This window comes from Adiantum capillus-veneris, chromosome 22, assembly GCF_014529385.1.
Source record: "Adiantum capillus-veneris isolate H3 chromosome 22, ASM1452938v2, whole genome shotgun sequence".
In the NCBI taxonomy this organism is placed as follows: Eukaryota; Viridiplantae; Streptophyta; class Polypodiopsida; order Polypodiales; family Pteridaceae; genus Adiantum; species Adiantum capillus-veneris.
Window position 1 is genome coordinate 121972626 of NC_140952.1, and position 288358 is coordinate 122260983.

The 288358-nt window shown below is 44.5% G+C and overlaps 1 protein-coding gene across 9 annotated transcripts; it reads right to left on the reverse strand.

Moving 5' to 3' along the window:
* Positions 1–9605: 9605 nt before the first annotated feature.
* Positions 9606–223051, reverse strand: LOC147430133 (uncharacterized). Of its 9 annotated transcripts, none has more exons than XM_086494644.1 (42): positions 222965–223051; positions 202860–203174; positions 183578–184008; positions 157490–157846; positions 128018–128230; positions 127794–127945; positions 115022–115226; positions 114544–114948; positions 110370–110624; positions 110128–110280; positions 90369–90629; positions 80812–81075; positions 80471–80722; positions 79721–80311; positions 64967–65125; positions 64393–64623; positions 62448–62951; positions 61633–61905; positions 60548–61483; positions 60201–60398; positions 52740–52952; positions 52359–52606; positions 51589–51880; positions 50707–50877; positions 33031–33267; positions 31116–31214; positions 30694–30801; positions 30337–30480; positions 28185–28913; positions 25028–25209; positions 24082–24292; positions 23811–23993; positions 22698–22943; positions 15026–15175; positions 12805–13591; positions 12596–12691; positions 12352–12506; positions 12023–12261; positions 11814–11920; positions 11237–11681; positions 10972–11071; positions 9606–10703 (listed from the first exon to the last, which is right to left on the reverse strand). In XM_086494644.1, the coding sequence occupies exons 2-42, from the start codon at positions 203158–203160 to the stop codon at positions 10125–10127; spliced, it is 11862 nt and encodes a 3953-aa protein (XP_086350770.1). In that variant the 5' UTR covers positions 203161–203174; positions 222965–223051; the 3' UTR covers positions 9606–10124. The 9 variants fall into 9 exon arrangements, with proteins under 9 accessions (XP_086350770.1, XP_086350769.1, XP_086350768.1 ...); XM_086494643.1 differs by lacking the exon at positions 222965–223051 and adding an exon at positions 221352–222888; XM_086494642.1 differs by lacking the exon at positions 222965–223051 and adding an exon at positions 222782–222848.
* Positions 223052–288358: the final 65307 nt, after the last annotated feature.

Consider the following 288358-nt stretch of genomic DNA (forward strand, 5'->3'; position numbering starts at 1 on the left):
TACCAACCTTCTGTATCTCCCTGTAGTGGTAGGTGTATGGATGACTCAAGGGCTAGCCGAGCATATCTGTCTCTGGGAAGGTCCCATAAACTATGCATGAAGGATACTGATCTAGTAAGTGACTATACCACAAGAGGGGGGCAGCTAGCTCAACTCGAATAATCTTATTTGGCACTGAGGCCGTAGCCTGAATCATCTCAAAAATCATAGAGACTAAAGGCCTCTCCATACATCTCCATCCATTAGTGCTACCAGATCTGCCATGGTGGTCCAGTGAGGGTTCCCATATCTGAACTTCGTAAAGCATAGTTGAAGCCACTAGTGTGTCAAACAGCTAGATATTTGTTCGAGGTTCCTAAAACTGTATGTAAATGTAGGTGCTCACTTTGTGACCCACTGTGGTGTGGTGTTAACCACCATAACCTTGGTTTCCCCTAGGTTAACAGACAATCCACTATCATGAGAAAATGTGTACAAAGCATCTAAGTGACGCATCCCCTCCGAGGAGTTAGAAATTAGCATAATATCATTGGTATATAGCAATAGTGGGATTCATGTCCTTGCTAACTGTGCTCCTCTATCACCATCCCTCTCAATGTAGTCAGAAACCTCATCCACATACATGCCAAATCGTATAGGAGATAGGGGGCAACCCCATTTCACCCTAATAGTGGAGTGAAATAAATCAGAATTCCCCTTTGGAGTGTGTACATGCCCCACTACTGACATGTATAGAGCCATGATCCCCCAAATCAAGTCAGTGGGTACCCCCATCTCCTGCAGTCCACACATCAATCTAGCTATGGGCACTGTATCAAAAGCTTTGGGAAAATCCACAAAGCAACAATAGAGTTGTCTCCTATGTGATTCCCCTCCTCAATAATGGCTCTGAGTGTCAGAATATGATCAAGAGTAGAGAAACCTCTCCAGAAACCTGCCTGTCCTCCTACCCATACACCCTCTCTCTCCTCCCATCTACTCAACTATTGCTCAAGGATGGATGCATACAATCGTGCCAATGTGTGTCCAATCATGATAGTGTGGTAGTTCCCAGGCTCCATAGGGTCCCTTGATTTGAAGATAGATATGATAGTACACAAACTCCAAGTATCATGTAGGCCCTCACACATGGCACGATTAAACATCATTGCTAGAATATCTACAAGCAGATCTCTATCATGTATAAAATTCTTTGCTACTAGGCCATCATGATCATAATCTCTCTTGGTGTCAATGGCCTTCTTTACCATCTCGTCGATAAAGAAAGCACATGTGTTTGGGCATGGCTCTGGCGGATTGGGAAGAGGTGGCTGCCTTGAGATTGTGTAGAGGGATGATGCATACTGACCCCATACCTCCGTAAAAGTGATGATTGGTGGGGGAGAATTCCCATGGAAGAGTCACCATGCCTTGCTTGAATCCTGGCTAAAAAACAGCTGTTATAAATCCTGCTCTAGTCGATAGCTAGAAAAACCCTCTTCTCCCATCACACCAAGCACTGAGAAGCAATGTGTGACTGCCTATGAGTGACGATCCCTTAAAGTACCTCCCTCTGAAGTTGGGCTCTGGTCTCTCTGCACTCCTCATCATACCGGCTATTTTGGGGTATGCTCCCAGAACATCATTGCTGTCCAAGCTCAGTGTGTGGGAGGATGCAATGGCTCTATCAATGTATAAGTGCACTCCTCTAGAGGTCTCCCCGGATCCTGTGTGCATAAGTGTATGTATATACCATCTACGTAGACAAAATCAATCTCCGAAGTAAAATTACATTGGGTATGCGTAGATGTTTGTGCCAATCAAGCTATGATGAACTGGAATGAGATAGTAAACGAGAGGAGGACATGATTTATTGCTACTGGGATAGGCCTCGGTCCTGATTGTAAACTCATGAATAGAGGGTATAAATCTGGGCTAAGCCAAAACACATTCCATTGTGCTAGCCCCATGTCTATGAGGAAAACAATCCACTCGATGCTGAAAATCTCTGGGGGCCATTCAAGATGGCCCGACCAATCCCCATGTCTATCAAATATCCCCATACCCAGTGTGCTCCTCATCCTGCGAACACCTAGCCAATCCCATATCATTTACATCAAGCTCTCTGAAAATTCCCTTTGAGGTATCGTAGAAAGGTGTTTGAGAGTGGCCATCCTGGCATTAGTCTCCCAGAAGAATGACAACTCCATCCCTAGAGAACTCCCACTTGTCCTCTTCCAATATCATGTAGGGTGATTGCCCATGGGTGATGCATAATGAGGGGCAAAATAGCATATTGCAATGTAGAGTGGCCTCTCCGTCTCCGCTTTCATTTTGACCCAGATATATCTCGCCTGCTCATCTCTCCAAACAATACAAATGAGGGGCTGAAGCTCCTCCATGAGTAGGATTGCCACACCTCCTGACCCATGTCCTCTATGCGTTGATCAATTAGAGCGAGAGAGAGTAGACACAACTCTACAACAAGAATCAATGACTAGAGATGCAATAACTGAAACTTTGAGAATATACAATTGAGGGCTAGATTAATGCAAAATGACATCATCAACTTTGTAATGTGATGATGACATCATAGATTAGGTATTAGCCCATCATCCTAGGAAAAGTGTTATCTTTGTATTAGCACACTTAATAATACTACTTTTGTGTTGTGTGTCCTTGAGATTCTCCTTCATCTTCTCCATATCAGTGTGTATTTTTGCAACTATATTTCCAATAATTGGTATCAAAGCATGATTCAACATCCCAAGAAGGGTTGCCAATACCATCTTGGCTTGCTTTCTCAAAGCAAGGTAATATTTGGTGAGTGTTTATAGGGTGATATATCCTTTGAGTGAGCTCGTACAACATGATATCGTCAAAATTTCATTCGGGCTCATTTCGACCCTACTTCCACTATTGGTAGTATTACGTACAAATTCTTTCCTTTAGTGTAGGTTTTTGATAGTGCATTTTTTTTGCAAAATCTACCTTTAATTTTCCGTGGGTTGCACTATATAGCATATGTTAGTTTTGTGTATTTTTTTCTCTAAACAAGCAACTTTTGTATTAGGTGTAGTTTACCGATCATGGATAATGACAATGCTTTGCATGTCTTTAGAATGCTAATTAGATGGAGACAAGTACCCACTTTGAGCATACATGATACAATATGTTCTTGTTGCAAAGAGCATTGTGTATGGCTAAGTTTTGAGGATATAGGTTTTATAGATGATGGTCAAGGATCTAGGAGTTCTATATAAGATACATTAATAATAGTGAAGTAGAATCAAATGAAAGAAGAGAAACAATACAAATGACAACAAAGAGAATAAAACAGTTTGATTATCAACTTGATACAACGTGATATTATTGTCCATCCATACACTCAAGGTAGAGCTTGAATGGAAACCAAGACAACTCAAGCTAATAACATAAACAAGTAGTAGGGACTAGTTATCCATGCCCTAGGATGCCTTGGATCATGGCAATGGCCTCTATTTGTATTGTTGGACAAGGGTAGATTGGTGTATACAATATGGACGGTTTGGGCGACATTGATTGTGCACCAGCCACAATTGGCCACGAGCAACACCATTGACCATCCACCATTGGCCATCAAAGATTGGCCATCGACCAACTAGATCGATCGTCCACTAGCATAAAGTATAATCATAACATAGCAATATATACCTAAATTAGCTCACTACCATTAATGATATCGAGAACAACCACTTTGGTGTTTGATTTGAAATCACACCAAAAATGTGTGCAGTAATGGATGCTCCTCATAACGGGGCCTTATAAATGTGAAACATACAACAAAGGTAGATTGCCGAGAGGCATGCATTGAGTATATATTAACACATCCCCCTCAATGTCAAAAGATGACCTAGGATGGTCGAAGGGAAAATCCAAGTCGATAAATGATGAAGCTTTGAAGTAGAGAGTCCTTCCTAAGAGGTTTCGTTAAAATATCTGTACAATTGTCTTTAATAGGTTAATACTAAAATTTCTACAATGTCATCCTCTATGAACTCTTTAAATATAATAATTCTTTGTGTGTCCATGGAAAATAGGGGTTTTTGATAGTGGCCATGCGACTTCGATTGTCACAATGAAGTGGCGTTGCTGTATAAATCTACAATAATTCTCGTTAGCCAAACCGATTCACATGCTGCATCATTGATGGTTGCTTCTTGTTGATCTAAAAAAATACTCTAGAATCAAGTGAGAAACTATAACCAAAACAAGAATTTTGCAATCACAATCTCTTGCTCAATTTGAGTAACAATATTCATGTAGGATATGAATGCCATGCTCAAAGGAATTACCATGACCCAAAGTACCCTCGATGTACCTTACAATGTGCGTACCTACCTTCCAACAAGATTCTCTAGTTTTTTTGGAGAACCTACTCAATTTTCCAATTATAAAACAAATATTTGGTATAATGTTACACAAGAAAACCAAGCTCCCAACAAGCTTCTCATTTTTCTTGACGTACACTAAGGGTAAAGTCCTCTCCATGGAAAGTTTGGCATTCACCTCCATCGGTTAGATCACACACTCGCAATCATAATCCCAACTTCCTTTAGGATCTATGTTGCATACTTTTGCTAAAAAATAAAGATTCCCTTTGAAAGTTTGCCATACCTCAATTCCCAATTAGTAGTGTAGAAGCCCCAAGTTTGTTATCTCAAACTCTGAGCTTAAACTCTTTCTAGTTTCACCATCCTTATGATCACCTATAAGAATCAAGTAATCCACAAGCAAGATAACAATAACATACATATCATTCTTCCTTAACACAAAATTATTTTAATTAAAAGCACTCTCAAAACCAAGATTTTTGGAAAAAATTATTATCATTATTATTATTTGTACCACTCATTGCTTGCCTTAGGCCATACAAAGCCTTGTTTGCCTTGCACAATTTATTTTCTAATTGGGGCAGCTCAAACCCTAGTGGCTAGATTATATATACCTCCTCCTTGAAATGTCCATTTGAAAATTCAAATTTTATATCTAAATGAAAAACAAGCCAATTCTAAGTAGCAACCAATGCAAATATACTTTGAATAATTGTCATATGAACTACTGTAGCAAAGGTTTCACTAACATCAAAACCTTCATCTTGTGGAAAACTTGTGCTACTAACCTTGCCTTGTATTGTTTTGATGAGTCATCAACCTTGTAGGCTTTCCAAATCCATTTTGTGATGATGACCTTCTTCTTTGTTGGCTGATCCACTAGCTCCCAAGGTCATATTGCATTGCTTCTTTTCACTTTGGATCAGCCATCACCTCCTTCAAAGATGTTGGCTCCTTTATAGAGCCCATGATCATATTCATGTTGACAGTGTGGTTAGAGGCCCTTTTTTCCTCCTCTATTCTCATTGATCTTTGCAAACACTCTACTGCCACCTTAAGAGTATTAACACAAGGATTGCGATCATCAAAGAGATATTGAGCTTACTTTGGTAGCGACTTTTTCCTGGGCACTACAAAAGGTTGGTTAGTTTCACATGTGCTATCTTCATCAAACAATTTCTTAATTCTAGCCTTATTTTAGTTGGCACATGGTGAGTTATTTCTTTATTTGATGAGAGTGGAAATTACTTGTTTTCTTGACTGAGTGTGGCCTTTCCTCAAGCACCACATCTTAACTTGTTTTTGCTTTGTCTCACGATTATAGAGTCTATATGCCTTGCAATCCTCAAGACCAATCTATGCAACAATGTCCTAATATACTATGTCTCACACAAAGCAGTATCTCCATCACATCACTTAACTATATGCCCAATAATGATGCAAGAGTCCCAAGTTTGACATCTCAAATAAATAATTCAAATTAGCTATATAATAATGAATATTCCTTTCTATTTGTCTAGTAAGAAGCATGTCATCTACATGTACATATCACACGTTAACATACAACGTGCTCTTACTTGGACTATTTTGAAAACCACGTGTAGTCAAATAAGCATGTATCTTCCTCTACCAAGCACAAGGTGTTAAGTATGGAGCCTGATTTACCCTTGTAATTTTTTGTGGTAAAAGCGCACATTTGTAAGGCCCCCATTATGAGGAGAAGCCATCGTGTGTGAAGGTAAATCACTCACCGGAAACCAAAATTTTCATAGTCAAAAACCAGGGGTAACTTTAGGTTCCGCCCCCGAGACTTTTTTTTTCCCTCGTCGGAATATTCCTTTTCGTCGGAATATTATGGTCGGACGGCGGCCGGAAAGTGGCTGGAAAACAACTGGTCGGTTGGCCGGTGGCCGAAATTAAAAGCGGACTTGTCTTCTCAAGGGCGGCCACACATGGGCGGATTGGAGGGTCCGATTTGGACTTATTCGCACAAGGGCGGCTACACATGGCTGCCTCTCATAAGAGAAGGCAACCCTTTTGGCCTATAAAAGGAGGCCATTTCCGCACACATTTCATAGTGTGAAGTTGATGCAACAAGGTGAGTGTGAGGTGGTGAGAGTGAAGCAAGGCGGGAGCTCTATTAAGGGTTTAATCCCTTTGTAAACTACTTCTTCTTTTGAAGTGCTAAAGCCATTGAGTGGCTGCTTTCCTGTGGACGTAGCCCACATTGGGTGAACCACGTATATCGTGTGTACTCTCTCTCTCTCTCTCTACTCTATAATCTCTTGTGTGTGAATCTATCTCTCTCCATTAAGTAATTTACTCAAAAATCTATTTAGCTACGTCTTATTTCCTAACACAAGGATCTTGCTTCAAAATATACAAAACCTCTTTCAATCTACACACTTTTTTTTTCTTCTCTTTCTAAACAAAATTACAAGGTTTTGTTTCATTCTAAAAAAAGTAGTCATTACGTTCATTCCAACCATTATGAGCAACTAATGTACAAATGGTGGTCCTTTCTCTCTTTGGTACATGTATGTCAATAGGCTACACCACATCCCTACCATATCCTCTACAAAAACCACATTTTGACTAATCAAGATATGCTTTAACTATGGATGATACAATTGCTACCCTTGCTTTTGCTTTTTGAGCTATAACCAACAAAAACACATTTGATTCAGTTTGTTCAATTGTTGCTCATGCACTAAAGCATAGGTAAAGATACATAGTCACACAATGCAAATCTTTGTAAGAAATGATAGACTTGTTGTGTATCCATGCAACACACGGGACAACATTTGGGCAAAATTCATGTGGCAAAGAATAATTTTGACAATTGATCATGCCATCTCCATAAGTGATTTTTTTTTTTCTCACCAACATTTCAATGAGGGGTATATAACTCTGTACATTGGTGTTTGATCCCACAACTAGCCAAACATGCATTAAAGTCCTTTGACTTATACTCCTCTCTCGAAATAGAATAGAGGGTGCACACAAAGCACTCAATTACATGCTTATACATAAATAGAAATTGCTCGAACACATAAACACTTGTTAGAAACGAGGGGAAACAGATGGAAGTACCCATCCAATGACTTGTCATATGAAGGCTGATAATATTAATCTACTATAGATGGCATCATCAAGATGGTTATCTACATGTCTATGCCACTATATCTACCCTTATCTTCATATGTGCCGTGGAGAGCATATACAATGAAAAGCGACTATTGAAGCATGTGTGATTAGGATGAGTAAAGTGGTTCATGTAGCTTCTTTTTCTCCCTTTTTGCCTTGCAACGATGATTATACACCTTTGAGTTCCAAGCACACTAGAGTGCAGATATTGTTCCACCTTGAAACCTTGCAATTAGAAGGCATCTTCAAATTGTTGACCAATTTCTTAGTGTTAACTTGGGATAACTTGTCCCCTAAGGCTACAAAGAAAGGGCACTTTGAACATGAATTTATTTTCACAATATTCAATACTATGTGTTGGCAAAAAAATTCACTTGGGTATCGATTGCTTTTCTTACCCCTCTTAACAGAGACACCAAGGGATTGCCTACACTAGAAGATCTGTGCACAACCTAGGGTCATGTGACCATGCTCTGGATGTCTTGAACTTTGTTTGGGATGATGCAAGTAACTATTCGGCTAATGCTAACGTTTGACATGAACATGTGTAAATTCATTCTTGATGTCTAGCATGTATGTGTATGATGGACTTAAGGGAGAATATAAACATCTAGATCATGGTATTAACTAGAAACCAAGTAGAAAGAGATGCAAATTGATTGTCATTGTTTGATGCAATAGATATCTAGGTCACTGTGTACCTAGAAACCGTGTGAAGGAGATACACAATTTCATTGTCATCAATTTTGTTTTGGACACACCGAAGGGGCCACAAGGGGAGGTGCTTATCCCTTCCAATATAAGCCATGTTACATGGTCGGGCAAGGGCCGCGTACCATCGAACAAAAGCCATTCGTAGGCATCACCATGGCCACCTAATTGATGCACCGCATGATGGGAACGACGGAGAGAACTCATAGCAACCAACCAGGAACCTCCTCCTCGGGTGACCCACCCGAGGAGGAGGATGCACTCGAGTGTCCAAGGGCAAGAGCCCTAGCAACATAAACACCAGGTGAGCACAAGGTGTCCCTCTAGAGTGTGACCCAACGCGGGATTTGAACCCACAACCCGTAGGTTGAGAGGCCAAAGCCTTACTGTTAGACCAACTCTTTGGGGAAACTTTATGAAACTGAGGTCTGCAAAGATGATACAATAGGTTGAGACAATCAGGTAAAGTTTTGCTATTGTGAATGGAAACAAATATCTATATGTCTGAGCTTTTTTAATGTAAATGGGGTGTCTACTTAAATGTTGAGTTTCAAATAAGCTAGTCTTCTCTTGTTTTTGTTTACCGAGTTTGATGCATTTGAGGGAGTTTCTGCTCATTTCACTAGTTGGAGTTTGATTCCAGCTACTATCAAGCATACAAATCCTTTCAAGGCATGGCCCCATGAAAAATAGCTGAGTCAATTTTGGGGGGGGATGGTGGGGGAGGCTCTTGATTTGCATAAATCTCAGTTCCCTACTTAGTTTGCCCTTAATTCAAGGCCAAGAAAATGGTTTCCTTCCTAGTGGATGGTATCTGGTGTTACTGGCAGAGCACTCATGATCAGCTTGTTACTTTCTTGGTTGAGACGCTCCAGTTGCGGATCTCTTAATCTTCATATAGTACATAGAAAGAAGCATGCCGTTTGCTATAGCTCATCATCTAGTGAAAATATAACCTAACGCAAATCGCTATCCATTCGCCTGATGGAGATAGAGAAAGGTATGCTACTGTAGAATGAAAGTAAAACCCAAAGCAAAGGTAGCCTAAAGTCGGTGAGATTATTTTAAGTAGGGTTTTTTACAAATATTTATTTTTAAAACATGGAGGTAAAGGTTCTCATTACATTTGAATAGTACAAATGATGAGCTAAAAAGAGAACCATTTCTACAGAGAAATGACAGAAAGCAAGGCATCTAAGTCTTTCTTGCTTCATTCTTTTTTGGACCCTGAGGAGTCACATTGTGTACCCTTTGAGGACCAACCAACTTGTGCCATCACTGATCACTTCTTCAACCCAAAACATGTAGAAATGGCTTCTTGGCCAACATGCAGCTGCATTTGGACTCTGGACAGGGGTCCTAGATTTGAAGCACCCTATCATAAACATGGAAATCTAAGGCTCAATGACCTCAAAATTGTAGTAAAAAATTGTATGAAATCCAGAAATTTTCCTCTAGTTTTCTGCATTATGATACAACTCCAACTGCTCGATAATTTTTTGAATACGAAGGTTGATTGCTGTGCCATGAGAGCTCTTGTTGCTTCCAAATCTGACCTCCATTATACATCTATACATAACTTTTTTGTAAATTTGCTTTGATTAATTACAAGTGGGAAACCTCAAAGCGAGGAAAACCCACGAACAGAAAGGGATACAAAAAGTGGAGCACTATGACCTCATACACCCTTATGTATGAGGTCAGGTAACCATGGTACAATCTGCAAACCTCCTCCATGCTTATCATTCAATACCGCAAAGGATTCTCTAAAGTAAAAGCGCAACCATCAAAGGCAGCTGTTTGACACAAACACTATATGATGGAAGTAGCTGGTGACATGCTTGAGAACATGGGCAAACATTTTCTGAGGAGGCCAGCATCAACCCTTCATACACCATAAACCATATCAAAAAGCTATTCACTTAAAGAACAGATCATCGCGACGCCACGCAGAGTCCAATGACTGGGAGACTCCTTTGAAGGGAGCCTGATCTTCATGAGGAAGTTTGTCGAGTGCCCAGTCGTCGCAAGAACTCCGCGTCTTTCTGCTGTCCTATATACTGGGCAGTTGTAGTGTGGGAAGGTTTGAAGCTTATCGATCGGAGAAGGTTTCAACCAGATGATAGGAGCTGGCACATGAATAATTTTAGGCTTTGATTCACACAAGCACTTACGTATGGAGTCCCACCCACACCCTTCCAAGAAAAATCCCCTTATGTACACACCCTCATCAGGTGAAGTTCTGGGCTCCTTGTCAAGGATGTGGAAATCGAAGGTGAGGGTGTCAATGGCTAGCTTGTGCTTGCGTGCGTAGTTCTGCAGCGACGCTGTCATGAAGGACTGCGCAAAAAAGAAGCCACTGATCCAATGTACAGATGGAGACCCATTCTCGTACCATGTTTGTAGCATCTTAATTCTTTCCAAAAGGTCATTGAAGTAGGAGGACAACGGCTTCAATGAAGGGTATGATAATTTCTTCCAGATTTCAGGAACCTGACAATGGGAAAAAGAGCACATGATGAGTTTTCTGTTCGTCTTGTGTGTCAAGTTTCCTCTTTTTCTTTTTTCTTTTTTGCAGAAAAAGTGGGACTTGGATCTTTGTATTACATGAAGAAAATTACCAAGATAACGAAGGGATTACAATAGCCTGTAGACATCTGACATTGAAAAACCCCCTGAGATATAATAGGTTTTTCTGTGACAAGTTTCCTAATCAACTGCCCAATTGATTTTGTAGAGTGAGAATGCTTATTATGCTTACCTGATTGACTGCTACGCTGTGGTAAGCCTTCTCAATTTCAGCAGACATGACAACTACACCTCTGATTGCTTTCTCCATGGTTTTTAACGTTGTTCTCATTCTGCAACAATAGCATAACATTTGCAATCAGTAAAGATCCCATTACAAAGCTGCCCCGAAAGAGCAAAGAACATGTAATGCTTAGTATTGGCATTCCACAAGGTTTCATAGGAATTTGAGAACATCTCATTCAAAAAAAGCAATCCACCACGCTTAGAAACAGCACCTATCCAGGAGCTTGTTGAAACGAGCCATTTCCTGGCTGAGAACTGAGTGCATACTTTCCTCGTACAAAATAGGATATTTCTTTTCACAAGCCTCTATGTCAAAGTTTTGTGGAAGCATTTTTATCAGGTTATTAACAACATCTGCAATTGAATCGGATGCCTTTGGGCCACTAGAACCGCCTCCTGTTGCAGCTTTGAGCATAGAGGTCAAGAGGAGGTTGGTTTCATTCAGGTCTTTGGTAACATCGGCATTAGCATGCAAGCCAAAGGCCTCCGGCATTGGTACTGCAGGAAACTCATCAATGTACGACACATAAGATGCTAAGTCTCCTGGTGGTGGAGTTTGATATATGCCAGATTCTGAAAGATTGTAGCCAGGTTCCATCATGTCTTTGCAGTAGATTCTCTTCAAGATGACACCCAGGAGGAGCCTATCTTTGTCATCTGCATCGAGTGGTGATAAAATGGCACAAAGAAGAAATTTCATTATTACATTCTTGAACGAGTGAGAAGGAAACACTTCAGAAGGGAGCTTGAGACTATATTTTCTAGAATGCTTCAAAATGAAGTGGCTACCTGTAACACGGCCCCCATAATTACACTCTCCAGTGACATAGTTCAGTGCTTGCAGTGGAAGATTTTCTGGAGTGCTTTCATTGATAAACATATGCAGTTGTCGTACACTACAGGAAAGACGAGTATGATCGTTAGGACGTGTCAAAGCATGATCGAGTTTACAGACACTCTCCTTATTCTCCACAATAGTAACTAGAGCAGTCACTAACCTTATTCTCAAGTCTCCATCATCAAATCCATAAGGTATATTCCACCCCAAAGGTCCAAAATTCCTTCTCTCTTGAACCACAGCATGGAAAAAGCATAGGCCAAAGAGGAAGCTTTTGAACACTGCCGGCTGGTTGCAGCTCTCAAAAAAATCCTCGTTGCACATGGGATCAAGCCCATAGGACCTTCGCATATTTGCTCTCAAACCCTTGGGTGGTTCATTTGTCATCTTCACTCCATTCTAAACAACCCCACACAGATCAAGTTCAACCTTCATTCTTAGCAACATAAGTGTTCAAATTCAATTTAGCTTTGACAAAAATAGTAGTACCTGCAAAACAGTTATTGGAAACTTAGGGCTTGGATATGATGTCATCCACAGGCGAAATGCTGGATTAACCTCAGCAGGAACATTCTCACAGATTCTTTCAAGCTCCGGCATCCATGATGGTGCAAGATGACAGTTTTGCAGTAAAACCCATGAGCCTGTCATAACCAAAGATGGTTTGCTCCTAGAATACGAATTTGAAGTGAAGATTGTGCCTTTATATCTTTGTAAAAGAGAAGTAGGTTACCTGTAGCCATGGCATCCATGATAAGGGAGGTTGCTTTTGGTCCTTGACCTTGACCTAGGGAAACGGGGGCAATTTTATCTGCCATTTCCTTCTCAGCTACATGAACCAGACATGTTGCACATGGCAAGTTAGAATTCTATCCGCCGGATGGGATTAACTGGATTTGTTTTATACAAACGTTAGACAGGCAGGCAAGAGTCGGTATATACCTGCAAATGTGAGTAATGCGGTTGTTGGGTCACTTCCAGCTGACAGAACAAAGATGAGTGGACAGTTCACACTTGAGTCTCGGTAGCAAGCTTCAAGATTGAATTGCGGAGGCTGGACAAAATCAGGTCCTAATTGTTCGGACACAAACTCATGAATCGCCGGAATAACTTTATCTGGTCGAATGCACCGAAGTATCAATAGTTTTTGGAAAGAGCCTAATTGTGACAATCGCCCAGGAAATCTTTGTTTGTGGGGCTCCAAGGATTCATAAAGAGCCTTCCACTCTGATGGGTAGGTTGTTATATGCAGGTCCATGTGCTCAAAGGCTGATAGCTTGCTTAGCCTAGTGATTTCTCCCCATGATTTATCAGAAAGCCATTCTGAAGCTGGGTTGGGCCTAATTGCTGAAGAACCCAGTCCTCCAGTTAAAAAAAACATCCATTCTTCTAGAGCGATTTTCTTTTCTACCTCCAAGATGCGATAAGTTAAAAGGCAAGAGAACAAAAGCTTGTCCTTTTCAAACAGCGATCGGCATATGTTCTTGTATAAAACCAGCAGAAAGTATTTGTGAATGATGGCCAGACGTTGCTTCAAATCTGTTGATTTCTCGCTCGAGGTGATAGATGTCACAAACAGAGAAGAAAACCAAGGCAAACTATACTGATACATGGGATCAATGTTTGCTAGGTCTGAGATGCAAAAAAATAAGACAGCAGCAGAATCCCCACAAGCTGCGTACGCTTTCCTAGCTTCATCAATATTCTTCTCTGTTTCCTCTGCCAGTGTCTGGTAATCATATCATGTTAGCACATAATTTAAAGCAATAACAAGTATTGCTCAAACTCTCTTTCTGCCGATACACAAGAGGCATCCAGATCTTATAATTCAAACCACATAAATTACACACAGCTTGGATTAGATCAATATTCATCAAATAATGATTTTATTTTGAAAACCAGCTGTTGTTAGGAGGGAGCCCCCCTCTTTTTCCCAAACAGCTTTACACTATGCACTTTACAACCCATAGCCGTAGAGGCCTGTCATCATGGGACAATACAAATCAAAATTTGTACAAGGAATACCCTTCTCTAGGGTGGATTGTAAGAGGAGTGAGTGGAGTCTTGAAAACGATAGAAGTCTGCCAGATGGGTTTGGCAGCGTGACTTGTTTGTAGCAGATTTAGAAATTTGATGAAAGAAACCTGAACCTTCAGGAATATATGAGGCCCTGAAAGGACTTAAAAGGGCAGTACCACCAACTATAGAGTGAGGCTCCCGTAGCCAAACTGTTCTGATATCACAAACTATAGAGTGAGGCTCCCGTAGCCCAGCTACAGTGTTCAAGAGCTAGTTGCGCATATTGATGGTGAGGGAGCTCCCATTTGAGGGGAAAGTGAGACTATCCAGTTTTTGGTGAGAAGAGAGTGTAAGCCTAGATTGAGTGTGCAACACCACGGTGGCTTCTGTCTACAATTTCAATGCTTGTAATTCCAAGGTTCTGGGTGTTTTTCCTAAGAAATGAATTCAGTCAAAAAAGAAACAAAACCTAACACAAATGATTAGCCCCTCCCCTTGGGGGATTTTTTGGCAAGTATGGTCATCCTTGTAAGCATGACCCACCTAACCAATACCCAAGTACTCCAAGAACTACTGGATCTGCTTCACAATTATGGGATTAAATGGCAGTTAGAAGAGATGCTGGCCGGTTCTGAGTAATGACCCTTTTTTGATATCTTTGGGAGGCATCTTCTGGTTCTTCCACTGCAGCCAAGCAGTTTATTTTGACACTCTTCCTTCCAGCTGCCTTGACAGCTACTATCCTTTACTTTTTGTGTACTATGGCATTTTTGATGCCTTAATGCCAGACCTTTAGTGTGGCCTATGGGATTCCATGACCATTGTAAAGATTTATACATGACAAAAAACAAATGCTTTATCTCTCAATACAATCCTAAAACCTCTATTCGATGTACTACTGTGCCTTGAACAATTTTGGACAAACCATTAAGTGATTAGCTCTGCTTTAAGGGTGTCTGTAGTCCATATATTCCATCCATGAAGGACTTAAATGATTAACAAAATCTTTGCATGCATTATTCTCATCATAAGAGTGGTTTAAATTTGTTGACAAATCAAACCAAACATAAACTGTGAACTCAATCCAATGTTCACCACGGTATTGGCTATAGAAAAATTTGATTGATGTTGAAGACATGCATACCTGCTTTACTGTAATATCATTGCCAACAGTTTTAGCCTCTGAAATTATCTTCACCGCAGTTTCATCCTCCAAGATGTTTCCCTCACTGCTGGACAAAACTTGTAAAATTTGGTCCTCCAACTGTTTCAGTCTCTTCTTATTTTCAGCACTCTGCAAGATACACATTGTCAAGAACATCAATTGAAAATGAGATTTTGCCATACCACGGTTTAGCATAACAGCTAGCTAGCATTGGAAAATGTTTGAAACAATTTCCCAGGACATCACCAAATTTTTTGAAAACGTAGCTAGCAATACCCAAATGACACAACCCACCAATGTAAAGTTGCTTAGGTTTTGGATAGATCATGTAGCCTCTGAGAAGGACACATCCCCCCCCCCCCAACGCTAGTCCCCTTGCCCAACGTATTTTGGAAAAGTTGTTCAACATTTGAATTCTCTGTTTTTATTTACTTCGGGAATCAAATCCCTTGGATAGAACTCCCTAAACAGGCATTTCAGACATTCAACAAAAATGTCCAAGGAGAAAAGTGAGCTGAAAGTGTCTCTAAATGAGTTTGCAGTCAAACAGTCTCTAAGCTGTGAAATACCTTCATCAACACTAGGTGTGATCAACCGGGGAATGCCCATGAAGAGATTCTTCTCAGCAGATCACCACCTGAGTAATGTCTCAAAATCATCTAATACTATCCCATGAATTTATTGTATTTGTTTCTGTCATTACCAGCATGATGAAAATGACCGCTTGCAAGACCTGTTTGTTCTACACCCAGGTAGAGCCTTCCAATACATGCTGTAATCTTCCTTTCAAAAGAAAACATTAAGCAAACTATGAGCGGATGAAGCATATCGTCTGAAAGCCCCAGATAAGGGTATGTACGAAACATTGAACTGCTGAATTAAAGTGCAGGAAGAATCTCTATTTTGTCACGCGATCCACCGGAAGACAGTTCTGAGTCAGATGTGTAGCGCGGATAACGTGTCGTGCTCTCTACAGTGGGTGGTCCTCAGTGCAATGTGCATGAAAATCTCACTCAAACAAACTGAATCTCCCTCAAACAGATGAACAGAAAAGAAACAATAGACGTCAATAGAGCTCTCAAAGACACAACAGCAGACTAGAACATATGACTCGACTATCTCAAAGACTGATACAGACTCTGGCGTGGCAGCACACTCAGCTCCAGCCCAGGACTCTCAGATACAATGGGGGTGTCGAGGCTCAGATGTGCCGGGATGGTGAAGACGTGCTCTGTGTATAGACTCACTGCTCTCGAGAGCGATTCTGACCAAAGGTGAAGAAGATGATGCTGATCACCAACCGCTACTACTCATATGTATCACCATAAAGAGCCACCAACGGCTCATAAATGTCAGCCATGTCGTGACCTGGCCACGAGGTCCACTAGATCAACGTGGGTAAGTACCCTGCCACGTGTCACTCCCTAGACTAGAGGTCCGTCCAGAGGATCCGTCCAGGGTGAACCAGGCTCATAAATGTCAGCCATGTCGTGACCTGGCCACGAGGTCCACTAGACCAACGTGGGTAGGTACCCTGCCACGTGTCACTCCCTAGACCAGAGGTCCGTCCAGAGGATCCATCCAGTGTGAACCAGACCCAGTGTAGCCAACTGTCCAACTGTCTGCCCTGTGAAGTGACACTGTAGCCCTGCTACAGGTTGCCCGCCACAAGACCGCTCACCGTCTCGGTGAGAGGAAATCCATAGTGAGAGGCAAATGACCTGCTCCATACTTGCAGATGAACCTTGCAACACTTTCTACACAACATTGCTTTCGAAAAGGGGAATGACCATAATGTGTTACTCAAAGGATGACCATAAGGTGGAGTAACACCGCAAATATGGTTAAGCTCTATCATGATGGCAAAACGAAAAGCTTTCGCAGCAACAGGATGGCCACCAGAAGAATGCTCAATAGCCACATGCTAGTGGACTGAAATGTACGTCTACAAAGCAGTGGATTGATGCTCTAATTAAGAGTGCTTCAGAAAATCCAGGAAATCAACTTAGTATAGACTTGAACCGACGGTGTGGCGTTGTGAGGGAGCTCCTTTTGCATATGCCTGTGGGTAGAAGCAGAGCAGCTGCAGGGTTCGAGGCTGTGACCATGGATCCTGGCCTGCAGAACCGGGAATAGCTTTCATCACCTGGGAGCCGAGCAAATTTGTGGAGGCACTTGTGACAAGGTCAGAGATGAGTCTTTCCTTGAGCTTCCGAGAACGCTGTTGGCATGGTCCTCGGAAGCTGATCATCATGGCCGGCAATACGGGGGCAAAGTGGATGGTAGGGCGAGGAGCAGATGTTCTACCTTCTGTTCCCAGTACATTAGCTGGAACCAGGTACTTCCGTCCCAGAAAGAGCTTTTGGCTTGGAAGGCGTAGCCAGTACGAGCATGCAACCAGTGAAGCGGCAAGCTGAGGAACTTCATATTGGGCTGGATCATGACGGGTTGGATCATGATCAGGGTCTCTTTGGGCTTGGTCTTACAGCCCATGAATCAACTCGATCTCCTCAAAGTCGAGAAGAGCCTCTGAGAACGAACTTTGTGACCTGTGAAACTTCAATACCTGCTTCAACTGCTCTACCAATGCCTAATTACAGACACAAGGGAAGGAGGGCTGGTGAGGGGCGAGAGGGGGTGGGTAGGGGCGAGGCAAGCTGAGGTGGGTGGGGGCGAGGGGGTGATGGGGAGGGTAGGGCGAGGGCGAGGGAAAAGGGGGAGGGGGTGGACTAGGACGAGGAGAAGGATAGGGCGAGGGCGAGGGCGAGGGGGTGATGGGGCGAGGGTAGGGAGGGGTGGGTAGGGGCAAGAGGGAGTGAGGGGGTGGGTAGGGGCGAGGGCTTAAGGGGGAGGGTAGGGGCGAGAGGGAGTTAGGGGGTGGGTAGGGGCGAGGGCTTAAGGGGGTGGGTAGGGGCAAGAGGGGGTGGGGAGGGTAGGGGCGAGGGCTTAAGGGGGAGGGTAGGGGCGAGGGCTTAAGGGGCAGGGTAGGGGCGAGAGGGAGTTAGTAGGTGGGCAGGGCGAGGGCGAGAGGGGGAAGGGAGGGTGAGGGACTAGGGGAGAGGGGGCAAGAGGGAGGGACTTAGGGCGAGGGCGAGGGTAGTGATGGGGACTAGGCGAGGGGGAGGGTGGGTGAGGGACTAGGGTGAGGGGGAGAGGGGGAGGGTAGGGGGCGAGGGAGGGACTAGGGCGAGGGGGTGAGGGAGGGTAGGGCGAGGGCGAGGGCGAGGGCGAGGGCGAGGGGAAGAAGGGGAGGGAGGGTGAGGGACTAGGGCGAGGGGATGAGGTGGAGGGTAGGGACTAGGGCGAGGGGGAGGGGGCGAGGGAGGGACTAGGGCGAGGGGGTGAGGGGGAGGGTAGGGCGAGGGCGAGGGGAAGAGGGGGAAGGGAGGGTGAGGGACTAGGGCCTGGGGGTGAGGGGAAGGGTAGGACGAGGGGGAGAGGGTAGATAGTGGCAAACAAAGAGCACCCAGCTATCAGGAGCAATACAGCTATCAAGAACTTGGAATTCATCTTGCAAGACGGGCTCTGAGAAGGGAGTTTGCTAGACACAGAGGAGAGCTTTCTTCTGGTCGGAGAAGCAGACACCAAAAGGGTGATGTTTTAGGGGGGCTGAACTCCTGTAGAGGAGGTTTCTTACTGCTGCTATGCTTCTTCATAGGCTCAGGTGGCACATTAGATTTAGTTACTGTGGAATCATTTGAAGAGGGTGTTCCTTCAGGCGAAGAGTGAATAGAGACTCCATAACAAGGCATAGATTTTGTAGCCTCCAACCACTCGAGCAGATCTTCATATGACCCTTCAGGTGTAATAGGCTGTTCTTGTTCAGGTTTGGTTTCCATTGACAAAGAAACTTGCTGCACCACGGGATCCATACCACCTTCTAAGAGAATGGGTTGCATCGAGGAGCCAGAATTATGTATCCACATTGCATCATTTCCCCAATCGTAGAGTGCTTTAGTGTGTCGCAGCCATGGTCTTCCAATAAGCAAGGGAAATCCGCCCTCAACCTGGGGAAGACGAACCACCACAAAATCCAAGTTAAAAGTAAAGTCTTGTACCTGCAGAGGCACATTGTCCACTATGTCCACTGGGTAGACTGTCCGCTGGTCGGCCAATGTAACTGTGAAGGGAGCAGGGCGAGTAGGCTGTAGACCTAGAGCTAACATAGTGAACTCGGGCATCAGGTTGATGCCAGATCCACCATCCACTATCACTCCTGAGAATTGCCGACCTAAAACGGACACTGTCAGGAGAGGGCTTCTATAATCAGTGAGTGGAGCAGCAGGATTGGATATCATATAGGACTCTGACTGTCGCACTTGGAGGTGCCCGCCACTAGGACCTGCTCCAGGGTACAGTGACTGAATAACTGCAAGGGTGTCACTTCTGAAACTCGCATCTAGCCGCAGCATGTCATAGAGGGACACTTATTGGAAAGTGTTCTTCAAGACTGTCTCTGCTGTATGCTTCGCTTTTTCTACCTGTTGTTGTTCCTCTGGTACTTTGATCTTCTGTAGATCGGAAACCTCTTCCAAGAAAGCTTCATCAATATCTGAGAGCAAAGATTTGGATTCTTTTATAGCACTGGGGGATTGCTTGTTCACAGCTGCAGGCAGCTCGTGTGAGAATGTGTGGGGGAGTTGAACTTGATGGAATGCTAAGACCGAGAGCGGCTCTCTAGGCCCGGGTGAGGACGCCCGATGACTCCTCTGCCAACTGCAGCGGCTTATTTTGAGGGGTAACCACGTGGGTAGAAGGGGGCGGCTGAGAAACAGTGCTAACTGCTATCAAATTGAGCTTGGGAAAGGCAACTCAGTCTGGCTTTGACTTGGGTTCGAAGCCATGGATGCACGAATTTTAGGGCAATCCTTACTGTAGTGATCTTTCATATCAGGGCAATGACGGCAGGGAGGGGACCCTTCGGGCAGAAGGTATTTGCTTTGGTAATGCCCATACTCTCCGCATCTGTAGCATAAAATGGGCCGATTCAAAGGGCGAGTCGAAGGGCGAGGTGGTCCTTGCTCCTGGTGCATTGAGTTGGAGGTGGACGCATAGAAGCTTTGAGGTGATGAGGGAGCATGGGTATGATAAAAGCTTTGAGACGGAAAAGTACTTTGCATAGGAGGGGCTGTCAGCAAAGGTGGCATATGGTGTGGATGGCCACAGGGAGAAACCATGTTGGATGTAGGTGCTGGCCCTTGCTGAAGAGAAGGACCAAGACTTTGCTGTATTTGTCGCAATCCCTTGAGGTAGTAACAATCCTTGTCCTCATGTCCAGATTTTTCACAGAAGTGGCAGTAAACCCGAAGGGGGCATTCCTGTGGAGGGTGCCCTAGAGAGCGGCATGAGCTGCACCAAACCGTAGCCTTAGTCTCTTGCTGACACTTGATCTCTTCTAGCTCGCGCTTAATCTGTTCCAATGCCTCGTGATGTGGAGGCTTCTCTTGTTTAAGAGAGAAGGACCTCTCCTCTTGAAGAGCTCGATGTAACTTTAGGGCTTCCAGTTCCATGCGTAAAGAAGTTAAAGGATCAGCAGGACTTTCCAAAAACACAGAGGGGGTCTCTATGTCAGGGGGGTTGGTGAACAGCTTCCTAGCCCCCTCTATCCTCGTAGCAGCTGCGATGAACTCCTCCAGAGTGGCGTCGGGTCGGAGACTCTCTCGTAGTTTTTCCTGAGAACTTTTGGGAAGCGCCTTCTCTACCCACTTCTTAACCATAAATTCACCTGGTTGCTGGGGAAGCTTGGCAACCAGAGACTTGGTTTTGGTCATAAGTTCTGCAAAAGTCTCCTATGGCTGGAGCACCATGTTGGCCAACTCATCCAATACCTTCTCCTGGTAGTCACCTGGCCGGAAAGCTGCACAGAACTGCTGTCTTAAGGCTGCCCAAGTTGCAAAATGGTTCTCTGCAAACTGGTTGTACCATTTGTCTGCTAAGCCATCCAAGGTGGATGGAAAGAGTACCAAATAAGCATCTTCCCTGTTAAGACCACGACCCCTACAAAGAGATACAAACCTCCTTGCATGGTCGTCAGCATCTTCTGAAGAGAGACCTTTGAATGTAGGGAACTTGATGTTTACCTTAGCCAAAACGCTAGCCAATGGCTCCATGGCCCCTTGTTGAGCCTGTTGCTCAGTAGCCTGCTGTAGTAGAATAGGAGAGAGCTTCACTGGAGATGGTGATCTGGAAGATGTGGAACCGGAGGGAGGAATGGATGATGCTGTATGTGGAAATATGGGTGATGAGGTTGATGGACTTCTAACAGGTTCCAAGGGTCGTCTTCTGTTGTAGTACTTCAAAGGACTCAGGAGGGCGCTTTGACGCTCGACTGACCTCCTTGTATGGGTCATGCAGCGACCACCAAACCAACCGAGCTTTGGGCAAGAAAACTTTGAACTAGCTGAAGACTGGTCTAGACTCTACTAGACTAAGCGAGTGACTAGACCAGGCTAGACCAGGGACGAGGAGGACTAGACCTGGGTCTAGACCAGGCAAGTGACTAGACCAGGCTGGACCAGGGACGAGGAGGACTAGACCACAGTTGAGGGGGTCTAGACCAGAGACGAGGGCAGGTTGGACCAGGGCGAGAGATGACTAGGGCGAGAGAACAGTTGGACCAGGCGAGAGGAGAACAGTGCAAGGCAAGGTCAGCGAACTAGATAGACCCAACTAGCTCCAAGATTTGCACCTCACAGAGTGAGATTTCAGTTGAGGTCCCACCGTGATCGCCAAAATGAGAGCACCTATAGAGTGGATAACGTGTCGTGCTCTCTACAGTAGGTGGTCCTCAGTGCAATGTGCGTGACAATCTCACTCAAACAGACTGAATCTCCCTCAAACAGATGAACAGAAAAGAAACAATAGACGTCAACAGAGCTCTCAAAGACACAACAGCAGACCAGAACATATGACTCGACTATCTCAAAGACTGATACAGACTCTGGCGTGGCAGCACACTCAGCTCCAGCCCAGGACTCTCAGGTACAATGGGGGTGTCGAGGCTCAGATGTGTCGGGATGGTGAAGACGTGCTCTGTGTATAGACTCACTGCTCTCGAGAGCGATGCTGACCAAAGGTGAAGAAGATGATGCTGATCACCAACCGCTACTGCTCATAGGTATCACCATAAAGAGCCACCAACGGCTCATAAATGTCAGCCATGTCGTGACCTGGCCACGAGGTCCACTAGACCAACGTGGGTAGGTACCTTGCCACGTGTCACTCCCTAGACCAGAGGTCCGTCCAGGGTGAACCAGGCTCATAAATGTCAGCCATGTCGTGACTTGGCCACGAGGTCCACTAGACCAACGTGGGTAGGTACCCTGCCACGTGTCACTCCCTAGACCAGAGGTCCGTCCAGAGGATCCGTCCAGTGTGAACCAGACCCAGTGTAGCCAACTGTCCAACTGTCTGCCCTGTGAAGTGACACTGTAGCCCTGCTACAAGATGTTGCTTTGCTTACATTGTACCTACTTTATAATGTCAAATGCTCAGTTGAACAAATTGTTTCCTGTAAGAAACATGTCCCAATTTGTGACTATGCAAAGCAATAGACAAAATTAAGTCATAATTTTAGTATGAGAATAAACTTGTTTTACCTGGACAACAAGATCAGAGTTTTACTTGTTTTAAGAGAATAAACTTGATTTACCTGGACAACAAGCTCATTCTTTTGTTGTTCTAGATCAGGTCGCTCTCGTGCAACCACCACACCTAAGAGCTGATCAGACAGTCCCTCTTTTGTTATCATGAAGTTTAGTAAAGTAACTTTGACTGAAGTCTCTGGTAAATAATGTGGGTTTCTCAACTTGGTGGTGATATAGAACCGAAAATCATTGTTGTATTCTATCGTTGCATCTCCAAGTCGGATGCACAACATACCACCAGATTTAAAAACCTGTTGACATTCCAGAATCTTGTCACATAAGTCTTTATATTACAGAATATTGTAGCGTGGATAGTGTGTCGTGCTCTCTACAGTGGGTGCTCCTCAATGCAATGTGCGTGACATCTCACTCAAAACAGAATGAAAACAAAGGAAACACACAGATAACAGCTGATCGACACAGAGACACAGCAGCAGACAAGAACATGTGGACTCGACTATCTCAAAGAACCGATACAAACTCTGGCGTGGAAGCACACTCAGCTCCAGCCCAGGACTCATGGGTACAATGGGGTGTCAAGGCTCAGATGTGCAGGGATGGTGCAGACGTGCTGTGTATATAGACTCGCTACTCTAGACGACGACGCTGGACCATACACGTGCTCTATGAGAAGAGGCCCAAGGAACAACACAACATGTTGGCATCACAATCCATGTTCCTTGTGGATCATTACAAGTCAAAGTTAGCTGGGCTATAAGCATGACCACAATTAAGTAAGCTGAGTTATGAGCATAGAATATTTTGTATCCCCTAGAATGGCCTGGTTGACACCATTATTAGCTTGAACCTACTCCTGTAAATAAACCACATGTAGTCTGTGCGCAATGGTATAATCCCAAAGAAGACACTATTTCCTCGGATCACATAGACCCCCGATATCCTATGCAAATTCACAAAACAGCTAACAAGAGCTGACACCGCATAATTGATGCTGCTGATTGATCCATTAACCTGAAGGCTGATGAATCAGTTAGCCCAGAAACTTACAATAACAAGGAAGTAAAAAACCATTTTGTGCACTTCTGCATTCTTACAAAAGGTTACGACACAGCAGAATTAAAAGAGATATTTAAAGCTACAGTTGAGTTTTCTTTGACCTGTCTTAAAAGAAGTGGCTCCAATGATGGATCAAGTTCCTCTCCCACATTCTCCAAGAGAACTGGCAGCCCAAACTGGATGGCATTCTCTAAAGTTCGCATGTACTCTCCACTACCAGAAAGTTTGATAATTTGAAGGTTTCTTTCTCGCTCCATATTTCTAATCCACTTGTTTGCTTGACCCTGTGTTTGCATCAAAAGTTGAAGTTCTAGTGCTTGTGTTAAATTTACCGAATAGAATGTTACTCCCACTTGTAAGGGCTTGCAGCACCTGAGGATCTATTAACAAAGGCCATCTTCTGGAATTTGCCACGATAATTCCATTATCTGTGGAAAAGGAATCATTTGGAAGCCCTGAAATGATCCAATCTCGAATTTGAACAGGATTCCCTAAAACTGCTTTGAGAGAGAAACTTGGAGAACGTGGCAAATTCTCTGATCTACACATTGCCATCCACATTTCGATAATTTCTTGCCGATAGCTGCAAAAGAAAATCCACAATGTGAATATTGGATAACTCATTGGTGGTGGGCATTCCCTCTTGAATTGACCAATTAAACCTACAAGATAGCTTTTCAAAATCCTTTAATGCCATTCATGTAGATCCCACATTCTAACGTCTCATCAAATTGTTCCTCCAGAATTTAGTCTCTTATGCTGGTTTATTCAATGAACTGCTAACTCCAGCTTGTATACCAGTCTGTTGATCTTAGAGTCTATGCAAATTCATTCTCTTTTGTTTAGCTCCCAATCTTTTCATCATGTTCCTTTGATAGAAAAGTGTTTAATACACTTACACAAGAATTCCTTAAAGGAACCAAGGCTTTCCATGTAGTCACAAAGGATGGGAAATTGGGTATAGTTATGAGATGATACCCAGGGACCACCGAATTTCCATTTCTTGTGATTATGTAGTGATATGGAGTGGCAATAGGAACAGCAAGAATCTCCCATTCTTGCTGCTTTCTGAGGCAATACTTAACATAACACAGACATGATTTAAGCTCTACTTCAGGTGAGCTTTGGCCTGTTTGTATCTCCGTTTGCACAATGAAAGATCAATATCTAAAAAACAATCCTGGATTTTGTGCATAATAACAGCTACATAATCATGCTTGAAAGTAGCAGTTTTTGGACTGCTTTCAAAAAGATCTTTCACTTACCAGCAATCGTTTTGATCATTGAATCATACTCTCTTGTAGGAGATGGAACCAACCTGGCAGGGAATGCACCCAGATATGCTATGATTCCAGCAGCAATTAAAACATCACCAATGAGGTTTCCATATTGATTTCCAAGTTCTTTAGCAGCAGCTATCCAACGGGTTCTCTCACCACCAAGCCCTCCGATGAGCTGCTCTGCTCTTTCCAGCTTTATAGTGCACATCTTCACATCATGCTGAAATTCAACAGAAAATAAAAAGAAAGAAATACTAAATAAGAAAGTTTTACTAACTGCCCTCAAAAGGGTAAAATAGCTGTCCACACTAAAAGTCACAACAAAATCCGTGAAGAGTAGAATGTGTCTAAAAGTACAGAATGGATAGGGTGGAAAGTCCTAATGTACAAACACATACAATAGACGTCTGACAATATTAGTGCGCCATACAATGTTGGAGCCATGCAAGTGATAAGAAAATCAATCAAGAATCATAAAAAGGACCCCCCAAATCTCGGTGCCACGTGGGAGTTCACCATATTTGATGTTTGTTGGCGGTCATCAAATTCTTGGTGGTCATCATGGTCTAGAGGCCGTTGAATGTTTGTGTTGCACTCACCCCATCGCACAAGTTTGCATTTTCTCAAAAAGAACTTTTGTTTGCTCACCTAAGGTGCATGGAGGACTCAACATTCTTGATCTTTATTATCATATGCTTGCTTGGAAGGTCTCTTTTCCTCAACCACTACAACCTTAGACTAAGGTGTTAACAGCTTGTGCAATGCATGGAGGCAGTTAGGAAAACCATGATAACTCGCAGCATGCATGAAATATAGAGGAGAGATATGCTTTCAGCAGTACAACTGAGATCGCTACCCCCCATTTGCTCGATACAAGTTGCATGCTTTGATTTATCCAATTGAAATGATACAAATTTCTATAAACCTTGTATATACTTGTCTATTTTGCAGAAAAATGCAAGTGATTTAAGCAATATGAGCAAACATTGACCTTGATGATTGGAAATGTAAGTCTAAGTTACTTGTGAAACTATTTGAAATTCTCTCTTCTAATATTGGAAGCCCAAAGTCAACCTTCATCAAAGGCACCCAATGTAATCCAGCGATCCTTCCGAACAGGGAGGCGCTGCTTGCCTCTCTGGTGGTAGAGATCGCACCAGCATTCCACTACTTATCAAATCGAACTCCATGTGGGACCACACATATAGAGTAGGGAGGTCCGACTCCTCACGTATCATCATTGCCTCCAACTATCGTAAATAAACCAAGTATAACCCTTAATACAAGGAGTTCTCTATGCTACCAGAAACGAGTGGTTTGGTCGACAATGATGCACCCCTCATTGCTTATTGGGCTCTCTTGTACTCCGTGCATCCTTCTCAAGATGGCTTTCTATAGACAGCATCTTCTCCACCTCATAAGAGATGGATTTGTGATTCGACCCAGCTATATGGATACGCATCTATCTCATGGGTTACGGTGTGCAATTGGTCCAATACGGACATCTTCACACCAGCTTGAGATTGAGACTGGTAGATTCAAAGGGATACCAACAACTAGCAAGATATGCCGTCTATGCCATACAGAGCCAGAGACGGAGATGCATTATATATGTCAGTGCACATTGTATCATGAGATACGGGGTGGCTTTCACTATCTTTTTAGAGAAGGCTTCGGACCCTTCTCCAGAATCATGAGCTATCAGGACCATAGACGTCTTGGACTGTATCTACTTGAGTTACACATACTTTTTTTTTTGTAAATCTGCTTTGATTAATTTACAAGTGGGAAACCTCAAAGCGAGGAAACCCCACGAAAAGAAAGGGATACAAATCACGGAGTACTATGAGACTCTGAAGGCTAGAAACAGTCAAAATAAATCCTGTAGGTATCAAGAGTGCTGTCTCCAGCGTCATAGGCAAAATGCAATGCTTGACCAAGAGATAATTTGAAATAGGGAAAGGGGTATATTTTGCATATTTCATACCAATGATGACATTCGCGAGGTTATCAGTAATTTGACGTCGCGGAATGAAGCCGTATTGAGATTGATGCAAGCCTTCATGCAAAAAGCATTTGAGTTGGTTAGCAAGCATTTTTGCCATTAATTTATATACCACAGACATAAGTGTAATAGGCCGCCAATGTGAAAATTCTTCACACAATGCATGCTTAGGGATCAGCTTGAGCAAACCTTCTTTGCAAGAGGAGGGTAATTCTTGTTGTTCCCAAGCTGTATTCATCATTAACAATAGAGGCAACTTCAAATAATCCCAGAAAGACAAGAAGAATTCCACAGAGAGACCATCCCAACCAGGAGCTCTCCATCGACCCAAATTAAGCAAGCTGGCATACAATTCCGACTCAGTGAAAACAGCTTCCAAGTCTTGAGCTTGCCGCATCGAAAGAATGAAAGTAACATGCGATAGAAACATGTGACGCGCTTGGCGAGCTTCTCTCGTGGGAGAAGAAGGGGCCTTAAAAATCTTGACATAATGAGAGTGTAGGGCTAGTGCTAGCTCTTGGAAAGTGAAGGTCCACTCCCTTGATCAGATTCACCTGTTTGTAATGGATTGGTCTCATAGGTCATTTTGGCCTTTTGAAGACGTCAATATATCATTTCATTTCCTTTCATTTCAATTTTCTATCAGTAGATGTCATTTTGACACCTCTGTTTGTTTTTGCTATTGGTGGCGAACGTACAATCATTCTCCTTCTTCAACTACTGCTCATCTACCCTCACCCTCTGCTTATGGTGATGTCTTTCCTCTTAAGTTTATTCCTAATCATGCCTAAGGGCACGAACCCAGCAGGATATTCTAAGTGTGGCACTCACCAATAGAGAGAAAATCAAGGGAGAGATGAGAGAAGAACAGAAGAGATACATAGAGAGAGCACACAAATTCATCAACTGTCATCATTCAAAGTAAAAAAGCCACATAATCAAAAGGTTACAAGTAGAGGTTCACACCTCTTGGCATCACGCCTCTCCATATTCCTAGACCTTATCATCCCAAGCACATAAAAGACTATTTAATGATAGTCTAGGGAAGTGTGCCCAAAGCATAGGTTGACAATCAAGAAATTTCACACAAAAAACTACATGAGATAATATCTTTTATTATAAACATGCTTGCAAAATTTTTGTGATTTCTCTTTGTATAGAAAAGAGTGACAAATCCATATCAATCATACCTGCAGATTCTCTTTCTTCAGCATGATAGCCTCAAGTTCTGCTTCCAACTTGGCCAATTTTTCAAGGATAATTTTCAATTCCTCTTGCTTGGCTCTCAAGCCTTCCATGACAAGCTGATATTTCTCTTCTGCAGCTTTGAGTTTTTGCCTTTTGGGGACAACAAACCGAGCCACAACATCGTATTTGTCCATTGCAATAATCCACTTGCATAGTCCTTCTGCTGCTGCCGAAGCATTTGCTGCCCTTTCTGGAGTAAAGTCTGGATTGTTAATGTAATTTTGACGTATTTTTGTCATTATCTTGGGGTCTATGTTATCTTTGTCAAAATCTTTCAAGTTCAATAGAAAGTCTCGGTTATTCAGCAATGTCACTGATGGTTTCCAATAATCGAGCAGAAAACCTCCTTTACCATCAGGCTGCTTTGCTGGTTTAACATCAAGAACCACACAAACGGCTTCCATGACCAACTTCACAGCTGCAGGAGGGTTTGCTAGTTTCTTGACATAGTTAATATCATTGGCAGAAAGGGTATCCAGAGCTGCTAATGCTTCTTCAAGAACAGGCATGGCACTAGCTAGTGCTGCTTCACATTCATCCCGTATTAGTTTTGCTTCTGCTGCTTGTTTACTAGCTTCTGCCTCATCCCGCTGTACAATGGACTTTTTAGGCTCAACAACCTCTTTTTTCTCTCGCTCTACCTTCATCATAAGTTTCTCTACTTCTTCAACCTAAAGAATAAAGTTAAGCACAAATCCAAATAATATGTTAAAGTGTGCATCAGTTAAAACTCACAGAAGTAACTATACTGCACATCACTCCTTTGTCTTATTTATTTAAAAAAATGAGAGATAAGAGTCTCTTGAGAAAGAATTACTGGCGGGGAAAGCTTGTGCATTTTCAATCTTTTTATCAGCATGTGAACAAATTTAAATGAATACTCACCTGGAAGGGCAGTTGGTAGATTAAACAAATTTATGACTACTTTTTCTATTATACCCTTTCAATATCAATCTTGCTTTCTTGGAAAAAATAAATTCAATCTTGCTTAGCTTTTTTAAAAGTAAAAATCAGGAAAGCCAAAAAAGTGTTAAGAGCATTGAATTATTTGCAAATGATGGAATTGTGTGTAGCTTCGAGACACTCCAAGAAAAGAAACCAAAACAAACCAATGCTAATAATACTAGGGCCAACTGTTGCACAAGTAAATCACACCCAAAATGATCCAAGAAATACCCCCACTCTAGAGGGCACGGGCTGACCACTCTCTTTCAAGCTTGAAACTCCCATATCTCCATAGTTATGGTCATGATGGCAATCTATACAGAGGAAGAGCCTCTTTCGGGAACCACATTCTCTCTCAAGTTATGCATGATGCAGGAATCTGCTTCTGGACACTCCCCTCCATCTCCTCTTTCTCAGGCTTCAACAAGCAGACTGGCTGGCCACAGCCTTGGTCTCCTTTCCCTGCCACGCAGGCAATGCTCTCTCCATCTCTTGTTCTGTTTGATAAGGGTTGGAGGGACCTGCTCTCATCACACATGGCAGCATCTAGTCTGCTCACATACCTGATATCACATACGTGGCATTAGCCCTCCTCCTGCAGTCAATGAGGACTAATACTGCTCACTATCTGGCCACAAAATGACATGAAGAAAATGCTTTCACTCCCTTTCATCTAATGTGGCAAGTAGCTGGCCTTGGCCTTCTGTCGGTCTCTATAGGGGGCATGCAGTTTGAGTGGTTTTTTCACCCTCTCCACTCTTCCTTCCTCATTGCCGGGTGGTGCCTCCCTCTTGATTGATATCTATGGTGGGTTTCTTCTTTATCATACTCCCTCTCACCTAATGTGGCAAGTAGCCGGCCTTGCCATTGGCCTCTGTCTGTCTCATTATAAGGGGCACACAGTCCAAGTCCTTTTTTCACCCTTTCCTCTCTTCCTTCCTCATAGCTGAGTGGGCCTCTTTCTCTTGCTTGATATCTATGGTGGGTTTCTTCTTCATTACTGAAAGATTGCCTATATCCTCTCATGGAAGCTGACCACAGCTCCATCATGGTGGGCTTGCGGCTGGTTTCCATCAAACATATCATATCTCACAAATACTAGGACAATCACGAGCAATCTCATGCAAGTTGCAAAAAAACACTACATACCGTTACAATCAATTTTGGCTTCAATTCTGTAAGCTCATGTTGCATGACAGCCACCTGCTCTGCACTAGAACTAAGCTTGTCCAAACCCACTTCATAGCCCCGCTTTTGTTTGAGCTTTTCCTCCTGCTTTGCAACCAGTAGTGCCTGCACGAGGGGCATGAAGATAAGTTCATGATTTAACAATTCCTACAAGAAGCTCTTTGCCGTAATACGCTTACAAAAAATCTTCAAAATTGGTCTTGCATTGACATGAAGCATTGAAATTCTATCAAGCAAAGTTTGTCTAGATAATTCTGGCATAAGAGCCTCAAAACTGCATCAAATTGTGCTTGAACAAAAAGAGAAGTTTAAATTAACCTGGAATGTAGACAAAAGCTCCAAATATGATGTGGGTGTCACATAGTTGTAGCGTCCTAATTTAAGCTTTAGCTCATGAGAATAGTAGTGCACTCTTTCATGGAAGGCCTGCAATTCAATAGTTATGTTGAAATATCAAGACAAGTAACAATGCTTGCTTTAGAGGTTTAATGCAGTTGGAATGTAGACAAAAAGCACCAAATATGATGTGAGATGTCACATAGTTGTGATGTCCTAATTTAAGCTTTAACCCATGAGAATAGCAGTGCACTCTTTTATGGAGGGCTTGCAATTCAATGGTGATATCAAGCCAAGTAACAATACTTCTGTAGAGGTTGAATGCAGTTTTCAGTAAAAAATCTTCATTGCATAATGCTTGTCATTGAGCGCAAGACCTGGTGCATGTGTTGATGTCCCTTTACCTTGCAAATACGGACAATGCTCATTCGAATCCGCTCCTCTAGAGGTATTTCCTTCAAAAACTTGTAAGCAACGGCCTCCAAAGCATCTTCTGGCCATTCCTTTAATACAAAAAAAATAATTCAAAATTTTTCTTTGTTTTATCTTTTTGCAAACAAGGAAACCTTTCTTTTAAGAAACCCCCTCAATAAGGATGCACATGTTGAAGCACATACAGAACCACAGACCCTTACAGAAGAGAAAGCTATATAGAGAAGAAAATCACACTGTGAAAACTGTCGAAATTATAAGGTCAAGCTGTCAGTAGACCTCCTAAGGTTTCATTAAGAAGAAAATCATGCTGTCGATGCTCTCGACAACTGTCGAAATCACAAGGCCAAGTTCTCAGCAGACCACCTAAGCTTTCAAAGAGAATGGTTCTTTTCAATAGAAAGGGTCATATCAACTGCTCAGAAAATCTGCTTTAAAACTCCTGTTGTGGTAACTCTAAAAGGTGGCTGGGCATAAGTAGAAGGCATGCTCGAAGAGGAACTCTGTGTATCTAAACCCTAATTGCTTTTGGAGAATAAACATCCAAGATCGTATGCACCTCTTCTTAGCTTCTCTGCTTGTAGCTGTCTTGCTTCTGATCCTGCTTTTTCAATTTAAGTTACAATAATATGTCCACGCCGAAAAACATGCAGAAGCCTCGAAGTTTGAGCATGTTGAAGATCCAGAAACTCCTCGATTGAAGGTTACAACTGGGTTCTACTACCTCAGCTGTATTCTAAGCAAACCCTCTTTTTGATGGTGAGACATGCACAACTTTGAAGGTATCAAATAAATTGCCAACCTTTAAAGAATACCAAAGTAGCTCGCTAGAGCATCTATTTATTGCAAGTTTTCAAACCATGAAGAAGATCTTTTAAATATTAGTATTTAATGAAGAGCTTTGAAGTCTCCCTCACGAGTTACTGATAGCTATATGTATTGGTAGAGTGAGTGAAAATGTAATTGCTGGAGCAAAGCAGGCTGTATTCAGGGAGGTCAGAATGTGCAGCAGATAAAAGAGGGCTCATTCATGCTAAGAAAGAAAGAAAGAAAGAAAGAAAGCTTTATTAAGGTCTTCTAGAGCCCGAAGTTGGCCTATGAGACAAAACCATATACATGTGTGAATCCTCTGGGTATCTAAAAAGGATAAAAGTGCTGAAAATAAAAAATGATACAAGCTGCTAGAGGTGGCTACGATAATCTCATCAAAGGTGGGGTGAGTCCATGTGCATGTACAAGGAGGGGATGGAGCTTTATCTCTAGTGGATGTAAAACAATATGCTCCGGGAGTACAACCATGATATGCTAAACTAGCTCCATCCGGTACCAAACTGGGGGTGTACGATATCATGCATAGGTGGATAAGGCAAGAAAAGCCCTTGTAGTATAGCAGCAGGGTCAGAGAAAGTAGGACCATTAAGTGGACTGTGACTAAGACAATAGATCTGAGTGCATATAGCAAGCAAGTGGAGAGAAGTTGAGAGTAGTAGGTGGGGCTATGGAAACCAAGAAGAGGGACTGCGGCAAAACAGTAGGTGGGGCAAAAATAGGGCACCTAGTGGTGACGTAGATGGATTTGTGCATGAGTAAAAAATTTTGAAGCAATTAAACTTTTTTGTTGTCATGGTTGATAATCTTGAAAGAAAATTTTGCATTTGTGCAACACTTGCACTGAGTTGTGAAGAAATTGAATTGAAGCTCTTGTTTATGAAGTTTATGAATGCACTGATCCAATGTACCCAAGTGTTAATGTATGACATTGAGGATTCAAATAGTTAGAGACGAAGGGGGAATCATGGATTCTTAAAAGCCTTTTGTAGAAATTTATTTTCTATGGTGAAAAAAGAGGAGGCATGACTATATTTCTGGGAGAAAAAATATACATACCTGAAACCAGTCGATTGTGCAGCAATTGACCAATGAAGGAAACTGCCTTATGCGGTCCTTGAATGCTTGTCCTACTGGACTCATACAAAATATAACATGAAGATTTTGTTTGCATTGACCAACAAAATATCTCCAACTCTCAAGTGGAGTATTCAACTCGACTTCATTTTTTTTCGCCTTCTCTCTTACAGCTTCTTGGATGGTTGCCTTCTCGTCACCTGGGAATATGTTGGGAACCTGTGACAAGACCATATTTGTTGATCGATCATATGAAACAAAGTTTTACAAGAAAATTCCACTTGAGAGACTGTAGCGCAGATAGTGTGTCGTGCTCTCTACAGTGGGTGCTCCTCAGTGCAATGTGCGTGACAATCTCACTCAAACAGACTGGAAACATGAAACAATAGACAACAACGCTCACAGACACAACAACAACAGCAATAGTAGACCACACAAATGACTCGACTATCTCAAAGCACTGATACAGACTCTGGCGTGGCAGCACACTCAGCTCCAGCCCAGGACTCTCAGGTACAATGGGGGTGTCGAGGCTCAGATGTGCAGGGAGGGTGAAGAAGTGCTCTGTGCGTAGAAGATAATCCCCTAATAATGCCAAACCACTACTCATATGTACAACCATAAAGAGCCACCAACGGCTCATAAATGTCAGCCAACTAAGTCTATCCTGAAACTGAATGGTGGTGACCTGGCCACGATGTCCACTAGACCATCGTCGTATCCTGCCACGTGTCACTGTCCAGCCCAGAGAGTCCATCCGGTGTGAACTAGACCAGAACAACTGTACCGTCTGTCTGTCTTGTGAAAGTGACACTCGCCACAAAACCACTCACCGTCTCGGTGAGAGAACCGCTGAAACTGCTAAAACACTGAACTGCGATAATAAATGACTACCGTACTGTCATGGTGAAAAGACTGTCACTCATCATCCCAGAGAAAGAGTAGTCGCTATAGCTGCACTCGAAGGATCGGTCTCCGGAGGTGGAGCCATCAAATCAATGGTGGAACTTCGTTGTAGGAACTGTTGAGTTGGTAGAGGCTGCTGGGCTCTGTCCATAACCTGGCCCCTTGTGAAAGGAGCCGCCAGCTGCTGCACGGCAGAGGGTAACACCTGTCCGGAAGTGAACTGAGGACGACGAGTGACACAGCCATGGCAGTGAGCCCCAGTAACACTGTCGCAGCAAGGAACGCTATGCATGTGGGACGATGAAGACTGAACTCGTGAGGGTACTGTGGACTGTAGTACTGAACTGGAAGCTGAGGCTGTGTGTATAGTCCCATGAAGTGCTGAGAAGGACCTGCGGTCTGTAATGGTGGCCCGGATCCAGTCCATCCAAACTGAACCTGAGCCTGAGCCTGAGCCTGGGCTTGGGCCTGGGCCTGGGCCTAAGCCTGAGCTTGAGCTTGAGCCTGAGCCTGAGCCTGCCCCTGCCCCTGCCCCTGCCCCTGCCCCTGCCCCTGCCGATCTCCATGTAGAAGCATTTCCCTAAACATTTGTACCTGTGCCCGAAGGTCTTCAATGATGTCCGACTTTATCTTCAAAGCTTGCTGTAGCGCGAATATCGTAGCATCCCGATCCGAGATGGCACTCTCGGCCACCTTCAAAGATCCCGCCATAGCTGCATATATGGCAGAGTGGCGCTGGTGGGTAGCAGCTAACTGTTCCGCTCCAAGCTCTATGGTGGCGATAGCATTCCTGGATTCTTGTAATACTTTCTCCGAAAGATGTACCAGAGAAGTAGAGTCGGCCACCCCTGATGACGTCCCAAGTGGCACAAGTGGGTCATTATGAGGAGTCACTACTGGTCGAGTAGGAGCTGAAGTAGGAGCTGAGACGGGATCTGAGATGGTAGTTGCCGGTGGAGTCAGATGCGTATGGGTGAAGATAGGGGAAGAAGGTAGAGGAATCTTCGAGGGAGAAGCTGCCGATTTGTCGTGAAATTCGGGAGTCGACACTGATGACGAGAGAGGGTTGGTAGACAGAGACCCCTGCGGAAGATGTGTTACTTTAGTATGTTGGCTCTCTGATATTGGCAAGGAGAGTAGAGACTCTGCTGTATCTTTGGCCACCTTTGCTTTTATCTTCTTTTTCTTGTGGATTGCAGGATCAGCATGATTGTTTAGTGATTTCCTTTTCCCTTGCACACTTCGCGTATCATCATCTACTTCGTCTGGTGTAACAGGAATACTGACAACCCAGGCCAAGAGAGGGGCTGCAAAGCATTTGAAGCTGAGCTGTACACATCTCACCTGTGTCCGAAATCTTTTTGCTCGAGTCTGTAAAGATGAAAAAAGGATCTGGTGAAATCCACAAGGTTGGGCATGGAGCAAACAGTAAAGACCGTCCCAATGAGATACTGTAGTGGGCAGTTCACATTTTTCTTCATCTTCTTTGGCATCTCTAGCTAGAAAGTAGTATCTAAAGATTGCCAAGATCTGTTTATTTCTTTCATAGTTCGGATGATTTGTACTGAGCATTTCCTCGCATGACTGAATTGTGGCCTCCTTAGAAATCTAAGAGAAGGTTTTAGTGGCAGGCTTCACAGTTGGAAAGGTTTTCATACCCATAGCATGGCCTAGCCTTGTAGCGGTGAGTTTATGACCCCTGACCTTGGCAAAATTTCTTCAGAAGATCATGAATCATCTCTATAGGAACAGTGGTTGGGAGATCTTCGGCCAGTGCTGTGAGACCCATAATCTGTAGCTAGTCCTTGGAGAGGATTTGGTTGAGAGATGGTCGAGGTGGTTGTAGATAAACAGCCAAGGAGAATGGTGTGCTACTTTTAGATGTAGCCGGCCTCGCAATTTCCTGAAGGATTATTTCCTGATTACGTTTATTTTTTCCTACTGTCTTCAAGTTTGTTTCTTTTGATGCATCCGATTCAGAGACAACGTCTGACTCCGACTCCGAAGTTGGGGATGCTTTATAGCTTTCATCGCTGGCATCACTTGAAGTGAAGTCATCCACATCTTGGCTGCTCGTTTCCGAATCCTCCTCCTCTTCAGCAGAACTAAGCTGCGGAGGTGGTGGTTTCTTGACTGTTTTTCTCGAGGGTTTACTGGTACCCGCCATGATACTTGCAATTCTTGTTGAACTTATTGATGTGCACCCCCGTGCAAAGAGATTGAAATTTATCCAATACAGAGCAACTGCTTAGATATCTAGACTGTCACATAACCATCTTTGATTTGGTTGAACCCGAGATGGGATCACAGATGGTCAAGGTGACGTGGTTTTGAGTTTGGAGGTGGGCGAATTTGGAAGCTTCCGAATTGGGAACGGTGGGCGAACTTTGAAATAAGGGTAGCACGTTCTAATTAGGTGGATATGAGGGGAGCCCCGAATGGGAAAGGGCAGGGTGAATAGAGAGGGAGGGACGAATATGAGCAGGGGCGAATTGTGCAGAGGGCGAATAAGGAGGGAGAGGGGGGACGAGATTGTAGAAGGTAGGGTGTATTGGTAAGGAGGGAGGGATTGGGAGGGAGGGCGAAATTGGCAAGAGAAGGTGGATGAATTGGAAGGGAGGAGAGGGGACGAATTGGAAGGGAGATGGGGCCAATTTTTAGAAAAAAAAGAGGGGGACTAATTGGTAGGGGACGAATTGGAAGGGAGGAGAGGGCCCAATTTTCAGGGATGAATCTGAGGGGGGGCGAAATTGGCAAAGGGACGAATTGGAATGGGGAAGGAGCGAATTGGGCAACAAGGGAGGGTAGGGTACGAATTGGGGATGGAGGGGAGTTGGACGAAAGGGTAGAGGGTCTAATTTGGGTAGGGCTAATTCCCGGCTGCACTCGCTAAATTCAGGACGGGCGAAAAAGCCAGCAGGGACGAATTCAGGAGGGCGAATTTGGCCAAGGAATTGGGACGAATTGGGAGAGGGCAGAGGAGGGCGGATATGGCAAGGACGAATTCGGGCAGCAGGCAGCAGGGACGAAATTGTGCATGGGCGAATTCAGCAGAGGGCTAACTTGGTAGTTGAAAGGGGCGAAGGGTGAATTGGAGAAAGGTAAGGGGACGAATTGGGAAGGACGAATTGGGAGGGCAGAGAGGCGAATTTGGGAGAAAGGGAGGTGGACGAATTGGGAGGGTAGGGAAGGGGACGAATTGGGACAAAGGGAGGGGGACGAACATGGAGGGGAGGGGGGACTAATTGGGACAAAGGGGAGGGGTGAATTGGAAGGCAGAGGGCGAATTGGGAGGGACGAATGTGAGTCATAGGGCTGTAGCGCGGATAATGTGTCGTGCTCTCTACAGTGTGGGTGTCCCCCAGTGCAATGTGCGTGACAATCTCACTCAACAAACAGAAAGTCTCTCAACAGAATGAAATACAAGAAACAATGGATAATAATAGAGACACAGCAGTAGACCAGAACATGTAGACTCGACTAACTCAAAGGACCTTGTACAGACTCGGGAGTGGCAGCACACTCAGCTCCAGCCCAGGAATCACAGGTACAAGATGGGGTGTCGAGGCTCAGATGTGCATGGATGGTGTAGCAGTGCTCTGTGTAAGACTCTCTAGACGACTACGTGCAAGATAAGCCCCAACTCCCCCAAAACGACTACTGATATGTACAACCATAAGAGCCACCAACGGCCCATAAATGTCTAGCCAGCTAAGTCTATCTCCAAACTGAGTGGTGGTGGTGACCTGGCCACGACGTCCACTAGACCACCGTAGGTACCCTGCCACGTGTCACTCCCAGCCAAAGGGTCCGTCCAGTGTGAACCAGACCAACTGTAGCTAACTGTCCAACTGCCTGTCCTGTGAAGTGACACTGTAGCAGGCTACAGGTTGCCCGCCACAAGACTGGTCACCGTCTCGGTGAGCCAAAACTGAATGAAACTGCAAAAGTAACTATATGTACCATGAAAGATGAGGTAAGAGCACAGTCTTGTCACCCAAGGGAAAGGGTCGTCCCCACTGCTGCTCCAGAAGCTTCCGGATCGGGAGGAGCCATCAGATCAATAGTGTAACCATGCGGTTGCTGTCCTGTGCTTTGCATACCTTGATTTCCTGTGGTTGTAGCAGCCATCTGCTGCACAGCGGATGGGAGTACCTGCCCTGAAGTGAACTCTGGACGATTAGTAACGCAACCATGGCGGTGTGCACCAGCAACACCGTCACAGCAAGGAACACTCTGGCTCTGCATGTGTGGCATCTGGACCTGAGACTCTTGCTGAGCGAAGTACTGGACCTGGGGCTGTGGGTAGTGTCCCATGAACTGCTGAGAGGGCTGAGAGGGACCTGCTGGGTAGTGTCCCATGAACTGCTGAGAGGGCTGAGAGGGACCTGCTGGCGCTGCAAAGGTAGCTGGACTCTGGACCTGTATCCCTGGCCTAGTCCATCCATATCCCACAGTAGCCTGGGTAGACCTGTTATCATACATAAGCATTTCTTGAAATCCTTGCACCTGTGCTTTGAGGTCATCAATAATTCTCGACTTTATCTTCAATGCCTGCTGTAGTGCAAAAATCGTTGCATCTCGATCTGCGATGGCACTCTCGGCAACTCGCAGGGATCCCTCCATAGCTACGTATGTGGCGGAGTGATGCTGGTGGGTTGCAGCTAGCTGCTCCACGCCTAGCTCGATGGTGGCAATAGCAGCTCTGGAGTCCTGAAGCAACTTCTCTGAAAGCTGAAACAGAGAAGTGGAGTCGGTCCTACCTGAAGATCCCTCAGATGGATGTGATGCTGGAGGGCGCACATGTGGCACTGCCAGCGAGCTAAAAGTAGGTGCAGATGGTGGCACAACCGGCGAGCTAGAAGTAGGGACACTCGGTGTAGAAGGTGCCTCAGAGATTGTTGTTGTAGGTGCAGCGAGTGATATGTTGACCGGTGTATGAGTGAAGATGGGAGAAGAAGGAAGAGGATCCTGTAAGGGTGAAGTGACCATCCTGTCCTGAGGAGCGGCAGTAGACACTGGTGTCGGCACAACAGAACCAAGTGTAGCAGTAGACGTATGACGCTGAAGATGTACCCTAGTCTGCTGTCTCTCAGAAATTGGCAAGGAGAGTAGAGACTTCACTGTATCCTTCATCACTTTCGCCTTGATCTTCTTTTTCTTGGTGACTGTGGGGTCTACTTGCATGCTCACGGGTTTCCTTTTCCCTTTCGAGGTTCCCTGTTCCTCATCCACTTCATTTATGTTAATAGGTATGTTTATGATCCATGCCAAGAGAGGCGCCGCAAAACATCTAAAAGTTAACTGCACAGACTGCACTTGGGCCCGAAATCTTTTAGCCCTAGACTGCAGAGAGCTGAAGAGAATTTGGTGGAATCCACATGGGATAGTGTGGATTAAACAGTATAGCCCGTCGCAGTGGGAGAATGTAGTGAGAATATCTGTTTGTACCTTGTCTTCTTTGGCATCCCGAGCCAGAAAGTAATACCTGAAGATTGCGAGAAGCCGTCTGTTTTGCTCATAATTTGGGTGATCCGAGCTCAATAGCTCTTTACATGCTTGAATTGTCGCGTCCTTTGACAACAAAGAGAAAGTGCGAGTAGTAGACTTCACAGCTGGAAAGTTGGTCATACCCATGGCATGGCCAAGCCTTGTAGCTGTTAGCTTGTGGCCCCGGACCTTTGGAAAGTTTTTTAGTAGTTGATGTATCAGTTCTGCTGGAATAGTATCAGGTAAATTTGCATCAGCCAATTCTGTGAGGCCCAGAGTCCGTAGCTGAGCAGTCAACAGCACCTCGCTGAGAGATGGTCGAGGTTGCTGCATATGAAAATGTAATGAAAATGCTGTGCGATTTTTTGAAGAAGCAGGCCTCTTGATTTCATGAGTGATAATTTGCTGCTTTTCTTTTTTCTGAGCCACCTTTGAGTGTTCCTCTTGGTCACTGGATGCACCTGACTCGGAATTGACATCGGAATCATCAGATGCTGCTGAGTCTGCTTTGTAGCTCTCATCACTTGGGTCACTGGAGGTAAAGTCCTCTATGTCATGGCTACTGCTGCTTGCAGATACTTCATCTGCTTTGCTCTCTGATTCTGCAACCAAAGCTTTCCTCCTCTTCAACTCTACCTTTTTCTTGCTACTTCCTTCTTGCTGTTTCTCCTGTTGCTTGCTACCCCCTGCCATGTCGAGGTCGGATGACAAACCGAGCCTCTGAGTAGTGAAGTTGACAAACAGAGCCGTTGAGTAGGCAAGTGATGGAAAAGCACTCAGATACAGGCCAGGTTGGAAGAAAAGGCCAGGTTGGATTTTCTTCTGCAAAACGATTTAGGCTGGCAATGGAAAAGCACGTGATGCTTTAGTTTTGCTGCAAAACACAATTTAGGGCAGCAAATTCGAACCAGTAGGACGAACCAGTAGGGCAAGTAGAGGGCAGGTCGAATGTGAACTTTGCGAGGGTATGGCGAGAGGGGTGCTGAGAGAGAGTAGGGGCGAGAGTGGGAGGTTAGGGCGAGAGGGGACGGTTAGGGGCGAGGGTTGCTGTGAGAGGGTAGGCGAGAGGGTGTGGGAGGGGGTAGGGGCGAGAGGGGAGGATAGGGGCGATAGGGGGTGCGGGAGAGGGTAGGGGCGATGTGGTTGGGGTTGGGATAGGTAGGGCGCATGATCACACTCGGTATTCGGTACAAAGTGATAGCAGAAGCAAAGAGAAGGTACAAAGTGCTAATTTTTTAGCAGCTACAATTTTCGAGCAGATAAAAGGGAGGGTAATTTTGACTCATTGGGAGATTAAGGTTCCTACAGTAAAGCCTATATTCTTCCCATACACAGTATGGCATTGGGAGGCCCATCAAGTCAAGTCCTTGATTACACCTTGCTCATTATCCCAATTGCCATCTAAGCAGAGTCCCCACGAGTCCCCAAGCAGATTCCAGTTGTCAGACTGAACAAAGTCACGCAAGAAGCTTGACTGAAAGCAGTTTGGAAGGATCTTAATACTTAACTGCAAATAACACTGAGGATAGAAACCATTAGAGGAATTAGAAGAGTGACTGATTAGAGGAGTCGTCCAGTGAGGAGGAGTGACTCTTGCAGAAGTTCCCGATAATACCCAATTACCAAGAGGACTTAGTGGAGAAAAGATATCTTAGAGGAAAGGCGGAAACTTACAAACATAGCAAAAACTGAGACAGTAACAGAACATCTATTCTGGTGGAAAGCTCGAGGGGAGGAGAGAGATGGGCCATAGAACCTACAGAAGGTGGAAAGTTGCATACCCTTTACTCAGAGGAGTAATAGCACTTGATTCTGGAGCCATTTACTAGTGGCAAAGGGACGCCTTCCAAAGTGACTAACTGGACAGCCCCCTGTGGCAAAACCTCCTGTACTCTTAAGGGCCCTTGCCAAGCTGGAACCAGCTTCTTTGCTTTTTTCAAAAACTTGGCCTGATAAAGTAGCACCAATGCTCCTTGTGTTATTTGCGGCTTCCTGAGATGGCGATCATGCCAGGCTTTACGACGAAGCTGCTCTGCTTCTAGAGCCAGTGAAGCCAAACCTCGGCTTTCCTCCAAAAGGAAAAGACGAGAGACTGCTGCCGACCCCAAATTTCCATTGGCACGAAGACTTCCCACTCGCGGGGACCCTGAGTTGAATTCAAAAGGTGCTATCGCTTCCAACCCGAACGCCAATTGAAATGGAGTGTGATTGGTTGTGGCTTTGAAAGAAGTTCGATATGCCCAAAGTGTACCGTGGATAGCTTGAGCCCAAGTTGATGGATGAAGATGACATGCTTTCCGCAGGAGTGCTATTAGAACCTTATTAGTGCTCTCTGCCTGCCCATTTGCTCTAGGGTAATAAGAACAAGATTTTCTGTGAAAAATCTTGTAGTTGGCCAGCAAGGTAGAAATTGTTTCATTCACAAAGTGACTACCCCTGTCACTGGTGATTTCCAATGGACATCCAAACCTGCACAAAATATTTTCATAGAGAAACTTGGCTACTGTAGTGCCAGTGCAGTCCGTTGTGGCAAGTACCTTTGCCCACTTTGTTGCGTAGTCGGTAGCCACCAAGAGATACTTCTGATTGCCGGGTTGGGCAGAGGGAGTAATTGGGCCTACAAAATCTATGCCCCACCTCTCAAAGGGTTGCCATGCCATAGAGACCTGCAGAGGACGGTTTGACTGTTTGCTTGGTTTAGGGCCACAACGCAGACATACATCACATACCTTTACATAGGCGATTGCATCGCGGAAAATATAGGGCCACCACAAGCCACACTGGAGAATCTTTTGTGCAGTAATATGGCCAGGGTAATGGCCACCAGTGGGACCACTATGGGCATCCTCTAAAATATACTCGACTTCGTGAGGGGAGACACACCGCCTCAGAACACCATCTTGCCCTGATTTGTATAACTGGCCCCCAATGAGAGTGAAAGGTCTAGACTTTAGCAACAGGTGTCTCTTCTGTAGGGGAGAAGCATTCTCAGGGTAGAGGCCCCTAGAAAGTAGATGCAAAACATCACCGTACCATTCCGGTGTGGTATCCACCTTAAAGAGACTGCTGTCCGGAAAGTCGTCAGCAACCCCTGTTGCTTCTTCACCAGTGTAAACGCGAGAAAGATGGTCAGCGAGGACATGATGTTTGCCGGGCCTGAGTACCACTTCGAAGTCGAACTCTTGAAATAAGAGTAGCCATCGCCATACTCTGCCTGCAACCTGCGGCTTGTTGAGCAGATATCTGAGGGCATGGTGATCAGTAATAACTGTGAAGTGGACCCCTAATAAGTAGTGCCGAAATTTTTGCAGAGCATACACAATGGCTAAACCTTCCCTTTCTGTGGTGCTATAGTTACACTCTGCCTTGGTGAGTAGGCGACTTGCATAGTGAACAGGGCGATCCAGGTTATACTCCTTACTAGGCTGAGTCAGCACCGCACCCACAGCCAGTTGACTGGCATCTGTATGCAGATGAAAGATGAGAGACCAATCGGGAGCTACTAAGATAGGCGCCTCTGTGAGGCGTTTTTTAAGGTATGCAAAAGCTTCTGACTCTGCCTTTGACCATTGAAAGGGAACAGCAGCACTGGTTAGACGGGTCAGGGGTTGAGCCACCTGTGTATACATGCGTATAAACCTGCGATGATACCCTGTGTGGCTTACAAAGCTCTGTACCCCTTTTGGGTTGATGGGAGGTGGTAACTTTAAGATTGCCACAATCTTCTCTGGGTCAGGAGCTAAACCTTTAGCCGACACCACATGGCCTAGAAGTGTGCCTTCAGTAACCAAAAAATGACATTTGTTAGGATTTAGCTTTAGACGCGCCTCTCTGCACCTGAGGAAGACATCAGAGAGCTGAGAGAGGTGTTCCTCTAGGTTTTCCACTGGGTTTGAACATTGAGCACCTGAGAAGGTCGAAAAATCGTCCATGAAGATGCGAAGATGGTAAGCAGAGGACAAAAGATGAGATATACCGCCCTATTGAAAGAAGGTGGAGCATTTTTCAACCCAAAAGACATTCGAGTGTATATAAAAATACCCCAAGGAGTCACAAAAGCCGTTTTCAGTTGATCACCTGGATGGATGCCCAACTGATTGTATCCACTAAACCCATCCATGAAACTGTACAATACATGCCCTGCTACATCTTCGAGCACACGCTCGGTGAAAGGTGTTGGGAACCCATCTGGGATAGTTACCTTATTTAGAGCACGGTAATCGACGCACATGCGGATTTTGTTGGATTGCTTCTTCGGCGCTATCACCATGGGTGATAACCACTCAGAGTGATCCATAGGTACTATGATCCCTGCCTCTTGCATTTTTTCTAACTCTGCCTTGACCGCCTCAGCATACTTCGGGTTGAGCTTGTAAGCTCGGCCTCTTACAGGATTAGCCCCTTCGACCAGAGGTATAGTGTGGACACCCAATTCTGGTGGAATCCCCTCTAAATCCTTGTAGGACCAAGCGAAAACATCTTTAAAAGAGTGAATGAAAGAGACGACCTGATTGAGTAATGCGGGATGCTCCCATAACCAAGCTGCTATCAGTACGGGCTGAGGGTTGTCAGGATCTCCCAGGTTGACTTCTCTGACCGGGTCTGGGGTTGTAGCTGGAGAGGGTGCGTCTGAAGATGAGAGGTGAGCTGCCTCTTGGAGCTTCAAGACATCATGAGCAGGGGTTTGATCGATTGGAAACTCTACATACTCTTCTTGTAGCCATCCCTGTGGGAGCTCCTCGAAGGGAAAATCTTCCGATAGAGACAACCTGACAGAGTGCTTTTGCATGGGGTCCAACTTGGGAGATGCTCTAGAAAGAGGAAATCTTTGGCTAGTGCATGCAGAGGAGATTTCTTCCCCCTTCGGTGATGTGTGATAGGTTCCCCAAGACCGAGGGCTTCCATCGGCGGTTCATTCGACGCATGAGAATGTGGGGCTGACACACTTACTTCTTCGACTGTTGTACTGTCTGCTGTAGGACTTTGGACATCGGTGTCCTCCTGAGGATTTTGAAGAGAGAGTGTAACTGGCGGCACAGGTAAATTTTGAGTAGAGACCATGTAACATGGCATTGAAGTGGTAGCTTCCAACCACTGTAGCAGGTCCTCGTCAGACCTGTCAGGTGCGATGGGCTGCTCAGGGTCAGGGTTGGACTGTACTGTCAGTGAGCTGTGCTGGGCCACTAGATCCATCCCTCCTTCAAGCCGGATTGGTTGCATTTGGGAGCCGGGAGTGGATATCCACATGGCGTCGTTTCCCCAATCATGAAGTGCCTTAGTATGCCGTAACCAGGGTCTACCAATCAGCAACGGAAATCCTCCCTCCACCTGAGGAAGACTGACCACCACAAAATCCAAGCTAAAGGTGAAGTCTTGTACCTTCAAAGGCACCTTCTCTATTATGCCCACAGGATAGACTGTCCGCTGGTCTGCCAATGTAACAGTGAACGGAGCAGAGCGAGTAGGCTGCAGACCTAAGGCTGACATGGTAAATTCAGGCATTAGGTTGATTCCAGACCCACCATCCAATATGACGCCTGAGAACGACTTCCCTAGAATAGATACAGTAAGACGTGGACTTTTATAGTCGGTGAAGGGAGCAGCCGGATAGGAAATCAAATAGGACTCTGAGGGCTGTACAGGGAGGTGCCCGCCACTAGGCCCTGCCCCCAGGTACAGAGACTAAATGACTAACAGGGTGTCACTTCTAAGTGTTGCGTCGAGCCTTAGCATGTCGTATAGTGACACCTGCTGAAAAGAATTTTTCAAGATGGCTTCTGCTGTGGGCTTGGCACCTTCGAACTGGGCTCCTTTTGTGACCTTAATCTGTTCCAAGTCAGCCACTGCTTCCAAGAAGGCTCCATCAATGTCAGATAACAAGGAAGTTGGTTTGCTTTGAGCAATTGGGAAGGACTTGTCCTTTGGGTCAGGTAGACCAGAGTGAGGAAGTGGAGACTGGCGAGGTGGACCTGTGGGTAGACTGAGACCAAGAGCTGCTCTTTGTGCCCGAGTAAGGACACCAGTAGGCTCCTCCACTTGCAGAGGCTTAACCACATGAGTAGCAGGTGAAGGTTGAGGCACGGTGTTCACAGTAATCAAATTTATCTTCGAAAAGGTGAATTCGGGCTGGTTCTGAGTCGAGCCTGAAGACGTGGATGCCCTTTGCTTAGGACAATCCTTACTGTAGTGATCCTTCGAATCAGGGCAATGACGACAAGGAGGGGACCCCTCGGGTAAAGGACACTTGCTCTGATAATGCCCATATTCTCCGCATCTGTAGCAGAGTATGGGCCGATTGGAAGGACAAAACGGGGGACGAGGTGGTTGCTGCATGGAATTGGAGGCTGAGGTGTAGAAACTTTGGGGAACTGAGGGAGTACTAGCATGATAAAAACTGTGGGGTGCAAAATTGTTGTGCATACCTTGCTGCATAGGGGGTGTTGTCAGCAGAGGAGGCAACTGGTTTTGATGGCCGTAGGGTGAGACCATGTTGGGTGCAGGTGCTAGCCCTTGTTGGAGAGGACCAAGATTTTGCCGTATTTGACGCAATCCCTTGAGGTAGTAACACTCTTTATCCTCATGTCCAGATTTTTCACAGAAGTGGCAGTAAACGCGAAGGGGGCATTCCTGTGGGGGGTGCCCTGGAGAGCGGCATGAGCTACACCAAACCATAGCCTTAGTCTCTTGCTGACACTTGAGCTCTTCTAACTCGCGCTTAATCTGTTCCAATGCCTCATTATGTGTAGGCTTCTCTTGTCTAAGAGAGGACCTCTCCTCTTGAAGAGCTCGTTGTAGTTTTAGGGCTTCCAGTTCCCTGCGTAAAGAAGTGAAAGGATCAGTAGGACTACCTTCTGAGAACACAGAGGGAGTATCTATGTGAAGAGAGTTGTTGAAGAGCTTCCTAGCTCCCTCTATTCTAGTAGCAGCTGCGATGAACTCGTCGAGAGTGGCGTCGGGTCGGAGACTCTCTCGGAGTTTTTGCTGAGAAGTTTTGGGAAGCGCCTTCTCCACCCACTTTTTAACCATGAATTCACCGGGTTGTTGGGGAAGCTTGGCCACCAGTGACTTAGTTTTAGTCATAAGCTCCGCAAAAGTCTCCTCAGGCTTGAGCACCATGTTGGCCAACTCATCCAACACCTTCTCCTGGTAGTCACCCGGCCTGAAGGCTGCACAGAACTGCTGTCTTAAGGCTGCCCAAGTTGCAAAATGGTTCTCTGCAAATTGGCTGTACCATTTATCTGCTAGGCCATCCAGGGTGGATGGAAATAGTACCAAGTAAGCATCTTCTCTGTTCAGCCCACGTCCCCTACAGAGAGATACAAATCTTCTTGCATGGTCATCAGCATCTTCTGAGGACAGCCCTTTGAAGGTAGGGAACTTGATGTTTACCTTGGCTAAAACACTAGCTAGTGGCTCCATGATTCCTTGCTGAGAGCAAGTCTGTTGCACAATAACTTGCTGTAGCAGAATAGGAGAGAGCTTTTCTGGAGAAGGTGATCGCGAAGATGGGGAACCTGATGACGAAGGAACGGGTGATGTGATATGTGGAGGTATAGGTGATGAGGTTGAAGGATTTCTACAAGGCGTCAAAGGTCGTCTTCTGTGATAGTACTTCAGAGGGCTCAGTAGTGGGCTTTGACGCTCAACTGACCTCCTTGTATGTGTCATGCAGTGACCTCCAATCCAACCAAGCTTTGGGCCTTTGGGTAAGAGAACCTTGAACTGGCTAAAGACTGGTCTAGACTCTACTAGACCAGACGAGTGACTAGACTAGCTGGACCAAGGACGAGGAGGACGAGACCAAGGTCTAGACCAGGCAAGTGACTAGACCAGTTGGACCAGGGACGAGGGACGAGGAGGACTAGACCAGGGTCGAGGGGTCTAGACGAGAGACGAGGCAAGTTGGACCAGGGCGAGAGGGGACCAGGCCAGCAAGGCGAGAGACTAGACCAGCTAGATTAAGCTATCAAGGGTGAAACTGGACCAGACCAACAGGCTGCACAGGCGAAGCGAAGAAACCAGCTACTCAACAAAGTGAGACTTCAGTTGAGGTCCCACCGTGATCGCCAAAATGAGAGCACCTGTAGCGCGGATAATGTGTCGTGCTCTCTACAGTGTGGGTGTCCCCCAATGCAATGTGCGTGACAATCTCACTCAACAAACAAAAACTCTCTCAACAAAATGAAATACAAGAAACAATGGATAATAACAGAGACACAGCAGTAGACCAGAACATGTAGACTCGACTAACTCAAAGGACCTTGTACAGACTCGGGAGTGGCAACACACTCAGCTCCAGCCCAGGACTCACAGGTACAAGATGGGGTGTCGAGGCTCAGATGTGCATGGATGGTGTAGTAGTGCTCTGTGTAAGACTCTCTAGACGACTACGTGCAAGATAAGCCCCAACTCCCCCAAAACGACTACTGATATGTACAACCATAAGAGCCACCAACGGCCCATAAATGTCTAGCCAGCTAAGTCTATCTCCAAACTGAGTGGTGGTGGTGACCTGGCCACGACGTCCACTAGACCACCGTAGGTACCCTGCCACGTGTCACTCCCAGCCAAAGGGTCCGTCCAGTGTGAACCAGACCAACTGTAGCTAACTGTCCAACTGCCTATCCTGTGAAGTGACACTGTAGCAGGCTACAAGGGCGAATTTGGGAAATAGGGGAGGGGGTCGAGTTTGGAAGGGAGGGATTGAGATTGTGCGTTCGGGTCCCACCGTGATCGCCAAAATGAGAGCACCTGTAGCGCAGATAGTGTGTCGTGCTCTCTACAGTGGGTGCTCCTCAGTGCAATGTGCGTGACAATCTCACTCAAACAGACTGGAAGCAGGAAACAATAGACAACAACGCTCACAGACACAACAACAATAGCAACAGTAGACCACACAAATGACTCGACTATCTCAAAGCACTGATACAGACTCTGGCGTGGCAGCACACTCAGCTCCAGCCCAGGACTCTTAGGTACAATGGGGGTGTCGAGGCTCAGATGTGCAGGGAGGGTGAAGAAGTGCTCTGTGTGTAGAAGATAATCCCCTAATAATGCCAAACCACTACTCATATGTACAACCATAAAGAGCCACCAACGGCTCATAAATGTCAGCCAACTAAGTCTATCCCGAAACTGAATGGTGGTGACCTGGCCACGATGTCCACTAGACCATCGTCGTATCCTGCCACGTGTCACTGTCCAGCCTAGAGAGTCCATCCGGTGTGAACCAAACCAGAACAACTGTACCAACTGTCTGTCTTGTGAAAGTCACACTGTAGCCCTGCTACAGAGACATACTACCAACATGATAAGTATGTTTGGTGATATTATATAAAGAAAAGACTTCTATGCATCCACATGCGGCCTTTAATATCAAAAAATTCTTAAATACAAAAAGCTTGCCTTGGGTCAAGACTCAAGGTACCACCTGGACCATATTGTACTAGAGTGTTGTTGGGGGGAGGGAAGAAGTGTACCTGTGACATCATGTCGACCCAAGTGCCGTGTGACCAAAGTGTACCAATGGAACTGTGTCGACTAGACTACACCTATGTACCTATGGGACTAAGGTGCCAGCTGTGGCACCTTGGTCCCATAGGTACATAGTGATGTGACATCATGTCGACCCAAGTGCCGTGCGACCAAAGCGTACCAATGGAATTGTGTTGACTAGACTACCTATGGGACCAAGGAGCCGGCTGTGGCGTGGCAGCAAATTGCCCATCATGTTCTACCATTATAGATGAGAAGGTCGAAATCTAATAAGGATGGTCCAAAATGTTGTCACCTACCACGTCGGAAGATGCTCTGCCTGATCCTGTCTCCTTTATGTCTTTGGCCTAAAGAATCACTTGATCCTCAAACTTATAAAGCTCCATTTGGACTGTCTGTAGTCTTAAAGCCTCCCATGTTTTTATACCATACGGTGGCACTTTATGAGATTGAACATGGTGATTGTGCCTGGAAAACTTCCTCCATCACCATCTCTCGGCTCCTCACCCGCCCCAGGTCTAGAAAAGAGCACTTTCGTTGTAATTGGTTCACACATCCAATTCTTTGGGGAGGGAAGGGGTATCCCACATCAAAGAATGGATGACATTTGTGGCTCTTATCTACTTCTTGTTGATGATCTGTGTACCCTTTATTTCATTGTATTAAGGCACTTCTACGCATATGTTAGAAACCAACATAATATGGTTTTTTTTAAAAAGGGAATGTCAACCTATTACGTTGGCCTTAATTGCCACCCATCACAATCTTGCAGATGCAAACGTTAGATCTCATGTAATGAGCTTGCAAAAAACGAACTCAACCCTTTGAGCTCCCAGTCCAATCAAGAGCCCTGACTTGAGCTCACAGAAATTGTAGCTCGTTGAACTGACAAAGTCTGAAAACCCTCTCAAACAAGGAAGAACATCAATAGCTGGGCTAGATCTCCTCAAACTTAGCTAGCCAAATTTACCTTGCCATGTCCCAATCTCTTGCAAAACCATATCAGAAAAGCTGAAGCAATCACTCTCTCTTCATTTCTAAAAGTTTTGCTAGTCTTGGACAAACATCTTGCCCATTTAACATGTGTCCTCTCCCTAGATTTAAACCTCTGCAGAATCCCTAAATGACTTATTCAACATGAAGGGGCCACCTGTTAAAATATTTTCCCAACAATGCTCCTTTGTATCAGCCAAACAAGGTGTAAGCATGGTAGTTGAGAGGAAAATTGACTGAAACGCTTTACACGCCATAAAACGTCCGAAAACAATGCTTTACACCCTATCATCTGCACCCAGAAAAAACACTGTAAACACCAATCTTAGAGGAGTAACCTAATCTGAAACTTCATCCAGAATCCCAAATTTACCCGCACCGCATGGCTACATAATAGCAAAACTGATCACTAGGGTCTTCATGCCCTTATAACCATCAAATCCTGCCACAACAAAGTATGTGGCATACTGTCAAAAACAGCAGTAAACCAAGCTGTGCCAAGAGGCCTGATCATCAAACTTATACCTACCAAAGACAGACCTGCTGCACTCCATTTTCACCCGTCTATCCCTTTAATAATTTTTCAAGCACATTGAAACTTATTATAGGCTGTCTTAATTATTATTCACAGACTCTGGACAATGTACGGGATATGGCCACATCTACCGGATTCATGCAATGCACGAAATTTCCTCCACCTCAATGATAGTTAATACACTTTCGTTATATATTCATATATGTAGTTCCATATTCTGTTCACATTGAATCTCTTACCTCACCAGAATTGAGAAGGTTATTAATATCTTCGACAAATCCTTCATCTTTAATTTGGGTGTCACTAAAGAGGAATATGCTTGGTAAACCTGGATCTGCACCTGATTTATTAAGCATATTTTTCAAGTCTTCTCTCCATTCAACCATAGTATAACTTCTGCTGATCTCCACCTAGATTAAAGGAGTTGCATTACTCAAATTTAGTGTAAAAAATAAAGCTCAATTACTTCTGTAATACGTAGAAAGTAGAATCATGCAAACCGAGTGGTAAAACATTCTGTGTGATCGCAAAATTATTTACAGCAAACAAAATGCTGAGATATTGAAGCACCTTTCCAAAAATTCCATTAAAACAATGGCTGAAATACATAGTGCGCTCAACATGAAGTGCTGAAGATGTATTTCATTGCTGGCAAAGATGCACCATTGAATTATGCCCTCATTTAAAAATTTCCCCTTTGGCTTGTTCTAGACGTGACTGGTGCTGGGATAAAAGCCTCTTAGGCATAAATATACAAACCCTGTGATGGCTTCTAGAATCCATGATTCCATAGAGGTGCTCCTTAATGCTCGTAAAAGTCTACTAGTATCCTGTCAATATCTGCTTAGAGCATGTCTCATTTGCCATTCACAGCCCAAATATGGCTGAAAGTAATGACTAACAAAGCCCCTTCATTATTTATCAAATTGCTGGCACTTCTTTAGTTTTCTTATCTACTGAACAGAAAAGTAATGTCTTTTCCAAGCAAATAGTCAGATAATGTATATGCATAATACCAACTTCAAGTTTGTCAAATATTATACATCTGTGAGCCACGATTCGAGAACAGAGATAATTAACATGTTTCCTTCACTCCAACAACACAATCCTGTTTAACTTACTTGGAAAACTTGCATGGCACAAACGCTAGCTGCCAAACGTGTAAGACTCTGCCGACCACTTCCACCCACTCCAACTAACAACATATGCCCTCCTGGTTGTTTGAGAACTCTGCATATTCGAGAGACATGTTCAACCGCAAAGAGAAAGATTGCAAGGTTCATTGGCCTTTTGCTGACACCATTGTAATCTCTTAGATAGTTTTCCATGAGTGAAATGAGGCTTGGCACATTAAGTATCTCATCATAAGTACGTGACTCAATGTCTTCATTGGTATAATCTCCAAAAAAGCATCTGTATATACAGTTACATGTAGCACAATCAGCGGTGATTTAGCTGTTACCTCTGTTCCTGCTGAACAGCTGTGGTTGCTAGCCGGTTGTAGATGTCTAAAATAAGTTCAGTATTTTAGTCATAATAATTTTGGCAAGATTATGATATGATATGATCACGGTTTGACCCCTCATTTAAATGTCGAAGGAAGACACAAGAAGACATGAACCAAATAAGACTCCTATTGCTTGAACTTTCTTTGAGACAGCTAATAAATGGAAGGCCTATTCCACCTTCAACAACATGTCTTAGTAGCAAATGGGCAAAATGGCGCATTTTACTGTTGTGGTTAGTTTCTTCAATTTTTCATAAATGTAAGACTTTTTCATAAATGTAAGACTTTCCGTACAGGACATGAATGTTTTCAAAGAGGAGTTAACGAAGGAAACAGTCTCAACAATCATGACTACATTTGCAAACCAAAGAGCTTAAAGTCTACCTCCTCATCTCTATTTGTCCAATAGTTGGTGAGGAATCAGCAAGCAAGTGTGAGAAAAGCTTTTCAAACTCTTGATGGAAGTGGTTTTTGGTAAGCGTTTTGAGATACTCTAGAAGCCAGTTCCGATCTTCGTCATCAACAAGGCGATCATAAAAGACGCGTAGTACTTCATGAACCCAGAGTCTAATAAACTGCTTTGCACCTTCAGACCCTTGTGCTACAGTTGAAGGCTGTTGTAACATCATGCCCTGATTAAAGAAAAAATTTTCATCAGAATTAGGAAATCTAGTTAATTGTTGAGGAGAAATAGAGCCAAAAAACTTGGCTAAGATAATTCGACTATATAAACAACGACAATACTTGTGACAAGAAAAAACTTACTTGAATCACTTTTGCATAGTCTCGTAGATTGAAAGTATAGTGTGATTTACTGGGTGTTGGAAGGAGATGACTCTTGGCTTCATTATATACATCCAGTGTGGCAGCAATGACCCTTGGTACTAGAATTGTAACATCGTGAGGAAAGTCAAAGCGTGTAGAAAGATGCCACCTTAGTATGGTGGAGAATATCAAGCGTAAAGAATCTTCACCAGCCTGAAAAGCGCATAACATCTTAAACAATCTGCTCCTATGATTGCAGAATTATGACATCGTTTTGAAACTCTTTTTTTTTTTTTTTGCTTTGGGTTTTTGAGAGAAAAGGATCTATATACTGTGTATGCTTTTGAGACCCGCAAACAAGCAACAGTGTAGTACTTTCAAGAAAGAAAAACAGCTGTGCCACAAACTCATAGGAGTTAACTGAGTTTGTACAAGCTCTAAAAACTGATAGTGCTTTCAAGCTGTAGTAATTAGGGATCATCAGCTATTATAAAGTTTTCTTGTAGATCCTGTTTCGAGTACGGTCAAACAAAAGGTCTTCTCTTGAAGGAAAGATTCCTCAAAGTTCTAGAGGAAATTGGAGGGGGGGGGAGGGTGATGTGCTTTTGCGGATACCACAAGAATGATGTAGTGATTCAGGCAAAGGCTAGGAAGCTCCACTATCAAAGACAAAGATGTGATGATTTGTTACCATACATATGTGGTAGTGATGCATGTGAACACACTTAGGACCGCCGGGGCATTTTACCCCTCACTAGGAGGTTTTTCCCCCGTGCATTGTATATACGCCCATCACTCTCGGGCTATCTTATCTTTCATTTGTGCACTAAGCAATACCACTCTCTGTTGTGTGCCTTGAGCTTCCTTCGTCTTCTCCAAGCTCTGCGTGTGTTTCCCTGCAACGCTATTTCCAACACCCTATTTCCAACATGATTTGATGTAAAACTAAAGAGTGACTCAATGCCTCCTATATTGGTTTTGTTTCAAGATTTCTTTTTTGCTTACTCAATCTTTCTAAAACCTATAGATGAATCTGAGTATTCAAAAAGATCACACGATTGATCTGATTCTCTTTGAATCGATGGTAAGTCAAGCTCAAAATGAAGAAATCATGAGCCAAGTCAACGACCTTTAGAGAAAGGCTTGATCCAACATAGTTCTTCGCCTTTTTATTCAAAGAAAGACGGATCTTGGAGGATGGGTATCCATTATCGGGCTTCTAATAAGATCACCGTCAAGAACGAGTGTCCAATACCAAGGATCAATGGAAATACTTAACGGATTACACGATTCTTCTTTTTTCAGTCGAATTGATCTAAAAGGTAGCTATCATCATACCAAGATCGCTCTTGGAGATGTATACAAGACCGCATTCAGGATGTTCTTTGAATTGTACGAGTTTCTGGTGATGCCTTTTGGTCTCAAAACTGCTCCTACAACATTCAATAGAAAGATGGACACGATCTTTTGAGAGCATAGATAGGATGTGGGTACCTTCTTCGATGACATCATTGTTTTCTTCAACACCGAAGAAGAGTATAGAGAACATTTGACACGGGAGTTTAGAGCACTACGTGAACACATATTGAAGGTCAACGGAAAAACGAGTAAGTTCTTTTACCAAAGATACACGTTTTGGGACACATTGTTTTATCCAAGGGTGTTACAATGGATCCAAAGGAAGTTGAGGCTGTTCGCAATTGGACTACATTGCAGAATGTGCATGGCATGAAGAGCTTCTTGGGCTTGTGCTCCTACTACAAGAGGTTTATTAGACAGTTTGCGGAGATTGCTTTGCCATTCCACACCCTGATTCCGAAAGGGGTACCATTCACTTGGGGGCCTCCATAAATTGTGGTATTTGAGCGGCTCAAAGTAGAAGCTGACTACTTGGCCATTGTTTCTACTCTACTTGCACAGAACTTTTGAGGTTTACTGTGATGCTTGTGAAAGCAGTTTGGGTGGGTCTTAGTGCAAGAGGGCCATGCAATAGCTTATGAGAGTTGAATGTAGATCAAGACATAGAGGGTTGTGCCGATTTAGAAAAGAGCTTTTAGCAGTGATACATGCTTTGACTTAGTGGAAGCTTTACTTCCTTGGCGCAGATTTTACATTATACACTGATTATCAATGTTTGAAGTATTTCTTGTCCCCAACAAAATTGTCAGAAAAGTAGAGATGGGCGAACATTTTGTCTCACGTTCACTCTTATAGAGTGTACTTTTGAAGGAAAAGAAGAGGTGTAGCAGGACAAGTGTGTTGTGCTCCTACAGTGGGTGCTCACTCCTACTAGCTGCAACTTGTCTTGAGGGGCAACCACATGGGCAGAAGGTGGCGGCTGATAAATGGTGCTAACTGCGATCAGATTAAGCTTCGGAAATGTGAATTCCGGTTGGCTCTGACCTGAGCTCAAAGATGTGGATGCACGTTGTTTGGACAGTCCTTACCATAGCTTGGCATCAGGGTAATGTCTGCAAGGGGGAGACCCTTCCGGAAGAGGACATTTACTCTGGTAGTGCCCATATTTCCCACATCTATAGCACAAAATCGATAGATTGGATGGGCCAGATGGTCTCTGCTCCTGCTGCATGGAGTTAGACGTTGACGTATAGATGCTCTGAGGGGCTAAGGGAGTGTTAGCATGATAAAAGGTCTACATGGGAAAGTACCTTGCATACCTTGCATAGGAGGGGTAGTCAAAAAAGGGGGACATGTGATTTTGATCGCCATAGGTGGAAACCGCATGGTGGAAGTGACCAATGTCACGGCTTAGTGCGTGGCTCTTGAAACTGCACTTGTGAGCATATCCTCTCTAGTCCTCCTAATGCAGCATATCCCCTCGTCAATCTTGCCTCTGCAACACCTCTCATAGAGAAAGTAGGTCCACCAAATAAAAAACCAAGATATGTATAAGAGTTTACATACTCGACTATCTCTTGTCCATATGTAAAAATAGGTGTTGATCTCTTGACCCACTGCATTGTAGTATTGAATATCATCACCTTGGTTTTGTCAAGGTTGATGGAGAGCCCACTGTCATGTGCATAAGCATTTAACGCATCTAGATGTCTCTGCATACCCTCTGGAGAGTCTGAAATAAGCACAATATCATCGGCATAAAGCAATAGAGGTATCCATGTACCTAAAAGCTGTGCTCCTCTATCCTCTGCAGTCTGAATATACTCACAATCTCATCAATATCCAATCCAAACAAAGTGGGAGAAAGTCGGCATCCTTGCTTCACCTCATTACTAGAGTGAACAGGGTCTGAAAGACACTTTGCTGTCCATACTCTCCCTATAACTGTCTCATACACTGCCATGATACCCCATACGAGATCTTATGTGACTCCCAAGTCGTTGTATTAACCTGGCTCTTGGGACTGTGTCAAAGTCTTTGTGGAAATCCACAAAGTTACAACAAATCCTTCTCCCATGTGCTTTGCCCTCCTCAATGATTGCTCTAAGCATGAAATATGATCGAGTGTATAGAATCCCCTCCTGAATTCAGATTGCCTTGAAGCTCATAGACCCTCTCGCTCTGCCCATCTGCTCAACTCATGCTCAAGTATAGATGCATATAGCTTGGCCAATGAGTATGATAGTGTGATAGTTAGCTTTGGCAAGGTTGGATCTCTAGACTTGATTAGTCTCAGGAAACCCTTCACACATGGACCTTTTGAACATAAAGGCCAAAAAATTCATCAATATGATCCCTAGCATGTATGAAAGCTTTGCCACTAAACCATCATGATCCTGTGCCCTCCCTGTGTGCAATCTGTCCATGGCTCGCCTCACCATCTTTGTTGTGAATAAAGAAGAAGTGGGAGGACACGGCTTCGACGGGTCTGACAATGGTAACTGCTCTGCTACTGTGTATAGAGAGGATGCATATTGTGTCCATATCTCTACATAGAAGTAATGACTGGAGAGAGTTGCCAAGCCTCCCTAGAGTCCTAGCTCAAGAGAGTCTGATAAATATCCCTCTCATGTTGAGCTAAGAAAGCTCTCTTCTTTCGCCATATAAGGCGACGGAAGAGTATACGCGACTGCCCATGTGTGATCTCTGTGAAAGCCACCTCTCTTTGTAGCCGGGCTCTCATCTCTCGACACTCATCATCATACCAACTGTTTTGAGGTGTGCTCCCAAACCGTGGTCTCCCACTAGGCTGTGAGTGGGGAAAAGCTGTAACTGATGTTGTGTGTATCGTCTCTGTCGATATTTGGGTGAGCTCTGACAAGAATCTATGGGGACTCTCCACTGCTTGAAGACTATACAACTCTTCTATATACACTCCATCTGTCCCTCTGCAGAAGTGGTATCTTGGAAAGCGATATGCAACATGATGAAAGCCACCAATATTGTAAGTAAAATCTACTGCAAAAGATATTTGAGCATTATCTACAGCCACTCCAATACGTCTGGACGAGACTGATAAGTCCTGAATGCATGGTATAAGTAATGTGGGAGCCAAAACATAATCCACAACACCATGTCTATGAGGGACGGGAAGCAAGTGAAACTGCCTGAACTGGAGTAACTATCAAGGCCATTCAAAATAGCCAATCCATGTGTTGTGCCCATCTCAATCAGATATCTCCCATACTCTCTAAATTCCTCAGCATCCTCTGAGGTACTAGACAGCCCCATCTCTCTGGAGTCTAGCTCTCTCAACATCTCCTTGGAAGTGTCAAAGAAGGATGCCTGATGACATGTTGTCCTAGCATTGTACATCTCCATCCCTCGAGAGCTCTCATATATCCTTGTCTAGTATCATGTATGATGACTGCCCATTTGAGGAAGCATAATGAGATGTGCTAGGAGGGAAGTAACATATGGCAATGTAGAAAGCTCTCCCCTCCTCCGCTCTAACTCTCACCCACCTATAGCGGGCACTCTCGTCTTTGCGAACCACCTGGATGATAGGGTGTACACCTCCCTAAATTACACAACTACTCTTGATCCTCTGCTACTGTGCTCATTACGAGCCACTTGTCTACATGTGCTCTCCATCTGTATTCAGTCACCCTCGGGAGTGTGCTCTTTGGGCTCTGATGCGTCTTTGAATAGAAAACGATGTCCCTCCCTCTGAAGGAATCCTCGAAGGCTCTGACATCCAATCGTAATGAGCCGTTGCAATTCCATACCGAAAGCTTTAGGTTGGTCCCATAGGTCGCGCACCGTCATGCGGTGCGTTTGTCAAGTACTATTCACATTGCCTCCTCTATAGAGAGACAAGGAGATTCACCTCCCGTCAAAGACAAGCTTATGTAGAGACACACGAGATGGAATTTCTTCTTGAGCGGTCATATCTCATGGAGGAGCTTTAGAGATCCTTGAAACTGCTACCCATTAAAGATCCACACATACGGCACACATATACAGACAACATGTACCATGTGCCACACCAGCCACCCCTACCACAGCCACAAGAGCGTTTAACCCATTGATGGTAAAGGTAGTTGATTATGTCAAGAGGTCAAATGATAGCACAGAGCTATAATAACGGATCAATGAGACTAGATGCGGGATCTGCCTATTGTTATTCATTGTAGATGGGAGAGTATGTATCGACCGCAGCCAACCAAGGAGGCCAGGGGAATAACAGCATCGGGCAGTATGACTATCCATTTCAAAAGGGAGCTCCACAATGTAGTAGAAATTATGTAGAGAGATGAAAAACCTAGACACAAGTGGTCAAGATTGTGTACACAGATACATTGCCATATGTTATTTCCCCTAATGTCTATTGATGTTTCCTCACGAGAAGGGGTCTCCATATGCACCACTATATGAGGACATTAATAAATATGATTAGGATCGCAGATGTCTTGCTAGCAAAATATTTTAATGCTTGCACAGGAAGTCATGAGTCAGTTTTTCCCTAGACAAACACGATGTTTCTATAGCTTGCACTAAACTAATCAGATCGGCTCAAGGTAGAGAGGTTACAATATGTGGCATACATCTACTAGCATTGATAAGCTCACATGGACTAGAATTTTTTAACGAGTTATAACATTGGATAGGATCTGATGCTTTCACATGCTGGAATACTAAGAAAGAAAGATAGATAGAAAGAAAGATTTAAATTATGAACGTTTCTAAAGGCCGAACTCCTATCACACAAATCAATGTATAACTGCCATATCTCCTGTGTAAACCCAAATACAAGGCAAAGTGTAATGATAAAACTAGGTCCAGAACCAACACTTACACTAGTACTATAAGCAGTGAGTCGTGACCGACTGGAGTATATAATGGCTGGGAGAGGATAGTAGTGTAATGTAGAGGGGGGGAATGGAGCTCTCTGACCAGTGACTCAAAATTGCAAACTAGATACGCTGGGTATACAAGCATGATGTGCATAATATATCGATGTCCTCCGTAGAGAGCCCCTTGAAGGTTGGACACTCAATGTTCCTCTAGCCATAATATTCGTGAGATCCTCTCCCATATTAGCTGACCCTTCTTGTGAAGTGGGTTGAGAGTTGGGGGGGGGGGGGGGGGGGGGGGGGGGGGGGTTTGATGGACTAGGTGGCGGTGGTGGGAGGACCTCTGAGCCCAAGGTCGTAGGTGATTGGGTGAAGGGGTCACTAAGAGGGGATAAGGCAGAGTTGTGGGAGGTAGAGATGACAACTGGACAGCAAATCATGAAACAGAGTATAACATTAAGAAACAATACAATGGTACTCAAAGCTAAGCCGAACCACCAACTCACAATGTATCATCTACAAGAAACGTCTTGGCTGGCAGCACACTCAGCTCTAGATCAAGGACTGTAGGAATACAATGGGGGTGCAGAGGCTCAATAGCTCATGGGGTCTGCTGTGAGACTATGCGATAGACTGAAGACTATAGTCCAAAGAAGACTGATAAATAGACCCATGGCTGATGTCATCCATCGTATATACAAGAGAAAAATATCTACGGAAGGGGGATAAGCTGTCATAGCGGGTAAGCCAGGTAGGTGACAGCCTGGCTACCTCAGCCTACCACTCATCCGCCTCCCGCCAAAGTGCTCGTCTTTAGTAATTGGGTCCATTGCTCTGGTCCACCAGCGCTTGACTCAAACTAGTCTATGACTAGGACTAGTTCCCTGCCTGATCCACCATCCATGTGAACACCACAACATCAACACTTTAGTTGGGCTACATAAACCTTCGGCATGTGCAGTTAGCCAAATGCATAATAGAACAGCAAGCTACGAAGATTTGTCTGTCAATTCAAGGCAATTGGAAAGAGCTCACCATACTTTCCGGCACTTAAATACTCGAACAACAAAGGTCTATTACATGACATAGCCCAAACCATAAAGAGATATGCATGCATTGCCAATACAATAGCCAAATAATTGTCTTAAGTAAGATTTACAAGAGGTACCTATCAAAGCACACAATTTTAATTTACCAATTTGTCTAAGCAACCAAAAAAGAAGTGCAAAAGTGAAGGCGCTCATACCGGTGAAATTGTGATGGTGTTGAAATGTCTTAAATATCTCTGAGTGACAAAATTTCTGCCTCCACCTGGAGGACCCATTGCAGCCACAAATTGGACATCAACAATTTCACGGAAAACATTGTCCCTTCCGTACCACCCGCCATGATCCATGTACTGCCGAAGCAGTTCAATTGGAGGTTGAGCACCGTAAACTTCAGGCTGCAACGACAGAAAAATGAGTAGGTGTATCAATTCTGCACAGCACATATTCCTAATGAGAATGTTACATTCTTGTAGGAAACCTGCTAGGAAAACAATCTGGGACAAGAATTTTTTTTCCAACTACTGTAGAACAACTGCAAGCTTACCTGAGGCATGTTAAGATCATCGACAAAAATGATGAGCCGTTTCCCTAGAGGTGGTCCATAAACTCCTCTTCTCCTCCTATCAAGCTGGCCATCAATTTGATTTTGGGTCATGTTTGCCGACGTTCGAGCAGAGAAGCACACCAACACAGACATAAATACTTCTTTCGAGAGACCTTGATCAAGATGCTGATTGATATATATGGTCTTCCCCGTCCCAGTAGACCCCACATAAAGCATAGGAATAGCTGCTTCAATGCACTGATTCAGTAGATACATGTACCTCATGGTGTCTTTTGTGGGAACTATAATCTCACTAAAGTTAGCACTCTCTGGTATCTCTAAAGGGATAATCATTTCCGTCCAGAGGGTCCATTTAGACAACCCTTTGTCAAATACATAGTCATAGATTGTCGCCCCCTCATCACTGGGCATAAGTTCTATTAATAAAGTCTCAGTAGTAGTCATGATATAGCCCTCATAACCTTCAGGTGTATGACCAGTTGCAAGCTTCCTGAAAAAAGCTTCAAACGCCTTGCGTCCATCATCCTCACCGGTGCAACCTATGGACCAGATCAAGGAGAATACAAATATAGAATCAATCCATATTTTCCTCTTCTCTTTTCCCATAGTTTTGGCTGTTTCATCGTTTTTGAACTCATTAATCAAAGAATAGAAAAGCCTCATTAATCCAACCACAAGATTTGTATCTGCTGTCTGGGAGACTTCTTTGATATTTTTCCGGACAAATTTAAGGCTGGGAGGAACCAGCCACTCGAACAAACCCCTGAGGTGAGATTTTGTTTGCCCGTGGATGCTGGTGGGAAGGGTCTCCAACCATGAAAGCATCAACGGATGCCATCCCAGCTGGTGTGGCTCCAAATATACCATACCACACCGACTTACTGTTGCTGGGGAGGCTACTGCAAGATCACCAACCTGCACCAGAAAACATTGATTCAAACAATCACAATGTGATTATAATAGAAGTGGCTTTTGCAGACAAATTTAGAGTTCAGAAGGTGCCTAATATTGAGAGTATTGTATGAGCAGACATCGGCGAGGCATGTAGCATAGTTTGTTGGTACCTCAAAAATCATGTTCATTGATGATGACATCTGGATGATCTCACTATTTGGAAGACAAAGCTTTTTATTGTCATCCAAGACAGTGTTCATGTTCTCAATCCATATAGCATCCACCGGACCATCCAAGACAAGCCATTTTCGGTCGTTGGAAGGATCAGATGCCTGTTCTCTAAACCTCACAGCCAAAACCCCATCAACCCATTCTTGTGTCATGGGATCTGCTTGCCCATACAACTGGCCCATGGTAACAGACTTTGGGTTGACAGTTGCCACCTGATAACAGAGTCTTTGATCAGTTACTTTGCATTATTACATCATATAATCTGTGTTATTAAGAAAGAAAAATAAAAACAACCAGAAAACAATTTGCACTGCTCATCTTAAAATCAAGACAAAATTTGTGTTGGTTAATAAAAACACACACACTAAGTTGCACATTAATTTCAAATCTCGAACCTGAGGTTCATAGAAAACTACCCCTACATGAAGCTTAATAGTATTGTGGAAATTGTAGTAGTCTACTTTTTGACATTAGATCTCAATGCTTATGCAAAGTGTTAGATCATCACTAATCCCTACAAGAGGTAGATTTTCCATAGCTACAAAAATGCATGTCTCTTTCAGAAATTATCACATCTCAAGCTAGTTGAAAATGACAATCTCCTCGCTGAAAATCACGTACAAACATAAAATTTGTACAAGTGTGGTACTCTGTACATCAATGCTCAAAAGAAAACCTTTCATTTTCCAGCTCCTTCAGAACTAAACTTTTCATTCTAAGCATATAACTAATCCTCTAATCAGGTTGGTAATACCTGAACAGTTCTTTCTTCATTAAGTCCTGCTTCTGCAAGGTCAGAAAGTGCGCGTTGAAGAATTCTTATAGCAGAGGTTTTACCAGAAAATGGCTGTCCAACCAACATAAGCCCATGACGCACGATGATCATCTCATACAGCTGAACTATTTTTGTCATGAAGTACGGTGTTGCTTGCAGATTCAGCTCCTGGCAGTTATCTTTAATGGCTTTGTTCAAGTTTGTGTAATCAGGCTCTGGAAGAACTACTCCAGGGAACAAATCTGACACGATTCCGTTGAATAATGGAACATCTTGGGATAGAAACTTGCAAAGATTCACATCAATAATAGATCTTAACATTAGCACATATTCATCTTGGTCAGGGTAACGTTGTTTCAAATTTGATGCTGCCCTGAGAACTGCCATCACTGCTCTCATACCATAATCATAATGATCTTGGCTAGAGAGCTGCTCACTACAAAGCTGGTAAGTAGCCACAATCTTTCTTGCACAATCTCGTGCCTGAAAAGCATCAGAGACTTTGGAATTGAAAAATAAAAACAAACCATTTTAAGAAACAACTTCAATGCACATCAACCGTAAAGCTTGCAACAAAGATGTGCTCCAAGAATACATGAAGTTCAAAGATCTCAATACAGATGTAGAATCATATTGTGAAACAAGAGGCAGAGTAGCAGTGCATTTGGTGTAGTGAGGGGTAGTCTCATTGCAGACAGTTTCCTTACTAGTGCTCAAGCATAATGCAGCCAGTTGATGCTCACACCCTGTTTCTAATTACACGAAACTTGGAAAAACTTGCTGACAATTCTTATGAACACACATGATTTGAAATTGAGCTAAAATAATGTGCTAAGACAGCATGGTAATGCATCACGTTACAAAAAGAAAGAAAGAAAGAAAACTTTATTAACGTCTTCTAGAGGCAAGTTGGTCAATGAGACAAACTGATGTACATGTGTGTGTTCTTTTGAAAAAAGGACAAAAGTGTGGAAAATAAACTTGCTACAAAATAAAATAGACTGACATGGGGGTGTGTGTACATGTATATGAGGGGTGAGGGGCATGGAGGTCTAACTCTAATGGATGTGGAACTATATGCATAGGGGAATTCAATCATGATATGCAAAGAACTAGCTAGCTTTATCCAGTACCAATTTTGGGGTGCAGTATGGCACGCATTGGTGGGTAGGGAGTGAAGAGTCCCTGCGACATATCGACAGGATTTGAGACAATGAGAAGGCTCACTCTATCTCCTAGTGTCTGGTCTAAGCGCGTAGAAGAGAAGCAGTTTTGCTGGTTCTTTTGGTAGAACATAGCGAGTGGTCTTCTCTAACAAAACCATTGGCCAACTGTTTCCCAGCTATAATGCTGGTAGGCTCTTTAGTGGAGTGTTAGTAGATGGGGATTTTGATGGACCAAAGTGGCAGGAGGTGGATGAGTGATAGCTAGGCCATCAGCATGAACTAGTGCCTTCCTAGTCTAACATGCGGCCACAGCCTACAAGGTGTACTAGAGCTACTTATCACATGAGATATATTGTGATTGTGTATATCATTCTAGGGATATTAGTTGGGTTATCAGTCTCTGGTCTATCATTGAGTTGTGTAATCTAGCAGTCTTGTGTCATAGTCTCACAACACTCTCCTTGCATAGTTGAGCCTCTACACCCCCATTATATCCTGAGAGTCCTTGGTCTGGAGCTGAGGTGCTGCCAGCCAGTCACTGTAGCTGAGAGTATATCAGTTCAGCTTTGCTTTGAGTCTACTGTGTTCATCTGTTTCAGTTCAGTTCTTGTTCTCATTACAGTAAGATCTTTCGTGTGGCTAGCTATGTATTTGCAGCAGGAGTGAGATTTCAAGTGCAAAATTATTTCCCTACAAAAAGAATGAAACACCATTTTAACCTTCTATGGACAAAGCTGCTGAATGAAATTGACTTTTACCTGCAGGTACCCACTACTGTACAAAATAATTTCACTGATCATTGCATAATCAGGTACCATCATAGCAACTGTTCGGAACAACGCCTTTAAATTGTCAGGAAGCTCACTACGCCCAGCATAGCCAGGATTCATTGTTATGAAGACATTACAGGTAGGCTTCAATATCAGCTCAGTGCCTTCAAACACAAATGTTTTAAGTTTGTTCTGTATTGCAAGCTGAATTTCTAGCACCTGTAAGGTTCACAAAATATATAATCTAAAAGAAGGTCAGAAAATCAACCAAGACATATACCATGCACCACAAATAAAAATGAAAATTTAACCCTTCCAGTCCTCCATTCAAGGTAAAAGACACAATTGACTGTTTGGCAGTGAACTGAACAGCTAAAGAAACTGGAATTTTTCGAGAAAAAACAAGGTTTTTCAGAAAGTATATTTGGCCATTCGTGGCCACAGAGGCAGAGTTATGTCAAGAAACACAAAGTCTGTTAACTACTCGAAACAAAGATGACAGTGTAAATGGCTTGTTTATCTCGCTTTTGGGACCATATGAGGGTGTCAAGGAAGGTAGTACCTGTTGTGCAATGACAGAAAGAACTTCCAAATCAATACGGTTGAACTCGTCAAAGCAGGACCAGGCACCTGAAGCAGCGAGACCTTTGAAAAATTTCGCCATTGCAAGATAATCTAAACTATCGCTGCAGTTGAAGACGACACACTGGCGGGCAAGTGCCTGTCCTTTGAACATCAAGATAACTAAATTAGTACCTACAAATGCTAAAATCATACAATTATTATTATGTATCTTGATTTCTCTGTAGCCATAAAAGCTACCGAACAGCGAAGTGCGCAAAAGTTCTCTGCTGACTTATTTATGGCACCACTTTGATCTGATTTTCTTGTTTATGCCACCTAAAGATCTCATTTTCTTCATCAAAGATCCTCACATAAATTGGCACTAAGAGACTTCAATGATATGCATGTACAACATTACATCTAGGAGACTAAAAATTAGACCACAACAGCACTTCGTGCTGGAAACCATCCTCCTCCATAGCATCAGCCTTTGCTCCTTCCTCATTAAGGATGCACTTTTTACTGAGACCAGCCTTTGATCTTGGATAGAAAAAGAGGCATCCTGGTAAAGGTTAAGCTTGGGGAAAAAAGACATCCTGGGCATCTTGGTCACAAAGATACCAGAAAGTCTCAAATTGAACTCAGAAAGAAACCAGAAAGTCTCAAAGATAACCCGAAGGTCACGCCGCCGCTCCATATACCACCAGCGTATTTAGGCTATCATTGAGAGATACAGAGCGACTCCTACGAGGTTCTTCACAGAGCAGGAGATTGATTTCATGCTACATACAGAGACCCATGAGAGAGTTCATGGGATGACAAAGGACAGAACCAGGCCCAAGAGGACACCCCTACACCAGCTGCTTGGAGCTCAGCAGGCTGCTCCTATGCCAGCCACTCACCCCCCTCCTTTTCAGATGTTCAGCCTTTACTTTAGTACTTTATTTTTGTATTAGACACTTGGACACACTTGATGAGGATGTGATGCTCATAGGTCTTTTAGGCCTTTTGTAGACGTTAATAAACATTTCATTCATTTCATTTCAGGGACAAACAAAAGTCATCCTTACGGAGAGCATCTTTTTATGAAGTAGCTTTTTATTCCCTTTTTATATGCCATTTATGGCATTCCCAGAGTGGAATGTATTGACATGTACACGATCTGTCCTTTAGGCCACGTTCGGCCTCCATAGGATGTTAAAATAACTTTCTGTGTTCTTTTTTCTGTCCGTCTAGACATGCTCTTATGGACACACCTGAAAATGATGATTGGAATGCATTTTCATTAATGGTTCTTGAACAGAAACTATGGTCATGGTTGTATCCTCTTGATTAGGGTCACATTTTCTGTTATGCACAGCATCTTGAAACTTAGAGCCGCTCGATTGAATGTATGTCATGCATGATGTTGTAAGTTTTGGAGCTTATATTTTATCATCAGTATGCGCTTTCTGATCATTTTCCACTAGAGCTTGTAATGCTTAAACAACCTATACACCTCTGCAAAGAAATCATACTGACTTTCGAGGATATCTATTCGCATGCATTCATTGGGTGCAAATCTTCCCACAGATTAGAGATGCACCCTCTTGGCAAGATGTCTGAATTTTCAAGCAAGTTGAAATGCACTTGAGATGAGGATACATAAATCAATCATTTTGTATAAGAGCAGAGGTGAAAAGAATAGTATACATGCCATTATAATGGGTTGGATAATGCTCAATTAGCACATAGAGACCATGTAGCTATCTTCCAGTAGGCAAGCATAAGGCAGAGCCGATTCATAGCAGCCATAGTTTTTCCATACGCAAACCATACATCAATACCAAACGGGAATGGAAGCATGGTTGAAGTACGGTTCAAGCCTTGGAGTTGAAACATACGTGACCCTAATTATACTAAGAAATACAAAGAGTAAATCTGTAATTTCAGATTTACTCGAAGCAATTTTAAGTATCAACATCAATGAAGATTGAAATAGAAGTGCCGAACTTCAAAGCCTAAAAGTTGAGACTCAAGAGCTTCAAAGTTGAAAGTAGAATATTCACACAAGAGACTAAAAGCCTCCGTTGATAATAGATCAAAACACACAAGATCAAGAACGTGAGAACCACAGAAACAAACATGATCAGCAGTTCAAACTTTGAAATCAGAAATCGTACATGTGTAGGCCCCAAAACTGCGGCTTGTTATGTATAAGGCCACGTCAAATCACTAGAACTTGGGGGTTTGATTTTATTAGCCCTCTTTTTTTGAGAAATTTTGGTCAAGTATGTCTTAACATATCATACGGGTATGATATTCTTCATTTCATACGTCTGGAATTTTAAACCATACAGGTCCGAATCCAACTATGATAGCAGTTCTTGCAGTCAAAGGGAAATAGCGAATAACTTGTACTTGCATGGGAGAGAGAACATACAATCCCTTTGGTAGATGTGAGAGGTTTTCACTTTTAATCTACAAGGACGACATGCGTCATTGGAAGTATGCCTTTTAGAAAATACTAAAGCTCTTGGAAGAGCTCCAACTCGAGAATAGTGTGGAAGCTGACGTTTCAAATGTCTCAAATTCATTTTTTCCACCATTCAAGACTTTTGTCCATGCCCATGTCAAATCAGCTTATGGCACACTTATGTGCCGCATTTTCTATGAGATGCAAACAATTTGTCAATCTTGAAGATGGTTCCAGCAAACAAAGGTGGAGTAGGCATACACGGGTGGTAGGCTATTTCTGATGACAGTCCAAATCTTCCCATAGTGACTACCCAATTTACATTGCTGGCAAGTGCTACGTCCCTAGACATCAGGATGGGGGCTTGAGCAAATGTCTGCTTGCTAGCGTGAACCATGCCGTTCGGTTCGAGAAGTTATGAAGTTCAATAAATAGGACCATGGAATGATTGGTGAGCTATCTTGTGTGATCACCGACCTTCGACTATAGACCCTCGGCATGAGACACACAAGCGGCTCTTGGGGGTATGCTAGTCCCCCCCACCACATAGACAGGGATGGTAAAAGCTGTTTTTTAAAGAGAGAGAGCCAATGAGAAGAAGAAATAGTTAAGTCCTCTTTGCAACCCCTATTAGTGCAAAATGATACAAATGGACATTACATTATCTTGGAAATTGAGTATCGAGAGGATGGGCTTCTCTCGCTGATATATTGGTCTTGGGAAGGCCAAAGATTGTTATGGGGGACTTCAATGTATGCACTCAATCTTCACCACATGCATTGATGGACATAAGTGAGCATAAGGTGTGGTCAACATTGCAGTGCTTTGTGCATAAGCAAGAGCTATGGTCTTGGTTATATCTTGATGAACCATGTTACACATTCCAATTCGCCCAATATTCAACTACATGGAGTCGATTGGATAGATTGTATGTTTTGCATGACAATGGTTTCTAACAGAGGTTTTGACAATGACTGTGGAACACCAACATGTTCTTTCAGACCACTTGCGCATGCTTTTTCAAATGTTGGAGCAGCTTGTGGAGATCGCTAAAACCTTGTTGGAAAACGCTCCACTAGAGTTGAATAGCTCCCTTCTGAAGCACTCCGTGTTGTGAGATTATCTGCCTCAATTCATTGCCAACTTTATTGTCGTATTGCCCTCTTTTGATCTTCACACTTGAGATGTCTTTGTTGCCAATGTGCAAAAGTGGCATGGAAATATGGTTTTCATAATGCATATGTGCACCGTCAACAACTGATGCTATAAGAGGCTCTGTTGGATGCTACTCGTGTCCACCTTGCTGTAGATACCAATAATAAAACGTTGCTTTCAGCTGCAGAATTCATAGCCAAACACATTGCTGATTTGCGTATGATTTGCTATCAAAAAGCTAGAATGCCAGCTATCGCCGAGTCATTTTTGGATGATAATTCATAGACGCATCATTTCTATTGCGGTTTGTATACCATGCATGCTTGTGAAAACATTGTCATGCTGCACAATGATGCAGGAGACATAGTTGTGGATCCGTCCACCTTGATTTTTATGTGCCATCCCTTCTTTGCTTCCTTGTTGGGTCCCTGAGAGAATGTAAATGCTCACTCAAGGGTAGCTAGAAACTTAACGTTTGACTTGGTGAGTGCAATGTCTCACCCAATATGGCTGATCTTGAGGTCGACATTATCAAGGATAAGGTTGAGGATGTTTTGCTTCACTTGCTCAAAAACAAAAGCCAAGGATGGGATGGACTTACCAATAAATTATTTTCTCAGTATGCAGATGCTTTGAAGCAGCCACTTTACAATCCTTTTTTACCATGTTTGGGGTTCTTGCACCATGCCCAATTCTTGGAAGATTGGGCTTATTAAGTTGATATTGAAGGTCCCTTCCCCATGTAACTTTAAACAATGGCGACCTATTTCCTTAATGAGAGGAATCTATAAGATCTTTTTTTTTTCAAGAAAAGATCCTTCTATTAGTTAATGAAACTGCCCATAGGGCTACAACCACCTCTACAAGAGAGGGCTACAACAATCATGAGGGGGAGACTCTCCCAATGAAAAAACAACATATGTACAATGAGGCTAAATCAAGAGATGGGAGGAGGGAAAAGCCACATAGGGGGACGGTAGTGCCATCTGAGCACACCCTGGACCATGGTGAAGAAAGGCCTAGGGTGCCAGAGTCGAAGGAAAGCCTCTCTATGCTCCCGCATGCGGTTGGAGCTACCCTGAAGTCTCTCGAACTGTCCTCTGAGAGTATGGATCAGCTCTAGCAAAAGATCCCGAACAGTCTCTACTGGTGGTACAGGGCAAGCCTCGAAGATGCGGAAGCAGCGGGCCTGCCAGATGAACCAGAGTGTCAGGCCGTAGATGAGCTCCCAACACTCCTCTTTCTCACTGCACCACTCCTGTGGAGTAAGCTCTGTAGTAGGCTGGAGTGTAGGTCGACCCCCCTACATCACTATCATCCTACTGGTGGAGGATACCTCAAATTGAAGTGCCGGGCCCGTGAGAGTGGACCAAGCAACTGCCCCCCAAGTGTACTGCCGAGCTGGCATCAGCCAAAGAATACAAAGCCAAACTTGCTGTGCCAAAGGACAGTCCCAAGACAGGGGTGCTGACTCTCCACAAGATGGTCACAAGCTGTGCATGCTGCTGAGAGACCACTATGTACAAGCCAGCTCCCAACTGCTGTAGCTCGATGTGCAACCAGCCACTGGAACAAAGTGAGTCGCCGCGGCTGTCTGAAGTCCCACAACCTCCCCCAAAAAGCTGCCAAGAACTCAACCGTGAGACCCTCCTCCTGCCAATGAATCTATAAGATCTTCATGAAAGCCATCGCTAATCATTTGCATCAGACTTTGTCATTCACCCAACGCAATATGGATTTATATAAGGGCAAAATATTTTGCATAGTATTCTTAATGCTCAGCTAGGCATTGAATATGCTAAAGCTACTAATCAATAGGTCGTCTTGGATTTAGAGAAAGCCTTTGATCAGTGTATGTTGGAAACTATACACACCATCAATGCAGGTTTCACCTCTCGTGTCATGATGAATGATGGTGTTACTGAGAGCATATCATTAACTCGTTCCGTTAGGCAAGGTTGTCCTCTCATCCCTTTACTTTTTGCCATTGCTACGCACTCCATATTAATGCATCTATCTCAGTTGGCAATGAATAATGAAATTCTGGGACTTTCCTTACCTTCAAGACAACAACTTGTAGGCTGCAGCAGGCTACAGTGTCACTTTCACAGGACACACAGTTAGTACAGCTGGTCTGGTTTGGTACACACTGGACGGACTCTCTGGACTGGGCAGTGACATGTGGCAGGGATACGGATGGTGGTCTAGTGGACATCGTGGCCAGGTGGCAGGTCACCACCCTCAGTTTGGAGATAGACTTAGATGGCTGACATTTATGAGCCGTTGGTGGCTCTTTATGGTGGGACATGTGAGTAGCAGCTGTTGGGTCATGTTTATCATCTTCTTCATATATGGTCCAACGTCGTGGTCTAGAGCAGCAAGTTTGTACACACACCACGTCTGCACCATCCCTGCACATCTAAGCCTCGACACCCCCATTGTACCCGTGAGTTCTGGGCTGGAGCTGAGTGTGCTGCCATGCTAGAGTCTGTATCGGTTCTTTGAGATAGTCGAGTCCATATGTTCTGGTCTGCTGTTGTGTCTCTGTGTTGATTAGCTGTTATCTATTGTTTCCTGTGTTTTCATTCTGTTTTGAGTGAGATGTCACGCACATTGCACTGAGGAGCACCCACTGTAGAGAGCACGACACACTATCCATGCTACAGGTGCTCTCATTTTTGGCACGCCATTGGGACCTCAACTAAAGTCTCACTCTTTGTTGAGTTACAAATTGAGGAGCTAGCTGGGTTTACCTAGCCTCGCCTACTTCACCTTGCACAGTGCAGCCTCCTTGTCTGGTCCAGTTTTACCCTAGACAGCTTAGTCTAGCTGACCTAGTCTCTCGCCCTGCTGGTCTGGTCCTCTCTCGCCCTGGTCCAACCTGCTCCATCCTGGTCTAGTCCTTCCTCATCCCTGGTCCAGCCAGGTGGTCTAGTCACTCGCCCTGGTCTAGTAGAGTCTAGACCTCTATTCATCAGTTGAAAGTCTTCTTGCCCAAAGCTTGGTTGGGTTTGTGGTTACTGCATGACACATACAAGGCGGTCATTAGAGCGTCAAAGCGCACTATTGAGTCCTCTGAAGCACTACCACAGAAGGCATCAACCCTTGGTACCTAGTAGAAGTCCACCAACCTCATCACCCATACCTCCACATACGGCATCATCCATTCCTCCATCCGGTTCTACATCTTCTAGGTCACCCTCCCCAGTAAAGCTCTCTCTCATTTTGTTACAGCAAGCTATTTGAGCAACAAGCTCCTGAGCAAGAGGTCATGGAGGCATTGACCAATGTTTTGGCCAAGGTAAACATCAAGTTTCCTACTTTCAATGGACTCTCCTCAGAAGATGCCGACGACCATGCAAGGAGGTTTGTATCTCTCTGTAGAGGTCGTGGTCTTAATAGAGAAGATGTTTATTTGTTGCTGTTTCCATCAACCTTGGATGGTTTAGCAGACAAGTGGTACAGTCAGTTTGCAGAGAATCACTTTGTAACTTGGGCCACTTTACGACAACAGTTTTGTGAAGCTTTCAGACCAGGGGACTTCCAGGAGAAGGTCCTCGATAAGTTGGCAAACCTGATGCTCTAGTCAAATGAGACTTTTGCAAAGCTCATGACCAGAACAAAGTCTCTGGTGGCCAAGCTTCCTCAGCAACCTTGGGTGAATTTATGGTTAAGAAGTGGGTGGAGAAGGCTCTTCCCAAAACTTCCCAACAAAAACTCCGAGGGAGTCTCTGACCTGACGCCACTCTAGAGGAGTTTGTCGCGACTGCTACTAGGATAGAGGGAGCTAAGAAGCTGTTCATCAACTCCCCTCAGGTAGAGATCCCCTCATTATTTTCGGAAAGTCCTTTTGATCCGTTAACTTCTTCACGCAGGGAACTGGAAGCGCTAAAGTTACATCGAGCTCTTCAACAAGAGAGGTCCTCTCTTAGACAGGAGAAGCTTCCACATCACGAGGCATTGTAACAGATCAAGCGCGAGCTAGAAGAGCTCAAGTCTCAGTAGGAGACTAAGGCTATGGTTTGGTGTAGCTCTTGCCGCTCTCCAGGGCACCCTCCACATGAATGCCCCCTTCGGGTTTACCGCCACTTCTATGAAAAGTCTGGACATGAAGACAAGGACTGCTACTACCTCAAGGGATTGCGCAAATACAGTAAAGTCTTGGTCCTACTCTTTAACAAGGGCCAGCACCGGCATCCAGCATGGTTTCTCCCTGTGGCCACCCACACCACATGCCACCTTTATTGACAGCCCCTCCTATGCAAGGTATGCAAAGTAATTTTCCGTCTTAGAGCTTTTATCATACCCATGCTCCCTCATCACCTCAAAGCTTCTATGCCTCCACCTCCAACTCCATGCACCAGGAGCATGGACCACCTCGTCCTTCGACTCGCCCATTGAATCGGCCCATTTTGTGCTACAGATGCGGGGAATATGCCGTCACACATTGCCCTGAAATGAAGGATCACTACAGTAAGGATTGCCCTAAACTTCGTGCATCCACGGCTTCGATCCCAAGTCAAAATGAGAATGAGTTTACCTTTCCCAAGCTCAATCTGATAGCAGTTAGCACCATACCTCAGCCGCCCCCTTCTACCCACACAAGAGGCTAATCCAATACCTTTGCAAGAGGCTCTTGCCTCGGCAAACGTGCATGAACCCACGCAAGTGTACATATGAAAAGCCCTCGAGCGGGGAGAGATGCACAAGAGCGGAATCATCGTGCTACATAAGACATGGGAGAAGGCAAGCTTTCCATTAAAGCTGTGATCACCTGCACCCACTACTCACACACACTGGAGTTCACAATGAAGAAGAAATAGCCCAAATCAGCCTTCTCTATCAAAATTGGGCACCCCCTCTTCATGTTGAGTCTTGCAATTTAATCTGGAGCCGCAATGTGTCCACTTTGCCTCTTTTAAGTTAATTTCATAGTACCCACCAACTTATAAGTGTAGCGTGGGGCCTAAATGACTTTGAACTGAGCCTAGACACCCATTTATTGCCCGAATTTAGTGCCGATCGGCCCGATCATCTCGTGGCGACCTGCCTTCACTGCCGCGGGTGAAACTCTCGTCCGTCGTACGTTCACACTGACCACACAATGTTCGGCCATTTGGAACTTCAAAAAGAGGGTCTCAAAAATTAAATAAGAATCAAGAGAAAGAAACCAACAACTAAGGTTAGTGGTTGCCATAGCCTCGTGACAATGTACATCTCCTATGTTTTTTTATGTGCATGTTTGGCTTGTATCATGTCATGTGTGCAAGATGGATCCTTTGAGAGCAATTGCAACAAGTCTATTGTAAAGATACTATCACAAACTGATGACGTGGCAATCCAATTGACGTGGACAACTGTACGAATGCATGGAAAACGCGTTGACCTGTTGATATGGCAAGACGTATAGATTTTCGTGAAATGCACTGATGGGTATTGGGGTGGCACAACGTACAGAATTTTCTTTGTTTTTTGCTGGCAGCTTTTGGGCTATTAGCTTTTAAGTTTGTAAGCTATTGATATAACTACTTTAGAGAGGCCATGGGCCTTTAAATATGAACCCATGGATACCCTCTTTCTCAGTTTTAATGACGAGCAATAGAGCGAAAAGGACCCTCAAGCCTTTTAACTAAAGGGGCGCCAGACTTTGGGGCCAATATCCCTCGGTACGGAACTACGCCGGGCCGCGTCGACTCAAGTCAATTGTGATTGATTTGTGAGTGTTTTGTAAGTGATTCTCTCGTGTGTTGTGCCAAATTTCCGACTTGGGGTACCCAAGTCTGTTACAGTGGTATTTGAGCTCAGCCGATTTTCCTTCCGCCGAAAAATCCGATCCCTTTTACTGCGACACACATGGATTTAGGTGATGGCTCTTGCAAGAATCAGATGAACCCACCCGACAATTCTGGATCGAGTGAAAGCACATAAAATTCTAATGGAACAACAAACAAAGACTACGGGCCACCTTAGCCTACCGAGTATGAACGAATGGAGATGCAACGTCAACAGCAAGTTGACACGTGTCTCAAGGCTACCCTTGTTGCTTGATATGCACTAAGCCTGTGATTTGCCAAGATTGAGGAGGTCCAATCGTAGTGCTAGAAGAGGGGGTCGACCAAAGCAAGAAGGGGGCTAGCTTGGGGGGTATACTCTCCCCTGTACACACACACTCATTGTGTGAAGTGAAAAATGCAAGAGCTCCATCTCCTTCTCCAAGCTAGTAGAGAAGTTGAGAGCCTACACCAACACTCTTGGCTATGGAATGCAAATCCAACCAAGAGCCATGCTTCAATGCTTAAGCTTGCCATCTTCAGTACTATGCTATTATGTATGCTAGCAAGAAGAGTGATGATAAGTGAGAAACTATTTATTTCTCACATGAATGTTTCTTCTTCCTCTTCCCTACCCTCATTCCCCGCTAGCTCTCTCCAACTTTGAAGGTGTTTGAGGCCTTGGGATTGAGGCGGGGATAATGCTTTTTCCAAAGTCTACTTGTGCAAAGTAGATGCTTGTGCGAAGCAGATGCTCCAATTTGCTAAGGATCCCCAGTACGTAAAATTTTTGACCCGGCACCCAATTGATGAGATGCATTCCCGATGGCATACGACCATCAATTCACCCTTGAAGTCAGCTCTGAAGAAACCTCTTGTTCTACGGATGTTCATTGAAGATGAACTCGACGATGTTATTGAAAGAGGAGTCAACCAACTTTTGGGGGCCATGAAGCATTCGAGGAGACGCAGCAAGGGAGCCGACTACCCTGGTTACTTGGGTTGTCAGTCTTCTTTTCCTAATGCACAAAAACAAAAGAAGTATGTACGCTTCGAGAGTGTGCCTAGTTTGTCCTCATCTTCTTCTGATAGTTCCAACGACTCTTCCTCTTCTGATTCCAATGATGAGGACAGAAAGGGCAAGACACGACAAAAGAACCAGAGACATGGAAAGAGCAAGAATAAGGCCAAGAAAAGTAGATCCCACCGAAGATCTTGGAAATGATAGTTATGAGGAGGATTCTCTTCTGAGAGTTTGGACTTTGAGGACTACAATCAATAGGACTTTCTCGAAGATAAGAACAAGAGGACCAAAGAATTCAAAGAGGGTGGACAACAAGTAAAATTTGATACCTTTTCAGATTTTAGAGATGCTCACAGGGCCCTCGCTTTTGTTCAACAATTTGACATAGCTTTTTCTGGAGGACGCTACTCAGAGCACTCAAAGTCAACAAGCCAATATCTTATTTGAAAGGAAATGCACAGACATGGTGGTCCACTCTTCTCTTACAAAAAGAAGCACCGATAAAGTGGGTAAAGTTCAAGGGACTCTTTATTTCCTCTTGGCTCACTCAGGAGTACGAACGTGATGTGATTACTTGAATTTATATTGCGAGAGGTTTTGGGATGCCTTTCTACTTGCCTCTTCTTTCAAAAAGATCAGTTTTAAGCAGCAAATCGAGTGATTTTCCTGTGGACTTCCCAAAGAAATTCGAGATTATTGCTTACTACAGAAGTCTGAGTCCATACAGCAACTGATGGGACATGCTAAGCAAGGATTTGCTATGCATTTAGGTAACCTGACTTATCCAATGGATCAACTGTCAACACCACGGACCGGACAAAATTCAACAAATGACAACAGAAGATAAGGGAAGTTTCAGAAAACGAAAGATACTCGTCTCCGAATGGCAGAGGAATAGAAAGTCGATTACCTCAAAGCGAAGAAGTGTTTTGACTGTGGGGAGCAAGGACCCAAAAAGACACCCGAGGGACAATCAGAAGATAGAGCCAGAGAGCTCCAGAGCAACCGAAGAACGTGGAAGAAAAGGAAAGATGAAAGTAGGACTAGTACCAGATTCTGTGGGGACCAGCCCAGATCAGATGGATGAAAGCACAAAACTTTGTCGCATCAAATAGCCAGAAGACTCAATGGGAAAAGTACTTTCCCTCGGTGGAATTTTCCTACAACAACACAATTCATTCATCGACGAGGAAGACGTCATTTGAAGTAATCGAACATGCTAAGAAGGTTCCTCCATTTCTAAGCACCAAAGAAAAGATTTTTGAAGTTGATCAGTACACGAGGGATTTGGACACTGCTTTTGCCAAGGTTCGTGAGGCTCTTGAGAAGTCTCAAGCATGGCATAAAAAGGCAGCGACGGATAAACATAGATGCAACTTGCAGTTGAAGGCAGATAATTGGGTGCTCTTGAGAAGTCTCAAGCATGGCATAAAAAGGCAGTAGATAAACATAGACGCGACTTGCACGCCTAAGGAAACGAAAGGGAAAGGAGCTGCTTTTTCCAAAGCTCAATATGAGATATTATGGCCCTTTCCAAATTCAAGAGAAGATAAATGATGTATCCTTCAGACTGAAGTTGCTAGATACTCGGAAGATTCCCAATGCTTTTCATGCGAGTCTATTGAAACCTTTCAAGGGAGAGGTGCCAGTCATCAGGGAGCCTGAGGAGAAACCTGAAGTAGAAGAGAGCGAGGAGATACTTGTTCCAGAACAGATACTGGCTCACAAGGAAAGGAAAGAGAAAGGTAAAGTGATACAGCGGTTTCTAGTGAAATTCAAGAACTATCCGGCATCGGATGCGAAGTGGATGGAGGAGGACCTAGCAGATACTCCTTAGATATTGGAACTTCACCTTGAGGCTTTTGGTCTAGCTGCGTCTATTCCGAGAGATCCCGCAGATCAGCAGGGTTGAATCTAGTGCAGACGGGACTAGTTACTCCGCTCCTTTGTCACAGATTACCCAGATGGAATAAAGTCACTGAGTTTCCTTTGGATTTTAGGGATAATGATCTGATGTATGAATTTATGAATAAAGAACTGATGTGCTTTAGATGCACTCTCTCACATGACTTTGTTTGAGTGCAGGTTTGAAAGACGAAATGACTGTAGCATCTTGGTCTTGAGATTCTATGGACATGATCGCAATAAGAATTAGTTAATCTGACATCAATGAGGTCCGGTGTGGATCTAGATGCGATTGCTAAACACGTTGCTAGGAATCATGGTCCTAGATCTCGATGGATTCTGTATAATTTGATTTGAATGTGATTTGATGTTCAGTGACTTTCGTCTTTGTGTAAGTATTGGATTTGTGTCATCTAGTGCCTCGGTACTTAGAGTCAGTGTCTACTGAACTGGTTTATGGCTTATGTCTCATTTTGCAAGTGTAATCGAGGGCGATTACAATTCTTTCAAGAGGGGGGTATGTCACAAATTGATGATGTGGCATATCCCAGATGACGTGGACAACTGTACGGACGCCCAAAAACCGCGCTGACATGCTGACGTGGCAGGACGTACGGATTTCCGTGAAATACGCGGCTGACGTGGCACAACATATGGAGTTTTCCGCTGGTAGCTTTTGGGCTATTAGCTTTTAAGTTTGAACGCATTTGATGTAACTGCTTTCAAGAGACCATGGCCTTTAAATATGAACCTAGCGCCACCCTCTTTCTCAGTTTTGTTGATGAGGAAGAGAGCAAAGAGGACCCTTGGGCCTTGTAACTTTGGTCAAGCATTAATATGAAAATAAATACCGAAAGGGGCGCCAGACTTTGAGGCCAATATCTCTAGGCATAGAACTATGCTGGGCGTGTCGACTCAAGTGAATTGTGATTAAGTTGTGAAGTGTTTTTTAAGTGATTCTCTCATGTGTCGTGCCAGATTTCCGACTTGGGTGACCAAGTCTGTTGCAGGTACAATGTGGGCCTCTGCATTAACTAAACCATCAACCATATGCACTTTCAATGACGGTAAAAACAAGCTTTGCCAGGTTCTTATAGACAGGCTGCACACCAATAAATAAATTCAAAATGGAGAAATGAAATGATATATTAACGTCTTCAAAAGGCCAAAATGACCTATGAGACCATCAGATACAAAGTGGTGAATCTAATACAATGTCTGAAGTACAAGTACAAAAAGTACTGAAAGTAAAAATGAAAACTGAAATGAAGTGTGAAATGTGAAATGTGAAAATGGAGAATAGGCCCTCAATGACAATCTGGGTGTCGTGCTAGAATGCCTCTGATCCTCTGCCGGAGTCTCCGTCGATGTAGTGTGCTCCTGTGTCTCGGTCGTGGTCGTCTCGATCTCCCGAGCTCAATTGCCCTGTCAATGAGGGTGCCTCTGGTATGAATGCGGGTACAACCCTGTGCTGGTGGTTGGTCTCTTGCCTCCCTCGATCCAAAGAAGTCTGTGATCTATCTCTGCGATTGTCGTACTCCATGTCTCCCCAACAGACTGTCTCTATGTCGGTGTAGCTCAAGTAGATATAAGCCAAGGCATCTCTGGTCCTGATACCTCATGACTCTATCTAGGGGTCCAAAACCCTCCTTGAATAAGCAATGGAAGCGCCCTCGTATCTCATAATACACAGTGCAGTGGAATATGTAGTGTAGCTCTGTCTCTGGCTCTCTACCGCATAGTTGACATATCCTAGACTCTGGTGGTATCCCTCTGAATCTACCTGTCTCAATCTCCAGCTGGTGTGAGAGAGATCACAAACATTCCAATTAAGCGTAAAAAGTGACTAATTTTCAACAGTGAAGAGGAAGGACATCCCGAAAACATCCTATTAAGTTTTCAATAGCAATGTCTTAAAACGAAACATGAAACTTTACTAATCCATTCACATGGCTGCTTGCATGTGAAGACATGAAAAATCATATCTACAATAGCGAGTCTATTAAGCATTTTCGGGCAACAAACTTCACATAACTGACAAGATGCATATTCTTGGAATGACGGTTGATTTCCAAAGAAAGTCCGATGCATTTGAAATGAGGTTATCTATGATAATTTTACCCCATTACAATAGAGTAAGAACTACACATACGCCTGTATAACGGACTCTTGTCCAGTACAAAGGCCATGTCGCTCATCCCTCAGCTCCAATTACTTTGTACTCTATTGCATGGGAGATGGGGCTAGTTGGTTTCTGATTTTAGAATCCATTCATTTCATTTCTGAGACGTTTCTTATAGTTGTGTGCCACATAGTCAGTGACCCTACCAATACTAATGTGTGAGTGTGTCTGCACTCTGACTGTGTTGCACAAAATTAAATTGATAAAAAGAAGCGAGTCTCTAGGACCCTCTCCCTAAGACATGGCTTTTCAATTCATACCTTAGCAAGGTCCTTTGTGGTTTCTGTTTTTCCTGTGCCTGCAGGTCCTTCAGGCGCACCTCCAAGGTTCAAATGTATAGCACCCATCAATGTTCTATAGCACCTATCTGTCAACGGAGTGATGACCAATCTGCTTGAATTTCCCAAGTACTCATAACCATATTCACGAGAGCAGTTCATCATACGAACGAAACAAGTATCTTTTTCCCAGTACATTCGAAGCTGGCTTTGCCATAAAAAATCATACTCATTCTGGACAGCTTCCTTTGCCAGAATAGCAACTACATCTCGTGCATGGACATCCATGACAACCAAAGCACTGAGAGTAGCACGATTTAATTTTGTAAGGTTTCCTCTTACTAAAGAAACGATCTTCCCAAGCTGTTCTGTACACTTCTTCTCAAAATCATTCAAGCCATTTCCACCAGCCAGGATGCTTTCTGTAAGCATTTTCGTCCAGTATATAGCACTTACAACAAGAACAATTTGTCCAGGCCACTGAAGAACCCAACTCTCACGAGCCACCTCTGCATAGGCGACCACAGACTTGGCACATTGGTCTTGTAAAGACTGCAGCATTCCTTCTTCCACCTGTGCAGAGTTGACTGTCACAGAGAGTCAATTGGCTTGCATTCAGATTAGATGAAATAGCTGTGCAGTAGTTCTTTCAACTTAAATATATCATAATCTGCCTTTTTGTGAACATCCTTCTATCCCACCTTCCTTAAAGGACTAGCCATGAGGTATCACCTGTAAAAGCCACTTTTCTACTGCTCCTTGTGCTGTTTTGGGATTGAACTTGTCCGTCAATGCCACGACTTCCCCTTCCGCAGACACCATCGCAGTCACATCCAGGTTTTTCTCGAATCTTAGAGCATTGATGCCTTCAAAGCATTTCTTCAGGTGTGGCTGCACCCTCAGTGGATCTTTTGTCTCCGAAAGAATCTCTAGCATTTCGTCATTTGAAAGAAAGAAAAACCTTGGAAATGCTACTCTTTTCACCTGTAATTCAAGCATTTCATAGTAAAACTGCTCAATGATGTAAGAATTTTCATGTCTTTAAAATGAATAAGAATCAATGTATGTTGCACCTCGAGGTAAGACGCTAAGCCCTTATTGATGGCTTCAAGTAGCCTATTGGCCTCCTTGAGCTTCTGTAACCTATCCACATCATTTGCTGCTTCCAAACAAGCCGGGTTCGAAGATGTTCTCTTCATCACTTCTCTCCAGGTTTGATCCACAGTGGAGAACTTCTCCCCTTCCTCTGGCATTTGTCGCATGATATCTTTGGAGCCGAAAATTGGGCCCAAGTACTGCCAAGTTGCTTGACAATCTAGCCAGTTATCCAGCAAATCCTAGAAGTATTCAATGAACTTGCGAATATTAAAATTTGGTGAAGGCTAGAAGCTTCATAATAGCAATTCGATGGCCTTCTTGTTGTAATTAGATGATACAGAATTTGGTTGGAAAACCTTCAACTTGGAAAATTAAACCTGGCATGAGTATCTGACAGTCTTGCTTCTTGAACTTGTAATTGATCTAAGTGCAAGCATGGATTACAAATCATTACCCTTTAACTTCGATTACCCATTGCAAAATACACTTTCTAAGCCCTCAACAGTTCTAAGCATGGCTACAGTATCTCAAAATCTTACACCTTGGCCTTGTAGGTCCAATGGTTGTTTTCTTCAACATAGTCACCTCGTAGGAATGTAACTAGAAAAGTTCGAACTGGGTATACAAGAACCCACAGTGCATGGGACTCTCCGCATGACAGTGAATCGTTTCACCCCGAAACGTGGGCGTTTCACCCCGAAACCTTTCACCCTGGGCTAAGGCCTCACGGAAAAGTATGGCCGAAATGGCAATTTCGTGTATATATAGTATTATATACATACATGATAGGTGTACATAGTGGAATGTACATTTGCACACATTTCAGTCATTCACCAATTAATCCAAGAATCAGTAATTTTTTTTTTTTTGAGAAAAAGATCCTTCTATTAGTAAATGAAAGCTGCCCATAGGGCTACAACCACCTCTGCAAGAGAGGGCTACAACAAGCATGGTGGGGAGACTCTCCCAATGAAAGAACAATATATATACAATGAGGCTAAATCAGGGGATGGGAGGAGGGAAAAGCCACACAGGTGGTTGGTAATGCCATCGGAGCACACCCTGTACAATGGTATAGAAAGGCCCAGGGCGCCAGAGTCGAAGGAAAGCCTCGCGGCGCTCCCGCATGCGATCGGAGCTGCTCTGTAGTCCCTCAAGCTGTCCTCTGAGAGTATGGATCAGCTCTAGCCAGAAGTCACGAACAATCTCTGCTGGCGGCACAGAGCGGGCCTCAAAAATGCGGAAACAGAGGGCCCTCCAAATGAACCACAGTGTCAGGCCACTGATGAGCTCCCAACACTCCTCTCTCTCACTGCACCACTCCTGTGGAGTAAGCTCTGTAGCAGGCTGGAGTGTAGGACGCCCCCCCCGTATCACTATCATCCTGCTAGTGGAAGATAGCTCAAACTGAAGTGCCGGGCCCGTGAGAGTGGACCAAGCCGCTGCCCCCAAGTGTACTGTCTAGCCGTGGAGAGAGGAGGCATCAACCCAAGAACTCGTAGCCACACATGCTGGGCCGAGGGACAGTCCCAAAGACAGTGACGCTGACTCTCCACCAACTGTCACAGGTGCGCCTCGGCTGTCTGGAGTCCCACAGCCTCTGCCAAAAGGCTGCCAAGAACTCGACTGAGGCCCTCCTCCTGCCAATGACGTGCTGCAACGGGGCGGGCCTCTCTCTGTGCTGCAAGTATATGACATCCAAGCCGAGCAGTGTACTGAAAGAAGGGGACTCATGGGTGGTCTGCAGAAGAGAAGGGGTCCCTCCATAGCCACTCACCAGGATCCCACTGTACTCGTGCCAGTGGACAACACTCCCAAGCCCATAGCCTCCAGTGTCCAGTCTCAAGAGCTGCTGGGTCAGGGTCAATGACGCAAGTCCTCCCACACATGCCCACAACTCGGATCCTCTGAAAGAGGCACTCTGCTACTTGTGGGGCCTCTACTGCAACTCGCTGTAATCGTCGCCCACCCTGAAGCTCGAAGAACAGGGCTGGGACAGTCTCTGAGAAGACCCTGACTTAAATGAGAACCTCCAGTCGTGTGAAGGCTCCCATCCACCGGGGTGCTAGTGGCTCGAGAGGCGTGAGCCACTCAGTTGGAACTCACTCTGAGATGTCCAGACACATGCTCTGCACCCCTCTCATGCCCTGCAGCTGGAAACCCTGCACCTCCTCTGACAAATCTGTGAACTCTAGCCAGTCACCTAGAGAGCGCGCTAGACCTGCACATCGGTTGCACATCGGTTGTCGCTGCTCCAGGCCACGCCGCAAGAGCTCTCAAGAACGAAGCAAACTCACAGCAAAGCGGTCCTCCAGTCTCCTGCTCAAACCAACTCGGCGCATCTCTGTAAAGATCCATCTGGTCGAAGGTTGCCAAGGGCCTCTTGACTAAGGCACCCTGGCGCGAAGCCTCTGCAACAAGAACTCCTTCCAGGGCTCCTCACCTTGAAGAAGTCCTCTGACTATGAACTTCCCTAGAAGGGCTCTGCTCTGCTGTGCTGGATCAATGATCCCAAGCCCTCCATGAGAACAAGGAAGCGTGATGACCGACCAAGCCACCTTGGCTTGGGCCATCTGAGTGTCACGTCCTGACCAAGGGAAGTTCCTGATCAGCCTCTACCTGGCTGATACAAGAACTCGAGAAGATCCAACAGGAAGTGATGTACCACATAGTCGCCAACAACACCTGGTTGGCAACTACTACTATACCAGCCAGCGAAAGTCGTGCTGAGCTCCAGTGTAACAGCTTGCTCCTGATGGACGGGAGAAGAGGAGCAATCTGCTGCTCGGGGGACAAATCCAAACCAACCTGACAACCCAAGTACCGAACTGCAGTCCCTGGGGAAATCCACCTGAAACCCTCTCCTGGCATCCAATCTGGCACAGGAGCACTACCAACCGAGAAAGCCACTGTCTTTCTCTTGTTGATCAGTGCGCCCGATGCACAGCAGAAGGTCTCCAGAGACTGCTCACATCATTGAGGATTGGCCTCCTGGCCATCTAAGTACAAGGCTGAGTCATCGGAAAACTCAGCATCTAGTAGCTCCTCTCCCCGAATAGGGAGTGCTAAGCCCTGAAGACCAACTTGCTGTGACACAAAAAATCTGCTCATCGCCTTCGCATAGAAAAGAAAGAGAAAAGGAGCAAGAGGACAACCGTGTCTGACCGAGGGTGTGAGCATGAAGCGCTCACCTCTCCCCCCTGCCAAAAGCACCTGACTGTGAGCCTGTCTGTACAAAGCTGACACCCCTCTGATCCATGCATCTGAGAAGCCCATCCTGCTGAGAGTACCCTCTAGAAAGTCCCAGTCAACTCGGTCGTATGCCTTCTCAAAATCGAGAAGAAGAATCACAAGGTCCTCACCACGGAGCCATGCCAGGGCAGAGGCCTCCCAGAAAGTAGAGATGTTGTCAAGGATACTACGTTCCTTGACAAAACCTGTCTGAGTCCCATATATAAGGCTCTCTAAAAGTGGCTGAATCCTCAAACTCAGAGCCTTGGCAAGAATTTTATAGGCTGAGTTGAGGATGGTGATGGGGCGCCACTGTCGAATCTCATCCAAGGAGCCACCTTCCTTGGATGAGATAGATCAGGCCCTCACTCATGCTCTCAGGCATCACCCGTGTGTGCAAAATGTACTGAAAAGCACTACAAAGATCTGGGCCAAGAAGGTCCCAGTACTCCAAGAAAAAGTTGGGAGTCAACCCAGCCTCACCTGGGCAGCTACCACGAGGGAGGGCCCTAAGAGCTGTGTGTAGCTCCTCAAGCTGAAGTGGCATCTCAAGCCTCTGGCGCATCTCCTTTGTCACAAGACACGGCATCTGTGCCCAAACCTGCTTCCTGCATGCATCTTGCCGCTCTGACTGAGGCTCAACCGACAGTAACTCGCGGTAAAAGTCAGTAGCAACTGCACGCATATCCTCGGGCTCACAAGCAACTAACCCATCGGGCCTCCTCAACTGAATGACCTTGGCATGCGAGTGCCGAGGTCCCACTGTCTCAAAAAAGGCACCAGTCACACTGTCACCCACCTGAGTCCACTGAGATGCCTGTCGGTGAAAGGCAAACTCATGACGCCTCTCCTCTGTGCTAGCAAGCTCCTGTCGAGCCTGCTGTAATTGCTCCTCCAACCATGGACTGTCTGGATGCTGCTCCTGCATCCTCTATAGTGAAGCAATGCCTCGTCTGAGACGCTGCTCCGCCTCCCTCGCTGCCACCCGGCAGGCAAGAGACTCCTGAAGAAAAAAGTGGCTAAGCTGAGCTAGGCCTGAGGCCACTCTGTCTGTAGGTGAGACCTGGCTGTCCATGCCCTCTGTCCAGAGAGCCTCTACCCTCTCTTTGAGTGTTGAGTCCAACAAGATCCTCTCTGGGATGCGAAGCATCGTGCTCCCAATCCTCTGCCTGTCTGCCACTGTGAGGATCACTGGAGCATGGTCCGAGAAGGAAGTCCCTGCCAGGATGCCCACTGAACCCCCCAAGTCACTGAAGTGGTCACTAGTGTAGAAGCGATCTATCCGCGATAGATTCACTCCTCACTCTGCGGTCCGATCTAGAGAAGGCAAGACTGTTTGGGGGCCTCACAAAACCAGAGTGCTGCCATGTATCCGAGACCCTCAAAGTCATACACAACCTCTCCCAAGCTGCCAAATCGACTCCATACACAATAGCATGGCTGCCACCAATCCTGTCAGAAGGGTCCTCCAACATGTTGAAGTCCCCTCCTACACACCAATGATCGACGTGCGGCAAAGACTCAACAATCTGTGACCAAAACTCTGCACGAGCACTCGCCACATTGGGCGCATAGATGTTCAGGAAGCCCACAAGGCCACCCTGAACCTGCATAGTAATCCACTGAGCCCTACCTGGCACAATAATCCCTCCGCCCACAACGGCTTGCTGTAATGAGTCCGCAATAGTCATACAAACCCCACCTTGGATGCCTCCAGGTCCAAAAGCAGCTGACCAAAAGGTATCATAACGACCACGCAAAATCTGACCACATCGCCGAATGCGGCTCTCACACAGATGGTGCTCGTGAAGCATAAGGAGATCAATCTCTCCTCCCACAAGGCAACGCTGAAGCTCCTGACGCAATTGGCCTGCACGTTCCATGAGACGATCCTCATGGGGAGCGAGAGAGAAAAGATGCTGCCGCAGCAGCAAGACGGGCTATCTTCAAGGCAGGCTTAGATGGGGAGTAATCCGCATCCGAGCGTCCTCTAGATAGGTGTGACTGCAGTGAGTGCCTAGCCCAAGCCCAAGCAGAGCGAGCCGTGCGTGACGCAACCTCCTCTATCCAGGAGTCCTCATGAATGTATACATAGCAAGGCAAACACTGCGTATCGGCAAAGAAGTACACCACAATGTGCCTACATCCTGCTGAGTCTGGGGGTGTCACCGCAAACTTGGCCAATGGCCACAAAGTCTGCAGCATATCTGTAACTCCAAGTTCTCCAATGTGGTGAGAGAACTCTAAGACCTGTGTATGCAACCATCCCACCACTGAGTTAAGGGACCACTCTGTCTCGGCCCTACCACAGAGGGGGAAAGAGAAACCAACTGCTGAGTCCAGGGCCTTTGTCCCCCTAGCGGCGAGGAACAAAACATGGACCCTGAAGCAGGCTGCCTCATGGTCTGCTGCGGAATCGCCGAGAAAACGAGTGAAGCCGTAGTCGAAGAAGTCCCAGCGGCGTCGAATGTCAATGCTCGTTAGCCCACGAGGGATGGCTGCAAGGGAGGATGTCTGAATCTGCAGAGGGGGCCGCAAGAAGGGCTGACCCTCTCTCACTAGGCGGCTCGCGGCAAAGGCGCTGCCAAGAGATCTCCTAGCAACCGGAGAGGGACCAGTCTCTTGAGCCGACTGAGGAACTGGAGTAGGAGGGGGGGGAGAAGGAGCTGGAGAGAGTGGAGGAGAAGAGGGGCGGGATGGGGCGACAGAAGTAGAGGGGCGAGGTGGAGAGGCGACGAGAGCAGAAGGCGGGGAGGATGAGGCATAGGGGGGAAACTCTGGGGGGGGGGGGGGGGAGCGGCTGTCGAGGGAGAAGCAGAGGTAGGGGCTGGCGTAGGGAACTCCTCTTGCTCAAGAGGACCAAAACGGTTCCCTGTGGGAACCCACTGCTGCTGAGTAGGCACCTGAGGGCCACTCTTAGTGCCAGGCTGACGCTGTGGCCCCTGGCGTCGGCGGCCACGGGCCTGCTACCACCCCTCCTCCGCTGGAGCCCCAGCCTCGGAGGGTGGCTCTGCATCTGTACGCTGTGCCGCTGGTTGTGGCTGCGGGCCAGCCCTGGCAGTCTGGGGCTAAGGCTATGGTGCAGGTCGCGGCCTTCTCCGTGGACAGGCCTTCGCTAGATGGCCCATCTGTCGGCAAATGAAGCACTGGTTCGGGAGGCCCGCGTACTCCACACTCTGTCGAAACCAACCCCCACTCACCCGAGGTTAAAGGATAACCTTCGGGAGCGTGTGGGTATCTCCGACCAAAACTCGAACTGAGGGAATGCCAACTGCCTTGGCAGCTACTGATGCTGCAGTGAGAGGTGTCTCCAGGACAGTCCCAATGGTGGAACCGATCCTGGAAAGAAGTGGTAGGTACTCCCTCCGTAAACCCGGAAAGCAGACTGAGATGGGGATGTCTGCCTCCTCTACTAGAACATCCGAAGCCGGGTCAAAACCATGTCGCCACTGTCGAAAGTGGGCACGTGATGCTCGGATGGCCAGTGGACTCATAGCTATGACCTTGGACGCCATCTCGGAGGACTCAAACTCGATCTGATAGTAACCCCGTCCGAGAATCTGGACATCCAAAATCTTTCCCACCTCTGCGAGAAGGCGGGCCTGGAGAAGGTCTCGCAGCTCTCCTCTGCTAGGTCGGGTGCCGAAAATCTTGCAGATGACTGAGGTCGCCTACAATCGCTCTACCTCTGCGGCAAGGCTCGCTTGCTCTGTAGACGAGAGAGCAGGTCGAATGGTGGGCTCAGCGGGGTCGGGCGAGGGGGCTTCTGGCAAGTCCCTCTGTGGCGAAGCTGGAGCCTCCATCTGTGTCTACTGCTATGGCGTAAGAAGGGGACGACGGGATGGCGCTGCAATTAGGCGCGTCAACACTGCCAAGAATCAGTAATTTGACCATTTAATTCTCAAATCAACAAATTCAATGTAAGCACATCAAATTAAACACACATTTTTTTTTTTGGTAAATCGATGTTTATTGATGGGAAACCTCAGCAAGAGGAAAACCCACCACAGAAAAGAGTATACAAACGAAGAGCGCTATGCATCAAAAGGATGCAAGCCTAAACTGAGCTCTAGAAACAGATTAAAAAGAGCTCAAAAGTCTCCAGAGATAGGTCACCACTCTCAAAGAAGAATTGTAAAGTCTATCTCAAGGAGACCTTGAATGCAACAAAGATATATGAGCGAGGCTGGTGAGACATCAACTCGTTAATGAAGTTCCAGATACCCCAAAGTAACTAGAAGCTCACCCAAGAGAAGACGACCTTATGAGATCTCAGGGGAGTAGGAAGCACTCAAAACAGCCAAAATGTTTCCCAAAACGTTGCGAGGGAAAACATAAACTTAGGGATTGAGTAACTTGGCAAACAAGATTCCTAGTAGGCTAACAATATCAAAGCAAGTGAGCAAGGTGGTGGGTAGGGACTAGGGAGAAATGAAATGAAATGTTATATTAATGTCTTCAAAAGGCCAAAGTGACCTATGAGACCAGAAAGTTACAAGGTGGTGGATCTGATACAAAGTCAGAGTAACAAAATAACAACAGTACAAAACAAAGATATATACTATGGGACCCTAGACTGGTCGATGTGAACTAAGCAAAAATGGGCGGCTTGCTGGGATAGCTGAATCACAGGAGATCTAGCATCGGTCGTTGGCGGATCTCATCAATCTCCTCCATGGTTAGCAGTCTGACCGGGCGTCGTGCATGCCTGGCCAGAGTGCTCCGAATCTTCTGACGTAGCCTCCGTCGATGCTGTGTGGTCCTCCGCAGTCGTGGGCGCCTTGATTTCCCCAGTTCAAAGAGGGGCCAGATGGGGACACTTGAGCTTAGAGAAATCTTCACAACTATACTCAAGGAGGTCAATATATGTGTCGACCGAGAGTTTAGGCACGCTTTGATGTTAGCCTGGACATTTTGTAGCTCTTTTGTGAGTTCACATGGTACTCCAAAAACCTTGTAGTGTTCTTTGAAAAATTCACAGACAGCATTTGGTGGATACAGCTGAAGCTGACCTATGCCGGGCTTGAAAAAAACATGCCCTTTGTGGCCCTTGCAAGCAATCTCCTATGAAGATTCCAGACAGTAGGATCTCCTATGAAGATTCCAAACAATAGGATCTGTGAGTTGTACAATCACTGGTCTTGCCGGTAAGAATCTTCTCTTCTGGGACATAGGCCACAAAATATGTCTGTCTGCTCCATATCCGCTAGGATGTAGGAACCTGGTCTAGCAGCACTAGATGATCCCACATCCATGCAGCCGAAAGAACGGGCTGGGGCTTGTCAGAGCTGCCCAAGTTTACTTCTTTTACCTGGTCTAGAGAGGGCACTGTTGAAGATTTCTCTGTAGGTGGAGAGGTTGTTGCTTCTTGGAGCATAGAGACATCATGACCTGCTGCTTGTGGCCATCCTTGAGAAAGCTCGTCAAAGGGTAGTTCATCAGACACAGAGGAGGTTGAGGGCTGGCTAACTCTTGTAAAGGAGATTTTTTACTCTTCTATGGTCCCTAAGGGGCTCACCAAACCCAAAGGCTTCCACTGTAGGAGCATATGAAGCATCAGATCCCCGACCCCAACCTTGGAACTGGCTAGAAAGGGAGCAGTAGGGGAGCTTATCGGGTGCAGCTAACATCCTATGCATGTGGCCATCATCCTCCACCTCAAACTGGAAAAATGACCCACCAGCCATTTGGCCGTGGCGGTGGTTAAGCAAGGGGCTAATCCACTTAGTGCTTGGGGAGGCCTCTGGCTGCTGTACCCGTACTCTGACACCTCTCTTGCCCTGGGTGTCAAATTTTGGGACTGTTGTGGAAGCTGATGAAAGGTAAGACGAGAACTGAGAGGGCTATTTGTACTACTAGATGCATCTGAATCACACAAACATAGTCAACTGAAGCAGAAAACATCCACACAATTCCAAGAAACCAAAAAATGCTTGTAAAGCTTATTTATAGCAACACTCTCAGGAAAAACACTCTTGGTTCACATGTCTCATGCAACCTCAGCTATAATGGCAATGTACTGAACCTAATCTAGCCCTCCAGTTTCCCTGTGCGTCAGTATTGACTTTCCAATCAATGTCTACCTCAAAGATTAGTCAGGCCTTATCCCTGGTCACTGGACGTTGCAAATTGAGTTCCCATTCATGATAAAAATGGAGGATCTTAGGATTTCTGTTGTACTAATTTGAAGGAACTTTTCATAGTCCATAAGACTCTTTGAAAAAAGTAGAATAACCTTAAAAAACTGACTGAAAACTATAACCCAAGATCAAGTATCAATCATAAGAAACAGATACAATACCTGCATGTTGAGCATGAGTCTTCGCCATTTGCCAGCTCTTTCTTCGAAGAACTTAATGAAAGGTGATGCACACATAGACTGAATTTTCACAAGCTGATCATCAAGAATCTGCTGTATATCATCGATTCCTCCCAAGATGAAGGTTCCAGAATCTTTATATGACAAAACTACAAACAGAACACCATTCCATTCTGCCGCCATTTTATCTAGGGTCCTTTCAAAGGAGTACTCTTTGCTTGCAACTGCTGTCAATGCTCTAACCTGAACAATGTACAGTAAAAATGAAAATAAAGAAAATGACATGAAAGTTTTTCCAAATATCAAAAGTGCAGAAAGAACACTTCTCGATCCTCGATAAGCACTAACAGTGTGAACATAAACAAGACCTATAAAACATACTTGTGGAAAACCCCAGGATGACGGAAGATCCACAAAGACGATAATGTATAGAGTAAAATCTTCCATTCAGACCATGAAGAAGAGGGTCAAGGTAGTTAAGAACTAAAAGCAGTCAAAAAATAGCTCTAGGATCTGATGAGAGATGTGTAAAAACTCTCGAAGATGACATCCAAAAGAAGTGAAAAGAATCTCTTCGAGGTTGAAGGAACAAAAGATCATTGCTAAAACTCCAAATAGACCACAAAGCCCAATACTGAACCGCAATGAAGAAGATGATAGCAGCCAATAGAAGGGAAGGACATCACATCAAATAGCCAAAACCACTTCCCAAAGCGGAGAGAAAGGAATCTCACACAAAAGGCAATTGGAAATGTGCAAAAGCAATGCTCGAGAGGAGGGAAGGAACCAAATAAAATGTTCATAAGTCTCCTCCACACGCCAACAACATGGACATTGTGCATCTGAAATTTTACATTTGGCAAGCACAATGCCTACTGGAAGCACTCCAACAAGCATTGCCATAGAAACACACGTTCCGAGATGAATTCTCCATATGCATGCAAGACATTTTCCCCACCCTGTGCTGCTAGATTAGGTAGTTTCATTTATGCACTCATTTAAAGATGTTTTCGCAAGGACTTACCAGGGTCTGAAAGGGATACCCCCGGAGCTAGGAGCCCACACTATACCTCTGGTCAGTGGAGCCAAACCAGTCAGACTTCGGACCTATAAGCTGAAATCTTATGTCAGATTTTAGTCCGCCGAACACGCCACCGTATAGAGGTGGTGCAGCCCAACAGAAAGAGATTATGAGTCGGGTCAATGAGATTTTAGAGAAGGGGCTGATGCAGTCTGGTTCATCCCCTTTTTGTTCGCCTACACTCCTAGTGCAGAAGAAGGATGGTTCATAGCGCACATGCATTGACTACCACGCTTTGAATAAAATAATCATCAAGAACATGTTCCCCATACCAAGGAAAGATGACATTCTTGATTGGTTTGAGGGAGTATCATTGTTTATCAGGATAGATTTAAAGAGTGGGTACCATCAAATACGCATTAGGTCAAAAGATGTCCATAAGACTGCTTTAAGGACAACATTTGGTCTTTATGAGTTTTTTTTCATGCCATTCCGTCTCACAAATGCTCCAGCCACATCAAACAGAATGATGGACAAAATATTTAGAGCACACGGAAACTTCGTGGGTACATTCTTTGATGACATGATTGTCTTGTCAAAGTCAAAAGAGGAGTGTAGGGATCATTCATTCACTTTCTTGGCCACATTGTTTCAAAGGATGAGGTACGTATGGATCCTGCTAAAAGGGAAGCAACCAACCCATGGACAGATTTGAAGTCTGTACATGACATACGAAGCTTCATAGACTTACGTTCCTATTACAGAAGGTTCATCCGAAATATTGCTTCCCCACTCCATACACCACAAAGGAAGGGAGTTACTTTCAAGTGGACAACCAAGGAAATACTTTCCTTTAAACACTTGAAAGAAAAGCTGACTTCAGATCCAATAGTCATTTTGCCAGACCTTCTGAAACCTTTTGTGGTTCAATGCGATGCACATGGGTGTGGAAGTCGACGATGTGGAAGCGTAGAGCAATGAGGAGAATACACAAGAGAGAGAAAGAGAGAGAGATATTGTTGAACCAACTGACCTTAGCAATGAATTGATACAAATACAATGGGGACAATGGGTTGTATAAATACCTACCTTAGCAAATTGCACTACCCAGACTTTGACAAATAAATGACATAAATACCTAAAAGCCACATTGGGCAATTCACATGAGATGCCTTAACTTCAACACCATCTCTGTAGCTCATAGTGGACATAAATAGTGAGACCAAGTTGATGAAGAAGCTACCATAGACACCCCAGTAGTACGTCTACTATGGGATACACCTTGGATTTTCCACCCTCAACTTTTTACCTTTGAAGAATGCCATCTTAAGCATCTGTTGCCTTGTAGAAAATTGAATTATAGACCACACTACCTCCAAGAAACCCCATTCGTGAACTGTGAACACATCACATCCAAATACTCATAGATAATGAACTTTGAAACACATCCTGTCCATAACCCGGCCAACAACAATGGATTGCTGCACTCATCCATAGTGTTTTAGATACGTCTGATTGATCAGAGTACTTAAGAATGAACGTCAAGCTATTCATTTGCTAGCTGCAGCAGTGACTACTCTCGAATGCACTCATCAAATGCAGTATAAAAAACAACTTCAATGTCATCAGAGACTCTTTGATAAGGATGTTTTGATTGTTAGACAGTACGATACTATAAGGCGACTGAAAACTCAGGTTGTCGATCTTAAGGTTCTAGTAAGGGCACTCATGCAAGAACTTAGGGAGATAGTTGAAGATTTTCCAGAGATACAGTTAGCTTCTATTGCTGGTACAAGTAGTGGCCCACTGGCTCAAGCTAATGTGACCAAGCAGGTAGTCTGTGAGCCCCCATGTCCTGAGGGCGCAGCGGTTATTACCAATTCTTCTGTAGTTGCTTCTATTCGCCATGGAGACTTGGTCAGTGGTTATTACGTGTGTGAGTTTGTAGCAGGCTACAGTGTCACTTTCACAAGACACACAGTTAGTACAATTGGTCTGGTCTAATCCACACTGGACAGACTCTCTGGGTTGGGCAATGACGCGTGGCAAGGATACGGACGGTGGTCTAGTGGACATCGTGGCCAGGTCACCACCACCACTTAGTTTGGAGATAGACTTAGATGGCTGACATTTATGAGCCGTTGGTGTCTCTTTATGATGGTATATGTGAGTAGCAGCTGTGGGGTCAAGATTATCATCTTCTTCATATATAGTGCAGCGTCGTCATCTAGGGAGTGAGTCTATACATAGTACATCTGCACCATCCTTGCACATCTGAGCCTCGACACCCCCATTGTACCTGTGAGTTCTGGGCTGGAGCTGAGTGTGCTGCCACGACAGAGTCTGTATCGGTTCTTTGAGATAGTTGAGTCCATATGTTCTGGTCTGCTGCTGTGTCTCTCTGTTCATCAGCTGTTATCTATTGTTTCATTTGTTTTCATTCTGTTTTGAGTGAGATGTCATGCACATTGCACTGAGGAGCACCCACTGTAGAGAGATCGACACACTATCTGCACTATAGGTGCTCTCATTTTTGGCACACGCGGTAGGACCTCAACTGAAGTCTCACTCTTTGTTGAGGTACAAATCGAGGAGCTAGCTCGGTTTTACCTAGCCTCGCCTACTTCGCCTGGCCAGTGCAGCCTGCTGGTCTGGTCCAGTTTCACCCTAAACAGCTTACTCTAGCTGACCTAATCTCTCGCCCTGCTGGTCTGGTCCTATCTTGCCCTGGTCCAACCAAGCTCTCGTCCTTGTCTAGTCCTTCCTCGTCCCTTGTCTAGCCAGGTGGTCTAGTCACTTGCCCTAGTCTAGTAGAGTCTAGACGTGAGTTCAGCTGGTTAAAAGTTTTCTTGCCCAAAGCTTGGTTGGGTTTGGGATCACTACATGACACATACAAGACGGTCATAGAGCGTCAAAGCGCACTACTGAGTTCTTTGAAGCACTACAACAAAGACGTCAACCCTTGGTACCTAGTAGAAGTCCATCAACCTCATCATCCATACCTCCACATACGGCATCGTCCATTCGTCCATTCCTCCATCTGGTTCTACATCTTCTAGGTCACCTTCCCTAGTAAAGCTCTCTCCCATTTTGTTACAGCAAGCTATTGAGCAACGGGCTCCTGAGCAAGCGGCCATGGAGGCGTTGACCAGTGTTTTGGCCAAGGTAAACATCAAGTTTCCTACTTTCAAGGGACTCTCTTCAGAAGATGCAGACGACTAGACATGCGTGCAGTTGCTATTGACTTTTACCGTGAGTTACTGTTTGCAGAGCGTCAGGATGCATGTAGGGAGCAGGTGTGGGCACAGATGCCTTGCCTTGTGACTGAGGAGATGCGTCAGAGGCTTGAGCGGCCACTTCAACTTGAGGAGTTGCACACGGCTCTTAGTGCACTCCCCATGGTAGCTGTCCAAGTGAGGATGGATTGGCTCCCAGTTTTTTCTTGGAGTTCTGGGACTTGCTTGGCCAAGATCTCTGTCGTGCTTTTCAGTACATCTTGCACACAGGAGAGATGCCTGACAGCATGAGTGAGGGTCTGATCTACCTCATTCCCAAGGAGGGTGGCTCCTTGGATGAGATTCGACAGTGGCGCCCCATCACCATCCTCAACTCAGCCTACAAAATTCTTGCCAAGGCTCTGAGTTTGAGGATCCAGCCACTTCTAGAGAGCCTTATACATGGGACTCAGACAGGTTTTGTCAAGGAGCGCAGTATCCTTGACAACATCTTTACTTTTTGGGAGGCTTCTGCCCTAGTGCGGCTCTGTGGTGAGGATCTGATGATTCTTCTTCTCGATTTTGAGAAGGCCTACAACAGAGTTGACTGGGACTTTCTAGAGGGCACTCTACGCACGATGGGCTTCTCAGATGCTTGGATCAGAGGGGTGTCAGCTTTGTATAGATAGGCACACAGTCAGGTACTTTTGTCAGGAGGTAGAGGTGATCATTTCATGCTCGCACGTTCGGTCAGACAGGGCTGTCCTCTTGCCCCCTTCCTCTTTTTGTTCTTTGATGAGGCGATGAGCAGGTTTTTGGTGTAGCAGCACGTTGGTCTACGGGGCTTAGCACTCCCTATTCGGGGAGATGAGCTACTGGACGCTGAGTTTGCTGACGACTCAGCCTTGTACTTGGATGGCCAGGAGGCCCAACCTTCACAGGTGTGAGCAGGCTCTTGAGACCTTCTGTTGTGCATCTGGCGCACTGATCAACTGGAGAAAGACAGTGGCTTTCTCGGTTGGTAGTGCTCCTGTGCCCGACTGGACGCCAAGTGAGGATTTTAGATGGATTCCCCCAGGGACTGCAGTTCGGTACTTGGGCTGTCAGGTTGGTTTGGACTTGTCTCCCGAGCAGCAGATTGCTCCCCTCCTCCTGTCCATTAGGAGGAAGTTGTTACATTGGAGCTTCGCACGACTTTCTTTGGCTGGCAGAGTTGTAGTGGCCAACCAGGTGCTGTTGGCTACTATGTGGTAAATCACTTCTTGCTGGATCTTCTTGAGTTCTTGTATCAGCCAGGTAGAGCGACTGATCAGGAATTTCCTTTGGTCAGGGCGAGACAATCTGACTACCCGAGCCAAAGTGGCTTGGCAGGTCATCATTCTTCCTTGTTCACAGGGAGTGCTTGGGATCATTGCCCAGCACAGCACAGCAGAGCCCTTCTTGGGAAGTTCATCGTCAGAGGTCTTCTTCTAGGTGAGGAGCCCTGGAAGGAGTTCTTGTTACAGCGGCTTCGTGCTAGGGTGCCTCAGGGAGGAGGCCCCTGGCAACCTTCGACCAGATGGATCTTCACAGAGATGCGCAGAGTTGGTTTGAGCAGGAGATTGGAGGATCGCTTCGCTGTGGGGTTGCTTCGATCTTGGGCGCACTTGCGGCGAGGCCTGGAGCAGCGTCAGCCTACTTGCACGGAGGAGCGCCTGCGAGACAACCACTTGTTTGGAATCCCATGGTTAGCTCTCAGAGAGGTCACTTGGTTGGTAGTCGGCCTCATATTTCTTGGGGTTCCATGGCGTCCAACACGCTCTTTAGGTGACTGGTTACAGTTTTCGGGCTTGTTAGAGGAGCCACAGGGCTTTCAGCTACTACAGGGCATGAGAGGGGTGCAGAGCATGTGCCAGGACATCTCAGAGGCACTACCAGCTGAGTGGCTCACGCCTCTCGAGTCAGCAGCGTCCAGATGGATGGGAGCCTTCACGCGACTCGAGGTTCTCATCTCTGTTCAAGCTTGCTCAGAGATTGTTTCCTCCCTCTTTTTCGAGCTACAGGGTGAGGGACGCTTACAGCGAGTTGTAGTAGTGGCCCCGCAGGTGGCAGAGTGCTGTTTTCAGAGGATTCGAGTGGTGGGCATCTGTGGGAGGACTTGTGTCATCGATTGTGACTGAGCAGCTCTTGAGACTGGCCATTGGAGGCTGCGGGCCTGGGAGTGTTGTCCACTAGCATGAGTACAGTGGGACCCTGAAGAGTGGCTCTGGAGGGACCCTTTCTCTTCTGCAGACCACCCAGGTGTCCCTTTCTTTCAGTACACTGTTCGACTGAGACGTCACATACTGGTAGTACGGAGAGAGGCTCGCCCTGCTGCAGCACCTCATTGGCAGGAGGAGGGTCTCACAGCTGAGTTCTTGGCAGCTTTTTGGGAGAGGTTGTGCGACTCCAGACAGCCGAGGCAAGTCACTTTGTTTCAATGGCTGGTCGCACACAGAGCTACAACAGTTGGGAGTTGGCTGGTGCATAGTGGTCTCTCGGCCGCATGTGCAGCTTGTGACCACCTTGTGGAGAGTCAGCGTCATTGTCTTTGGGATTGTACTTTGGCACAACAGGTGTGGCTTCGTGTTCTTCGGCTGATGCCTGCTCTTTCCACGGCTCGGCAGTACACTTGGGGGGCAGCGGCTTGGTCCACTCTCACGGGCCCGGCACTTCAGTTTGAGCTATCTTCCACCAGCAGGATGATAGTGATGCAGGGGGGGTGACCTACACTCTAGCTTGCCACAGAGCTTACTCCACAGGAGTGGTGCAGTGAGAGAGAGGAGTGTTGGGAGCTCACCAGTGGCTTGACACTCTGGTTCATATGGCGGGCCCGCTGTTTCTGCATCTTTGAGGCTCGCCCTGTACCACCAGCAGAGACTGTTCGCGATCTTTGGCTAGAGCTGATCCACACTCTTAGAGGACAGCTCGAGAGACTCCAGGGTAGCTCCAACCGCATGCGGGAGCGTAGAGAGGCCTTCCTTCGACTCTGGCGTCCTGGGCCTTTTTTCACCATGGTCCAAGGTGTACTCAGATGGCACTACCGTCCACCTGTGTGGATTTTCCCTCCTCCCATTTCTTGATTTAGCCTCATTGTACATATGCTGTTTTTTCATTGGGAGATTCTCCCCTTCATGGTTGTTGTAGCCCTCTCTCGAAGAGGTGGTTGTAGCCCTATGGGCAATTTCATTAACTAATAGAAGGATCTTTTTCTCGGAAAAAAAAAGATGCAGACGACCATGCAAGGAGGTTTGCATCTCTTTATAGAGGTCGTGATCTTAATAGAGAAGATGCTTATTTGGTGGTATTACCATCCACCTTGGATGGTTTAGTAGACAAGTGGTACAATCAATTTGCAGAGAACCACTTTGCAACTTGGGCCACTTTACGACAACAGTTTTGTGAAGCTTTCAGACCAAGGGACTTCCAGGAGAAGCTCCTGGATGAGTTGGCAAACCTGATGCTCCAGCCAAATGAGACTTTTGCAGAGCTCATGAAGAGAACAAAGTCTCTGGTGGCCAAGCTTCCTCAACCACCAGGTGAGTTCATGGTCAAGAAATAAGTAGAGAAGGCTCTTCCCAAAACTTTCCAGCAAAAACTCTGAGATAATCTCCGACCTGACGCCACTCTCGAGGAGTTTGTCACGGTTGCTACTAGGATAGAGGGAGCTAGGAAGCTGTTCACCAACTCCCCTCAGGTACAGACCCCCTCAGTGTTTTCGGAAAATCGTTCTAATCCGTTAACTTCTTTACCCAGGGAACTGGAAGCCCTAAAGTTACTGCGAACTCTTCAAGAGGAGAGGTCCTTCTCTCTTCGACAGGAGAAGCCTCCACATCACGAGGCATTGGAACAGATCAAGCGCGATCTAGAAGAGCTCAAGTCTCAGCAAGAGACTAAAGTTATGGTTTGGTGTAGCTCACGCCGCTCTTCAGGGCACCCTTCACAGGAATGCCCCTTCGGGTTTACTGCCACTTCTGTGAAAAGTCTGGACATGAAGACAAGGACTGCTACTACCTCAAGGGATTGCGACAGTAAAGTCTTGGTCCTACTCTTCAATAAGGGCCAACACCTGCATCCAATATGGTTTCTCCCTGTGGCCATCCACACCACATGCCACCTTTATTGACAGCCCCTCCTATGCAAGGTATGCAGAGAACTTTTCCCTCGTAGAGCTTTTATCATACCCATGCTCCCTCATCACCTCAAAGCTTCTATGCTTCCACCTCCAACTCCATGCACCAGGAGAAGGGACAACCTCGCCCTTCAACTCGCCCATTGAATCGGCCCATTTTGTGCTATAGATGCGGGGAATATGGTCATTACCAAAGCAAATGCCCTCTACCACAAGGGTCCCTGCCGTCATTGCCCTAAAACAAAGGATCACTACAGTAAGGATTTCCCTAAACTCCGTGCATCCACGACTTCGAACCCAAGTCAAAGCGAGAATGAGTTTACCATTCCCAAGCTCAATCTGATAGCAGTTAGCACCATACCTCAGCCGTCCCCTTCTACCCACATTGTTACCCCTCAAAATAAGCTGCGGCTAGTAGAGAAGCCATCGGGTGTCCGCACTCGGGCCCAAAGAGCCGCTCTCGGTCTTAGCATTCCAACAAGTTCAACTCCCCCACACATTCTCACAACAGTGGATACCCTACATTCAGCTGTTGATAAGCAATCCCCCAGTGCCAAGAAAGAACCCAAATCTTTGCTCTCCAATATACACGAAGGTTTGTTCGAAGCAATTTCAGATCTACAGAAGATCAAGGTACCAGAGAAACCACTGGTAGAACAAGAAAAACTTACAGCAGAGACAGTCTTGAAGAACACTTTCCAACAAGTGTCCCTCTATGACATGCTGCGGCTAGATGCGAATTTCAGAAGTGACACCCTTGCAGTTATTGAATCTCTTTACCCTGGAGCAGGTCCTAGTGGCGGGCACCTCCCAGTGCGACCATCAGAGTCGTATATGATATCCAATTCCACTGCTCCCCTCACTGATTATAGAAGCCCTCGCTTGACAGTGTCCGTTTTGGGTCGGCAATTCTCAATAGTGATAGTGGATGGTGGATCTGGCATCAACCTGATGCCCGAGTTCACTATGTTAGCTCTAGGTCTACAGCCTGCTCGCCCAGCTCCCTTCACAGTTACATTGGCCGACTAGCGGACAGTCTACCCAGTGGACATAGTGGACAGTGTGCCTCTGCAGGTACAAGACTTTACTTTTAACTTGGATTTTGTGGTGGTTCGTCTTCCCCAAGTTGAGGGCGGATTTCCCTTCCTCATCGGTAGACCATGGCTACGACACACTAAAGCACTTCATGATTGGGGAAATGATGCCATGTGGATACATAGTCCTGGATCCCGAATGCAACCCATTCGCATAGAAGGAGGCATGGATCCTGTCGTGCAACGTAGTTCTTTGTCCCTAGCAACCAGCCTTGAATTGGAAAAACCTATTCCACGTGACGGGTCAGACGAGGATCTGTTGGAGTGGTTGGATGCTACCAAACCTATGCCTTGTTATGGAGTCTCTATTCACTCTTTGCTTGAAGGTACACTCTCTTCCAATGGAAGCCTTTGAATTTGGTGAGCCTATGAAGAATCATAGAAGCGGGAAGAAATCTCCTCTACAAGAGTTCACCCCCCCTCAACATCAGCCCCAATGGTGTCTGATTCTCCGACCAAGAATAAGCTCTCCTCTGTGTCTAGCGAACTCCCCTTCACAGAGTTTCAGCTTGATGAGTTCCATGCTCATGATGTCTCTCTGACCCTTGACGCAGCAACATCTTCACCTACAGGGCATTCTTTAGCAGTACCATCTCCAAACCCAGTAAAAGGAACACACTTCTACTTCTACGACTCTTGTACCCACCCCGTGCTGTTAACCAAGATGCATAGCAAATTGCTATGTTCTCACAAGATAAGGTTAGACTCATTCAAGGTTACAGAGGCATCAAGCAATTCAGATTTTGGACAAGGCTGGTTTAAAAAACCAATGGGAAGACCAGATAGTATACTACTTTGTGGACATTCTGTCAGAAATCAGACCACCACAAAATCCAGCTTTGAATAGGAAGGCTATCTGTGCAGGTGCACCCACCCCTTCACCAAACCCCCTAGACCCTACCCCCTACTCAACCTTACAACTTCCTACCCCCCCCCTTTCTTTCCCTCGCCCCCCTACCCACCCCTCGTCCCCCCTCTACCTGGCCCTCGCCCCCCCCTACCCACCCCTCGTCCCCTCTCTCTCTCCCTCGCCCCCTACCCACCCCTTGCCCCCCCTCACCTATCCTCGCCCCTACACCCCTCGTCCCCCCCTCTCTCTCCCTCACCCCCTTACCTATCCTCGCCCCTACCTACCACTTGTCTCCCCCCTCTCTCTCCCTCGCGCCCCCCCACCCACCCCTCGTCCCCTCTCTCTCTCTCTCCCTCACCCCCTACCTAGCCCTCGCCCCCCCTCACCTATCCTCGCCCCTACCCACCCCTCGCCCCCTAACTCACCCTCTCACACTATCCAGTAAAGCATGGCAAGTAAATCTTCTATTTTGACTAGATTTGGCAAGCAGCTCATCTGTGTTCATGCAGACAAACCTCCTCCTCCAAGTGTCGAATCCTCTCGCCAGTTGCAATCATTTCTTGCAATCCGTGGTCTCGAGTTTCAACGAGTTGACTTTTCTCTTCCTTGCAAGTAATCAAAGCATGATTTACCTTCAAGTTTTCAGCCGCTAATGCCTGTTTCAGTTGAAAGAGAGAGTTTAACCTGTCCTTTGACAACTTCTCTTCAACTTCCAAAGCTTTTGCCTTCACAAGCAAGTCAGAGACCTAGGACTTAAGTTCAGTAATCTTCACTTTATCCTCACCTGATTTGGCAATCAAGACCTTTTTCTTATCCTCTAATGCTGTGATCCTCTTTTTCAATTTGATGGAGCTAGTTGCATCAACAAGCATGTGCAACTCCTTGTATTTACATCGGGGTGAGAACCATTTTCCTCTCACTATGGTTATGGAGGATAAAGATGCGAAGGATCCAAACCGAGCATATCTCTTTGTTGTGGAGCCTCATTCTGTTTTGCGAAGTGGGATTCTTGGACTATGCAACCATATTGGGTTCCTGCCTATTCAAAGGTTTAAGGCGTTGGCAAGCAGTGCAGTGTTTTTAACTCCACTTTTGAGGCATGTAAGGTCATGGTTGGGCCTAGAACCTGCTTCAAGAAAGATGTACAGATGCGGTACCTAGTGGTTTTCTTTCATAGTTTTTCAGTATTTCCTCTCACCGAGACGGTGAGCGGTCTTGTGGTGGGCAACCTGTATAGCAGGCTACAATGTCACTTTCACAGGACACACAGTACAATTGGTCTGGTCTGGTCTGGTTCACACTGGACGGACTCTCTGGGCTGGGCAGGGATACGTACAGTGGTCTAGTGGACATCGTGCTTAGGTCACCACCACCACTCAGTTTGGAGATAAACTTAGATGGCTGACATTTATGAGCCGTTGGTGGCTCTTTATGATGGTGCATGTGAGTAGTAGCTGTGGGGTCAGGATTATCATCTTCTTCATATATGGTGCAGCGTCGTCGTCTAGGGAGCGAGTCTATACACAGTACATCTGCACCATCCTTGCACATCTGAGCCTCGACACCCCCATTGTACTTGTGAGTTCTGGGCTGAAGCTGAGTGTGTTGCCATGCCAGAATCTGTATCGGTTCTTTGAGATAGTTGAGTCCATATGTTCTGGTCTGCTGCTGTGTCTCTGTGTTGATCAGTTGTTATCTATTGTTTCCTTTGTTTTCATTTGTGTTTTGAGTGAGATGTCACGCCTATTGCACTGAGGAGCACCCACTATAGAGAGGACGACACTATCCGCGGATCCTCCATGTCCCACGGTCCACCAAGCGCCCTCTTTCTTCAGAGCATCAATAGTCCATGAGTATCTTTTCATCATACGTTTCATTTGAGCCGTAGCAGTTTGTGGTTAGTAGCTTCACTCACTTGGATAGTTTTCGTCTTGTAGCGGGCAACCTATAGAAGGGCTATAGTGTCACTTGCTTTGGACAGGCAATTAAAGTTGGTCTTTGGTTCATTCTTGGAAGACCAAAGACGTCGATGGTCGAGTGGGCCCAGAGAGGCGCTTGGTGGACCGTGGGACATGGAGGAGTCGTAGTCAAGTTTTCACCGTGGTCAGCCTACCACCTACCACCACAATCTAGATATGAGCGAATGTCACGTGACACATCCCAACCCTATGTGTCCGTGGACAAGCTACACCACAACGGGGTTCAATCAATTCAGTCAAGTCTAGATTAGCAGTTATCTGGCACTTTTGTGAGTTTATTCGTAGACTGTGCATGCCCAGTCACTTAGCATAGATGCATATCCTCCGGTTGCACACAGCATGATCATCGGAATTCCCAACAAAATCCATTAGCATCAGTTAGGGGAATTTTCCAGTGCATTTAGCCTATTTTCCTATTTTTGGTTATTTCACTTATTATTTTTAAGTGACTTTGCAACAAAAGTAGGTAGGGCAATTTTGCTAAGTTAATATATAAGCAAACCCAAGTTAGCACTTTCTGGCAGAAGAGGCAGCAGGAGCTTCCCGCTCAACAGGCAACTTCTCAACAGTACCCCCCCTCAGCACCCCCAGCAGTTAGCATCGCCACCATCTCCCCATACCTGGCGTTTTCTCCCACAGCTTCCTAGATCCAGCATCGCCATCAGGACCCATCCCCTGGCATTTCCTTCTCTTGCAGATATCACCATCATACCTTCTCTGCTGGCGTTTTTTGTCCCTGCAAGTTCAGTGTTTTTTCAGCAACCACTAACGCTAGGAGAAGCCAGCAGATTTCAGTGTCTGTAGCGTTTTCTCAGCAGGTGCATAACATCAACGTTTCCACCTTAAGCAGGAACCCCGGCATAGCCCTGATTTTCAGCCCTTAAGACAACAGTAAAACAGTCCATTTCAGCCCCGAAACAGTCCACGAAAACCAGCAGTTAGAAGACCACAGATTTCAGCCACCAAGTCGTCGTCGTCATCATCGTCGTCGTCATTGGCATAGTCCAAGTTGCATCAGTACATTGCATACGCATTGTACACCATTGTGCAATCAAAGTAGACCACTCTCGCCGACGAGAGTGGGGCCTTCGGAGGAGGGTTTTACAACCTCTCGGGTGTCGTATCTCTTCTCTCTCCTTCTCTCAGTCTCATTCACTTGCACGCACAATATCCACTCACTTTGTTCGTGATCATAGCACTCTCCATAAGACGGAAAGCTCTCTCTTTCCCTAAGAACTAAAAGGAACCTTGAGCAATAAAGATCGCTAATCTTGAGAAAATACAACATTCATTCCGTTGCACCTTACATTGGTATCAAAGCTTTGGAAGTGTTCTGCATCACTTAAGGAAAGAACCACAAGAACCACAAGAATTTTTTTTTTCTTGTTGCAATCGCACGAACCGAAGTTTACTTGGGTGTGGCGATTCCTAATCGTGTTTTTTGTTGAAGAGTGACAGGAATCCCAAGAAAGAAGGGCTTGTCCAGCCTCCCCTTGTGTCTCTTTCCACTCATTGAGAGCGGACCGTGCACTTAGGGGCCGGCCAATCGACGTGAGGTGGGAAAAAGCAACCTTGGTGTGAGCGCAAGGCCGCCAAGGGGTGCGCCCACAGAAAGGAGTAGAACTCGGGTGAAGAGAAGATCCTTCTCCAACGCAATTTGCAAGCGAAATAAAACCTCAAGAACCCCAAGAACCCAAGACCCTCAAGACTCAAGAACCTCAAGAACCCAAGATTCTCACGAATCAAAGACCTCAAGAACCTCAAGACCCTCAAGAACCCAAGTTCCTCCCAAGCTTAAGACCCCAAGATCATAGTGCATGGTCGTCACCCGAAGTGGAATGGATACTTCGCATACAGGTGATGAGCATGAGAGAGGCGACGAAGACTCGTCCCCACCTGGAGATGATTTCTTCAACCCTCCCCCTTCGCCATTTACGCCACCAAGTGTACCACACCCTATGGAGGCAATGGTCAAGCAGATGATGGCCATGATGGATAGACAGGAAGACAAGTGCCTTGCTTTAGAACGCGAGCGCCTTGCTTAGGATTGTGAGTGCGACGACAGAATTGCAAGAATGGCCGCAGACCAAGCAGCCAAGGACCGCGAGCGCGACGAAAGTAACGCAAGATTTGCCGCACAACAAGAAGAAAATCGACTTGCTCTCGAACGCGAGCGCGATGAACGAAATGAACACAAAGCAGAAAGGGACGTTGAGCCAGAAGCTCGAAGGGAGATTCGCAATCAAGAATTTATTTCCCAATTGCTAGCCTCGAAGACCGAACCACCCAAAGATCGTGGAAGTTCGTCAAGTGGCACAAGCCACGACGCGGATTCCAACCATCCAGTTATAGAAAAGTTGCTTTCAGTAAGTATGACGGTAAGATGGATGCTACAGTTATTCATTCTTGGTTGCACCAATTTAATGCTTATTTTGCGACAACTATGAAGACAGGAATAGCAAAGTTTTGACGGCAGCTATGTACCTTGCCGGTGATGCCATCAATTGGTACCACGCATGGCAAGAGGCACAGCTATCCGCGCACCTAGAGGCAGCCAATGATTTCACGCCCCTCTCTTTTAGTTGGGCTGATTTCCAAGACAAGCTCAAGGCGCGGTTTATGCCACCTCAATACCTCGCACGATTGAAGGACGATTGGCGCGCTCTCAAGCAAAAATGGTATGCCGGTTATGTCTTTTTCTAATCGTGTTTTGCAGCTAGGTACCCAATTACGCATGTCGGATGATGAGCGCAAAGAGGCTTTTCTCTTTGGATTGGACAAGTATATCAAGTACGATGTCGAGGTATTCGATCCAATCGATCTCAACAAGGCGGTAGCGATTGCTCTCGCACAGGAGATGAAGCACAACAAGGGAAAGCCTAAGGAGAACAAGACTTCCACAAGTATCTCGCAGACTTCTCAGAACCCGCAGAATGGTAAGAATAAAAAAAATAATAACTCTTCTAACCAATCTTCCAATAGTCTCTCATCAAAGAATTCTTCCAATGAATCTAAGGGTAAGGCTAACACAATTGCTAAACCTAAGCTTACTCAAGATGAAAAGATAGCACAAGAAATTGTAGGAGGTTACATCACTTCGGAAGAACAAAGCACTTATTCTAAGGAAGGTCGTTGTTTTCATTGTCACATTAAGGGTCACATACAAAGAACATGTCCTAAGCTTGAATCGAATGAGTCTAAAGAACCCACAGTACCCACTACATCTGTCAATGCAATGAATGATAACACGATTGTGCCCAAAGTGTCTCAGGACCCTCCCATTGATGATTCTCTCATTAAATGTTATGGTCATACGTCGGGGCACCGTTTTGTCATATTGTTTGACCCAGGTAGTATGCATGATGTGATCAGTTCCTCTCTTGTTGAGAGAGCCCACCTCGAAGTTAGTCCGAGATCTCCTATTGAGGTCTCTGGCTTTCGCCCTGGTATGGACACTCTCATCACAGAGGAATGCCTTGATGTGTTGTTTGCAATTCAACAGACTGCCTTCACTAGAAGATTTGTTGTTTCTCCTCTCTCATGATGTGATATGATTTTGGGCATTCGATGGTTTCGTGATAATGAAGCTCTCATGAAATTTACGGCTAATACTATAACTCCCAATGCCGACAGCGATTCTCCTATTGTCATTCATGGAGAGGACATTGCTCCTTCTCCATCTCTCATTGCTAATATGCAGGACAAGGTTCAAAGGATTCGGGATAAGGAGATTCTCTCAATCTCTTTTTCTCCACAGTATGATACACATGATTTGCATGATTATGAGAAGCATGATGATTTGAAGGATAATGATTTGCATGATCAAGATGTGATTTCTCACAAGCATGATGAGTTGCATGAAGAAGATGTGATTGTTCACAAGGATGATGTGTTAGTGGATGCTTTTCCTAGCGAAGCTAACCTCGTTGCAGATTCGATCAATCATGAAGATCCGATCTTGGCTTTCCAGTCGAGGTCCAAAGAACCCCCACAGGACGATTTGATCATTCAGGACGAATCGATCTTGACTCTCGAGCCTTGGTCAGAAGCACCCTCACAGGAAGTATTGTGTGTTCGCATGATTGATATGCACGCATTGTTCGAGTGTTTCATTCGTGAAGGTTTCCTGTATTTTAGTCAGCATCGTTATGTGATCCCTTTTCCTAGGCATGACATATTGTATGTTGAGTACGTTTCTCTCATGGATGAGCACAAATGTATGCAGATTGTTCATGAAAAGCTGAAAAGTTTGTATGTCAGGAAGTCGCATTCCATGTCTCTCCCTTGGCATGACACAGTTTCCGAAAGAGCACATGATAGTATGAGCACCAAGCATGGGCATTTCCATTGTGATTTGCCACAGTTTATTCATTTCGATCATACAGAAAAGATTCGACCGCATTGTTTGCATGTGTTTGATGAACAGGTTGTCACTCCGTCTCTAGGTTCATCTACATTGCATACACAGTCTTTAGCGAAGACAAGATTTTTTTCCTTCACTTTACATGGAATGGGTATGTTCATGGTTTTGTGTTGGAGATGGTTTCAGGAATTTTTAGCCATGGAGATTCTTGAAGACGAAAGAAGCAGGACTCCAGACGAAATTGAAACATCAAAGGAGCCACAGAAAACTTTGAGTTGCTTTCGGCGCGGCCCAAAGAAGCAAGCGTTGCAGACCTTTATGAAGTTCAAGTACCGCTCGACCCACATAGCAGAGTGGGCCGGCGAAGAGTCCCTTCCAGGATTCCGGATGCTATTGGCGATCTTCCTCAACGCCATACAGTTCGGTACCACTACCTCACTTTGAAAAGGAGGGGATGTCACGTGACACATCCGAACCCTATGTGTGCATGGACAAGCTACACCACAGCAGGGTTCAGTCAGTTCAGTCAAGTCTAGATTAGCAGTGATCTGGCACTTTTGTGAGTCTATTCCTAGACCGTGCATGCCCAGTCACTTAGCATAGATGCATATCCTCCGGTTGCACACAGCATGATCATCGGAATTCCCATCAGAATCCATTAGCATCAGTTAGGACAATTTTCTAGTGCATTTAGCCTATTTTCCTATTTTTGGTTATTTTCACTTATTATTTTAAAGTGACTTTCCAACAAAAGTAGGTAGGGCAATTTTGCTAAGTTAATATATAAGCAAACCCAAGTTAGCACTTTCTAGCAGAAGAGGCAGCAGGAGCTTCCCGCTCAACAGGCAACTTCTCAACAGTACCCCCCCTCAGCACCCCCAATAGTTAGCATCGCCACCATCTCCCCATACCTGGCGTTTTCTCCCACAGCTTCCCAGATCGAGCATCGCCATCAGGACCCATCCCCTGGCGTTTCCTTCTCTTGCAGATATCTCCATCATACCTTCTCTGCTGGCGTTTTTTGTCCCTGTAAGTTCAGCGTTTTTTCAGCAATCACTAACGCTAGGAGAAGCCAGCAGATTTCAGTGTTTGTAGCGTTTTCTCAGTAGGTGCATAACATCAGCGTTTCCACCTTCAGCAGGAACCCCGGCATAGCCCTCATTTTCAGCCCTTAAGACAACAGTAAAACAGTCCATTTCAGCCCCGAAACAGTCCACGAAAACCAGCAGTTAGAAGACCACAGATTTCAGCCACCAAGTCGTCGTCGTCCTCAGCGTCGTCGTCATTGGCATAGTCCAAGTTGCATCAGTCCATTGCATACGCATTGTACACCATTGTGCAATCAAAGTAAACCACTCTCGCCGACGAGAGTGGGGCCTTCGGAGGAGGGTTTTACAACCTCTCGGGTGTCGTATCTCTTCTCTCTCCTTCTCTCAGTCTCATTCACTTGCACGCACAATATCCACTCACTTTGTTCGTGATCGTAGCACTCTCCATAAGACGGAAAGCTCTCTCTTTCCCTAAGAACTAAAAGGAACCTTGAGCAATAAAGATCACTAATCTTCAGAAAATACAACATTCATTCCGCTGCACCTTACAGCGAATGTCGAGTGGGGAGTGATACCTGGCACTAAAGGACCATATGTGTGGCTCTTCCCTGCCCCCATTGTATGAGATAGCCCTTGTATGAGCCAGCTTGCTGTACCTACCATGTATTGGGGAGAGTCTCTCTCAACCTTTTCTATATCCCATCCTACATGGATGCTTGGGCAGTTTTTTCTCATCTTAACTAATGGAAGGATCCGATTGTTGTCAAACAAAAAAAGATGCAACAGAGATACAGGGTGTGATCACTCCAAGTAGAAAGCAAGTCGTAACAGGCTTGTAAAGGTAATAAAGAAAGCATTATTGCTGGTGCGCCTCTCTTAGGGTCAGCACGAACTCCACCTTTCTTGTCTCTTGCAGGTATTGGTTTAAGTATCTGCGATTAAAATTTGGGTCAAAGTCTGCGCAAATCTCTACCGCTTGTCTGCAAGGTGCCAGACTCTAAACCAAAACAATAGCGGAGTTGTCCTCCACCATGAGAGCTGGGATGGACATTATGGAGTAGGTGAATGAGGGGATAAGGGTGGTGAGGGTGAGTTGGATGCAGGTGGTAATGGTCTCTGAAAAAAGGTGTCAAAGGAGTTCAAAGGAAAAGGCAACGATGGAGAAGAGCTCTAAGAATGAATGTAGAGAGAATCGCATGTGACAGTAGAGATTGCGTGGAGTTTTAATTGGACACCCCTGTCCCTAGATTGGGAATTATCAATGGTCATGCATAGACAAATTCCAACAGGTACACTTGTAGATTTGTTTTTTGAGGACAAATTAGATCCTTCTGTTAGTTAAAAGACTGACTAATGGGCTACATCAAACCGTACCACGAGATAATAGATACAAAGCAAGGAGTCTGTCCCAAGATAGAAACAACATATGCAATGGTTATATCACAAAATGGGGGACTGTAGCAGCGGTAAGGTGTCACAAGGAGATACGAGAAGCTATGTTCCTGAGAGGTGTGCATGGGGATTGGAAAGACAAAGGAGGGGGATGGAAGCAGAGGGGAGCTTCTGTAGACTGAGGTAAGGGTGGAGGGTCTCTATTAACCTGCAGCCCAACAATTTACAAGACTGCTCTGAGGCCTTTATCATTTTCCCACCTTTTTCCTAGCAATGAAACTTAATGTTTGTGGACTGGAACTCTTAGCACAAAAGAGCAGTGATCTTTGGCCAAAGACAGTTGTGAAGAACAGTCAGGAACTCATGTACACATATCTTGCAAAAGAAAATGTTTGCATTGTAGTGTTTATAAGACAAAGCAAAAGTAGCTACCTAAACATTGGATACGCACGCTAAGTCAACTTACACTGAGATAAGCTAATGCAGTTTTCAGGTTCGCCTCTATTGACCTCCCAGGTTGCTACATAAGACTAAAATCTACGAACTATGGAATGGTTGACCTTCTAGAAAAACTAGGTGTAGCATACAACAACTGACGACTAAAGACTATCTCAAGTGGAGTACTCACTTCCTCAATTTTTGGCATTATGCCGAGATCCAAAACATCATTTATACTAAATTCTGACTCGACTGAGAAAGGTTTCCCGAGAAGAGCAAAAATTTGTGACCAGTGACGATCTTTCAATGCTTCACTTGCAAGCTCTTCGATCAATGGTAGAACCTACAAGACAAAAGTCTACTATCACAATTCATAAATTCACAATGAGGAATGAACAGAAATCCTCTTTCAATAATTCGACGAGGTTGTACCTTTTTGAAGTCATCAATCGTATCTTTTAGCCTGAAAACAACAGTGTCTTCCTTGCTTGCCTTACCCATTTTGTAAGCTTCTTTGGCATACTCATCAGTTTTGCTGATGACTTCATGTCCATTTAACTTTCTCACATGGCCAGTTCTCCAATTCTCAGTCAAAATAATCCAGTCATTCAGAGCTCTCCAGACACCATACCTCATGTTGTATTCCTTTTCAGTCATCATTAGATTACTTAGATCGTCTATTGCCATCTGCACAAATAAAACTGGATGAAATTTAATTGCAAACAACTTGGATGATTTCTTGCTGAGAAAAACATATTTATTTCATTTTCAAAATACATCAGAGTACGATAATACAGAAGTGGGGAGATTGTTTACAAATGCAAATGTAAAGAGCAGGATCAATACAAGACAAGTGCATTTGCAATCTTGTCTAGGCTCACTGTACAAATGATTCCATGAAGATGCACTCCAATGCAAGTCTTAGTAGTTTACCCAGTTGCGCACACTTTTTTTCATGGGAAACCTCAAAATGAGGAAAACCCATAGAGTATATCATATACAAGAAATGCCCGAGTTCATAGTGAACAAAGGCATAGTGAAAATACATTTGAGAAAACGGCAAACACTGATGGCTCAATCTCTTGTAGAGACAGACAATCATAAAGAGATTGATGCAAAGACTGTCTGAAAAAGAAAAAGGTCTGAATCAGCAACTCACCAATAAATAGACCGATTTCTCTACTAACGAAATCATCCATATGGCCAAGTACTGGAGCCAATCAAAAAAATCTCTATATTGTCTCAGAGCAGGCCCATAATCTAGGGAGGAGAAAAGTGTAAACTGAATGCACAAAAAGCTGAGGCAGAGACAAAGGACCACAAGCAAGGGTGGCCCAATATAAGCCCCAATCCGCTAATCTTTCTACAAAAAAACCACTCACAGACTGAAGGAGCTCAGTATGGCAGTATGAGAAGGACACACAGAATGTGATTTTGCAAAATCACAAAGATGATATTTGCGATTCGCCGTAACATTTCCTCACTACCCATAGCGGCACTTGTGCTGGGTTACAAGGTCTTTTTCAATGGGCATCCCCTGCGCCAGTTTTCTCTAGAGAGGTTTCTTGGTCTTGCATATATGTTGAGGGCCCCAAACTTCGCAGGCCGTCACATTCTCCATTCGCAAATGAGCCCTCCTCCAGATTGATTAATCAAATCTCTTCGGAACCACTTGTGAGGATGGCCCACGTCTCGCCGGCATCCCAACCCATTGGTAGTGGTGGTCGACTGTAGTTCTCCCACAGATATTTTCTTTCTATATTGGTGGTAGCAGCAGCTTCCATCATTTTCTAAGTTTGCAAGCATCTTCATCTAGGGGATTCACTCTAAGCAAATAGGAAATGCCACTTGCATCTAGGAAAAACTCCTATTTACGACTCGTATGAGGTAAATATGACCCCCTTCTTATGTTATACAGTTTCCAATTATACCCCTGACTTCTTATGTCATACTAAGACCCATATGACCTAACATAACAAGGAAAATCAAAGAGAGTGTACCATAATGATTGGCCACATATGGAGAGACCACTAAAGTTGATAACTACATCGATGCATGCTATCAATACACAATTGGTAAAGCAAAGATGGGATCTTTCCCACAACTTATACAATATTTCTATTTCTTCATTAACCTCTCATTACAAATTACAAATATTTATACGAATGTGAATGTCCAAGCATGCATACAAAGAAGAAATCGAAGTCCCCTTTTGCAATGAAAAATATATAAGTATTTTTTCACAAAGGCATGGTTTCCAAGAAGAAACAAGAAAATCATTTGAAAAATCATGTCCTAGGTGAGAATTCCTTTCAAGGAAACAACCTGGACCCGATACGAAGTGGCATTAGTACCTTTTATATCTACACGACTATTGTCTCACAAGTTGGAGGATAGGGATGTTTCTCACTTTGCTAGCCATTCTATTAGACACACACACCCCCCTGGCCCCCAAATGTCTTAGATTAACCACCCTCTCCCTCATTTTTAAGTTTAGGAAGGTAATTATTGGGGGAAAATCCCTAACTTATACGCTTATTTAGTCTTTCAAAAAACCTATTCTCCTGCACTTACTAGGTATGTTATGTTTCCCATGGTTGATCTTCCAAGATTTCACAACAGTCGGTTACTTCTAACAACTCACTGGGATGGTAAGTATCTTGTGGCAGGCAACCTATAGCCAAGGATAGTGCTCCATTTCTGGTTGCCTAAACTGGACTAGACCCAATGGGTCCATCAAGTGGAGCTAGTCCTAGCCTTGAGCTAGTCCTAGTCTTGGACTAGTCCTAGATGAGCACTTTACAAATGAGTGTCCTGGTGGAAGATGATCGTGTGGTAGTCACACCATCACTTTCCTTGACAATTCTCCACCACAAAAGTCTACTTAGCTTCCTTCACTAGATATTTTTCTCTTGTATATATGTTAATGAGCTGTTATTTTTAGGGCGTCTATGTCATACCAAACCATGTTTATCGTCCGCCTATGATCACACATTCGTGGTCTAGAGTCCAGATCACAATCTCACCTCCACAATCCATGCACTGTTTGAGCCTCTACAATCCCATTATTCCGTGGTCTAGAGCCAACCACATCCTTGTACTTGATACATGTGAGTTGAGGAGATCAGCAGAGGTTTAAGTCCTCTTGCATTGCTCATCATTGTGCCATGTTGTGATGTATTATTGATTGTGCTTTGTTTATGATCATCTAGCGGTAGACAATTTCCATGGTACACTGAGTGAGACTTTGTGCACACTATAATGAGAGGCACCCACATTCATAGAAAGCACACAGCAGGACACAATTTTCTTTCTACAGTTTCTTTTCTTTTCTCACTATGTATGGGAATTGCAAGGCAGGCACGTCATACTAAGCGGGGTGTAATTTGTTCATGTCATAGATGTAATCTTGCAAACATTGAGATTGAGGCATACCACACTGATGTGAGCTGTCAAGGTGCCTCAAGGGCGAGCCTATGAAGTCTGTCTAATCTCAATAACCCGATTTGAAGGAGCGGCCCCCCATGGCATATCAAACTCTCCAATACTCTTCCCCCCCTCCCCCCTCCCCCTCTCTTTGTTACCTCATTTCTCATTGCCATACCTTTCCATGTGTTGCGTGTAGATTCTATCCAAAGTCTCATCCATACTGTGCCTATTTACTAAAATATAGGTTGTATTTTTTGTTTCCATGTGTCATTGTGACCCTTTCTAGACCTAAATAGTACAACTTGCTCAATTTCAATGCATTCTTGATTTCTCATTAAATGATGGGAATTTAACAGTTTACAAAGAGCATCCGTGAGAACATCAAAATCTAGGGGCGTTCTAGTATGTTTCATCAGAAGGGTGATGAACTTGGCATCCATTCCAAGGATGCACACATCAACGCAATTGTCACCAATGTGTCGAACAACCAGCACGTCATGCAAGGATGTGGAAGTATACTCGGTGACATTGACTCCCTAACAAAGACTTATCTTGATGCACATTATGTTTTTGCGGCTGAGGCTATGGGGGGGATACATGGCTTTAGCATGCATAGTGAAAAGCCCGCTACGCAAGGACTGTAGGTACGCCTTCCCTCGCACAATATGGTTACATTTCAAGATAGCGATGACTTATCCGACTTGCTAAACAATGAGCAAAATAAAAAACTACCTTGACAGAAATTCCAATATTCACTAAAATTTGAATAATTAACATAATAATTTCATTGAAAAAAACTCATTAGGACTGAAGTATGTCATGAATATTCCTAAATTTTCTTTTCATGCTAAAATTTATGTGAATAAGTATTTCAAAGTGTTTTAGTGTCGATATGGTATGTTATTTTGCTTTGATCAATAATTATGAAGAGAATAATTAAACCAACCTTTATTTGTGGATTTTTGAATCATAAAAAAATATGGTTTGAAAGATGATGCACACAGCTTGGGTAATCCTCAAAGATTATCATTCCAACTGATGTGTTGAATGAAGACCAGATGCACCACATAAAATGTACTTTTTTTTTCTGTTCACAAAGTGAACTTTCACAAAGTAAAAAAACAAGGAAAAGGAAAAATGAAGCAGTAAATAAACAAACAAGCAAACTATTTCACACCTGAAACAGCTTTTGATATCCTCTACATGTCTCCAGTCTTGCCCGAATCTCAGAAATTCTATCGCTTATTAATAGTAGCTCTGCAACTATTTCCTTTGGATCTGACTCTGGCATCAGGTATTTCCCAGAATGCAGAATTCCTAGTATATTTATCAGCTCTTCATTAATTGTGTTAACCTGACGATCTAGATCAGCCTTCATAGACCCCTTCTTTTCTTCTATATAGAAGTCAGCTGCCTCAATAGAATCGCCATATTTCTGCACAGCCTCATGTAGGTCATCAAGTTTGATCTGATCATCGGTCGGAATTTTGACTTCATATGCAGAAAGTAAAGAATACATCTCGTCCACCACTGACGCCTCTGCAAGTACAGCTTTTCTTTTTTCCATTGTTACTTCGTAAGTCTGCCATCAGAAGAATCAAATAATCCTTCCAGCATTGATGATTTATAACATCTGTTTTGCGATTTCTATTTACCTTCATAAACTCTACAAATCCATCCAAATCAACTGGGCGTGCGCATAGGGCATGTATTCTTTCTTGAAACTTTGCCAAAACCAAGAGAGTTTCTTCCCTTGCAGCAGCAAGTAAGAGACCTTTGATAACATCAAGAGTTCTGGTGGTGATGGGCAGAAGAGAGTTGCGTAAAGACTTTGAGTCCACATGTAGAACTCCGATTACACTAAATACAAAACCAAAAGACAGAAGGCACACTTCAGAGGTATGAAAACAATCTTCTCCCTTAAAAAGATAAGGCCAAGGTTAAAAAGAAGGAATAGTACTCTTTTAGTGAGCTCCAAATTTGGATGAAACATGTGATTTCAAATTGTCTTGCTGGTTTAAAAAGACAACAATCGATTACATGCAAGGAGTGGCGCATACGAAAGTGTTGAAGGGCCCAGTCTTGCCTGTACTCTATGAACAAAAATCTAGACTGGCTATAATATGTTTATTTTCCATTGAAACAAACATAGGATGTCCTACAATGGCACAAAGCAATGCATTCAGTAGACAATGTTGGCACACCGAGCGTCCAAATTCCAAGAATGTGAGAGTTCTGGATCAAGAATGCATAATGGAGCTTAGGCCCAAGAACTATCCACAATAAAATTCCAATGGAGTATTTTGCATTTTCAATTTCATGCATCCACTGGAGACGAACATGGAAGGGCCAAGTGGATAGCTTCCAATAATGCAATTTGGCATTCAAACGTTGCATAACCCAATTTACTTTCTGAGAGTGAGTGACATTCCAGCTAATTGGATAACCCAAATGCCTAGTGATTTCATTCGAAGACACAATCTCACCTGGCCACAACAGACTATGCCAATCACAAGAACGAAGAGGTACAAGCTTCGATTTACAAAAATTGACTCTGAGTCCAGCCGCAACGCCAAAAACTTCCAAGGCTTCCATAATCACTTTGACATCCGCCCATTGATTACGAGGCATAAACAATGAATCATCAGTGTAAGCTTGACCAACGAATGTACGGCCCGAGAGTTATCGCAGACCATGAAGACGCTCAACAGAGGTCAAGTGATCGAGATAAGTCAACAGTGGGTGAGTGGCAATAGCATACAACAGAGCACTAAGGGGGTAGCCCTGCCTAACCGAACAACCAAGAGGCCAAGATTCAGTCAATTCACTTCCAAGATCCCTGAAGACGTGCTACATGCATACAAAAAATAAACCACATTGGCTAATTTAGGACCAAACCCTGGGCACCTCATCGTGGTGGCAATGAAGTCCCACTCCACAGTGTCAAAAGCCTTTTCAATATCAGCTTGCATAACCAGCACATCCTGTTGAGTGTACTTAGCATACTCCATGCCACTCATAACATTAGCCAGATTATCCATAATCTGACGACGTGGAATGAAACCGTATTGAGCCTGATGGAGACCTGCAAAAAGATGGTCCTTTATGCGGTTCACCAGCATCTTAGCCAATATCTTATAAACCACCGGCATCAAGGTGATCGGACGCCAATGAGAGAATCGCTCACAAAGCGCTTGCTTAGGCAGCAATTTAAGTAAACCTTCTTTCCAAGATAGAGGCACATCCTGTTTCTCCCACACTGCATTTGTCATAAAAAGCAACGGTTGTTCAAGAGCTTCCTAGAAGGAGAGGAAAAATTCCACAGTAAGCCCATCCAAGCCAGGAGACCGCCAACGGCCCAAAGCAAGCAACGCACTATGCAATTCAGAAGCAGTAAAGGAGTCCTCAAGAACGCATGCATCATGCGGTGATATGATCGGAGTAACAAAAGAAAGCATCAATTGAAGCGCATGGCAAGCAACTGAAGATGCCTGAGAAGGAGCAGCAAACACCTGTCGATAATGCAAAACCATGGCATCTGCAAGTTCTTGTTTTGAAGAAGTCCAAACATTTAACACCCGAGGAAAGCATAACCCGCTTGATTGCCTGTGAGAGTTTTGTATGATGCAAATGCTTAAAGAATTGCTTCGAAGCACATCCTTTATCCATGAAAGCCTGTTGACGGGCACGTGTCTGCCATTTAGCAAGCGAAAGCTTGTCATTATGCTGAATACACACAGAAGCTTCGCATAACTCCGACATCTCAGAACTAGATAGAGGCCGTAAATCAGCCAACGCTTGCAGCCGTTGACAAACTTGCTTCACATCTTTGACATCCTCTCGAGTGCACTGCATGTAATGTGTGCCATAGTCACAAATAACACTTTGCACCCTCATAACAAAGCGAAACCAGGCAGCATCAAGATCAGGATGCATATGAGCAAGCAGAGGGGGAATAACCTCAGAAATCATGTCACGAAAAATCTCATGAGTGAGATGAGCATTGTTGATAAGTAGCAGACGTTTCCTCGGAAGAGCCCGGTCACAAAGAGTCTGCCAAAACGCACATTCAGCAAAACAGGGTAATGATATGATGATTGTAAGGTGTAATCAATGTTGACCTCAAATACAAATTCCTCATATTGTTGCACATGAAGCATATACCATCTATCCAACCGTGCTCTATACGAAGAGTGGGCAACATGCTGAAAAGTAAAACCAGAGGCATTTGGATGCATATGCCGCCATATATCAATCATCTCAGTAGAAGCAAAGAGATTATCCCATTCTTACCTTTCCGCACACAACATATGTGAGTTATCAGTGGTACTATCAGCCATCTCAGGGTATTATTAAAATCACCGCAAAGGAATGCATTTGAAGTCCATGAATGAGAAGAGATGTCTCGCCAAAGAGCAACCCTTTGTCCAGATGATGTATACGCATAAATGCCGCCAAATTCATACACCCAACTGTTCAACAAGCATTGAATCACCATCCAGCAGCCGTGCGGATCATTATCCAAGAGAACTGGCTGAAGCTCATGCCGAACCAGCATCAATAAACCAGAGTAATCTTGCAAACCAGCGTATGCAATCCAATAACCTGCAAAATAAGAACACTGACCAACAAAGTCATGCTCATTGTGTTCTTGCAAAACAACGATATCTGCCTTACATGTATGCACATAGTGCCAGGTCAGTCGCCATTTATTAAGGTTACATAACCCACGTATATTATATGAAATGCATTTAATACAACTATGCATCCGAAACCATATTTACAGCGGCAAAAAACATGGGATCAAGTCGGGATGCCCATATGGACATCTCCATCCACGACATCCATGGCAGAACCCGACCACTGAGTCAAAGCAGGATCTTGTCCATAGAAATCGCCTGAGAGGTGGGAGCCTCACCCAAAAGTACATCCTTATAAGAGTGCATCTCTTTTTCCCAAGCGTCAATCAATGTGCGATCGTCATTGCACGGAAGCTGCTTAAATGATACACTCTTATTGGTGTTAACTAGAGGAACATAATTATGGGAGGAAGGTGGAGTACGAATTTTCACTGTCTTTTTAGGTACCAGCCATGAATCAACATCACTTGGCCCAACATTTTTTCCTTCCCTGCATTTACATTCCCAACATCAACAGATGGTGGGATTTTGTTTTACCCTTTATCTGCATTAGAAGTCACCTTCATAGCAGGGGCATCATTCAATTTAGCGTAACCAACAGATTTGCCTATAGGGGCAAGGGAAGAGGAAGGAATAGCTGAAAGAGGGGCTGCAAAACTTGTTCAGGACTTTCACATTGCATATGACCAAATCTGCCGCATCGAAAACAGGAGTTAGCAAATTTTCCCCATTTGAGTTTGAAAGGGCCCTTGCCCACCCAAGGATCCCCTGAGTCCATTATAATTCCATCCGGGGTATGCTTATCCGTATCCCACAGAATGCAAAACCTGTTGGTGTTCGCATCCAATTTCGGAGGGCAAATCACCTTGCCAAGCTGAGCAGCCAATAACCGAAGAAAATGCCTCCATGTGCACGGAAAGTCAACAATTTCCACCCACACAGGACATTTGTGACGAATAAGATTTTGATAGTCCTTTGTAAGTGCCCAAGGCAAAACATGAGTCATCTGCGTGCCAAAAAAGAGGAGGGACATCTCCAGTAGGAGGTTCCTAGACACACGCGCGCGCGCGCACACACACACACACACTTTTTTTTTGTAAATCTGCTTTGATTAATTTACAAGTGGGAAACCTCAAAGCGAGGAAAACCCATGAAAGAAAGGGATACAAAAGACGGAGCACTATGAGGCTCCGAAGGCTAAAAACAGTCAAAAGTAAATCCTGTAGGCATCAAGAGTGATGTCTCCAGCTTCATAGGCAAAATGCAGCGCTTGACCAAGAGATAATTTGAAATAGGGAAAGGGGTCAACAAAAGTGCCCTGGAACATTAAGGAGTTCCTGTGATGCCAGATGGCCCACATAGTCCAAAATCTGACCCGGGTGAAGAAGACCGCAAACTGAGCACAACGCGCACGCACGCATGCACCGACGAAAGCTGTACAGATAAGAGCACACTGAGGGAGAACGGCTATGTAGACGCCGACTAACATGCAAGGGGCGTCCTTGATGCAAGGGCGCAAGGACGCAGGTCTCACACAGACAAGGGCACGTAGCGACACAGGTCCCGCAGGAGCTCATGGACGAAGGTCACACAAGTCGCCACACGCGCGCAAACACACCTCTCTTTTAGATTGTAGTAGTAGTAGTAGTATTTTGTTCCACTTCTAGTTCTTTTCTAGTTCTTTTGTACCCAGACATGGTATTAGATTCACTATTTTGTAACTGATTGGTCTCATAGGTCATTTTGGCCTTTTGAAGACGTTAATATAACATTTCATTTCATTTCATTTCTCTCTCTCTCTCTCTCTCTCTCTCTCTCTCTCTCTCTCTCTCTGTGTGTGTGTGTGTGTGTGTGTGTGTGTGTGTGTGTGTGTGTGTGGAGGTGACGACGTGCTGCTGTTGTTGGGGATGAGCTGCACGCTGGGCAGGTGACGACCTGCAGTGGAGAGCAGCGCGCTGGACCTATGGGGTAGCAAGGTCAGCGGCAGCATAGCACCTTCAGCACCTGCAGCGACTGACATGCATACCCGCAGCAACAACACACCCAGCTGCAGCCTTGCACAGAAATTTGCAACAGGGCAACACGCAGGTACTCACTCTCTCTCAACATTCAAGGGGATGGGCTGTAAACACTAGGCTTCCCGTGCGCTCAGCCTCGCCTCCTCGAGCTCGACCATGGCACCTCTTGACAGGAAAGAAGTGGAGGACATGATAACCAGAGCTATCACACAGGCCAAGAAAGATGCGGACAAGGCACTGAACGCCGAAGTAAGGAGGATGACGGAAAAGATGAAGCAGATGGAGGATAACATCAGAGGCCTCACAGAAGAAAAGGAGGCCTGGAAGAAAGCATTCGAAGAACTCCGTGACACCTCCAACACGGAGATACACCGTATACAAGAAAACATCAACCACCTCCGGATCTCGAGGGAAGAGGGGGAAATCTCGAGCTTCGAAGACATAGAAGTAGAGATCAAAAATAAATGGAAAGCAGACATCAAAGAAGAGATCCAGACAGAAATGGAGGCCAAACAATTGGGATGGGTGGAAGTAGTTAAAAAGAATATCAAGAAGGAGGTATGCGAGGAGGTTCACATGGGAGAGCACTTGAGGGTTCAGCTTACTCTCGAGGAGGAGCGATTGCGCCAGATGAGGAAACACAATGTTAGGATCACTGGCCTTAAAGAGGGACCTTCAGCAGAGGAGGATGCACGAGAGCTTTGTAGCCAACTAGGCTACAAAGAGACTATGCCTTTTACAAAGGCATGGCGAGCCGGCCGTGACACCACTCGAGCTCGCCCGTTGATCATGCAGTTACGAGGAGATGAGGACTGCACCACCTTTTTTCGCAAAAGGGTGCTCTTACGAGGCCTCCAAGGCGGCCATATCTTATGGACGAGGACCTCACTAGGATGCAGATCGAGCACAGGAAATCATGCATGCCCAGGGTCCTTCAGGCACGGAAAGAAGGTAAAAAGGCCTTCTTTCGAGATGGTAGAATCTTCATCGACGGCCGCCCAATCTCATAGGGATTCAGGACCTATGAGACACATACACTAGCACAGGAGACACCACTCAGAGGGGCAGTCTGGAACTGCAATGGTTCTATATGGACACATCCGGAGCGCCTAGAGGAGATCATCAGTGAGCATGACTTTGTATGTTTTACGGAGACACATGAGAGCCCAGAGAGAGGACTACCTGTAGTCACAGGATTCCAGTGGGAGTCGACTTACAGGACCATCACCAGACAGAGTACAGCTCGGGGGTCAGGAGGGGTGGCCATACTATTCAAACAGAGCTTACACAACCGGATACAGGTGATGAGTAGAGACGAGGAGGCATGCTATATGTGGGTACGGCTAGAGCTCACCCACGAGAGAGGGCTATACATTGCCATATGCTACTTTTCACCACATGGATCACGATATGCTATCCAGGACCCCTACTCCCGACTGTCGGAGGACATTTCTCACTACACATCACTCGGGGAAGTCCTCCTCATGGGGGACTTCAACGGGAGGACACAGAGCCGACAGTGTGAGATCTATGATATGGAGCAGCCGGAGATCATGAGGGCACTTGATGCAGAGGACATGGGGGTGAGTAGAGTGTCTGCAGATGGGGGATAGGACAACACTGGATATGGCAGACACCTTCTTGAGCTTGGCAGCAGGCACCATCTCGTTATTTATAACGGGATGGCGAGGTGGCCAGATTCTGGGGGATTCACTTGCTTCCCACACAGTGGCGGAGAGAGCACAGTAGACTATTTGTTGGGCTCTACCCAGACAGCAGAGCTTATACACTCCTTCAGCGTTGCACGCACACCGATAGGGGCGGATCATACTTATCTTACATTCTCCCTTTTTGCTACACAGCTTGCTGACCCCCCCGCCTCCCCCCCTCACACTTACACTACCATTTCTTTCACTCATGAGCTCACTCCTGTTTATATACATCACCTGCATGAGCACCTTATACACTTAGACCCCACAGCCCCTCTGGACACACTCACCACACACATTACATCCATCTTACACGAGTCAGCCACTCAAAGTTTCCCACATCGCATACACACACACCCTCCACGCACTAGCACTATGCCACAAAACAGGTGGTACGACGACGAATGTCGAGATCTACACAGAGACCTACATATACTTGAGATCAGAGGGGAGATTACACATCGCCAGGCTCAGCGCAAGATGCAAACACTTACCCGTCGTAAAAGACGGGAGTGGGAGGAGCACCAGTATTGGGACATCTATCATTTACTCATGAGCAAGAATAGTGCTGAGGCATGGCGTCAGATCAGACCTCCCAGGCCATCCACTCCTATTCAGGACCCAGCGGCATGGCACAGATATGCCGAGAGCTTATACGAGATCCCAGGACAGCCACCCATACCTACGCCATCGGCTACCCGACCCACATCATCTACTTTCTTCACCACCCACATGGTGAAGAAAGCTATATCCCACCTACAGCATGGGAGGGCTAGAGATCAGGCAGGCCTACAGGCAGAGCATCTTATATATGGCTGTGATGCATTGGCACCACTCATTGCCCACCTCTTCAACCGTGCACTTTCAGAGGGATTCCCAGAGTCGTGGACAGCGCACACCATCGTGCCTATCCACAAATCTCGGGATGCCATGGATCCTAGCACATATCGCACTATCATGATTGGTCCTATACTGGCCAAACTATATGGCGTGGTTTTAGAGGAGGAGCTCAGTTCTCTAGCAGAGGGAGAGGGCATGAGGACACCAAGACAGGCAGGCTTCCGCCGAGCTTTCTCTACTATTGATCATATCTTCACCCTTCGTTGTCTGATCGACCAGACACGGGTGAGGAAGAGGAGATTATATTGCTGCTTCGTTGACTTCCGCAAAGCATTTGACACAGTACCTAGAGAGAGACTTTTCCGATGTCTGGCTGCGCTTGGGATTGGAGAGGAGATGGTATGGGGAATCTATGCATTGTATGAGCATGTATCTGGCAGAGTGAGATGCCCGGGTGGATTATCTGACACCCTTGTGAGCACCATTGGTGTGAAACAAGGTTGCCCCCTATCACCTACACTCTTTGGTCTATACATTGACGAGATTGTAGACTTCATCTTGCACAGGGGTGGAGAGGGTGTGGATATTGCAAGGACTACTGTACACATACTCTTATATGCAGATGATATTGTCCTGATGTCAGAGACGGCAGAGGGACTACAACTACATTTGCAGGCCCTGGATGATTTCTGCTCACAGAGAGGACTCACGGTGAACCTTGGCAAGAGTAGATTCGCCGACAGAGTAGATTTACAGTAGTTGGAGGGGATATAGAAGTGACAGGCTCATATGTATATCTGGGGGTTACATTCACCGCAGCATCAAGGACCTTCTCCATGACACAGGCAGCCAGAGATAGACTTACCAGAGGATGCGCATCACTAGCTCTGATGGAGAGACAGTGCCACCAGGCCCACTTCCAGGAGCCCCGGACGAAGGGGTGGCTCTTTGACACACTGGTCACACCTGCACTCATGTATGCCTCGGCCATTTGGGGACCGGGACTGGCAGACTCAGTATGGACACAGATAGAGAGGCCACAGATTATTATGATCTCCAGGATGATTCGCAGCAAGCCATCAGTTCCACACGACATTATTAGAGCTGAGCTGGCTGCACCACCGATGTTGGTAGAGGCACTCTTTCAGACTGTTTGCCTTCTTCGCAGATTCAAAGATATGGATCCAGATAGGATCTCTCATAGAGCCTTCATTGCATCTAGAGAGATGGCACAGGCAGGGGACACTAGCTCATGGTATGCCCAGACAAGAGATTGGCTAGCTCAGCACGGTTTTGATATTGATAGACTACCACCACTCCAGTATGACACCCAGGCCCCGACCTATACCCTCTCACGCTTTGAGCGGAATAGGGTCATCAGACAGGAGATATGGCATACATATATTCAGAGGACATGGCGCAGGCCCACAGACACCCTACCTCCTAAAATGCTATATTACTATGAGCATTTTCTGAGGTTCTCAGAGCAGGGATTCATTGAGATTCCATCATACATGCAAGAGTACATGCCACACCGACTTCGGGTCAACATTGGCCAGCTACGAGTGTCATCACATCAGCTAGAGATTGAGAGTGGCAGAGCCAGAGGCATACCACGAGAGGAGCGTACATGCCGGATTTGCCAGACGGAGGTGGAAAGTGAGGAGCATTTTGTCATGAGATGCCCAGCATATACAGAGCTGAGAGAGAGATATGGCATTGGAGACTCATTACAGCAGCATATGATAGGCCGAGAGCAGAGGAGGTTTGGCCAGTTCCTGGTTGCGGCTTTAGAGGTTCGAGAGCAGTTGTTACAGCCACGCCAGAGTCAGGATAGCAGGACACAGACTACCATCACACAGTTTTTCCGACGAGCAGGACCAGACCCCCCCACACTACCTACACAGAGTAGAGGGCTTACCCTTCTGCAGGCAGAGTCTCAGAGGGCATGTCGGAGACCGAGGCTCCCAGGATACAGGACACATGGGTGTCACCAGAGGGAGATCTCGAGGATACTAACCTTACACCATCAGTATCTAGAGCAGAGTCATGTACCAGCACCAGGAGATCCAGCATTCCAGAGATACCTGAGCAGGCCACCACCGATGTACCACATTCTCTACCCTACATATGTTGCTTGTTTTTAGATACCCTCCCTATCATCTCATGGTGGTATCACCTTGCAGCCCCTAGTTGAGCCTGATGATGCGTGAGCACACCTCGACACGAGGACCCACACTATACATTGTACACCACATGCACCACCCTACCACACCCTCTTGCATAGTATAGGCTCATTTCAGTTTGTACCCCTTTTTTTATTTTCCGATGCCTAGAGCATCAACACATGTATATGATATTGTCTCATAGGTCGAGTTCGGCCTTTCGAAGACGTTAATAAAGCTTTCTTTCTTTCTCTCTCTCTCTCTCTCTCTCTCTCTCTCTCTCTCTCTCTCTCTCTCTCTCTCTCTCTCTCTCTCTCTCTCTCTCTCTCTCATCGAGGAAGGCAGATCTCATGGGAGACGGATCTATTGTAGCTTTGTGGACTTCCACAAAGCTTTCGACACGGTACCCAGAGCTAGACTGATGCGCAGATTACAAGAAATGGGAGTACCCATAGAACTCATTTGGGGGATCATGGCATTGTACAGATCAGTAGTAGGGCATGTACGCACCCCGGAGGGACTTTCTACACCGGTTCACTCCACTATTGGGGTGAAGCAGGGCTGCCCGCTCTCTCCCACTCTTTTCGGTATGTATGTGGATGAGATTTTTGACTACATTGACAACGATGGGGATAAAGGTGCTCAGTTGGCAGGGACATGGATTCCACTTTTGTTATGTGCTGATGACATAGTGTTGATCTCCGAATCCCCAAAGGGAATGCAACGTCAATTGGATGCTCTGCATACGTTTGCCCACGAAAGTGGTTTGTCTGTCAACCTGGGTAAAACCAAGGTTATGGTGTTTAATACCACCCCACAGTGGATCAGGAGGTCAGCACCTACACTCACATACGGCCAGGAGACTGTGGAGTACACAGACGCTTACACTTACCTTGGAGTGGTTTTTAGTGGACCTACATTCTCACTCAGAAGAGCAGCAGAAACCAGACTTACCAGAGCCCACGCAGCATTGGGTAGATCGGAGAGGATGTGTTTGCAGGTTCAGTTTCAGGAGCCCCCGACGAAGCTCTAGCTCTGTGACACCTTGGTGGCTTCAGCATTTCTCTATGGAACCGAGATATGGGGACCTTCACTGGATCACCACGGGAGGACGGGTCGCTCAGACGGATGGGGGAACATGGAGAAACCTCTCGTCTCTATGATCTCGCGGCTCATTAGAGCCAAGGCATCAATACCACGGGCCATTATCCGAGCAGAGCTAGCGGCCCCCCCACTTGTGGTGGAGGCGCTCACCAGATCAGTCTCCTTCATAAACCGCACATGGGCACTTCCTAGAGACAGATATGCTTGCATAGCACTTGAAGCCTCTCGACAGTTAGCCATACAAGGAGATACAACATGCTGGTATGGGGAGATGACATCATGGTTTCAGGCACATGGGTTCAGCATAGACTGGCTGCCACCATTCCATTACTCATTGGATGCACCATCTCTCAACCTTACACAGTCAGAGATCACCAAGCTCATACGCCAAGACCTGACCCAGCTAGACACTAGAAGGACATGGATACAACCAACACAGGAATTGGGCACAAAGATGGCTTTTTACAAAGACCACCTTCTCCAGCTTACGGAAGATGGTTTTGTGGCGAGACCCAGATACATGGATACCCACTTGTCTCATGGGATACGATGTGCTATTGGCCAGTTACGCACATCTTCTCACCAGTTGCGGATTGAGACGGGGAGATACAGCGGAGTACCAGCAGACGATAGGACATGCCCCTTGTGTAACATGGAACCTGAGACAGAGCTACACTATATATGTCGCTGCCCAGTCTACTACGAGATACGAGGCCGCTTCCATTGCTTGTTCAGAGAAGGTTTTGGACCACTCTCAAGAGTCATGGGATACGAAGATCAGAGATGTCTGGGTTTGTTCTTGCTCGAGCTGCACAGACACAGAGATAGCCTGATGAATGGCGAGGCTAGCCAGTCTCAAAGACGGATCATAGACTTCTTCAGAGCAGACACGGGACAGCCGCAAGAGCCACTCCCACAGCAGAGCTCCCCCTCGTCTCATACCAGAGGCACACTGATTGACCGAGCGATTGAACTGGGGAAATCCAGGCGCCCACGACTGCGAAGAACTACACAGCATCGACGGAGGCTACGACAGAAAATTCGGAGCACGCTGGCCAGGCATGCACGATGCCCGGTCAGACTACTAACCATGGAGGAAATTGATGAGATTCGCCAACGACCGATGCTAGATCTCTTGTGATTCAGCTATCCCAACAAGCTACCCATTTTTTGCTTGGTCTTTTGCTTGGTTCACATTGATCAACTTAGGACCCCATAGTATATATCTTTGTTTTGTACTGTTGTTAGGTTATTTTGTTACTCTGACTTTGTATCAGATCCACCACTTTGTAACTTTCGGGTCTCATAGGTCATTATGGCCTTTTGAAGACGTTAATATAACATTTCATTTCATTTCATTTCTCTCTCTCTCTCTCTCTCTCTCTCTCTCTCTCTCTCTCTCTCTCTCTCTCTCTCTCGTTCACACATTTCACACTTTCACCTTTCACACCTATCAGCTTAGTTTAGGATTCCGCAGTTTTTATATTTGGTTATTCCTAGTTTAATTTATTTTGTTAATCTGACTTTGTATCAGATACACTGCATTGTAACTTTCTGGTCTCATAGGTCACTTTGGCCTTTTGAAGACGTTAATATAACATTTCATATCATTTCTCTCTCTCTCTTAAAGAGAAGTAGAAAACTAAGTCGATGGGCTGTTTTTTAATCATGTGGTGGTGTCAGTACACACGCGCAAAAAGTCAAGGTCGTGTATAATGAGAATGAACGGTCAAACAATGTATGGTTAACCAGCAGAGTCGCTTGTTTAAGATTCTGTGCATTTATTAACATGATCTACTAAACGCAATACTGGACTTTTGATAACTGAAATTATATACCCCTGAATAGTTTCTTGAAAGCTTAGTCTCTTGATATGTGAGCATTTACAAGCCCCGTTGTCATCCTTCTTGAATTAATATGAACTCAGAAAAAAAAACTAATGAACACTAACCATCCAATGCGCATTTTCTCCAAATCTATTCTCCACTCTCTTTGGCGAGCAAGCTCTTCCCTATAGTGTCGAACTGTTCTCTTCTCTACGATATATGTATCATAGTTCCATGCTTTTCCAAACAAATACAAAGGTCGATATTCTTGGAACATCTGGACCAATTCAGCAATTGAGACTTTTTTGGAATGTCGAACTTAAGGAATCGTTGTGTTTTTATAAGTTACCTGTGAGTATTTCCGTGCTTCAACAAAACCAGCTCTGATAATGTTCTCAATATTGTTTCGGGAATTTAGAAATAGCTTTGATTCCTTCAGTATGTTTACAGGATTGAGGCCAAAAGACTTGGTTTCGAAAAAAGATGAGTACACCCTCATGTACAAAAGTCTAGGAGCTGTTTGCAAAATTTGACTGATCCCTTCCAAAGCAGTGCCAAGAGCCTATTTCATGATTGTCAACGGAAATTTATTTTAAAAGGCTTTCTCACCATAAATATGTGAGTCACGTGCAAAAAGAGAGTTACTAAAGCAGTGAGACCAGGAAACTCAAATAGATTTTTTTATATTTTAATTTGCCAATGAACAAGGTCAAGCCCGATGTTAGTGTTTGAAAAAGGTGAACATTTTATAAAAAATAAGAAAAGGTTAAAATCTAATCACTTCTATTGGACTCTCACATCAATGATGACTCAAGGGCTGATATTTCCAAAATAGGATAAAAAAAGAAGTAGAATCCAGAGTCTGTAGGTTCATTCGACCACCATAAGTTCTCTACTAAATTTAACTAAGTAGTCCCACAAATCTTTCTATATTTTCTAGCTATGGACGACCCACAATATTTTCTAGATGTGAACGACCCACAATATTCAACTTCCTCTCTAAATAGTAACATTAAATCTTCCCATCCACTCTCAAACCACACTCATTGATCTTTTTTCATACTTATCACTCAAAAGTGGATTGAGATCTGATTTTGCCATACTTTCCACGATCATAAGGCTTTCTAAATAAGGTAAGGGACTTCCCATACAAGTCCAAAACTATGGAGAATGGCCCATGCCTCTCCATGCCCATGGTCCTTGCTCTTATATTTTCCTTGTTACCATCAAAAGGATATCCATTTAAATTTTCCTTTCAAATTTGTTGCCATGGATAAAAGTCTTTGTTCTTTTCTTCTCCACAGCGACACTCCTCCCTCTTATCTTCTCAAATGGACCATGGCAATGATTGGTCTCATTGGCTGAATCCAACCTCCTGACAAGATTCATAAAGCCTTCTTTCTTTCTCTTGCTGTCTTTGCTTGGCTTGAGCATAAGTGATTTATTCCAATGTTTGCAGTATACTGATATGGTTGTGTGCCCCCTCTTTTGTGCAACAAGTCATGTGCAACTTTGAAAATCATGCCAAGAGAACAAGCCAGAGTGGGGTCCACAAGACTGGAAGTACCTCACCAGCCAGCATCCATATTAGCACTAGCATCATCCTGCCATCAAAGGACATGCCTTGACATAAAATCACCATCAACACATCCAGGAGAAGATGAGTGAACGGACTAGAATCCCAAACCCAGACAATCTGCATGCTATTCAAGCTGGCAGCCTAATAGATCTAGAGCCCACCAAGTCCTAATCAATAGCTTCCAGTCAATATTCACTAAATGCTTCGTGTTGTGTGAGGGAATGCCACAAGGAAATTCAAACCCCATAGGGAGAGGAGGGACAACCGAGAGAGCATACAAGAAATTCATGGGATTAAAAATTTGCCAATGATCACAATGCACTCCACTGTGACCATAGCAAAAAAAATCTGCACAACATAACCTCTAGGGACATACCCCACAGTATAATCTTGCCTATAGTGCCTATAGGCCTAGGAATCTCTGGTCTAGTATCCTAACCTCTCTACGAACATCCCAGAATGCAGTATGAAACGCCACTAAAGTGCAAGAATCATGGGGAACATATAAGCCCAACCCCAAAAGAATCCAAACAAGTTTTCTCAGTTCAGAGAAAATCCTGGATGCTTGAACCGACAAGATGTCTTGTTATCATGTGATGGCTAGCCAAATCTCAAGCTCTCTCCCATCAAGAGAATCATGAGGAGCACATGGATTTGTAAGGTTTCTGGCCAAGCGCAGGTGTAACTACTGGGAAGGCGACGTGTCAAGACCAGTCTAAAACCAGGACATTTGGCAGACTTTCCAGGCTGCCTCCAGGCATGAAATGCCTTGATCCACCACTTTTGGATATCCATGCTCAAAGAAATCCCAATCCACTTGAGAAAGCTCTAGGGGAACAATGGTAAGGGCTCTATGACAAACCATTGCCATGACACTCCTGTGTGGGCAGGAACAATATGGATGGTTGTGCTGACGTGGAGACTCGACGAACACATGAACAACTGCACAGCCAACCCTGGCACAAATTCTGGCGTTTTATAGGGCTGTATGAAGGACCTGATGACGTAGCAGCTGTGCAAATGTTGGTGATGATGTGGCAGCAGATACGACCTGTTTTGCCTTAAGGTTTTGATGAGGGAAAGTCAACAAGCTTCTCTCGAAGATAGAGTTTTTTTTAGCAATTTCTTATTGGGCTTGCTTTTAACCCAAAAGCAAGTTGTATACTTCACTTGAATTATTTTACATAAAGAATTACAGCCAAGGGTGCCAATTCAGGGGCCAATCTTTTCCTAGGGGAACTCCCCTCTCCAATATCCCTTTGTAGATTCTCTCTTGTGCAATGTTGACAGTTGACAATTGTGGTTTGAATCTATTTTAGTTATTTACTGCTTGTTGGCATGCGGCATGGGGCAGTTACAGTGCTATTGGAGCACAATACTTCATGATCATTTCTACATGATGAGACAGAATCGTATCGGACAACCACAAAAGGAGCATCAAGAGGACCCAAAATAAGCAGAACAAAGAAACACCCACGGAAAATTCTATGGAACGAGGGTATCTTCTGGACTTGGTACAAGAATTACAATATGTTATCACCTGAGGCTACCTCGGTACATTTTGCTCAGTTCGTGGAAGGTGATAATTTTGAGCCTTTAAAACTTGATGGCATGACAAGCCAGACAACTGAAGAGAGGAATAAAACATGATGACGTGGCAGTTTTTGGCCAAGCTGCTGACATGGCAAGCTCTCTGCAATTTGTGGCACCAATTGCGTTGACAGGACGTTCAAGCTGTACGGCATCTCTTAGGCGTCCTATTTTGGGTGATAGCGCCAAATTTTGTATGAGGTGCTTTTCATGGGCTGGGGCCTTTAAAAGGAAGCCTTGAGAGGCTCTTTGGCAGATTGTATATGGTTGCAGATTACAGAGACGCTCTGCCGCTTCGAGTCGACTCTTCTCTCTCTTTTCAGTTCAAGTGTTAATTTTGTTCCAGTTTCTATTCATGTGTTGTTTGGGTGTCCAAACCAATTAATATGGTATCATAGCTCACAAGATTCTTCTCTCATGGAGAATCCAATCCAACTTTTTGCCAACACACATGAATTCCAACAGTGAATCAAACAAAGAGGAACGTGTCCGTCCTACAACTTTTTGCAAGAGGAGGATGAGCATTCCAATCCCAGCAGGGATATGGAGATAACCAATGGAGAGTCTAATGAGGGCAAGCTTTCTTCTAATGATTCGGGATAAGACCAGGGCAAGCCTACACCAAAAGTTCTTGACTAATTGAAATACAAGCAACAGCTTCAAGTAGATACTTGTGCTAGGCGACTTGTCAAATACTATAAGGATTCGAAATATTTGAAATACTATAAGGATTCGAAGTATCTGTAGAATCATCTGATTCCAGAGGTTTATGATAGATGGCAGAAGGCCGCCATGAGATTAGAGTCAACAAGTTGATGAAGTCTCGAAAACAGTCTCAAAAGGGTCACAAGTCAAATGATTATGCCAGCTATTTGGGTTGGAAATTTTCCTTCGAGGATCTTGCGAAAAGGAAATAAAAAAAACTCAGCAGACATGTTCACTTTGAGGACGATCCTAGTTCTTCTTCGTCTTCTTCCAGTTCTAGTTCCAGCTCCAGCGAGGATGAGAAAAGACTGTCAAAGAGAAGAAAGCATAAGAAAAGCAAGTCTAGAAAAAAAAAAATCATTCTAGCAATTTTGAAGAGGAAACCTCTTCCACCTCTGATAGTTGAGATAATGATACCCACACTAACCTTATTTTTTTCAAGGTTCAATTTTAGGGGGAAAGGCAGGGGCTTGAGCGCCTGCTCAAGACTAAGGAGCTCTTGGAGGCCGTCAAGGCACTCCCGAGGGGTAGTTGCCCAGGGGAGGATGGTTTGACTCTGAGTTTCTTCTTGGATTACTGGGAGGTGCTTCGTCGAGACCTCTGTAGTGTCTACCGACACATTTTGCACACTGGGGAGATGCCTGATAGCAAGTTTCTTGTAGATCGTAGGTTGAAGATTCCGAGTTTTTGTCATATAAATTCTGAAGTTTTGTAGAATATGAAATTATGATTATTGACTTATCTTTCTAAGCTTCTTGTTTTAAGTATTATATTGGTTTTTTTTAATAAATTAAAAAATCTCGTTTCTTAACCGTTATGACCGATGTCGAAACTTCAAAACTCCGGTTTTCCATTTCCGCTTCTACTGTTTCCGTTTCGGGTTGTCACTATGGCTCAGAGATCATCCTTGATGTAAACTTAAAGCGTAAGTCCGTCCACTTCTATCGGCTTCGGCCATTTCAAAATTAATGAAATCCACTTTGTTTGTTTACTCAATTCTTTTGTGAGATTTGCAAGAACATAAAGGTTCAAATTTTTCGGATAAAAAATCGAAAGGCCAAGATTTCCTGCAAGCTCAAGCGAATAGTTTCTCTGAGGATTTTCTTGGAGAGCTACCTCCGGAGAGACCTAAGGATCACACGATTGATCAAATTTCTAGCAATACGTCACAGAACCGACCACCTTACTTACAGAGTAAGCATAGCCCAGAATGAAGAAATAATGAACCAAATAAAAGAATTTTTGGAAAAGGGTCTAATTCACCCAAGTATCTCACCTTCTTGTTCACTAGTGCTTCTTGTTTTGACGAAAGATGGATCTAGGAGAATGTGCATTGCCAACACGGCTCTTAACAAATCACCATCAAGAACAGGTTTCCAATACCCAAGATGGATGATATACTTGACAAATTACAAGGTTCTCCATGTTTCAACAGCACTGATACGGAAAGTGGTTATCATCAGATCAGGATCATTCCGGAGATGTATACAAGACCACGTTCAAGACATCCTTCAGTTTGTACGAGTATTTGGTGATGCCATTGACTCTCACAACAACGTTCAATAGGATAATGTACAAGATTTTTAAAGAGCATGGAGTGTTTGTGGGCACTTTCTTGACGACATCATTGTATTCTCCATGAATGAAGAAGAACACAAAAAACATTTCTTACACGTTTTTGAGGCACTGCGAAAACATAGGTTGGTTAACAATGGGAAGAAGAGAGTTCTTTCTACCAGAGATACCCTTTATGGGGCACATCGTCTCAACAGAAGGTGTAAAGAAGGACCCAGTGAAAGTTGCTATTATCCACGATTGGCTAGAACTAAAGAACGACCACCCCTCCTACTTTTCAACAAATGGTTCCACCAGTTTTCCTCCCAGCCTATTCCACCAGATCCACCGGTTTCAATTGGCTCATCGACTTCCCACATTTTTGTCTATACCATGTAATAAGACTTTTTCCACTGATAGTACCTATTCCTCCACAATGTCCTCACTTATGGGAGGAGTTTTTCATTTTATGGCTAAGATTTCTTCCTTTGAAATTTCACTACCACCTGCTTCTAATGTTTCTAATGTTCATACATCTATGCCACCATCAAACTACAACCACCTATCTAAAGCCTATCGACTTATGCATCAAGGATTCTGCCCTTATTAACATCCATCCATGCTTCTACAAATTAAACCCTTACAAAATGGAGGCTGCCCATCCATGATACCTTTTCAGGTGTTAACATCGCAAAGCTCTATATTTTCTTAAACAATTTGATGTCATCTTCAATGACAAAGATTCTAAGATAGCTCAAGTTGCATGGTTGTCAAGCAGCACATATAATAGAAGTTAAATTCTGCCTTAAGCACAACACACAAAACATTTTGAGAAGCAATGTGATGGGAAATTTTTTTATCCCTTTTCCTCTTCAAATCTATAAGTCGAAGTGACAAACAGCAAGATGAACCATGGTTGATTCACTTTCACCTCACCCCATACAGCTACTATTACTACTGCTACTCCTCTTGAGCCCACATTTACAGATATCAATGAGTGCCTCATGTCAGGATTATTCCTTCCTGAATACACTTTCAAGGAAGGTTGCACCACGCCATGTTGTGTATTGCATGAGCATTGCAGCCTAAGGTTCTACTAGACTCTCACACTCCTCCATATGTAAGTTCAACCCACTATCATTGCCATCAAAACTTTCTTCTATTGACCTACTCTTTGCAAAGATGTGGATAAATATGCCCATGAATGTCTCATCTGTCAATAGGTGAAGTATGATCATATAACACGTTTGGCTTGCTACGTCCTCTTTCTATTCCTACCAGCCATGGGAGAGCACCACTATGGATTTCATCTTCGATTGGCTGACTACAACATCTGGTAGCAATCACATCGGCACTATCATTGTTTGCTTTGATAAGCAAGCTCATTTCATCCCAGTCAAAAAGACTATCAAAGTAGATTGGATGGCATATTTATTTCGTAATTATGGGATGCATATGGAAGTCAGAGATGCAACCATAGTTACCCGGAACGCGGAACGGGAACGGTGACGGGATCCCCCGCGGAACGGGGGAACAGGGAGGGCCCCGGAACGGGAACGGCGCGGAACGGGAGGCATAAAAACACCCAAATAATGCAATTTCAAGCTCTTTGTGATTGAATAGAAGTAGTATCAGAGTCCTTTGACTCTTAACACTCACAAAACACTTGATTTGAAGACCATTCAGTCTTACTATGACAAACGTGTGTCGTGTAGACTTGAAAGCTTGAGAGGGGGAGAGAGGGAAGGGGGGAGAGACTCGAGAGAGAGCTTAAAGTTGAGAGAGAGAGGGAGGGAGCTTGAGAGAGAGGGGGAGAGCTTTTAGCCTTGTAGACTCTAGAGTCTAGACTTCAAAGCTTGAAAGAGGCTAGAGCTTGAGAGTCGAGAGTCGAGAGGGTAGAGCTTTAGCTTTGGCCCTTGAAAGCTTGTGTGCATAGTGAAGGTAAGGGGTGGGGGAAGGGACATTTAACAAGGGGAAGGCTCACAAGACAAATCACCAAAATCTGAAAATCTGCCCATTCTCAGCCGTTCCGGGCCGTTCCGAGCCGTTCCGGTACCAAAAGTCCCTGCGGAACGTCTGGCCGTTCCGGGCCGTTCCAGACCATGTAACCCCCCCGGAACGCCGTTCCGGCGTTCCCTACCCATGGGATGGCGTTCCCCGGTAACTCTGGATGCAACTAATCATTGCGTCGTTTGGCTGGTCACAGACTCTCTCTCTCTAGAAAGGTGGTCCATGCCAATCTCTTTGTCAAAGTCGGAATCTTGTCTGCCACGCATTGATTTTCTCTCTGATTATCTTTTCTCTCTCTAGAGAGAACTGAATATTTGTGATTTTCTCTCTCTAGAATCTGTTGATTTTCTCTAAAAACAGAGACTTTCTCTCTCTAAAACTGATTTTTTTTAAAGCAATTTTTTGCAAACCTCTAGTAAGAAAAGCTGGTGCCCCCCCCCCCCCCCGTTTTCTCCTATTTTGATGGCAAAAATCTGGCGCCCCTTAATTTTGGTAAAAGCCTGCTTTTCGAGCATTATCTATTCCTATCGACCCGTGAGGCCTATAGCTGTAGACCATAGTTACGAGGAATGGCCATTTTCAGGTCTCCATTCCCCAATCCCATCTCAATTTCCCATTTTGGATCCTCGTTCCGTATTTCAGACGTGGGTATCAGAAACAAGGAATGGCATTTCATGCATCTTGCTGTTCCGCGGTCCCTATTCCAATTTCTTGTTCCGGGTAACTATGCTGCAGACACCTCGGGTGCATGACCGGTATCTTAGCCATTGCCTGTAAAAGGTCATTGGATCTTGCTTGGGTGTCGTCACCCAAGATCTTAGCTAATGCTTATAAAAGGTCATTGGATCCTACTTATGGTGCATACACACACCCAAGATCATAATCTTAAACTTAATTATAATCATAATCTTTATTAATTATAAATTCGTACAAGAGAATTCTTAGTTCATCACTAATTTTTATTCAGGGTAGCTTGATTATGGAAGTTACAACTTTCGGTCTTGGTATGCATTACAAATGCATATGGCAGTTTATTTGTGATGTTGTTGCCACTTTTTGAAGATTAGCAACTTCGAGATTGGCATATTCATGGATCTTCTATGCTCTCCATATCAGCTAAGCAAGCATAAACAAAATTGCAATCTTCAGTGTGGATAGCCAGACACTGTAATACAGCGTGGAATCTGCATAAATGCACAAAATGGTTGCAAAATGTGGTTATGCAATATTAAACTTCCTTTGAAAGAGAGATTGCTTTTGTGGAGATGTCTGATTGGAGTTCTTGCCACCAGAAAATTTCTTCATCCTCACAAAATTGCATCTTCTTGCTTTATTCGTTGCTCTACAAAGATTGACAATATTCAGACTTTACTCCATCATTGTTCCCACACATAATATTTTCTTGACTGCATCTCTGCACAACTTTGGAAACGTATTCTAGTGAAAGCATGTGCCAAACATTTCTGGTTAATTTTAGTGCTTTCACCCTTACTGCAGCAGTATGCATATTTCTTTGCTTGGTTCGATTTTGGATGCTATGGTCGGTTTGGCGATCTCGTAATCTCCTTATGTTTCACCATGATCGGGTTGACTGTGTACACACACACGAGCAAATTTGATACAAAGATATGCATACCGAGTTTCTTTCATAACCCTAAAGATGTAGGGGGCCATAATGAAGCCTAGCCTAAAAAAAGCATTAGATAGGAAAATTAGCACAAAAATGAGGTAGTTGATAGGGCATATGCACCATAAAAGTAACACAATATCAACTGGTTGTAACTTGGACAAAAACTTCACAATGTGAAGTCTGCATGTCGGCTATATGCCTAAAAAATATAGCTAGATGAATCCGGGATAAGCCGGGATTCACTCACCCACAAGACAATATAACCATCACGACTAAATACTATGACATTCCCACAAAAATTTGCGTGTAACTTGGATGAGCTCCCATTCAAGGAGTATGGATTCTACTTCGATTGTTTCTACGTTTCTATATGTAACTTTTTCGATGGGTTTTCCTCATCTAGAGGTTTCTCATTAGTAATTTGATATAATATTACAAAACGAGAGAGAGAGAGAGAGAGAGAGAGAGAGAGAGAGAGACAGAGAAATAAAATGTAATATTAACGTCTTCAAAAGGCAAGAATGACCTATGACACCAAAAGGTTACATGAGGTGAATCTAATACCAGATCTGGGCACATGAAGTACAAAGAACTAAAAAGAAAATAGTCGGTAGGGGTGGGGTGAAAGCTGATACAAAGGGGATACATAGGGGGAACTGAGTTGATACAATGGAGTTCTCTGATAGTAGAGGCACCATTTACATATACATCAGTATCCAAAAGGACGGCTTCTATGTCGTGCCGTATGGTATGGATCCTCTATCACAATCTACGTCGATGTCGAGAGGGCCCCCTCATCCGTGGGCGAGGGACCTCCCCAACTCTATCGCCCAATTAAGTAGTATGCCTCTGGTGCCTTTGGTGTTGCTCTGTTGTGGGGGCTGCTCGAACTCCTCTCTCTATGACTGAAAGAAATCTGTAATCTACCACTATCGTTGGATCTTTCTCATTGTGCTCCTCTTCAAGAGGTCTGTGAATCTCTAGTAGGTATAATCTGAGGCATCTCTGATCTTGGTATCTCATAACTCTAGAAAGTGGTCCAAAACCCTCTTTGAATAGACAGTGAAAGCAACCTCGTGTCTCATAGTATACTGGGCAGTGACATGTAATGTAGCTCTGTCTCGGGCTCGATCTGGCACACTGACAAATCCTGGACTCAACGGGTACTCCTCTAAATCTGCATGTCTCGATCTCTAGATGATGTGAGGATGTGCATATCTGACCAATAGCACATCGTATCCCGTGGGATAGTTGAGTATCCATGTATCCTCGTCTGATCACAAAACCATCCTCCATAAGTTGGAGAAGATGCTCTTATAGAAAGCCATCTTCGTACCCAACCCATGTGTAGGTTGTATCCATGTCCTCTTTATATCCAACTAAATCAAGTTCTCTCTGATGAGCCTCGTAATCTCTACCCTAGTGAGGGAGATGGAGGGTGCATCCAAAGAGTACTGAAATGGGGGTAGCCGATCCATACTAAAGCCATGTAACTGAAACCAAGATGCCATCTCTGTATACCAACATGATCTATCTCCCTGCAATGCCAGCTGTTGCGAAGACTCTAGTGCTAATAGAGCATATCTGTCTCTAGGGAGAGGCCAAGTGCTATGCATAAATGAAACTGATCAAGTGAGTGCATCCACTACCAATGGAGAAGCAACGAGCTCTACCCTAACAATGTCATGTGGTACTGAGGCCTTGGCCCTGATCATCCAAGAAATCATAAACACCAAAGGCCTCTCCATACATCTCCATCCATCAGTATTGCCAACTCTTCTATGATGATCAATTGAGGGGCCCCATATCTCCACTCCATACACCATGGCCTAAGTGACAAGAGTGTCAAAGAGCCAAAGCTTTGCTCAAGGTTCCTAGAACTGAACCTGCGAACATATCCTCTCAAGTCTTCCCAATGATGCATATGCTCTGATCAATCTCGTATCTAATGCACGCCTTAGGGAAAATACTGGACCATTGAAAACGGCCCCAAGATAAGTATATGCATTTGCATACTCCACAGTCTCGACCATATGTAAAAGTGGAGGCGGACCTCCTTACCCTCTGCGCCATAGTGTTAAAGACCATTACCTTGGTCTTACCACGGATCACAAACAATCCACTGTCCTGTGCAAATACATGCAATGCATCCAAATGACATTGCATCCCCTCTAGAGAATCAACTCATGCTCAAGAATTGATGCATATAGCCTAGCCAAGAGTATGACCAACCATGATGGTGCGGTAATTCCCGGGAAGCATAGGATCTCCCGACTTGAAGATAGCCACAATCGTGGACATACTCCAAGTCTCAGGAAAACCCTCATACATGGCTCTATTAAACATCATGGCAAGAGGCTCTGCAAGCATATCTCTGGCATGGATAGAGTGCTCTCCTACTAGATCATCATGATCCTGTGCTCTTCATGTCTTCATCCTGCCAATGGCTTTCCTTACCCTCTCAACAATAAAGAAAGTATATATCTCTGGGCATGCTTCTGGAGGGTCAAGCAAAGGTGGATGCTCCGATGCTGTATAGAGGGATGTAGCATATTCCCCCCATGTCTCTGTGGGTGATGGCTGGCGGTGGAGAGTGCTCATGGAAGCTTCCATGCCTCACTAGAGTCCTGACTCATAAACAGTTGATACAGATCATGCTCTGATTGAGACAGGTAAGCCCTCTTCTTTTGTCCCACTAGGAGGCGAAATATAATCCGTGATTGTCTATGTGTAGTAGTACCCATGAGCACCTCTCTCTATAATCTGATCCTCGTCTCTCTACACTCCTCCTCATACCAATTGTTCTGAGGCATGCTCCCAAATTGTCTGCGTGTAGGCTGGCTGTGGAGATATGGCTCTGATGTTGCATCATGGAGTGTCTCTGACAAAATCTGGGTGAGCTCATCTAGTGGCCGTCCTGGCTCTTGGGTGCATACCTGCCTGTACGTCTAATGGTCGTTCCTTGCTCTTGGGTGCATAGCTGCTTGTATTCTCATCATTGTACACGTGATCCGTCTCCCTTGTGAAGGTATACCAAGTATGTGTGGAGACCTCTCCCAATGGAGCTGCGTTGAACTGGAACGATAGAGTGAAAGACAAGATAGCATGATCAACTGCTACCCCAACCAGCCTAGTTCCCACCATGAAATCCTGAGAGGAAGGAATGAGTCCTGGCGGAGCCATAACATAATCCGTTGTACTAGTGCCATGCCAATGTGGAAAGCATGTAAAACCCTGCTGTAGGGAATCTCTGTAGGCCATTCAAAATGGCCAATCCATGTGCAATCCCCATATCAATCAAGTATCTGCCATACTGAGTGTGCTCCTCATCCTGTGATAATCTAGACATGCCCAATTCTATAATAGAGAGAGAGAGAGAGAGAGAGAGAGAGAGAGAGAGAGTGTGTGTGTGGGGGGGGGGGGGGGGGAGGGGCTTGGGTGACCCCCGAGAAGACTCTTAAGATGCGCTCGCAGCTTTCTTCTCGTAATTATGTACCTCCTAAGGTTAAATTTGCAGGACAAAAACCCCTCCCTCGTAATGATAATCGCACTCTTGCGGATGCATGGAATAAGGTGGTGCACTCTTACAGGGATGCAGTGGTTCATGGGACTTTTTCAAGAATCTGAAAGTTTAGTTGCCCCGGAGACGAGCATGCTGAATATTGTGGTTGAGTCGTGGGCTGTTGATGTTGATGTGCTTATGGGCACGTCAACTTAGTCCCATCCTTATTTTTCCTTTGTACATATCTCTTAAATGCATAGTTGTGTAAAATGCATTTCATATAATGTGCGTGGGTTATGTAACCCTGATAAGTGGAGATTAACCTGGCACTATGTACATACATGTAAGGCTGACATTGTGGTTTTGCAAGAGCATAATCAACATGATTATGTTTGGCAATGCTCGTATTTTGCGAGATACTGGATAGCATATGCTGGTTCGTTGGGCTTTTCGGGTGTTCTCATTATGGTTAGGCACGAGTTGCAACCGGTTCTGGCGTATAATGATCCGGCAAGTCCTTGGATGATGGTCCAATGCACGATCAATGGTCAAATTTATGAATTTGGTGGTGTTTATGCGCACAGGACCTCGGGACAACAAGCTATTTTGTGGCCTGAGATATCTTCTTATCCATGGCTTTCCAATGCGTTGCTTTGTGGTGATTTCAACAATGCATCGGCTTCACCTGATAACACCACAGGACATTCTCACATGTTAAGCATAGAATTGAAAGCTTGGACGGATCTTGTGGCATGTACACGGATGTTGGACCTGTGGACCCTTTTGCATCCTGATGTTTCGGGGTATACATTTCAACATAATGCTTTTTCTGCATATCGTGCAAGATTAGATCGATGGTATGTCCTTGGCATGCAACAATTTGACGAGTTTGTGTGCGAAATGAGCATCGACCATTCTTTGCTTTTATCTGATCATGCTCTTGTTGTGATGTTGCTGTGCTTTGGGCAACTTCATTATGATCAACCTCTTTCCAAGAAGCATTTGTTGCATATCAACAATGCATATCTTTCTCACGAGGTATTCCGTGAGATGATCTATGAGGTTATTACCCCTTTGGTTGCTCAAATGCATCTTGATCCTCATGTTGCCTGGGTTCACTTTGTTGGGCATGTGCAGAGTGTAATTCAGGACTATGGCAAGCATTACATGCTTCAATTACGTGGTGATGTTGAGGATGCCCGGCATATGCATCAGCAGCTCCAACTCTTAGCTGACCCACGTCTCTTGTCGGAAACTAAATCCATGGCCCTTTGTCAGGCTAGGGTGTGTCTGCTCCATAATGACAAACGAAAATTGGATAAATGGAAAACTCGTGCTCGTCATCGAGTGTTTGTGGACAAGGGATGTGCCTCAAAGCAGTTTTTTAAGCACTTGCATCATTCGAGGGCCTCTCAAACTATTAAGCGGGTTATGTTTCGACCAGGAGCTTGGACCGCTTCGAAGCGTGAGCTTGCAGAGGTCATGGTGTCCCATTTTAGGACTGTTTTTGCCGCTCCTCCCGTGGCATCTGCCGCGGTTATTCATGCACGACAACTTTTGTTATCTACAGTGCAGTCAATTGTCTTGCCTTAGGATGCTTTGGCCATGGACGCGGCTTTTACAGAGAATGAATTGCACTCAGCTTTGCTTGCTCTTGGAAGATGGCGTTCGCCTGGTTGGGATGGGCTCACTATGGAATTTTTTCTTTCTTTTTGGGAGCCTTTGAAAGAACCTTTACTTTATTTGATGAACGCTGTGTGGGTGAAACAGGATTTGCCATTGTCTTATAAAGAGGGCTTATTGAAGTTGCTGCCTAAACAAGCGCTTTGATGTTGGTGATCTATAAAATCTTGGCTAAGATCATTGTGAATCGTATAAAAGAACCACTTATGGCTGGTATCCATTCCGCGCAATATGGCTTTATTCCTCGTCGCCAGATTTTGGATAATCTGGCTAATGTATTAATTGGAATGGAATATGCCAAATATACCCAGCAGGATGTTCTCGTAATGCAGGTAGACATTGAAAAAGCTTTCGATACGGTTCAACGGGATTGCATTGCTGCTACCATGCGGGCCCTTGGCTTTGGCCCAAAGATGGACAATGTCGTTTACTTCTTGTATGCCCGCAGTACATGTTCAGGCCTCCTTGATGGAGAGTTGACAGAACCTTGGCCTCTTGGATATTCTGTCAGACAGGGTTGCCCGCTTAGCGCCTTGTTGTATGCCATTGTCACTCACCCTCTTTTATTGTATTTGGATCACTTGACTTCCCTCGGTCGTCTTCATGGACTGAAGTTACCCAATGGGAAAGACTTTGCAGGTCAGGCCTATGCTGATGATTCGTTGTTCATGCCTCGTAATAGCCAGGGTGACGTGTGCGAAATTATGCAGGCAGTGGATACATTTGGCTTGGCAGTAGGCCTTAGGGTTAACTTTCGGAAATCGAAACTCTTGCCTCTTGTTGTTTGTGACTGGCATCATCTTTTGTGGCCTGGCGAGATTCTCGATCCGCATGTGGTGGTTAGGCATTTAGGATATCCTATCGGTTGGCGGGTTACTAATGCGCAACAAATCGACTGGGTCATGCAACGACTGAATGTCAAATTGCACTATTGGAAATTGTCTACATGGCCGCTGCATGTTCAACTTCGTATAGTGCAAAGTATCATGAAGCTTATGTTCAGTTTTACTTGCCATTGCTGCATTGGCCTTACTCCCGCCTCTCATTGCTTATGTCTACTTTTGTATCTCACTTGTGGCGTTCCAGTTCTCATAAGAAAGGCCTCCGTTTGTTGGCAATGGAAAAGTTTTGCACTCCGAAGCGTCTTGGCGGGCTGTCACAAACTGCTGACGTGTCAAAGCCCTGAAGAAGGGAGCCAACTTGCAGATGCCGGCCGAGGGGCTTAAACCCTAAGAAGAACAAGTAACAGAGGAAGAAGTCCTACCAACTTATGGGGACCCCATCCGATGGGGCCCCAAGTGACATAAAGGAAATAAAGCAGGATACAAGATTTGTTTCGAGCTGTTCTTTTTCTCACAGACAGTGCCATGCAGATGTTGATAGCTACCAAGCAGCAGTATCCAAGTACTTCGTAAGCTTTCAAGAAAATTTTTGCCCGAAGTTATATGGTTTCTAACATCTTCCTTCAGAGTGCAACTTCTGGCAGGGTGGGATATCCTGAAATGCTTGCCATGGGAACCCTAGCAGATTATAATTTCTCGACATCTCCCAGTACATGTCTCTTCACGATCAGATGACCTTGGAGGTCCAGTGTGATTGCTATCTTGGGACTACCATCGCCACCAAAGAAACACTGTTTGTCCAAGAGCTGATGGACCATGCTGTGCTCGGCTACGACCTTCAAAATGAGCCTCACCCTAATTTTTGGTGTAGGTTTCAGGATGGAAAGTCAATCGACTTTTCGAGCTCGATCGATGTCGAGATTTCTTTTTAAGTTTGCAATCTGTTTGAGAACTTGTTCGGTGATCCTGTTTGGAATTTGTTTGAAATGGATGGTATTTGTTTTGAACCTGTCTTGGTGCCAATTTGAAATGTTTGACTTTGGTTTTAATACTGGTTTCAATAATTGGTGATTTTACTCCCGGGTGGAGTAGTGAGAATGATGTTTGAGAATGCTTGTCATACTCATGGCCCGGACCCTTGTGGTTATTTGCGGGGGGAGTATTGAATGATTGAAAAGTGTTGTCACTCATGGCCCAGACCCTTGTGGTTATTTATGGGGGGAGTATTAAGAAGTCTGAGTAGTGGTTACTCTCAACACCTCCGAACGACGCAGACTGTGGTCTGGAGGGTGTTTGGTTGTAAAAGGCCTCTATATCTCATGGCCCGGATCTTTTTAAGGTTATTTGCGGGAGGAGTGATGAGGGAGTCGTTGAACAGCTCATGGCCCGGTCCTGGATGTATATTTGCGGGGGGAGTGTTCATCGGCAGCTTTATGTTTCTATGTCTTGTAACATCCATATGTGAGCATTTGTGTTGCATTGTGATGTGCCAACCACTGAATATTTCTAATTGGATGAGATTGCCTGGGTATGTAATTTTAGTGCATCAAGACACCCGTGGAAGATCAGTACGGTCTGGGTGGGATGGCTAATTTTACTACGTCGGAATATCAAGAGTTCCAATTTGGACGAAAGGAGAAGCTAACTCCTTTATCAAAAGAGCCGAAAGGAGAAGCTAACTCCTTAACAAAAAGAGCAAACTGATTGTCCCTCGGAATGACCCTCGGAAATGTTTTTGAGCTAACTTGAGTTGTTTTGCAGATATGTTGTAATCGCGTACAATTACTCTCTTTCAAGAAGGGGAGATGTCACAAATTGTTGACGTGTCAAAACCCTGAAGAAGGGAGCCTACTTGCAGATGCCACCCGAGGGGCCTAAACCCTAAGAAGAACAAGTAACAAAGGAAGAAGTCCTACCAACTTATAGGGACCCCGTCCGATGGGGCCCCAAGTGACATAAAGGAAATAAAGCAGGACCCACATATACACACACAAGAAATTGCGTAGCTGCTGATGACGTGGCAGATTTTTGAAAATTTATGCTCGCTGATGACGTGGCAGACTGTACGGATTTCCGCGTTTTGCGCTGGCTGATGACGTGGTAGGCTGTACGGATTTTCGTAAATTACACTGGCAGCTTTTGGCATTGCTTTTTGGACCAAAAGCTTTTGAGTTTGAAAGATTTTTACTGTGAACTGCTTTTGGGGCCTAGGGCCTTTAAATATGAGGTTAGGGCTCATTCTCTGGCATGCTTCCTGGAGAAGGTGCAGAGTCTCGAGTAACGGCTTGTACTGTGTTGATGCATAAAGAAATACCGAAACGGGCGCCAAGGTTTGAGGCCAATACTCTCTGGGGTGGAATTCCGCCACTCCGTGTCGCGTGTCATCTCTCTCTCTCTCTCAGTTCAGTTGTTATTGAAGTGCTAAAAGTCTGCTCAGTCTGTTCTTTTCTATTGGCACGTGGTGCCCGTCTTGTGACATGGGCTGAATATTTTGGACCTTCGCCGCCATGCATTGGCAAGGAAGGCTATGTTATTGCCCACTCGCATTGCAGTCTCAGCCATGGACAGTTATGGTTGCTGACATATGTCGACATGTTGTTACTCCTGCCTTTGGTCATTGGCAGACTTCCCTTTGGGAGACTGTGTTTGGCAAGATGATCGGTAATATTTATGGTTGCTTGATCACCTCTGGCTTGCTCTCCGCTTGGAAAGTTGTTACGGATCATCTCTCTTGGCATGGCAGGCAACAATCAGATGGAAATTCGTTGCGTTTGGAGAGCATCCATTGGAGCACGGCGTTCTCTTTGACCCTGGTTGATCAGTTGCCTCGCCAAGCCTACTTCCTCTCTGGTCGTGGCATCCGCACGGTGGATGATGTGGTGGATTCATCTGGAATTTGCTTACCTTTTCTCATGCGGCAGCACGTTTTGGGTTGGGCCTACATTATCGTCAGATTTGGAGCTTGCTTCGGCTTATGCTGGATGTTTTTCTCCCTATTCCGCCACTAGTCGGTGGATGCCGTACGTAGGATTGGAAGTTATGGGACTCTTCGTTGGATGCGATTTCTGCTCGCCATATCTATGCTTCTCTCATGCAGGATTGTTGGCTGTTGATCATTGTAATGCGTCTGGGATTTACACAAATCCAATGGTGGAAGCGGGCTCTTACTGCAATTTGGAAGTCTCGCTTGCCTCTTAAGGAGCGTTTGTTTCTTTGGCGTTGTTTGTTGGGTGTTCTTCCAGTTGGAACTCTTCTTGCGGCGCGTCGTATTAGCTCCTCTAGTTGCGTGGGTTGCTCTGCTGCTGATGAGACTATCCGACATCTGCTTTGGGAGTGTCATTGCACCAGGGCTTTCCTTCACAATGTTTTTGCTTGTATGCACCTTCGATTTCCCTCAACGGTCTTCCACAAACGGTTTTGGCTTTTTGGTGTTCTCCCGAATTCCCTCCAGCAATTTGCAATTTTCTTCGCATGGGTCAGATTCTGGTCGCTATGGTCCTTGTGGCACCGCCGCGATCTCCGCATGTTTCACCAGCATGATGCAGATCCTTTTCCATCGTTCAAGTTTTCGCCGAGGCAATCGTTACATTTTGCCTTTGACATTGGGGACATATCCTTGGAAATCTTGCAGCTCTTCTGTGTTTGCTTTTAGCGCTTTTGTATGGCAGAGCACTTCAATGTTCTTCCCTTTTGTATATGATCTTTTTCGTGGGTTTTCCTCGCCTTGAGGTTTCCCACAAGTAAATTAATCAAACCGGATTTACAAAAAAAAGTGTGTGTGTGTGGGGGGTGGGGGTTGGACTCGGTACTTCAGCGTCTGCATTTTAAGTTGCATTATTGGAAATTGTCAACTTGGCCACTACATGTACGTCTTAGAATTGTCCAGTGCATTCTCATGGCCTATGTGTAGTTTTTCTTGCCCTTGTTATCTTGGTCTCGGTCGTGCTTGTAGCTACTTTTTTGGAGCACTTTTGGCGCACTTCATTTCACAAAAAAGGTCTCCGACTTTTGTCTCTAGACAAGTTGTGTTCTCCTAAGCGCCTTGGCGGATTGAATATTCTGGATTTGCGCACTCATGCTCTGGCTCGGAAAGCTACGTTGTTACCAATCTTGGTGCAACAACAACAGCCCTGGACACTTATGGTGTCACATATGTGTGAGCATATTGTTACGCTATCCTTTGGTCATTGGGAGCCGGCATATTGGAAGATTATTTTTGGGCAGCTTGAAGGACACATTCTAGGATGCCCCTTTACTTCTTCTCTCATTGTTAACTGGAGGGTTATCACCTCACATATGCAATGGCATGCTCCTGAATACCTTCTTGGCAATTCCCTTCGCTTGGAGAATGTCATAAAATCTAATATCTAACCAAGCCAAATGATTTTCTCATATTAAACTGATCATTTAATGTGGGAGAATAGACAAGAACAAGGGTTAGAATATAGACGTGTGCTTACGGGTCTATCTTAACACGGGGCCAATGGTAAAGGGGTCCAAATGAGAGATGATCTGTCAAAGAGCAAGGCTAGCTAATGGAGCTTAAAGACCTTAGGGTTAGCTTCATTAAAGACCTCCAAAGGTTAGTCTCAAAAGTTCTTGGACCTTAGGCAAGCTAGGGCTGAGCTTGAGGTGGGAACCTGGCCCAAGCTTGAAGTGCTTGTCGTGCTTGCTGACTAAGGTGCTTGAGGTGCTTAATGACTAAGGTGCTAAGGTGTCCATGACTAAGGTGCTGAGGGGGTAAGGTGTTTCACAAAGTCAATGCATTTCTCTACACAAGGGGGGGCAAGCCCTCATTGTAGGGGCTAGAGAGAGAACACACACACCCTCACACAAGGCGAGCTTGGTACAAAGAAAGCAAATAGGACACTTGTCAAGTTTCTCTCCATGTTGCCCTCTTGTGTGCCTAAAGCCTATTGGTTGGCCTCCCAAGGGGTCCAATGATAATTTACTTAATTTAATTAATTGTCTATGCATTTATCAAGTCCTCTCTCTCAAAGAGAAAAGGGGGATACTTGTCTCAAGGCTACCCTTGTTGCTTGATATGCACTAAGCATGTGATTGGCCAAGCTTGAGGAGGTCCAATCAAATGCAAGGGGGTCGACCAAGGAAGTAGGGGGCTAGCTTAGGAGGTATACTCTCCCCCCCCCCCCCCCCCCCCCCCCCCCCCTCCCCCCTCCACACACACACACACACTCATTGTGTGAAGTGCAAAGTACAAGAGCTCCATCTCCTTCTCCAAGCTAGTAGAGAAGTTGAGAGCCTACACTAACACTCTTGGCTATGGAATGCAAATCCAACCAAGAGCCATGCTTCAATGCTTAAGCTTGCCATCTTCTCCATAGTCATTACTATGCTATTATGTATGCTAGCAAGAAGAGTGATGATAAGTGAAGAACTACTTCTTTCTCCTATGAATGTTTCTTCTCTCTCTTCCCTACCCTCATTCCCTGCTAGCTCTCTCCACCTTTGAAGGTGTTTGAGGCCTTGGGACTGAAGCTTGGGATAGTTAATGCTTTTTGCAAAGTCTATGTAATGCTCGTGATGCATGAAGCTTTCCATCTTCATTGCATCACCTAGGTCACAAGGAACACAAAGATTGTATTTTACCAAGTCTCTCTTGATGGGAGAATCTATAATACAAAATCCTATTGTAGGGGGGACCGGCTCCACAAAAATCTGGTCCTCAACTGTTGTCAAGTTCTCTAACCTCTCTCTCTTGCAAAAGTATTGTTCATGCCAAGTTAATCAAGTATTATGATTAAGTTGCTACCGCTAAATAAGTTCACCCTCTATGCTCTCGAAGCAGTCTCACAAAAATATTCTCTCTAATTCTCTTAATTCCGCTATTCTCAAAGTTCATAGGCCATTTCCATTACATTGGTATTAGAGCTATTGGTTTCTCTTTTCTTGCTTAAGAAGAGAGGTCCTTATGTTGTCCATGAAAGGTTGGGCCTGTTAATTGCAATAGGGTAAGTGGGATAGGGATCTATTATCTTGGTTGAGAAGGACTTAGTTGAGGTATAATGTTGGGAACTTTAGGTTTAATAATGGAGCCTCTCGGGGCTTGCCTTTGGCTTAACCATTATTGAGCTACGAGCAAGCTCAACAAGAACCATAATCAACCAAGCAATGTTAGACCCTCTCTACTAGTCTTTGCAATCAACAGTGTCTAAACCACGGGTGTGGCTGCTTGAGAACTGATTTTCAAAGGTAAAGATGAGTAGCCACTAAGGTTTTAAAGGGGTAGCAAAGCACAAAGTGATTCTATACATAAGTATAATTAGCATGGCTGACAATAACCAAGCGAGTAGAATGAACATTGATAACTTTGATTTTGAACATAAAGGTGATAATGATGATGCCCCCATGTTTGTCAATTATCTTGTTACTAGGTTGCAGCAAGCTATCGACAACCCTGCTTTGCAAGCCGAAGTTACTGAAGAACTTCGTGCTTATGGGATTTCCCTTCCTCTCCAAGATGAGAGAGAGAGAGAGAGAGCTTAGGAGGCCTCTTAATAAGACCCTAAAAAAAAGACTCTTTCTCATACAAGAGGAGGAATCCAAATGAGAAAGTAATGAATCCCTAAGTTCATTTGAAGATGTGGCTCCAGAAAGACGACGGTCTAGACGGTCTGTCACGTGACACATCCAACCCTATGTGTCCGTGGACAAGCTACAGCATGATCAGGGTTCAGTCAATCCAGTCAAGTTTAGATTAGCAGAGAAATGATCTGGCACTTTTGTGAGTCTATTCGTAGACCGTGCATGCCCAGTCACTTAGCATAGATGCATATCCTCTTGTTGCACACAGCACAATCATCAGTATTCCCTTCAGAATCCATCAGATTCAGTCAGGGGAATTTTCCAGTGCATTTAGCCTATTTTCCCTATTTTTGGTATTTTCACTTGTTATTTTTAAGTGACTTTCCAACAGAAGTAGGTAGGGCAATTTTGCTAAGTTAATATATAAGCAAACCCAACTTAGCACTTTCTGGCAGAAGAGGCAGCAGGAGCACATGCTCAACAGGCACCTTCTCAGCAGAACCCCCAACAGATCCTTGGCGTTTTGGTTCCTCCATCCTCGCCATAGACACATCAGCCCCAGCGTTTTCTCAGTTGCATCATCGCCATCACCACCAGCTTGTGTAACGTTTTTGCACACCATCATCAGCACTAGATCCCTGGCGTTTTTCCCATGGTCGCCATCTCCCCCAGATAGCCAGCGTTTTCTACTAACGCTAGAGAAGAACAGCAGCGTTTTTGGTATTCAGCCCTTGGCAGTAGAAGACAACCAGTGTTTTTGGTTTGTAGCCAATCTGTAGCAGAGCAGTTCAGCCTTTCCATTTTCAGCCTGTTTTGAAGCCGATGCAGCAGCGTTTTCAGCCTTCAAATCGGTAGCAGATTCAGTCCTAGAAGCATTGCAGAAGACCCCCATTTTCAGCCCTCGAAAACGCAGCCAAAACAGTCATTTTCAGCCACCGAAACAGTCCCGAAATTCAGCAGATAGAAGACCACAGATTTCAGCCCTAAAGTCGTCGTCATCGGCATAGTCCAAGTTGCATCAGTCCATTGCATATGCATTGTATCACTTTGTGCAATCAAAAGGAGACCACTCTCGCTGACGAGAGTGGGGCCTTCGGAGGAGGGTTTTACGTCGTCTCTGGTGTCGTATCTCTCTTCTCTCTCTATCTCTCAGTCTCGTACACTTGCACGCACATTGTCCATTCACTTTCTTCGTGATCATAGCACTTTCCATTAAGAACGGAAGGCTCTCCCTTCCATAAGAACTAAAAGGAACCTTGAGCACAGTTCGGAGCACTCATGTTGAGCAAAGCACAAATTCATTCCGCTGCACCTAACACGGTGGCCAACTCCTCCCAAGAGAAAACGGTCAACCCATAGTCCTCCTCGTCACTCCGAAGGGAAGAGAGGAAACAAAGGAAGAAAAGGGCAACAAAGAGGTCACCCTCTTCTGCTTCCTCTTCACCTTCCTCCTCTTCTGACGAAAGCTATGGCTATTCTCCTAGAGAATACAAGAGAGGAGGACATTGCAAATCTTACCCTGCATAGCGAAGGTCCCAAAAGCTCAAGAAGTTCAAAGAGGGAGGAAAGAGTATCTCTTTTCTCACCTATGATGGCACCTTTGGTGCTACTGACGAAGTATTGGCTTTCATCCAGCAATTTGATGCGGCCTTTGGAAACGAGGGCTTCACGGAGTCCTCCAAGCTACGCCATGTATCTATGCACTTCCAGAAATCGGCTTGTCAATGGTGGGCTAGCCTTCGTGGCATAGGCGAAGCCCCAAAGACATGGAAAACTCTACAAGTTTCCATCATGAAGCAAATCCTTGCAAGCGATATAAAGGACAAAGTGCTTACCGAATGGCGGAGTTTTAAACTTCTCTCCCATGAGTCTATCCACAAATACCTGGACAAGTTTTGGGATTTACATCTCAAGGCTACTATCTTTCAAAATATAGACTTCGCCGAGCAAAAGCAACAATTTTGTGCGGGATTACCTAAAGAGATGGCCAAGTACATCAACTCCCAATGGCTTGGTTCTATCAACGAAGTAATCCACCGCACTATGGTTGCTTCGCGCATCAATTTCCAACAAGGGGCTAAAAGGAATGTCAAGCCCATGGAAAACAAAGACATAATGTAAAGGAGAAAACCAATGCCCAAAACTCTTCCCAAGGCAATTTCAATAACAAGAACAACAACAATCGATCCAAGGAGAAGGGAGTTTACAAAGGTAAAAATAAACTCTCTCCTGAAGAGCTTGAAGCTTTTCGCAAGGACCACATATGTTTTAAGTGCAGGGAGCGAGTTACATGGCTATCGTTCTTGCCTCGAGAAATGCCCACAATGAGACTCCTAGAGTTTCCACTATCAAAGCTCCAAAAGAGGATGCTCATTGCAAAGGATCACCTCTCTCCTATGCTTGGGGAAAGGTAAGGGAACATGATGCTTTCATCTTGTTCGACCCTGGCTCTACTCACAACTTCATATCGACGGAGTTGGCCACCAAGTTGGGCATTCAAGCTTTCGAGATGGGAGATACTGTAACTGCCGATACAGCTTTCAAGGGACAACAAGCCTCCGTTACTCCCTTGATTGAAAAGTTGAGACTTCATGTCCAAAGCTATGTCAACAAAGAAGACGTTTTTATCTTTCCTCTCCAACATGAGGATGCTATCGTAGGGGCACCATGGTTCAACCGCATGGCTGCCAACATGAAATTCCCTGAAAGGAGAATCTACTTCACCTACAGGGAAAAGAGCATGTGTATAGATGCTAGTGAGTCTGGTCGTACTCTACCACTCGTAAATCCTCTTGCTTTTGATAAATCAATGAAAAGCTCAGTTTCTACGTACATGATTTTTGTCAAAGAGTCCCTAAAAGATCCTAATGTTTCATCAAATGTAAATGGTAAGAATCAAGAAGAGTTAGACTTGTCTAATTTTCTAAAAGGATTCCAAGATGTGTTCATCGATGATATCCCTATGGACTTACCTCCAAAACGAGGGGATGATGACCATTGAATTGAACTCCTACCAGGAAGCTCAACAAGAGGAGATCATCAGGCAAGTACAAGAATTGGTAGACAAAGGGATGGTGAGGCCTAGCTCCTCTCCCTTTTGTTCTCCACTCCTTTTAGTGCAAAAGAAAAATGGTACATACCGCATGTGTGTGGACTATCGAGCACTAGACCATATCACTATCAAAAACAGATTATCCGTACCTCGGGTAGAAGATCTGTTTGATAAGCTACAATGCTCTACCTACTTCAATAGGATTGACCTTAAAAGTGGCTACCATCAAATAAGGATAGTGAATGAAGATATCGTAAAGACCGCGTTTCGTACAACGTTTGGCCTTTATGAATACCCAATCATGCCTTTTGGCTTGACTAATGCACCAGCCACGTTCAATCGTTTAACGGAGAAAATCTTTAGACCCCACCACAAATTCACTAAAGTGTTCTTTGATGATATCATCATCTACTCCAAGTCCTTGGAGGAACACAAGCAACATCTCCAGGTGATCTTTCAAGTATTGAGGGAGAAAAAGCTTTTTATCAATCAAAAGAAAAGCGAATTTTTTCTTCAAGAGATTCAATACTTAGGTCATATTATCCCTCAAGATGGTATCTATATGGATCCATCAAAGTTGGAGGTAATAAAAGCATGGCCTAATCCAAGGAATCTACATGAGCTAAGAAGCTTTATTGGTATATGTGCATACTATAGACGCTTCATAGTAAAATTCTCTCAAATAGCAGAACCATTACATGACTTAACAAAGAAGAACGTTAAGTATTCATGGACTGCTAAGGAGCAAAATGCTTTTGACAAGCTCAAAGAGAAGCTTACCTCCCAATCATTCCTCATGCTTCCAGATCTCTAAATGCCATTTGAGGTCCAGTGATGCTTGTGGTGATTGCCTTGGAGCAGTCTTGCTTCAAGAAGGGCATGCCATAGCATACGAGAGCCAAAGGCTCAATACGGATGAACGGGTCTTGTGACTTGCTTTTACTTTAGGTTTTTACAAGGAAATCTTAAAAAGTTGCTTCTCCAAATAGAATTGTCTTTAGCGATTGCTTTTGGGGTTTGCTTTCAACTCAAGAGCTATGAATGCCAGAATGTTCGTTGTAAGTCAGACCAATAGACTATGAGAGTGGGCTCTCTGAGCAAGTTCTATACTTAACTAATATAATCAGAGAAATACTGCCAGAGGATCTCTTTGGGGGCCAATCATCTTACAGGGGAATTCCGCCTCTCAAGTTTCCCTTGCAGATTCCCTCTCTTGTGCAGTGTTCAACAGTGTTCTTTACCACCTAGTACACTGAGCCAGTTGGTTACAAGCTCATAGCAGTGCCTCATGAAAGGTAAATATGACCTTTAAAATCAACCAATCTTTGATGAAAAGGGGGTAAGTGGACACTCAAGTAAGCTAACAAAGTAAGGTAGCAAGGCACCACTTGCTATGAGGAGTCAAAGTGTTCCTAAGAATATGACCAATAAAACTTATAGATGGTAGTGATACTCTGTATCTGCATAGTGCCTTCACGGAAAGCCGCATCGACCTGGTCGTAACCCTTCTCAAAATATGAGGGATAACGGCAAGGGTTTACACCAACACTCCTTCAAAGGTAAAGATAATATTCAATAAACATTCTTTTTGGACGTCTAAGAATCATGAATCGAGAAACTACATAAGCTGGCTCTTATGTAAGAAAATGGGCAGCACCGGTGAAGGGAAGTCGTGTACTTCCCCCCCCCCCCCCAAACTAAAGAATAAGAAAATAAGGTCAGAACACACAGAAGAGACATTCATCTTAAATCAAGCATCTGACGTAGGCCTCAGAGGAGTGGCTTAGGGCCGGATAAACTAGCCAAGGCAGAGGTCCTCTGAGAAATGACCTTGAATCTTGGAGACAAATGCTAGAAAAAAGAAGCCAATGCCTCAGCAAAGAATAGAAACCGTCTGCCAGTTCCTTCCTCTTACCACCATTTTCCTTCTACACTATGCGACTCTCACAAAGAACTCCAAGAAAAAACGACGTATTGATTAGTTCTTACTTCTACTCCTCTTGTTATTTAAATGCAGTCTCCAAGGGTATTCCTTCGTACTTTTAATCAAATGTTTTGAGAGTTAAGAGGCTTTACCATAGTCACACAATGTATATCAAAAAGCAGTCTAGGTGGACAATCCTTCGTGATAAAACGGTCCATTCCATTTTATAAAAGAGAGCATGAAAGCTAAAATTAGCTGTTTAAATATGCAAGAAATAACTTAGTAGTTTCTTTTTCTCAAAGAAAAAAACATAGAGCAAAGTGCAAAACTACAAGCATTATTAGAAGAGAGTAGGAATGGATAATGGCAGAAAGGTTCATGCTCTTAACTAGGCTATGTTTTCTCCAAGAAAACCGCATTTCCTTATTGGAAAAAAGGTTAAATAACAAGACACTACATATATAAAAGACCTTAATGGCCTCAAAATAAAGAACAATTAGTATGGCCAGCCGCTCTCTCAACTAGTACGGCCGGCTGCTCTCTCTCACACGGACAGAGATCACCAGACTCATACGTCAGGATCCAATTCAGCTAAATACCAGGAGCACATGGATACAGCTGACACAGGAGTTGGGCACGAAGATGGCCTTCTGCAGAGAGCATCTTCTCCAACTCACGGAGGACAGCTTTGTGACTAGGCTTTCATACATGGATAACATTTATCTCATGGGATAAGATGCGCTATTGGACAGATACGCACATCCTCACATCAGCTCCAATCGAGACTGGCCGATTGCGAGGGGTGCCGGCAAGAGCCAGGATATGTCACCTATGTAACTTAGAGCCAGATAGAGTGCGCACATGCACCAGCAACGGTGAGAGGTAGCAGTGAGGATGAGCGAGTGGAGTCGATCGGCAGTACGCGCACATGCCTATCGTTCTAGTGAGAGAAATGAAGAAAGAGATGCAGTCAACGGCTTGCAGAGCGCTGGGCCAAATCACAAATGCTCCCGCCACTCGAACGGCTACAATCAACGGCAAACGCGAAGGCAAAGCCACTGGCGTGCCGATTGCAGCAGGTGATGGCGTGCATGTGCGCAGCCTAAGAGATAGAGCTGCACTATACATGTCACTGCCCGGCATACTATGAGATACGCAGCCGCTTCCATTGTCTATTCAGAGAAGGGTTCGGACCTTTTTCTAGGGTCATGAGATACAAGGATCAGAGGTGTCTCGGATTGTTCCTGCTAGAGCTACGCAGAGCTTGCTGAGGACATCAGGGGAAAGACAGTCTCAGAGACGAATCACAGATTTCTTTATACCAGATAGAGGAGAGCCAATGGAGCAGTCATTACAACAGATCTTAGAGCCTACTCATACTACAGGTACACTCCTTGACCGAGCCACTGAACTTGGTTGATCCAGACGTCCACGACCTCGGGGGGTCTCCCACTATCAACGAAGGCTGCAACAGAAGATACAAATTACTCTAGCACGACACGCAAGACGCCCAACCAGAGTTCTGACCATGGAGGAGGTCGATGAGATCCGACAGCGATCGATGAGAGATTTCATTTGAACCCACAACCCCCCCCCCCCCCCCCCCCCCCCCCCCCCCCCCCTTAGTGTTTTAGTGTTAGTTCTCTGTAACTTTGTAATTTCCGTACTCAGACATGGTATCAGATTCACCACTTGTAACTTTCTAGTCTCATAGGTCATTTTGGCCTTTTTGAAGACATTAATATAGTATTTCATTTCATTTTCTCTCTCTCTCTCTCTCTCTCTCTCTCTCTCTCTCTCTCTCTCTCTCTCTCTCTCTCTCTCTTTTTTTACCAGATCAGTGTCCTTTGTGCACAGCCTATGGGATACTACTAGAGACAGATATGCTAGATTGGCCCTTGAGTCTTCCAGACAGTTAGCTCTACAAGGGGACACTTCATGCTGGTATGCACAGATGACTTCATGGTTTCAGACGCATGGCTTCACCATGGACAGGTTGCCCCCTTTCCAGTATTCTCTTCAGGCACCCTCGCTGTCTCTTACACGGGTGGAGATCACTAGACTCATTCGTCAGGACCTGATCCAGCTCGACACCAGGAGGACATGGATAGAGCCGCCTCAGGAGTTGAGCACGAAGATGGCTTTCTATAGAGAGCATCTTCTCCACCTCACAGGAGATGGGTTTGTGATTCGACCCAGCTACATGGACACACATATGTCTCATGGTTTGCGTTGTGCCATTGGTCAGATACGCACATCCTCACATCAGCTCGAGATTGAGACCGGTAGATTCAGAGGGATACCAGCAGACAGCAGGATATGCCGATTATGCCAGAGAGAGCCAGAGACAGAGTTGCACTACATATGTCATTGCACAGTGTTCTATGAGATACGGGGGCGTTTCCACTGCTTATTCAGAGAGGGTTTTGGTCCTCTATCTAGGGTCATGAGTTATGAGGATCAGAGATGTCTTGGACTATATCTACTTGAGTTACACAGGTATAGAGACACTTTACTGGGGAGAGCTAGAGAGAGGCAGTCCCAGAGACACATTATAGATTTCTTTTCACTAGATATGGGACAGCCAGAGGAGCAGCCACCACTGCAGAGCTCGTCCCACACTCATTCGACCACTACTGGCACTCTCATCGACCGAGCATTGGAGCTACAGAGATACAGACGACCGCGACTGAGGAGAGGAGCTACACAGCATCGACGGAGACTACAACAGAAGATTCGAGCCATACTCTCTCGACATCCAGAGTGCAGATGAGGATGGATCCTCACCATTTCTTCCATCTTTGTTTCACACACTGTTACATCCAGTTTACCGGGTACCTATTGTATCAGCTGCTACACCCACGTAGTTTTAGATTGTAGTAGTAGTAGTAGTATTTTGTTCCACTTCTAGTTCTTTTCTAGTTCTTTTGTACCCAGACATGGTATTAGATTCACTATTTTGTAACTGATTGGTCTCATAGGTCATTTTGGCCTTTTGAAGACGTTAATATAACATTTCATTTCATTTCATTTCTCTCTCTCTCTCTGTGCACAGGGGTTTCTCTAAGTTTTGGAGTTTAGCCTTCATGTTGTAAATTGACACGTGTAAAGGGCTCCCCCTTCTGCCATATTATGTTAGTTTAGATAGAGACAAATAGTAAGAGCCTCGAAACAAAGACAAAGAAACTAAAGCATTTTACTTACTGCAATAATCGCATCTTCATCAGGTGTAAACACTATCTGAGCGTCTGCAAAAGAAACTGCTGTAATAAAAACACCCTTTGAGCCTTTCTCAAGGCCACTTCGTGTGACATCAAGAAAGTTAACAAGTTCTTCCAAACACATGACACAACGATTCAACAAGCTCTCCACGAACATATAATCAACTAGCCTGATAAATTTTCCAAGCATTTTCTCTTCTGCCATAACCCTACGGTAAGTCTTAGCACGCTCTATCTTCTCATTGCGTATGCTTACCATGCCTTGTACTTTGCTGCCTCTAGGCTGGTGCAAGTTGACACCAATAACATCATCAAGTTCATGCTCATCCCGTACGCTTTCCTGCATAAAACATAATCTTCTGCTTGAGGCTAGTACACAAACAAATTTGTTTCTTTATCAAAGTTCAAACAGCAAGGCAGATAACCTGAGATGAAGTGTTCTTCGTACCTAAGAAACTGCATAAAATTTCTGATGGTTGTGAGCTTCAAATTTATGTTCCAAAATACTAGTGTTCAAATTTTAACAACTCGAAAAATCTCTCACCACCTACAGGATAGGACAACACTACTGATAGGACAACACTACTGCACGGATGCTATAGAGGATTATGGTGAGGTACCGTGTCATAGATGGACGTTTTAGTGAGATTCACTACTAAAGATGGACATTATTGGGAGCGGGCACTAGCACGGCACTCTTTGGATTCAATGTAGGGAAAGAACTCTTTAAGACCACTTTGACACTACAGAATAAAATGTGTTCCACGTGGATAGTGCGGGTGGAAAGGTGCCACCAAGCTATTTACTATGGAGGAGATTGAATGCTATGTTGCAACGACCTATGTGAGTGCTCATGGGATAACTCATTCATTTACTCCCAAGATTATCTCCTCCCCATTCTTGTACCCAATACTGCTATTTGTATCACTGAGGTTGTATCCTGAATACTCACCAGCTTCGTTACCTTCTTTATTATTTCTCCCTTGGAGTGAAACAAGGTTGTCCATTGTCTCCTACTCTATTTGATATGTATATAGATCAGGTTTCTGATTACATTGACAGAGAGGGTGACAGAGACGCCCAATTGGCAGGGACATGGATTCCATTGTTATTATATGCTGATGATATTGTGTTGATCTCTGACTCACCAGAGGGTATACAAAGACATTTGAATGCATTACATAGCTTTGCAGAGGATAGTGGGTTGCTCTTCCGACTCGGTTTCCAGAGTCCTCTTCCTGCAGAATAACTCTGCTTTCCTTGGACACGAAGTCCTTCCTTGGGAATCTCAACTTCTGGATCCCCAACTCAAGAGTCTACCACTCTCGGATCCGTGGATCTACGTCCCAAACTCGGGTACGAAACCCTTGGGCTGGCTCTAGTTCCTCAGAGTGCTTTCTCCTGCAGAGGCTCATGCCTTCCTCTGCTCCTACTCCTGTTAGAGTTCATATTCCTGTCCGGTAATAGCTTCGGTATCTCCCAGGAGCAGATTAGAGACTGAGGACTGTTTTGTGGCTGTGCCCGGCCAGTGCGAGGTTCTTGGCTCATGTCGCGTGCTGTCTAGCCATGTCTAGCTCGGGTTTTGGCTCAGTTCCATGGCCGTTTGTGTTCCTGCAGGAGGCTATGAACATTATTCCCCGCCTTGTGCTATTTTTCCCCTTTGTCTCCCATAGGGATCTAATGCCCTTCCCCTATTTTCCCATATTTACCAGGTCGTGAGGGCTGAGGGCTGAGGGCTGGGTCGGGCAGTTTGTGGATGACCCTATATAGGGAGCAGGGAGGAGTCACTTCTAGGTAGAGTGTGCAGTGCCCTGGGGGCAAGAGGGCACTACTAGAGGGCAGCCCTATCACGGGTGATGAGTAGGACGGGCAAATCTGCCCAGCGTTTTCTGCTTGCAGCCCTGGCGTTTCTTCTACAGAGCAGCCCAGCGTTTTGCTGCAGATCAGCCAGCGTTTTTGGCTTGGATCAGCCCGGCGCTTTCCCGGACATCAGTTCAGCCCCAACGTTTTCCTTGGGAAGCACATCATGGACAGCAGGCATTACTGGTGGACAATCTCATGCAGAGGCAGTGCATCTCTAATGCTGGCCTAGGAGAGCAGAGGATTCCTTCTTGCTCTAGAGGGCAGCCATACGACAGCAGCCTTGAGCCTTGATTCCTTTCTCTCCAGATCCATCCTGTTGCCGGGAGGAGATGAAGCTCGGTGCAGCCCATGTGGAGACCGTGACAGTGGTCTCATGTGCAAGAGCATCTCTGATGCTGGCCTAGGAGAGCAGAGGATTCCTTCTTCCTCTAAAGGGAAGCCATGCGACAACAACCTTGAGCCTTGATTCCTCTCTCTCCAGATCCATCCTATTGTCGGAAGGAGATGCAGCTCGGTGCAGCCCATGTGGAGACCGTGACAGTGGTCTCGTGTGCAGCAGCAGTTGGTAGTGGCAGTTGCAGTCACAGTTGTGTGTGTCCTCCGGTCTATCCATTGGCATGTCAATTCTATGCCGGACCACCCTTGGTCACTTGTATGAGTAGATTGTTATCAGCATGGAGGGACTTTCCCAGATCTCTCTCTCTCTCTCTCGTTCTCAGATGTCCTGTCTCATTCTACCTATGTGATCTTTCTTCTCCATGGGTGTGCCTTGTTCATGTGTTTGGCATTGCATGTGTTCTAGATCGGAGTCAAGGTACCCACCGGATCACAAGCCATGTCTTGTCCTCATTGCATCTTCCACTGCCACCTTTGACATGGTATCAGAGCTCTATGACTGAAAGCATGTTAAGCTGTTGCGCTTTTTGTGCTAGTTAGCAGTTTCAAGTTAGCACATCTTCGAAAAGTTGGGCGTCCGGTAAATTTTTTACAAATAATATCAAAATTTGTCGGAGGTTGTACATTTGGATTCCTTGTTTCAAGTGTTTTCTATTGATATATCATATGTCATAGATCTTGGAGATGTAGCTCAAGTTATTGTACTAGTTAGCATATGTCAAAATTGTGCTAGTTAGCATTGTCCGGGATATGAAAAAGCATGACAAGTTAACATGCTTTCACCCCTATGGTGTTATGACCACCTGAGTGCTCAGATATGGTTGATCCGGTGCGGTCTTGGACATGATTGAGAGAGAAGAAGCTTGCTGTTTTTTTCTGGTTTTCTCCAAGTTTGGGGTAGCTCTGGGTACGTGGAGGCCTTGGATCTTCGTCTATGGCTTCCTCGCCTTTATCCTTGATTACCCCGACCTCTCTTCACCGAAGGGAACCCGATGGAGACTTCAAGATGTGTAGCAGTGTAGGATTGCTTTAGTTATCCCAGATGGAGTCATGTTACCGTGCTTCCCTGCAAGGAGAGCAAGCATGCGGTTGTTGGATCCAGAGGGGGAGCTACTCATTTCTGGCTGCTTTCTTCAGAGAGAAGTGTTTGGACAACAGTAGGATCTTCTTCATCCCTTGTGGAGGAGCTTTCTATGGCTGTGTTTTCTTCAAGAAAATGGAATGGCAGATTTGCTTTTCCTTTTGCAAATGCACGTCTTTCTTGTAATTGTCGACGGAGCTTCTTATCCTTTGGGTAGCAGGTTGATGATTCAGTTGCACTTTTGTTCCAGATCGTGGATTATTTATGACAGAGGGAGATTTCTTCCCAACCTGAAGCAGGGGATGTTCCATGATTTTTTCATTTTCCATCTATGGATGGAAGTTCTAGTTCCGGCTTCGGTAGACTCTTGTTTATCAGGTATGCAGCATTGCAGGTACATGTTCCAGTGCATGTGTTGGAGTTGGCTTTGACAGAGAGAAGGTGATACTTCTACGTCCAGAACCACTTCTTGTTTGATCATCTGACTTCTTTGGATGAGGTTTAGAGGTGGAGCATGTAGTGCCAGACCCTTAGCCAAAAATGAAAACAGTACGAGGAGGTTATGTTGGAGTATGGACCTTTCGTTTCTCCATGTTTTCTCCTTTCCCTAGTGGTAGTGTGGCCCTACATATTTGGTCACTTCCTTGCCGACTTGTGAGCTTGCCCATATCAGTTGTGGGACAATTTACAATCCTTGTCAGCTAGTCTACACCAATTTTGGGACAAGTTTCTTAATGGGCAGTTTTTCTTGATGATCGACACTAGATTTGTCGAGATCCTTTGGATGACAGGTTTGCACGTAGTGTCGGCAGTTAGTGGGGACATCTAGTTCCTACTCCCGCAGTCAGCAACATTTGGATGCCTCTTCCAATACATCTCTTTGGAGAGCTCCAACCTTGGGGGTAGCCCTTCTTCGGGTGTGCAGATTTGGCCACGGTTGGTTAGTATAGCAAGTTCTTCCCTTGCAGTTTTTTGCCCAGCTTCTCTAGCATGTTACAAATCAGCCTCAGCGTTATTCACGGGCTTGTTCCCCGCGCCGGTTCTTTTATTCTCCCCTTGAGTATTGCAGTCATGTTGTCTATTGAATATTGATTGCACAGTTTAGTTGTGGGTATGTTCTTTTTAGCACAAGTACAAAGAACAATTTTCTGATAAAGATTTTAAGGAAGCAAGTTACAACAATAGGAGTATATGTGCTATTTCGAGTCTGTATGCAGTTTGGCATATTGTATTAGATTGTACCGACCGGTTTGATCTTGGCAGATGCAGAGATATGGCGGACATTTGGTTTGATCTCAGGGAGTTTGCTTGAGTAGCTAGGTTTTTTTTTGGACCCCAATGGCTTCTTTGGCAAACATGATCCTCAGGTGACGACCTTTCAGGTCTTCCTATTCTTCGCAGTCCGAGTTTATTGGTGGTGTGATTCTCTTTGAGTCTCGAGTTTCATGAGATTCAGGCTTCGCTATTCATTTTCAGAGGAAGCACTTTTACTCCACGTTGTCTCAGATTTCTTTCTTCTGGTACTTAATGTCTGTACCATACAGGACACACCTACTTCCCTTATCCTTAGACCGGCATGATCTCTTTTGTATAGGTGGATAGTTCTCGGACTAGGAACCAGTTACAGTTAGCCATGGAATTCTTCAAAGAAAGGAGACAATCTTCTTGCTTCTCCCAGATTTGGTTCCAGGTTCCACAGGTATATCCTTATTATCATTTTTCCTTTCAGATACACCTATCCTTGGTGATCTAGTTACACAGGCAGAGACCGTTGGAGAGTTATGACAGTTATCCATGGTTCGGGTGTTCTCCCTTCAGAGGGGGATATGGAGCCAGCGAAGGAGTCTGTTTCCCCGAACTACTTCCTTTCAGTTCTTGTGGTTCCATGTGCAGAAAACAGAATTGACAGTCTATTTGGTTTCTTTCTACAGCACCCTGTTCTGCAAGAAGTTCTTCTCTTGTAGAGCTTGGGAGCTTCCTTTGATCTTACCGTGTTAGCAGTAGTTTCAGTATTGATGTGTGTTTCCATTCTGTTGGATCTTTGTTCCCGATTCACTCTGAGAGTGGGGTGATATTCTCTCGGATGGTGTTCCAAACAGATCAGTTACAATTTCACTCACAGTATTGATGTGTGTTTCCATTTTGTTGGATGTTTGTTCTCGATTCACTCTGAGAGTGGGGTGATATTCTCTCAGATGGTGTTCCAGATAGATCAGTTACAATTTCACTCTCAATTCCAATGAAGTTTCTTCAGATATAGTTTGCTGATCATCATTCTATATGGTGGTTGGTCCAGTTCTTTGGTTCCTCATCATCGGACATATAGTTCCATAATAGCCTTGGTTTGTGCCTTCCTTGGACTTCCGTAGCATCTTGGAGTTTTTGGCATGTGGTATATGACCGGAGGTACAGATTTCCGACTCTTTTTTCGAGGGTGAAGTACTTTAGAGTTGGGAAATAATCCGCATACCATTCTTTTTATGCCTTTACCCTCAGTTTGGATGTATACTCTTGGAGCGGTCAGCAGCAGTACCATCTGCAGATGCTGTTTGTGCGACTTGTGAGTCGGTTGGCTTGAGAAGATTCTTCATAGAGCTGGATTTACTTTCAGCAGACAACATTATACTTCCCGGACGTCTTTCGGGAATAGCGGTTGGATGGTATACTGGCCAGGTACTATTCAACCTCGAAGTTCTGTACCAGATATCCTCGTCCACAAAACCCTCTCTTTACAGTTGCAGATTACTCACTCCAGCTCCTTGGATCCGTTTCTCGTCCGGGATCTTAGAGGGGGTGTTAGAGTTCATATTCCTGTCCGGTGGTAGCTCTGGTATCTCCCCGAAGTAGATTAGGGAGTGAGGGTTGTTTTGTGGCTGCTGTGCCCGGCCAGTGTGAGGTTGTTCACTCATGTCGCGTCATGTCTAGCTCGCATTTTGGCTCAGTTCCATGCCGTTTGTGCTCCTGCAGGCTGGGAACATTATTCCCCGCCTTGTGCTATTTTTCCCCTTTGTCTCCCATAGCAATCTGATGCCCTTCCCCTATTTTCCCATATACCAGGTCGTGAGGGCTGAGGGCTGGGTCGGGCAGTTTGTGGATGACCCTATATAGGGAGCAGGGAGGAGTCACTTCTAAGTAGAGTGTGCAGTGTCCTCAGGGCAGGAGGGCGCCCCTAGAGGGCAGCCCTATCACGGGTGATGGGCAAGAGGGGCAGATCTGCCCAGCGTTTTCTGCTTGCAGCATGGCATTTCTTGTATAGAGCAGCCCAGCGTTTTTGGCTTGGATCAGCCCGGCGCTTTCCCCCACATCAGTTCAGCCCCAGCGTTTTCCTTGGGCAGCACATCATGGACAGCAGGCATTACATCCTGGCGTTTTCTCCTCAGGGCATCCCTATGGTGGATGATCTCATGCAAAGGCAATGCATCTCTGATGTTGGCCTAGGAGAGCAAAGGATTTCTTCTTCCTCTAGAGGGCAGCCATACGACTGCAACCTTTAGCCTTGATTCCTCTCTCTCCAGATCCATCCTGTTGTCGTGAGGACATGCAGCTCGGTGCAGCCCATGTGGAGACCATGATAGTGGTCTCGTGTGCAGGAGCAGTTGGCAGTGTCAATAGCAGTCGTAGTTATGTGTGTCCTTGGGTCTATCCATTGGCATGTTAGTTCTATGCCGGACCACCCTTGGTCACTCCTATGAGCAGATTGTTATCAGCATGGAGAGCCTTTCCCAGATCTCTCTCTCTCTCTCTCACACACAAAATAGAAAATCAGCCCAAGGTGATGTACCTAGACCAAGCAATCGAAGTGGTGGATAGTTTTAAATATTTGGGAGTGGATATTCCTTCCAATCATGCATGGGGAAGTTGTGTAAGAAGCAGACTTGATGCGGGCAAGGCCAAATACTACCAATTTGAGAATATGTGTACACAAAGCAATATCCGAAGATGGGAGATCAAAGCAATGGTATTTGAAACATGCGTGGTACAGACCATACTATACGGGGTGGAAGTTTGGGGTGCTAGCATATCGGCCAATACATGAAACGAAATAGAAAAGATACAAAAGAAGTTCTTATGTAAACATCTTGGGGTCAAAACGACGACACCATACTCCGTGATGATGTTGGAAACAGGCAACAAGCCATTAGAAATGAAAGCATTGCAGAGAATGTACAAATACATTATGAAAGTGAAGAAGATGTCTCCCAATAGAATACCACAAGTGGCATGGGGAGTCGGTTGTGCACCACAAAAAACCAACAAGAGCAAAATCCTCTCCTCAAGTCTGGTACAAGACATCAAGAGATGGTTTGCAAGATGGAATGTGGAAGCATATGTAGACATGCCTATCGAAGAAGGAAAAGAAGGAGATTATATGCTGAATTTTGAGCTGACAGCGCTAGACAGTCTCCACAACAAATGGAAGATAGCTACACACATATCTAAATTTGAATACTATTGCAAACATGTACACACAAAGTATTGGGAGGCATACAAAATGTCAGAAACACAAGTTCACATAAGAACTCCTATGTGTCACCGAGCAAGAAGAGCCATCACTATGATGCGTATGAGAGCTCACAGGCTGAAAGTAGAGACAGGAGGATGGCTGAAAATTGATGCAAGCCAAAGAGAATGCACCCAATGCAGTTTACAAAAGATTGAGGATGAGACACATGTAACTATAGAATGCCCCGCATACACCGACATACGCGCTGATTTTCAGCAGCTTACAAGGGGATGCACTACTCTTGAGGAATTGCTCTCTAAAACCGACCCATCTCCTACAGCTCTAGGCATATACCTAGCCCGTATTCTAGAACATCACACACTACTCATGGAAAAGGCAAAGGGTGCTACACACCACACACCCCCGCAAGGGGAGTTTGCTTAGAGTTTTCGAGGGTCCCATGGGTCATTTTGGCCCCCCGAGGACGTAAATATCAAATCAAATCAAATCTCTCTCTCTCTCTCTCTCTCTCTCTCTCTCTCTCTCTCTCTCTCTCGCGTAAGGTCTGGTGCAGCCATTGTAAGGTGTGGAGCTCTCTCTCAGCGTGTGGACAGACCAGCACGTCTGCACGTTGTCACCTGTGGATTCTCAGTGCGTGGGCAGCCAGCAGGTCTTTCTCAACGCGTGGGCAGCCAGCAACGTGGGCAGCCAGCAGCAGCAGTGGGTTTGAGGGTCTGTCCAGCGTGCATGAAATTGGGGAAAGTGCAGAAATTCAGCAGGTGCATTTCCCAAAAACAGAGCAGAAATTCAAATTTTTCCTGCAGAAATCGTCCCAAAAACAGAACAGAAATTCTCAGATTTTCAAAGCTGCAGAAATTGTATTTTTACGTGTGGAATAAACATGTATACCTGATGGGGGACCACCTAACTATGTATGCATAATGTGGTAAACACAGTGTGGAAAACATACTTGGTGCTGTTGGGCTACTCCCTTGCGTGGTTTGCTTGCAATGGCATCCCCAGCAGCTTCCGAGAGCTCTAGCCCCTTGCAGGCAATGGCATCCCTAGCAGTTTCCAAGAGCTCTAGCCCCTTCCAGGCAATGGCATCCCCAGCAATGAAGAAATCAACTTTTATGGCTACCAGCAAGAGGTTAGCAGACATGGAAAAGGAGATGAAGGCGTACAAGACAGAGATAGAAGAGTGGAAGATGGAGAAGGCGATCTTTCTTCAGTGGAAAATCAGTGAGACCGAGCTTCGAACTGTGGAGAAAATGGAGTTTCGGGCCGAAATTGAAGACCTCAAGAATCAGATCTCAGCCCTCAAGAGAGACCTTGCCGAGGCAAGAGCCAACGGTGAATTAGAAGAGGGAGAAATCCAACCCTCAGTGACAAAAGAACTTAGGGTAATCAAAGAACAAATGCAAGCCATCAAGGAAGAAGAGAAACAACAGGAATCAAAAACGATTTCATGGATAGATATGATTACCAAAACCCATAAGAAAGTGGAGGAAGTGGAGAAGTGGATTTCGGTCGCAAAGAAGGGCAAAGGCATGGAGGTATCAATCCCCACTCCCACCATCATCAACATGACACTTGAGGAGGAACAACGAAGACGTATGAGGGCCTTGCATGTGAGGGTTACCGGCCTCAACAATCGGGACAAAATCGATGACGAAGTACAAGAGCTCATGGTACTAATGGGGATGCAAAAAGCGACACACAAGAGCATGGAGGGTTGGTAAGAAAAGTGGAGGCACGGGGGAAACATCGAGAGGAAGAGCTCTCATACTGCGCTTCCCCTCTATTGAGGAGAAGGACGACTTTTTGAGATGGAGGCCCACTCTCAAAAAGACTGGTATCTTCCTTGGTGACGATCTCACCCTTTCACAGCTTGCCCACATGCAGGAAGTCAAGCCAGAGATTAGGGCCACAAGAGAAAAGGAGAAGACAGCTTTTTACTGAGAAGGAAGAGTGGTCATTATGGAGAGACTCCCTACATGACGGTGCAAGACCTATGGGACCACACTCAGGATGGCGGTTTGGAACTGTAATGGTTCGTATAGACTTGATGTGGGGGCCTTTGAGGACAGCTTCAGAGACAGAGACATTGTTTTCTACTCTGAGACTCATCAGGCCCCAGGACAGTTGATGCCGCATATATCAGGATACAGATGGGAGACAGCTTGCCGGACATGCACTAGATCTGAGCATGGGACTAGAGGATCAGGAGGTGTAGCAATTCTTTTCAGTGAGGAGCTCCAGCCACTACTGCACATAGTTCGGAGAGATGATCATGCCAGATACATGTGGGTGAGTCTGAGGGCAGAGACTGGGCGTTTCTTGTACATCGCCATATGCTATTTTCCTCCCAGCACTTCAGTATATGCCTCACCCAGAGGACAATCTCCTTACTCTGTACTTGATGATGATATTTGGGAGTTCTCCAAGGATGGAGACATCATACTATTGCGGGATTTCAATGCCCGTACAGGTAGTTCATAGACGGTTTTCTATGACACCTCAGAGGAGATGCTCAGAGAACTAGAACCAGAGGAGATGGGGCTTGAGAGATGCTCACACGACAGAGAGCATACAGAGTATGGGAGATACCTCAGGGAGATGACGACTACTCATAGTTTAGCCATACTGAATGGCTTACCGACCTTCCCATCATCTACAAGTTTTACTTGTTTTCCACACAGACATGGGGCCAGTACTGTAGACTATGTTCTCACACATCCGAGCTTTATCTCTCACATTCAGGATTTAACAGTGGGGCCCAGGCTTGTTGGAATAGCAATAGATCATGCACTTTTGACATTATCAGTCTCCTTTGAGCACAATACATCTCAGGCCTCACAGGGTGGTAGACATCCACGCTATACTTTTACACCAGAGACTGACTCAGTCTATGCAAAAGAGATACATAGACTTTTATGCACATCAGAACCAGTATACACAGTGGAGGAGATCACATCTATGTTGACAGTGACATTACATGGGGCAACGATAGAGGCATACCCACACACTCAGCTTGGTCAGAGACGTCGTTCTGGGCACATGCCTCAGAACAACTGGTATGATGAGGAGTGTAGACAGAGGAGAGCTCAAATCCAGCGGGAGCTTGCATTGGGAGTGATCAACTATAGACAGTCTCGTATTGCTACACGATGACTAGTACGACGGAAGAAGCGAGCTTTCTTGGTCCAGATGGAGCACGATTTACATCAGCTCTTCCTTAGTAGAGATTTGGGAGAGGCTTGGCGTCTATTCCATGAGTAGTCTCCCCCACCAGTGATTACTTCTACGGAGATATGGGGACACTATGCAGCATCATTATACATTGTACCTAGACAACCACCACTACCAAATCCACCACAGCCATGCTTGGCTACGAGCACCTTCTTTACCACCGAGATGGTAAAGGAGGCCATTGACAGGATGAAGACCAGACAGGCACAGGATCATGAGGGTTTGGTAGTAGAGTACATTATACATGCCGGGGACTTGTTGGCAGAGATGCTTGCACGGTTGTTCAACCGTGTTATGTGCGAGGGCTTTCCTGAGTCTTGGAGATTGTCTACTATTGTACCTATCTTCAAGACAGGAGACCCCACAGTCCCGGGGAATTACCGTACTATCATGGTAGGACACACATTGGCACGGTAGTATGCATCCATCCTTGAGCATAGGTTGAGCAATTGGGCAGAGATTATGGGCATACAGACACTTGGACAGGCTGGTTTCAGGAGGGGTTTCTCCACACTGGATCATGTCTTTACACTCAGAGCTATCATTGAGGAGGGTCGAGCACATGGCAGACGGATATATTGCAGCTTTGTGGACTTCCACAAAGCTTTTGACACAGTACCGAGGGCCAGATTGATGTGCCGACTTATGGAATTGGGGGTACCAACAGAACAAATATGGGGGATTATGGCATTGTACAGTTCAGTTATGGGTCATGTACATACACCAGAGGGGATATCTGACATAGTTCACTCCACTATAGGAGTGAAACAGGGATGCCCATTGTCCTCTACTTTATTTGGTATGTATGTTGATGAGGTCTCTGATTATATTGACAGAGGAGGAGATACGGGTGCTCAGCTTGCAAGGACATGGATCCCTCTTTTATTGTATGCTGACGATATCGTGTTGATATCAGACTCTCCAGAGGGTATGCAGAGACATTTGGAGGCATTGCATAGTTTTGCAGGGGATAGTGGATTGTCTGTCAACCTTGGTAAAACCAAGGTCATGGTATTTAATACCACGCCACAATGGGTCAGGAGATCAGCACCTACATTCACATATGGTCAGGACAGTATGGAGTACACCGATGCATACACATATCTTGGGGTGGTCTTTAGTGGACCGAGGTTCACACTGGAAGTGGCAGCAGACACTAGATTGACTCCTGCCTATGCAGCCCTAGGCGGTTTAGAGAGGATTTGTTCGCAGGTTCAGTTCCAGGAACCTCGAACAAAGCTCTAGCTCTTCGACACTTTGTTCGCTTCAGTTATGCACTACAGGGTTCAGGTTTGGGGACCATCTATTGACAGTGCTGGATGGAGTAATATGGAGAGGCCCTTGGTGTCTATTTCTAGGCTGATTAGAGCCAAGGCCTCAGTTCCACATGACATCATACGAGCAAAGTTGGCTGCCCCACCTATGGAGATTGAGGCGCTTACCAGATCAGTATCATTTGTACACAGCTTATGGGACACCACCAGGGACAGATATGCTAGGCTTGCTCTTGAGTCATCCACACAGCTTGCATTACAGGATATACTTCATGTTGGTATGCACAGATGAGCTCATGGTTTCAGCATGGACATGCTTCCCCCTTTCCAGTATTCTCTTGATGCACCATCTTTGGCTCTTACACGGATGGAGATTACTAGACTCATTCGGCAGGATCTTATCCAGCTTGATACTAGGAGGACATGGATAGAGCCATCATGGGAGTTGGGTATGAAGAGGGCTTCCTATAGAGAGCATCTTCTCCAACTCACGACAGACGGATTTGTCACACGGCCCAGCTACATGGACACACATCTATCTCATGGGTTACGATGTGCCATTGGCCAGATACACACATCTTCACACCAGCTTGGGATTGAGACAGGTAGATTCAGAGGCATACCAGCAGACAGTAGGATATGTCCGTTATGCCACGCAGAGCCAGAGACAGAGTTTCACTACATATGTCATTCATAGTTACAAGGAATGGCCATTTTTAGGTCCCCGTTCCCATCCCAATTTTTAGATTCCGGATCCCCGTTCCGTGTTTCAAACGTGAGTATCTGAAACAGGGAATGGCATTTCATGCATGTCCCCGTGCCCCGTTCCCTGTTCCGATTTCCCGTTCTGGGTAACTATGATGTCATTGCACAGTCTACTATGCGATACAGGGACGCTTTCACTGTTTATTCAGAGATGGTTTTGACTCGTTAGATAGAGTCATGAGATATCAGGATCAGAGATGTCTCGGATTATTTCTACTTGAGATACAGAGACATAGAGACTATCTATTGAGAGGACATAGGCAGAGACAGTCCCAAAGACGCATCTTAGATTTCTTCAATCCGAGCACCACAGAGCCAGAGGAACCACCACCCCCACAGGGCTCGGCTCCCACCCATAGACACACCAGTGGTACTCTCATTGACCGAGCTGTAGATTTGGGGAGATCGAGACGACCACGACTGAGGAGGGGAGCCACGCAGCACCGACGGAGATTGCGGCAGAGGATCCACAGGATTCTAGCGCGACACCCAGAGTGTCGATCAGGATAGGCTTCATGTTATTGCTATATTGTATCATGGTGACACTTATACCCACTGTGTACCTTTGTGACATTATACCACTGCTCAGCTTACCAGCCACGCATAGGAGTCGGTAGCACTCCTATCTCAATTTCTAGTTTGTAGTTTTCTTTGTTTGTACCCAGACTTGGTACTAGACTCACCATTGTAATCAGTTTGGTCTCATAGGTCATTTTGGCCTTTTGTAGACGTTAATATATCATTTCATTTCATTCTCTCTCTCTCTCTCTCTCTCTCTCTCTCTCTCTCTCTCTCTCTCTCTCTCATTCTCGGATGTCCTGTCTCATTCTACCTATGTGATCTCTCTTCTCCACAGGTGTGCCTTGTTCATGTGTTTGGCAATGCAGGTGTTCTAGATCGGAGTCGAGGTACCCACCGCATCAAGAGCCAGGTCTTATCCTCATTGCATCTTCTCCTGCCACCTTTGACAACTCCCTCACTAAGAGGAAGTACACCTGCAAACAAATATTTAAGAGATCATAACATGAAAATCGCTACCTTCAAAATCTCGACGCTCGAAACGCAACTCGGTTCTCGAAAAGCATTTCCCCAGAAGAGATCTCTACATACAAAATCCTCTCTTCCAATCCGACATACAAAAGAGGTGTATTCCCGGGTTCCTTCTCGTAAATCAACCCCGTCTACGACATTTATGGGCTGAAAACAGAGAAAAACAGTAGTTTGTCGCGATGGAGACACGCTCCGTAGGCACTTCTTCGTGAGGGAACTCGCGCACTATGTCCTCGCAACTTTTGGTACACTTGGGGCAGCCATGGGCATCACCGGAAACGTCTTCTTTACGCATGAAATCTGCAGTACCATCTCCTCCATGCAAGCGCTGATTTTTTTTCTCTAGGACAGGGCGTGTGATGCTTTTATAGCTCCTTGGCCAAGGCAAAGATAGCTAAGCGCTGGCTGCCCGCATAGAGATCACGGCCCTTTTTTTTGTTTTTTTTTTTTTTTGTCTTGTGCCAGAAAAAGAGAGAAAAATCGCTAGCTTGTTTTTGCTGCTTTATTTTCCAGGTGGCTGTCCACTTATTAAGTGGGCGGCCGGCGTATTTTAAAAATAGTATGAATCTGCCCAAAACCTTAATGAAACCTTATAAGTTAAAAACAATGCGTTCACACCACTTCCCAGGCGTCCCTTGATGCAATCACATACACAGTTGCATTGCAGACATAGACTTCCTCACAAGAAAGCATCTGCTTTCCCAAAAAGCAACCCGCTTTCTCAGAAAGCATCCTTGTTTTCCTCAAAGTTTCCTTTGAACCCATCTTCAATCAAGTGCTTGCTTTTTCTTGTGCACAATTCTAACATAGTTCGGAATTTACTCCTGACTATGGATATTCCCTTTCCGATGCACCCGTCACCCACCTTGTCACGCATCAAGAATACCCATCACCTACTTACGGTACAATCTCCTTCACGATGCTCTATGTCACCCATCCTATGACGCATCAGAGATGTTCGTTCTCTTATACAGGTGGAGATTACTAGACTTGTTAGGTGTAGCGGAATGATTGTTTGCGCTTTGCTCAAGATGAGTGCTCTGAACTGTGCTCAAGGTTCCTTTTGTTCTTATGGAAGGTAGAGCCTTCCGTTCTTAATGAGAGAATGCTATGATCACAAACAAAGTGAATGGACACTGTGCGTGCAAGTGTATGAGACTAAGAGATAGAGAGAGAATAGAGATACAACACCAGAGACGTTGTAAAACCCTCCTCCGAAGGCCCCACTCTCGTCGGCGAGAGTGGTCTACTTATGATTGCACAATCTCGTACAATGGTGATGCATGATACTGATGCAAGTCTAGGCTATGTCGACGATGACGACGGTGATGATGAAGTCGACATAAGGGCTGAAATCTGCAATCTTTCTATTGCTGTCCAAAAACGCTATGGCCTGAAATCTGCAAATGTTCTATCTGCTGAATTTTGACTCTATGTCGATGCCGACGGCGATGACGATGACGCGCTGAAAACGCAAATGCTGAAATCTGTGTTTCCCGGGCTGAAACTGTAAACCTTGCAGAATTTGACCATGCGGCGAGGAACTGCTGCGGGATGGTGAGATCTGCGAGGTTCGGGACTTGATCTACAGGTACTAACTGCTGAAAACTGAAAACGCTAATGTTCCTTGACTTTCCGTCACGGTAAAGGTGCAAAACGTCGGGGCTGATCTACAACCAAAAACGCTAGGGCTGAATTTTGGTCCTTCTGTCGCCGAGATTCTGCAAATGCAAAAATGCTAGGCTGATCTGTTGTGTCTAACTCTTGTCGGGTTGATCTGCCATGCAAAACGCTGGGGCTGATCTGCAATGGAGAAAACGTCAGGCTGTCCTTGGCTGAAAACGCTAAGCCTCTTGTCGGGGGGGGGGGGGGGGGGGGTTCTACTGAGAAGTTGCCTATTGAGCGTGGAGCTCCTGCTGCCTCTTCTGCCAAATAGTGCTAGCTCTAGTTTGCTTATATACGAACTTAGCAAAATTGCCCTACCTACTTTTGTTGGAAAGTCACTTAAATTAATAAGTGAAAAATGTCAAAAATAGGTAAAATAGGATAAATGCACTAGAAAAATCCCCTAACTAATTCTAATGGATTCTAATGGGAATACTGATGATCATGATGTGTGCAACCAGAGGATATGCATCTATGCTAAGTGACTGGGCATGCACAGTCTACGAATAGACTCACAAAAGTGCCAAATCACTTCTAATTCTAGACTGACTTGACTAGACTCAAGCCTGATCATGTTGTAGCTTGTCCACCGACACATAGGGTTGGATGTGTCACGTGACAAGACTCATTCCCCAAGACCTAACCCAGTTAGACACCAGGAGGACATGGATAGAGCTGACACGGGAGTTGGGCACGAACATGGGCTTTCTATAGAGTGCATTGAAACCGGCCCGTGGGGCAATAGGCTTTGGCTTTCACCCCAAATTCTTTAATGTAGACACACACACAGAACACTTTACAAAGGTAACCTGCGACGACGGGAATTAGCACTTAAGCACACACACAGCTCGGAAGCTAGAATGCCCCGAGCAGACGCCGACAACATGTAGGCCCCAAAATTGGCGCCCCTTTCGGTAATTCTTTGTTCATTAAGAGGGTATTCACAAAGAAGAGTCCTGGGAATTCTTTGCCTATATCCAGCTAGATACCACCTGATCTCGCAAAATTTCAAAAGCATAACAGCAACAAAACTTGCCCGAAACCAATTCCCCTGCTGGAACTCACTTCCACTGCATAAACCCTCTCATTTCTGCCCAAAAACAGTAAATTCAGCTCCCTGTATGTACTGGTTTTTGCCCTGTTTTCAGCCGTGGGGCACTGTTCCCAATGGTTTTGGTGTCTGTATGGCTTGAAAATAGTCAAAATACAGCGCCTAACCAGCGCTGAAATCACACCTGTACGGTGAGGTTATCTCCCTCATTGGTGCCTGCTTTTGGAGCAACAGATAGCTACTCATGTTCCTACTTAGAGATGCTCTTGCCTCAGCAAAAACGCATGTAACCACACAGCTGTACATGAGTCAAATGAAGAGCCGTCTTGTGGGGCATGACATTACTGCACGTAGGAGGGAGAGAGAGCAGTGTGTAGTGTGCAGGTCATCACTCCTACCACCACATTGTACATAGAGTGGAAAGCATGCACTCCATAGCTCTTAATCTGTGACAAAAACTGAAAATGGCGGCCCCTCTTACTGAAAACATCTCGCCCCAGCCTCCAGAAGTGGCAAATTCGCTCACAGAGTGACACCTCGTCCACTTTCCCAGTTTGGGCTTCCCCGCTAAAAATATCTCAACCGGCACGACAGTTGACTTGGCAGCAGAGTTGTAAAATGTTCCCCTTGTCATTCCAGAGGTAATGACGCGAACAGATTTCATGGCCCAAAATAGCAGTTCCCTAATTTTTAGGAGATGCTTCCATTGGGCTCCCACTGGTCTTCTGACCATATATCCCCATTGGGACCGCATCCAAAAATGCAATGTGGCCCAAATGTCAAGTACTTTCCTTTGGTGACCCCACCTTGGCTTTATGCCTTTATTGAGTTCACTTCCTAGTATCCACCAACTTGCTAAATGCGACAGGGGGGACCTACATGATCTTGAACTGAGCCTAGACATCCTCTTACTATACGAATTCCAGTGCCGACCAACTTCCCGTCTGGGGGTGAAACTATCGTTCACATTGGCCATACAATGTCCGACCATTTGCAACTTCAAAAAGAGGGTCTTAAAAATAAAACAAAACTCATTTGAAAGAAACCAACAACTAAGGTTAGCAGTTGCCACGTCCTCCTGACATTGTTAACAGTTGCCATGTCCTTGTGACATACCTCCCTCTTGAAATCACAAACGTCCTCGATTGCATACCATAAAGTCACGCCACTGATGATCTTGTGTTGTCAGCACTATTTTATCATCGCATGTATCCGCAAGAAAGGTCGTTACACATAAATACAAATGACTTAATGAGACCTTCATACTTTTGTCATTTCCATCTATTACATTGAATTCATATGTACATTTGATGCGCTAGCTCTATCATTACCCCTCCTTTGCACACGTTGGGTTGGGGCATACGTAGGTTGTAACCAAAAGGCTTCAAGGTAAAGCTGCAATACATTTGGTAACTCTAACAGTTCATGCTCTTCCATCCACTTTGCATCCATAGGCGGATAGTTCTTGAACTTCACCAAATAGCGTCTTGCAACCTGTCCTTTAACTTTTCTGTCCTTATGTGCCAAAACATGCTCAGGTATCAGGATCTTATCAAGTTCCTCAACTTCTGGTGGATCCTCATCTAGCATATCTTTTGGCACATCACCCATGAATGGTCTTAGAAGACTCACGTGAAATGCATTATGAATCTTCCACGCATTAGGCAATTTCAGCCTGTAAGCCACATCGCTGCTCTTGTCAAGCACTTGAGAAGGCCCATGGTAACGCATGCTGAGCTTATGAAACAAGCGTTCCTTGCCCTTCATCTTCTTTAACCTTGCCTTCTCGAACCTTAACAGAACCCAATCACCAGGTGATAACAACGATTCACGACAGTGACGATCAGCATCCTTTTTCTGCTTTGTCTGAGTCTTCTCCAAGGCAACTTTCATTTTCTTATACATTTCATTCATGTTCTCAACATATCCATCTGCCTCAAAGATCTTGTGCTTTGTATGCAAAATGGGAGGAACCTTTTTGCCGCCTTCAACAATCTCCAAAGGTGCCTTGCCAGTCGACGAATGCACCGTATTATTGTATGAATACTCAAGCATAGGCAAATACTGTTCCCACTTGCCCTTATTATCTAACACATACCATTTCAGCAAATCTAAGACAATAGAATTAGCCTCTGCTGATTGTCCATCAGTTTGTGGATGAAACGAAGACGGGAACTTGAGCCTAGTGCCCATGTTCTCAAATAATCCTCTCCAGAACAAACTCGTCATGCGAGGATCATAATCACTGACAATCGATTGTGGCATACCATGGTACTTAAACACATTGTACATGAACAAGCGTGCCATCGGGTCAGATTTTATCTTCTTCCTCACAGAATAAAATGGGCCTACTTGCTGAACCTGCAAATAATGGTCCATATCCATCATTCCCTGTTGGCATTCTTGGAAGATCAAAGATAAAGTCCATAGCAATGCTTTCCCATGGCTTATCCCGAATCGGCAGTGGTTGTAACAACCTTGATGCCTTTTTCCTATCAAACTTGACCTCTTGGCAAATTATGCATGCTCGCACAAAGGCATCCACATCTCTCCTCAAGTAGGCCAATAGAAGAATATCTCTACCGCTTTAACTGTCGCATCAATACCACGATACCCTGCATATGGTGGGACATGACTCTCTTCCATGACCTTATGTCACAATGGCCTAGTGACACAAAGTCTGCCATGCATCATCATAAAACCATCTCTGAGGAGGTAGTGCTCATGATGTTGCCCCTCTTGCAACTATTTAAAGATCCTTGCAAAATCTTCATCAATAGCATATTGTTCCTTCATGTCATCCAACTCATGATGATAAGGAATTGACACGGCTGAAATTTGTGTCTTCTTGCCTTCCACGTGCATAATCTGGAACTGGAACATAGAAAGAATGTTTGCCCATCGCATATGCTTTTCAAATAATTTTGATTGTGTCAAGAAGTATCGCAAGGTTTGATGGTCTGTCTCGACAACAAAATCAGCACCTAAGAGGTAGTGCTTCCAACTAGAAAGCGCATGAATCGCAGCCAAGCCAAGGGCTTTTTCTCATACACTTACATAGTACTCTCTGGCCCTTGCGAAATTCGGCTTTCAGAAGCTACTACCCGTCCATCTTGCATTAGCACTGCTCCGATGCTACTGCCACACGGGTCACACTGGACCACAAATGACTTCCTGAGATCTGGCAAAACAATTACTGGATCTGAAGTCAAATTTTCCTTTAGGAGACTAAAAGCTGAAACCACTCTTTGGGTCCATCTGAAAGTGACCTCTTCCTATTGCAAAGCGTGAAGAGGTGATGCTATCTCTGCAAAATTCCCGATAAACCTTCTATAGTAGGAACACAATCCAAAGAAGCTTCTGACATCGTGCAGTCTTCAAGTCTACCCATGTCTTAGTAGCTTCGACCTTTACGGGATGCATTCTGACACCATCCTTTGAGACTATGTGGCCAAGAAAGAGAAGCTCTTCCAAGAAGAATTCACTTTTCTTAGGATTGACAAGTAGCCTATGACTGCGCAGCTCTTCGAACACAATGGTCTGTTCCTCTTCATTCTTCGAATAGACTATCATGTCATCAAAGAATGTCCCAACAAACTGTTGTTGCGAGCAGAAAATCCGGCCAATCATTTTGTTGAGCGTGGCAAGAGCATTTGTTAGCCCAAACGGCATCACTAGAAACTCATAAAGACCAAATGTCGTTCTAAACGCAGTCTTGTGCACATCCTATACGAATCTGATGGTACCCACTCTTAAGGTCTATCCTGCTGAAAATTGCAGCACCCTCTAAACGATCGAAAATATCATCAATTCTAGGAATAGGAAACCTATTCTTGATGGTATTCTTATTCAACGCACGGTAATCAATACACAAGCGCCATGAGCCATCCTTTTTCTGCTCTAGGAGCATTGGGGAGCAAAAGGGTGAAGAACTAGGCTGAATCAGCCCCTTCTCTAATAACTCCTCAACCTGGCCCATAACCTCTTTCTGTTGCGCCGCACTAACCCTGTACAGAGGTCTATTTCATGGGGTACACCTTGGCACCAAATCTATCCAATGGTCTTCACGTCTCTACATGTGATAGCAGAAGCAGATACGATAGGGACAGACTCCCCTTTGAGCTTTACATCCAAAAAAATGAGTTTTGCCCCTATGCTGAAGGGTGATCGTCTTGCCGAAGACATCCAGCACACCATGCACTTTGAACATCCACGGAATTCCAAGTAGCGCATCGCACCCTTCCAATGGCATGATATAAAATTCTTCTGTGTCTACATATGACTGATATGCAGACGCAGCTTTCCAATACACAATCTGAGTGGCCAGGACATGCCAACCCTGCCTCTACTGTGTACCCCATCTCTTCAGCTCTGATGCCGAGCTTCATAGCTAACTCGGGTGAGATAAAGTTGTCTTTGGCACCTGGATCAAAGAAGATGAGTGCCGTCTGATCTCTAACTTTACCCCATGTTCTACATAACTCACTGGCATATGTACTAGGCCTGTCACCCACCATATCTGGCACCAAACCTGACGTGGGTTTAGGCTTCTTGCCTTTCTAGTCTTCTATATCATCTGAGTCGGCTGGTCTTTTCCTTTGTGGACAATTGGTAGCAAAATGACCAGGCTGCTCACATATAAAGCATTTATTTTCAGCCATTAGGACCTCCTTTTCCTCGAGCGACTTGCGCACAAAAGGCTTCCTTTTTTGTTTCTTTGCCTCCGCTCCAGAAGTCCCGCCTGAATCCTTATTTTTGGTGACCTTTTCTGACCCTTGTGAAGCTTCAGGATCCATTTTCACAAACGGCTTCTTCGCTGAAATTTTCTTTTGCTGCCCTCCTTTCTCGTTGCTCCGAAACCCACTGTCCTCTCCTTTCAACAAGGCAAGACCAATGTTAGCAACTTCCAAGACCACCTGTTCTAAGGACGGGAGCAACCTGACTCCGCAACATGCGAATGTTCCCTATCCTGCTGAGACGCATGAAGTTCTTGGGCTTCAGCCTCAACAAGCTCTGTTCGCGGTGTGGGTTGCCTATTTTGCTGTAGCACTGGTGGCACTTGCAAGAACTCCATAAACCTTGGGTTCTGCACCAATTGCGAAAACACATTCACCGCGGCAACTAAGTCATGAACGCATCATCCTCAAGTTGCCCAATCATAAAGCCCTGTACTTGAGGGACATTCACATCAACAGGAGATACAGACGAGAGTTGCCGTGAGCTCTCGCCAATCTCGAACACCATAGGAACTTCATGTCTGTCTTTCGAAGAGGAGCCCTCTGCCATAATGCCCTTCCCTTTGTCGGCCATAGTGTAATCCCGCATTCCTGTACTCTGTGTCTTTACCCAAAACAACCGAGGCTCACTTCTTGAGGAAAAAGTGATTGATGTCCCGGCAACGGAACCTTGAAACCGGCCCGTGAGGCGGTAGGCTTTGGCTTTCACCCGAAATTCTTTACTCTAGACACACACATACAGAGCACTTTACAAAGGTAACCTGCGACGGGAATTAGCACTTAAGCACACACACGGCTCGGAAGCTAGAATACCCCAAGCAGATGCCAACAACCTGTAGGCCCCAATACTGGCGCCCCTTTCTGTATTTCTTTATTCTTTAAGAGGTTATTTACAAAGAAGAGTCCTGGGAATTCTTTGCTTGTATCCAGCCAAATACCACCTATTCTGGTAAAATTTCAGCAGCATTGCCCGGAACCAATTCCCCTGCTGGAACTCACTTGCCCAAAAACAGTAAATTCAGCTCCCTGTATTCACTGGTTTTTGCCATATTTTCAGCTCTAAACAGTCCCCGAACTGTCCCCTATCAGTGGGGCATTGTTCCCAATGATTCAAGCGTCGGTATGGATGAAAAACAATCAAAATACAGCACATAACGAGTGCTAAAATCGCACCTGTACGGTGAGGTTATCACCCTCACTGGTGCCTGCTTTTGGAGCAGCAGTTAGCTACTCATGTTCCTACTCAGAGAGGCTCTTGCCTCAGCAAAAGCACATGTAACCACACAGTTGTACATGAGTCAAATGAAGAGCCCTCTTGTGGGGCATGACATTACTGCACGTAGGGGAGAGAGAGAGAGCAGTGTGTACTCTACAGGTCATCACTCCTAGCACCACATTGTACATAGAGTGGCAAGCATGCACTCCATAGCTCTTAACCTATGACAAAAACTGAAAATGGCGCCCCCTTTTGCTGAAAACATCTTGCCCCAACCTCCAGAAGTGGCAGATTCGCTCACAGAGTGACACCTTGTCCACTTTCCGAGTTTGGGCTTCCCCGCTAAAAATATCTCAACCGGCGCCAATTGACTTAGCAGCAGAGTTGTAAAATATTCCCCTTGTCATTCCGGAGGTAATGACGCGAACAGATTTCATGGCCCAAAATAGCAATTCCCTAATTTTTAGGAGATGCTTCCGTTGGGTTCCCACTGGTCTTCTGACCATCTATCCCCATTGGGACCGCATCCAAAAATGCAATGTGGCCCAATTGTCGGGTACTTTCCTTGGCGACCCACCTTGGCTTTATGTCTTTATTGAGTTCACTTCCTAGTATCCACCAACTTGCTAAATGCGACGCGGGGGACCTACATGATCTTGAACTGAGCCTAGACATCCTCTTACTATACGAATTCTAGTGCCTACCAACTTCCTGTCTGCGGGTGAAAGTACCGTTCACATTGGCCATACAATGTCCGATCATTTGCAACTTCAAAAAGAGGGTCTTAAAAATAAAACAAAAATCATTGGAAATAAACCAACAACGAAGGTTAGCATTTGCCACGTCCTCGTGACATAGTTAACAGTTGCCACGTTCTCATGACAAGCATCTTCTCCAACTCAGAGGGGATGGGTTTGTGATTCCACCCAGTTATATGGATACACATCTATCTCATGGGTTACCGTGTGCCATTGGTCAAATATGGACATCTTCACACCAGCTTGAGATTGAGACTGCTAGATTCAGAGGAATACCAGTAGCTCGCAGGATATGCCACCTATGCCACACACAGCCAAACACAGAGATGCATTATATACGTCAGTGCACAATGTATTACGAGATACGAGGTCGCTTCCACTGTCTATTCAGAGAGGGATTCGGACCCTTCTCCGAAGTCATGAGCTATCAAAACTAGAAATGTCCTGGATTGTATCTACTTGAGTTACACAGACACAGAGATAATTTACTGAGGAGATCTGGAGAGAGACAATCTTAGAGACAGATTACGAATTTCTTTACACCAAACACTAGACAAAGAGAAGCAGCCACCACTGCTAAGCTCAACTCATACTCACACTTGCGGTACTCTCATCGACCGAGCATTGGAGCTAGGGAGATCAAAACTCCCACGACTAGAGCTTCACAGCATCAACGAAAACTACAACAAAGGATTCGAGCCATATTATCTCAACATCCAAAGTACGTATGAGGATGTATTCATCACCCTCTTGTATTGGGCACCCATTGTATCAGTGGTCTCACATACCGCACACAGTTCGAGCTAGTAGCACCTCTAGGTTCATTTTCGTATCTCTTTTTTGTACCTAGACATGGTATCAGATTCATAGTTTGTAACGGATGGGTCTCATAGGTCATTTTGGCCATTTGAAGACGTTAATATATCATTTCATTTCATTTCATTTCTTTCCTTCTCTTCCCCCCCCCCCCCCAAGAAAAAATACACACACACACACACACACACACTTTTTTTTTTGGGTAATGTCGGATTGAATTACTGATGTGAAACCTCAAGTCAAGGAAAACCCATAGAAAATATTACAAGTGGTAAACCAAAAATAGTAAAAGTAGAGCTCATAATGAAGAGAGGGGAGCTCCTCCAAGTCATAAGAAACTTTGAGAGACTGCTGAAGAGATGTTTTGAAGAAGGGTACATACTCCACTAGAATCTACTGAAACATGAGGAAATTGCGTGCTCTCCACACTGTCCATAGCACCCAAAATCTAACCCATTTGAAAAAGTGTGCATATGGCTTAAGCAGTGGCGGAAGCACCCCAAAAAGCCAGAAATATCGACCAAAAGGTATTCCAGGGAAACGCACACAAAGAGATGTAGAGATATAGTCTACAAATTGTTTCGTATGAGAACAAGACCACGGTAAATGTGGAATATTCTCAATGCTGGCACCGTACCGAACACATCGCGAGGAAGCTAATCTTCTGGAGTGCAGAAACCCGCCAGTTGGGAGGACCCCAATTACACACACACTCACACTTTTTTTTGTAAATCTGTACACTCACACACACACACAATACTATGCTCGTGTTAACTACACAATTGATAGCAAGCATGCCACTTAATGTATACAATAATGTTGAACACAAGCCATGCTCAGTCAAGTAGAGTCAAAAAGGTTCATAAGGTATACATCAAAGTTTCAAACATGGATTGTGTGACAATCAATGATGAGAGAAACAAATATTTACTTATGCTACCAAAATCTTAGACTGCTGCAAACTTTGTATTTCTTTTTTGTGGAAATCCATTCTCTAAAAGCAGAAATACCACATGGCATCAAAAGTCAAACCTGGGCAAAGAGCCGAAAAAACAAGCAACTTATTCAACCCTGCATACTTTACCCAGGAGTTCGGAAGAAGAGGCAGTCAGAGACTTCTACTCTCCTAATAGGGTCATGAGCATTGAGAAAAACATTTCTAAGCAACAATATACACTTTCAGCACCAAAAGCGTAACACGCAAGGGATATAAGATCTGGTCAAGGAAGTTAAAACGTCAAACTTCATCAGCAACATCTTTTTGAGAAGGTCACGCTGGCATATTGCAACACCTTATTAGAAGAAACACACAGCAGTGAATGTGTTCAATCTTGAAAGCTGCCATGCAACGTGTAGCAAACAAAATTGATTGTCTTGGTCTTTACAGGCATTCCAATCAATGCTACACTGGTATGAATTCAAGTGACCACTCTTTCTAACAACATATGCACCAATGACATAAAATTCTTGAAACCTTCGAACAATTTTTAAGTCAACTAGAACAGAATCGATTCGTAATGAGATCCTAATTACTCCTCTTGATTCTTTCTTTTAATTTGATCAATTGACCCCTTCATTTAGAAAGAATGAAGAGAATATACTCAAAAGATCAAAGATCTGTGCTTGCTTCTAACAGTTACTTTAACATTTCCTGTTGACTTGATCACTTAACCAGTACTTGAAAAAAGAATGGAGAGAACATACTCGAAAGATCTGTGCTTGCTTTTTCACATCCTGGCAGATCTTCCCCAAAATCTGCTGCACCTTCTCTGAGCATGCCTCTACAGCTGGACTAGCAACATGATGACGTTGTTGGCATTGAGCATCCAAAAACTCGTCCATGGTATACAAGCGATTAGATGCAAACAGCAACATCTTAAGATCCATTAAGTCCCATATGTATCCATGAATCTGTAGTAATGCATTAAGAAAAGCAGGCTTGCCCTTGAACAACTTTAGCAACAGGGTTTCGCGGACACGCTTAAAATTCCGGCGTCCTACATGCTTTCTCCAAATGGCAAAGGCTTTCTGAATGAGGTACTTCCCAAAAAACTTGATACGCCTTAATGATATAAATATATTCTTCTCGTGCACCCATTCCTCCAAGGAGATAGCAGTGCCCTCCGTGATTGTTCCTAATCATAGACCAAACGAACTTTGATTTCTTGCATCATCTCTCTCTCTCTCTCTCTCTCTCTCTCTCTCTCTCTCTCTCTCATCTTGTTACTCTAACTTTGTATCAGATCCACCACATTGTAACTTTCTGGTCTCATAGGTCACTTTGGCCTTTTGAAGACGTTAATATAACATTTCATTTCATTTCTCTCTCTCTCTCTCTCTCTCTCTCTCTCTCTCTCTCTCTCTCTCTCAGGGAGAGACATCATTTTCTACTCTGAGACGCATCAGACCCTAGGGCAGTCCATGCCCCATGTGAGTGGATACAGATGGGAGACAACTTGCAGACAGGAGACTTGATCAGAGCGCAAAGGACGAGGTTCAGGAGGAGTGGCAGTCTTATTCAAGGAGGAGCTACAGTCTCTGATATATATAGCTCGTAGGGATGAGCATGCTAGGTACATGTGGGTGAGACTGAAGGCAGAGACAAACAGATATCTCTACATCGCTATTTGCTATTTCCCTCCTAGTACGTCAGTTTATGCATCACCTAGAGGACAGTCCCCTTTCTCTATTTTAGATGATGATATATGGGAGTTTTCCAGAGATGGCGACATCATTATCTTGGGGGCTTTCAATGCTAGGACTGCCCATCACCAGACAGTATTCCATGATACCTCAGAGGAGTTATGCGCGAGCTTGATATTACAAAAATGGGCCTGTCTACATTATCACAGGATGAGGAGCACACTGAGTATGGCAGATACTTGACTGATATGGGGACTGCACATGAATTGGCCATTTTGAATGGCTTACAAAGATTCCCTGCAGCTGCTGGTGGTTTTACATGCTTTCCACACCGACATGGAGCTAGTACGGTGGATAATGTTATGGCTCCGCCAGGACTCGTTCCTTCCTTTCAGAATTTCGTGGTGGGAACTAGGCCGGTTAAGGCTTTTGCTAAAAAGAGGTGGGCAAGTCAACTATGCAGGACTTACGGGCTCGCTGCTGCTGCTACACCTGCGCACGCCTTCGATTCCCCCCCCCCCCACACACACACACCTTAGCCCGCTGCATCCCCCCCCTGCCCTTATGCCTCGCTGCCTACCTCCGCGCTGCCTGCCAGCTTTTGCCGCCCCCTGCCTACCCGCCCGCTGCCTGCCCCGCGCTGCCTTCTAGCCTCTGCCGCCCCCGTCACCCCCTCCTCCTGCTGCCGCGAGCGCTTCCACCTTCCCCCGCCCCCCCCCCCCCCCCCCCCCCCCCCCCCCCCCCCCCCGGCCTGTCATCCGGCCCGCCTCGGTTTCTCCCCGTCAACCCCTGCAATTCGGCCTCCTCAGCATTGTTTCAATTTTTGGGGCAGTGCTCTCTGCACCTGATTGCAACGTCCACCCGTCCACCTCTTCTTACAACACAGCAGTAGACACAGATGGAGGCTCCAGCTTCGCCACAGAGGGAATCGCCAGAAGCCCCCTCCCCCGACCCCGCTGAGCCCACCATTCGACTTGCTCTCTCGCCGACAGAGCAAGCGAGCCTTGCCGCAGAGGTAGAGCGATTGCAGGCGACTTCGGTCATCTGCAAGATTCTCGGCACCCGACCTAGCAAAGGAGAGCTGCGAGACCTTCTCCAGGCCCGCCTTCTCGCAGAGGTGGGCAAGATCTTGGATGTCCAGATTCTCGGACGGGGGTACTATCAAATCGAGTTTGAGACCTCCGAGATGGCATCCAAGGTCATAGCTATGAGTCCACTGGCCATCCGAGCATCACGCGCCCACTTTCGACAGCGGCGACATGGTTTTGACCCAGCTTCGGATGTTCTAGTAGAGGAGGCAGACATCCCCATCTCAGTCTCCTTTCCGGGTTTACGGAGGGAGTACCTACCACTTCTTTCTAGGATGGGCTCCGCTATCGGGACTGTCCTGGAGACACCTCGTATGGCAGCATCAGTAGCTGCCAAGGCGGCTGGCATCCCCTCAGTTCGAGTTTTGGTCAGAGACACCCACACGCTCCCGAAGGTCATCCTTCTGCCTCGGGTGAGTGGGGGTTGGTTTAGACAGAGTGTGGAGTACTCGGGCCTCCCGAACCAGTGCTTCATTTGCCGACAGATGGGCCACCTAGCGAAGGCATGTCCACGGAGGAGGCTGCGACCTGCACCACAGCCTCAGCCCCAGCCTGCCAGGGCTAGACGGTTGCCACAGTCATCGGCACAGCGCACAGATTCAGAGCCACCCTCCGAGCCTGGGGCTCCAGCACAGGAGGGGTGGCAGCAGGCCCATGGCCGTCGACGCCAGGGGCCACAGCGATAGCCTGGCTCTCAGAGTGGCCCTCAGGTGCCTACTCAGCAACAGTGGGTTCCCACGAGGAAACGCTTTGGTCCTCTTGAGCAGGAGGATCCCCCCACGCCAGCCTCCACCTCCGCTTCACCCTCAACAGCCGCTCCCCCTTCAGAGTTCCCCCCCTCCTCCTCATCCTCCCCCCCGCCTTCTGCTCCCGTCGCCTCTCCACCTCGCCCCTCTACCTCTGTCGCCCCATCCCGCCCCTCTTCTCCTCCGCTCCCCCCAGCTCCTTCTCCCCCCCCTCCTGCTCCAGTTCCACAGTCGACTCTGGAGACTGTTCCCTCTCCGGCGGCTAGGAGATCTCTTGGCAGCGCCTTTGCACGAGTCGCCTAGTGAGAGAGGGTCAGCCCTTCTTGCGGCTCGCTCTGCAGATTCAGACATCTTCCCTTGCAGCTATCCCTCGTGGTCTGACGAGCATTGACCTCCGACACCGCTAGGACTTCTTCGACTACGGGTTCACTCACTTTCTCTGCGATTCCGCAGCACACCACGAGGCAGCTTGCTTCAGGGTCCATGCTTTGTTCCTCGCCGCTAGGGGGACAGAGGCCTTGGACTCAGCAGTTGGTTTCTCCTTCCCCCTCTGTGGTAGGGCCGAGACAGAGTGGTCCCTCGACTCAGTGTTGGGATGGTTGCATACACAGGTCCTCGAGTTCTCTCATCACATAGGAGAACTTGGAGTTATAGATTTGCTGCAGACTTTGTGGCCATTGGCCAAGTTTGCGGTGACACCCCCAGACTCAGCAGGATGTAGGCACATTGTGGTGTACTTCTTTGCTGATACGCAGTGTTTGCCTTGCTATGTATACATTCATGAGGACACCAAAGGAGGTTGCTTTACGCACGGCTCGCTCTGCTTGGGCTTGGGCTAGGCACTCACTGCAGTCACGCCTATCTAGAGGACGCTCGGATGCGGATAACTCCCCATCCAAGCCAGCCTCGAAGATAGCCCGTCTTGCTGCTGCGGCAGCATCTGTTCTCTCTCGCTCCCCATGAGGATCGTCTCATGGAACGTGCAGGGACTAGGTGGGCCCCAGTTTCAGCGACAGCGGGGCCGATTGCATCAGGAGCTTCAGCGTTGCCTTGTGGGAGGAGAGATTGATCTCCTTATGCTTCAGGAGCACCATCTGTGTGAGAGCCGCATTCGGCGATGTGGTCAGATTTTGCGTGGACGATATGATACCTTTTGGTCAGCTGCTTATGGACCTGGAGGCATCCAGGGTGGGGTATGTATGACTATTGCGGATTCATTGCAGCAGGCCATTGTGGGCAGAGGGATTATTGTGCCAGGCAAGGCTCAGTGGATTACTATGCAAGTTCAGGGTGGCCTTGTGGGCTTCTTGAACATCTATGCGCCCAATGTGGCGAGTGCTCGTGCAGAGTTTTGGTCACAGATTGTTGAGTCTTTGCCGCAGGCCGATCATTGGTGTATAGGAGGGGACTTCAACATGTTGGAGGACCCTTCTGACAGGATTGGAGGCAGCCATGCTACTGTGCATGGAGTCGAGTTGGCAGCTTGGGAGAGGTTGTGTATGACTTTGAGGGTCTCGGATACATGGCAGCACTCTGGCTTTGTGAGGCCTCCAGCCAGTCTTGCCTTCTCTAGATCGGACCGCAGAGTGGGAGGATTGGAGGCAGCCATGCTACTGTGCATGGAGTCGAGAGTTGGCAGCTTGGGAGAGGTTGTGTATGACTTTCAGGGTCTCGGATACATGGCAGCACTCTGGCTTTGTGAGGCCTCCAGCCAGTCTTGCCTTCTCTAGATCGGACCGCAGAGTGGGAGGAGTGAATCTATCGCGGATAGATCGCTTCTACACTAGTGACCACTTTAGTGACTTGGGGGGATCAGTGGGCATCCTGGCAGGGACATCCTTCTCGGACCATGCACCAGTGATCCTCACAGTGGCAGACAAGCAAAGGAGTGGGAGCACGACGGTTCGCATCCCAGAGCGGGTCTTGTTGGACTCAGCACTCAGAGAGAGGGTAGAGGCTCTCTGGACAGAGGGCATGGACAGCCAGGTTCCACCTACAGACGGAGTGGCCTTAGGCCTAGCTCAGCTTAGCCACTTTTTTCTTCAGGAGTCTCTGGCTCGCGGGCTGTAGCGAGAGAGGAGGAGCAGCGTCTCAGACGAGGCATTGCTTCACTACAGAGGATGCAGGAGCAGCATCCAGACAGTCCATGGTTGGAGGAGCAGTTACAGCAGGCTCGACAGGAGCTTGCTAGCACAGAGGAGAGGCGTCATGAGTTTGCCTTCCACCGACAGGCATCTCAGTGGACTCAGGTGGGTGACAGAGTGACTGGTGCTTTTTTTGAGACAGTGGGACCTCGGCACTCGCATGCCAAGGTTACTCAGTTGAGAAGACCCGATGGGACAGTTGCTTGTGAGCCCGAGGATATGCGTGCAGTTGCTACTGACTTTTACCGTGAGTTACTGTCGACTGAGCCCGAGTCAGAGCGGCAGGATGCATGCAGGGAGCAGGTTTGGACAGATGCCTTGTCTTGTGACAGAGGAGATGCGCCAGAGGCTAGAGATGCCACTTCAGCTTGAGGAGCTGCACACGGCTCTTAGGGCCAAACTCGTGGTAGTTGTCCACGTAAGGATGGGTTGACTCCCAGCTTTTTCTTGGAGTACTGGGACCTGCTTGGCCCAGATCTTTGTAGTGCCTTTCAGTACATTTTGCACACACGGGTGATGCTTGATAGCATGAGTGAGGGCCTGATCTACCTCATTCCAAAGGAGGGTGGCTCCTTGGATGAGATTCGAAAGTGGCGCCCCATCACCGTCCTCAACTCAGCCTACAAAATTCTTGCCAAGGCTCTGAGTTTGAGGATTCAACCACTTTTGGAGAGCCTTATACATGGGACTCAGACAGGTTTTGTCAAGGAACGCAGTATCCTTGACAACATCTTCACTTTCTTGGAGGCTTCTGCCCTAGCACGGCTCCATAGGGAGGACCTTGTGATTCTTCTTCTCGATTTTGAGAAGGCATACGACAGAGTTGACTGGGACTTTCTAGAGGGCACTCTACGCAGGATGGGCTTCTCAGATGCTTGGATCAGAGGGGTGTCAGCTTTGTACAGACAGGCTCACAGTCAGGTGCTTTTGGCAGGAGGTAGAGGTGAGCGCTTCATGCTCACACGCTCGGTCAGACAGGGTTGTCCTCTTGCCCCCTTTCTCTTCCTGTTCTATGCGGAGGAGATGAGCAGATTTTTGGTGTCATAGCAGGTTGGTCTGCGAGGCTTAGCACTCCCTATTCGAGGAGATGACCTACTGACGCTGAGTTTGCCGATGACTCAGCCTTGTACTTAGAGGGCCACGAGGCCAATCTGCACAGATGTGAGCAGGCTTTGGAGACCTTCTGTTGTGCATCGGGCGCACTGATCAACTGGAGAAAGGCAGTGGCTTTCTCGGTTGGCAGTGCTCCTGTGCCAGATTGGATGCTAGGAGAGGTTCAGGTGGATTCCCCCAGGGACTGCAGTTCGGTACTTGGGTTGTTAGGTTGGTCTCGACTTGTCCCCCGAGCAGCAGATTGCACCTCTTCTCCTGTCCATCAGGAGAAAGCTGTTACATTGGAGCTCAGCACGAGTTTCGCTGGCTGGTAGAGTAGTAGTTGCCAACCAGGTGTTGTTGGCGACTATGTGGTACATCACTTCTTGCTGGATCTTCTCGAGTTCTTGTATCAACCAGGTAGAGAGGTTGATCAGGAACTTCCTTTGGTCAGGACGTGACTCTCAGATTGCCCGAGCCAAGGTGGCTTGGTCGGTCATCACACTTTCTTGTTCTCAGGGAGGACTTGGGATCATTGATCCAGCACAGCAAAGCAGAGCCCTTCTTGGGAAGTTCGTAGGCAGAGGACTTCTTCCAGGAGAGGAGCCCTGGAAGGAGTTCTTGCTACAGAGGCTTCGTGCCAGGGTGCCGCAATCAGGAGGCCCTTGGCAACCTTCGACCAGATGGATCTTTACAAAGTTGCGCTGAGTTGGTTTGAGCAGGAGACTGGAGGACCGCTTCGCTGTGAGTTTGCTTCGATCTTGGGAGCTCTTACAGCGTGGCCTGGACCACGCCTAGAGCAAAGACAGCCGACGTGCACGGAGGAGCGCCTACGGCAGCCCCTCGTCTGGAAGCCCATGGTCAACACTCAGAGAGGCCACTTGGTTGGTAGTCGGCCTCATGTTTCTTGGGGTCCCATGGCAACAGGTCCAGTGCGCTCTCTAGGTGACTGGCTAGAGTTCACAGGTTTGTCAGAGGAGGTGCAGGGTTTCCAGCTACAGGGCATGAGAGGGGTGCAGAGCATGTGTCAGGACATCTCAGAGTCAGTTCCAGCTGGGTGGCTCACGCCTCTCGAGCCAGTAGCACCCCGGTGGATGGGAGCCTTCACACGACTGGAGATTCTCATTTCAGTCAGGGCCTGCTCAGAGACTGTCTCAGCCGTATTCTTCGAGCTTCAGGGTGGGGGACGACTACAGCGAGTTGCAGTAGAGGCCCCGCAGGTAGCAGAGTGCTGTTTTCAGAGGATTCAAGTAGTGGGCATCTATGGGAGGACCTGCATCATAGGCCCTGACCAAGCACATCTTGAGACTGGACACTGGAGGCTATGGGCTTGGGATTGTTGTCCGCTGGCACGAGTACAGTGGGATCCTGGTGAGTGGCTATGGAGGGACCCCTTCTCTTCTGCAGACCACCCAGGAGTCCCGTTCTTTCAGTACACTGTTCGACTCGGACGTCATATACTAGCAGCACAGAGAGAGGCCCGCCCCGCTGCAGCACGGCATTGGCAGGAGGAGGGTGTCACAGTTGAGTTCTTGGCAAACTTTTGGGAGAGGTTGTGGGACTCCAGACAGCCGAGACGAGTCACCTTGTTTCAGTGGCTGGTCGCACATAGAGCTACAGCAATAGGGAGCTGGCTAGTGCATAGTGGTCTCTCGGCCGCATGTGCAGCTTGTGACCATTTGGTGGAGAGTCAGCGTCACTCTCTTTGGGACTGTCCCTTGGCCCAGCAGGTGTGGCTACGAGTTCTTCGACTGATGCCTGCTCTCTTTACGGCTTGACAGTACACTTGGTGGGCAGCGGCTTGGTCCACCCTCACGGGCCCGGCACTTCAGTTTGAGCTATCTTCCACCAGCAGGATGATAGTGATGCAGGGGGGACGACCTATACTCTAGCCTGCTACAGAGCTTACTACACAGGAGTGGTGCAGTGAGAGAGAGGAGTGTTGGGAGCTCATCAATGGCCTGACACTTTGGTTCATCTCGCGGGCCCGCTGTTTCCGCATCTTTGAGGCTCGCCCTCTGCCACCAGCAGAGACTGTTCATGACTTTTGGCTAGAGCTGATCCATACTCTCAGAGGACAGCTTGAGGGACTACAGGGCAGCTCTGACCGCATGCGGAAGCGCCGCGAGGCTTTCCTTCGACTTTGGCGCCCTCGGCCTTTCTACACCATAGTCCAGGGTGTGCTCAGATGGCACTACCGTCCACCTGTGTGGCTCTTCCCTCCTCCCATCTCTTGATTTAGCCTCACTGTATATATGCTATTTTTTCATTGGGAGAGTCTCCCCATCATGTTTGTTGTAGCCCTCTCTTGCAGAGGTGGTTGCAGCCCTATGGGCAGTTTTCATTAACTAATAGAAGGATCTTTTTCTCGGAAAAAAAAAAAAAACTAAGCCGGTTAAAAGGCTCACTGCTGCTACCGCACGCTCCCCCCCTCCCCCCCCCCCCCCCCCCCTGCTCTCTTGCCTCCCCCCCCCTCGCCATCGTTCTCCTCTCCCCCCCTCCGCCCTCGCGCTGCACACCAGCCCCTGCTGCGCGTTGCCCCCCGCCTGCCCCTACCTACGCGTTGTTTCAGTCCCGCGCGCTGCTTTGCCTGCGCCCAGCCAACACGCTCCAGCCCGCTCCCCCACACCACCCTCTGCTCGCCAGCATTCCCCCCCTCTCGTTCGCTGCCCGCTGTCCCCACACACTCTGCCCGCCATTTACACACGCCCCCTCCTTTGCGCATCTTTAGCCCCCCCCCCCCGAAGGCCTGACTTGTTCAGCCCTGTAGTGGAGTTCTCGTTTGGACTCTACTCGCCGAGTTCTCAGGTATTTGTCTTCACGCCCTCCCTTTTCCTACACAGCAGCAGACACAAATGGAGGCTCATGGTCCGCCCCAGAGGGACTCCTCAAAAGCCCCCTCGCCCGACCCAGCTGAGCCCACCGTCCGACTTGCTCTTTCACCGACAAAGCAAGCGAGCCTCGCAGCAGAGGTGGAGCGCCTCCAAGCGACCTGCGTCATCTGCAAGATTCTCGGCACTAGACCCAGCAGAGGAGAGCTACATGATCTTCTCCAGGCCCGCCTCCTTGCAGAGGTGGGCAAGATCTTGGACGTTCAGATCCTCGGAGAACGCTACTATCAGATCGAGTTTGAGACCTCCGAGATGGCGTCCAAGGTCATCGCCATGAGCCCCTTGACCATCCAAGAAGTTCGAGCCCACTATACATATGAGGAGTAGCTGTTGGGTCATGATTATCATCTTCTTCATATATGGTCCAGCGTCGTCGTCTAGAGTAGCGAGTCTTTACACAGCACGTCTTCACCATCGCTGCACATCTGAGCCTCGACACCCCCATTGTACCTGTGAGTTTGGGCTGGAGCTGAGTGTGCTGCAACGCCAGAGTCTGTATCGGTTCTTTGAGATAGTCGAGTCCTATGTTCTGGTCTGCTGTTGTGTCTCTGTGTGATCAGATGTTATCTTTTGTCCCTTTGTTTTCAGTTGGTTGAGTGAGATTGTTACGCACATAGCACTGAGGACCACCCACTGTAGAGAGCACGACACACTATCCGCGCTACACCCGGTCAGACTACTGTCCATGGAGGAGATTGATGAGATCCGCCAACGACCCCCGATGTTGGATTTCTTGTGACTTGTGATTAGCTATCCCAGCTAGCTGCGTAGTTCACACCTACCAATTTAGGATCCCATATGCACCACCCAAAGGACAATCCCCCTTATCGATTTTGGATGATGACATATGGGAATTCTCTAGAGATTGCGACATTATCATTCTAGGGGATTTCAATGCTAGGACTGCCCATCATCAGACGGTATTTTATGATACTTCAGAGGAGATGCTGAGAGAGCTGGATACTGTTAAAACGGGCCTATTCATAATATCACAGGATGGGGAGCATATTGAGTATGGACGGCACTTGATAGACATGGGGATTGCACATGGATTGGCCATCTTGAATGGCTTACAGAGATTTCCCGATGCGGGAGGCTTCACATGCTTTCCACACAAACATGGAGCCACCACGGTAGATTATGTTATGGCACAGCCGAGCGTCATATCTAGTATACAGGATCTCGCAGTTGGGCCTAGACCTGTTGGAGTGGCAGTGGATCATGCTATTGTGTCGCTGACCATCTCTTTCCAATTCAATGTAGCACACACTCCATGGGTAGCAGCCCCTACTCGCTACACCTTCACGCAGGAGACGGATTCTGTATACATAGATGGGATTTACAGGCGCCTATTCATTGAGGAGCCGGGGCGAGCGACCTCTGGAGGAGCTTACTACCATACTGACACAGACATTACATGATGCAGCAGCAGAAGTATACCCACACACACAGCCCGAGCAGAGACGTCGTTCTGGGAGCATGCCTCAGAACAGCTGGTATGATGAGGAATGCCGTCAGACTAGAGCTAGACTTCATAGGGAAGTGCTTTTAGGGGACATCACACACAGACAGTCATAGATTGACTTCCGACGCCTGGTGCGGCGGAAGAAGAGGGCATTTTTGGCTCGACTAGAGCAGGATCTATACCAGCTATTCTTGAGTCAGGACTCGCGTGAGGCATGGAGGCTCTTTCACGAGAAGTCTCCCCACCCCTGCCATTACCTCTACAAAGACCTGGGGTCAGTACGCATCATCTTTGTACACAATTTCTCGATAGTAGCCCCTTCTCGACCCCCCAGATCCATGCCCACACACATGTGCCTTTTTCACCAACTGAGATGGTGAAGAAGGCCATTGACAAGATGAGGACTGGGAGAGCATATGATCATGATGGCTTAGTGGCTGAGCACTTCATGCATGCGAGAGATCTACTAGCAGAGCTTCAAGCAGTTATGTTTAACCGTGCCATGTGTGAGGGCTTGCTTGATACTTGGAGCCTGTCTACGATCGTACCTATCTTCAAGTCGGGAGACCCTAGGGCCTATGGAGCCTGGAAATTATCGCACTATCATGATTGGACACACATTGGCACGGCTGTACGCATCCATTCTTGAGCAACAGCTGAGTAGATGGGCAGAGAAGGAGGGAATGCATGCTATTGGGCAGGCAGGGTTCAGGAGAGGTTTTTCTACTCTTGACCATATTTTGACACTAAGGGCCATCATCGAGGAAGGCAGATCCCGTGGGAGACGGATCTATTGTAGCTTTGTGGACTTCCAGAAAGCATTTGACACAATACCCAAAGCTAGATTCATGCGCAGATTACAGAGATGGGAGTACCCACAGAGCTCATTTGGCGGATCATGGCACTGGTGACTGTACAGATCAATTGTAGGACATGTACGCACCTCAGAGGGTCTATCTACACCGGTTCACTCCACTATTTGGGTGAAGCAGGGATGCCCGCTCTCTCCTACTCTATTTGGTATGTATGTGGATGAGGTTTTTGACTACATTGAGAGAGATGATGATAGAGGTGCACCGCTGGCAGGGACATGGATTCCGCTACTATTATATGCTGATGATATTGTGTTGATCTCTGACTCTCCGGAGGGAACACAACGTCACTTGGATGCTTTGCGTAGGTTTGCCCATGAGAGTGGCTTGTCTGTCAACCTTGGTAAAACCAAGGTCATGGTATTTAATACCACCCCACAGTGGATCAGGAGGTCAGCGCCCACATTCACATATGGCCAGGAGACAGTGGAATATACAGATGCTTACACTTACCTTGGAGTGGTGTTTAGTGGACCAGCATTTTGTTTGAGGAGAGCAGCAGAGACTAGATTGACCAGAGCCCATTCGGCATTGGGGAAACTGGAGAGGATGTGTTCACAGGTTTAGTTTCAGGAGCCTCGGACAAAGCTTTGGCTCTTTGACACTTTGGTGGCTTTTGTATTGCTCTATGGAGCTGAGATATGGGGGCCTTCATTGGATCATCACGGGAGAACGGGTCGTACTGATGGATGGGGGGACATGGAGAAGCCTCCGGTCTCTATGATCTCGCGGCTCATTAGAGCCAAGGCTTTAGTACCACGTGCCATTATCCGAGCAGAGCTAGCTGTCCCCCCACTAGTAGTTGAGGCACTCACCAGATTTGTTTCCTTCCTACACCGCTTGTGGGAACTTCCCAAAGACAGATACGCCCACCTTGCACTTGAGTCCTCTCGACAGTTAGCCAGGCAGCGAGACACAGCATGCTGGTATGAGGAGATGACGTCATGGTTCCAGGCACATGGATTCAGTATAGACAGACTGCCCCCCTTCCAGTACTCACTGGATGCACCCTCTCTGACTCTTACACAGTCCGAGACCACCAGGCTCATCCGCCAGGACCTGACTCAGCTAGACACCAAGAGGACATGGGTACAGCCATCACAGGAACTGGGCACGAAGATTGCTTTCTACAGAGAGCATCTTCTCAAGCTTACAGCGGACGGTTTTGTGACGAGGCCCAGATACATCTCATGGCATACGGTGTGCCATTGGCCAGATATGCACATCCTCTCACCAACTGCGGATTGAGACTGGGAGATACAGCGGAGTGCCAGCAGAGGCCAGGACATGCACCCTGTGTGACATGGAGCCTGAGACAGAGTTACACTACACATGCCACTGCCCCGGCTACTACGAGATACGAGGCCGCTTCCACTGGTTGTTCAGAGAGGGCTTTGGACCACTCTCCAGAGTCATGACGTACGAGGATCAGAGATGCCTGGGTATGTTCCTGCTCGAGTTGCGCAGACACAGAGAGAGCCTGATGAGAGGAGAGGCTAGCCAGTCTCAGAGACACATCACAGACTTCTTTAGAGCAGACACTAGACACCCAGAGGAGCTACTACCACAGTAGACCTTGTCACCTCACACCAGAGGCAGATTGATCGATCGAGCGACTGAGCTCGGGAGATCCAAACGCCCACGGCTGCGGAGGACTACACAGCATCGATGGAGGCTACATCAGAGGATTCGGATCACTTTGGCCCGACATGCACGACGCTCGGTTAGACTACTGTCCATGGAGGAGATTGATGAGATCCGCAGGCGGCCGATGCTGGATTTCTTGTGACTTATGACAATCCCAGCTAGCTACGTAGTTCACACCTACCAGTTTAGGATCCTATAGTACTTTTATTTTATCATTTTGTCTTTTCATTTTGTTACTCTGACTTTGTATCAGATTCACCACATTGTAACGCTTTGGCCTCATAAGTCATTTTGGCCTTTTGAAGACGTTAATATAACATTTCATTTCGTCTCTCTCTCTCTCTCTCTCTCTCTCTCTCTCTCTCTCTCTCTCTCTCTCTCTCTCTCTCTCTCTCTCTCTACTGGCACTCATTCGACCACTACTGGCACTCTCATCGATCGAGCATTGGAGCTACAGAGATACAGACGACCGCGACTGAGGAGAGGAGCTACACAGCATCGACGGAGACTACAACAGAAGATTCGAGACATACTCTCTCGACATCCAGAGTGCAGATGAGGATGGATCCTCACCATTTCTTCCATCTTTGTTTCACACACTGTTACATCCAGTTTACCGGGTACCTATTGTATCAGCTGCTACACCCACGTAGTTTTAGATTGTAGTAGTAGTAGTAGTATTTTGTTCCACTTCTAGTTCTTTTCTAGTTCTTTTGTACCCAGACATGGTATTAGATTCACTATTTTGTAACTGATTGGTCTCATAGGTCATTTTGGCCTTTTGAAGACGTTAATATAACATTTCATTTCATTTCATTTCTCTCTCTCTCTCTCTCTCTCTCTCTCTCTCTCTCTCTCTCTCTCTCTCTCTCTCTCTCTCTCTCTCTCTCTCTCTCTCTCTCTCTCTCATATAAGCAGTCTCGGATTGCTCTTCAGCGTATAGTACGTCGCAAGAAAAGGGCAGTTTTAGCCAAACTGGAGAAGGATTTATATCAGCTCTTCTTGAGTCAGGACTCACATGACGCCTGACGTTTATTTCATGAGCACTCATCGCCTCCGACAATTACTTCTCTTGAGATTTGGGGTCAATATGTAACAGTATTATATACGGTATCTGGACAGCCTCCATTACCAGATCCGCTAGAGCCATGCCCTGCTACTAGTACTTTCTTAACTGCGGAAATGGTGGAAAAAGCCATTGATAAGATGAAGACAAGAAGAGCATATGATCATGAGGGTTTAGTAGCAAAACATCTGATCCATGCAAGGGATCTACTTTCAGAAGTCCTTGCTCGTCTGTTTAATCGGGTCATGTGTGAAGGATTACCTGAATCTTGGAAATTATCTACTATCGTACCTATTTTCAAGTCAAGGGATCCTTTGATACCCGGGAACTACCGTACCATTATGGTGGGTCACACATTGACCCGACTGTACGCATCCATTCTGGAACAAAAACCGAGTAGATGGGCAGAGAATGAGGGCATAAGGGCAACAGGACAAGCTGGATTCAGGAGGGGTTATTCCACTTTAGATCACATTCTTACGCTCAGAGCCATTATTGAGGAAGGAAGAGCAAGCGGGAGAAGGATGTATTGTTGCTTTGTGGATTTTCGGAAAGCTTTTGATACAGTACCAAGGGCCAGATTGCTACGCAGAATGCAAGAGTTAGGGGTCCCCAAAGAGATTATCTGGGGGATCATGGCCTTATACGGGTCAGTAACTGGTTATGTACGTACTCCAAAAGGGGATTCCGACATTGTTCATTCCACCGTTGGAGTAAAGCAGGGATGTCCACTGTCCCCTACTTTATTTGGTATGTATATAGATGAGGTATCAGATTACATTGATAGAGAGGGTGACAGAGGTGCTCAACTTGCAGGGTCATGGATCCCTTTGTTGTATGCAGATGATATTGTATTGATAGCAGAATCACCAGATGGAATGCAGAGGCAGTTAGATGCATTACATAAATTCGCGGAGGACATCGGACTGTCGGTAAATTTGGGTAAAACCAAAGTTATGGTGTTTAACACCACACTGCAGTGGGTTAGGAGATCGGCACCTACATTTGCATATGGCCAGGATACAGTAGAGTACACAGATGCATACACATACCTTGGTGTGGTATTTACAGGACCGAAGTTTACTCTTAAGAAAGCAGCCGATGCTAGATTGTCCAGAGCCTCTGCGGCCTTGGGAGGGTTGGAGAGGATGTGTTCACAAGTGCAGTTTCAGGAACCACGAACAAAACTTTGGCTCTTTGATACTGTGGTGGCTTCGGCTATGCTTTATGGGGTCCAGATTTGGGGACCATTTGTGGATCAGGATAATTGGAAGTCAATGGAGAGACCTTTGGTATCTATGATTTCCCAAATGATTAGAGCCAAGGCCTCTGTACCACACGCGATTACCCGAGTGGAACTAGCTGCCCCTCCGATAGAAATTGAAGCTCTTACCAGATCAGTGTCCTTTATACATGGTTTATGGGATACAAATAATTGCCGATATATTAGATTGGCCCTCGAATCCTCTCGACAGTTAGCAATGAAAGGAGATACATCATGCTGGTATGCGCAACTGTCCTCGTGGTTTCAGAGACACGGGTTCAGTATGGAAAGATTACCCCCCTTCCAATACTCTCTTGAGGCTCCATCATTGGCAATCACACGAACGGAGATTAATAAAATCATCCGCCAGGATCTTATACAGTTGGACACTAAGAGGACATGGGTAGACCCTACACAAGAATTGGGCACGAAGATGGCCGACTACAAAGAAAACTTCCTACAGCTATCTGAAGGTGGTTTTGTGATTCGCCCGAGCTACATGGATACCCACCTGTCTCATGGTTTGAGATGTGCTATTGGTCAGATTCGTACATCCTCACACCAGCTGGAAATTGAATTTGGCAGATTTAGGGGAATCCCAACTGAGAGCAGAATTTGCAAGTTATGCGGAATGGAGCCGGAGACAGAATTCCACTACATATGCCACTGCACCGTATACTATGAGATACGTGGGCGTTTCCATTGCCTATTTAAAGAAGGCTTTGGACCTCTAGATAGAGTCATGCAATACCAAGATCAAAGGTGCTTAGGCCTGTACCTACTTGAACTACATCGGCACAGGGATAATCTAATGAGAAGACAAAGAGCACTACAGCCTCAGAGGCAAATCACAAATTTCTTCGGATCGAGAGAAGCAGGAATGGAAGGAGAAGCAAGAGGCCAGCAGCGAGCACAAAGGAGTACCCACATTCACACCAAAGGCACCCTCATTGACAGGGCGATTGAGCTTAGGAAATCGAGACGACCACGACCGAGATGCAGAAGCACACTTCACCGGAGAAGACTATAACAAAGGATTAGAAGCATTCTAGCCAGACACCCAGAATGCTCCTAAGAAGTTTATCTAATACTTTGTATTTAGTTTTTCGCATTTATTTTCACACTTTCACACTTTTCAGACATTGTAACAGACATTTTCAGTTTGGTCTCATAGGTCACTCTGGCCTTTTGAAGACGTTAATATAACATTTCATTTCATTTCTCTCCCCCCTGCGGAGGACTACACAGCATCGAAGGAGGCTACGTCAGAAGATTCGGAGCACTCTGGCCAGGCATGCACGACGCCCGGTCAAACTACTAACCATGGAGGAGATTGATGAGATCCACCAACGACTGATGCTAGATCTCCTGTGATTGAGCTATCCCAGCAAGCCACCCATTTTTGCTTAGTTCACATCGACCAGTCTAGGATCCCATAGTATATATCTTTGTTTTGTACTGTTGTTATTTTGTTACTCTGACTTTGTATCAGATCCACCACCTTGTAACTTTCTGGTCTCATAGGTCACTTTGGCCTTTTGAAGACGTTAATATAACATTTCATTTCATTCTCTCTCTCTCTCTCTCTCTCTCTCTCTCTCTCTCTCTCTCTCTTTAAGGTCTCTTGGGATAGTTTCCTACAACGTTAAAACTCTCTTCTTCTTCTTCTTCTTCTTCTTCTTCTTCTTCTTTTCTCTCTCTCTCTCTCTCTCTCTCTCTCTCTGCGTGAAGAGTATTGGATGTCAGTGATATGGGTTGGTCCAGGTGTTCGCAAGATGAGGAGCACACTGGTTATGGGGGATATTTTATAGACATAGGGATTGCACATGGACTGGCCATTTTGAATGGTCTACAAATATTTCCAGCATCGAGTGGGTTTACTTGTTTTCCTCACAGACATGGGGCTAGCACAGTGGATTATGTTTTGGCTCGGCCCAGTTTTATTCCCTCTATTCAGGATTTTACAAGCCCAAGCCTATCGAGGTAGCAGTAGATCATGCCCTTCTCATGTTAACCGTCTCTTTTCAGTTCAGCACAGCTTGATTGGCACAAACATTTACACATACTCGATACAGTTTCACATCAGAGACTGATTCTGTCTACATAGATGGCATATACAAACGCTTTGCTACTGAGGAGCCGGGACTTCCATTAGAGGAGCTTACCCAGATACTGACAAAGACATTACATGATGTAGCAGCAGAGGCATATTCACACTGCCAGCCTAAGCACAGACGCCATTCTAGGAGCATGCCCTAGAACAGTTGGTATGATGAGGAGTGTAGAGAGACGAGAGCCACATTTCAGAGAGGTGTTTTTGGGAATCCTTACTCATAGACAGCCACAGATTTCCTTCCGATGGCTTGTGCGACAAAAAAAGAGGACTTATCTCGCTCAGCTAGAGGAGTTGTATAAGCTATTTTTGAACCAGGACTCAGGTGAGGCATGGAGATTCTTTCAACAGCACTCCCCTCACCGAGTATCACATCCACTGAGACTTGGGGTGAGTGTGCAGCATCTCTTTACACAATTCCGGGACAGCCGCCTCTACCGGACCCGCCGATACCATGTCCACAGACATGCATTTTCGTTACCACTGAGATGGTGAAGAAAGCTATTGACAAGATGAGGACTAAGAGAGCATATGATTATGATGGATTGGTGGCCGAGCACTTTATACATGCCCGAGATATGCTTGCAGAACTTCTTGCATTGATGTTCAATCGATCCATGTATGAGGGTTTTCCTGATACTTGGAGTATGTCGACTATTGTGCCTATTTTCAAGGCAGGAGATCAAAAGGCATACGAGCATCGGGACAAGCAAGTTTCAGGAGAGGTTTTTCTACTCTTGATCACATATTGACACTCAGAGCTATTATTGAGGAGGGCAAATCACATGCTAGGAGGATTTACTATACTTTTGTGGATTTCGACACAGTCCCTAAAGCTCGATTGATGCGTAGGTTACAGGAGATGGGTGTACCCAAAGAGCTGATTTGGGGGATCATGGCCCTGTACAGGGCAGTTGTGGGTCAGGTCCACACTCCAGAGGGGGTGTCTAAGCTTTTTCACTCCACTATTGGGGTTTGTGGGTTTGCTTTCTGAGAGAAACAGCTGGCCATGCTCCCTGCTTTCAGCTTTTATGTTAGTCTTGCTCCATATTAGGCATCATGATGTGGATGGTTGACTAAAATGGATTCTTTGTAAGGGGTCTAGTTATAGGCTTCATTTCCTCACCTTCGAATGCTGTTACATCACAAGAAGATTTTAAAATTTTCTCAGGTAAGAAAACGGAGCATTTTTCAGTGTTTTTCATGCAATGCATAGCATCATGAGCTTCTGCTCGACTCTCGAGAGTCACCGCGTACCTAGCTAGGTACGATTGGGGGCAGGGGACCACAAGCCCCCCCATCGGGCTGGCGGTCCCCTGCCTCCAATTGTACCTAGCTAGATATGCGGTGCCTCCCTCGCAGAAGCTCATGATGTTGAGGTAAGTCAGAATGTGGGAATTATTGTGAGAATTTGTCCAAAACTTCTTGTGTTGCATGTAGCAACCCAGACTTCTTAACTTACACGACCTGATAGTAGCTGAAGCTCTTTGCATCACAGGTTTATTTAGCCTAGCACACAGCTTGTGCTGCTGCAGAAACCAAGCAAATGTTCATCTAATTGTAGCCTCTATGAAATGCATGACAACTGTGTAGTTTCTGTGAGACACGAATGTAATCTATAGTTGGCCCTGTTCATTTTGACAGCATCCATTGAGTACCAGAAATCACACATTCCACTCAAAAGTCTTATAGCACAAAAGATTCTTGACAAACTTGGTCATATTAGCCGCAATTGAAGGTTGAGAGCAGAACGAGCTGTAGTTGTGACATTCATTCTAGCAACTCCCTCTCTTGAAATACACCCAACTTTTACGTGGAAAAAAAAATTGTCTAATTATAACAAGGCCAATTATGGTGCAGAATGAAAATAGATTCATACGTCTAAGAACGATGTCGTTTTGAAAATTGTCCATAAGCAAGGTGTATATAGTGTGAATAAGGAGTTAAATACAGACCTGGCCCAGGCTCAATGTGAACGATGCCGGTAGCAGAAATAACGAAATGCTCCAAATCCAACTGTGACCTTGGGACAACGACAAGATCATATGGTGTAAATTCCTTCCCTGATGCGACACGGTTGCAATAAACAATCTGGACTGGGCCCCCGCTTTCAAGTTCAGTAAAGTAACAGATTGCATCATCGCCCGTATGAAGATTGGAGAATTTTAAGCCCTCATCAGAATCAAAAACAGACTCATCCATTGGAAACCCTGGCCCAGCTATGTCATCTCTTGACATTTGTGCTGTCTCCTCCATACAGCAGCTAGCAGCTTAAAAAAGCAAAATCAAAAAAATATTACAAGTAGTGTTATAAAAGGCGTATTGAAGTGCAGATTAATATAAGAAAAAAAAATGTTGTAAATAGATGTCGTATTAAAGTCAGAACTTTTCAAATTCTTCAAAAGGCCAGTAATGTATGAGATGTAATTTACAATAACACTCGGTGTGAGCTCCATTAATAAGCACAGCATATGTATCGTGTGCAGCATACACTGGGCATACAACAGAGGCCCTATCTGAAGTAAAAGGGGATCACTAGTGTATTATGAGACTACAGGACAACGCAATAGAGCCGGAAATTCTCCAGTAATAGCTGTATTGATACCAGGAAATAATGACCCTGACCTTCCCATGCAGCAAACATCAAGATAGTGCTATTTGAGCACAAGTGCTACTCAACTGTGTCATTTGCTCTGGATATAGTCAATGGTGCCGATGATGCATTCGGGAAATTAGGAGAGTCCTAGAGAAAAGTTAGAACTTGTGTCAAGGGGCCATAAGCAAGTACCCAGTTGATTGGGAGGAGAATTGCCTTGTACCAGATCATTTCTATGATCTTCTATAACCAGCTGGCCTACTGCCAAGGTGTTGGACAGGATAAACAGTAATTCTCAGCTTAGAAAACCAAAAATTCAGCACTTAGATAATGAAGATATAAGACATAGTAACTAGGGGAGATAGAGAGGCTGAGAGACAGAGATGGGATCGGGAGAAATGGAGAGGAGGATTTTCTCCCCTACACAGTACTTGCCCAATGCCCCTAAATAGGCACCCCTTTTGGTATCTGTTTCATTTAGATAAAATAATACAATACAAGGCTCATGAAAGAGATGGCGTCCTCCTGTGGGAGCGCACAGAGAAATGAAATGAAATGTTATATTAACGTCTTCAAAAGGCCGAACTGACCTATGAGACCAAAAAGTTACAATGTGGTGGATCTAATACAGAGTCAAGAGTAACAAGATGACAAAATGACAGAATGACAAAATAAAATACTATGGAATCCTAAACTGCTACTGCTGCTAGGTTTGGACTAAGCAGCTAAACAGCTAGCTGGGATAGCTAGATCACAGGAGATCCAGCATCGGTCGTTGGTGGATCTCATCAATCTCCTCCATGGTCAGTAGTCTGACCGGGCGTTGTGCATGTCGAGCCAAAGTGACCCGAATCCTCTGATGCAGCCTCTGTCGATGCTGTGTAGTCCTCCGCAATCGTGGGCGTCTGGATCTCCCCAGCTCAGTCGCTCGATCGATCAGTATGCCTCTGGTGTAAGGCGACGAGCTCTGCTGTGGTAGTAACTCCTCCGGGTGTCCATTGGCAGCTCTAAAGAAGTCTGTGATCTGTCTCTGAGACTGGCTAGCCTCTCCTCTCATCAGGCTCTCTCTGTGTCTACGTAGCTCGAGCAAAAACAAACCCAGGCATCTCTAATCCTCGTACAGCATGACTCTAGAGAATGGTCCAAAACCCTCTCTGAAGAAGCAATGGAAGCGGCCTCGTATCTCGTAGTAGACGGGGCAGTGGCATGTGTAGTGCAACTCTATCTCAGGCTCGATGTCACACAGGGGGCATGTCCTGGCCTCTGTTGGTACTTCGTTGTATCTCCCAGTCTCGATTCGCAGCTCGATCCGCAGCTGGTGTGAAGATGTGCGTATCTGGCCAATAGCACATTGTATCCCATGATACAAGTGGGTGTCCATGTATCTGGGCCTCGTCACAAAACCATCCTCCATAAGTTGGAGGAGATGCTCTCTCTAGAAAGCCATCTTCGTGCCCAGCTCCTGTACTCGCTGTATTCATGTCCTCTTGGTGTCTAGCTGAGTCAAGGCTTGGCGAATGAGCCTGGTATCTCGGACTGTGTAAGAGTCAGAGAGGGCACATCCAGTGAGTACTGGAATGGAGGCAATCTGTCTATGTTGAACCCATGCGCCTGAAACCATGAGAGAGAGAGAGAGAGAGAGAGAGAGAGAGAGAGAGATGAAATGAAAAGAAATGTTATCGTCTTCTAAAGGCCAAAATGACCTGTGAGAACAAAGATTTACCTTGTGGTGAACCTGTACAAGGTCTAGATAAAAAGAAAGAGACTATTTAAACAAAAATATTGTCGTAGTTGTAAACGTTGGCTATCAAGAGACTGAGGGGTACATATACAACAGGTGGGTGTGCATCTCAAAGAGAGAGAGAGAGAGAGAGAGAGAGAGAGAGAAATGAAATGTTATATTAACATCTTCAAAAGGCCAAAAAGACCTATGAGACCAAAAAGTTACAATGCGGTGAATCTGATACAATGTCTGAATACCGAAATAAAAAGAAAAGAAAAGGTACTAAAAAGGGAATTGCGTATGATATGAGCAGGGGAGGGGTGGGAGTAGTGAATGAGGGCTAATATGAAACAATGTGGGTATGTGTGTGGTACAAGATGAGCAAGGTGAACAGTCCTCAAAAGAGCTGAATCACAGGAGATCCATCATCGGTCATTGGCAGATCTCATCAATCTCCTCCATGATCAGTAGTCTGACCGGGCGGTGTGCATGTCAGGCCAAAGTGACCCGGATCCTCTACTGCAATCTCCGACGGTATTGTGTAGTCCTCCGCCACCGTGGGCGTCTAGATCTCCAAAGCTCGGTCGCTCGATCGATCGATCAGCGTGCCTCTGATATACGGAGAATGTGAGAATCCATAGCCTCGGAGTAGAGTATCTTGCCACAATCTGCAAGCATAAGCAGGTATGATGTGCATGTCAGGCCAAAGTGACCCGGATCCTCTACTGCAATCTCCGACGGTATTGTGTAGTCCTCCGCCACCGTGGGCGTCTAGATCTCCAAAGCTCGGTCGCTCGATCGATCGATCAGCGTGCCTCTGATATACGGAGAATGTGAGAATCCATAGCCTCGGAGTAGAGTATCTTGCCACAATCTGCAAGCATAAGCAGGTATGATGCGAGAGCAAAGGGAACGGCTACCACCAAGATGGAGAGAGAAGCCATCACCAAAGTAGAAATCATCCATGAGGTCTTCACTAGATAAAGATCGCATAGGTACATCCAAACTCAAGCGGTATAAGCCACGAGCCCAAGGAAAAGCAAGGTAGAAGCTCCACCACAGAAAGACAAGACCCCCAAGAATCATTATTAGGGAGAATACATAGCAGGCATCCACATGCCAAAGGATACCCACATCGAGAGAAACATGTCCAAGAGAAGTATCTAACGTGCCAAGTGAAAGCACGGGTCCATCATACAAAAACCTAATCAAAAACCGAACAAAAGCCCCCCAAGTCACAAAAACATGTGCAAACCAGCTCAGCTTAGAAAAAAACATACCGCTCGCCAGACGAAATGAGCATATGGGCAGTGTCACAAGCACTCATTAATCTGTAAGGTGCATCAGTGACAGACCTGATCATGGCCTTATCAGGTAGCCTAAGTGCCACCAAGGAGACCCACACCCCAAGTGCCAACTTTGCATGAAATGCTACATACGATGAGGATGATAGGGAGCCCGATCATGATGGAGTTGAATGGTCCACTCAAAAAGAGATTAGAGGCTCAATAGTGCATATAGGTATGCAACCGTTGTGCAACAAGACTAGACAAAACTGATGCCCTAAACTCATGATGGCCCTACCCTATATCTCCTACAAGAAAAAATATATCCACAGATAGGATAAGTGGCCTATGATGGATGACAAGCCACGATGGGCAGCTCACCACCACTCCCTCTCCATCGCACTCCATACATGATCCACTAGCCAGTGAGTCAACCCACTAGACTAGTCACTAGTGGTAGCCTAGACTAGGGGTCGGCCCACTAATTTAGGCTTTAGAGGTAGACAGAGTCTAGACCAATGGGTCAGCCCACTGATCTGGACTCCAGAGGTAGTCCCTGTAGCCAGGCTACACTGGAAGCAAGTTGCAAACCCTAGCCCAAGGACACAGCATGTGGGAAATCTAACCTCTAACAACTACACAGTTGGTCTCAAACCTCAATCGCCCTCCTCTACTATTTTTGTAGTTTCCATGCCACTGATAACGCTTCGACCCACTTTCCACTTGTATTTTTGAAAATATTTATTGTTTATGTATTGTGGTAGTAAAGGTTAATGTTGCTAAATGGACTATTTTCTTTTTTTTTTGAGTAATTTCTTTTTATTGAAATTAGGATATTTATATGTGTGCAACCGTAAGCTTAGGAACTGTAGATCTACGGGAATTATTAAAAGCCATCAAGAACGGACAACTCTGATGTGTCATATGATGGGTGACATTAAGCATCAGAAAGAGGTTGTACCGTTAGTTCAGTAGGAGAGACCGGGAAAACGGATATTTCTGATGCGCCACGTGATGGGTGACGAGAGCATCAGAAAGGGAATATTCCATTGGTCTGGCAGGAAACCCGAACTAGAAAAGGAATACGCGTAAAGACGCAAGCACAAGGATAAAGATGGTTTCTGAGAAGCTTTTTACGAAAAGCAAAACATTCGTGGGGAAGGCAGATGCTTTCCCGCAAGGAATCTGTGTCTGCATAGCATATGTGCGTGTGTACTGCATCTGGGGACGCCTCGAATATGTTTGTGTAGCACCACTTTTCAGCTCATTGAGCATTTTTTAAGTTTTGTCCAGGTTCACATTTTTTTTAAAGAAGTGATCGGCCGCCCACTTAAAATAAAAAGCAAGGCTTAATAAAAGATTAGCGCTGGCTACCTGGCTCAATTAAAAAAAAAAACAACAATTTCTCTCTCAGCGCTAGCAAAAACAGTCGTAGCTTCTCTCTCTCTCCAGCACTACCTGTGCTCTATTTCGGACCGGCTATTCCTGCAGGGTGTGGGTGCCTACAAAAGCAACACACTCTCTCTCTCTTTCGACGGCAGAGAATTGCAAGCGCTAGCAGCAAGGAACACTTCCAGCGGAGAACCTACAAGTGATCGAGCGAAGGCAGTGCGCAAGGTCTCGTTCCGCACTTGGAGCAACAGGTATCAATCCTGAATTCACGAATCGCGTTCTTGTTTCGTGTTTGTGCTTTTGCACGTACTCCATCATAGAGGAGGAGCAATGAGGCCTTGGCCTATGCTCAGAGATTCCGGGAACGGAATCGGGAATAGTCTGTAGAGCTTCACGCTCTGGGAACAAACGGAACCAGATTTGAGAGCTCGTCTCTCGGGAAATTCCCGCACGGGAAGGAAATTGACCATTAAGTCGGAAGATCTAGAACGGAGGGGTCACTCCGGTTCTTGTGCTTATAAAAAAATTCTCCCTAATAAAGAATTGTCACGTGCACATCTAACCCTATGTGTACGTGGACAAGCTACTTCATGACAAGGGTTCAGTTAGCCTAGGAAGAGTTCTGGCACCTTTGTGAGTCTGTGTCACAAGACGGGCACCACGTGTCAACAGAAAAGAACAGAATGAACAGACTTTTAGCACTTCAATAACAACTGAACTGAGAGAGAGAGACGACACGCGACATGGAGTGGCGGAATTCCACCCCAGAGAGTATTGGCCCCAAACCTTGGCGCCCCTTTCAATATTTCTTTATATTACATCAACACAGAACAAGCCGGTACTCCAAACTCTGCACCTTCTCTAGGAAGCATGCCAGAGAATGAGCCCTTTGCACATATTTAAAGGCCCTTGGCCTATGAAAAGCAATTCACATGAAAAGCCTTCAAACTCAAAAGCTTCTAGTCCAAAAGCAATGCCAAAAAGTTGCCAATGTAAATCACGGACTTCCGTACAACTGCCACGTCAACACTGTCAGTGCGTTTTGCGGAAATCTACCACATCAACACTGTCAGCGTGAAACGCGGAAATCCGTACAGTCCTGCCACGTCAACAATTCGGTGGAAAATCACGATTGTGTATTGGTGGTGCTGCTTTATTTTAATTCCTTTATGTCACTGGGGCCCCATTGGACGCGGTCTCATAAGTTGGTAGGACTTCTTCTTCTGTTGTTGCTTGTTCTTAGGGTTTAGGCCCTTCGGCCGTAATCTACAAGTTGGCTCCATTCTTCAGGGCTTGACACGTCAGTAATTTGTGACATCCCCCGCTTCTTGAAAGAAAAGTAATCGTCCGCGATTACAACACATCTACAAAACAATTCAAGTTAGCTCAAAAATTTCCGAGGATAATTCTGAGGGACATTCCGAGGGACAATCAGTTTGCTTTTTTTTTTGTTAAGGAGTTGGCTTCTCCTTTCTTCTCCTTTGATCAAGGAGTTGGCTTCTCCTTTCGGCTCTTTTGATCAAGGAGTTGGCTTCTCCTTTCGTCCAATTCGGAACTCTTGATATGCTGCCATAGTAAAATTAGCCATCACACTCAGACCGCATTGATCTTCCACGAGTGTCTTGATGCACCAAAATTACATACCCAGGCAACCTCATCCAATTAGGAATATTCAGTAGTTGGCACATCACAATGCAACACAAATGCTCACATATGCATGTTACAAGACATAGAAACATAAAGCCGCCGATGAACACTCCTCCCCCGCAAATAACCATCCAAGTCCGGGCCATGAGATGTTCAACGACTCCCTCATCACTCCTCAAGCAAATAACCTAAAAAGGTACGGGCCATGAGATATAGAGGCCTTTTACAACCAAACGCCCCCCAAACCACAGCCTGCGTCGTTTGGAGGTGTTGAGAGTAACCACTACTCAGACCTTAATACTCCCCCCGTAAATAACCACAAGGGTCCAGGCCATGAGTAACAACAACAGTACTCCCCCCGTAAATAACCACGAGGGTCCGGGCCATGAGTAAACACAATACTTTTCAATCATTCAATACTCGCCCCGCAAATAACCACAAGGGTCCGGGCCATTAGTATGATGAACAAGCATTCTCAAACATTGTTTCTCACTACTCCAGCTGGGAGTAAAAATCACCAATCATTGAAACCAATATTAAAACCAAAGTCAGACAATTCAAATTGGCACCAAGACACGTTCAAAACAGATACCATCCATTTCAAAACAAATTTCAAACAAGATCACCAAACAAGTTCAAATAGAACTCAAACTTAAAAATCAATCTCGACATCAATCGAGCTTGAAAAGTCGACTGACTTTCCATCTTGAAACCTGCACCAAAAATTAGGGTTAGGTTATTTCCATAAGGTCGTAGCCGACCACAACATGGTTCAACTCTTGGACAAGTAGTGTTCCTCTGGCAGCTATGGTAGCCCCAAGCCATAGCAAGCACAACGGACCTCCAAGGTCATCAGCTCGTGAAGAGACATCTACTGAGAGATGTCGAGAAATTTCAAGCTATAATCTGCTAGGGTTTCCATGGCAAGCATTTCACAATACCCAACTCTGCCAGAAGTTGCACTCCGAAGGAAGATGTCAGAAACCATATAACTTCGGGCAAAAAATTTCTTGAAAGCTTGCCAAGTCCTTGGAGTGTGCGGCTTGGTAGCTATAGACATCAACATCTCCATGGCATTGCTTCTGAGAAAAACAGTGACTCAAAACAATCTTGGATTCTTCTCTTGCAAGTGATCTTTTTGGCCTATGCCCTGTAAGACATGAGCGGTGAAGACGGGAGCTCGCCCGATGCGCGATGAAGTAAGGGTGGAAGTGGCTAATAAGTCTGAGGTCGGAGCACGAAGCTTCTTCAAGTAAAATTCTAGTAGTCTCTAGTTTGCTCTGTCTGCCCTTATGTAGGACCAATATGCTTTCAGAAAAGCACACGCCTGAATGCTCTGATACCATTGTCACAAGACAGGCACAACGTGCGAATAAAAAAGAACAGACTAAATAGACTTTTAGCACTTCAATAACAACTGAACTGAGAGAGAGAGAGAGAGAGAGAGACGGCATGCGACACGGAGTGGCGGAATTCCACCCCAGAGAGTATTGGCCCCAAACCTTGGCGCCCCTTTCGGTATTTCTTGATATTGCATCAACACAGTACAAGCCGATACTCCAGACACTGCACCTTCTCTAGGAAGCATGCGAGAGAATGAGCCCTTTGCACATATTTAAAGGCCCTTGGGCTATGAAAATCAATTCACATGAAAGCCTTCAAACTCAAAAGCTTTTGGTCCAAAAGCAATACCAAAAAGTTGCCAACGTAAATCACGGAATTCCGTACAACTGCCACGTCAACACTGTCAACGCGTTTTGCGGAAATCTGCCACGTCAGCACTGTCAGAGTGAAACGCGGAAATCCGTACAATTCTGCCACGTCAGCAATTCGACGAAAAATCAGGGTTGTGTATTGGTGGTCCTGCTTTATTTTAATTCCTTTATCACTGGGGCCCCATCGGACAGGGTCTCATAAGTTGGTAGGACTTCTTCTTCTGTTGTTGCTTGTTCTTCTTAGGGTTAAGACCCTTCGGCCGTAATCTACAAGTTGGCTCCATTCTTCAGGGCTTGCACGTCAGCAATTTGTGACAGTCTGTTCGCAGACCGTGCATGTCCAGACACTTAGAGTAGATGCATATCCTCTGGTTGCACACAGCATGATCATCAGATTACGATCAGGAGCATTTTTACAGTGCACAGACCTATTTTTCCTATTTTAGCCATTTTTCACTTATTATTAATAAGTGACTTTGTTGGGAATCTCGGTAGGGCAATTTGACTCGGGCAATATATAAGAAAAGCTAGCGCTAGCAGTATCTGGCAGAAGAGGCAACAAGGACGAAGTGTCTAGCAGTGCACCTTCTCAGCAAGACCCCCGACGGAACAACCTAGAGTTTTCAGCCATCAAGAACAGCCTAGCGTTTTTAGCATTTGCAGATCAGCCCCAGCGTTTTGCAGATTGCAGATCAACCTGGCGTTAGCAGATTGCAGCAGACTTCCCTAGCGTTTTTGCAACAGATAACAGATCAGCCTAGCGTTTTTGCAACTTGCAGATCACTAGGATCGATGATATTCTAGACCGACTACAAGGATCCTCTTGTTTCAGCAAGATCGATTTAAAGAGCGGATATCATCAAATCCGAATCGTGCAAGGAGATGTCTACAAGACAGCTTGTTGGACTACCTTCGGTTTATTCGAGTTTTTGGTGATGCCTTTTGGTCTTACCAATGCTCCAGTGACCTTTAACCGAATGGTGGACACGATTTTCAAAGAGTACAGATCTCTTGTTGGCACTTTCTTTGATGACATTACTGTCTTCTCCAAAGATGAGGCAGAACAAAGAGAACATCTGCTACAGGTCTTTCAGGCATTGCGGGATCACAAGTTGGTGATCAATGCAAAGAGTAAATTTTTCCTACCAGAGATACACTTTTTGGGACACATCGTCTCAGCAACAGGAGTGCAAATGGACCCGGCCAAGATTGAGACTATCCTTGATTGGCCCGATTTGAAGAATGTCCATGAAGTTAGAAGCTTCTTGGGCTTATGTTCTTACTACCGACGGTTCATTAGAAAGTTTGCAGAAGTTGCTTCCCCTTCGCATATCTTGACACAGAAAGGAGTCCCTTTCTCGTAGGGACCCACAAAGGTGACTGCCTTTCAGACATTGAAAGAGAAATTGACTACAGGACCAGTTTTGACTTTGCCGGATTTGTAGAAGTCATTCGAAGTATATATTGTGATGCTTGTAGTCGTAGTCTAGGTGCGGTCTTAATGCAAGAAGGCCATGTCATTGCCTACGATAGCCAATTGTTTTCAAGGCCGGAATTGACAGCACAGATAAATGAGAAAGAGCTTTTGGCGGTTATCCATGCTCTTACTCAGTGGTGACATTACCTACTCTGAGACGATTTTACGGTCTTCACAGATCACCAGAGTTTACGCTACTTCTTGTCACACAAGCAGGGTGGCAGATGCTTTGTCATGGAAGCCGTTGGCTCTGGTTATTTTCGCGATACACCACAGAAGCTTCGAGGATATGGTCGATCAGTATGCCACAGATCCAGATTTTGCAGATGTATTCGGTCGAATACAGAATGGGGAGGTAGTAGCGGGATATTCTATTCGAGATGGCTACTTGATGAAGAAAACAATGTTGTGCCTTACACAACCGTTGAGGGAAAAGGTTTTAACCGAATGCCACTGTCCACCATTTACGAGTCACCGCGGCATTGCTACCACCTTTAAAGGTGTGGAGAGAAACTTCTTTTGGCCGCGACTCAAGGACGTGGACGATTTTGTACGTAGTTGCTTGGTATGCCAGAAGGTCAAGTTTGACAGGCATAAAGCACAAGGATTTTTACAGCCTTTACCCATACCCACCCGCCCCTAGGAAAGTATTGCAACGGATTTCATTTTTTATCTTCCGAAGACAGAGAGTGGGCACGATAGTATCTGGACTGTTATTGACAGATTTAGCAAGCAAGCCCATTTCATTCCAGTGAAGAAAACAATCAAGCCGGATCACTTAGCGAGATTGTTCATTGCACAAATATTCAGATTACATGGCATGCCTGAGACAATTTTCTTCTACAGAGATCCCTGATTCACGAGTTTGTTTTGGAAGCCGGTTTGGGAGAACATTGGCACATGGTTTGCAATTCTCGTCATCTTTTGACCCGCAGACAGATGGGCAATTAGAGATTGCAAATTCAGTCGTACTCGATTTATTGAAGTCTTACATCTCAAATCAGAAGACTCAATGGGAAAAGTATTTGCCCTTGGTGGAATTTGCCTACAATAACACGATTCACTCTTCGACGGGGAAGGCGCCATTTGAGATTATTGAAGGTGCTACGAAGGTTCCACCCTTGCTAAGCACGAAAGGTAAAATTTTTGAAGCCGACCAGTACACGAGGGACTTGGACACAGCTTTTGCCAAGGTCCGGGAGGCTTTAGAAATCTCAGGAAAGACACAAAAAGACAGCAGATCGACATCGTCGCGATTTGAAATTAAAGGAGAACGATTGGGTGCTCTTACGTTTTGAGAAGGCACGCCTGAGAAAGAAAAAGGGAAAGGAGTGGCTTTTTCCAAAGCTTAGCATGAGATACTATGGACCTTTCCAGGTAAAAGAAAAGATAAACGATATCTCCTTTAGACTGAAGCTGCCCGATACTTGCAGGATTTTTCATGTGAGTCTCCTGAAGCCTATTCAAGGCGATGTGTCCGATGATGGGGAGCCAGATGAGCAACCAGAAGTGGAGGAAAACGAGGAGATACTCGTTCCAAAACAGAAACTGGCACATAAAGATAGAAAGATAAAAGGTAAACTGATAAGGCGGTTCTTGGTTAAATTCAAGAACTATCCCGCATTGGATACGAAGGAGGAGAACCTGGCAGATACTCCTCAGATTGTGAACCTTTACCTTGAAGCATTCGGTTTAGCATAGTCTACTCCGATAGAACCCCGACTTTAGCATGGGCGAATCTAGTTCAATGGGTATGCACAAGAGGGGAGTCACTCCGCTCCTTTGTCGACAGATTGCCTCGATTCTTTATACTAAAGTCATTGATGTCTCTTTTGAGTTTCAAGGATACTATGAGCTGACAGTATTCTGCTGTAATGACTTTAAGAACTGGAATTCCCGATAATATCATACTGATTTGTACTTGACTTGTTTAAGTGCAGGAATTGATAGACGAAATGACTGCATCATTACGGTCTTATAAGATCTTGCTAGACGTGATTGCAATAAGAATTAGTTAATCAAGCATCTATGAGGTCCTGGCTAGATCTAGATGCGATTGCTAAATACGTTGCCGATTAATCATGGTCTGAGATCCGGATGAATTTTGAATGTGATTTGTCATGTGATGTCCTGTGATGTGACTGTCGATTCGTACATGTGCTAGATGTGTGTTCCTAGTCTGTCGGTACTAACAGTCAGTGTCTGCTAAGATAGTTTATGGCTTCTGTCTGTTTTGCAGGCGTAATCGAGGGAGATTACAATGCTTTCAAGAGGGGGGTATGTCACAAACTGGTGACGTGTCATGGCCCTCGACAAGTCTGGCAGTAGATACACACACATCCCGGCCAGCTCCCGAAAAATCCGCAAAAGTGCTGACGTGGCAGTGTACGACACTTACGTGTTTTGCGACGGGAATTGCGGCAGTAGGCTGAGCGTACGTAATTCCGTGATTTGCTGCAGTTGTACGAACTTTGTTTTTTGCGCAAAAGAATCCTACGCAAGGCTGAAAATTAGAAGCTTTTTGGGCATTGCTTTATTTTAAAAGATAACCAAACAAAGAATACTACAAAGAGACATGATAATATCAGTTCAAGAGACTTGGTACCATGCAGATAGTAACCAAGCCATCCAAAAATACCAAGATTGATGATATGGGTGTTGTTCAACTCTAAATTTCAAAGAATCATTTGATGACGTACCAAAGTCTTATCCTCATGAACATGTTCAAAAGAATGCATGTATGTGCACAAAGTGGCGTACCACATGGTATTCTAGAATGTAATCTACTTTTGGGTATCTTGTAAACTTATAAATTAGTGGGTTGGGCTCTCACAACTCAAAGCATCTGGACGCAGAGTCTGAGAGTAAGAACCCTCCCACTCCCTTGTACTGTGAGCACAGATTAATACAAAAATAAATACCGAAAGGGGTGCCAATCTTTGGGGCCAATACCTCTTGGCACGGAACTCTGCCGGGCCGTGTCGAATCAATTGTAAATTATGAACTGTTTTGAAGTGAATCTCTGTTGTGTCGCAGTAGAATCTTGACTTGGAGTGTCCAAGTTTGTTACACCATCAACACAGTACAAGCCGGTACTCCAGACTCGACACCTTCTCCATGAAGCATGCCAAAGAATGAGCCCATGGCCTCATATTTAAAGGCCCTAGGCCCTAAAAGCAGTTTACATGAAAAGCCTTCAAACTCAAAAGCATCTGGTCCAAAAGCTGTCAGCGTAAATCACGAATTTCCGTACAACTGCCACGTCAACAATCAGCGCAAAACACGGAAATCCGTACAATGTGCCGCGTCATCAGTCAACGCAATTTTCGGAGCGTTCGTACTGTTGCCACGTCATCAGCTGCGCGTGTGTGTGTGGGTCCTGCTTTATTTTAATCCTTTATGTCACGGGGGCCCCATCGGACGGGGTCCCATAAGTTAATAGAACTTCTTCTTCTGTTGATTAATTTCTTAGGGTTTAGGCCCTTTGGCCGAGACCTGCAAGTCGGCTCCGTTCTTCAATGGCTTGACACGTCAGCAGTTTGTGACATCTCCCCTTCTTGAAAGAGAGTAATCGTCCGTGATTACAGCATATCTGCAAAACAACTTAAGTTAGCTTAAAAAATTTCCGAGGGACAATCAACTTTTTCCTTTTTTTGTTAAGGAGTTGGCTTCTCCTTTGGGCTCTTTTGATCAAGGAGTTGGCTTCTCCTCTCAGCTCTTTTGATCAAGGAGTTGGCTTCTCCTCTCGTCCAGGTCAGAACTCTTGATATTCCGGCGTAGTTAAATTAGCCATCATACCCAGACCACATTGATCTCCCCCGAGTGTCTTGATGCACTAAAATTACATACCCAGGCAATCTCATCCAATTAGGAATATTTAGTGGTTGGCACATCACAATGCAACACAAATACTCACATATGCATGTTAAAAGACATAGAAACATAAAGTCGTTGATGAACACTCCTCCCGCATAACCTAACAAGTTCCGGGCCGGGAGATATTCAACGACTCTCTCATCACTCCTCCCGCATAACCTAAAAAGGTTCGGGCCGAGAGATATAGAGGCCTTTTACAACCAAACGCCCCCCAAACCGCAATCTGCATCTTTTGGAGGTGCTGAGAGTAACCACTGCTCAGACTTCTTAATACTCCTCCCGCATAACCATCCAGGTCCGAACCGGGAGTCACAACAACAACAATACTACCCCCGTAAATAACCACAAAGGTCCGGGCCATGAGTAAAAACAACACTTTTTAATCATTCATACTTCCCCCGCAAATAACCACGAGGGTCTGGGCCGTGAGTATGAATGAGCAAGCATTTCTCAAACATCATTTGTCACTACTCCACTCGGGAGTAAAATCACCAATCATTGAAACCAGTATTAAAATCAGATTCAAACAATTCAAATCGGCACCAAGACAAGTTTAAAACAGATACCATCCAGGATCACCAAACAAGTTCCAAACAGAACTCAAACTTGAAAAGCAATCTCGACATCAATAGAGCTTGAAAAGTCGACCGACTTTCCATCCTGAACCCTGCACCAAAAATTAGAGTTAATTTGCTTCCATAAGGTTATAGCCAACCGCAGTGTGATCCACAAACTCTTGAATAGTCGAAACAAGCCTCAACAAGCAATGTTCCCGTGGCGGTGATGGTAGTCCCAAGACCTGGCAATCACACTAGACCTCCAAGGTTTTTAGCTCGAAAAGAGACACCTACTAAGAGATGTCGAGAAATTTCAAGTTATAATCTTCTAGGGTTTCCATGGCAAGCATTTCAGGATACCCCACTTTGCCAAAAGTTGCACTTCGAAGAAAGATGTCAGAAACCATATAACTTCGGGCAAATTTTCTTGAAAGCTTACCAAGTCCTTGGAGTGTGCGGCTTGGTAGCTATAGACATCAACATCTGTGTGGCACTACTTTTGAGAAAACAGTGACTTGAAACAAATCTTGATCCTTCTCTTGCAAGTGATCTTAATGACTTATGCCCTGTAAGACATGAGCGGTGAAGACAAAAGCGCGCCCGATGCGCGATAAGTAAGAGTGGGAGTGGCTAATGAGTCCGAGGTTGAAGCACGAAGGTAAAATTTAATTTCCAATGAACTTTGGCAGTGCGATCTTCCTTTGTCTGCTCTTTCGTAGGACCGGTATGCTTTCAGAAAAGCACACGCCTGATGCACTGATACCATTGTCACAAGACGGGCACCACGTGCCAATATAAAAGAACAGACTGAACAGACTTTTAGCACTTCAATAACTACTGAACTGAAAGAGGGAGAGACGACAGGCGACACTGAGTGGCGGAATTCCACCCCAGAGAGTATTCGTCCCGAACCTTGGCGCCCCTTTCGATATTTCTTTATATTGCACGACACAGTACAAGCCGGTACTCCAGACTCTGCACCTTCTCCAAGAAGCATGCCCAAGAAGGAGCCCATGGCCTCATATTTAAAGGCCCTAGGCCCCAAAAGCAATTTACATGAAAAGCCTTCAAACTCAAAAGCATCTGGTCTAATAGCAATGCCCAAAAGCTGCCAATGTAAATCATGGAATTCCGTACAACTGTCACGTCAACAGTCGACGCAAAACGCGAAAATCCATACAATCTGCCACGTCATCAATCAACGCAATTTCCAGAGCATCTGTATTGCTGTCACGTCATCAGCTGCATGTGTGTGTGCGGATCCTGCTTTATTTTAATCCTTTATGTCACTGGGGCCCCATCGGACGGGGTCCCATAAGTTGGTAGGACTTCTTCTTCTGTTGCTTAATTTCTTAGGGTTTAGGCCCTTTGGCTGAGACCTGAAAGTCGGCTCCGTTCTTCAATGGCTTGACACGTCAGCACTTTGTGACAGGTGGTACAAAACCGCTTGAGAAACATATTGAGGATGGTGCCGATACGCACAAGGATCTTCGGATCGGAACAAACGGCCTACAACGAGCAAAGGCCAGGAAAAGGAACTCTCTGCTAGATAAAAGCAAGGATGTCTCTATCTCTTCTCCATCTTACTCTCCTGATTATACTACTTCCACTTCTCATACAATATCTAAATCTTCTCTCAAGAAGAAACAAGCCACCAATACTACTGCCCTACGTAAAACTAAAGTAATGCCCATATTCAAAAAGGATAGTCGCAAGTCTCATTGCTGCCTGAGGATTTTCAAATCTGGCGACAAAATGTCAAGTTTGACAGCTATACTAGACGGAGAGATATCTCTAAAGCATTGTCCTTTATCAAGCAGTTTGGAGTTGCTATCACTAATGAGCAGTTCACGGAAAAATCCAAGTTGCGTCATGTTGGGATGTATCTCAAGGAGATGGCAAGCAACTGGTGGTTAGCCAAGATTCTCGAAGGCTCTCAAGCCAAAACATGGTCTCAGTTCAAAGCTTAATTTATCAAAAATTCCTTCCACTAGATTTTGAGAAGGACATCCAGAAGGAATGGATTGGCTCGCCCAAAGAAAACATGAGAAAGTCACCGCTTATGTTGACAAGTATCGGTCGGTTCTTTTAAAGGTTACTTCTTTCATGAAGATTTTCGACGAGGGAAAGATGCGAAAAATCGAAGCAGGTCTCCTACCATAGCTTTGGAAGAGCATGAAGGTGTATCCTCATGATACCCTTCAGAGGATGATGAAGTCAACAATCATTGTTAAGGACTTACACTCTAACTACAGAAGAGATACTCGAACTGGAACAGACCATCTATCATCAGGACCGGACACTTAAGTCTGGAAAGTTTACACTTTGAATGCTCAAGGGACAACCAAGCAAGAATTAACATTCTATCCCAAGAAAGTGGAAGGATATGTACAAGCACTACAGTTGAAACCAACTGTTTAGAAGCCAAAGGGATGTTGCTAAATGGACTCTTTTCTTATTTTTCTCAGTACTTTCTTTTTATTGAAATTAGGATATTTAAATGTGTGCACTTGAACCGTAAGGTTAGGAACTGTAGATCTACAGGAAGTATTAAAAGTCATCAGGAACGGACAACTCTGATGTGTCATATGATGGGTGACATTAAGCATCGCGAAGGGGTTGTACAGTTAGTTCGGTAAGAGACTGATGTGTCACGGCGGGAGCATCAGAAAGGGAATATTATATTTTGTTGGTCTAGCAGGAAACCCGAACTAGAAAAAGAATACGCATAAAGACATAAGCACAATAATAAAGATGGGTTCAAGATGCTTTTTTGCAAGGAATCTGTGTTTGCATAGCATCTGTGCGTGTGTACTGCATCCGGGGACGCCCCGAATGTGTTTATGTGGCACTGATTTTCAACTCACTGAGTATTTTTTAAGGTTTGTCTAGGTTCACATTTTTTTTAAAGAAGTGACCAGCCGCCCACTTAATAAGTGGGCAACAAGGCTTAATAAAAGACTAGCGTTGGCTGCCTGGTTGAATTAAAAAAGAAAGAGTGACCGGCCGCCTACTTAATAAGTGGGCAGCAAGGCTTAATAAAAGACTAGCGTTGGCTGCTTGGTTGAATTAAAAAAGAAAGAAAATCAATGATCTCTCTCTCAGTGCTAGCAAAAACAACATTCCGCACCGGCTATTCTTGTCAAGTGCGGGAGCCTATAAAAGCAACACTCTCTCTCTCTCTCTCTCTCTCTCTCTCTCTCTCTCTCTCTCTCTGGCAGAGAATTGCCAGCGCTAGCAGCAAGGAACACTTCCGATGAAGACCCTGCAAGTGATGAAGCGAAGATAGTGCGCGAGGTCTCGTTTCCCGCACTTGGAGCAACAGGTATCAATCTTGAATTCACGAATCTCATCCTTGTTTCATGTTTGTGCTTTTGCAGGTACTCCATCACAGAGAAGGAGCAATGAGGCCTTGGCCTATGCTCAGAGATTCCGTGAACGGAATCGGGGATAGTCTGTAGAGCTTCACGCTCTGGAAACAAACGAAAATAGATTTGAGAGCTGGTCTCTTGAGAAATTCCGGGAAGGAAATTGACGATTGAGTCGGAAGATCTAGAATGGAGGGGTCACTCCGGTTCCTGTGCTTCTCCCTAATAAAGAATTCTCTTTAAGGGGGGGGGCCAACCCATCTTCTGGTCCCAAATACAGTGTCGATCCTTTCCACTCTTTTAGTTGAAAATTTATCTCTTTTCAGCTTGTTGATTATTCGTGTGCGCTCCCGTTTGTGACAGTTAATGCGAGGTTTCACAATGACCACAATGCTGCAGCTTTTTGGTGGGGTGCATTCGTCATGCTACGATTTATAAAAACCCTGTTTCGTCCACTAAAGAGTAGGGAAGAGAGAGTAAGCTCCATACAAAGGCTAGCTCTTAGTTGCTATTTAAAAACTCATTGCAGTCATTAGTTGAAACAATAAGATGGTAAGGTCTTCTGTTTATGCTAAGAATCACTGCTTGTGTTGAGTGTTCCGCACATCTACACACTCACTTGTTGTGTCAGCATACTAGTGCTTCCATTCACTCAAGCTGATCACAAACTTCACAAACGGAGAGGCTCGATTTCGTTTTGAACTAATCAGAATACTTCACTTCCATAAGTGGGCAGCTAGTGCTTCAACCAGAACCACCTAACATGCCAATGAATGATGGGCAAGCCATGGTGTTTTGAAAAGTACTCACCCAAGACACCAGCTAACAGCTAACCAAGCACATTCTCCTACAAGGTCTGCATGCTATTGTCTGTAGTGTAAACATCCTATCCTCCATGTGTGACGTGCTTGATAGTTGACTCTCTAGTTCTTTAGAGTTTTGGCAATATTTTCTATCGTACTTGGGACTCCAAAAATCATTCAAGAATCAGATATCCATGTGATGCATTTAAGCTGATCTTTGAGGGACTTTACAGGTCTCCTTCAATATGATTGAGATTGCGTAGGTTATCTCAGAGTTGATCTTAAAGTAGAGTCACATCCATAAGCCTGATCATAGCCTTCCTTGTTTAAATAACTAGTAGCCCATACCAGCTCGCTCTTATGTCACTGAGTTCATAATCCAGACCAATCTACCATGTTGAATGCAAGAAGCTATTTTCCAATGTCTCTATGGGGCACCCACACCGGCTAAAGGACCCCACAGACATACAAACGCTCACGCTTCAGCATCTAAGCATGCCCAGCTCCTATTTTCATCATGACAACTTTCCATGGTAGCAATGCTTGGCCTCTTCCATAGTTTGTTCCAATCCATTGTCTTGGCTAGACTTTTCTCCTCCCGACCTCACTCCAGAGTCCAATCTCCACCTAATTTGCTTCCAGTCCACATTTCCTCTTACATGTTCACCATCTGAGTTCTCTTGCAAGATTGTTTGCAAGCATTCTACCCTGTTTGTATTTGGTTCCTGGTCTCTAGGCGGGTTGGCATGATCCCTTCGACTCCTAGCTACCCATGCTGATTTTTTTGACATGGTACACAGATATGTACATCTGATGCATCATATAATGAACAGTTAAAGGGTTAACCCACAATTGTCTGCTCGCTTCCATTCCACCATACCAAAATCTCTGACATTGTATCAAGAATCATCTGTGGAAACCTTGAGCATTCTCCACATTTTGTCTCTTGCAATTTGCATATACACACTTACACGCACACGCAATCTGTGTATATGCTTACATTGGCAAGGAAAAATGCTTCTTCCTCTAAAACCACCAACATACCACAATGTAGCGTGCAAATGCACACCAAATCAATTGCGTTCAATTGCAACTCAGCACTACATGTCCTCAGCAGCATATCTGAAGTTTTGTGTATGCCTTCCAACCAACAAACTAGCTCTCCTTCAGCTCCAACCAACTCTTCCCTTTGCAGCCTCAAAAACACTCCCCAAAGATATTTTGTCAGAACACTTTTAATGCTTCCCACATTGTTGCCATCAACAGAAATCCCTTCATCCTCCCTATTGGGACCAGGCTGCTCTTGCCCCATACATACAACAGCCGTCACATTTGGTTTCCTAGCCTCATCTTACATATACCAGCACGTGATCTATCGAATTTCCAGGCGCATTCTGCACTCCACTTCTCATACATACCAAGTCCTGGCTACTATACCTGCTTTGTACGTATCCTTGCCTTGCATCTTTGTTGTTGTGGTTTTTGGGTTTCCACCGTTTTGCGCTGGGTTTTTTTTTTTTTTTGGGGGGGGGGGGGGGGGAGAGAGAGAGAGAGAGAGAGAGAGAGAGAGAGAGGTAGGTGCGTGTCCACGTCGGGACGGGGGAGAGAGAGAGTCAGTACCTTCTGCTGCTTGTTCGTTCCAAATGAACCTTTATTCATCAATTTTCAATCCGCTCCTCTGCCCGCTATATTTCCAAAAAATTTAATTTATTGGTAATTGTCGTGAGAGGTTATGCACACTTAATTTATAAAATTTATAAAAATATATACCTCGCTCAACTCCTAATTTATTCAGCCTGAATCTTTCTTCTTCAAAATATTCTCGAAGGCCCAGGGGGCATTTCAAATATGAATGATTTCTGCTCAAATTCTATCCAAATGTGTACATACATGAGAAGAATGCCCAGGAAGACAGCTACATGAGTATGTCCCTACGATTTCAAAAAAATCGTTATTATATCGAATCTGAGAGGATGCACAGCTATCAAAAGCAATCGATGTTGCTTCTGTCGGCGCTGTCCTCAACACCAAGCTAGGCAAGCATTCCTCCTGTAGAAGACCACTGTTTACGTTCAGCCTTCGTTGGCGGCATGAAGCTGAGCAGCAGGGCGTTGCAGGTGGACGAGGGCATGGGAAGAGTCGAAAGATTTTTTTGTATAGGATAAAAGGTGTGATCCGAAATCACGGAAAACGGCTGGCTGAGTTGGTTAGCTTGGAATCTCCTCACCTGGTCCGTCATAGTTCAAATCCGGAAATCGGATTCGAATTTTGTTGCTCTGTGTACGCCAAGCCAGGAAATGAGTTACAATGTAAGATCTCAGAAGATTCCTGTACAATATAATAGCAAACCCACCAGTATGTTACAAGTGTGCCGTAGAGAAAGAGAGAAACGTCTATACCTATGCATGCGCCTCGTAGGGCCTGCTACGCTACCTTCTCTGCCACTGCCACGATCGTGTTTTCCTTCCTAACCCACCTGTATGTTACAAGTGTGCCGTAGAGAAAAAGAGAAACGTCTATACCTATGCATGCGCCTCGCAGGGCCTGCTACGCTACCTTCTCTGCCACTGCCACGATCGTGTTTTCCTTCCTTCCTTGCCTCGTGCCACCATTTCGTTGGTCAGATGGCATTCCGTGGATTCTATTTGATTTCGATTTTTTCTATTGATTCTAATTTCTGTGTGTAGATATTTTTGCCAAAGAATTGCCCATCAACACCTCACACTTTGTACATTTTGCTGGCAGGTTTGTGAGATCATTCAATTACTCCCTGAGATTCCTTGAGATTCCCTTTGAATGATGCACCACCCTTACAAATGGAAATCAGGATTTGAACTTTCACCCTCTCAACAAAAACTCTCGGCCACCTCCCTTGACCACTCCACCATGATGCTACTATTGTCACCCGCACATGCATGCTCTGTCTCTTTTGTCGCTGACACTCGCTGCATGCCACTCAGATTCTTCTGTTGTCGAGAAGGTATCACATAACGATTCTGTTTGTTTTACGATTAAGAAAATGGCGGAAATTACCCCAACATCCATTGAACTCTTTCATGTATGACAAGTTTACGCAAAAATTTCCAATATGCTTAAATTTGTCAATTCATAACAGACCCTTGAGTCTCATGCACTACCCCCGCGGGGGGGGGGGGGGGGGGGGGGGGGGGCAAATGCCTTCTAATGTTGGTTAGCTCCAAATGAACCTTTATTCAATTTCAATATGCTTCTCTAAGAGCTCACCCACTACAGCCGTAATTATCCTAAGAATTAAGAAAGTGGAAAATTAACCAAAATGCCTTGAAATTTCAAGAAATTAACTAAACATCCCTCAAATTTCAAAATTTCTTAAAATACCCTTCATATTTGACAAGTTACGCAAGAAATTCCAATGCGCTTAAATTTTCTTAATTCCCCAAAGACTCTCTCAAGTCTCAAGACATTCCTTTTCGCATCTTTTTATGGAAAATTTGATGTTCCTTCGATAGTACTCGATCAAATTAGGATATTTGCCAGTATTGTGGGCTCACAATATGAAACATTGCATTATTTATACAATTGTTTGTGAGCTAACTTGTGAAAATATCTCTAAAAAGCACTTAAAGATAGAGTGAATTAGAGCAATCCATCCAAATCTGATATAAGGGTATTTTCAAAATTTGCATAATACTTGGGTATTTTGGTAACTTTTCCATAAATTTTTATAACATGCGCAATGTGGCCAACACATAGCCTAGTGTTGTGTCACTATTAGTGTCGATGTATAATGACTTAGGTCCAATCTTAGAGCGATAATTTCTGGAGAACATATGCACATTGTGTTTGCTAAAACCGCAAAAGTGAATATGCACCACCATGACCAAGGAGGGGTGCTTTATTAATTAGATAAGGAGATGCATCTTCCAAGGTAGAGGGAAATTTCAAAGGTCTTACTAGACTCCTAGGCATCTCTCTCTCTCTCTCTCTCTCTCTCTCTCTCTCTCTCTCTCGCGGGTATGCATGTCTTCACTTTCTTCTACAAGCTATTCATTTTGTGACCTTGTGTTCATGAGCTCCATCATGATGGTGGCAAGGGAGGGCTCATGCACCGCCAAAAGGGTGCGTGGTTTTTTTTTTGTTTTTTTTTTTTGGGGGGGGGGGGGGGGGGGGGGGGGGGGGGTGATCCACTCAAGGTGAACTGTAGCATTGTGCTCTCAAGGGGGACCGAGGGATGTAAGAGAAGAGCACACAAGCAAGAGGTGTGGCGAGGTTCGAGGGATGCATGACAAGGGCACACAGGCCACAAGGGTGGCAAGGCAAGTCCTGAGGAAACCTTAGGGTTAATCTTTGAATATTACACCTACGACCAGTTTTGGGTTGTATGAATAGTAGTGACACATAGTAACCCACCATTGGGATATTGCCAGAATTGAACTACCTTAGTGCAAAGAGATATCAACATGTATCCTACTCCCTTGGTACAACATTCGTCAACAAATTGTCACGCTTCAACAACAACATTGTGTTTGGCATACATAACGAACATTTTTTTGTGCCCAAGCAGCCCACTGCCTTTCGAAGGAACCAAATTAAATTGTTTGTTTGTGTGCTTCAAAGATCACTACGCATTGGTATAGTTGTGTTAAAGCATTTAAACGTCCCCTTGCACCCACCTTACACCTTAACATCATCTATTCAAAAGCACATTCGCCAAACAACCTAGACCGAAGGGGAAAACTGGCTTGCTTCCTTTCTGGCAAACATTATAAACACGATCAAAGAGGCTACAAATTAGACAAAGCCACGTGTGATTTTTCCAATTGAATGTTCATGCCACCCTAAAAATGGAGGAAATGGCACTTTTTTTTCGCTTGTATTTTGAACACTTAAATGTCACCCTCTAATTGAAAACAAGTACTAGGCTATAATCACCAACATTTTTTCTCCTCAAGCTACCCACTATTGAGCATCGACATGTATCATATTGCCTTGGGGCAAGGCTCATCACTAACTTGTTGTGCTCTGACAATTGCATAAGAATTGGAATACATACTCAATCAATCAACCCACTATTCGTCATGTATCCTACTCCCTTTGTACAAAGTTCGTCAGTTAAAAACAACATTGCATTTGGCATACTTAATGACCTAGGTTTTTGGTGCTCATACCACCCAATGTTGCAATATTAGCATGTGTTCTACTACCTTGAACCAAGCTTGTCAAGAACTTGTTGTGCTTTGGCATCTACAACTCATTGTGCATATACACACACCAATGTTTTCACTCCTCATGAATGTCACTATTGCGATAAAGTGTGTATCCGTGTGCCTCGGTACAAATCCTTGTTCTTGGAACAAACATGTAATGGTGTTATGACTTTGACAAAAACCCTCTTTTCCATAATCACGTTGCAATTTTCCTTAACCTATGCACTCAAAATTGTCTTGCATTATATTTTAGTTCGATGGTTGTTTACAAGGCCATTTTTTATGTAGAGGCTTGATCCAAGTAGTGATCCAATCATGAGGCATGCCATGTTTGCTTGCAAAGTTAAACATGATATCTTGACTTGTAAGGTTTAACATACCACAAATCCAACCATATGTTTTCTTCCTAGTCCATTTAAGCATTTATGGCTTCATACCTTTCACATTTCTTGCCTTGAGGGAAAGGGGGGAGAGAGAGAGAGAGAGAGAGAGAGAGAGAGAGAGAGAGAGAGAGAGAAGGGGGAGGGGGGGGAAAGAGGTTTTAACGTTGTGATGATCGTAGAAACCCAAGAGAATCTCCTTGATTCTAAGATACGTGAACATACACAAAACATTGGTAATCGTAAAACCCCTTTTCTCGATGAGAATGCTATGGTCCAATGAGAAGCTACTTGAGTGTAGAGGACATGAGCATACAAGGGCTATATCCATTAACCATTACTTTGAGTCTACATTGAGTCTCTTTTGCTCTCTTTGATCTCTCTCTCTCTCTCTCTCTCTCTCTCTCTCTCTCTCTCTCACACACACACACACACACACACACACACACACACACACACATACACTCGTGTGCACATGCACAAACACCATGAATTCTAGTCTTAATTATATGCCCTAACCCTAAACATTGGCATCATAGCCTTAAGATGATTAGCGCCTCCTAGACATACATTAGATCCTGATGAGTGTTTTTGTGAGTCACTACCTACACCAATCTATTGCCCAATCAACTCATAAATGTGGGATGTGTTCATGGCAAGCCATTGAGCCACTACTCTCATGGTGAGCTTGGTTATACTCTCTAATAAGCCTGTTGATTGAGAATTCCTTAATCTCTCTTGTTAGTGTATGCTCATCACTAGTAAGATCCTTAATCAAGCATTAGCCCAATCCCCCAATCCTTATTAAGTATCACTAATAAATCCTTACTTCATACTCTTCATATTTCAAGTTGTGAGTTTACTGGCTTAACCCTTGAGCTAATTACTCAACTACTAGAGAGGAGGGGAGAAGTTTGTGGTTGATTCATAATTAATAGTCCTCCCAATTAAAAATCAATAACTTGTTTCTCATGTTTTGATCCAATCAATAAAAGTCATTATGGTTGACATTTGTCCACAATTTTGGGTGCATGCATAACCCTCTTTTAGATCTTTTCATTTTGGACCACATTGCAAGTCTACATGAGTATCTTCATTTTCAACCTTTTCTCCAAAAAAAAAAGTCATTATGGTTGACATTTGTCCCTAATTATTCGCATGTGCATAATTCTCATTGAGAGATTTTCATTTTGAACCATAGTGCAGGTCTACATGAGCTATCTTAATTTCACTGGAATGGTCCCAATTTGAGTATCTTTCTTGCGTATGAAGTCCCACTAAACAAAAAAATATTTCTTGATTTCAATTTAGCTCTATTCTTGGGTGATCCAACATAGTGGCTCAGCTCATAGCCTTTCTTGGGCTCTACAACTTTAAGAGATCTTTGTTATAGCAAACCGGCATTAAGCATGTGGTGCATAAGTGTCGTTAAATTTTAATTTTGACACTCTTAGTTACTCACAAGATAATAAAGAAATCATTTTGATAAAGATAATTTAGAGTGATCAAATTGAAAATTCAATGTTAAACGAGTAATTTTCTCTCTCTAGCTTAGAGAGAGAAAATGTCCATGTTTGACTTGAGAAGACGAGCTACAGAGTAAGAGGGAATGATAACTCCAAGGCTAAAGTGATTAAAAAGCCTTAGAACATTCACAAGCACTGCTAAGGTTTGGTAAAAGGGTTTTGAAGGATTTTTGTGGGAACAAAACAACCTAAAAATGACCCCCGGACATCAGCGAGAAGCCTAAGCTTAGTAAATAGAGGAATGGATAGAGAATGTCTATAATCATGTGGGAAATTTTTTGAGGAACTTGGCACAATTTTTTGGGATCAAATCAAGTTCAAAATGACCTCTAAACCTCGATTCCAATATTCCAAGAGCAGTACTAGAACTGCACAAGAATGCTAGCATGTGAAAATGGGCTTGTGATAAGTGCAAAAGTAGGTGCAAGACTTGGTGGAAAAGGAACTAGCTAAAAATAGCACACACCTCACCTTTACAGTGCACCCTGTGTGTGTGTGTGTGTGTGTGTGTGTGTGTGTGTGTGTGTGTGTGTGTGTGTGTGTGTGTGTGTGTGTGTGTGTGAGAGAGAGAGAGAGAGAGAGAGATTGCATGCATGCATAGCCTATTGGGAGCCATGGAGATTGCTTAGGCTCATCAAAAATCTCTTCTTGAGCTTCTTCTTCTTCCCTTGTCTATTCTTGTCAGTATTTACCAGGTGATCTATCGCAAGACAATGAAAAAGAGGGTTTCTCTTAGTACCATAAGCTTTCCATTTGAGCTCTGTAAGCATGATAAGCTACTTATCTTCCAATGCCCATTCCTCTTCCTCTCCGCAAGGCTACTCAATTCAAATGATCGGATGCCTTTGAGAGGGAGACCTATATTACATGAAAATATTGGGCAAAACAAAGCTTCGGATTTCCCATTGTGTGAAGTTCTAAGTTTACAGAGCACACCATCACCAAAGAGCACAATAGATTCATGGTTTATTTACATACATTTGTAATTTCTATCTTCATAATAGAAAGTCCTTTTCAGGGGGGTTGGCCTCATAAAATCCGGCCCTCTACACTATGTTGATGTTAATTTTTTGCTTGTCTTGAATATCTTTATCATCAATAAATTGATTACTTAGGTATCAATTAGCAAATTAATTAATTAAAAGTTTCAATTTAGCTACATTGGTATCACAACCTAACTGATTTTCCTTTCTTTGTTGAAGAAGGGGTGGTCCAAAGGCAACCATACGTATGGGTGTTATGTGAAATTTTCCTCTTCACAACATGAAATTCAAGATGCCTGATATTCAAGAAATGAATACAAACAAGATAGGCAATGATATTGATGCTTCTAGACAAGGAATGAATGTAATTAGATATTTTACATGACAATTGCAAGAAGTGCCAAGAAATCCTAACATGCCACCAATCATCCAAGGACAATTATAGGCTAACAATTTAATTCCTCCTATAGGATGAGTACAAGCTATGGAGACTATTTGGAGACTATTCCAAAGAAGTAAATTATGGTTCGTCAAAAGGCCAATAAAAGAGAGAGGGAGAAATCTCTTGAGAGAGAATTTTCACCACAACAGAAGACAAAGTGTATCACTCGTGGACATACTCCTCCTACACGTAATAGAGTTGTTGATCCATCAAAAAGGAGAGATTAGCTTCCCTTAAACGACATTCTCCTATACAAAAGAGAAGGACTAATCATGCAACCTTCTCTAAACAGAGTGATAGTGAGAGAAAACATTCCTTAGACAATGAGGTAGATCCTTGAAGAAGGCATTTGAACCGCTCTCCAAATCGTAAAACTAAGCATAAATGGACCAGCCCAATTCCAGCTCTTCCTCTCTCCAAAGGAGTCAAGTTAGCATAGAAGATCATCCAAAAGGCAAAGACAAAGGAAAATGTCTTCATCCTCTTCTCCCTCTGTTGATTCATCAAAGAAATCTTCCTTTGAGTGATGGCGTCATGTCTCAAAAGGTAAGAGGAAGAGATGACACCATCGTTCTCACCTTGCCTTTAAGAGAGCCCATTATATGCAAACATATAAACAAGGTGTTAAGAACATTAGTTTCCCTTATTTTGATGAAAGCTACGGTGTTGTTGATAAATTATTGAATTTGTGCTTTTGGTGGAGAGAACTTCACAAAGGGTCCAAGCTACGCCATGTATCTGTGTACATCCAAAAGACTGGGAGACAGTGGTGGGTTAGTCTAAAAGCTCAAGGAGAAGTACCAAAGACTTGGAAGGAGTGCCAACTTTCTATCCTATCATAATTTATTAATAACATCCACACTGATTGGAGAAGCCTCAAGTTGAAAAGAGGTGATTCTATTCAAAAGTTTGTGGACAAGATTTGGGAGTTATATCCCAAAGACTATTTACAAAAGAATAGAATTTGCTTAACACATCTAGCAGCTTTGTGCAGGACTTCTTGAGGATACGCAAGAATATGTCAATGCACAAAGGCCCAAGATTGTATTGGAAGTGATACAACACACTATGGCTGCCTCTAGAATCTTTCCTCCTCCTAGGAAAAATGTTCACAAGTTTCCTAAAAAGGTAAATAAACATCAAGGAGGAGAGAAATCCACCCTGGATTCCAAAGCCAAAAACAAAAGCAACAACAAAAAAACCACAAGAAGAAGGAGAAGGGATTTTATAAAGGTAGCAATAGTACAATAAAGATTTTTTAAGTGGAAGAATCAGTCAAGGTTACCATGATTGTCCTCAAAACGTATTAAAAAGGACAATCCCCAAGCTACTCGAGTTTTCACACATAACAGCTCAGGTTAACAAAGGAGATCCACATTGTTATGTATAGGCAAAGATTTGGGGCCAAGATGATTTCATCCTACTTGAACTTGATTTTGCTCATAATTTTACCTCTCGAGATATGCCTATCAAGTTTGGTATTCGCTCCTCAGTTGGGTCCCTTCAAAGGAGTGATGGAGCTTTTCAAGGATAGAAAGCCAAAGTTACTCCCCTAATTGGTAAACTTCGTGTTCACATCCAGAGATATGTTGATCAAGAAGGCTTTTATATTCCCCTCTCAAGCATGAGGATGTTCTTTACGGTTCATTGTGATTTACACGTATATCAGCTAACCTTCAATATCAAGAGAGAGTCATTAAATTTCAGCATAGAGGTCGAGAAGTAGTCATTTAGACTAACACCAAAGGTAGCACAAGTTCTAGTGTATCCGATGATTCTTTTCATAAATAAATGAAGAAGTATCTTTTTGTGTACATGGTTCATATTAAAGATTTGTGTCTAATGGCAAGCTACTCTCTCCTCATACTTTTGATTTATCTAAAGAAGAAACCATTTCTTGATGCACATGCCTCCCTGTTTATTGACACTATTTTAGGGAAACTCCCTCCTTCTAGAGGTGAAGATGACTATAAAATTGAAATATTTTTTGGAAGTTCTTCCCCTAACAAACCCCCTTACCGTATCTCTTGTGTACAATAAGAACAAATCATGATGTAGATCAATGAGTTATTGGAAAAGGGAGTGATTTGACCAAGATCATTCCCTTTTTGTTCTGCGGTACTTTTAGTGTAGAAAAAGAATTATTCCTATCGTATATGCATGAACTTTTGTGCACTAAATACAACTACCATTGAAGAATCATTTTTTGGTCCCAAGAATTGAGGATTTTTGTTTCACAAGGCTTTTCCTACTTCATCAAATCCAAATAGTCCAAGAGACATTCATAATACCGCATTGAGAATCACTTTTGGTTTATATGAATACATAGTGATGCCTTTCAACCTCACTAACACACCTACTACATTTAATTAGGTGATGGATATGCTATTTCAAAAGCAACAAGCTTATATAAGACTCTTCTTTGATGACATCATAATCTATTAAAATACTCTTGATGAGCATAAAGACCAGCTAATGGAATTTTTTCAAGAATTACATGATCATAAGCCTTACATCAATGGAAAGCTTGGCATATATGAAAAAGAAGTTATTGCAGTAATGCATGCTCTTAGCTCATGAAGTATTATCTTTTGGGTACCCCATTTATTATTTGCACGGACCGTCTGAGTATTAAGTACTTCATGACTCAAATGAGGCTACTTGACAAATAAATGAGGTGGGCAAATTTTATTTCACATTTTATTTTCATAGTGCTCACATTCTTGGGAAGCACAATCAAGTAATAAATGCACTTTCCTGTAGATCTAAAGTTAATGCTATATCTATTGCATATCATAATGGTCTTACCACAAGGATAGTATGCTATAGATCTAGATTATGATGATGTTATGTCATCATTGACCAATGTAAGAGCACAAGATTCATTCTCACTAAAATAGGTATTTTCTCTCTATGCTAATAGACTATGTGTTACACAAGCTTTGTGTGAGAAAGTAATGCAAGAATCACATGCTTCTATTTGTGCACGACACCATGGAATTATAGCTACCACTCATGCTATGCAGACATATTTCTATTGGCTAACAAGAAAAAGGATATTCATGATTATATTACACAATGTATGATACGCCAAAAATTGAATTATGATAGAGGTAAGGAACTGGGTCTACAATTACCATTGCCCATACTTGAGGAGAGTATAGCTATGAATTTTATCTTTGATTTACCCAAGTCTCTTCATGGCAACAATGATATTTTTACAATACTAGTTAGATTTAGCAAATAAGCACATTTCATACTTATCAAGAAAACCATCAAACCTCATCATATGGCTAATTTGTTTATCTCTCATCTCTTCAAGTATCATGGCTTGCCAAAGTCAGTTGTCTCTAATCAAAACCCATGTATGCCAAGTATCTTCTAGAGAGGATTGTTTAAAAATCTAGGTACAAGGTTAAAATTTTGGTCTGATTATCACCCACAGACAAATGGTGTTGATATGTCAAGCTCCACATGTGTCACTCTTGGATGACTATGACCGACAATCATCTTCATTGGGGCGCTTTGGGAGATATCCTTATCTTCACAAATGTGACTACAATTGGACTACACTAACTTGGCCTACTTCCCAGAGTGATGGCACACTTATCCAGCCAGCTCACTCACTAGCAATTCACACTAGGTCATTTTTCTAGTCTCCCCTTATCTTGCTTTATCTTTTTTATGCATTGTAAACTTCTTGTATTAGTGAAGAAGAAGAAGAGGAAAAAGAATCAATCTCCATCTTTGGGTGTGTGTGTGCTTGCAAGAACTCAAGCTCTCTCCTTCTCTATCTCTTAACATGGTATCAAACCTTAGTTGTGTCTAAGAAGCTTGGAGCAACAGAAGAAGCATTTCAGGGCAAGGATCTCCCCATTCTCCTCCCTTATGTGTTGGTACTACATCCCCTCGGGATTCCCGGGAGACATCACATAATGAGGTGCTTCCTTTTAGAGATTGTGCATCTTGAGTTTGTGTATAGTCCAAAAATGGTCCTTTTGACTATACCTGTGAAGCCAAATTTTGGGTATGGACATGATTGATTCCCATTTTGGAGTTGATTTGTTCATATGCAAAAGCGCTAAGGTTGGGGTCTCTGCATATCTACATTTTGGTGGTGCAGAAAGCCTTGTTTTGACTGGAGTGTTCCTAGATACTTTTTAGTAATATAGAACAAGTGTATGTATGGATTTTTTGGTTATAAGTTGTAACTTACTATTTTTAGTAGGGTGCTCATAGATAATGCAGAGTAGTGAATTTCTATAGATATATCATCGAGCCATGATGGACTTAACCAAAGATCATGCAAACTATTGAGTGATAATGCAGAGTAGTAAAGTTCTATAAATATATCATCAAGCAATGATGGACTTAACCAGATTGTCAACAAGAAGCTAGATGTTAGCAAGTTGTCGCGATCGACGGACATCTGTAGCATAGCTGTCTAGAACTAACATAATGTCAATACTCAGGGAAGCGATTTGAATGAGGCACTGAGACTCTTTGAGGGTGTCAACCTCAAGGAGTGAACCTAGTGAACTTAACCATCATTAGCACTAGCAAACTATCATTCTCTAATTTGGGAAATCTATCTATGATCATGCCATTTTGTCAACCAAATGAACTCAAAATGCAACGAAGTTTTAGGAGAAGCTATAATAAGCCTACGGACACTATCCTACAAAGTCTGGAGGTCATCAAACAAGGTACTAAAATTCCAATCCATCATGCTTCAAGTCTTGAAAACTGCAACATAACAGTCCAGATAGGTCGCCTTATGGTCTAGGAACATTGTCCTATGGTCAAATTGTCAAAAAACAACCAATTTTGCACTCAAAGCTGTAAATCTAGCCCGTAGACAAGTAGTCACAAACCACAAAAAAATTGAGAATGATTATACTTAAATGACAGAGCAAAAGTCAAGAAACACAATGCAATTCTTTAAATTAAATTCTAATTACAAGAGCAAGAGGAAAATCGATTACAATGTGTTGTTGAGTAGTCGCTCAAAGTCTTACGTACAAAGCTCTTCAAAACTTGGATAATGTTGCAAATGTGGTGTTCAAACGACAGATTTTGACCTTTATATCTAGGGGTTCACATATGACCAGTGACCGGCTTAGAAGGGTCTTTGGGCTCAGGACAAAAGAAATACATCTCAGATTGTTTAGAATACGACTTAAAAATTATGATATCTCTTTTATACAACACTTTTTAGAAAACTAATATGAATTACATCAAAACTTTGGGCATTGAGGTGGTGTTTGCGGCTAGGAGGGTGTACTCAACTATATCCGCCAAACATTCTCCCCTTCCTAGTCGTTGCACGTCCTCGTGCAAGCTTTGTTCGAGAGGGGGTCGTGTGGAAGCATGCTTTGCGTCGCAGTGCACGGCAGTAGCGGAGTACCTGAACACACGACCCCGGTATGTGTTGTGTGTGTGTGTGGTATGCGTTGTGTAGTAGTGTGCCTTTTGTCGTATTGCACGACAGTCATAAGGTACCTTACCACACAATGGGAGTGTGTGCGTAAGCTATTCTACGGAATAATGCTTACCACGGAGGCATCACCTCGACGACGTGGGGAAGATGATGTCCTTGTAGTAAGTATTGGCTTACTGTCTGGGTACTACGTCGGTAACGCAGCGAATCTAGTATCCTTATGGTGAATCAACTTCCCTTCCCCTTTCCAAAAAACATATAGGCATCAACCGGTAACACGGCTATATGATGTTTGTATGCAAGTCATTATTCTCCTTAGATTCGGGGCACTCGATTGATAACGTGGCTAATTGAGTGTCGTTTGTTAGAAGCATTTGTTTTTGCATAAATGTGGCGTTCAAGCTGTTAACCTGGCCGTATGATTGTCGTATAATTTGTATGTGCATGTGGAGTCCATTTTTTTAAGTATTAAAGTGCACTTATTACGGAGAAGTGATTCCAATGTATAAAAATGCGTGCAAAACCGAGTTTCAACAGGAAGTTTCAACATCACTAACATGCACATTCTGTACAAATCGAGCACCCTTTGTCGTTTCACGATAAATTTCACAACCTGATGGGCTGTGTCAATTATTTTGGCGAACCATGTGGTTTCTTCACTAGTGTACCAATCCTTCAGCACCAAGTTTAAGATGTGCGTATTACAATCATTGGCGAAAATGTGTGGAACGCACTTCTTTATTAATTTACAACTACAATTCTTTGCGTTGTCCATGAGTACTTGAACGACATGTTCAACACGAATTTCTTTAATTATATTAATCAAGACCTCAAAAATGTATTTGCACTTTTAATTGCACTAGAATTGTCAATCGCCTTAATGAACATTTCTCCCCTTGGACAAACCAGCATTACATTGATCAGTGGTCTTCTTTGAACATTTGACTAACCATCACTCAGAATTGTGCATCCTGAAAGCAGAATATTTCCAAGTATTATTTTGTCAACACTTTCTTCGACTTCTATGTAACATTTGTCCAAGAGAACATTTCGTATCGTGTGATAAGAGGGAGCTGAAAATCTTGGGTCAAATTCTCCAACTTTCTTTCAAGCAGCCTTCCAATGATTGCTGTCTACCATGACCAGAGCACTTCCAGTGAAGAATATTGCTTTGGCGAGTGCAGTTGGTGCTTCTTCTAGAGATTGCATCCGAAAGCTTTGATGCATTTGACCAAGTCTACCCTCATTGTGACGCTTAAAAGGAATGCTGCTTGACATTTCCTCTCCTTGCGAAGGCTGTTCTCCAAGGTTAGTTGGTGTCACCACAGGATCAGCAGAGTTAATATTTGGCTCTGACTGCTCTTGACTTGCATCCATAACAGAGCTATATATCTACTGTCTCTTGCCACCTTTTTTGGCGAGCTCTTCTCTCAAACGCTTTGCAATTGCAGGTACCTGAGGATGTTCACATTTTTTACAACTCTTTTTAACGCTACCCAGAAAATGGTCCCTGCTACGAGGTGCACCGCCTAATTTTGTTGTGAGACAAAATTTACATTGCCACTCCATATATTGACCGCATATGTTGTGAGCATAATCCCACTCTTTGCGAGCAGCTTTTTTATTCTTTGGCTTCTTTGGCTTCTTCTTTTAAATTAAAACTAAAGACAAAAGAACTAGATGTTCAAATTTTAATACAGTTTTATTCTTTTTAATATATATTAAATTTTTCATTCACTAGGAAAGTAATCAAATCTACACGATATGAGATTTGCAATGCACGCTAGTCAATCCACATATCGATCACCTATGTTGTAAGCAAACGTACACATTGCAATGCACTCTCTACACGACATAATAAATACAACACTGCTATGAATTTCTCAATGCAATTATTATTATGATGATTATTTATACATTCTCTTTAAGTTGTTTGATTTGCAAACAATAAGAAACATCTAATTTCAAATGCTACAAAGGATAATCAACTTCTAAACTGAACAATGTTAGTTGTTTGCAAAAAACACACGAAAGCAATAAAATTTATGATTGGTCGTGTCATACACTAATAATCTTTCATAATACATACATAATGCACTCTTTGTATAAACCAATGCATGAAATAACGCAAAGAAATCTTCAATATAATCACACAATTGAGGACTACTTGTACCCAGTCAAGGATTGTAGCCCCCTTATGCAACCAATTCAATATATAAAAGCTATTTTCACCCAATTAAGGATTATAGCTCTTATATTGTGCAGTGACAATGTATATCAACTCAAATCTATGATGGTGAAAAATGCAAGACTTCAAGGATCTTTATATGTCCAGTACTCTAGTACAGGACATCCAACCCTTGACTATCGACTCAACATTTGCATATGCTCACCTTCTAAAACCAATTACAACCCTCATTTGGAATGATGGCTTTGTTGAAATGAGCATGATTTTCCAATTTTTCAATTGTTTTGGTTTCGTACCTTTATGTTCGGTAAAGGAATTAAATATTTTTAAAAGTGGTTACCGAATTAAGAATCTTGTTCGGTAAAACAAAAAGGACCTGTGACTCTGTAACAATAGAGGCTGGCTCCTTTACAGAGCCCACAATTTTAATCATTAGAGCTATGTTGAAGATGTGTTTGGAAGATCGTTTCTGCTCCTCTATTCTCTTTGACCTTCGCATACCATCTTCTTCTTCACGAGGATTATGAACATGAGGATTTCAATCATCAAAAAGCTATTGAGATCACTTTGGTAGTGGCTTCTCTTGTGATTAGTTTTGTTTGATTTGTCATCATCAGACAAGTATTCCTCCTCAATTTTTACTTGACTTTGTTTTAGCACAAGTTGGGTTATTTCTTTGTCTGATGAGAAAGTGGAGGAGCCTGCTTTCTCCATCGAATGTGTCCCACATCGCAACTAGTGAGTATGTTCTTTTCCTTTGGATCATAGAGTTTGCATGCCTTAGAATCTTCATTATATCCTAGCTCATAAAGATTGTAAGGCATGCAAACTCTTTACTCCCTCTTCCATTGTATTGCCTTGAGAATCCAAGATTTCTGTCCTAGTTTGCTTGAAATGAACTTTAAGATTACGATCAATGATTCCGGTAGTTGAGAGCAGATTCTTCTTGATTTGTGGCACGTACAACACATCAGATATTTTATTAGTTTTACCTATAGCTACTCAAAAAGAAATTGTTATATAGCCTTCTGCTGGACATTTTTCATTATTTCCAACAATTACACTAATGGGTTACTTTAGAGGCTTCCAAGGACTATACCAATCTTTCTTACCAATCATGTGTCAGAGTTTGTGTTGTAGCCCATACTTCAAGCTCTACCTCATCATTGTTGGTGAATTCTCTGTCCTTCCAAGAAGCTTTAATGGCGTCATTCTTCTCATTTGCTATCTTTTTTCTTTAGTCCTTATCACCATGACCTTTCTTGTCACAACAAAAATAGCTACGTGTGAATTTCTTCTTCTTAGGCTTCTTCTTCGCCATTCCTAGTCCTGAGTTGTAGCTCCTCTTCAAGCACTATTGCAGTCAATTTTTCTCTTCCATGGACTTGAGTTTATCATATTTTTCAAAATCTTGGATGCGAACATTAGGATCATCCTTTCTACTACCTATTAAAGTTGGAAAAGCAATCTTTATATCATTGGTCTTCTATCACCATATGGGCTTGACACAAAAATCACTGTTTGTCTCTGAAATTATTCCTTTCCTCGGTGAGGCTTTGTCATTGATTCAAAATGTTTGTGTTTATGCCTCACTAACTCACTAGTATCAGGGGTCACCTTAGCCTTGTCTTTGCCAAGCAATACAACTAAACACTTTGAAACTTGACACATCAAGTTTTTCACCATTGGACTTCTCTTCAGGTGTTATATAATGCAATGTAGTAGTAGGGGTCATGTTCATAATGTAAACACCTATAGCAATAACCTCAACCCAAAAACAATAACGCATGTTCTCCTCATTCATCACTGCTCTAGAAACTTTTGCTATGTGCTTATTCTTCTCCTCCTCAGCAACACCATTTTTTTGTGGAGTATATTTGCATAAAAACTGCCTCAATTCCATGCTTTTTTTGAAAATTGTTAAAATTGTTTGCGAAGTATTCTCCCTCTCCATCTTACTTCAGACACTTTACATGTTTACCCAATTGTTTTTCAACCATAACCTTGATTTTTTGAAAGTGCATAAAAACCTCATTTTTTTTCTTCATGAAATAGACCCATATCTTGCTTGTATGGTCATTAATGAAACTCGTATAGTACCTACATCCACCCATAGATGCAGCCTTCATGGACCCTATACAACTGAATGTACATGCCTTCTTACATGCTTATCATAAGGAAAATACGCTTTTGCCTACTTTCCAAACTAGCACACTTCAAAAAAACTTACATTTGAGCAACTTGAAATGCTGGCAAACCTATAACCATCTCCTTAGTTTGCATTGTCTTCAGTCATTGTAGATTCACATGACCAATTAGCTTGTATCAGTCTATATTTGCAACAACTCCTGCACCTTATGTAAACATGACAACATTCACCTAAGGCATATTTACATTTTAAGTAAACATTGTGCCCACTTTCTTTTCCTTTGCAACCAACTTTATTTTCTTCTTGTACTCTTTGACATAAAGACCATCGAAATCAAACTATAAACCCTGCTCAATAGAAACCAAATTCTTTGTAATATTAGCTACATGAAGTACATCAACTAGGTATTTTACTTTATCATTTGTCATAGACAATGGTAGATTTCATATATGTATAATGGGATCTTTAGTACCATCCTCAATCTTTACATAACTAGAACTCTACAAAGTTTACATTTCCTTGAATCACTCATTATGACTGGTCGTGTGATTTGACACACATGAATCCACATACCAAACATTATCACCATACTTTGCCACATTTGGAGATGTAGTATTTAACATGTGATGCGCCACAAATAGCCTCTTAGGCTCATCTTCATTTCTACTTGTGGTTGCATAATTATTTTGTTGTCTCCCATTTGGAGAGTCATGCTCAAAGTGACCATGTCTCCCACAATTCCAACAAATGTCATTTCAATGTTTGCCTGTATTACTACATTGCGCATTTCCACGACCTTTTGGGCTCCCCATGCTTTGGAAATTTCCTCAACCACTTGTGTTTTGTCTCTAGAAATTATTCTCTTGTTGCGCTTGGTGGTTGCCTCTTCCTCAACCACCTCTAGGACTTGTATCATGTCCCCTCGCTCTTCCTCTATTGTTGAAGAATATATTTAGATTTCTTTATGTCATGTGTAGAGGACTCTTCCTCAAGCTCCTTCTCTCCCGTAATCAACAAGGACACTAAATCTATAAATGTGGAAATGTTACATCTAAGGTGGATACCAATCTTAAATTTATTTATTTTTGGACCTAAACTCAGACATAATTCCACCTTATTATCAACAACAACAATTGTAACACCAATTGATGCAAGGGCCTCACATATACTATTTATTTTCAATGAATAGTCATTGAACACCAATTGATGCAAGGGCCTCACGTATGCTATTTGTTTTTAATGAATAGTCATTGATAGACAAATTCTTCTTTTGCACTATATTCAGCTCACTTTTTGACTACAGCTTCCTTTCTTTTGTGTTGGTCACATCCAATGATAGCAAGGAATCCCATGCCTCCCTAAGGGTCTGAGTATCTTGTATGTGCCCAGTTATAGTGTCCTACACACTCACAAAAATCAAATACATGACCTTTTGAGTTCTCTGGTTCCAATTCTTAAAGTCTTCTATATGCACAGCAATTGCACCATGCTCTAGTAACACTAGTGCTTTCTCATGCTCTCCATCAATGTACTCCCAATAAACTTTATCCATAAGTAAATTGGTCACTCTAACTTCTAAGCATGGCAGTTGTTCTTGTTTAGTGTTTGGTGGATACAGTTTGACGGGCACCCTCCTAGCTGGACACGCCACCTCAATGCTTAAAATTTTAATGTAATTCATATTATTTTTCGAAAAAGCCTTGTATAAAAGAGAGAGCATAATTTTTGAGCCGTATTTTGTACACTCTAAGATGTATTTCTTTTGTCATGAGCCCAAAGATCCTTCTAAGCCGGCCACTGGCCATATGTAAAGCCCTAGGTATAAAGCTCAAAATCTTTAGTTTGAACACACCTTTTGTAACAATATCCAACTTTTGAAGAGCTTTGCACGTATGACTATGAGCGGCTACTCAGCAACAGATTGTAATCAATTTTTTTCTTGCTCTGATAATCAGAATTCAGTTGAAAGAATTCATTGTGTTTCTTGTCTCTTGCTCTTTCATTTAAGTATAATCATTCTCAATTTTGTTGTGGTTTGCGACTACCTATCTACGGGTTACATCTACAATTTTGACTATAAAATTGGTTGTTTTTCGACATTTTGACCATAGGACAATTTTCCTCGACCATAGGGAGACCTATCTAGACTATTATGTTGCTATTTTTAGGACTTTGACTATGATGGATTGGGATTTTAGTACCTTGTCTGATGACCTCTAGACTTTGTAGGATAGTGCCTCTAGGCTTATTATAGTTACTCCTAAATTTTCGTTGCATTCTGAGTTCATTTGGTTGACAAAATGGCATGATGGCCTAGAGCAATTAGATAGGATATATGCAGATTTCCCAGATTGGAGAGTGATAGTGTGCTAGTGCTCATGATGCCTTATTTCACTAGGTTCACTTCTGGAGGATGACACCCTCAAAGAGTCCCCTCCTTGAGTATTGACATTATGTTAGTGCCAAACACCTATGCTACAAACTTTTGATACGACCCGCTAACATTGACGTTGTTGCCGAGGAAATGATCCTTAGGTAGTGCGTGACCTATTCATATTCGTAGCCTTCTTTTCCAAGGATTTTGTTACCCATTTCGTTTACACCGTAGCAGTGAAGCAGTTAGACTCAGGGTTTAGTGCTTGGTAGAGGCTAGAAATCAAAGACTTGCTAGATCTACTCTTGATAGGCAAAGAGAGTTGTGAGTGAGATACAAAAAACATTTCATTCTTTAGTTTTCTCGGTGCTTTGAAAGTATTGTTCCACAATTCATTTCACTTTCAAATTGCATTTCTTTGTCTATTTTTGCTCATAGATTCATTGCAGTACCTAGGAGTAGGGCAAGTAGCAACTACTACCATCAAATTTGGGCTGAATATTTAGGACAAAATTTTTCAAAACCATATTCTGACAAAAGAGGCCATAACTCTGAAAATTAGAAAATTTGATGGTCAGAGCTTAAAAGCTAATCAAAACCCAAAAATTTGGTGCAAAAGGGGTTTACCAAACTCACAAGAAGTGAATTGCAAATTTGCACCCAGTTCTTTGGACGGACATGGACCGTGCACGATCCATGTACCTTTGAGGTAGCTTGACCAGAAACAGATACCTTTGGACTAAGGGTGCTTCAAGGCAACAAAATCCAAAACTTGAAGTAAAATTGACACCAAAAACACACTCAAAACAAAGAAATTGGACAAAACCTTTAAAAGCTTGGAAATTTGACCAAACTTTGGGGTTTTTCAGCTTTCAGTGACCCAAATTGGCCTCTACAGGGCATAGACAACCAGCTGGCCAATTTTCGTGCCAAAATGTTGTCAAACATGGACATGATCCATGTACCTTTTCATGATTTTGGGCTAGGATTTGGGCAACAAGTAGGTGAGACCATCTGTAACAAATTTTCCAAAAGGCACAATAGAAAAAAATTGAAAAACTTTGGTCAAAAGGGGCAAACATCAAAACTAATCAAAAACTGCAAAGCAGCCACAAATTTCCACTTTTGATTAGCAAAAAGTGATCCAAATCCAAAAGAGCTTTGGGAGTAGACTATTGGCATCATAAGTAGCCAACATGACAAATTCCAAGTCTAGATCTTATGGAACTGATCCATGTACCTTTTTTGAGTTTTTGGAGAGAGACTATACCAAGCTATAGTAGAGATCATTGTGAGCAATACTTTCAAAAGCAAGGAAGCCAAAAATTGGATCAAAAGGGGTATACTTGATTAAAAGATTGGTCCTATATTAGGTAAAAAGATTGGTCATGTTATTCTTTTGAAAAATTGGTCTTATGTCGTCCCTATGAAAAAATAGAGCATCTGGATGTATGTCTGGGTGATCTAATTTTGTATAGGGATGACATATGAGAAGGATTGGATAATATTGTTGCTATGCAAAATAAAGTGAATTATAATGACGATGGTGTCATTGCTGTGCAAAAATAGAGCATGTAAACACACTACTTTTGCATACTTGGTTGTGTCCTTGCTATGCAAAAATAGAGCATCCGAATAAACATTCGGATGCTCTATTTTTGCATAGAGACGACATTAATAAAAAACTTTATGTCCACTTGATTGTGTCGTTGCTACACAAAAACAGAGCACTCGAAGGCTTGTCCGAGTGTTCTATTTGTTCATAGCAACGACACATTAAAAAAACACTTTTTGCATATAACGACAAGGATGCGTCATTTCATGCAAAAATAGAACATCCAGATGAATGTTCAAATGCTCTATTTTTGCATAGAGACAACATTAGTAAAAAACTTTTTGTCTACTTGATTGTGTCGTTGCTATGTGAAAAGAGAGCACTTGGAGGCATGCCCAAGTGTTCTATTTTTGCGTAGCAACGACACATTAGAAAAAAACACTTTTTGCATATAATGACAAGGATGCGTCATTTCTATGCAATTTATGTGTATTTGACAAGGTATCCGTGTACATTATGCTCGTGTAGGAATGACACACTTTAGATTTGCATTAAAAAAAAATGTTCTACAAAAAAAATCCACTGAAAATATGTACTATATATAGAGGCATTCACACCCAAACAATATTTTTCACAATTTTTTTTTGTCAATTCCATTCTTCTATTGCTCCATAGGTAGCTATGGTATCTAGCGTGCTTTTTCCCGGCAGCAAAAGGCAACATCGAGTGTTTTCCTTGGCTTGGACATCACATGAGCAAGCGAGAGCGGCAGGGCTCTCCTCCAGCATAGCTTCGGCATCGGCTTCCCTCCCAGACCCATTCTGGAGTGGTTTGGCTCCGATGGATATCCTTGGAATATCGATTTCCGGACCTCGACATTGCAGGAGATGATAGAGAGAGAGAGCGGTATCGGCTCTCCTCTAGCCCCCATCCGGAGCGGCCCGGATCCAATGTATTCTCCACGGCATTTCGACTTCGACGATTTTCTCCAGTTTTTGGCTCCGACGGCCCATTCTGGAGCAGGTTTTTCCCTTGAGCGCAGATCACTTAATATGGGGAAGTACCAGGGGAGAAAAAGATAGAATATAGGTTAAGTTGGCAGACTGGCCACAATAGGGATCCAAAGGAGGGAAAACAGGGATCCAAAGGGGGGGCATCTACAAAAGAGCAATGTGCAACAATGGGCTCCAAAGACCTTAGGGTTCAGCCCATTAAGACTTCCAAAATGCTAAGGTTTCAAAATTAAAAGGTAAGTCGAAATGGTCAAGCTTAGTAAAATTGGAAGCTTAGTGAAGAAGTCTTCAAGGCTCCTACATAGGAGGGGGCAAGCCCTGTAAGTAGGGGATGAGAGAGAAACACACACACACACACACACACACACACACACACACACACACACACACACACACACACACACACACACACACACACAGAGGATCCCTTTACACAAAGGGAATAAGGGACACATGTCAACTCCCTAGACCAACTGCCCACAAGGTGCACTTAAATCCTATTGGATGGCCATAGAGGTGGACCTATGAGAATTAGGCTAGAGTAAATCTAGTTCAATTCATTTAAAAACACTTAATAAAGAACCAATAAAAATTAATCTCTCTAGAAGACTATTGGACAGTCTCCCAAGGGGTCCAATGAGCATTCAACAACCCAAAAGAGAGAGCATGTGTTGATACTAGAGTCCAAGTCAATGCCATTAAATATTTGACATACCTAAAGCTGTCAGATACAGTCTTGATGCCAATTCTAGACCATCTCAAAGCAGCAACAAAGGTATGATGGTCAATTTAGGTCAAGCCGATGTGGCAATCAACATAGCTGACCATCAATGCCAACACTAGTTCCATGTAACAATGGATATTGATCTCAATGAGGCAATAATATGCAAATATACAAAGCAGTTCCAAATTGGCACAAAGAAACCTTAAAGTTCAACCTTAAGGGCACCTCTTATGTCACGCTCTTGGCCCCAATTGGCTCAACCACCCTATGGAACTCAAGTTAGGCAGGTGTGGGTGAAGAAGTCAATCATGATAGCCAAATCACAATAGATATGGGTACTAAAGCCACAACCATCGCTTGTGCCTTCCACCTTAAAGAAACAACATGCAACCAACACCCGCAACCCTCAAAGTAGTTATACTTGGAAAGGTCAACCAAATCAACAGACCAACTCTGTATCCAACCAACCTAGGTATAAATGAGTCCCTAAGTGCAAACCAAAGCATAAATCAATAGCCAACAAACCAACTTGGCAATGGAGACCCAAGAAACAACAATTACCTGTTGGAATTAGGGTTGCAGAGAAACACACACAGCTTGGAGAAGACGAAGGAAGCTCAAGACACACAATAGAGAGTGTGTTACTTAGTGTGCTATGGAAAGATAGATAGCCCTAGAGTGATGGGCGTATATACAATGCACGGGGGAAAAAACCTCCTAAAGAGGTAAAAAATGCCCCGGAGGTCCTAGTGTGTTCACACACATCACTACCACATGTATATGGTAACAAATCCCCCCTGGAGTGATGCGGTGAACGAGAGCTGGCACATGAGTAAAGGGAAGTGCCATGCCATGAGGACAGGATCAGTCCACAAAGGGGAGTAAGCCCAAAACTTTGCGGAAAGCTTCAAGCTTCTCACGAGACAATGCCTTTGTGAAAAGATCTGCAAGGTTGTACTGTGTTGGCACATAAGCTAAGCTCATCTCTCCTGCTGAGAGCCTCTCCCTGACATAGTGGTAATGCATCTCAATGTGCTTTGTGCGAGCATGAAAAACTTGGTTCCTCACAACTGCCAATGCGCTCTGATTGTCAGTGTAGATAGTGTTGGCAGTGTCTTGTCCAACACCCAAATCAACCATAAGGCGTCTGAGCCATACACACTCAACCGTAGCTGTGAAGACTGCCCTGAACTCATCCTCACGACTCGAAGTGGCCACAGTAGGTTGCTTCTTGCTCAACCATGATATACATGAACTGCCAAGCATGAAACAAAAACCACTTGTGGACACTCGCGTGTCAAAACAACCAGCCCAATCTGAGTCCGAAAAAGCATGTAAGTCTGGCGGCAATGATCCCCCCTTGGGATAAAACAAGCCAAGATGTAAAGTGCCACTAAGGTAGCGGAAAATCCTCTTGACAGCCTGCCAATGCTTAGACCCTGGGCTATGCATAAATCTGCTGACCTGTGAGACTGCAAACTGAATATCCGGCCTCGTGTTGCATACATAAATGAGGCAGCCAACAACAGTTTGATAAAGAGTGACATCAACAGGATCGCCAGAATCATGTAGACTCAACTTCAAACCTGTTTCCATGGGAGTGGCAATAGGTTTGCAATCCTCAAGTCCAAACTTACATAGCAATGTCTCTATGTAACTAGTCTGACACAAGGCAATACCACCATCACACTGCTTAAACTGTATACCCAAGTAATGATGCAATAGCCCCAAATCTTTCATCTTGAAAGTAACATTCAAATCAGCCTTAAATTTAGCAGTATGTCTCTGATTTGGTCCAGTGATCAACAAATCATCCACATAGAGGACGACAATGAGAAGTACATCACCCTCACGCTTTACATACAATGTGCTTTCTGTTGCACTATTATGAAAGCCTCGTTTGACAAAATGAGTGTCAGCCTTCTCATACCAAGCACGAGGAGATTGCTTCAACCCATACAAAGCTTTCTTACATTTTCACACCTTATCCTCTTGTCCTTTCTTGACAAAACTACGAGGCTGTGTTACATAAACTTCCTCAAATATGTCACCTTTCAAGAAAGCAGTAACAATGTTTGATTGATGTACATCCCAACCAAAATGAGCTGCCAATGCACATAGAAAACGTACAGTAGTCATACAATAAGTGGGAGCAAAAGTCTCTTCATAGTCTATGCCTTTTTGCTGTGCATAACCTTTTGCAACAAGTCGAGCCTTATGGCGATTGATCTCACCATCCGGCTTGCGTTTCAACTTGTAAACCCACTTCGTACCAATGGCCTTTTTGCCAGGAGGCAAATCACATAAAGTCCATGTGTCATTTTCTATAAGTGCATCATATTCTGATTGCATGGCAGCCATCCAATTTTCTGAATTGTGTGCTTCATCAAAAGATAGAGGCTCCTCAACATCATGTAAACTAGACACAGCCAAAGCATAACAATCTGATGCATAAGATGCATGGCGAGAGCCTGAACAAGTACGACTAGACAAAGGTGCATCCAATTTACTGTCATGCAAAGTGTGCACCAGCCATTTTGGCATACCTCTAGCCTGCTCATTTTCAGCCCTTTCCTCATCAAGTACATCATGTACATCTGCATCAATAATAGGCTGATCTAAAACATTTTCAGAAACCCCCATAGGCTGTACATTTGCCTCATTGGAACTTACATTCGTATTTCCACCACTGAAAAGAGGCAACAAAGTGTCATAAATATCCTGTGAGCTTACATTACTGTCTCTAGTACATGACAGCAAGGGCTGAACAGAATCTTCCACAAACACTACATCCCGAGAAACCAGAATACGTTTTGTTTGCGGATGATACAACCTGTAGCCTTTGCTTTCAGCAGTATAACCAACAAAAATACATTTGACAGCCTTATCATCCAATTTTCTGCGCTGCACTTGTGGCACCAAAGCATATGCCAAACAGCCAAAAACACGCATGTGCTCAATAGAAGGCTTTCTATCGTGCCATGCTTCATATGGAGTAATAGACTGCAAAGCTTTCGTAAGACACCTGTTAAGTACATAAGTGGCACACATAATGGCCTCAAGCCAAAAAGAATGCGGCAAAGCTTGACTTTTGACCATACATCGTGCCATTTCCGTTAGTGACCTGTTTTTCCTCTCAGCAACACCATTTTGCTGAGGTGTATAAGGCACTGTACATTGGTGTTTTATCCCACGACTAGCCAGAAATGCAATAAATTCATGAGACATATACTCCCCCCCTCGATCGGAACGGAGGGTGCCCATAGTACATTTCGAGACATTTTTAGCCATAGCCAGAAATTGTTTGAAGCACATAAAAACTTCGGACTTCGCTTTAAGCGAAAATACCCATGCATGCCTGGAGTAATCATCAATGAAAGTCACGAAGTACAGGTAATTTCCCAAGGACGGAGTTTGCATGGGCCCACAAACATCACTATGCACAAGCTGCAACCTGCATGTGGCCCGAACTGAACCATCCTTTGGAAACTTAGAACGCTGCATCTTACCCAAAATACAGCCTTCACAAACATGTTTGACAGGTGCTTCAAGAGGCGGCAAAGAAGCAACCATATCAGATTTTTGCAAACGCAACAAACTGACAAAATTCAGATGACCAAAACGTGCATGCCAAAGTTTTGCATCTGAAATAGCCCTTGAATCTGCAACAGCATTTGCAAAAATTTGTCCACACTTGTCATACAAAGTGAGCTTATACAGCCCACGGCACAAAAGGCCAGATGCAACAATTTCATCACCAAAACTGAGATCATGAACTGTACATCTGTCGTCCACAAATTTGACTACAAGTCCAAGCCTAGCAAGTGCGGATACGGACAAGAGATTCTTCTTGATCCCAGGTACATAAAGTGCATCAACAAGTGTGAAGGAACTGCCATTAGCAGCAGTGAGCACAATCTTTCCAACTCCCTGAACTAGATAAGAGGCGTTATTGGCACAAGTGACTGAATTCCCATGAGGGACAGACTCAAGAGAGGTAAACAATTCATGATGTGAGGTAATGTGCTTTGTAGCATCACTGTCGAAATACCACACATGTGAATCTGCAGCAATTGACAAGCATGCATCATGGACAGCAGGACTGTAAGTGCACTCTGCGCTAAAAGCCCATTCTACATCAACATCAGCATTACAGTCTCCTTTCACAGAAGACTCAACAATGGCTGCATTTGTAGTGGAACCAGCATTTGCAGTGGAACCACCCTCTTTCTTCTTAGCCTCTTTGGCCTTCAACTTAGAACACGACTTGATCAAGTGATCATTGGCTTTACAATAATGGCAACGCATCTTCCTTTTGCCCTTATCACTAGAATTTCCAGACGAAGTACTGCCAGTAGAAGCATTAGGAACAGAATTTTTTCCACTCGCAACAGAACCATAAGAAGTGGCTGCATTACTGTTACCACCCTTTCTTTGAGAAGCAATAAAAGCCTGTTCAACTGCACGCTGCCTAGTCCTGTTTTTTCTAGAAAGTGACTCTTGCAACAGCAATGTGCATAATGCATCAAACTTGACAACTTCAGGATTTCCTTGGGTCATCAGTCTCCAAGTACCAGCAAAAGTCTGGTAGGAATCTGGTAAGGCATCAAGAACAGTCTGCACAAGGGAACTATCTGAAATGACTTCACGTGCAGAAATAAGCTGCTCATTGATATCCTTAACACTAGCAAGGAAAGTGTCCATATCATCTTCCTCATGCATAATCTTCGACTCCAGCTCTTTACCCAACAAAGCAATTTTAGCCTCATTGCGGCTTGCATAAAGACCTCCTAAAATATCCCAAGTCTGTTTTGCAGATTTTGCTGAACGGATGTGAGGAACAATGGTGCGCTTCACAGACAACGCAATCAATGCATGAGCCTGTGCATCCTTAACATCCCAACAAGCTTGTTCTGCCGTAGGCAAAACAACTCTAACAGCTGCAATCCTTGCAGCAAGACCTGCAACATCCTCAACATCGCCTACATCCTCAGAACCAGGACGTACATCAATGCCCTGCACAATGTTCCAGACACCCTTTGACACAAGAACATGTTGCATCATATAAGCCCACATAGGGTAGTTGTCCCCATCCAACCTGTCCTCAGCAGCAAACATCTTGAACACATATGTGTTGTTGTTGTCAGCCATGGTAAATGCTGCACCTGATGTGAAAACTGCTCGAAAATAGGAGAAACGGAGTGGGAACAACCTGTGCTATATAGCACAAACTGTAGAAGACTTTAAGGCACATGTTATGCAGAAAAAGGCACTGACAGAAATTCTGCACAAAATGATGAAATAGCCTGTGCAGTACTGCATGTAGTGGAAACGGAGGCCAAAATGAGCCAAAGCTCACTAAAATCGGAGAAAGTGAGCAGGCTTGTGCTGGAGCAGTTGGCGACTAAGCCCGGGAGGACGTGACCTGCTCTGATACCAATTGTTGGAATTAGGGTTGCAGAGAAACACACACAGCTTGGAGAAGACGAAGGAAGCTCAAGGCACACAATAGAGAGTGTGTTACTTAGTGTGCTATGGAAAGATAGATAGCTCTAGAGTGATGGGCGTATATACAATGCACGGGGGAAAAAACCTCCTAAAGAGGGAAAAAATGCCCCGGCGGTCCTAGTGTGTTCACACACATCACTACCACATGTATATGGTAACATTACCAACACCTTTGCCGTCTCCACAACAAAAGTACAAGTGGGTACCAAAGCACAAGCAAAGCATCGCAAATATCCAACCAACTATAATCAAGCCACCAACAATTAAGGAACGTGCGGGCCATCTTCAAAAGCTCTTATTTGGACAAAGTAGTCTAGGTGGAGCCTTGCCAGCAAAAGCCACAAAACAATCAGCTCAAAACCCACATCTTGCACAACATCTTATTACCCCATGCATCTATTCCACTAGCATAATAGGGCCACATTACATGGCCTTGCATAGACACGTTGTTCGAGTCCATGCACATTGCACAAACCTTTGTCCGCAATGACTCAGAATGGGAAGGGGGAAGTAACAGTAGCTTTGGCAGCCTATTGCAAGATCTTAAGTAGCAAGATTTCGTGGAAAATTACTTGTTCCTAATGCTTCTGTTGGTAGCAATTCGTCTGGAAATTCTAGGGATAAGGGCAAAAAGAAGATGCGTTGCCATTATTGTAAAGCTAATGATCACTTGATCAAGCAGTGTCCTAAGTTGAAGGCCAAAGAGGCTAAGAAGAAAGAGGCTGGTTCCACTACTAATGCTGGTTCCATTACAAATGCAACTATTCTTGTCTTCTTTGAAAGGAGACTATGATGCTGATGTTGATGCAGAATGGGCTTTTAGTGCAAAGTGCACTTATAATCCTGTTGTCCATGATGCATGCATGTTAGTTGCTGTAGATTCACATGTGTGGTATTTTGACAGTGGTGTTACAAAGCACATTACCTCACATTGTGATTTGTTCACCTCTCTTGAGTCTATCCCCCATGGGAATTTAGTTACTTGTGCCTACAATGCCTCTTATCCGGTTCAAGGAGTTGGAAAGATTGTGCTTACTGCTGCAAATGGCAGTTCTTTCACACTTGTTGATGCACTTTATGTACCTGGTATTAAGAAGAATCTTTTGTCTATATCTGCACTTACTAGACTTGGACTTGTAGTCAAATTTGTGGATGACAGATGTACAGTACATGATCTCAGTTTCGGTGTGATGAAATTGTTGCATCAGGCATTTTATGTCATGAGCTATATAAGCTCACTTTGTATGACAAGTGTGGGAAGAATTTTGCAAATGTAGTTGTGGATTCAAAGGCTATTTCAGATGCAAAACTTTGGCATGCACGTTTTGGATATCTGAATTTTTCCAATTTGTTGCAATTGCATAAATTTGATATGGTTGCTTCTTTGCTGCCTCTGAAAGCACCTGTCAAACATATTTGTGAAGACTATATTTTGGGTAAGATGCAGCGTTCAAAGTTTCCAAAGGATGGTTCATTTAGGGCCACATGCAAGTTGCAACTTGTGCATAGTGATGTTTATGGGCCCATGCAAACTCCGTCCTTAGGCAATTAACTTTACTTTATGACTTTCATTGATGATTACTCCAGGCAGGCATGGGTGTATCCGCTTAAAGTGAAGTCCAAAGTTTTTATGTGCTTCAAACAATTTATGGCTATGGTTGAAAATGTCTCAAAATTTACTATGGAAACCCTCCGTTCCGATCGAGGGAGAAGTATATGTCTCATGAACTTAATGCATTTTTAGCTAGTCGTGGGATAAAAGACCAATGTACAGTGCCTTATACGCCTCATCAAAATGGTGTTGTTGAGAGGAAAAACGGGTCACTTACGGAAATGGCACGATGTATGGTGAAAAGTCAAGCTTTGCCGCACTCGTTTTGGCTTGAGACCATCATGTGTGCCACTTATGTACTAAATAGGTGTCCTACAAAAGCTTTGCAGTCTATTACTCGAGATGATAGAAAGCCTTCTATTGAGCACATGTGTGTTTTTGGTTGTTTGGCATATGCTTTGGTGCCACAAACACAGTGCAAAAAATTGGATGATAAGGCTGTCAAATGTACTTTTGTTGGTTATAGTGCTGAAAGAAAAGGTTACAGGTTGTATCATCCACAAACAAAGCGTGTTTTGGTTTCACAAGATGTGTTTGTGGAAGATTTTGTTCAGTCCTTGTTGTCATGTACTAGAGAAAGTAATGTAAGCTCACACAACATGTATGACACTTTGTTGACTCTTTTCAATGGTGGAAGTTTGAATGTAAATTCCAATGAGGCAAATGTATAGCCTACGGGGGGTTTTGAAAATGTTACAGATCAGTCTATTACTGATGCAGATGTACATGATTTACTTGATGAGGAAAGGGCTGAAAATGAGCACGCTAGAGGTATGCGAAAATGGCTGGTGTATACATTGCGTGACAGTAAATTGGATGCACCTTTGTCTAGTCACACTCGTTCATACTCTTTGCATCACATTGTTATGCTTTGGCTATGTCTAGCTTACATGATGTTGAGGAAACTCTCTCTTTTGATGAAACATAGAATTCATAAAATTGGATGGCTACCATGCAATCAAAATATGATGCACTTATAGAAAATGACACCTGGACTTTATGTGATTTGGCTCTTGGAAAAATGGCCATGGGTACAAAGTGGGTTTACAAGTTGAAACGCAAGGCGGATGGTGAGATTGATGGCTATAAGGCTCGACTTGTTGCAAAGGGTTATGCACAACAAAAAAGCATAGATTATGAAGAGTAGGTCTCTACTCCTCAAAGAGTAGGTTGAATACCTCTATGCCCCGCATATGGAGGAGCATGGGATTCATACATAACTTTCTCACAAAGGGAATGTGTAACACATAGCCTATTGCCATGGAGAAGATAACCATCCTGCAAGGTGAGTGGTTCCTCTTTCTTTCCCAAGGCAAGGGCTGACATTATGTCTCGTAAGTCAGGGTCAGTAGCATACTCAAATAGAAGATAGATCATTGTGAGTAGCTATAGACACCGCATTAACTTTTGGTCATTGTGAAAGTGCAATATGAAAATTAAATTGCAAAAGAAAATTTTCCCACCTCATTTGTTTGTCGGAAAGCTTGGTTTGTGGCATGAAATACTTAAGACTTTGGTGTTCGGTTCGTAGAATGAATGGAGTCCCCACTAAGTAGTGCTTCCATGTGTCTAGGGCATGTAGAACAGCTAAAATCTCTTTCTCATAAATTCCCAAGACTCGTTCATCAGTATTGAGCCTTCGACTCTCTTATGCTATGGCATGCCCTTCTTGAAGAAAAACTGCTCCAAGGCAATCACCACAAGCATCACATTGGACCTCAAATTGCTTTGAGAGATCCGGAAGTATGAGGACTGGTTGGGAAATAAGCTTCGCTTTGAGCTTATCAAAAGCATTTTTCTCCTTAGCAGTCTATACATACTTAACGTTTTTCTTAGTTAAGTCGTGTAGTGGTCGTGATACTTGAGAGAATTTTTCTATGAAGCGTCTATAGTATGCACACATACCAATAAAGCTTCTTAGCTCATGTAGATGCCTTGGGTTAGGCCATGCTTTTATTACCTCTAATTTCGATGGATCCATACGGGTACCATCTTGAGAGATAATATGACCTAAGTATTAAATCTCTTGAAGGAAAAATTCACTTTTCTTTTGGTTGAGAAAAAGCTTATTCTCCCTCAATGCTTGAAAAATCACTTGGAGATGTTGCTTATGTTCCTCCAAAGACTTGGAGTAGATGATGATATCATCAAAGAACACTCCAGTGAATTTATGATAAGGTCTAAAAATTTTCTCCATTAGATGATTGAACGTAGCTGGTGCATTGGTCTTTATGAATATCTAGTCAAAAGGCATGACTAGATATTCGTAAAGACCAAACGTTGTGCGAAATGCAGTCTTTAGGATATCTTCATCCACTATCCTTATTTGATGATAACCACTCTTAAGGTCAATCCTACTAAAGTAGGCAGATCCTTGTAGCTCATCAAACAAATCTTCTACCCGAGGCACGGGGAATCTGTTTTTGATAGTGATATGGTTTAGTGCTTGATAGTCCACACACATACGGTATGTACCATCTTTATTTTGTACTAAAAGGACCGGAGAACAAAAGGGAGAGGAACTAGGCCTCACCATCCCTTTGTCTACCAGTTCCTGTACTTGCATCATGATCTCCTCTTGTTGAGCTTTGGTGCTACCGACAAAGTGTTGGCCTTCATCCAACAATTTGATGTGGCCTTTGGAGACGAGGGCTTCACAGAGTCCTCCAAGCTATGCCATGTAGCTATGCACTTCCAAAAATCAGCTCGTCAATGGTGGGCTAGCCTTCGTGGCAATGGTGATGCCCCAAAGACATGGAAAACTCTACGAGTTTCCATCATGAAGCAATTCCTTGCAAGTGATGCAAAGGACAAAGTGCTTATTGAATGGCGCAGCTTGAAACTTCTCTCCCATGAGTCTATCCACAAGTATGTAGACAAGTTTTGGGATTTACATATCAAGGCTACTGTCTTTCAAAAGATAGACTTTGCCGAGCAAAGGCAACAATTCTATGTGGGATTACCTGAAGAGATGGACGAATACATCAACTCTCAACGGCATGGTACTATTAGCGAAGTAATCCATCACACCATGGTTGATTCACGCATCAACAACTCTCAACGGCATGGTACTATTAGGGAAGTAATTCATCACACCATGGTTGCTTCACGCATCAATTCCATCAATTTCCATCAAGGGACTAGACGTAATGTCAAGCCCATGGAGAACAAAGACAAAAATGATGCAAAGGGGAAAACCAATGTTCAAAATTCTTCCCAAGGCACTTCCAACAACAACAACAACAATCGTTCCAAGGAGAAGGGAGTTTACAAAGGTAAAAACAAACTCTCTCTTGAAGAGCTTGAAGCTTTTCGCAAGGACCATAAGTGTTTCAAGTATGGGGAGCAAGGACATGGCTATCGTTCTTGCCCCAAGAAGAATACTCGCAATGAGACTCCTAGGGTTTCCACCATCAAAGATCCAAAAGAGGATGCTCATTGCAAAGGATCATCAGTTTCCTATGCTTGGGGAAAGGTAAGAGAGCAAGATGCCTTCATCTTGTTTGACCCTGGCTCTACTCACAACTTCATATCAACAGAGTTGGCCACCAAGTTGGCATTCAAGATGGGAGATGTGGTAATGGTTGATGCAGCTTTCAAGGGATAGAAAGCCTCCGTTAGTCCCTTGATTAGGAAGTTGAGGCTTCATGTCCAAAGCTATGTCCACAAAGAAGACTTCTTCATCTCTCCTCTCCAACATGAGGATGCTATCCTAGGGGCGCCATGGTTTGATCGCATGTCTGAAGTTCCCTGAAAGGATAATCTACTTCACCTACAGGGGAAACAACATGTATGTAGATGCTAGTGAGCGTGGCGTACTATTCCACTTGTAAATTTTCTTGCTTTTGATAATTCAATGAAGAGCTCAGTTTCTGCATACATGATTTTTTGTCAAAGAGTCTCTAAAAGATCCTAATGTTTCATCAAATGTAAATGGTAGGAATCAAGAAGAGTTAGACTTGTCTAATTTTCTAAAAGTATTCCAAGATGTGTTCATCGATGATATCCCTATGGACTTACCTCCAAAACGAGGGGATGAAAATAATTGCATTGAGCTCCTTCCAGGAAGCTCACCGCCTAACAAGCCTCCTTATCGAGTAATAGGTGAGAAAAGAGATACTCTTTCCTCCCTCCTTGAACTTCTTTAGCTTTTGTGACCTTCGCCATTCAGGAAATGATTTGCGATGTCCTCCCCTCTTGTATTCTATAGGAGAACAACCATAGCTTTCGTCGGAAGAGGAGGAAGGTGAAGAAGAAGGAGAAGAGGGTGACCTCTTCCTAGGCCTTTTCTTCCTTTGTTTCCTCTCTTCCCTTTTGGAGTGATGAGGAGAAGGACTATGTGTTGATCTTTTCCTCTTGGGAGAAGTGGGCGATAGTCTAGACCGCCGTCTTCGTGGAGCCACATCTTCAGAGGAACTTAAACTTTCATTGCTTTCTTTCACTTTGGTTCCTCCTCTCGAATGGGAGAGAGTCTTCTTTTGGGGGTCTCTTCAAGAGGCCTCCTAAGCTCTCTCTCCTCTTGGAGAGGAATGGAAATTCCATAAGCACGAAGTTGTTGAGTAACTTCGGCTTGAAAAACAGGGTCGCCCATAGCTTGCTGCAACCTAGTGACAAGATAATTCACAAACATGGGAGCATCATCATTAGCACCTTCATGTGCAAAATGAAAGCTATCAATGTTCATTCTACTCTCTTGATTATTATCAGCCATGTTAACAAAATTTATGTATGTAGTTAGTGTATGCTTTGGCAATTCAAAACCTTAGTTGCCACTCTTCTTAGCCTTTGAAAATCGGCTCTTAAGTATTTACACCCACGGCTCGAAGTGGTTAATTATAGAGAGTAGAGGATTAGGTCTAACATAGTAGAGTTGCCACGGGCTAGCTCCTTTCAGACTTCTTATGGCTCAATAATGGTAAAGTCGTAGGCAAGTCTAAAAAGATTCCATTATTAAGTCCAAAACTCCCAAGGTGTTCACCATATCCCACATAGTGGGCTCAACAAAACCGATAATATATCCCAATTCCACTTACCCTAATATAATTAACAACATCAACCATTTATAGGCTACTTAAGGACCTCTCTTCTTAAGCAAGAAAAAAGAAACCAAATGCTCTGATACCAATGTAATGGAATTGGCCGATTTAACTTGAGAGTAGCGAAAATTAATGAGAGTACTTTTGAAAAATGACTTTGTGAGCATAGTGAGTGAACATAATTGAAGATAGCAACATAATCATAGCAATTAGTTAACTTGGCATGAACAATACTTTTGCAAGAGAGAGAATTTAGAGAACATGACAACAGTTGAGGACCGGATTTACGTGGATCCGGTCCCCCCTCCAATAGGCATTTGTATTATGATTTCTCCCATCAAGAGAGACTTGTTACAATACAATCGTTGTGTTCCATGTAACCTAGGTGATGCAATGAAGATGGAAAGCTTCATGCATCACAAGCATAACATAAACTTGAAGAAAGCTTTAACTACCCCAAGCCTCAGTCCCAAGACCTCAAACACCTTCGAAGGTGGAGAGAGCTAGCAGGGAATGAGGGTAGGGAAGAGGAAGAAGAAACATTTCATAGGAGAAATAATTAGTTCCTCACTTATCATAATTCTTCTTGCTAGCATACATAATAGCATAGTAATGAAGAAGAAGGAAATGCCAAGCTTAAGCATTGAAACATGGATCTTGGTTGGATTTGCACTCCATAGCCAAGAGTGTTGGTGTAGGCTCTCAACCTCTACTTGCTTGGAGAAGGAGAGGGAGATCTTGCACTTTGCATAGCACACAATGGGAGTGTTTGTGAGTGTGTGTGGGTGAGTATACCCCCTAAGCAACCCCCTAGCTTGCTTGGGTCGAACCCCCCTTGTAGCTCATGCTTGAAGCTCATTGGACCCCTCCAGGCCTAGCCAATCACAAGCAGGAGGCATTACAAGCAGCAAGGGTAGCCTTGGAACAAGTGTCCCCCTTTCCCCTTTCAGAGAGAGGACTTGATAAATGCAAAATCAATTAATTAAATCTCCTAAATTATCATTGGACCCCTTGGGTGGCCAACCAATAGGCTTCAGGCACACCATGAGGGCAAACATGAGGAGGAACTTGACAAGTGTCCCTTTTTCTTTCTTTGTACCATTCATGTCTTGTGTGAGTGTGTGGGTGTTATCTCTCATCCCCTCTCTTGTAGGGCTTGCCCCTTCCTTGTAGGGATTGAATCTTGACCTTTTGACACCTCAAGCCCCTCATGCATAGGCCCAGTCCCCACCACAAGCTTGGCCCTTAAGTACTTTAAGCTTGGGATGTGTTCTCTCTCAAGTGCAACCCTAGCATCTCAAGCATGTCAAGCACCTCAAGAATCTCAAGCAGCTCAATCATCAAGCACCTCAAGCACCTTAGTCATCAAGCATGACAAGCACCTCGAGATGGGTCGGGTTCCCGCCTCAAGCTCAGCCCTAGCTTACCTAAGGTCAAAAGACTTTTACACACATTATTGGAGGTCTTCAATGAAGCTACCCCTAAGGTCTTATGCTCCATTGGTTAGCCTTGCTCTTTGGTAGACCATCTCTCATTTGGGCCCCTTTACCATTGGCCTCGTGTTGAGATAGATCTATAAGCACATGTCTATATCTTAACCCTTGTTCACGTTTATTCTCCCACATTAAGTGATTATTTTAATATGAGAAAATCATTTGGGTTGGTTGGATATTAGATATTAGATTTTATGACAACCAATGAAGTAGATTCCAAAGTCGCAAGTTCAAAGATCGATGGAGGAAGCACAGTAGCTTCAAGAAGAACGGCTAGCAAAGCTAGCCGCGAAGAAAAAGAAGGCAAAAGAAGCCACCTCTGAAGATGATGAATAGGAGATGTAGAGCTTGATGAGAAGCTCAAGAAAATCATAGCTGAGTAGCTTAAAAGGATCAAATGTCATAAACGCCAGAAAGCATCTGTAGAAGCAAAACTAGTTAAGTCATACAGATAAAAAATCCATGATGTTCTAAAGCACAAGGCCAAACAAAGGAAAGAAGGAGATATCAAAAGGCAAAAGATGATGGACTAAGAATCTCTAGTGGACTCCCCACAAAGTCAACAATCAATGTGACGAGATTCTCCTTAAGGACACAACTACCACGAACCAACAAGAGGAGATGAGATATGAGACGGAACAACAACAAGTCTCACAGAGGCCGCCAACTCCTCCTCCTCCTGACAAGAATCAAGAAGAGCTAAAGGACTAAGGGGACCAAAAAAAATTTGATGAAAATAAAAGGAAACCCAAACTGAGCAAAAGGATTTTGAAACTGCCAAGCTCGACCAAAGCAACCAAGAAGAAGAACAGAGGCAAACATAAGACCAGTTAAAGAAAGATCAATAAAAGAAAGAATGGGTGCCTGGAAATGCTTGATAACCATCTACTCAAGTGCAAAGAGAGGTACCTCCTCTCTAATGAGCTGAAGCGGAAACTGCTCTAACAAACTCATCAGAGAGCTTGACTTAGAAGATCACCTAGAGATGATTTGGCTACAACTCCAATGCCAACGAGTGGTATCCAACCTACAGGAATTGGATGCCAAAGATGCCAAAGAGGAAGCAAATGCAACTTTCATGCAGATTGAGAGGCTACACCAACAAATAAAGTGCCTAAAAGAGGATAAGGATAATCTAAGGGTTTCCCTCGAACGAGAGAAGCAAGATGTGGTCAGCATCTTCCATGACCTTGAAAAAAAAATCAAGGCCAACAATGAGCTTCAACTAGATCATCAAGCTCTAGAGTAGACTTTGGCAAGAGAGAAAAATAATCATACTAAACTATGTGACTCATATGATGCGGTCAAGCACATCTTCTCAACCCTCCTGGCCATGCGAGAAGTCCCAGCTCCTGCCTCTACATCTCGAGCTCCTATGACCATAATAGAAGAGATCAAAGCAGTTAAAGCAGAGCTGGCACAAGAGAAATTACAAAGATAGATGATGCTGGTTGGACAAATGGATACACACAACCAAAAGGAACAAGAGATCAAAGAGCTCCAAGACCAATTAGCCAAAGCTAAAGCGGATCTAACCAACCAAGTGGAAGACATGAGTTGCAAAGTAAAGATCAGGCAATCAGTGCCCTACAAACAAAGGCAAGGATTTTATTGACGTGATCACGATCGTGTGATTACGTTAATAACTCTAGTAATTACACAAAAAAAACATGTGATCACGTTAATCGTTAACGTGACTTTGATGATGACCTGCAAAAACCCATAGAGCCGGTTAGCCCGCCGGGTAAAAGAATATTCCTTGCGGGACCCATCGGGTTTTTTATCCCGGCGGGCCCGTCAAGAAAAAGTCAATACCCTGCGGCCCTGCCAAGAAAATAAAAAAACTCGGCGGACGTAATTATATATAGTAAACAATGTGCTTATCATTGTTCTTTGACTAGGAAAATCCCTGGGGAGTGTATCCGAGTGCCGAGTATTGTCATTTCCTTGTGAATTGACCATTGAAGAAGTTTTTTTAAACTCTCATGCATATTCTCTCTGGAAGAACAATGCAAGGGTGTAGAACCCCGTAAGGCAGCTGAAAAGTGGAAGGGTATGCCAATGGATGGGCGGTAAATGAGCTACAATGGACATGGGATCAATGTGGTTGGTTGACGATAGCAGGAGGTATGTGCATGGGTGTAGGGCCAAGGGAGGAGGTAAGAGAGAGAAAGAGCACAGAGAAGTAGGTAGGGTGCAGGGGAGTAGGTAGGGTGACAATGGTAGAAGGGTTTTGCATTAGTTGTGCGAGTAAGTAAGTATAGAGTACAAATTAGTGTGAGTTAAGATGAGTTAGAGTGGCCATTATAATAGATGATTTTGGGCACCAATATAACCCCCTACATATGATCTTGATAGGTTTCCAAGGAAGGGGGCTTGCCCATGAAGTGGCGGGTCTGGAAATGTGTTGCATTTTTTGGTGGCCAAGAGATTGATGCCAGCATGGACAGTGTCTGAACTTCGTCCCATTTGAACCTGACCTAAGAGTCCCCTATTACCCATCCATCGAGGCTCAAGAAGCAAGACAAGGTTGCTTGCACCACAAATATTGCACAAGAGGTCATGCAACACCTGTTCTCTCAAGATCTTTGTGGAAGGATAGTTGGTTCACTCGCAGTGCGTGTGGAAAATTTGAACAACAAGATGCCTACAACGTTCAAATAATTTTCTTTTCCCATGGCCGCAAAAGCTGCACTAGCACATTCTGTAGCCGATGAGGGTCTAGATGCGCTCTAAACATTTGCTCAGGAGCACTCTTTTGTAGCTGTTGCAATTATTTCTACTTGCCTCTACATGCACTCTAAGTAGTTGGCAGGACTGCATGTGCAAGCACTTGTAGCACCTTCAACCCCTCCATGCATTAGGGGAGATGGGGCTTTAAGATGGCCTTCACATGAGTCATACAAAGCGTAGTTATAGGTGACATAGAAGCGTTTTGCATTCATATGCACATCTTGTTAAAACCTTTACCATAGAGGGAGGTTAGACCACCCTACAAAGCAAGGTTTCACATCTCCATTTCTAATTTAGCTATCAAAAGTGCATGCAAACTGGTTGTTCATTGCAGCGTCATTAGACAATAGATGTAAAAAAGGTTTGTTATGTATAAACTAGCATTACCATGTCTCCATCAAAATGGTATAAATATTAAAAGAAGAAGAAGAAGAAGAGAAGTTTTGTTCTTGTACAAAGAATAATCTGCAACAAACAGGAGCGTGGGATGCCTGTAAAATACACAAATACCATGCCACATACGATAAAATTCATAAATCTATACACATGACAATGCATATACACTTGAGATGCTTTTGTACGCAATTGTTGGCATCACTCATATAACATATAAGCTTGGTAGTTTGTGCATATTGTTTTTGGTTGTGTGCAACAAAGTCCTTGAGAGCTCAACCTACCTTTTTTATGGAATTGGCTTTGGCAAATCATCATTAAGAGAGGTGTTGGAATTAGGGTTGCAGGAAAACAAACATAGCTTGGAGAAGATGAAGGAAGCTCGAGGCACACAACAAAGAGTATATTACTTAGTGTGCAATGGAAAGATAAGATAGCCCTAGAGTGATGGGCGTATTTACAATGCACGGGGGAAAAAACCTCCTAGAGAGGGAAAAAATGCCCTGATGGTCCTAAGTGTGTTCACACACATCATGAATTAGGGTTGCAGGAAAACATACACAGCTTGGAGAAGACGAAGGAAGCTCAAGGCACACAACAGTGAATGTATTACTTAGTGTGCAAGGGAAAGATAAGATAGCCCTAGACTAATGGGCATATATACAATGCACGAGGGAAAAAACCTTCTAGTGAGGGAGAAAAATGCCCCGGCGGTCCTAAGTGTGTTCACACACATCACTACCACATGTATATGGTAACAAATCCCCCTTGAGAGTGATGAGATGAACGAGAGCTGGCACATAGAGTATAAGGAAGTGCCATGCCCTGAGGACATGATCGGTCTACAAAGGGGAGTAAGCACAAAGCTTTGCGAAAAGCTTGAACTTCTCACGAGACAATGCCTTTGTCAAAAAATCTGCAAGGTTGTCCTATGTTGGCACATAAGCCAAGCCGATCTCTCCTGCTAAGAGCCTCTCCCTTACATAGTGGTACTGCACCTCAATGTGCTTTGTGCAAGCATGAAAAACTGGTTTCCTCGCAACTACCAATACGCTCTGACTGTCACTGTAGATAGTGTTGGTGTTGTCCTGTCCAACACCCAAATCAGCCATAAGGCGTCTAAGCCATACACAGTCAACCGTAGCTGTGAAGACTGTCCTATACTCAGCCTCATGTTAACCCTCACGGCTCACGGGCACCCCATCACCTACGACGGACGTGTATTATGTATTTGGTAGAGTCAGGTACCGGGCTTGTCGGACCAATAGGAAAAGGGTAAGAGTGATCGCCGATGAGAGGCGCACTCTAACCGGGACATTCAAGGGATTAGTTGGCTAAGCATGGGCGCCCAAGTGTGAATGGGGTGAGCTCATATAAAAGCCAACTAAACCTAAAATTCACGTATGCTCTCATTTGTGCAATAGAAGAGTGCTCTTGCTCCATCTCCATCTCCATCTTCTTCTTCTTCACCTCCTTGTGTGTGTGTGTATGTGTGTGTGTGTGTGTGTGTGTGTGTGTGTGTGTCTGTGTGTGTGTGTGTGTGAGAGAGAGAGAGAGAGAGAGAGAGAGAGAGAGAGAGAGAGAGCATTGTGGCGGCATGACGGCGGTGAAGCGGTTGAGCGTGACGTAGCAGCGTCTCCTTCTTCTTCGCGGCGAGGAATCCTCCACGACAGGAGCATAGAGCGGTGAGTGACACACCATTGCCCTCTTTTGAGCTTACTAGTTAAGCTAGTTGTGTGCTTGGAGCCGTCTATGGCTCGCACACAGTGTTAGGCAAGGCCCTTGCTTCGACAGTGCGGCAAGGAGCGCACATTTTTGGCGCCGTTGCCGGGGAATAGCCTTGCACTAAGCCCAAGAGGCACTTTGTGCTTCTCCTATGAGTTGTTTGTAGTAGGAAAGAAGAGGAAGAGGAAGAGGAATGAGTTGTTTTTTTGCAAGTTGTTAATTTTTGTGTTGTCTGCAAGTTCTGTGATTTCTGCATAATGTTGTGTTTTCTGTTTGCACACAGTCTTTGCACAATTAGTAGTCGTTAGCTTGTTTGCAGTGAATGAATAAGTAGGAAGGCAGTTAGCAGTTTCTGCTTGCACACAGTCTGTACACAGTTTTCTGTCAAGGTTTGCCTGCACACAGTCTTTGCACAGTAAGGTAGTGAGAGAGGAAGTAGGTGGACAATTAGCTCACTGTCAGTAAGCAGTTAATAGATTAGTTAGTGGTTAGCAACACTGTTAGTAAGTAGATAAGGTAGTGAGCTGTCTATGAGCTGTGAGCTGTTGACTGGGAGGTTAGGTAGGTGACAGTGTGTGTGGCCAAGAAAGGGTCACCAAAACCGCGCGCGGTCGTCGCCCAAAAAAAAAACCAAAAATATTTAAGCGTGAGTGATTGGGGGGCTACACTAAAATTTTGATCGGGATCGGGATCATTTGCCCAAGCACAAGCCCAAGCCCAGGCCCATGCCTCAGTCCTCAGTCTTATGATATATACTAGACTCACTCTTATATATATACCCTACCCCCTCAAGAGGGAATGAGAGCATGTGGGGCAAGTCCTCCACTCTCCTCCCTTCTCTTCCCACTTGCACCCTTAAACTTTCTAATTTGGGCCTAGTTCCCTACTAGAAATTGACGGTTTTAGGAATTTCGAGGGCATAAAGTGACCAAACGGAGGGCTGTAAAGCACGGCATGTCCCTCTGACCGAGACGCTCGTTTTGAGCTATCATACGTTCTATTCTATAGCTGGGTCAGAAAAAAAGGACCAAAAAATCAAAAAATAAATAAATAAGAAAAGACTTGGGTTGCAAAACACCCAAAATTACTAGGTGAGCAGCCTTCACGGGCCCTCACTGACACTTCTAGGGGATCCAAGTCATATGAACCTACGCTCTAGACGAGTGTTAGAGCACGAGCATATTGGTAGTGCCTCCATTTACGCGGGCACCCATTATTCCTCCACCCTAGGTTCTGGACCTTCGGCCGGGACTCAAGGTAGCGCGACCCAAGATCCTCATATCGCGTCTAGTGATTCTTCCTCTGACTACGAAGTCATGGAGATATATCCTACACCAAACCCTGATAGTTCAAGTCAAGACATGCATGCCATGGGCCCACGGCCCGGGTCCAGCGTGTTTAGCCGCTTAATAGAGACCCTTAGTAGAGCTACTCGCTCCGAACATGCGGTTAATGAAATAAATGAAGGGAGTGGGGAAGTAAATTCGTCATTCATGCCTAAAATGGACCCTATGCTTCTTGAGAGTGTGCATGTGAATGTTCCATCCACTGCACCTCCTGATCCTTTAGGACTATGTCCCTCTGAGGTTTTACTACCCGATGGTAGGAGTCTTGCCGAAGTACAAGAGATCAAACGCTATATGCAAGCAACAAGGGAGAGGGAAATTGAGAACCTACGAAGGCTAGAACAAAGTCGAGCCCTGAAAGCAAAGGCTCCTATGACAACAATCATGCCAGCCGAGCAACCGAGTGCTCCCAAGGTAGCAGTCACGGAGGGGCAAGCTATGGGGAGCAATAATGCTTCCACTTCAAGGGAAACCTCCAGCACGCCAGGCCTAGATGGGATATTCCTAAACGAAAATTGGGAGTATGACCTACAAGTAGAAGCTTTAACTAATCGGTACACAGGACACACCTATCATGTGGGTTGGTTAGATGTTCTACAATCCACATCGGGTGCTACTAGCATAGATGAGCAACAACATAAAGTTTGTGATGTCCTCCATAGGATTGTCGAGTTAGAAAGACAGAACACAGGGATCAACATGCCTTCAACAGGCCTAATGAGATTCTTGGATACGGGAAAGGCCAACCAACCAACCCTGTCACAAATGGAGACTCCCTCAGTGAGCCCCATTGATCCTCCATATGTTGTTTCGCCAGGAGCCTCAATACAATCTGAGCCCACAAGTGGCAGCTTTACCTTCCCAGATCTAGCTCATCTTTCTCTTAATGACACTACGGCTACCATGCATATCCCAATGGTGAGCATGACAAGAAGTACACCATGGAGTTCATTTGTTAACATTGCGCCGATGCCTATTAGCACAGTGCCCCCAACTATACCTACATGTATGTATCAATCATGTGCACCTGTCGTACCTCAGCCTCAGGTAGCTCCTACACCTCCGATTATTCCAAGAGCTTACAATCCACAATGGAATTATCCAAGCTCTTATACAAGTGGAGCCATGCCATTTAATAATAACATGCCATATCAAGCACCCCCTATGCCTAGGGCCACGCCTGTAAACTTTGGACCACCGTCTGGTACACCACCATACGAAATTTGGGACCCAAGAGCCGCGCGTATGCCAAGGCCAAGGCCAAGTCCCATCTCACATGTGGTTCCAGGAGCACATACACCCATTATACCTGCTCAAATAGGAGATTTGGCAGCATTTGCTCAAACTATCGGTCGCTCTATTGCGGAAAACATGCGTAGTGCACCTGATAGAGAGCCTAGGAGAAAGGCAGTTCAAGTAGCTAAGCTCACACAGAAATTCAGTGGGATGGAGATGCTAGAAAGCATATGGAAGTCTTTGAACATGTGTGCGATTCCTTGGAAGAGCACAATGAGCTACATAAGTGTAAGGCTTTGAGTTTGACCCTAAGCGGAAAGGCTGGAGATTGGTATAGAACCTTAATAGTAGAAGAGAAAACGATGTACTCTACTCTTAGGAGACTGTTCTTAAAAGAATACATACGAGAGGGAGTACTTTGGGGTGTAGCCTCTCAGCTCCAGAAAGCCCAATGAGAAGAAGGTGAATCCGTGAGAGACTTCATTAGTCGCCTAAAGAATTTGAATTCTCGATGTAATCCAAACGAGCGATTCAACAACAACCAATTGCTCGATAGATTCATTAGGGGACTACGACATGAAAGTATCTATAATGGCCTAGTCATTAGAGGTATCACTACTTGGGAAGCAGTCACCATGAATGCAATCCAATTGGAGGATAATTTAATGATTGCAGGAGAAAGAGTGTCTGCCGAGCCGAAGTCTAGTAGCTCGCAAGCATCAAGGCATGAGCCAATGAAGATAAATCCAATCATGAAAGAGCAAACGATATCTGAGATGACTTTGGCAGATCTCACAAAGGCCATCCAAGAAATCCTTAGGGGTAATCGTGCTCCACAAAACACTCATATGTATCCAAGAAGGGAGCAACAATGGTGCTCAATTTGCTTGGGCCCACATACTACGAGTGAATGCCCTACTTTCAGAGTAAAGTTTAACGGGACTTGTAACGCGTGTGGTAGGTATGGCCATCAAGCGAAGGATTGCCTAATGCTTAAACGCATCATGGAAAATAGACCGCCTATAGCTTGGGCAGACTCACCTCGAGTTCCTGCATTGATGCCTACCCCACCCATGGAGCAACAGTTGCCATTACAACACATGGTCCCTAGAACCCAAAATGTGGTCCAAACCACGCCGTTGCCACCTCCAGTGCTAGGACCGCAACCCCCTCATCCAAGAGTTACACCTATGAACCAAATAGGTTGCGAGTCATCTAATACTTATGTAGATTGCAAAGAGGACATAGACTCTAGTATCACCTATGGAGTCGACATGCTTGAGGAGTGTCCCATGTACTATATGGAAGACCATTGGGGACAAATCAAACCGGTATATCAAGCTACTGCGCTAGCAGCAAGAGGCCAAAACATTAATAGTTTTACCAAGAGACCACCTCTTCAGTGCTACGAATGTGGTGGACCACATCGAGTAGCTGAGTGCCCCATTAGAATGCAAAAGAATGCTGCACTAATGCAAACAAGTCAAGGGAGTGCATTGGCAATGCCAATACTCACTTGTAATCGTTGTGGCATAGATCATTTGATCGCACAGTGTCCTAACAATCCAAACGCACCGAAAATCACACCATTGAACATAATAGAGATTGTTGATGGGACACCACCAACTATAAACATAACACCAGTGAATGCACTCACACGGTCGATGGTCCAAAAGCAAAATTACATCCTCGAAGAGAGAGATGCTGCATCCATTGGCCGAGCGAGAAAGAAGAAAACACGAAGAAAGAAATCCCTTAATGCTTCTAGCTCAAAACCTAGTTCAAAGACTAACATAGGGACAGGAGAGGATCCCATGTATATGAATGACCCTGAGGATGACTCAGATTCGATAGAGACCACGGAGACCAAAACTGTTACTACAAAGGAAAAAGCCAGTGAGGAGGATCACGAGAGGGAATTACGATGAACACCAAAAGAGTATTCAAAGTTAAACTACCCAGTTGCGAACCCCCAAGATAAGCCACGAGAGACAAAAAATGAGGATTGCAAGAGAAAGATTGGAACCTATCCAAACCCAACAGTGGAAATTGAACGAGTCCAACAACTGAGGGGTTTGGTGGAAGAAACTCAACGAACATTAGAACCTGAACCCAAACATATCCAGATGTCGGACACAGTGTTTCCCACACAAGTTCAACCTCACAAGAACTACAGGCCGTTAGCTATATCCAGTATCATTCGGGAAGAGAGTGAGGGTAGGACATATGAAAGTGGACACACACCTTTTCTAATAGAGAGAATGTTTGGTGAGGGAATACCCGACCCCCTTGAGGAAGTGGAGATTCCATCTTCACCATTCTCTTGTCAGGGTCCTACGTCCCACAAGATGCCATTAAATGTTGCCAAATTGATGGATTTCATGTCTTCAGAAGTTAGAACCACCATCATGTCCAAACTATATAAAGACCCCGAGCTAGTCTCAGCTCTTCGAGCCTTCTTCAATGGAGAATTACAAGCCGTATTACCACAGTTTGCACATATGAACAAACCTGACTCAGTAATGAATGATGAGGAACATTTAGCACCACCATCTGACCTAGCGGGACATGAATCTGTAATTGAAGTACCCGTTAACAAGTTGGGGCAATACTTTGAAGGTGATGAATCTAATGCTACTCTGCCAATCACTACTAAAGGATTAACTGTAAAGGGAGTCCTTGACGGTGGTGCGGGAGTCAGCATGGTGACAAAGAGTTGTTGGGAGTCTATGGGGCGACCTCACCTTGAAGCCACAAGCGTAGTGGTAAAAATGGCTAATGGATCTATTGTTACGCCTATTGGAATGCTTAAGGATCTCAGGATCAAGGTCTTGGGACACAAGGTAAGGCAGACTTTCATTGTTATGGATTTTTCCAAGCATCCTATGTCATTTGAGATGATCTTAGGGCGTCCATTCATGAGGGAAGCAAAAATGGTGCATGACTGGTCCAAAAACCACGTCTACTTACAGTTCCAAGACTTTGTCATTTGAGTTGATCTTTTAAGTGGTCGAACGTGTTGGGATTAAAGCCCAAGTGGCCTCTTATGCGGATATGGCTAGCCGTCCGGCTAACTCACTTTGTTCTAACTCTTTGTATATACTAACTTATACTGTGTGAATACTAAGGTATTGTGAGATAACCCTTCTAACAGTTCTCTGCGTACTGTACTGTGTAAGCTCACTGTGTGTGTGTGTGTGAGAGAGTCGACCCACGCTCCGCTCCGCGACTTCAATTGGTATCAGAGCCTTGGTTCAGTGCGGATTTGCGCAATCGCGCGCGCGTGCACTTTTCCGGCAGATTCTGGATCCGGAGTTCGAAAATTCACACTCGGCGTTCCGGGAGCGTTTTCAGCAGGCGACCTGCGGTTTTACCCCCCTTTCGAAGCCGTTTATGCCCTTAGAATTTCGTTCTGAGCACTACAGCAGAAGATAGATTTCAGCCGCAAAGAAATCCGTCTTGTGTAGATTGACAAGCAGGAGGTGGTCGACATCAATATCGACATCGACATACATCACTTATTCGTCTTCAGAGCATCATCTATAGACCAGGTACACATATATATCATCAGATATATATATTGCAGTCTGCATTGCTACTTCTTGTGCTTGCCAGGTTCCAGGGGAGGTGTGGGCATACGACGGCTTGACACCATTGGCATGTATTGCAGATTGATGTACTGTGATTGTGGGTCTGCTAGTTGTGAGTCACGCTAGCAGACAGACCGCCGCAGCGGTCATAGGACAGTGATTGGTCTATTATAGGATGTATGCTAGTTCTGGGCAGTTTGCTGAGCCATCTGAGAGGGTCGTGTGTGAGGTTTTTTGAGGCCAAGCACTGGGGGCTGGGTTACCCAGTGTGAGGTGGATTAGGTTGCTGGAGTTCCCCTCTACACGCATCTTCTTCGGCGACTTTTATCCCTTAGGATGTATGACTTTGTGTAGACATTGGATTGCATCTTATGCGTCAGGCCGTTGAGGCATTGTTCAGGGTTCAGTCTTGAGACAGATACAGGTTCTGTCATCGCCCAGAGAGGAGACAATGTATGCTTACAGGGTTTGTCAATGGTCAGCTATTTATGATTGTTTTTTGAGCTATCTTTTGGTTCCCAGAGCTCAGTTTACAGGGGAGACTCTGTCAAAAATTTTCAAAATACTGACAGTTCCTAAGGAGAGGTGTTCAGCTTGTTGATTACAGCTTGTTTACTGTGTACAGAGGCCAGTTTACAGGGGAAACTCTGCCGGATTTTTCTCAGGAGTAAACAGTTTGGCAGATATGGCATCTTCTCAAAGTGAGACTCTTTACAACATAAAGAAGCTGGATGGCACAAACTTTCCATTCTGGAAGAAGCAGATTTGGCAGGTTTTGGTGCAGAAAAAACAAGTGAAGCCACTGAAGCTCAAAGGGGAGAGACCAGAAGGTATGGCTGAAGATGAGTGGGAAGAGCTTGACGAGTTAGCTTGTTCCACAATCATGCTGACACTGGCAGAAAATGTTTACTTCAACGTAGCAGAAGAGACTACAACGTATGGCGTATGGCAAAAGCTATGTGATATGTACGAGAAACAAAGTGCTGCTTCTCAGATTTACTGGCTCAAGAAATTGGTGGATTTGAAGATGAAGGAAGGGACAGCCATGTCAAATCATCTGAATGAATTTCACTCAATTTTCAGCCAGTTAACAGCACAGGAGATAGTCTTTCCAGATTCAGTGAAGGCTATGTTTCTCTTAATCACTTTGCCAGACAGTTGGGATACTTTTCGTACAGCGTTAAGTAATTTTGTCGCGCCAGAAGGTCTTACAAGTGCCAATGTAGAAGGCAGCTTGCTCACAGAGGAAGTGAACAGGAAGAACATTGACAAAGGCAAAGGCAATAGTGCTTTGGTCGTTCGAGGGAGACAACAGTTTAAAGAGAAGAAGGGTAAGAAGGCACAAAACCGAAGTAAGTCTCGTGATTCGAAGTCAAAGGATGACATAGAATGCTACCATTGTGGCAAGAAGGGTCACATGAAGCGAGACTGTACGAAGTGGAAACAAGAAAAAGGCAAAACAAAGAGTTCTGAGCAAGATGAAAAGAAGAGTTCAGTGAAGATTGAAGAGGTGAATGTCACAGGATCTGGTTCAGACAGTGATTCTGGTATAGCAGCTGGTGACATCTTCCTTACAAGCAATCTTGATTCTGTTTTCTTGACTGCAGAGGATGGACATGCTATGAGTGATTGTATTATTGACTCAGGGGCATCTTTACATGTTTCTCCGCACAAAGAGTGGTTTACATCATATGTGGCTACTAAAGATTATGTCAGACTTGGCAATGAGCAGGTTTGTGACATACTTGGAGTGGGAGATGTGCAGTTGAAGTTTCAGAATGGCTCTCCTTTATGGCTCAAGAATGTCAGACATGTTCCAGCAATCCGAAAGAGCTTGATTAGTACAGGGAAGTTGGATGATGCGGGTTATGTGACAGTTTTTGGGAACAGCGCTTGGAAGATCTCCAAAGGTTCGATGACTGTAGCACATGGCAGCAAGTCAGGAACTCTGTACACTTTACATGTTTCAGAGGTTAAAAACCATGTAATTAATGTGATTGAGCAGCCAAGTGTGTCACTGTGGCATCGTAGGTTGGGACATATGTCCAAAAGAGGAATGGAAATACTTTCTCATTATGGTTATTTGCCTGGCTTTTCATTTCAAGATTTCGAGTTTTGTGAGTATTGTGTTTATGGTAAGCAAACACAGGAACCGCATAGATCAAAGAGGAATCGTAGGGACGAACGGTTAGCTCTTGTACACAGTGACCTATGCGGACCAATGCCTAGTTTGTCACTAGGGGGAGCAGCGTACTTTTGTACATTCATAGATGACTATTCTCGCAAAGTATGGGTTTACTTCTTGAAGCACAAGGATGAGGTGCTCAAGGTCTTTAAGACATTCTTGCAGCTGGTGGAGAATCAGAGTGGTCAGAAGCTGAAGTGCTTGAGAACTGACAATGGTGGAGAGTACGTTTCCAAAGCTTTTCAAGACTTTTGTGAAGCAAAAGGGATTAAGCGGGAACTTACTGCACCATATAATCCTTCACAGAATGGGGTTGCAGAACGTATGAATAGGACCATACAAGAGAAGGTCAGAAGCATGTTGTCAAATGCTGAGTTGCCTGATGGATTTTGGGCGGAAGCAGTGGCTACAGCAGTCCATTTGATCAACAGGTCTCCTAGTAGGGTTCTGGATAAGAGTGCAGTGGCCGAGATGCTATGGACAGGCAAGGCACCTTCGTATAAGCATCTCAGAGTCTTTGGTTGTGAAGCTTATAGCCATATTCCTAAGGAGTTCAGAAATAAGTTAGAACCAAAGAGCAAGAAGTGTATATTTCTTGGCTACGGAGAATCGGGCGAGATGGGTTACCGGCTTTGGGATCCTGAGTCCAGAAAGCTTATTCGTAGCAATGATGTGCATTTCAATGAAGCCAAGTTTCATGCTAAGCCAGAGAAGACAGAGGAGATCAGAAGAGTTGTCTTCAGGGAAGATGGACCTAGTGCTAGCACATCAAGACAGCATGGTCAGGCTCAGGAACAGCCTATAGTGGCTAGAGAGGCAGAATCAGTTGTGGTGAGACGTTCTGAGCGTGTCTCCAAACCACCTGATCGTTATGTGCAATCTCTAAATTATGTCATGCTCACAGATTGCGGAGAACCATCTTGTTACAAGGAAGCATTACAAGTGGTTGACTCGAAAAAATGGCAGTTGGCCATGCAGTCAGAGATGAAAGCTCTGCATAAAAACCAGACATGGAAGTTGGTTAAATTACCACAGGGCAAAAAGGCTCTACCTTGTAAATGGGTTTACAGGTATAAGATCACCGCTCATGATAGTCAGCCAAAGTACAAAGCAAAGCTTGTTGCCAAGGGCTTTAAGCAAGAACAAGGCATTGACTTTGATGAAGTCTTCTCTCCAGTGGTCAAGATGACTACATTGAGATGCTTTCTTGCATTGGTTGCTATATTGGATTTGGTGTTGCACCAAATGGATGTCAAGACAGCGTTCTTGCATGGTGATTTAGATGTGGAAATTTACATGCAGCAGCCAGAAGGGTTTGTTGAGAAAGGCATGGAACATTTGGTATGCCAGTTGTTAAAGAGTCTTATGGCTTAAAACAATCACCGAGGGCATGGTACCATACGTTCCACCAGTTTATGCTTTCTCAAGGCTACAAACGTAGTGAGTTCGATCACTATCTATATACAAAGAAGGCTAAGGATGGCAGTTGGCTGATCCTTATTTTGTATGTGGATGACATGTTGATTGCTGGCAAACACTTGGAAGAAATTTCAGCTTTGAAGTCAAAGATGGCAAAATCGTTTGACATGAAAGACATGGGTGAGGCAAGTCATATACTTGGTATGCGCATTGAGAGAGACAGATCAAAGAAGTTGATTTGGTTATCTCAAACATAGTATATTGACAAGGTTTTGCAACGTTTCAATATGGAGAAGGGAAAGACATTGAGTGTTCCATTGCCACCATATGTGAAACTTAGCAAACAAGATTGTCCTGTGTCTGAGGAAGAAAAGGCTGAAATGGATAAGATTCCATATGCGTCTGCAGTGGGTAGTTTGATGTATGCAATGATTGCTACACGTCCGGATATTGCATTTGCAGTGGGAGTGGTTAGCAGATATATGTCAAATCCCGGCAAGAAACATTGGGAGGCAGTGAAAGGTATCATGAGATACTTAAAACATACAAAGAGTATGCGCATATGCTATGGTAGTCAGGATTTGAGTGTCAGAGGATACACTGACTCAGATTATGCAGGAGACTTGGATAAGAGGAGATCTACATCAGGCTATGTCTTTACATTGGCTGGAGGTGCCATATCATGGCGATCTCGATTACAAGATTGTGTTACGCAGTCTACTACAGAAGCTGAGTATGTTGCAGCAAATGAGGCATGCAAAGAAGCTATTTGGCTTGGTAGATTGGTTGCAGACTTGGGAATCAAAGTAGATATGCCAGAGTTATATTGTGATAGTCAAAGTGCTATACAATTGGCAAAGAATCCAGTGTTCCATTCGAAGACTAAGCATATTGATGTCAAATATCACTTCATTAGGGAAGTACTTGAAGACAAGCAGATACAACTGCTGAAGATCCACACCAAGGACAATCTTGCTGATCTACTCACAAAGGGACTTCCAGGAGAGGGCTTTGTGCATTGTCGTGAGTTATTGGGCATTGGATAGATGGCAGCCATGTAAATCTTTGTACATTTATGTTCATAGATTTTTAGTTACTTAAAGTGCCACATTGGACTTTAAGTGGGAGGTTGTTGGGATTAAAGCCCAAGTGGCCTCTTATGCGGATATGGCTGGCCGTCCGGCTAACTCACTTTGTTCTAACTCTTTGTATATACTAACTTATACTGTGTGAATACTAAGGTATTGTGAGATAACCCTTCTAACAGTTCTCTGCGTACTGTACTGTGTAAGCTCACTGTGTGTGTGTGTGTGTGTGTGTGAGAGAGAGTCGACCCACGCTCCGCTCCGCGACTTCAGAACGCATCCTCTAGGAAATAAATTCATCATTGATAATCGATCAGACACAACAATTCACTCAGCTCCATTACAGTATTGTTACACGTGTAACGAAGACACGGATATTGGAAAGAACTCTCCTTATATGGATATCCTACCCGGAATGGCTAAGTCAGACAATGTCGATTGGGTACACCTAGCGGCAACTATAGATACATGGGGAGCTAGAGGAACAACCTGGGTAACACCAGATGGGGAAGAGATACCACACATTGCACCAGTAAACATGTTAGGTGTAGCGCATGTAACATCCGATGATAAGAAAGAGGCACACCTACCTGAGAGTGAAACCGATGATTCCTCAAAGGCTTCAGGCCAATACACATCAGAAACGGAATCTCACGGAGAAATGGATTTAGAACCTGAGGAAACATTGAGTGAACCAAGTATAGAAACTGAACACTCAAGGCCTAGTATGACCATCTATGGTAATTCATATGAGAGTGAAGAAGATACAAGCGAAGACCTATCAGGCGAGTCGAGTTCAAGCATTTACCAAAATCAAAACCTTAACAAGAAACAAAGGTCATATAAGAGACGAAGATATCGAGAAAATGTGAGAGCTAGGATAAACAAGGAAAGATCTACTGCAGAATGGCTTAGCTATCTAGGGGCATGTGATGCTCATCGAAAGCTAGTAGACAATTGGGGTGAACATCTCCAGAGTGTCATGTGGTGCAGCCCGCGACCCATTGACCTCGCTCAATTGGAGGTTACAGAGCCGAAATTGAGTTGAACTATAAGAAGACGTCAAAACCGAGAGTTAGCTCAACAACAAAAGGAGGCAGAACTAAAAGAAAGGTCTCTGTAAGGACAAGAGCCTGCTGACTTACATACGGCTCCTGAACATTTTAAATCTTATACCATGGGGGAGCGAAAGGTTGTGTATGCCAAAGCCCAACGAATACCTACCAATGGAAGCAGTGGAGTCTATGATGGTCCAGCGGTAGTTAAAGAGATAGAATTAGCAGAACCAGGTGAGGAGTCTAAACCAGTCTTTATTGCTCAAGACCTTACCGAAACTGAAGAGGCTGTACTTAAGGAGCTCCTCAAGGAATACAAGGATATCTTTGCTTGGACATATCATGACATGAAGGGCGTTCCACCTTCTGTGGTGCAACATACAATTCCCATGATCAACACTGCTAAACCCGTCCAGCAACGACCCTATCCAATGAATCCTAAGTACGCCAAAATTGTACAAGAGGAGATTGAAAAACTTATCAAATGTGGATTCATATACCCTATTGAGCACTCAGAATGGGTTTCTCCAATAGTCATTGTGCCAAAAAAGAATGGGAAACTAAGAGTGTGCGTGGACCTCAAGAAAGTTAATGCAGCCACTAGGAGAGATCATTATCCCTTGCCATATTCAGAACATGTGCTTGAAAGAGTTGCGGGCAAGGAAGCTTATAGCTTTTTAGATGGGTACTCTGGTTACAATCAAATCACAATTGCATTAGAGGACCAAGCTAAAACTGTTTTTATCACAGAGTTTGGAGTGTTTGCATTTCGTGTTATGGCTTTTGTCCTAACGAATGCCCCTGCTACATTCAAACGATTAATAAACACTGCGTTTAAAGAATTTCTAAGGGAGTTTTGTGAAGCTTTCCTAGATGACCTTTGTGTTTATTCTTCTTGGGAGAAGCATTTGTTATATCTATGAAAAATATTTGAAAGGTGCAGATTTTATCGCATCTCATTGAACCCTTTCAAATGCCAATTTTGGGTTAAGCATGGAGTCATTCTAGGGCATATAGTGTCCAAGAAGGGGATATCCACAGATGAGAGTAAGATTAAAGCCATTGCCGATTTGCCACCACCTACTAACTATAAAGGAGTTCAAAGATTTATGGGCCATGTTGGTTATTATCGAAGGTTTATTTTAAACTTTTTCGAGATAGCGCGTCCATTGTACAAGCTTCTTATCGAGTTTCACTGGACGGAAGAATGTCATCAATCTTATGAGTTATTAAAGAAGGCCCTAACAAGTGCTCCAATCCTGCGAACACCTGATTGAAATGTACCTTTTCATGTGCATATTGATGCATCAAATTTTGCTATTGGGTGTGTTCTAACTCAACCAGGAGAACATAAATTGGACTACCCTATTAGCTTTGCAAGTCGCCAATTAAATGATGCCGAGATGAACTACCCTACTACAGAGTACGAAGGGTCTAGCTATGATTTACGCAGTAAAGAAATTTCGCTATTACCTTCTTGCTACCAAGTTTGTGTTTTATGTTGATCATCAAGCATTGCTATATTTGGTAAACAAGCCGTGTTCCACAGGTCGAATGACACGATGGTTGTTAATTCTTCTTGAGTTTGACTTCACCGTTGTTGTGAGGCCTGGGAGGAAACATGTCATGGCGGATCATTTATCTCGTATCCCTAATGGCGAAGCTCCTACGGGGGTTGATGATGAATTGCCTGATACTCCTTTGTTCATTGTTGAGACAATGCCTGAATGGAGTGAAAAGATTGTTAACTTCTTAGTTAATGGTTTTCCACCCAAAGAACTGCGAAAAGATATAGCTCGAAAATTAATCAAGGAATGCGAACCCTATTGCTTACTGGTTGGAACTCTCTATAAGAGAGGAAAAGATGATGTTCTTAGACGCTGTGCCCGCGAGGATGAGTATTTATATATTCTACAAGAGGCACACATGGGCGTAGCTGGTGGTCACTTTTCAGGAAAGTTGAATGCCCGAAAGATCTTACAGTCAGGCTATTGGTGGCCCACTCTGTTTAAGGATGCATCACTTTTTGCAAAGGGATGTGATGAATGCCAACGCTTCAACAAGCCACAAAGAAGGGATAGGATGCCTCTACATCCCATCAACGTAACCCAACCATTTGAAAAGTGGGGCTTAGACTTTGTAGGACCGATTAGTCCGGCTGCACGTAACACGCAATCACGATATATCATTGTCGCTACCGACTATGTAACCAAATGGGATGAAGCAAAAGCAACACGAAAGGCGGATGCAAAAACAACAGCTAAGTTCCTCTTTGAGAACATTATCACACGTTTTGGATGCCCCTTTGAACTTGTGAGTGACAATGGAACTCATTTTATAAATGAAGTAATAAAAGAACTCACATCAAACTTCATGATATCCCACCCCAAGTCTACACCCTATTATCCCCAAGCAAATGGCCAAGCTGAGAGTACCAACAAAACTCTCATCTCCATTTTGAAAAAGACAGTTGAGGCTCATCGCACTGATTGGGACCTAAAGCTTACATCAGCTTTATGGGCTTATCGTACTGCGTATAAAGTTGCTATTAATTGCACACCGTTTAAAACGGTGTATGGCCAAGAAGCAGTTATGCCATGGGAGTTTTTCATTCCTAGTCTTCGAGTAGCTTCTCAAGAAGGTTGGGATGGTAACCCCTTAGTGGAGCGATTATATATCCTGGAAAGGCTAGATGAAGAAAGGCAATTAGCTGTGCGAAACGCTTTAGTGGAAAAGGATAGGAGAAAGAAGTGGTTTGATAGCTATTTAAAGGATAAAGACATCAAGGTTGGTGATAAAGTTCTTATGTACGGGGTACGTAATGAAAAGAAGAAATTGAAATACGCTGGTAAGGGACCATATCGAGTGTGTGAAATTACCCCGCAAGGTACCATTCGTGTGGAGACTCTAGATGGAGTTGAAACCATTGGATTCCTTAATGGGAGTAAATTCAAAAGATATTATGATCCTCTAAGCCAGGAAGAGTTGCAAGCCATCCATCAAAAGAAGGCTGCCAAGGAACAAGCAGAGCTTAAAAAAATCCAAGCAAGAGTTGAGGCTCGAGAATGACAACAACGTCTTAGACACCAACGAGAGGCTAATCTGGGAATCACGCAAGCATTTTTCGAGGACACAGATGACGACTCATTAGAATCTGAGCCACCCCTACGGTACCCAATTGAGCTAAATAGCCCCTATGGGAAAGTACTATACAATGCCTTATTAGATACGGGAGCTAAACACAATTTGTTATCCTATGGAGTTTGGTGTCAATTAGGGAAACCGACCCTATCCCCGAGTACGATGCAAGTCAAGGGCATTAATAAAAAGAAAACTGCTATTCTTGGAGTCCTTCAGACCCCTGTTGTCTATGACAATGGAAGCATAGTGCAGAGGTTTCTAGTCATGTCCGCGGGAGCTATGGAAGGCAACGTAAACCTAGGACGCACGTGGATGTTGGCAACCAAATGCACTATTGATTGGGATACTGGTAGTGTCACGACACGACCACCGACTCTTACCCCTATCATTCAAGCAAAGTCACCTACGTTGCAAAATCTAGCAAAGTTGAAGGATAGCCAACATTCACAAGCCAAGGTGGTTAACTCGTCTTTGCCGGCTACCCATGAACCTAGCACTTCAACACTTGTAGTTGCAGCAAGTAGTAATATTGCAAGTACTCAACCTTCACGACCTAAGAGTAAATATCAATGGGTCCCCAAGGCCTTACTTCCAACTACCTCAACCCTCCCATCCATTCCAAGTAAAAATTTCCCGGGAAAACCAAGAGCGCGCCCTAGGAGAGTCAAGACCAAATCATGATGGATTCCAAAACAACTATTAGAAGCCCAAGGCTACTATGATGGAAATGAGAAAATTTGGGTACCTAAACGTAAAATGTGTCCTTCCCTATCGACAACAAACCCATATGAGTCAAACAGTGTAACGCTAAAGCCAATGGCAGACCGTGGGAAGGGAAAGATCACAGAATGCTACACACCTAGTCCAGAGCTAGTTTGGGCTCCAAGGCAAAACCAATTTATTCCACCTAGCTCAGGAAGGGGGGAGTTCCATGAAGCTTCTAGCTCCTCATGTAATACATCCATAGAGGTAAAAGCTTCTACACAGCCTCCATCTATAGTAGTGGACCTCCATGAAGCTACAAAAGAATCCACACCTCCCAGTGTTCAAGAATCACCTGATGAACCACTTCAAGTTCGATCCTGGGAGAGTACCTTACCACCCTTGCAACTTGACGAGGCACCTAGGGTAATAGAAAACTACTGGCAAAAATCCTCACCTATTACCAACTGGAACAATTGGTTTCAAAGGGTGACGACATCATTTCAAACGGTATGATCTACCCAAGGAAGGGGGGAGTGTTTGTGGACATCCATCATTCACTTGCTTCCCTCTCAACCTTTCTCCTTGACCTCTTAATCTCCGATCTTATGGAATGTATATATAAAGCCTTATACTCACAAAAACAAGATAAAAAAGTAAAAGAGCAAGAGCCATAACACAAATCATAAAAACAAATTATGCACAAGAACAAAACCCTTGTAATATTTGCACTCTAACCATCATCTATTTGCGTGTACAGATATGGCTAGTATGCTAGAGTCATCACTCCTGCCTTGGGTGAGAGGTACCCTCGTTACTTTTCACAAATATTTCACATGGTCTTTCCAGTGCTTGCATGTGAATGGGATTTGATAGGTACGCTAGCATGTGAGAGGAATTTTGAGGAGTTAGAATGGCTGGTACGTCTCTTGACCACGTCTGATCCATACTTAGTAGAGAGCGTTTCTCCCATTGCACAAGCCTACCCTTTTGACCAAGATGACTATAGGCGTCTAGTGACCTTCTTAGTAAACATGGGCACCTATGATGAAGAAGATAATTTACAGGACTACACAGATGGCACATATGGTCTCATGGATGATGACTTTGTTTATCTCGACGACGAGGATAGGGGTTTAGCCTTAGGGTTTCCCCCCAACCTCTACAATATCCTATTCCCTTGACTCTCTAGGGGGAGTGCAAATAATTAGGTTAGGGTTCCTTATGTTTTTTGTTGTGTTCAATAAGTATTGGTACCTTTTTCCACTAATGTGCCTCCTGGAGGTATTCCTTTTGTTTCCTAGTGTGTACAGGAGCGTGTTGCTATTGATAGGATTTGGACCTTCATGGAATCTTTATCTCGACTCACTTTTCAAATCAAGCGCGACCATCGACACAAACATGTGTTTCTTGTTCATTAGCATTGCCCCTTATCTTTTTTGCATCTATGATTGTCTACTGTAATTGTGATTGGTAGCCTAATATTCACCGCATTTGCTTAATATCAAACATTTAATTCAATGTAATTTTTTGTCATAATCACTTGTCTAGGTTTAAAAATCAAGCAGTCCGACTAAGCTAGTTTTACCAAGTTAGGTGTTAGAGATCTCCTCTTAATACCATGGGGAATGCCTTCCTAATAATCAATGGTTACTTAGGTTCTTAATCCGATTTAGGCAGCATTGTGTGAAATGTACTAGGGCTTTCTAGTGGGCTTGACCCTATTGACCTTTAGCTTAAGTATTATAAAGGGAGTTTACTAGTGTGATGAGCCTGGGGAGGTGTACCAGTGTTATATGACCCCTCAAAGTTACAAAATTAAAATGCTGAAAATGAAAAAACAAAAAATCAAAGTGCCACACTGTAAAATCTTAAGCTGGAAGAGAAATCTCAGCTTGATTTGGTACTTCACTCACATGTATTGCCTATGGTACTAGAGCCCTAGAGGTTCCCAGTATGGGCGCTTTTACTTGAAAAGCAAAAAACCCAAGGCATACAAAATAAGCACACACATCAAAATTGAATCACTGTGAAAAGACTTTGGGGGGTCAAAGAAAAAGTAATCAGTCAGGCGATGATTTCATGAGAAATTCCTTTTATGGTAGCTTAACTACAAGGTCTTCTAGATATAGCCTCTAGTCAGCCCTCGAACATGAAATACTTCGCTCTCGCGATTAAACAACTTAATTGACCAGAGAAAATTAAGAAGCTTACCCATGGTATTAATAGTCGATCTCTAGTGCCTTTCGACCGTTAAATTAGCGACCCCAGACTTGTTTAATTTTTTACCTTTACATGTGTTTATGCATTTGATTACATTGCAATTTAATGTTCATTGTTGTCAAATTGTTTGAAATTCTTTTACCAATCAATTTGTCTACCTAAAACTGCATATGCTTTTTACTCACTTATGAGAATGCAATTACTGTGCCAATGTTGTTTGATTTTGCAGTGACTGAAGAAGGCTAAGGACATTCATCTCAAATGCTCTTCCACCTTGACGAACGAGCTTCAACTCAATAGCTTCTGAGGACGGAATCTACATCAGGAAGGGGGGCATGTTAACCCTCACGGCTCACGGACACCCCATCACCTACGACGGACGTGTATTATGTATTTGGTAGAGTCAGGTACCGGGCTTGTCGGACCAATAGGAAAAGGGTAAGAGTGATCGCCGATGAGAGGCGCACTCTAACCGGGACATTCAAGGGATTAGTTGTCTAAGCATGGGCGCCCAAGTGTGAATGGGGTGAGCTCATATAAAAGCCAACTAAACCTAAAATTCACTTATTCTCTCATTTGTGCAATAGAAGAGTGCTCTTGCTCCATCTCCATCTCCATCTTCTTCTTCTTCACCTCCTTTTGTGTGTGTGTATGTGAGAGAGAGAGAGAGAGAGAGAGAGAGAGAGAGAGAGAGAGAGAGAGAGAGAGAGAGAGAGAGAGCGATCGAGCATTGCGGCGGCACGACGGCGGTGAAGCGGTTGAGCGCGACGTAGCGGCGTCTCCTTCTTCTGCGCGGCGAGGAATCCTCCACGGGAGGAGCATAGAGCGGTGAGTGACACACCATTGCCCTCTTTTGAGCTTACTAGTTAAGCTAGTTGTGTGCTTGGAGCCGTCTATGGCTCGCACACAGTGTTAGGCAAGGCCCTTGCTTCGATAGTGCGGCAAGGAGCGCACACCTCACAACTAGAAGTGGCCATAGTAGGTTGCTTCTTACTCAACCATGAGATACATGAATTGCCGATCATGAAACCAAAACCACTATGGACACTCGCATGTCAAAACAACTAGCCCAATCTGAGTCTAAAAAGCATGTAAATCTGGCGGCAATGATCTCCCCTTGGGATAAAACAAGCCAAGATGTAAAGTGCCACTCAAGTAGAGAAAAATCCTATTGACTGCCTGTCAATGCTTAGACCATGGGCTACATATAAATCTGATGACCTATGAGATTGCAAACTGAATATCTGACCTCGTGTTGCATACATAAATAAGGCAGCCAACAGTAGTTTGGTAAAGAGTGACATCATCAGGATCACCAGCATCATGAAGACTCAATTTCAAACATGTTTCCATGGGAATGGCAATAGGTTTGCAATCCTCAAGTCCAAACTTACATAGCAATGTCTCTATGTAACTAGTCTGACACAAGGCAATACCACCATCACACTGCTTAAACTGTATACCCAAGTAATGATGCAACAGCCCCAAATCTTTCATCTTGAAAGTAACATTCAAATCAGCCTTAAATTTAGCAGTATGTCTTTGATTTGGTCCAGTGATCAACAAATCATCCACATAGAGGACAACAATGAGAAGTACATCACCCTCACGCTTTACATACAATGTGCTTTCTGTTGCACTATTACGAAAGCCTCGTTTGAAAAAATGAGTGTCAGCATTCTCATACCAAGCACGAGGAGATTGCTTCAACCCATACAAAGCTTTCTTACATTTTCACACCTTATCCTCTTGTCCTTTCTTGACAAAACTACGAGGCTGTGTTACATAAACTTCCTCAAATATGTCACCTTTCAAGAAAGCAGTAACAATGTCTGACTGATGTACATCCCAACCAAAATGAGCTGCCAATGCACATAGAAAATGCACAGTAGTCATAGGACAAGTGGGATCAAAAGTCTCTTTATAATCTATGCCTTTTTGTTGTGCCTAACCCTTTGCAATAAGTCGAGCCTTATAGCGATCAATCTCACCATTCGGCTTGAGTTTCAACTTGTAAACCCAGTTCGTACCAGTGGCCTTTTTGCAAGGAGGCAAAACACATAAAGTCCATGTGTCATTTTCTATAAGTGCATCATACTTAGATGGCATGGCAGCCACCCAATTTTTTGAATTCTATGCTTCATCAAAAGACAGAGGTTCCTCAACATCAAATAAGCTAGACACAGCCAAAGCATAACAACATGATGCATAAGATGCATGGCAAGAACCTGAATGAGTACGACTGGACAAAGGTGCATCCAATTTACTATCACGCAAAGTATGTAGCAGCCATTTAGGCATACCTCTAGCCTGTTCATTCTCAGCCCTTTCCACATCAAGTACATCTGCATCAGTAATAGGCTGATCTGTAAAATTTTCAAAAATCCCCATAGGTTGTACTTTGGTACTTTTTCACCTTGGTACTTTTCAAGCATTTGGTACTTCGTGACACTTCTTGAGACTATTTGATTATTTGGTGCTTTTAATAAGTTTGGTACTTTGTCACCAAGTTACTTTTAAATCATTTGGTCCTTGTTGAGGTTTTTTAAGGCTTTGGCTCTCTTTGGTGTTGTTTGATAATATGGTCCTTTTCACCTTGGTACTTTTTACTCGTTAGGTACTTTTGGGCACTTCTTGAGATTTATTGGGCTTTGGATGCCTTTGGTGCTATTTGATGATACGAGACATTGTCACCTTGGTACTTTTTAGACGTTCTAATGATCACTACTTTCCATTGTGTTTGTAACTATGTGTTTTGTGTGGCCACCAAACCTTGCCTCTTAAAAGTAAATGCAAGAAAGGCAAAAGGACGTAAGAGTAACAAAAAAGAGTCTGTTTTCAAGCAGTCTTGGTGGGGGCAACTGCTAAAAGTGGATACACATGATCATGCAACCACCCACTTGTCTTTCCTCTCAGATCAATTTTGTCAAGCTTTCAAGATATGGTTGTTGTTGTGTTTAGCCCTTTTCTGATGCAAAAAGATTGTGTGCTTATCAATCTCTATTATGGAAAATATGTTCATAGCGACAAACATCCTCTCTATTTTCTTTGTCCCATACTTCCTGCACAATTCTTGCGATCGCATTGCCTTTCTCCAAGTTTTGGTGTTTTTGGTCTATATCTCAATTCTTTGATGTGGCCCATGTATTGTGAGTGCTTAGCGTACATAGTCGCGAATGGCTCTTGCATTCCTTAACCAAGGTCTCCCCAGCAACATGCTATAGGCGCCATCTGCATCCATTACCAAAAAACCTTTTAATATTTTTTTAACCAAACCTTTATCACAATTCAAAATATTGCAGGCTTCATCTCGCAAATTCACAGCTTCTGCCTAGTGTGTTCTCCTAGGATGTTCACGTAGGCTCCCCCATCTAGGATTACTCTAGGTAGTAACTCCTACTGTTTCCAATCCAATTTATCATCTTTTATATTTGAACAATCTACTATCATTGCTTTAGACTCTTTCTATCTTATTTTTCTGATGAACTTCACTGCTTATCTTCTTCATATCATCCAATTCTATTGTGAGCTTCTGGATCCTCTCACATAACTTTACATATATTTTATCTTTCTCATTCCCCAAACTTGTCTCAAAACTAAAAGAACTTCCTTCATGATAATTGTCCTCGCAATGCCATGGCTGTGCTTGTCTTCTCTGTTTCTTTGTTGATGGATCCTTGTGCAAGAAATGTAGAGCCTTGTAGCAAGGAGAGTAGAGAGAAATACGATACAAAGTAGATTGATGGAAAATAAAATACGACACAAAGCAGAATGATGTAAAATAAAATTCTAGATTAACACTATTACAAAGTGATGGCATCATCTACCCATGGGCTCCCAAGATAGAGATTAATTGGAGATATAGACAACTAGAGCTAGTAGACAAGAATACAAGGGGTTGGTTATCCTTTTGTTGAGATCTCGAGCTCTACATCTTGAGCTGGCATCACTACGGGTCTTGGCCACTTACGACATTTACTCACTGGCGCGTTAGGTGACTGACACGGAGGATCTCTGCCAGTGATTCTACAGCTGGACTACACTTATAGTGCCAGCCTAGTACGCTTCTAGCGAGTTCACACTTAGTGACCGCATGTACATATGTGCTACTTTTCAGTTTTAGCACTTAGTCATTTTGTACTCTCTTTTCTGTGAGAAGAAGAAGAAGCTTTCCATCTCTGTGTGCTTTGTGCTTGTCTTGTGTAGCTCTCTTGCATCTTCTTTCTTTACATGGTATCAGAGCCTGGTGCAGGCAAGAGAGGCTAAGAGAGCAAGAGCATCACAATCCCTTTGTTCGCAATCCACGACCAGATGCCATGTTTCTCGTACAAGTTTCTGAACAGGTCTCCAAAGTGCAGTACACAGAGATTTACTGTACAAGTACAGTGGTTGTATGTACGCTTGATTGTGGACACTCGTTGAGTGTAGAAAGCGTTACAGGTACCACGATAGCAGGTTCAGCAGATTTGCAGGTTTTTGCAAATTGCAGCTATTTTGTCTTAGTGCTTCAAGATGTCTGACGGTTTCAGTCAGATTGTCACTGAGAAGCTTGAGAAAAATAACTACCCTGCATGGAAGTTCATAATAACAAATTTCCTGAAAGAAAAAGGTTATTGGGACTATGTAGAAGGAGACAATGAAAAGGAACCAGAGATTCCCGAGGCAAATGCTACAGCAGAACAAAGGAAACATTAGGAGAAATATGAACCTTGCATGGGCCTTGTAAGGAATCCTAATTTTTAGGGATTAAGGCTAATGTTGTGTAGGGTTAAGGGGACAAGGGCATTCAAGAAGCTAGTTTTGAGTAGACTTTTCTAGCCTTTTTTTAGACACATGTAGGATGTGGACCTAAGAGGTCACTTTCTCTCTCTAGCTTTTGGAAAGTGAAGGGAGTAAAGGGGTGTGGCCACATCAGCAAAAACGTGGGTCACTAAGAGCCAAAATTTGACTTTTTTTCAAAAAAGTTATTTTTACTTATTTTTGACTTAAAATTTCCTCCCAACATATATACACATCAAAAAATCAAATTTTGACATTTTTTAAAACCTACAAACACTAAAAGTCCACTTTTTCAAAAAAAAAAATCCCCCCCAAAAAAAAAACCTTTGTTCTCTCCTCCTCCTTCCTCCTCTCTCCCTCTCCTCTCCCTCCCTACCCCCTTCTCTCCTCTTCCTCCCCTCTCTCTCCCTCTCCCCCCTCTGCCCCCTTCTCTCCTCCCATGTTCCTCTCCTCTCCCTCCCTACCCCCTTCTCTCCTCCTCCTCCCCTCTCTCTCCCTCTCCCCCTCTGCCCCCTTCTCTCCACCCATGTTCCTCCCTCTCCTTCCCCCCTCTTTCTTTTCATTCTTTGCTTCCTCACGCAACAACTACCATGGTGCTCACGGACATCACAAATCGTATCCCTCCACCACCATGTACTCCGCACAACAAAAGTGTACATATTGCTTGTCCACGGTGTTTGCACCGAAGGCCGCACGTGAGGGTGAGCAGAGGTCATCCCAAGATCGTCATACTGTCGGTGAGACGAATGTGTATGGTTCTTCAATATCTTGGGAGGGGATAAGTAGGCTTGTTAGGCTATTGCAATTGGTTGTGTATGGGTGCAGGTGCTTCTTTGCATTCGTGGATGCACGAATGTCAAGCTCTTCAGCTCAAAACAGTGGCATTACAAGAAACAGTGGGTGCAGGTTAGAGAGGTCAAGTGTCACCACTTTTCCTCTAAAACAACCTTCTTTGTTACATCTTGTAGGTAGGTGCTTCAAACCCATCCTTATTAGAGGTGGGTAATCTCATCCTAATGCAAGAATGGCTCAAGGAACTAGCATAACATGAAGCTTTTACGGTGGCACAAAGCTCTCCTCAAGCAATGTGGCTCCCACTACACCAAAAATCACTATGCTAACATGGAGAGATCTCTAGTAGGACAATACAACAACTTTTCATCAGCAGCACACCCTTTCCTAACATGAGGGCACCCACACCAGAGATATTTTTATATGATAGGTCACCCCATGAGCATACCATGTCATGGAATGGATGTAAGAACTATGACTGCACTACCCCTTGGAAGTTGTTCACGAATGTATGTTAATCAAAGTTAATGAGAAGAAGTTTGGACTTTTTTTTTTGTTGATGTGTAAGAGCACTCTTGGTCTACCATATTTTAGATTGTTTGATAAGTTAAATAAGATTTGTAGTCATTTAAAGTGTCATTTTTTTTTGTGGTAAGATTGTACATGAGAAGACATGATAAAGTACAAGAGATCTTGACGGAATAAACCTCAATGAGATTCCCACCATGCACTTGTGACACCATACCTCTCCTTGAACCCTTTGACTTCTATGTTGTGGGGAGTCCAATGGGGGGCTATTTTCAAATTTTTAGCATAACTTTTTTTTGAAGGAAATTTTGGTTATTCTAAAGTTTATACACAGTCTAGGAGTTCATTCTGATTATTTTTCTTCAGTTTCAAATTTTGACCGAGTACACTCCTTGGAAGCAACTTTTGAAGGTGTTAGGGCGAGATTTTGGGAAAGTTTTGTATGTAGGAAATACAGTCCTTAACACAATAAA

Excerpts from the sequence above, each read along its gene's own strand:
- LOC147430133 (XM_086494642.1), bottom strand. The coding sequence starts at position 222,809 with ATGCAAGGCAAGGATACGTACAAAGCAG. Across the intron at positions 64,624-64,966 it reads TTTCTGTCATTGCACAACAG|GTGCTAGAAATTCAGCTTGC; the intron begins GTACTACCTTCC and ends TGAACCTTACAG. Across the intron at positions 25,210-28,184 it reads TGAAGAAAGAGAATCTGCAG|CATGATGTGAAGATGTGCAC; the intron begins GTATGATTGATA and ends GTTGAATTTCAG.